Source organism: Chamaea fasciata, unplaced genomic scaffold, assembly GCF_029207755.1.
Source record: "Chamaea fasciata isolate MVZ Bird 193981 ecotype frontalis unplaced genomic scaffold, bChaFas1.0.hap1 SCAF_3, whole genome shotgun sequence".
Lineage (NCBI taxonomy): Eukaryota > Metazoa > Chordata > Aves > Passeriformes > Sylviidae > Chamaea > Chamaea fasciata.
The window spans coordinates 68008818-68297175 of record NW_027094088.1 but is presented as its reverse complement, the minus strand read 5'-3'; the positions used below and the strand labels follow the sequence as shown (position 1 = coordinate 68297175).

Genomic DNA, 288358 nt, shown 5'->3' with positions numbered 1-288358 from the left:
GAGTGATGCTCTAAGTAGTTGGCTTGGGTGAGAAGGATTTTGTGAGCAGTACTGCATAGTCAATGCATAGTACTGTAATCACTTTCAATGTAGATGAAATTTCCCCCCCAGCTGCCTGTCTCTCAAGATTAGGTGCATGTTCCTGGAGGGCTTCTTAGGTTTAAGATAAGGGAGATGTGGACAGTCTCTCTGTATATCTATGCTCAGAGCATACAGAGGGTGTGACACTTTTGTGCACCCCACAGATATTGCCTATGTAAACTTATCGAGTTGAGCCTAACCTCAGGCTGTGTAAATGGTTCAAGGTAACCTATCTTAAACAGCAACTTATAAATTAAGTTATATTTCTTATAGGAAGTAATTCACATGCAGCTGTCTGCAGAGAAATACACACGCTGCTGAGGGGTGCTTTAAAATGCTTGTGACTTTCGTGTGGTCTGTACTGTTCCTACCTCTTTTGGGATGCTTGAAAGCAGTGTTCCAGCTCTGCTGACACCGATGTTAGGCCAGCTTTCATGTGTCTTGACTGCATCTCCTCCGTGTAGGCAGTTTAGACACAGTTTTAGGCTGTCTGGATCATGTATTGGTAGGAATCTGCCTATTTAACTGTAGCCTGCTAATGAGGTAACTGATACCCATGTGGCTCTTAGAAACACTTAGTAGGTAACAGGTGAGGGGATAAAAGATTTTTCTGCAGTTGAATGCTTGACATTAGAACAAGGTCTTACATAGTCAAGAGTAAAAGGCTTATTATGTATGGTACTATAGAGTTATCAGCTGTTCTGTTCTAATTAAAAGCTATGCAAAGGTATCTATATGGCTTAAGCTGTCTTTAGGAGTTCCATATGATTTATTTCCTAAGGATTCCTGCCCTACTGCAGTACAGCTTTTCTTCCCTGTGCTGAGTGACTGCCCAAGCAAGGTCCTGTTACTGGTGTGGTGTGCTTGAGGAAGCTGTTGGTTGCTGATAGGAATGAGTTCTTGATGTAGTTCTTAATCTCTTCAAATTGCTGTTAGCACGTTCCCAGTTGGCCTGAAACAGCAGTATTGTGCCTGGTGTGCTTGACTCTTGTCAAAGAATGTGTTTTATCCTTTAAGGTGAAGGCTCAGAAGAGGCCAATAATTTGGTTCAAAAGCACGCGTTTATCTGTCAAGGAAGACTTCCTTCTGAAATATGATGCTTTGGAACTTGGTTGAGAGGAACTGTTGACTATTCATGAAGCATACTTCCTACAATTAAGCTACTTCTCAGTTATAATAGCTTTTCCCTACTGACATGCCTGGTTGGCAGTTTGAATGGAAATTATTTGTACTCTGGTAACAAGTGTTTTGATAAGGCACTAAACACTGCTACACAGGTATAGGAGTAGATTGTTAAACTTGATTTTTTTTCCTTTTGGGATGTTCTGCTAGTCAGGTGTAGAACAAATAGCTTTTTACCATTCAAGCAAGGACAGTTCTTCACACTTGAGCAGATAGATTCTGTTTTCATTTGATATTCTCTGAGAAGGTGCAGTCATTGAAGTGCATTGTGCTTGCCCGTTCAAGAAACTTATTTGACTCTGGATAAGTGGCAGTTACTTGGAAATTCAGAAAAGGGATCTTACAGCTTTGGAATGAAGTGGTCAATAAGCCCACATAAGTGAGGAGTCACTCTCAAGTTGGTGTCTGCAAGTCTGCTGCAGAACTTTCTTCCAGGGAGAGCTGTCAATGACTCTCATAGATCATATTCTACTATGTTTGAGTATAGGAGAGCAGTTTCCAAACTGGCATTGTCCTGATGTCTGGCTGTGGGACATAATTTAGGAAATAGTAATGCCTTGCACATTGGTCATTGTAGTGGGAATTTTGAAGAGCAGAAGTCCTCAATGGCACTTCATTGAGAATCAGTCTTACTTGGGTACCCTTTTTTAGTTGCAGGCTTTGCTTCGAAGTTAAAACTTAACTCAGTTATGAAACTAGTAGTATTCTCAGATACTCAAATTACTAACTTAGTGGATTTTTACCTCTTATCGAATAGCTGCAATACATGTAGTGCTAACCATTGAAATACTACTTTTAAGGTTGGTTTTGTTTCTTCATTCAAGTGTGGGTAGATATTGCTTGTCTCAACTAGTGACAATTATGTGGATCAAAAAAAAAGGGGGGGGGGGAAGAAATGCAAGAGTTAGACTTGTAGTGAACTTAATCTACTTGTTACAAAGTGGTCCCAGATGTTCTTCCTTAGCTGTGCTTTAAACAATAGAACATGCCAAATATGAAGGTCATCTTGTTTAGATAGATTATGTTGGATCACATCCAGCCTTTCTTTAGTTTTCTGTACTTAAAAATGCAGAGGGGTACAGGCTTGGATCCCTGCAGAACTTCTCCCTAATGTGGCCAAGTCTCATCCTGGGTGCTGCAACCCTTTGTTAGTCTGTGTATGCTTCTGGAGCAATCTGGCATCTTGTCTGATTCTAAAGTCATAGGGTTTTTCCTTAATGCTGCTCTAGACAGATCAAATTATGACCTTGCCCTTTATTTTTGTAAAGGCTGAACACAACATTTAGTGTATGCTTAGCTATGGTTTCTGTAGTATGATAGGGAGGACTTGAGCAAAGCTTATGATATGCAAAGGTCTCGTGCAACTGCAGATTTCAGCCATGGTACCTAAAACAAACTGTAGGACCAGCAAGCAAAATGGGACTTCCCTTGCCTGTGTTAAGGTCTTTGCACTTAACACATGATAGGGCATTGCTGGTGCTATACTGACCCCTCTCTGAGCCACCAAACTTGTTACATCTTTCTCTGTTAATATATGTCTGAAACATGGGCATGACATTTCCCTGAAATGCATGCACAGAACGGCACTACACTGTTACTTAAAGAAAGGTGTCACTTGCATGCATAAAGCTGAGGTTTTGACTGTCTGACCGGGTAAGAAGCTTGTGAAGGCTGAGACGTATGCTCTTGCAAAGCCTAAGATAGTTACATGCCCATTAATACTTGGACAAGTACAAAATCAGATTTGTAGTAATGTACAAATGGGGTTAGTACAGCTCAGCATCAGGGAACTCTTCCTCACCTTTCCCAAATGCAATGTCAGGCTCTGGGTATTTATTTAATGGCAGATAAAATGTCAGCAGGGATGCTGGAATGGTTTGAACAGTGTAATACATTACCTAGTTCAGTTTACACGCAGAGTGGCTGGCGAACTTATGCTGGTGTGCTGTAGCCAGAGAAAACTAAATCCTGTAGTACTCTTGCTAGCAAAATAGTGTGATTTTCTTGGACCATTTAGAAGATAGTTTATGTTATATCTATTTCACTCTTTGAATTTACCAGTCTTTTTAAGGTGAGCAGCCAGTTGCATTTTCATGTACACTTGAGTTTTAGGAACAGAGCTAAATCCAGTCAACGACATAAGCATAGAGCTGAGTAAATGTGTGGGACTTGAGCTGAGCACTCAAAATAACCTTTTTAATTTGACATGGAGATTTGAGTGTCTGTGCTGTCATGTCTGTGTCTGCGGAAAAGCATTTCATCAAGGGTCACTAACTGGGGTAATTCTCACTTTGATTTTAAGTATCCAGTTATAGCACTGAATTTCTAGGTTAATCAGATGTACACTTGATTATGAGGGTGTTTTAAATGGATAGAGATTTCTTAACATATGTTCTGGTTGAATCATATATATATGTAAGTATTACTATTCTCATGTAATACGTGCTTTAAATGCGAAAATCCTCGAGTATTAGTAAAGGTACAGAATTCAGTTTCAAAAGGCATTCTCCTGAAGGGATTACTTCATTGAGGGAGAAGTAAGGCATTTGTTTACTGACTGTTTAGAAAGGATAAAGATTATGTGGATGTTTTAGTTATACATACAACAGAATCTAAAACTTTAACTTCACAAACTGATCATTTTTCTAAGGGGAAAGACTGGTGGCTGCTGGAGAAAGTGTGTTGATGGAATTAACCGTGAGTCTCTGTCCTGGAGTGCAGCCATGAGGCTTTTGCAGTGTCAGTAAAGGGTGAGAGGTCTGCCTCCTGAAGAAGGATTAGTCTGACAGTTTTATAAAGGCAAGCTGAGCTTGCTTGGTGATGAAAAATTGGCAATTTTTTCGTGTTCCAAGCTCCTGCAGTTATTCCAGTTCTACTGATGGGCAGCTTAGTTTTATGCTGGGTTAGTAAATCTCTTGTTGGATCATGACATCTCTGAGGACAAGAGCCAGCACAAACCTGCAGGTGGAATATGCTGTGGGAAGGGAGAAGTAGGACAGCTGGCAGTCTTGTAATTTTGTGACGTCAGGAAGCTGTATCTGTTCCTGTCTTATTTATAGCAAAATTGACTATATTGAGTTCTACTAATCTGGTGTAGACATAAGACTGGAGTAACAACCAGAATAGTTTTTTTGCAAGTCCGTCATTTCTCTTTGAGTACTTGAAAGTCTTTTAGCATAGTTTGAGCCCTTGGTTTTTTTGTGTTGTTTGTTTTTTTGTTTGGATTTTTTTGTTTGTTTGTTTCAGACTCCTTGTAGAATGAGTAATATTAGTAGCGAATTGAAATATTAAACTTCTACCACCATGCTGGATTCTAGCACCATAGCTACAATTTGAACTGTATGAAGGAATTCTGTGATCCTGGTTGGTCAAAGAGGAATTCAGGCCATTGAAATCTATTAATTTTTAGCTTTTCAGTTAAATGATGAACTTGACTTGAAACTGGTCAATGAAAACATCTTAATGATAACTTACTGTGTTTTTGCTGTAGTAGTTGCCAATGGCTACTGAAGTGCATAGAGGTTCAGCCTAAAGCATACCTTATATTTCCAACATGCGGGATGCAGGATTTATGGTTATCCTGACTCACCTGGTGAGAAGACTGAGGTTGCTGTTTGGCAGTTGTCTGCATGCACCAAATCATAGTAACAGATTTTGAGGACTACTGAGCCATCAAGAGCAAAGAATGGAGTATTACTGTATTGTGAGAGACAATCCCTGTATGAAAACTTTCCACTTTGTGCGCTCGGATCAAGTAACTCAAAACTCTGGTCTTGTTTGGGCTTTTTACCCAGGGCTCCAGCAAGCTTTGGTTTGTTTAACCTGTTCTTTGTGCTCTTCTATAATTTCTTCACAGGATTGAGTGGGACAAACTTCTGGAGAATGTGCATTGTTTGATCATAAGTGTGACAAAAACTGACAAGCAGGAAGCTTATGTACTCAGGTAAGGCACTGGCTCATTCTTTTAGTCCCTAAGAGGGGAAGCAAGTGAAAGCTGTCATATGTGATTCACTTGGCTGAGAATCCAGTCTTGGGTTAATGGCAAGTTGGTGGCTACAACTTTCAGGGATCTCCTGCTCAGAGGTGCAAATCTCTTCATGGTTGTGTTTCTTTTTTCATTTAACCAAAAGGATGGTCAGAGCTGTGGTGGCTTTGCACCTCATCACTGAATTTTGTCCATGGGTAAATAAGTGTCCCCAGTACAGAATTTTGGCATTAATTACTTCATTGAAATAGGCTATAGGTGCACCTTATAGATCAGCAAAAAAAACTTTATTGGTAGATCAGCTTTAACTGCACATAAGACAGTCAAGTGGAACAACTCTTGCAGCTGGTATCTGTAGAAAGGTATCTGTAAAACTGTAGTTTTCCTGGAACCCTGGAATTTTTGTTGTGCTGCAGTTAGTTGTAAGGACGCTACTTTTGCCATGTGTTTTTCATCTTGCAGAATACTTTTTTTGCTTTTTGTACATGAACTTTACAGACACATTTGACATTCTCTGGTATACTTCAGATTACCAGTACTGAAGTTTTTGTACTCTTTAATGACTGCCTTGAGGGCAAGGTTGTGCTAAGAGCAAGCTAGCCAAAGAAACTCTGTTCAAGTCTTGTTTCTTCAAGCTTCATATATTTTAAACAAAATTCTGGAAAGAGTAACCCGTTGCACTGCATCGTGGATGAAATTTTAACCTTGATTTTGAATTTGTAAACAGCATTCCAAATTGAGTTATTTAAGCTAATTTTTACTCCCACTGTTCAATTATCTGATGAAAGGATACTTGTTAAGCATGTTTAAATGTTCTGGGTGTAGTATCAATGCCTAGCTCCAGCTGGGCTGTAGTTAAATATCTGACCTAGTTTATGTATAGTTAGTTTCTGTATCTTGTTTATAAGGCATGTTATACAGCTGTGCCTGTGTACCCACTTCACAGCATGTTTGTGTTTCTCAGATAGTTTGAGGGTGTGTAATGTGTGTGCCTTTTCCTGTAGTGTGACAGCTCTGTAATATCATGCTTGGAGCAGGTGTTTGTTTTGGGAAATTGTAACAGCTCTCGAATGTTAGCTGTATTCTATTGATTTGATCTATTTGCTAAGTATGTTTGTGCCGTATGCTGGGTGTTCACTTAAGAGTAATGCATTTGGTTAGGTTAAAGACCACGACCTAACAACTCCCTCCTGGATTGTTTTATGTAGAGCACTGAATATATTCTTAACACCTCTTTTACAGTGAGAGTAGCATGTTTGTCTCCAAGAGACGTTTCATTTTGAAGACGTGTGGTACCACCCTCTTACTGCAAGCACTGGTTCCCCTGTTGGAGCTTGCTAGGGAGTACAGTGGGTTTGACTCAATACAGGTAAGGTGTCAAAAATCTTCCTTTGAATGTACAAAAAGCTTTTTGCTACTATTTCAAATTCACTCTTATTAAATACCCTGAAGCGTGGACATTTATGTATGCTTCCCATAATGGTTAGACTGTAAGATTGCTCTGCTGTAGCAGTTGCCCTTTGATCTGTCTCTTAGTAGGCGCTAACTAACAAATGCTGTTGTGCTGAGTTACTTAAAGATAACTATGCCCATGCCACCTAGTGCAAAACAATTTTGTAAGTAAACTGTCTCTTGAAGCTTAGAAATTAAGATAGGAATAACCACGTGCCTGTGAAATGGGAATACAGGTAACAGTGTTTCAACAATGAAAGCAGGTCCTGTGAAAGTTCATGATATATGCTTGCATTTGTCTAAATTCTTAGATTCAAGATGGATGGATATACTCAATACCTAAGACGCGCCTTTCTTTTTTCAGAGCTTCTTTTATTCACGTAAGAATTTCATGAAGCCTTCCCACCAGGAGTACCCACATAGGAATTTCCAGGAAGAAGTAGAGTTTCTTAATGAAATTTTCCCAAGTAAGTTGATGAAACTTCAGCAAAGTTGGGTGAAGGATTGATGTTATGTGAGAAGTGATGAGCAGTACAGTAGGTACAGGCTGCCAGGCCAAGAATTCAGCAGTCCTTGCATAAAAGTCAAAAGCTATAAGTACTTGTTTTCTGAATTTCTGATACGAGCTTGCCAAGATCAAAATCTAAATTATACGAAGCTTGACATTTAGCACCTTGTCTTAACTGAGGTCATCTTCAGACTTCCAGTCACTCTACAGAATTCTGAAAGCCCTATTAAAAAGCTCGGATAGTAATTTAAATTAAATAATACACTGAAGAAAAATGTAGTCTTTTCTCAGAGAAGTTACTATGCTAAAAACTGAATTTAAACCTTTAATACAGTTTAAGACCCACAAGAAGAATCTTAAAATTTGAAGTGACAGGTTTTTGAAGGAACATGGAAGCTATGGTATTCATCTGAGTTACTTGAAAATAAATGATAATCATAAATGCGTTTAATAGAGGCTTTAAGAGTACCAGGTTGTTTCTGTCTGTGCATAGCTAAACCGTAATATCAATTTCCTGACACTCAGCTGGGGTGTCCAGACGCACTTCTTGCTTTTCTCAACTTTGCATTCCTGAAGTTTAATGCCTGGTTATTTGATAGAGCCACTGACTGCATCAGTCAACTTCGTGGAGTTCTGTGAAAGGCCCCTGTCTTTAAATAAGAAATGAATATAATATTTTACATAAATGTTCAGCTGTACATTAACTGGAGGCCTTTTGTCTTGTCTAGATGGAGCAGCTTATTGCATGGGGCGTATGAACTCTGATTGCTGGTATGTATGTGAAGAGTTTGAGGACTTTATGGTAGAACTTGGTGCTGTCAGTACATGATTACATACTTGATTTTTGCTTTGTGTAGGTACCTGTACACCCTGGATTTCCCAGAGAGTCGGATATCCAATCAGCCTGATCAGACACTGGAAATTCTGATGAGTGAGCTTGACCCAGTAGTTATGGACCAGTTCTACATGAAAGATGGTGTTACTGCAAATGATGTCACTCGTGTATGTTTGCTTGAAAACTGAGCATTTTGGGGAATGGTGGAAATTGGACAACAAAATGCTTCGTTCACTTACCTTTTAATACAAGGTTTATTTTGTGGTAGGAGAGATGTCGTAGAAAGCAGTAGGTTAATACTTTGGGAGGAAAATGGATTTAACTCAGGGATATTTTGGGGAATATAACTTCATGTTTTCAATGCCTTTCCTTTGGTGAAAGCAGCAATATGCAGTGCTTTGAGTGATTGGAAGCTTCTACTCAGAAGAATGTAGGAGTAGAAATAAAACCACAATTTGAGTAACTTTCAAGGATGTAGATTATGAGGAGTAAGGCTTAAACTGGGGATAGGAATGCAAAGGTTAAGTAGGTATCAAATCAGGGTTAAATTAGGGAGCCATTTGGAGGGGAGGGCAGATTTGGGGTCTAAGCATAACTTGATGGGTTTGCCTCCTTTTCCCAGATGGGAAAGTCATGTGACATGAACAAGTTTTCCTGACAAGTACACTGACTTCATCTTGTTTTCCGTCTTAGGCTTTGATTCTCATACTGTATTTGCTATTGAGATTTGGCTGTAGCTCAGGTACTGTGTGGTAAATCAAAACCCTTGGGATTGCATTTCTTCCTAGGGTATAAAGTAGTATATCCTTACTCTGGAGTAAATGTAAACAGCCTTCACTTTGTGGATAGTGGTTGAAGAGAAGCTCCGTTTTCCATTTCAGCGGTAAAAGCAAATATGTTTTGGAGCTCTAAGCTGTTTCCTTATTTTGAATGGATCAGCTGGGCTCTGTAAGAGGCAGTGTGATATCTTGCATGCAGCTTGTCACTGCCATTGATGTAGTGACAAGATGCAAGCCAAGGTCATCTACATTGGTACGTGCAATCAGACTGACTTGTTATTGGGAGAATTCTGGGTTTTTGCTATATAGACATTCATTCTGCCTTTGGGTTAAATCTAAACATGTGTAAGGATACATGATAAGCAGAATTGTTTAACTTTGTTTCAGATGAGTGGAATTCGTGACCTGATACCAGGTTCTGTTATTGATGCTACAATGTTCAATCCTTGTGGGTATTCAATGAATGGGATGAAATCGGATGTAAGTTTTACGCTCATTAATAATTAACCTTGGTAAATAAAAAGGAATAAACATTTGGTGGTAATTTTTTTTCTCCTTTTTTCAGGGAACTTACTGGACTATTCACATCACTCCAGAACCAGAGTTTTCTTATGTTAGTTTTGAAACAAACATAAGTCAGACCTCTTACGATGACCTGATTAGAAAAGTTGTAGAGGTTTTCAAGCCAGGAAAATTTGTGACAACTCTCTTTGTTAATCAGGTGAGTTTTCTTACATTAGCTTATCAGCTGATGAAATACATATACACACAAATGAAGCAAGGCTAGAGATTTTTGCTGGAGATTAACAGTTTCCAAGTTGCCTTTATATTTGAGTGGTAGTTTCTTTGGAAAGTAAAAATAACTCTTCAGTCTTGCTTTGGCATGTACTAAATCTGATCTTCAGAAAACTTCCGAATCAGTAAGATGTGGCATCCCAGTCCCAGAATTATAGTGACTTCCTGTATAGTTCTGTATAAGCATAATTCCTTGCTTTGGCATTTTTCTGGATTTGCCTGCAGCTTGCAGAACACTTGCTGTTACAGGACACTTGGTGTTAATGGTGTTGCTCTCAGCTAATCTAGCTCCAACCCCCTGCCATGAGCAGAGATACCTTTCACTAGACCAGGTAGCTCAAAGCCCCATCCAACCTGGCCTTGAACCCTGCCAGGGATGGGACATTCACAACTTCTCTGGGCAACCTGTGCCAGTGTCTCACCGCCCTCACAATGAAGATTTTTTTTTTTTTCCTAATATCTAATCTAAACCCACCTTCTTTCAGTTTAAATCTGTTACCACCTGTTCTACCACTACATGCTAAGTCCCTCTCCAGCTCTCTTGTAGCCCCCTTTAGGTACTGGAAGGTGCTTTAAGGTCTCCCCAGAGCCTTATCTTCTCCAGGCTGAACAACCCCAGTTCTCTCAGCCTGTGTACATAGGAGAGGTGCTCCACCCCCCATAATTGTTCACAGAACAGCAGTACCATATGTAGGGAGCAGAATCACTTCTTGGGAGTGGAGCTTTCTGCACCACTGTCAGGAAGAGTTTTAAAACACATTCGTAAGAACTGTATATGAAATGCAGTGTGCTAATCCACCTCTAAATGACAATGACAGTTTTAAGAGTAACTTTCCCTTTTTTTTTGTTTGTTTTCTAGAGCTCTAAATGTCGCACAGTGTTTTCCTCTGCCCAGAAGATTGAGGGGTTTAAACGTCTTGATCACCAGATTGCCCAATTCAGTGATTATAATTTTGTTTTTACCAGTTTTACAAAAAATCGCCAGCAACAGCACAGTTGATTAAGAATGAAGAAAAAGCGCAAAAAGAAATCCCATATAGAAGGTGGTGGTTGCTTTCTAGTTAATGATTCAGGGGGCCATGCTTTCCACTCCCACCACCTTGTAGTTGTGGAAAGCCCTAGGTGTAATCATAGTATAACCATTTTGAATTGTATGCATTATTATATCAAGGAGTTAGATATCTTGCATGAATGCTCTCTTCTGTGTTTAGGTACTCTATGCCACTCTTGCTGTGAAATTGAAGTGCATGTAGAAAAATCTTACTGTATGAAACTTTACAACACTTGTAAAAATGATTCAGGTAGAATTACACACAGTATAGTTTTTCTCCAAGTATCACCAAAAATTCCCCACAGACAAGGCTTTCGTCCTCATTAGACTTCAGCCTCAACCTACTCACTGGGGACAGTTCTCTGTTAAATTGTCACTCTTTTTTTTTTTTTTAAATCTATGTTGTGATTTCAGTCTAAACCAGTTTTTGATGAACTTCTATGATTTCTAATGAAACTGATTCCTAATAAACACTTTCATGTTTGGAGAAAGTTCTTAAAACAGTTACAAATTGTTTTGCTACTACAGGTGGTGGTTGATTTATTTTTAAATCAGACTGACTTTTCATACTCTAATAAAGCTTCTAGGAATTTGCTCAGCTCTCCTGTAGAACTGGGCTCGTGCATTGGTCTTTCACCTTTAGTAACTTGGTATCGGTACTAGTGCAGGCTAAATTTTGTCTCACCCTAATGGTCATTTGTCTGTCCACATCCCCGAGCTGTCACACCGCTACGCAACGGCAGAATTTGATGATGAAGGTCCAAGACTTGACAGGGGAAGAGCTGAGCCAGGCTTCGAGTGCTTTGGCGTAATTGTGTGACAGCTTTGCAAAGAAAGTGCAAGTTCATATTGGCATTTTCTGTCCTAATCACCTGTTATGTCAGAACAGGAAGCTGGTGCTCCTGAGCGCTGGCAGGTAGGGCCAGTGGAGGAATGAAATTTGCCAGTCTGGGTGTGTTGATTGGTTTGGATTATTCTCAGTAAAACCTGTGACCTGCCGCTTCGGACTGTAAAGAGTGCTTCTGAACTGGTCCAGTGTCACTTCATTTTGTTGTTCCAAGCAAAGCTAATGCCTCTGTCTTGTGACAGTCCTGTGACATTGTTGTGCATGTGACTTATGTTGTACTTGAGTGTTGTGACTTCATCTGTTTTTTCCTCCTAATTGCTAAGGTGGTTCCTCTTACTGTGACTTGAGGGCATTAAAGTGAAGGTGTAGAACAAGAACTGTCTGGGACACCTGGACAGAAGTGAAGTAGAATGCTATTTATGGAGCACGAATAAGTGTGTAATTCAAAGTCACTTTAATGAGTATTGACTAAAATGCAGGCTTTGAAAAGCTGGCACACTTTCAGCTATGTTTGTTTGCAAATAGTGGGGTTTTAACAGCTGTGAGACCAGCATGTTAACAGCAAAATTGAGATTATTTTTCCCCTCTTGTCCGTGCAATGTTTTACCTTTCTGGTTTGATGCAATGGTTCTTTTGTTCCTTCCGTATTTATAAATGAAGCACTTTTTCAGTGCTTCTAAACTAAAGTCTGCTTGGTTAGAAATCAAGTGGTTGGAACATTTTGATTTTTTTTTTAATTTTAAGCATATTATTGATGTTCTTTACCAATGTTATCAATTACATGCTGTAAATGGCACTAATGCTTTTTGGTGTTAATGTTGAGGACCAATATTTCAAGGGGTTTTTTTTTTTTTTTTTTTGTTCTTGCATTGTCTCAGTTGTTCTGACATTTTTTGGCTTGAGGTCCTTTAAGTAGATTGAAGATCCCTTTTGAAGTAATAATGAAAGAATGCATCTTACAAAAAGAAGCATAAGCCTCGTCTATGAAAATGAAAGCTGTTGAATGGGTTATTGAACTATCTGGGTGATCAGGATGGGGGGAGTATGGTGTTTATAATTTCTGTGGTGTTAGACTTTGATCATTTAAAAATATCTGTACCACAACTTAACGCTTCAATAAACGTTCGCTTAAATTGTTTGTAGTGATGATCCAGCAATTATATCCTTCATCTCTTCATGCTTTTTGGTACCAAATGGTATAATTCTGAAATTGATTTATGTCCTTACTGTCCTAATTTGCACTGCTCCCGTAGGGGATGCATCTCAACACGCTGGCAGCTTAAAATGAGGCAGCATGTGAAATAAAGCCAAGTGAAAATGTTACACTGTTCTTGAAGCTAAAACTGTTTCTCTAAATGAACACAAAAATTTATCTACATTTAACCTGTATCTTTTTCTTGAGCATTAAATATTCTAAATAGCCCTCTGAATTAAGACAACTGCTTCTAAGTAACAAACTACCATACATTTATGTGTTTAAGCTTAGACTGGCTTTGAGAGTTCAAGGTGAGATTTATCTCTTAAGATAAAGTAGGCAGGTACCTAATCTAGATAGTAACCTGGACCAGAAGCTAGTGGCTGGGAATGTCAGTGCTAAGCAGATGCAACCGGCTCAACTGAAAATTCCTTGAATTCATGTGGTAAGTCCTACAGGAAGAGCAGCTGCAGTTTATTCATACCAACAAAGCTCCAGCACTGCTGATACCCCCTAAAGTCACCTAAGTATTGTGTTGGTGTTGGAGGTCTAAAATCTTTAAATTGTTTAGTTCTAAATACAGGTTTCATTAGTCACCCAGAACCTTACCTGTGATGTTACATATCTCTAATGGTGTTCTGGATAGTAAACAGTAACTTGTAGTTATTCTAAGTACTTAAGACTTTTTAAAATGCCCAACAAACTGTGAAAATAAGAAATTCCAATTTGCAGCATCAAGAGAGATCCTGTTTTAACCATCTCAGTCATGACATATTAGCAGTAACCTACCTCTGAAGGGTACTGATGGACCTGGTGAAAGAGCTTGTCAAGCCACTTAATTACTTAACAGCTGTCTTGGTTAACTGGAAAGGTCCCACTTGGCTGGTGGGTAGTAAATGGGATGCCCACCTACAAAAAGGGCCACAAGGAGGATCTAGCAGCCTGACCTTGTTTCCAGGGAAAGTCATGGAGCACATGACACTGAGCACTGTCACACAGCACATACAGGACAATCAGGCCCAGCCAGCATGTGTTTGTGAAAGACCAACCTGATCTCCATCTATGGTAAGGTGACCCACTCTGTGAATGAGGGAAAGGTGGATGGTGTCCACCTGGACTTCAGTAAACTTAGATGCTGTGTCAAAACATGCTGGAGAAACTGGGTACCCTGTTGGCTGGGTAAAAAAACTGGCTGGGTCATCAGATCCGGAGAAGGGATGAGTGGTGCCACATCCAGCTGGTGGCTGGTCACCAGTGGTGTTCCCCAGGGCTCAGTGTTGTGGTTGCAAATCTGAGGGTGTTTCATTCAGTGGCAGGGAGATCTTTAAGGTTCCTTCCAATCCAAACCATTCTCTGATTCTACATTAGACTCTGGGGATGGAGGGGATGGGCAGACTGAAGGTAGCATGATTAGGGCAGGACAGAGGGTAAGGCAGATCTGTGCCCGAGCACTCTCGCATCCTTTCAACATGGGGCAGAAAGGGACATGCTGACACCAGTGCTGGTACCAAGCCACTTGAATAGGCATTAAAACGAGTGGTTTTCAATCCTAGACCTTTACTGTAGTACGTTGATGCCAAAGAGATGACACTACTCTGGTACTTATATCTGGGTGGGATGACTAGAAACAGATACTGGCTGTCAGTCTGGCTACTGCTTTGGTGGTGCAGGATAATGTGTTGGCAGAAATGTTGAAGCTTGCCAACTGGGGTAGTGTAAACTCAGATTTCCCTAGTGATAATCCCAAAAGTAATGCCACCAGTATCTAGATGCATAAGGCTTGGAAATAATGCTGAGGAAATGCTCCCAAGGTGTGGAGTTCTCCCCAAGCTTAGTATTCATTTCAACTTAGCTGTTCTATTGCTTGTTATACACTACTTATGATACTGGAGCTGCTGTTATATTTAAAAAATTTAAGCAGGCCCTAGAGAGTCTTGCTTCTGCAGCTGTCTGAAAGCCATATCTATATAAATTTTACATTCTCTATAACATGCTTAGTTCTGCCTTTGGCAACTGCTATTAATTTTAAATATATGTGTACAAGTGAAATATGTACAGTCACTTTTAGGAGCAAGACCAGACACATGAATACCATAAGCTCAGCATTTTTCATTCCTGGATTAGTCAGAATGTGAACACACATCTTTGTATAATGTAATTCTTAATGCAGGTGCTTTACCTAATCCCTAACTCTAAATTATGTCGTTTATAGCCTTCCTGTTATTTTCCCCACATCTTGTTCTAGATTATATTGATGCTCTCAGTCCATCACTCTAAATTTTTCTTAAATACTAAGATTTCAAATTAGCAGTAAAGCATCTGTCCATTTAAAGACATGGAATCACAGAATTGTTTGGGTTGTAAGGTACTTTAAAGATAAAGATATAAATCATCTGATTCCAAACCCCCTGCCATGGGCCAGACTGACTTCCACTCGACTGACTTGCTCAAGGCTCCTTCCAGCCCAGCCTTGAACACTTAAGGGATGGTTCATCCTCAGCTTCTCTGGGCAGCTTGTTCCAGTGTCTCACCACCCTCACAGTAAAGAATTTCTTCCAAATACCTAATCTACACCTTTGCTCATTCAGTTTAAAGCCATTCCCCCTTGTCCTGTCACTACATGCTCTTGTTAATAGTCTCTCCCCATTTTGCTGGCAGGCTCCCTTCAGGTACTGGAAGGCTGCAAATAGGTCACTGAAAGCCGCCTCTTCTCCAGGCAGAGAATCCAAATTTTCTCAGCCTTGCCTCATAGGAGAGGTGACACGTCACTAATCAACTTGGTGTCCCTCTTCCAGACTTGTTCCAACAGGTCCATGTCCTCCCTGTGCTGGGGCCCCAGAGCTGGATGAAGGGTTCCAGCTGGGGTCTCACCAGAACACAGCAGAGGGGCAGAATCCCCTCCCTGGCCCTGCTGTCCACCATGCTTTGGGGGCAGCCCAGGACATGTTTCGCTTCCTGGGCTGTGAGTGCCCATGGCTGGGTCATGTCCAGCCTCTCATCCACCAGCAGCCTCAAGTCCTTCTCCACAGGGCTGCTCTTGATCTGTTCATCCCCCAGCCGAGATTGATATGAGAGTTGCTTTGACACAGGAGTAGCACCTTGCACTTGTTAAACTTGCTAAGATTCCCACAGACCCATTTCTCAAGCTTGTCCAGCTTCACAGTCTAATTTTCATCTTCAATTTTATCGTCTTATTTTATAGGCAAAAGTAAGTAAGTGGTACTTGTTTTACACTATTAAAATTGCTGCACCGACAAAGCCATAGAGAGACAAGGAAAAAACAACATAGGATTGAACTGAGTTTTAAGTTGTAGGACTAAGTTTCAGCTTCCTCTCTGTGTGGACAGGAGTTACACAAATGTAACAGAACAAGACAAAATGTTCCAAATCCATTGTTCTTGCTCAGAAACTTGTAGCAATTTGATGCCTCTTCATCATCTGCTTCTTCCAGGAGAGGTGCTGGCCTCTGCCTGCCAGAGATTATTTATTGAAACACATCACATGACAGCTCCATCAACACACCAGCCACTGTAGCTTTACAGTCATCTCCAGTCCCTAAATTTGGACTTGTTTCTTTCAAAAAGGAATTTGCTAAATACCCGTCAGCTTCACCAGATCATCTTTAACAGCACTGACCTTAAAAGTTCGGAAATATTTAGCCAAATACAAGGTCAGATTTCAAATACAGAGTTAGTATCCAAGCTATAAAAAGGTAGATAAAACCAGACTCTACTTAACGAAAAGGTTATCTTTTAGCTGCTGTGATATTTTGTAGCCAGAACCCCTGACAGACTAGGCAGCAATAACACATGTATTCCATGCTATTTCAGGATGAAACTTAAAACTAACCAGAGGGCCTAAGCCCTTGAGGGCTGTTCTCTAATGGTAACCCTCTCCAAACTCTCTTCTTTTTGTTAAAGATGCTTCTCTCCTGTTTTTATTTCACGGTGCTGTTCTAAAGCTAAGATAGTGCTGTTGAATTATCTGAGAGGAGACGGAAGAATGTGTGTTTATTCAATTATTAAAGCACCCTCAATACTGTTACAGTATCCTGCAAGGCATGTATCATCAGGTCTACTCATTGTATGTTCACTTGATTAGGCTTGGAGACTTGGGCTCTTTCGAGGCTGCATTTTTCCTAAAGCCACATTATCAGCTACATTATAGGTAGGACACTCTATCCAAACCATCTCTCTCACAGTCTAGATTTACCAGTTTTAAGGGTTCTTACAGATGTGTATTTTTCAGGTAGTGCAGAAGTATTTTTTCATCTTATTTGATGATCTAATATTTAATTGTTTCTAAAATCTTATTTAGAGTGAAAATCTGATATAAAACCGAAAGTGTTGATGAAGTTGAAGTGATTTAAATAAGGACTCGATTTATTTATTCTCCAAAACTGTTGTGAAATATGGGAGGGGGCTTTGAGGAGGAGGACAGAAAAATAAGAAAATTTCTCATTCCCCTTACAGAAGGCGTATTTTCCCTAGTATGCTGTAGCAAAAGCTGGCATATATAACAGTAAGATAAAGCTGCAAAGGCTTCAGGGTGTAATTGCTGAGGCTACAGTACCTACAGCTGAAGGATACTGAGCACAAAGCTGATGGGGCTAGGAAAAGCAGTAAAGCAAACAAACAGCCAGTGTTGTAATTGTCTGTGCTCTTGATTAATATTGGTTTTAATGCTAGTATTTCATTAGTTCAGCTGTGCTGGCACTGGTTTTAGGCAGGAAATCAACTGTAAATTCATAGGGTTTAATATTCCAGTTTTAAGCATGATAAAAAGTTTAGTTGTAGTTGTACTCTGTTGTTAAGTGCCATGACATGAAAAAGCTGAACAGTTTATATTTGCGTCTTTCAGTACTTCCATTTAGTGTGCTGCTACATAGAAGAAAGATATATTTTGTGATTACCTGCTCTCTTAACATTGTAATCTCCTAAACACTTCATTCCTGAAACATTTAAACTATGCAGACCACCCAGAAGGGCTCGGCAGACAAGAAGTTTCAAACCAGTAAATTTCTCTTCAACTGCTCATGTTACTATGTCAAGCAGTTGATAGGAAATGAGCAAACTACTCGAAAAAGCTATCCGGTTTGATTTTTCACAAAGAGAATAGTCCAGAGACACACAGAAATCACATTTAAACCAGCTTTAATAAAACTGTCTTAACTCCTTTTTAAAGAACCGTAATCCTAGCTATTCTAACTGAATTTGGGTAACTGCCATCTCATTGAGCCACTGCTCAATTCCTTGTGGTAGTCAGGCCAAATAGACAAAAAATAGATGATTACAGAAACAGATGTTCAGTCCATACTGAAAATCTCAAAATATTCTGGTTTTTTCAGTTTATGTGATGGTGACTCAAGAAATTTTTACAGCCTCTGTATTCCATGTGTAATACACATTTTAGATACGAAGTAAATACACACAAAGTATATATTTTTATCTATAAATATGGAAAACTATAAATGACACCTAAAAAATAAGCAGTTCTAGACTACCATTTTTGTAGCAGTTCCTCAAGTTTTATTATTTTGGATTCCTTTATTTTCAACATGTTTAAGTCTTGTTTAAGACGCTGTAGGCACTTGGAATTATTTTGATCGCACTATCTGCAAATGTAACCAAATTGCACTCTAGCAGTGGAGCCTGAGCTCTGTGATGGGAAGTTTCTGTTGTTCTGGGAACCATACATGCCATACAACTTCTTAATGGACCTCTACCCATGCACAGAAAGATAGATTAAATGCATTCTGGGGTGAAATGGGAAGATTTTAAGTCAGGCCTTTGTGCAGATGCTGGATCATTCCTTCTACTGCCTCAGGGACCCTATTGGAATCAGAGGAATGGTTGCTTGTATGCTGAGAATAAAAATGTCATATGCGTCTGCCCCATTAAAAGGATGTTCTGTTGCCATACAAAAAAAAAAAAAAAAAAAAAAAAAAAAAAAAAAAAAAAAGCCATACACCATGCAGGATTTTACTGTACTCATAAGTAGCCTGGAACACACTTAAATCTGATGTAATCTGAAACCACACAGGAAGACAGACAACTGTCCCTATAAATGCTTTAAGGACCAAGTGGGAAGGAGACATGACCTTTAGGTCTTTATCTTGAGACTTGGGCTTTTAGTGAGTCATGAGGACTGCATGCTGGAATGGAAGTGCTTACTCTTTTCAAAATCCTGTAAACCAGTTATACACTGTGAAAATAATGGCATTTACTTCATTTCACAGAGGCCCCAGTGGCACCTAGAATGTTAGAAAAGGTGAGAAGAGGCTGAGTGCAATGATCCTTCATTGGTAGTTACCATAATATACCACAATATTATGAGGATTCTTTTGATGAGATAATCTTAAGGCTACATAAGAATAAATACATAGATATTCTAAATCAGGTCAAGAGATTTGAACTACTGACCCTGTTCTGAGTAACCAAAATGACACTGATTAAAGACACCAGTGTAAAGATTGAATAGTGTATAAGTCGAATATTTTTTGAAGTTTTTGCTGTCTCCAGCAGTGAAAATCCTCATCATAGTAGCTCTTGTTTCAATGCTGGATTAGAATTAGTTTTATAGTTCCTAAAAAAGGATGCAGTTTGGGAATTCCAAAGAAGCAGCAAAGCCAAGTAAATGAATCATTTACTGCTGGTCACTTTGTGTATCTGCTAATATGGGGGGAGAAACTGATTGGAATAGCATAGAAGAAGGAAAGAGAGAAAATTATTTGTCGCTTCTAGTCACAAATTCAGGGCTGTTGCCTGTTAATTCTGAGCTGATTAGAGAAGCTGAAGAAAAAGAGAGATGTTGGCAGTGACCACTGCTCCTGTCAGCAATGCCAGATCTGGCCATTCTGTAGCTCTTGCCAAGCACACAATCCCTTGCCCAGACTGGTCCAAAGCTGGTCTTTCCAGCAGTATCTTTCCATCTGGATTGCTCCCAAAATGAAGATGACAGAAGGGTATTTGTAATGCTTGTAATGCTTTGCCTTGCCTTTTCTGGTTTCCAGAGCAGTTCTGGCTGGATAAGCTTAAAGGAACTGAAATGGTGCCAGTTACACATCATTATGTGTTTTAACACTCTGAAAATAAGGGAGAGCGAGTCTAAGGTGTTATTTTGTAGCTTCTACAAGGGGAAAAACTCTCCTGCTTCCAAGGGACGGGGAACTCTCCTGCTTCCAAGGGCATGCTTTCCTGCACAGTGGAAGTGTACAATATTATATAACTATTACTTACATACAGAAAGTTTGGGGTTTTGCCATAATACCTTCTGAAAAATTATCATCTTCAAAAATAAAGTATTTTTGTATCTTAAAACTGGTAGCTGCTGTTTTTTTCATAAGAACATATGTATCTAAATGGCAACATAAATTTCTGTTTATCTTCTTTGCAGGGGGATTCTGAGCCCATGATAGAGATCAGTGATTGACCTTATGGCTAAGATGTTCAAGTCTGTCAATTTGATGTCATGTTCAATCCTTTAAGGAGGATAAAGCAAAAATATTGGATTAAAATACAGATATGACTGTATAAACTTATGGGCATCTTCTCTCATTTCCTATAATTTTGATGCTCAATTACAGTATGAGGACCCTGGCAGATTAAGCAGTACTTAATAGCAATCTCCTTTGAAAAAAACCTCATGTAGCACGTGTTCTGATGAATGTACTTTAGCATCAGTCACCATTCAATCAATAACATTTTATTCAGTATAAGCTACACAGAATGCAAGAACTGCAATAAAAAGTCATGAAACTAGTTACAAAAGAAGGTGTTAGAAGGTGATGCACTGGGGACCTACAAATACAACACATGCTTGTAAGAGCAGAAATAGGAACAGAAAGTTCTGAATTAATTATGTGTAGAGGGTATTTATGTGTTGCTACTGACTGTAAAAGATGATCCTTAGTGTAAACAGTGTGCCTTCAGAATCTCCAAGAAGCAAACAAAAGAGAGCAAAAAAAGTCAATGCCATCAGAATTCAATATTTTCCATTTTCATTATAGACTTATATAAACTGACTCAAGTCTATCCACCATTTGGAAATACATATGAGAAAGTATAAATTATTCTCCTTTAAGAGCAGACCTCTATGGAAAAAAAAAAAAATCACATTAGCAGTAAGTGCTGCTGAGGCATTTTCAGTCAGCTAGTAACTCCCTCCAGAGCTGCCTAGGTCCAATTTGGAATTTGAGCTGACAATTGTATCTCCCTCTCGATTGGTTGCTGGGAAAAAAACAGCTATGCTTCACTGCAAATGTAAATAATAAAGAATAGTGAGGTCTTCAAGCCTTAAAGGAAATAGATCTTTGATTTTTTAAAAAAATTGCTACCTGCTTTTCTAGGGAAAAAACAATACTACAAATTAATTTTTTTAAAGAATCTGTCCTGATAGAAGGTACTGAAAATATCACTAGCTTACTGCAAGCTAAATGAGACAACTGTATGCAGTGAGTTTTCTTACATAAAAGTGAAAATTTCATTCACAGTGGCTATAAAAGTATAGATAAACTCTTCCACACATATTTCTAACTAGCTCACAGAGACGGTCATTTCTTTGCTCTATTCATGCTTTGAGCCAGCTGGACATAAGACCAGCTTCTTTCCAGAAATCATGTGGCCACATTAGCACAGGTCTGAGCCCAAGCTAATGTATCCTGCTTCACAGCCAGCCTTAGTAACTCAGGTTCAGCAACACACAAATCATGGCTACAGCTGCTCTGCTGGCTGGCTCAGGGCACAGGCAGAGTGCCTGTCTGCACCCATCCATGTGGATGTACCCTCAGATGACCCTAGGCACTGTGTGCTGCAACAAAAGTTGGTTTTAGGAATTGGTTCTCCAATTAATTGCATTTTAATTGCATAATACAAGCTCTACTGGAAATGGAGTAATGAAATCTTACAGGAAATGGTAACGTGAGTTTTGGTCAACATCACCATGACAGTGTGGTGCCTAAGCTGGTCTATGAACTAACTTTAAAAAGCCAAACAAACAGATTCATACAAATATGAAACATTTTAAGAGATCCAGCTGTCAAGGGAAAGATTATCATGTTGCATTTCTGTCCTTGTTTTCCAAACACACTATCTATCAAACGAAAAGGTGAGTCAGGAAGGAAGGACTACTGAAAGAAGTGTCTTTCTACTGAAAGTGTCTCCCTTTCCACTTTTTCCTTGGTGTTTCTGAATGGTATTCCTTAGTCAGTGTAAAGGGTAGGTGTGCTTTGGTATAAATTCAGGTCTTTCTTCACCATTCATTACTCTTCCTTCCTCTTGAAAGTAGAGGCAAGAGATGCTGTCAGTGGGTTGGTGCACCAGCTTTGCACACAACTCCTCAAGGTTACTTTTGCAGTAGCTTAAAGTCTTAAAAGTTACTCACAATACTATTCACAGTCTTCCCACACAGAATTCCTAAAGAGCCCAGTAACAGTCTTTTCCAAGTACTGATCCCTTCACGAGTTAAAGCAGTAATTGTAGGCATACCAAATGTCATGATATGTTAAGTGACAATGGGAACTTGACAGGGATTTCCACCTCTTGGGTTTTTATCTGCTGTCATTTTTCTGCTGTAATATATTCCTGTGCTTCTCTGTACTAAACACAGTGGAGTTAAATATCTGGAATTAAAAATAAAGCTGCTAAACATGATTTATTGCTCATAAAAGGTTTCACCTTTTGGGTCTATCTCACTCACTACACTGTCTGCAGCAGTGGCCACCAAGTGAAGAACCATAACAACCAAGCTCAGTTATGTCCTTGGCCTTGGGTAGGATTTGCCCATGTTATCATTCCCAGTGGAACCCTCCTTCAAGTACTCGTCCAATCTCTCACTGAGTTTATATAAACTTTTGCCCTTACAAATTTTGGAAAGGAATGTAACAAGTTTGCCAGGTTTTGGTTTGTCATTCTGAACCAATTTTGAGAGCCTAGAACAGCCATACAGTGAGGCAGATCAATGACCGACCTAGTCAGTACCCTTGTCACCTAAATCAGCCCACGGTGAATACCTGGAAAAAGCAGCAGATCAGGCAGTACTACCATGCAAAGGTATTTCCTCATTCTTCAAGAGTTCCAGAGACAGCAGATGGTTGCAATTCACCTGCCCTTTTACTATCCTGTCATGTGTTTGCATCTCACAGTAGGCTTTCATTTTTAGACCCCCAAAAGTTTAGTACTATCATCTAACTTCCATGTCTCACTTTCCATCTTTGATTTCTAAGGGTTTTTTTTCAACAAATAATTCAGAAATGTGTCTCATACTTCAAATTTCCAGGAAAATACACTAATAATCACCTTTCATTTTGAAAACAGATAATTTTCTTCTAACCTGTATCAACAACTTACTCCTTGGCAGTTCAGTTTCTTGTAAGAGCCACAATCCACTGTAGTCTGTTATGCAAACAGATCTTTCTTTTGATGCAAGTGCATCAGCTGCTGGTACAACAAGATCACTATTTCAGAATGGCTCTTCCATAAAAACAGTTTGAAGCAGACCATGCATGATGGTGATCAAAAATCAAGTCCAGGCCAAGAAGCCTAAAATTTATGGCACCAAAGATTTTAGTCTCATGACCTCTGATCAATATGACATTTACCTACAACACTCAAGAGTACACAGACAATATTTTGTCTTTTGTTTTCTGTTTTCACAGTGTCTGATTTTCCTTATCAGGAAACGTTTGCAAACATCTTGATACTACAAGTCCTAACAAGATGTATTTGATATTTGGAATTCATTCTAACTCTGATTTGTCTCAACATCCTTCAGCAGTACAAAGGGCTCTCTTCATCTTCTCTCCACAGTTTATACCTGGTGTTTATTCTACTTCCCTCCAGTGTCTCATATGCACAGTATCACGCTATCCCAATTTAAACTAACTTTTCTTATTCTCCTATTCTGGGAGGTTTGGGTATTTATGAAGCAATAGATTGTTAGTAATTATAGAGATACACACACAGAGGTAACTGAATCAGTGCATCCTTCTGTTGGTTGTACAACTGGTCTTATTTATTGAGCTACCCCACTCTCTCCTGCCTCTCTTTGGGCACTTCTGTCCTTCTTCGGAGACACAGAATGCCTTTATGATTTTACCCACACAATAAGAACTAAACCAGCTCATTTTTTTTAACTGAAAAAGCAACATTCTTACACCTTGTAGTAATATCACAGTAAGCAAAAACAATATATATAGTATTGACCCTCAGGCTTCAGCAATATAATTCTTACTTTTTATACTGTTAGAAACATTTTCTGCAGGTCAGAGGGCATAATTACACAAGCACTAAACTATCAGGAATTCTAAATTGCTGCCAAGTTACACTTCAATAAAAGCCTACTGAATCAAGACACTGATGTTTCTGATGCAGATTGATTAATAACTAATTTTTATTTCCTGCACTGAAAACCACTCTGGCAATTCTTGGCGTGTGTAAAAATTGCTTTTAGCAGCACCTCACTAACAAACAAAAGATGTTCATGTAGATGGAAACCAAAACACAATTCAATAAAAAATATTTCACTTCAATAAAAAATAAGCCATGGGAACATTGATCAAAATCAGTGAATAAATATGAAAGAGAAACAACTTTCTGATTTTACATAATTGTATGCAAAAAAAAAAAAAAAAATCCAAGGGTCATTTATATCAGTTTGTTTAAAATACATTTCCTGTGAGGAAAAACTGAGAGATTTGAGGCTGTTCAGCCTGGAAAAGAGCGTTCCAGAGGTACCTTTGAGCAGCATTCCAGTACATAAAGGAGACTGCAAGAGAGCTGAAGAGGGACTTCTTACAAGAGTGTGAATGGGGGGAATGGCTTCAAACTGAAAGAGGGCAAGTTTAGATTAGATATTAGGAAGAAATTCTTTATTGTGAGGGTGGTTAGGCACTGGAGCAGGTTGTCCAGAGAAGTTATAGATGCACAATCCTTGGAGTGTTCAGGGCCAGGCTGGATGGAGCTCTGAGCAAGTCAGTTTAGTGCAAGGTGTCCCTGCCCATGGCAAGGGGGTTGGAACCAGGGAATCTTTAAGGTCCCTTCCAACCCAAGCCATTCTCTGATTCAGTGAAATACAGACAGGCCAGCTGGGATTATATAAGAGCTTGGCCCTGAATAATAATTATTCCTGGTGAATTTTGAAGTCAAGGGCTTTCAGCTGCTTTCAACTCAACAGGAGTAAGAATTTTCATCCTGGGTATCTCAAATAACTGATGCCAGATTATCTGAGGTCCTGTAAAAGATCCCAAACTTTGACATTTCATAAATTAGCAAGTCAGCTCTATAGATAGACAACCCCTTTCTGATCCAGCTGGATAACAAGTAATTTAATTTACTACCTGTTACCACCTGCTTCAGAAGATTGTCACCTGCCAAGTTTTACTGAGAGGGATTCCTGTTTTAGAACTCCATGAAGGACACTGCAGCAGTTGTCAGCTTTGCCACACCACTCTCCTCCTGATCTATCACTCACAGGCATGAAGATGCATCCCTTCCGCATGAGGATACAGCACCAAGTTTCTACAGGATGTTCCCAAGGAAGAAGCATTTTAAGCTCTGAGATGACTGCATGCAGGAGGCAGCATTCATTACTTTTAACAGCCAAGATCTTTTTCCCTAAGGAAGACCAGGCAAAGTGTATCTCTTGGAGAACTTTTGCAGGAGCCCCATAGAATAAGGCCCTGGAGGGAAGAGGGAACCCAGGAAACAAGTGTAGAAAGTCAGGAAAAAAATGGCAGGAGACCTCTGTGGGTGAACAAGGAGCACCTCCCAACTCAAACACAGAAAGGAAGCATAGAGAAGGTGGAATCAAGGACAGGTAACCTGTGAGGAATACAGAGACATTGTTCAGGTATGCAGGGATGAGCTTCCGGAAGTTAAAGCCCAGCTGGAACTGAAGCTGGTGATGTGTTGGGAAAGGTGATACAGGGAAAGCCTACAAATATGATTTCCTGACAAGAAATACTGAAAACATAAAACCTGTGAGTGAAATAGAAATGAAAGCTAGCTTTGAGATGTAGGCATGGCAGGCAGGAAGACAGCAATTCCTGCGATTGGTGATGGGTTGGGTGATAACAAACAAAGGGTCTCGAGGGAGTAGCCCCCCAAGGTATCAGGGAAAAGGTAGATAAGAAAAAGTAGTCTTTAGAGTTTAGAATACAGAATGATATGGTAATATAGCAGTTCTCATAGGCTGTATGCAAAGTCTGTAGGTTTTGTATCTCGCGCCGGTTGGTCACTGTAAAGTAGAATATTCAACACAAAAGGATATATACTGTATTGTAACGAGGTCCTTTCTCTCTTGCTCTTGCTTTTACCTCTTATCCTTCTCTCTTGCATACCCTACTCTTACCTTCCCCTCTTACCTCACCTCGCTCACCTCCCTTACCCCTGCCACCTCTCTTACCCTGCTCTCACCTCTTAGTTCTTACCTCTTGTCTCTCTCTCACTCTCCTTGGGACTTCCCTTCAGCCGAGGCTGGTGGCTGTAGGCAGGCCCTTTTACCCCCGACCCTTGCAATAAAACCACGTGTTTCTACAAGTGTCTCAGGTTTGCAGAGTTCCCTCTCCCTACTGTCCACGTCCACGGATGTTCCTGCAGTGACGGATGTCAAAAAAACCAAGAAGTGCTTCCTTAGGGGACAAACTAAAGACTGGGAAAAACGTGAGCCCACTGCCCCCCCTCCCCTTCCTACTACACAATCTCACTCCATTACTTTAGACTAGGCACAATGAACAGAACCAGCTCTGTATCCCTTACTGTACCTACCCCTCTTTGCTTTGTCTAATAGAATTCCTAGGATTTCCTTAAGGAGTTTAAGGAGTTCTGGAAAAGACAAAGGTACCTTTACAAAGGAAATAAGCAGGTGGGGGGTTTGTGGGGTTTTTTTTGGCTTGCAAATTCCTAACTGAAGAGGCTCAGCAATGTAGCTGCAGAGAAATGGAAATCATCTTCTGTAATATTATCAGCAAATTACCTTTGTCCTGGGGCTGTTTTACCTTTTGCAACCCCAGCTACAGCCAGAAACACACACTAGTCTCTTACAAGCTTTCTCCTGCATCTCTCTGCACCTTACAATGCTGTATTAAGGCATTTAGATGTTTCACATGGTAGCATTTTACTGAGAGTCTCTTCTGACATCCACAGGCAATCACCTTTTGTCACATCATTGCTTTTAGTTACATTTTCAACTGAAAACAAGAGTAGGAGGTACAATGCCCTTCTCCCAAGGCTGTCAATTCAGCAAATAGCACAGATACAAAGATTAAAATATAAGTCATGTGTGTATACTTGCACGAATATGATCTATTATAATTTTTTGAATGCTAAATCCTAAGGTTTTTTCACTACATAATACAAAAGGCTTTCAACCAGAGACACTCACAATCTAAACAGACAGAAAAAACCCACAAGAGTTTAAACTAAGGCTCTTATCTTACTCTGTGCTTATCCAAGCATTTAACCTTTTACTTAGATAGACTAGTCCCAGGGCCTCACAAAGAAAGTAATATGTTCAGCAAGGAATGGAGAAAGGGCACTTCCCTTCTGCAAAAGGATTGAGAAGGAATTTGAAACATGAAGATAAAAATCAAAATAAAATGGAAAAATGAGACAAAGCAGTAAGGCAGAATTTGTTCATTATGTGTTTCAGTGAACTTTCTCTGATTTCCTGTAACGTACCTTAGCTGCAACAATCTTTATTTGCTAAATAGATAGTCCAAGCCTCTAATCTATGAACTTCCACAGCTAAAATTTGCAAACTACATGGCCCAAAATAAAATATAAATTAACATGCTTAAATTGGAGGTGACCCCACGGAAACCAGTGCAACCATATTGTGTACATAGATCTCAAATACGAGCATTTATTTTAAATTGACCATTTAGTTCTCACTGACTCAGAATTACGTAAGTGCCACCAAGGAACTAGCCTCTGGCAGCACGCACACATAAATCTTTTCAAGCACTGACAGGACTGTTAGCTGAGGCCTCAGAAACCCAAAATCTTGAGTCCTCAAGATGTGTATTTCCATATTTATCTCATCAAGCAGTTCAATCTCGCTGCCAGACTCCGGGGACAGTCTCTTTTAAGAGATGAGTTGTCAAAAAACTCCTGCCGGGATAGGAAAGAGCAAGGTAAACCTCTAATGCCCATGGCAAATTTAGCCTGACAAGGCAGTAATCTCTGCTAAAATACCTTTGGCACTAATGCACCAAAAATTTCCCGTCGTCCAACTGCACGCCCTGAATCACGATAAACTGGGAGACTGAGATGACCCCGGATCCTACACAACACTTGGGCTGATTTAAAAGCAAATAAATGTACTCGCTCCTTCACAGCAGTTCATGCCAGTTCTGTGATTTACACAGGCTGATCTGGCACACATTTACATTCCTGTAAGGGCTTTCTGTAGTTCTAAACTGGATCACTTCACCTCCCCCCAGCTATAAAAAGAGAATGATGGTGTTCATGCAACATTACAGAGGCACTGTCAGTTATGACAATTAATTAAAAGAAAATAAATATTCGGAGTAGAGAGTTGATTCTGCTTTATTGAGGTAGAGTTGTTTTTTTTTTTTAAACAACAAAAAAATTATCTAAAGTGAGGAAGTCCTGGTGCAAAAACTAAAGCTAAATACAATGACACAAAATGTTATTTTAAAATATCTGATAATCAACACTTGTAGTATACAAAACATCTGTTCTACAGCTTTTATTCCCTGCAGTCAAAATTGAAGCCTTTGCAATTTGCCTGGTGAAAAGGTAACATGACCCAGCATCTTTTTCTATATTTAGAACAAATCCAGATTTATAGGCTGTTTTTGCCACAGCAGTATGCAATATTCCAAAACAAGCTCTAAGAAAAAGTAATTAAAAATGTGAAGCTTCACAGAAAATGAGATAAAGCCTAAAGCCAAAGAAAAACCCTGCTAAACTTATTGGATATTATTAAGATCCATAATTTTTCTAGGAAATTGAGAAATGCATTAGATCACACCTATCTGGACATAAACACTTGATATGGTACAATGCTGACATTTATGTCTACCTTATGAAGTTAAGAAGTTAAGAAAATTTCCAGCAATTTCTCTTGCAAACAGATTTTATTTAACATTTTTATAATGACTTCAACACAACGAGTAGGAAGACACCTTTGTTACAAAATAAGGAATACGGTATATGGGAAAAAACCTGGGAAAATTACAAAATCAGTGTAAGACTTAGAATTATGGAGTGCAATCTGGTAGCAAAATGTGGAACATGCAAAATTTTCACAAGAAAGGATGTTCTTTAATGTTTGATCTTTGTATACCTTCAACCTAATCAACAAGAAGGAAGATTTAGTCTGTGAAACAGAGAGCAGCCCACAAGCTCTAAGTGATGTCCAGGTGTGAGAAAGACAAATTACTGGTTGGTGGAATTGCCTTGTTAAGCTTTAGGGCCTGACAGGTTTCAGTGAGTCCACACCTAGAAGGAGGTTAACAAAGCTGGGGAGAAGGATTTACCACTGACAGCAGACACAAAGAATGAACAATTTATGGGACACAAGGACATTGGGCAGAACCCCCAAGATAAGGAAGGAACTTATAAACCTTACCCAACAACTGTGCTGAATCAGCTCTGCCTGGGTAAAAGGTAATTCTGCAGGGGGAGATCCCGACCACCAGCTCACGGATCATTGACCCAAAAACCCATCAGCCCAAAAGAAGAGAAACACCATGGCACTGATTAGCATGAGAAGTGAGAGAATCATTAACCACTAGAAGATAGAACACAATACGAGAACTATGAAACTTGTAGCCATTGAACACTAATTCGTGTTTGCTGAAATGTATAAATAGTAAAAAGTGTTGATAGCTGTTCAGCTCGATTCATGGAATTCCACTGGGCACCCAGGCTTGCAGAACTCTGAAATAAAATAGTCAATGTCTCTCTCACGTGTGTAATTATTGGCTTATGTTGTTATTATCGTTGCACACTGGGAAACAAATCCCATTTTTGTGGACAACAAGCTGCACTTATAAATTAAAACGTTCTCTCAGAAACCCCGGCCAGAAGGATGTATTTGATGGGGTGCCTTTGAACCTGTCAAGATAACTAGAAAGCACCATGCAAAGGACACGAGCGGTAGAAACTAACTGCATATTTTATTATCTAATAAAAGCCTTCTAAACTAATGGTCTGTACCAGAAGCAGGACATTATTTGTGTTAATAATAAGATATGTCTGGTAGCCCTTTATTTTTTTGGGGGGAAAAAAAAGAAAAGGAAAAAAAAAAGTGGGGGAAGGATGGTACTTTAGGGATTCCCATTTTCCAGCATCGCACGCGAGATGCACGAACACCTCACGGAGCGCTGGGGAGCGCCGGGCAGCGGCCCGTGTCCCCGTGTCCCCGTGTCCCCGTGTCTCGGCACCGAGCGGGGCCCGGCGCGGCCCTGAGGGAGCGGCGGGGCGGGGCCGCTCCGCTCTAAGATGGCGGCGCGGGCCCCACGTGGTGCGCGCCGAGGCGGGCGCGGGGCGGGCGCTGGCGACATGGCGGCGGCGGGCAGCGAGAGCGGGAGGAGCGACGGAGCGGAGGAGGACGAGGTGGAGGTTGGTGGACGCCGACACCGGGGCGCTCCCCAGCTCCGGGGGAAGGGTCCGGCCCCCGGCGGGGCGTGGCTCGGCCCCGCTCCGCCCGGCCGGCCGGCGGGGCAGGCAGGGAGAGGGGCCGGTCACGGAGCCACGCATTTCCCTGGGGCCGGCGGGTTTGTCCGTCCCCACAGCGGTCCCCACCCCGGAGCTGTGTGGTTCTGCCTGTTCTTTCTCGGGCTTTCTGGGAACCGGCGTGGTCGGAGAGCGGACTTCCAGTTTCTGTTGCTTCCTATCGCCATAAAATCGCAGAATCAGAGGAGGGTTTGGGTTGCAAAGGCCTTTAAAAATCATCTGATTCCAACCCTCTGTCATGGGCAGGGACACCTTCCACTGCACCAGATTGCTTAAAGCCTCATCCAGCCTGGTCTTAAACACTTCCAGGGATGGGACATCCACAGGTTCTCTGGGCAACCTGTTCCAGTGCCACACCCCCCCAGTAAAAAAAAAAAAAAAAAAAAAAAAAAAAAAAAAAAAAAAAAAAAAAAATTAATAAAAAAGTCAATATCTCATCTAAATCCACTCTCGTTTTTAATCTGCCACCTTTTGTCCTGTCGCTACAGGCCCTTGTAAAAAGTCCCTCTCCAGCTCTCTTGCAGACCCTCTTTAGCTACTGGAAGGTGCTGTAGGGTGTCCCCAGAGACATGTTGGTGCTCATTTTTCAAGGGTGAAAAAAGTGCTCCACCCTTGCTCGCTAGGAAGAAAAAGCTGAGAAATTTGGGTGTGAAACAGGGGTCTTAGGGAGTAATGGGTTGCTGCATTTCCCTGGGTACTACAAGAGTTCTGTCTCTTGACAAAATGCAGCATCAAGTCCAATTTGGGGTCCATTTATCCTAAAAGGTTGTTTCTTTGTATGCTGTTCTTATTGGTGTAGATTGCTTTCGGAGGGGTCTTCCCCCCCCCCCCCCCCCCCGAGTTCTGTTATATCTGTTATAGCTGTGCATTATCAACTTTTCTTGTAGGAGCAACTGGTCATGGTCGAGCTATCAGGAATTATTGATTCAGACTTCTTAGAAAAATGTGAAAACAAGTGCAAGATTTTGGTGAGTGATTACAGCACAATAGGAAAGGGGTAAGTTATTATGGATGTGAACAAGGGAGTGAGGCTGCTTCTAAATTTCTTGTCATTGATAACATTAGATCAAATCTTTGATAGAGAATTATGTGTGGTGTGCTTGGCTGCATGTTGTGGGCTCTCTTTCAGAAACAGTATAAAGTCTTTGAATATATTATTGTGTAAATATAAGGAAACTTTTTCAAAAGTTTATCTAAGCTTGGGCCAGTACCTGCCCTGATTTCAAGTTCTACATTTGTTTTTTTTTGTTGTTGTTGTTGGTTTTTGTTTGTTTTTTGCTTTTTGTTTTTGTGGGTTTTTTAAATTAGGTATTTCACACTTAAAAAAAATGTTAATCACACTTCTTCAAATAACTGGAATACAGCAGACAGGTAAAGCAAAGTATTTAAGATTTGCGCTGTATTTACAGTGGGGTTTTTCGCAGTTGTTTCCTGGCAAGTTCAAGTATTGTAAAAGATAACTGGTATTAAGCATTTGGTAAACAGTTTTTGATGTTTGCCTCACTGTAAGATTTTTGTAGGAATCTGGTTTCCCTGTCCTTCATTTTGATCACTTTGAATCACTTTATCTGTATAGGACAGATTTTATTTGCCCTTCAAAACCTATGTAGACTATGAGAACTCTATGGATACAAGTACTATTGATTTGCAAATACTTTCTGAAAACAGACCTTTATTATAGGCTGAAAAGATGCAAGAGAACATCTGAGTGTGCCACTGATCACAATGTATGTGAGTGGTAAAGTCAATTCTGAATGTCTCAGAAATAGAAATACAATCAAAATTCATAAAATATTCATCTTTGGATGGATGTGCTTTTATAAGCAGGTTTCTTTCCTTGATCTGACCTAATTATCTTGAAATTTGTTACATGTATCATTCATACTGATAGCTGAAGGGCTACAGATTACAGCTTCGGTACTGCTGGTGGGATTCTTTTAAATGTTGTGCTTTGAGATTCCCTTGTAATGTTACTAGTAAAAGGTTAAAGTATCCATACTGTGTCCTACTTGTATCCACGTCTACTTGCATTCACTTCATAGAGCAGGCATTCCTTGAGACTTTTCTCAAGGGACAAGTGATGTTAAAACCTTAATTAAAGAGTCTGCTCATTATTACTCTGTTTAGCAAGTTTTCTGTGATGCTGGTCACATAAGGGGAAGACAGTCTCCAAGTCTGCATAGTCCACAAAGGAATGCAAATCAGCCAAAGAAATAAAACTTTGAATGTAAAACCCCCATAATGCTATTGCTTAGTACTGATGTGTTCTTGTTTTTATTTATTTCTTGTAGAAGAAAAAAAAAACCCCACAAAAATATGTTCTATATTTAGAACATATACACATTTACACAGCTTAGTGTTATTGGTGTTCTTAATTTATGCAGGAAAAAAGAGAATCCCAGAGCTTAAATCTTGTTGATCTTGTAGTTTTGAAACACAGAAGTATCTAAGAGGAAAATTGCACAAATTCATATTAACCTGTGTGATAATCTGTATTTTATGCAATTTACCACATAATGCCTTATCTTCAAAACTTTTAGCATGTGCTTGTCTTCATGTCCTGAATAATTCTGATGTTCAGTATTCAAAGTCATTTTGTCTCAATTAGTGTGTTCTGTTCAGACACTGATTTTTATCAAAATGCAGTATATAGGTATATCTTATATAAGAAAAATGGGATGCTGGCTTGTGTATTTGGAAAACTTGTGCTCTAGAGGAAGGGAGTGAACTGATAGAAGTACTTCCTTACTCTTCCACTCCTTGTTTAAAAAAAAATAAAGTAGAAAGAATTTCCACTGCTTCACAATATAGACATACTAATCACAGAAGCTTCTGTGACCCTGCAGTGGCACTTCTGGTGTTGATGTAATGCCTTATGGTGGACTTCTTCACCCTGTGTGTTTTCCAATTTGAAAGCTATTCCACTTTCTAGAACTTGCGTTAATTGAAGCTTAGAAAAAAACATAATCTTCATGCAAACGCTTACATTTTTGTTAATTTGAAATGGAGCTTACATTAATTTCCTAGAGGATTTAACAGCACTTTAATTTATATAGACCATTGGCTGCAGTTTGATCTAAATTTATTGTAATATACTAGAGCATTTTCTATACATTTCTATACTAGGTTTTTTATGATTACTAAAAGAGTATTATCTGGTATTTTTTTGTATTTAGTATACTTAAAGGGACATGTGTGATGAGGAATTGATATAATCTGGATTCTGCTATGTCTGTCTTTGCTGGTCTTACAGTGAGAAATTCACCTGGGCTAATACAGACCTGACATTATGCAATTTTATCCTTCTTTACATAGGGAATAGAGACAGAGAAGCCCATTTTACAAGTGGACAGATATGTATTTGCAGGAGAATATGAAGGTAGGAAAACTTAGGTGAATACAATCTCTCCCTTTTCTCATGACCCAAAGACCTTTCTTAACATCAGGTGGTTTTATTGCAATTGGTCCTGTGAGACGCTGAAGTTGTGAGTGGTTGTATAACACCATGTAGAGCAGCGGCAGTCTTGAGTTCACTGCTAAATTAACCATGCATTTTTTCCAGGAATGTATGTCTGGAAGCTGACTCTGGGGTGCACCAGCTGGTATTACTGCAGACAAAAATGTGGGGTATAAAATACCTTAAAGTGCTGTTGTCTCCTGTGTAAGCAGGACTGACACGTTGCACAATCTGTAGTTGTCTCATTTGCTCTATGGTGACAAGATTGGTTTGGAAGAAAATGGTCTGGGATCCTCCCTTGTAGTGACTTCCAATGACCATGATACTCCTGCCTGTTCCATTATCTGCAGCTGATATAAATTAGTCTCTAAAACTTTCTCACTTTGTTTTTCATAGATACCTTGGGAACCTGTGTGGTTTTTGAAGAAAACACAGAGCAAGGTAATTGTTGTGATCTGATGTTCTTTTTGTTTCAGTAGCTGGGGAGGTTAAAAATACGTGTCTTGTTTCAATTGCTGGTGGAATTCACTGTAACAATTGGGGTTTGGGTATTGTTTTTTCTCTGCTATTCTTAGTAGATGCAGAAGGCAACCAAAAAGTTCAGCTGAAATACAAGTGCCACACAGTGAAGAAGTTGAACATGACACGGACCCTTCTGACAGAAAAGAAGGAAGGGGAAGAGAATGTTGGTGAGTGATTCTGCTTTTATGCATGTGAACATGAGTGGATTATGCTTGGGACCATCAGCCTTTATTAAGTTCAAGAGCATGAAGGAAGTTAAAGGAACTTTCTTCTTTAGGCGCCATATGTGTATATTTAAATTTAAAAAATTAAATACATTTGTGACTAGTGCTGCCTCCAAAATGGCTAGTAGGAGATTACTACAAGGAAGTGTAAGAGCAGGGCAAACATGCTAATGCTCCCTGGCATGTTCTTCTGTCATCTAGAAGTTTTAAAATCAGAGGTTCTGTTTGGTAGTTCTTTGTTGATTTTTTTTTCCTACTTCCATCATTTTTTCTAATGACTTTCTCAGTCTCTGTAATTGCTGAATTATAACTTACTGAATTTACTGAATTAACAGTTGAATAGAAATGAATTTAAATTACTTGCAAAGATGTAACTAGAAGACCATTTATATTGATTTTCATTCTGTAGGCAGAACTCGGGGTTCACATGTTTGCTTTATTTATTTTTTTTGTACAAAAGTCAGTACTTTAACATAGTCAAATGCTGAGTATTCTACTACATATAGCAGTATTCATTAGACCTGTCCTACTGCTTTTAGCTGCTTTTTTCACTCAAGTCAGTGTTACTGCTTCATATTTTAAGAATATATAGCCATTTTACCTTAAATATGAGCAGTCAGCTGGACACTGGCCATAGGAAATGAAATGTCATCTAGAATCTAACCAAACATCAGCATTCTTATCAACACCACATACCATTTCTCTCTATGGAATTATTTATGTAATATTGAACTGAAACTATTATTGTGATGGTATAGGTAATATTAAATTGAGACCAGAGAGTATTTTGCTTAATACACAGGCCTTTTTTTATTGTGGAGCAGCAATACTGGTAAGTACTGAAAACCACTTTGCTTCTGTATCATGACAGGAATTTAACTTGTGCATACAAAGTAACCACAACATCTTGTGAAGTGACAACAAGTAATGAGTAAAAATCAAAATGGGAGTCGAATCCCATCTCTGTTTGAGGTTGGTTTCAACCCGTTGTTCCAATTTGTTACACTTGAGTTAAAGAGAGTGCAAGAACTTGTGTCCTCTGTTGTGATTACCTGTTGCCAGAAGGTCTAATATTTAGGTGGACAAATATTCTATTCTCCTCATTGCATTTGTGAAATATTTTCTCTGCATTTTGATTTACGTTTAAGTTATTTTAAGAGCCTAAGGGTGGCATCAGACACCTAAATACAACAGGAACTGCCATACTGGATCAGAGGAAAGATCTTTTTAGTTCTGCATTGTATTTTCTGACTATGAAAAGTAGGAAATGGGTTTGTGAAAAGTATTAGGAGAGGGACATGGACATCTTATTCTAAGTGGTTCTTTTACTTAGATCTTGCTCAGGCTCAGCCTTAATAATAGTGAACTTTAAGAAAAAAACTGCTGTTAACTCCTTTTGTCACTAATAGAATTATCCTTCTTTACATCAGGTGGAGTAGAGTGGTTGCAGATCAAGGACAGAGACTTTTCCTACAGCAGGCCTAATATGATTTGCAGTTTTCTGCCTGAAAAGGATGATTCTGAGGAGTCAGCTCAGGCCCAAGATAAATTGACTGAAGAGTCAGAGGGAGAGGTGAGTGGTAAAGGAACTTCTAACATGAACTGTGACCTGGAAAAGCAGCACACATTGGAAATAGATGCCCCTATTCCTCTGCCTGGCAGCTCTGCTTCTGGGGCAGAGGAATCTCCTTCTGGAAATGCTGCCTTAGAGGATGTACCTCCATGATAGTAACTCTGATCTTTTCAGGATTTCTTCATGGAATTAATGGGCCAACTTTTATAGGCCATGACATGGTTTCCACCTTATCTGAAAATTGAATAGTAGGAAAACAGACATTATGTTCTTGTGCATTGCTTTTGTGTTTGAATTGTAGTGGGAAGGGCTTAAGTGTTTTTTAAAATTACTGACTGGAAATGTATGTATCCCTACCTCAAAACTGAACAAGTGGAAATGGTTACATAATTAAAAGAAAGTCCTACCTTAGAAAAATGTTGATGTATTGTAAAGTCTGAAACATTTTGTAAAAAGAAAGAAACAATGTTGTTTAAAATAAAGTCCTGAATTTTTCAACTACAGCTTCACCTTGTGTGTTGTATTCAGCTGCATACTCTCTTCTTGTACTGCAGTTATTGAAAGAAAGCAAACCAGATAAGTGTGGCTTTTACTGAGTGTTTGAGTACTCATCAAATTGCTTAGTTTAGATTCTCTCTAGTGTCCTTTGTCTCCTTGATGGAGTTTAGAAATCTTTCATGTGGGAAGGGACTTTAGGAGGTCTCTCATCTAGCTTCCTATGTAAAATACGGTCAACACTGAAATTCAGGGCAATTTGGTCAGGGCTTTGTCCACTCAAGTACTGAAAACCCCTGCAAACTTGTCAGCAAATGAAATCCAGGTCTTAAAGAAGCATCTGTCATGCTGCTCCCCCTATTTTCTGTGTAATATAATGTGTGTTATACGAAAGGAAGTGTGGTCACCCCATTTTTCTTCTTCCTCAGTCACTTCTTGGCTCTAATCTTCTCTGGCTTTTTTTCTGAAGGGTTTTATACTCAAATTCCTGTACCCATGTATCAGTGGTTCCCAGACTAGTCCATGTGACCATATTGTGGTGCCTAGCTAGTCTGTGAGCTGATACTGTGTTGGGGGTTGGGTTTGTTCTTTCTTTCTCTGGGGAATTTTTTCCCCACGGGTTGCCAAGGGGACCGGGTGTTGGATACTTGAGAGTGCTTGGCTGAAACAAAGAGATGGACAAAAGGTAGAAGGGGGAGATAACGCAGGTAAAAGACACAGCTTGAGGCAGCTGCGTGCTTTTCTGCTTCCGGCGTTCGGGAGACGCGTGTCGGCCGCTCCTCGAGGATCTCAGCCGCCGTTTTTTCTGCCTCGCCGTCGAGCTGCTTCGGCGCTGCTCCTCTTGCTGCAGCGTGACCCTGCACTCCCTGCGCTGCCGAGACATCCTGCCCCTGCCTGCCGGGACACCCTGCCATCCCAGCTACCAGCCCGGGACTTTTCCACTGTTCCAGCTTGGTGCTCTGAGGATCCTGCAAGGACACCGAAACCAAACTGCTCTGGGTTTTGTGAAACAAAGCCCTCAAGGTTCTTGATACTGTTGTCGTTTGTCATTAATGCTGTAGTTGTTTGGTGGGGGGGGAGTTTTTTTGTGTTTGTTTGCTTTGTATTACATACTAGTAAAAAACTGCTATTCCTATTTCCCAAATCTTTGCCAAAGAGCCTCTGATTGTAATTTTACCTAGCAGATACCTGTCTTCCTAAACCAAGACAGATTTTGGCGCCCAACGTGGGGCTTGAGGGCACTGAGAAAAGAAAAGAGAAGAGAAATAGCAGTTCTTAACTAACCTAGTACTTTCTTTTGTGTGCGTTGGATATAAAAACCTCATTAGGCTGCATCATGTGGTCTAACTTAGCCTGGTTTGGGTGGCATGTGGTTGTAGCTGTATTCCTTCCATTTGCAAGCCCTTATCTAAACATGGGCCCTATAACTAAGGCTACTGTGACTGTCATCCAGTTTATTTTATAGCTTAATAAGGTGAAGAACTCATAGATTTTTAATTTCCTCTGGAAGGCAGGCACATGGATTCAGGGCTATCGTACACTAACTGTGTGTTTTTGGAGTTACTTTAACAATGGTACCTACTGTGAGGAAATGACACCGGAGGAAGTTTCTTTTTCCCAACCCTTTACCCATCTCTTTGAGTCTGCCCCACCAGTTTTTGAAAGGTTTAAATCCTCTCTGAATGCTAATGATATCATACAATGACTAGTGCTGCTAATATGCGTATTCTGTTTAGCATTCAGAGATAAAGGAAGATTGACCTAGATAACCACCCTGATACCTAGCCCACAGAATAGGGATGATACCCCAGAGCCTGACTCTGCCCCACAGCCTGCCTCAGAAAAGACCCACCCGGATTGGGTTGAGGTTCTAGTAAAAGAGATAGGCCAAATGCTGAAAGAGTACATTTCCCCAGCTCATGAAAAACCCTCCCCCTGCCCCGAGAAGGCAGAGACTGATGGTGCAGCAGTGGAACCCACAGATGTTACAACTGTCCAGGTTCCAGCTGAACCACAAGGGCAGCCACAGCCAGCAGCAGTCGCCCCTGTAGAAACAAGGAAGTGTAAAGTGAAATCGTCAGATCCTGATATTAAGGGTAAGAAAGGAGGGTCCTCACAGTCCACAAAAGAGCCACAGGTTGAGATCATCACTGAGTCCCTGACATATGAAAGTCTACGTAATCTACAAAAAGATATTGCACAACGAGGACGTGAGGCTTATACAGCCTAGCTACTTCGAGTCTGAGACCTTATGAGTACAGGTGTGCAACTGGATAGTGCTGAAGCAAGGAATTTGGGACCCTTGACCCAGGACTCAAGTATAAATCAGGTATTTGTAAGAGAGCAAAGGCCCCTTCCCCTTTGGGAACAACTTCTAATGAGTGTGAGAGAGAGATTTGTCCACAGAGACAGAATGCAAGAGCACAACAATAGAATGCGATGGAAGACCCTTGAGGAAGGAATCCAACAGTTGAGAAAAGTGGCAGTATTGGAAGTACTTTTTAGGAAGACCGGACAGCATGATAATGACCCCGACAAGGTTAAATGCACAGAGCACATGTTGTGGAATCTGGCAACTCATGGACCATCCCAATACGCCACATTCATCGCAACAATTAATGCCGAAGATAACCGAAAGACAGTGGGTTCTGTTGCCAACAAGCTCAGAAATTATGAAAGTATGATCAGTGGCCCAATGCAAGCTCATGTCTCTGCGGTGGTGAAAGAACTCAAAGAGGAGATGAGGGAAATGAGAGAAGAGATAAAAAGGAACAGTTCCCATGTAGCACCGGTGCGAGTCACAAGCCCCAGAATCAGAGCCCAACATTCCCCAGCGAGAGAGAGAGGGTACACCCCTCGAGCTGACCTGTGGTTTTATCTGCAAGACCATGGGGAGGACATGGGAGCGTGGCATAGGAAACCTACTTCTGTCCTGGCAGCACGGGTACGTGAGCTCAAGAAGAAAAACGCTAACAGAAGGAGTTCCACTAGAATAAAAGTAGCCTCAGCCTCCCATGAGCAAGCTGCCAGGTATTACGGAAGTGGGAATGCTGTGTCAGATTCCCTCGAAAGAACCTCTACCATGTACGTCCAAGAAGAGAATAATAACCAGTGCTAGAGGGGCCCTGCCTCTAGCCAAGAAGAAGCACGAGAAAATCGAGTTTTTTAGACTGTGTAGATTCGATGGCCTAGCACATCAGAACCACAAAAATATGAAGCTTTAGTAAATACTGGGTCGCAGTGTACTCTAATGCCATCAGGACATGTGGGGGCAGAACCGATTTCCATTGCCGGAGTGACGGGGGGATCACAGGAACTGACTCTGGTTGAAGCCAAGGTGAGCCTGACCAAGAAAGAGTGGCAGAAACTTCCGATTGTGACCGGCCCAGAGGCTCCATGTATTCTGGGCATAGACTTCCTCAAGAATGGATATTATAAAGACCCCAAAGGACTCAGATGGGCTTTTGGAATAGCTACTGTGGAGACAGAGAACATTAAGCAGTTGAACACCTTGCCGGGACTATCAGAGAACCCATCTGCAGTGAGACTCCTAAAGGTAAAAGAACAACAAGTACCTGTTGCCACCTCGACAGTGCACCGTCGGCAGTATCAGACAAATCGGGACGCCGTGATCCCCATCCACAAGATGATCCGTGAGCTGGAGAGCCAACGGGTGGTCAGCAAAACCCACTCACCCTTCAACAGCCCCATCTAGCCTGTGCGCAAGTCTGATGGAGAATAGAGACTGACTGTAGACTATCGTGCATTGAATAAAGTGACTCCACCGCTGAGCGCTGCTGTGCCGGACATGCTGAAACTTCAGTACGAGCTAGAGTCCAAGGCAGCGAGGTGGTATGCCACTATTGACATTGCCAATGCATTTTTCTCCATTCCTCTGGCTGCAAAATGCAGGCCTCAGTTTGCTTTCACCTGAAGGGGCGTGCAGTACACCTGAAACCGGCTGCCCCAGGGGTGGAAACACAGCCCCACCATCTGCCATGGGCTGATCCAGGCTGCACTGGAGAAAGGTGAGACTCCAGAACATCTACAGTACATTGATAACATCATTGTGTGGAGAAAGACTGCAGCTGAAGTGTTCAAGAAAGGAGAGAGGATCATCCAGATTTTGCTAAAAGCCAGGTTTGCCATCAAGAAGAGCAAAGTCAAGAGACCTGCCAGAGAAATCCAGTTCCTGAGAGTAAAGTGGCAAGATAGACGGCGGCAGATCCCCACTGAAGTCATTGATAAGATCACAGCAATGTCTCCACCGACCAGCAAAAAAGAAACACAAGCTTTCCTAGAAGCCATAGGTTTTTAGAAGATGCACATTCCTAAATACAGTCAAATCGTGAGCCCTCTCTACCTGGTTACCCGCAAGAAAAACAATTTCCACTGGGGCCCTGAACAGCAACAAGCCTTTGCCCAGATCAAGCAGGAGATTGCTCATGCAGTAGCCCTTGGCCCAGTCAGGACGGGACCAGATGTGAAAAATGTGCTTTATTCTGCAGCCGAGAACAACGATTTGTCCTGGAGCCTTTGGCAGAAGGTGCCAGGGGAGACCCGAGGCCGACCACTAGGATTCTGGAGTCGAAGTTACAGAGGATCTGAAGCCAACTACACTCCCACAGAGAAGGAGATCTTGGCCGCCTATGAAAGAGTTCAAGCCGCCTCAGAAGTGATTGGCACAGAAGCACAACTCCTCTTGGCACCCCGACTACCAGTGCTAGGGTGGATGTTTAAAGAAAAGGCTCCCTCCACGCACCATGCCACCGATGCCACATGGAGCAAATAGACTGCCCTCATCACACAGCGTGCCCGTATTAAAAACCCAAATCGCCCTGGGATTTTGGAGATAATTACAAACTGGCCGGAAGGAGAAAACTTCGGTTTCACAGACGAAGAGAAGCAGGTACAAGTGACACGAGCTGAAGAAGCTCCTCCATACAACCAACTGCCAGCAGAAGAAACACACTACGCTCTCTTCACTGACGGTTCCTGTCGCATCGTGAGAATGAACCGTAAGTGGAAAGCAGCCGTATGGAGCCCCACACGACAAGTTGCAGAAGCCACTGAAAGAGAAGGGGGATCAAGTCAGCTTGCTGAACTCAAAGCTGTTCAATTAGCCCTTGACATTGCTGAAAGAGAGAAGTGGCCAAAGCTCTACCTCTACACTGATTCGTGGATAGTAGCCAATGCTCTGTGGGGCTGGCTGGAGAGGTAGAAAAAGGCCAACTGGCAGCGTAGAGGAAAACCAATCTGAGCTGCTGATGAATAGAAAGACGTAGCCACTCGTGTAGAGAAGCTGCCTGTGAAAGTCCGCCATGTAGATGCCCATGTTCCCAAAAGTCGGGCTAATGAAGAACACCAAAACAACAAGCAGGTAGATCAGGCTGCCAAGATAAAAGTGTCAAAGATAGATTTAGATTGGCAACACAAAAGAGAGTTATTCCTAGCCCGATGGGCCCATGATGCCTCGAGTCATCAGGGCAGAGATGCCACCTATAAGTGGGCCCGAGACCGAAGAGTAGATTTAACCATGGACAGTATTTCTCAAGTTATCCATGACTGTGAGACATGTGCTACAATCAAGCAAGCCAAGCGAGTGAAGCCCTTATGGTATAGTGGGCGGTAGTCCAAATATAAATATAGAGAAACCTAGCAGATTGACTACATCACCCTTCCCCAAACCCGCCAGGGCAAGCGTTATGTGCTAACCATAGTGGAAGCCACCACTAGATAGTTGAAGACCTACCCTGTGCCTCATGCTACTGCCCGGAACACCATCCTGGGCCTGGAAAAACAAGTCCTGTGGAGACATGGCACCCCTGAAAGAATCGAGTCGAACAATGAGACTCATTTCAAGAATAGTCTTATAAGCACCTGGGCTAGAGAACATGGCATTGAGTGAGTGTACCATATTCCTTATCATGCACCAGCGGCCGGGAAAGTTGAACAGTGCAATAGCCTGCTTAAAACTACCTTGAAAGCACTGGGTGGGGGAACCTTTAAGAATTAGGATACTAATTTAGCAAAGGCCACCTGGTTGGTGAACACTCGAAGTTCCACCAACCGAGCAAGTCCTGCCCAATCTGAGCCCTTGCAAAAGACAGACGGAGATAAAGTTCCAGTAGTACACATGAGAAGTATGCTGGGAAAAACTGTTTGGATTAATCCTGCCTCCAGCAAAGACAATCCCATCCGTGGGGTTGTCTTCGCTCAAGGACCAGGTTGCACCTGGTGAGTGATGCAAAAAGATGGAGAGACCCGATGCATACCTCAAGGGGACCTTGTTTTGGGATGAACTATCCATGACAATGTGGCTGCATCCATATTTGCATATATATATATGTATTTTTAATAGTTAAAACTCAATGTAATATGTTTGTATAGGAAAAAAATTCAGGGTGGATAATGTTGGGGGTTGGGTTTGTTCTTTCTTTCTCTGGGGAATTTTTTCCCCACGGGTTGCCAAGGGGACCAGGTATTGGATACTTGAGAGTGCTTGGCTGAAACAAAGAGATGGACAAAAGGTAGAAGGGGGAGATAACGCAGGTAAAAGACACAGCTTGAGGCAGCTGCGTGCTTTTCTGCTTCCGGCGTTCGGGAGACGCGTGTCGGCCGCTCCTCGAGGATCTCAGCCGCCGTTTTTTCTGCCTCGCCGTCGAGCTGCTTCGGCGCTGCTCCTCTTGCTGCAGCGTGACCCTGCACTCCCTGCGCTGCCGAGACATCCTGCCCCTGCCTGCCGGGACACCCTGCCATCCCAGCTACCAGCCCGGGACTTTTCCACTGTTCCAGCTTGGTGCTCTGAGGATCCTGCAAAGACACCGAAACCAAACTGCTCTGGGTTTTGTGAAACAAAGCCCTCAAAGTTCTTGATACTGTTGTCGTTTGTCATTAATGCTGTAGTTGTTTGGTGGGGGGGGAGTTTTTTTGTGTTTGTTTGCTTTGTATTACATACTAGTAAAAAACTGCTATTCCTATTTCCCAAATCTTTGCCAAAGAGCCTCTGATTGTAATTTTACCTAGCAGATACCTGTCTTCCTAAACCAAGACATACTGCTACGTTATTTATACTGCCGCACACCATTCTGTATCACAGTTGAGTGTGTGGTGCACTTGGGATAATGTTTTCAAAAGCACAACAATTTTAAAACACAAAACATTTTCTCCCTGACCCGTCTTCTTTCCTACCTTTCTCTGCCTCCCTCAAAAAAGTAACTGCAACAGTGCTGTGAGGATGGGAACAGCTAATTAATTCCAGCATAATTATGTAATACTTTAATTAGTAATGATCAGAGGAGAGACTCACCTACAGCGTTGTTCACAGCACAGCATCAGTGAAGAGAAGCCATTAAAATGGCAACAGTTTCAAGCCATCAATCCCATTATTCTCTCTCTCTCTTTTTTTTTTTTTTTTTTTTTTTTTTTTTTTTTTTTTTTTCTGTGTAGAAGCAACTTGAATCCTAGGGGGAAAGGGAGGCAGGGAGAGGAAGAGCAGGGAATACGTCCTGTGTGCCTCCAGCCAGGGTGTGGACGTTTCACATGGTAGTGCTGCATTTGAGGTTTCAGGGAGACCGCACAGCCATCCCTCTGGATTTAACTCCAACCATGGAAGTTTAAAAACATCATTATTCACACTTGATTTGTGAAGTGCTGATAGATAGAGGACAATTATAACTAGAATAACGATCCTGGGAATACGGAGGCTCAAGAGTGCCAGAGGGAGGGTTTGCAGTGCACTTGGTGGCAGCCGAGCCTCCTGCAGAGAGGGCTTTTGCTGTGGCTGTTTCGGACATTGAGAATAGAGAGGTGCTTCAAGAGTTTGTTCTCTGACAGAATGCAAACACAGCAACTCTCTCATGTTTTGTTAACTGGTTACTTCGCCTGGCACTATGTATGTGAGTTTTTTTCCCCGATGTACAAGGAGTATTCCAGCAGCATTGGTTTCTGGCCTTCTCAGCCTTTTCTTTCAGTGGTACATTGAAGCTGTTTCTTTGTTATAGTTCATCTGGTAATCAGTATTATTTGTTGAAAACATTTTCTGTGCATCGTACACGATGAGTACATTCATATTAATAGAGGAGTTTTTAAATATTTTAAATGTTATTTCTAATGGTCGAGCTTTTGTTTCTATTATTTTTAACCCTAACTTTTGCAACCATACAAGCTCTGGCTGAAGACCTATTCCTGATATCCAACCTAACCCTCCTCCCCTGACACAACTTCAGGCCATTCCCTCAGGTCCCGGCACTGGTCACCAAAGAGATCAGCGTCTGCTCCTCCTCTTCCTCTCATGAGGAAGTTGCAGACTGCAATGAGGTCCCCTCATTCTCCCCTGGTCCAGGAGCCCTCAGCCGCTCCCGGTGCGACCCCCTCCAGAGCCTTCCCCACGTGGGACGATCGAGCGGAGCCGGGGCAGCGCCCTGGCCCCGCGGCCGTGCCCCGCGCATGCGCCGCGCCCCGCCCGCTCTCCCGGCGGATGTGACGGGACCGGCGGCGCCCGCACATCCTCCCGCACGTGAGGGCAGCGATGGATGCGCTGGACCGCGTCGTGTGAGTGTGCCGGGGGGACCCCGCTCTGGGAAACGTGAGCGGGAGGCGGCCCGGGGCGAGTTGCTGTGGGGGAGCCAGCAGAGAGAAAAGCCTGATGGAAAACGTGCGGGAAAGAGGAAACGGAGCGCTGCCGTCTTTTTAGTGGTGGCCAAACAGCGCTTACTCAGTTGGTAGCTTAAAATAACCGCGATGAGCAGCTGGTGTTGAATTGGTGTGTTTCCGTCCACCTGAGAGAAATCTTTTCATTTCTGAAGTTGCAGTGGTGCCCAGCGACAGCATGGGGAGCAATTGCCATAAACTAAAACACAGCAAGTCCCACCTCAACATGAGCAGGGACTTCTTTACGTGAAGGGTGACAGGGCACTGGAACAGGCTGGCCAGGAGGATCCTGGAATGTCCCTCTCCGGAGACAGTCCAAACCCACCTGGACACATTCCTGTGTCACCTGCTCCAGGTGGCCCTGCCTTGGCAGGGGGGTTGGACTCCGTGATGTCCGTTTCACCCTTCACGATACCTCTGCGTATGTGTGTGGCGGGTATTGTTTGTTTTAAAGGAGAAAATAAAATTAGTGCTTTACTGAGAAGATAATCTAGTGGAGAACTGCAATTCTTAAGCCATGTAGCCACTGATGTGTATAAGGTATTTCATGGCTGGGGTATTTCACCTGGATAGTGCCCAGCGCTGCTCGCTGGTTCTTGACAACAGATGGATGTCCTCTACCTGTGCTGCTTTTTTGTTTTGTTTTGTTTTGTTTTGTTTTTTTTTGTGGGGGGGTGGGGAGGCTGTTGGTGGTCTTTGAGGAACTTTGTTTTCTTCTCATAAGCAAGTTTCTGGCTTGTTGAGGGAGCTTGGTGTGAGGAGAATCCTTCAGCCTGGCAGTAGGCTGGAATTCTAGTATAGCTTAATCTCTAAATTAGCAGAAACTGAGGAGCACAAGACTGTAAAATCACCTCTGCTAATTTGTGGGGGGACAGAGAGGAAGAGGAGTGGCAGTAAAAACACATTCACCTGAGACAGGGCTTTTGGCATTGATTGTAATTCTGAAGGTTGGGACTAGAGTCATTGAAACAAGTTACTTGAACACAGTTTGTTCCAATTCTTGTTTGGCTTCACCTTTTTCTTTAGTGTCAAGTCTTGTTACATATATTAAGCTTTTAACTTTTAATTTGTTTTTACAGAAAGCCTAAAACTAAGAGAGCAAAAAGATTTCTTGAGAAGAGAGAACCCAAGCTAAATGAAAATACAAAAAATGCTATGCTCATTAAAGGAGGAAATGCAAATTTAACAGTGACCGAAGTGCTTAAAGACATTGTAAGTTATTGGACATGGCATGCAACCTTCTTCTCTCTTTCTTACAATTTGTTGTCTGTGCTGCACTATCAGCATTTTCATGCCCTGTACCCCAAATCTCAGTGTGACCAGTACTCCAAAGGTGTCGTTACCTGCTTCTTAATGGAGATTGTTTCTTCCAGCTTCTTCTTTGCCAGAAGTTTTGAGCTTGTTCTCTTATTTTTTCACAATTGTCTAGTATATAAGATGAAGTGTTGCCAAGTTTGTTTGAAAACAAGAGGATTAAGAGGATTGGGTACAGAGCTGGGACTGTATCACACAGCTAAGTCATATCCCAGAATCCTGCAAGCTGACTGTGTGTATTGATAGGGAGCTTTCAGCCTCTCCTAAAACTAAGTTACCAATCTCTTCTCCTAACTCCGTGGCTCAAAATATTACAGCTGTTCCTACACTAGTTTTTCTCTTTGCTTTGTTGTTTTCCTATTCTTTTATGCTTCTTATAATTAAGTTGTTGTTCTCTCCCTGTTTTTCCTTATGCCCCTTAGAAACAGAGGGATTGTGACAGGATTGCATTACATGGCTTTGATTTCAGCTGTTTCTCAGTTAATTTTTTTATTTCTTAGTTTCTACAAATAATTTCTTGTGCAATTAATTTGGGAACAAGATTGTTACCAGCTCAAAGGGTATTACTGTGAGCAGACCTTTTGAGGTACCTTCTTCCAGCCTGCTCTGCATAGTTACTGTTTCACATGATCCTGTACACTATTGGGTTGTAAAAGCAACAGTGCTGTGCATGTTTTAGAGATGATGTGTTAAACTTTGTGTTTTGCAGTATGCTGTGAAGAAGCCTTTTGCTGTACTGTATAAAAGGTAAGTGATTTCACTTTGACACCTTTCAGTCTTCTGACAGCCAGACAGCTTTTGGTAGTTTCAGGGCATGAATAGAGATGCAGGCTAGCATGGGGGCTTGAACAATGACCAGGGTGCAGAAGATCATGATTTTCAATAGACTGGAAACAAGCTATGTGTGATCAGTGCTGGTGCTGAGCCCTGCTCTGTGGCAGGTGGTACAGAGCAGGGTTCAGCTCTAAGTCTTGTTTGAAATGGGAGCCCAGCGTCTGTATGCATGTAGTGCAGAAACAACTGTACTAGCTAAATTTAATGAATGAACAGGCAAGGGCAGTTATTCATAGTGTTACTGGTGGAAGTGTTCTGCAGGTTAGGCTTCAGGAGACAGGAAATGAGGAGAATGGTAATGATGGCACTAAGGCATTCCTGGCAGTAGTAATATAACTTGTGATTTGAACTCAAACTGAGCCTTTACTGCTTTACTTTCTGGTAGAATGTAAAACTTTTTATTATCAGGGAATTAATAAGAAGTGGTTATCTGGGCCTGTTCTATTTTTTTTTTCTTTTTATTTTTTTTTTTTTTCTTTTAACTTGTTTTTTTTCTCCTCCTCTCAGGAAAAATATTACCAGGCCTTTTGAGGACCAAACATCATTGGTAAGTATAAACAATGTTTTCTCTTACAGTTTTGAGCAGGCTATCCTTGTGTGCCAAAGGATGAACCATCAGGAAAGAATAGCCTGTCTGAATAGAGCTTTGGCTGGAACTAAGGGATAAAAAGAGAGAATATTGCTTTTGGAAGAGACAGGCCACTGAAGAGGACCACAAAGATGTTGTGAGGGTATGCAGGGAGAAAATTAAAAGGGCCCAAGCCAAACTAGAACTTAATTTGGTTACTGCCATAAAAGACAATAAAAAATGTTTGTGCAATTACATCACCAACAAAATGAGGGCTAAGGAGAATCTCCATCCTTTACTGGCTGCAGAGGGAAACACAGGGACAAAGGATGAGGTGCAGAGGTAACTTAATGCCTCTTTGCCCCAGTCTAAATTAGCAGCACCAGTTGTTCTCTGGGTACCCTGAGCTGGGAGACAGGGACAGGGAGCAGAGTGAAGCCCCCATAATCCTGGAAGAAATGGCTGGTGACCTGCTACACCACTTTGACAGACACATCTATGAGGCTCCATGGGATCCATTAAGGGTGCTTAGAGAGCTGGTGGAAGAGCTCACCAAGCCTCTTTCCATCATTTAGCAGCAGTCCTGGCTGACTGGCTAGAAGCCTTTTTTTTAAAGGGCAGTTTTGCAATGTAAGTGTTGTTGCAATATATGCAGGGCACATTTGAAGCATTTATTTGAGTTTTTACATCTTTTTAATAAAATATACAGCTATCAGAGAATATAGATATCAACACACAGTGATAGCTGTATGAGCATGTGATGTGAGCATATGACCAGGAGTCCCCTCTGGTCTGTTCTTGGCCTGTCTAGAGTCAGCATTTCTCAGGGATCTGGTGGCAAAACTCCATGCTGAGCTCTGTGATTTGTACATGCAATTAATCCAGCCTCTCCAATGTCTCTCTGACCTCCCAGAGGGGCAGAGCTGCAATGTCCTCTCTTAGCTGCTGCTGTTGCAGGTGGGAGATGAAGCGTCCTGTGCTTCACAGCTGCCAAGTGCAGGTATATGGTTGTGGGAAGCACTGGATAAGCTGTGTGTGTGTACATCATGGAGCCACTGTTGGTACACAAGATGAGGAGATGCCTTGGGAGGCAGAAGTGCATAAAAAGACTTTGGAGCTGGACATCTTTAGAAAGAACTGCTGTAATGTTGGCTCTGGACATTGTACCATAATAGGTTCTCTGATCTATTCCTCCTGCAGAAAATATCTCTGTGATTGTCACCACTGGCTTGGTTTTAGGTAGCATCTTAGTCTTAAATAATGAATTGACATGAAGTTACACAGTAGTAGGACTATTGTGGCAAGTGCAGATGTTGTTAGCCTTGCTGATGAGGGAATTAACTGGTTGTTCAGAAGCTGTCAGGCAAAGCCAATGTGCTGCACAAAGCTTAGCTGGGAACCTACGAGACACTACAACAGCAGCCAGCTTGCCAGTACTTACTCATCAGGCTAGGAGAAAGGAGGTTGAAAGCATCTTGTGTGAAACCAAATAATCAAGAATTACAAGAAAGGGTATGAAAGATAAAATGGCAAGAAAAAAATTGCCTGACTTGTACTTTAAGATGCGATGGTAAATAAAAAAAAAAAAGGAATTATTTGAATCTTGAATCCAGCTGTCAGTTTTAGCAGAAGTGCTGAAAACCACTCATGACATGCTCAAAACTCTTCTGGTAAGTGCAGTTGCTCTGCTCATTAAGCAGCTCCTAAACTCATGTGTTTGTGCCAAATGCCTTTGAAGAATATTTTAAACCCTGTGAACTGCAACTCAAAAGTTTGATTCTTCTCTTCAATTGCAGGAGTTTTTTTCCAAGAAATCAGATTGTTCTCTGTTTCTCTTTGGCTCTCATAACAAGAAGCGACCTAACAACCTGATAATAGGTAATAAGTCTCACTTGGGTTTTTATTGGGATAATAGATGTAGTTTTCAGTGAATATTTAATTAGCTGGATTTTCTTTTTTACTCCCACAGGTCGCATGTTTGACTACCACGTGCTAGACATGATTGAGCTGGGCGTTGAGAAGTTTGTATCCCTAAAAGATATCAAGGTAAGGAATTGCTAATTCAGTATTTCAGCGACACCTACTGGTGGACTTTTTTTTGTTGTTGCAATTTTTTCTGTCCCCTGAAATGAATTAAGTTATTTTAAAAAGTGTTTCCTGCAGTATATGAAGATTGGTAATTTGTGTACTCCAGAATGTTAATTTTATGCTCTTCTTTTTAATTTAATTTGGTTGGTCTATTCTGTTCCTACTGATCACAGGTCACAGCAGTTTTTCTTTCATTGTTGAATGCCTTGCCACCTATTAAATCAGCGATATGTTCCCTAACTGTCTGAATTTTTGTTGTTTTAAAATTCTTATTCCACAGAACAGTAAGTGTCCTGAAGGGACAAAACCTATGTTGATATTTGCTGGTGACATGTTTGATGTGAATGAAGAATACAAAAGACTCAAGAGCCTTCTTATTGGTCAGTATTTTGATTATTTGGGCAGTAGGATTGCATGGATCTGTAGTAATATGAACTGTTGGGAAAAGATAGTTTGTCAATAAATGCTTGCTTATGTTCAGCACAGAAGGAAAAGAAGAATGAGCACTTGTAGGTTTCATGTCACATAAAATTAAAGTTAACTAATTGTGATGACTTTTAAAGGGAGGATAAAAGAATGTCCTAAAAGATTCTGAAGATGAAACTTCGTGATCACCAGAGTTCCTTACTTTGACTGTGGGAAAATGTCATTTTCCAAAATGTCTTGGCCTTATAATTGTACTGGGTCATCACTTTTCTAACCAAATAATGTCTTGAAGTATCTAAATTGAAATCAGTGGATTAAGTTCAGGAAGTGGCATATTTTTGCTTACAGAAAAGTCAAATCAGTCTAAGCCAGCTTCTGCTTTTGTAATGAAAGCATTTTTGTTGGGAATTCCACCAATTCTAACAAGCATGCCATTGCTTAGGATACTTGGAGAGAACAGGTGCAGTAAAAATCAGCTGTAGATAAGTTGTGCCCTAACTTTAAGGCAGGTTTAGAGCTTAGGAAACAAACTGGCATGAAGTTTTTTACTGTCTTAAAGTTGGAGGCTCTGGAAGGTAAAGCACATTGTAGCTTTATAGAAGCTCTGTGTAGACATAGAAGTTATAGGATATTGTATCTCTTCACATCTTCACACTTCAAACATGCTTCTTGCTTGGCAAAACTCGATCTAGTAAGTAGGGTAGAGTGATTTTTCTTTTTAATAGCTTTCCTGAAAGTAGATTACTTTTTTTTTTTTTTTTTTTTTTTTTTTTTTTTTTTTTTTTAAAGTTCTGGTAAAATACTGAACCTGGCCCAATAAGAACAGTCTTGTTCTTTCAGTTCCATTCTTGGGTTTCTAGGCAAATGGGTAAATGATTGCTCTTTAGAAACAGACCCTAAAAATGAGAATTTAAAAATGAGAATTTTTTTCCTTAGTATTATTCCTTAAAGCAAAATGTTTCATCTGCAATGAGAATGAAAGGGAGCAGGAGAGGAGTAAATTTTTGTCCTCTCAGTACAACTGATTGGTTCTTGGGGATGGATGAATGGATGGTAACTGAGCTTATACTTCTCTGAAGACAATTGAATACAAAGCTGAGTTTTACTGCTGTCTGTGTCACTGTAAATGAGAATTTACACAGGAAGCAAGTGCATCTGAAGTGTATCTTGTTCAGGCATCTGCACAGTGATGGGCATCCAGATATGCTCAAGCACCCCATGATCAAACAGCTGAAATGGGAGACATGCATAGTAAGATAGTTGCCAAATAACTGAGTAGTCCTTCCTATTTCTCTTGATGTTTGTCTGTCCTTTCTCCTCTCCTATTTATTAGCCATTAATGACTTGGCAGTCAAATGTACTCCACACCCAATCTTTCTTCTTGAACATCTGCCAAGTACTCTAGGTCCTAATTGTTCTGCTGAGTTCTGTGAAATACTCAGATGCAAAACAACAGACAAAGTTTAGGGAGAGTAAAGGCTTGAAGGTATCACTAACAAATTAAAATTATTTGGGTATTAATCTGACCTGCATCAAAACTGCCCTTAACCAATAAGGAAGAAGTGATTTGTTCAATTTCTGCAAAAGAGGGTACCCTTAAGATGCTATTCTTGCTAAGAAAGATGGAAGAATGTCTTTATAACAACAGCCACAAATATTTTGTTGCTGTACCAGTGTTGTTGGGATCCCAGAGGGAATATCAGACAGCTGACAGCTTCTTGTTGCCAAAGCAGTGTGATGCTGAGGAACAACCAACAAGCCAACTGGCTTTTGTGATATCAGAGGCGCTTATGCATGTTTGGACAATCATCTTACAGCAGCTTCTTGGTAAATTTAAGGGCAAAGGTGAATTATTGTCTTCATGGTAACCAAATGCTACAGTTAAACTGTGAAGTGGAAGAAGCTGTTTAGGAGAAATAAAGGACAGATGTATTTTCTTGGAGACCTGGAAGACAAAGGCATCCCTCTTTTTCTCTTTTGGTTTTCATTGCTCTCCTTTGTGGTAGTGTAGTTTATTTAAATGATGTAAGTCTTGGAATGCATTTAATGAAGTACTAATAATTTTTATGCCTGTATCTGTAAGATGTTTCAGCTCTTACAGCATTGCCCGCTTGTTCTGTTATTGCACATCTATTTTATCCTAAAAATGGCCAGGCCACCATACGTCTTGCTTATAAACTTTCTAAAATGTTGGTCTGCAGATCTCTGCAATTTTGGATTGGCTGCCACCTTGGTCTTCAAACAGCCTATCCTCACACTGACTCTTTTTGAGTCTGAAAAGATTTGAGGTTTTTTTCTGGCCAGGAAAGGGATGGCTGGGAAATGTTTGAACTGCACTACTGCTAACCAAAGCTACATAGAATACAGTATTACCAGCTTTTGGATATGGATTAATACAGAAAGAGTTAAATTCCAAAATCAATTAGGAATTTAATCTGGAAATAGAAAGATCCCAAAAAGCTCTCTGTAGCAAAGAGTAAATTAGACTTCCTGGAAACATGTTTGAGGACAAGGGGGAGAGAGAACTAGGAATGGAAAGAAAGGAGAAAGCAAGTCTCTAGTCCAACCAAAGCAAGAGTTGTAAATTAAGAGTATGTTAAAAAAACTTCAACTCTCTGGGTGTAGTGAAGTGTAAGGTTTCTGCAGCTGTTCAGTGTTGCCAGGAAACAAATTCCTGACCACCTGCATTTATTGGAAGAGATCATCCTGTGGGTAAGAAGATGTATGATGCCACAGGAAAATATGAAAGGGAGGTGTTGCCAATCAAACCACTGTGAGTGTGAGCTTGTGTACCTGCAGAGAACTAATTGAAGGGGAAAAAAATATGCCACAGGCGAACTAAATGTTTTATTTGCAACTTTTCCTCTAACTACAAGTTAGACTCAAAATAAGGGAGTATTTAATGGACCAAGAAAGTTTCCTGGGCTGACTCCATCTGGTATTTGCCAGCCAAACTATGTTTTGGATGTTACTCCAGTGCTGATACTCTTGCAAAAAGGTAGTGAAAGAAAAGACAAGTAGCCAAGGGATCTGAAAACAGGACAGAGCAGAAAAGAGTGATGTGTTTTTGCATCTGTTAGCCGTTCTGTGTTTCAGCATTACCCTGTCATGTTTATTAGCACACCTTGTTCCCTTGGTCAAGGCCACATTCTTTCTCCACCCTCTGCGTATGTTGGACAGATTGCTGTGCTCATTGCAGGCTTTATGACTGCACAGTACATTTTCATAGCCTGATATAAAAACCTTACTAGAGGCAGCTCATTTTGGTTTTCAGTATTCTCTTTGCAAACTGGTAAGTATTTGAAGTGTCTTGTTTTCATAGATGTGTTGCTTATTAATAGAGAAAACATTAGACATAATGACAAATACTGCTTTACCTAGAGGACAGAAGTGCCTTGTTGTGAGGGAGATATGAAAGAAATTATAAATCTAAACTTTTTCCCAAAGTCAGAGAGAGAAAATGTAGGTAAGAGTAGAAAAGGTGCAGTTTTGATCTGCTGTGTACTGGCTTTGATCCCTCTTTCTAGTGTTCCAAATCTGGCTATGATTAATATTTAAGTATTAGATTTGAATGATGTCTTTAAACAGATACTTGAGGAAATGGCTTCTCTGTACTGATCTGTGGTTTTCTGAGCATTGACTGGCTTAAACACCAAATAAGATAATTTTCCCCCCAATTTTAGAGATGAATGTTTAAAAGAATAGACAATGCAATTACTTGCATTAGCTCAATAATGCTAAGTTACTGCTCTGAAAGTGTATTTGCTCTTTTCCATGCACTTACTTAGAGGAAGTGTATATGTATAGGTAGCATGTATATTGCTACCAAATTGTCTCTGGAAAGGCACTGTGTTCCTGTCAGGGTATCCACACACTAACACATGCAATGTTAAGTTTCTGTCCTGTGTATTGGCCAGGCTGCAGTTTTATGTAGTGGCTATTTTGTGAGATTCCTATTTCACAATGGGCCCACATCACAGCACCAATTTGTTACAGGCATCTGTTGGTTTTATTTTCAGCCAAGAAACCTGGCATTTATTCCTTTTAAATACTCTCTCAGATTTCTTCAGAGGTCCCACTGTGCCCAGCATTCGTCTGGCAGGTTTAGAGTACGTTCTGCATTTCACAGCTGTGGATGGGAAAATTTACATGAGAAGCTACAAGTGAGTATGTGTTTTATCTGTTTGTCTGGGGTTTGGTACACTTGTCAACTTTAATCTGCAGTTGTGAAATTGAACTGGCTTGAGCTGCATTTAGAACATGCAATGTATAGGGGTGCTCCAGTGTAATCTGTACAGCAGAAGGAAAGCACTTGAGCCCTAGGTCTGCTGCCTCCTTCCTTGTCAAGCTCCTCCTGGCTCAGAGGATTGCTCTTCCATATGGCTCAATTAGTAAGGTGGTGTGAATTAACTTAGTGAATTCTGGGTACTGTCTTAGACTTGATGGACTTAGTCTGTTCTCAGGCTGACTTCTGTGACTCTCCTCACTCCCTGTTTGCCAGGGAACAAGAGGGGATAAACTGCAGAGATGCACAAGGAAAACCAGGAAAAGGCAGGACAATGCAACTTTCTTGTTGCATTGGTGTTCACCCTCACAGTCACTCCCTGCCTTAGGCGGTTGTGAACATTCATAGCTTGTTCCATGTGATTTTGATTTCTCTTAATACAAAATCATTTCAGTCAGCCTCCCCCACCAAAACCCTTTCTCAGATACGTGCACAGGTTATTTTGCTGTAAATTATAGTGAATGTTTTTCATGTCTAATAATACCCAGGGTGCTGTTTTGAATTTGAAAAGTGATACAGCTTTCAGGGTACTGGGGCTGAGTTTTAAAAGTGATACTAATTATATTGGTCTCATGAAAAAATAAAATAATTTACATTAGCCAGGTCATATCTTGGATGTGTTAAGATGGTAACGGGACTGCTTTATTATAAATTGTTATTGATGGATGCCTCTCCCAATGATGGAGTTAGTGGTAGCTGTTGATTTAATAGTATTTCGAACTGCAGGATTGAACCTGTTGTTAAGAAAGATGGATAAATCTCTGGCACAGGGGACAATGTTGATTTTGGTTGTTTTTTTCCTCCTAGAGTGCTTCTGAAGAAATCAGGCTGTAAAATACCCAGAATTGAACTGGAAGAGATGGGACCTTCATTAGATCTGGTTATGAGGAGGACACATTTAGCCTCAGATGACCTTTTTAAGCTGTCTTTGAAACAGCCAAAAGGTCTGAAGGTACGTACCGTGGAAAGGGCATTGCTTTCAGATCTCTCCGTGAAGAAGAGCAAAGGCTGAAGTGTTACTTATTGTGTATTTGACCAGAGCTTACTTTCATCGAGGCCAACTGACATTTCTGGGGCCACAGCATTTCTGTGGTGCTCAGCTGGCATCCAGACTCTCCTCTGGAAGCACACAGAACACACAACACAGATCTTAGTCTCTAAACTCCAACCAATGTATGAGGCCTTGCTTTTGGGCACTTGATTCTCACCAGAACTCCTGGGACTGCACTCAGAAATATTAACATTGTTCTTCCCTTGCAGCCTAAGAAGAAAAAGAATATCTCCCATGATGCGTTGGGTACAACTTATGGTCAAATCCACATGCAGAAGCAAGATCTTAGTAAACTGCTGACACGGAAAATGAAAGGCTTAAGAAAGAGGCCAGCAGAGAAGTCAACTGAAGATGGTGGGGCTACTTCCAAAAAGTCAAAGTCAGCTGAAGATGGTGGGGCTACTCCCAAAAAGTCAAAGTCAGCTGAAGATGGTGGGGCCACTCCCAAAAAGTCAAAGTCAGCTTGACAGCCTGGGACAACTTTGAAAACCCTTTGTACTTTCAAATTTAGAATATATGTTGTAATATAAATTGTCAGACATAAAAGATTTAGCTGCTGTTAGCTTTAGTTTTGTAACAAAAAATCTTTTTAATAATTTGTCATTTTAAAGGGAACATTGGGGTATTAAATAAGCTTTAACATGGAGCTTATTTAAAATAAATAAATATATATATATATATAACTTTCTTAGTTGTCTGAAGCTGAGTGTTTGTTTCTTTGTATTAGCAATATATGGGAGTCAAACAGGCGACTCATTTCCTGGACAGTTTCACAGAGTGGATTGGAAGGGACTTTGAAGATCATCTGGTTCCAACCCCCTTGCCATGAGGAGGGACATCTTCTACTAGACCAGGCTGCTCAAGGCCCCATCCAACCTGGTTTTGAACACTTCCAGGGATAGGGCATCCCCAGCTTCTCTGGAAAACCTGTTCCAGTGCCTCACCACCCACACACACAAGATTTTCTTCCTAATATCCCCCATGCTTTGTGCTTTTAGCATAAAGGCATTTAATTTGTGTCTTCAATGAAGCAACTTGCTGGTGGGAGAGGCTTAAATTCCTCTGTGCTGCCCTTCAGGTGGTCTCCTATTGACCTGTAATCCCTCTCCAGGCTTTGGGCATCTCTTGCTGGCATCAAACTGGTCAGAGTGGGATGGATTGAGGTTCCCTTCCCCCAGAAACTTTAGTTGTATTGCTGTTCTGTTGGGAGTCCTTGATCAGTCAGTTCTTACGTATTCTGTGCAGGACCAGAGCAATGAATCTGCATAATATGCACAACTTCTCTGTTCATTTATTGTTTTGTATTTCAGATTTTACTCAACTGCAACACTCAATAAAGTTTTTAAACCATTTTCTAAAGTGTGAGCTCAATACATGCATGATGGCCAGGCTTTGCTTCTGACTATTGCACCAGGCCCTGCTTTGCACTGGCAGAAGTAGGAGTGCTTAAGGTGTTTTTATACTGTGTTCATCACCATGGTAGCAAAGTACCTGATATTTGCTTTAGGTATAAATGGAACCTTTACAGGTTGAATTTCAATCTTTGCTGTTTGATTTGTACCCAGAATGGAAGTATGTGAAGCAACCACTAAAGGTCCATTTTTTCAGATATTTTTTCTTCTTACCCTGCTTTCCTCCCAAGTTTGTGCTCATGAGTTAGTGCAGGCTCAGCTATAAGGGGGTGAGAGTTTAAGAGTTCAGTGAGACTTTGGTGTGGCGTTCTGTTTTGGAACACATTGACAAACCTAGGTTTTTTAATTTTGCTTGTCTCTTTGGAAGATGTTTCTCTGCCCTTGAAGCATAATTGTTATGGAAGTATACACGTTATCAACATAAAGGTCAAACACAGTAAGCTTGGTCGTCCTGCTTATGTTTTAAATACTTTTCTTGCTAGTTTTCTAATCAGCTGAAGTGTCACATCAGAAATAGGTGGTTTGTTATTTTCAATTGTCTTCTGCATCCTGGATGGAAGTAGTTGGGCAGTTTTGCTTTCCTTATGGGAGGGCTGAGCTGTAGCTGTGCAAATGCCACCCACAACATTCTCACAGTGCTCATTTGATAAAATTTGCAGTGTGAAAAAGGAAGCTCTTTAAAAGTTTGGATTCATTTTGGGGGCACAAGCATCATCTATGTATTTGCATGGCTCTCTCCAAACCCTTTTCTCTGATCTATAACCATGTGTTTGAGAAATTGATGATTCCATAAACTTCTTCAGATTTGCATTTCCCATTGTATCTTTCTGAAGTACAAATCACTAGGCTTTTGTCTGAAAGCTGCAGAAGAACCATACTAGCAGGTAATGCTCTCTTTTACAAGGTTTGAGTGGTAAAAGTAAGAGCAAAATACTATAAATTCATAAAAGCATGCCCATAGTTTAAAAGACTGTAATTTCCCAGATTTTCCTAAATTGGAAGTTAATTTTGATGCTCAATTTGGGTTTTAGAACTTGACTTCTTAGGAGTAATGTAGACCATCTAAAATCCTGTTGCCTCTTTATGTAAAAAGTGAAACATTTGTTCAGTAGGAGCCCTCAGAGAGAAGCTGTTGCATCCTGGTGTGGGGTTTTTCTAAAGCTGCTGCTGCTGGTTTGCTCCTTAAATGAAGGGGAGTTTTGGACAGGTTAGGGCTACTACACCTTCCAGCACCCAAGAGTGGTTACTTAAAGATTCAGGAGTTGAGACGTCCTTGAGCATGGGAAATCAGTCAGTAGAGAGAACGCAGGTGTATTTATTCACCCTTTGCAAGTGGATTTTGAAGTGCCTGATGTCCCTCACCTGTGGCTGTTTGTGTGAATACCCTGCTTGTGTGAATACCCTTTTTATATATAGCTTTTTGTACGGGCAAAATACAGCTATGTGGTGGACAAAATGCATTAGATATGTGAGGTAAGGAGAAATTCTTCTGGATATAGTGTAAGGATATTTAGGTTCTGCTTTTTCATGCTAATCCCTTTCAGGTTATGTTGTTAGCAAGGAATAAAACTTACTGTATTTCTGATAAATACTCTGTAGTACTCAAAGTAGTGCCATTTTGGTGTAAATTCTTGAGTGTGAAGTGGAAATGCTCTCTTCTTTTTCACAGCAAAAATGAACTGCTCTGATCTCTGTACGACAAGATAGGACGAAGCCAAGTTAACAAATGAGATCACCTTGTGCCCTTTGGAGAAGTTTCAGCCTTGCTGTGTAGCACTGATAAAGCCACAAGGCTGGTGTGATTCCAGGGGTACAGCAGGTACAACCACACACTGCTCTGTAGGCAATGGCTGCATTCCCAGTATCTGATTTAACTCAAGGTGAATGGTGATAGGAGGGCTAATGATAACCTTTCTAGTGGAATGCTCTTATTTCCCCGAGTCTCTCAAAGTGTAGGGAAATTTGTAGCTGTGTGCATGAGGAACAGAATGTGCAGTACTCAAAGGGCAGCTGATGAAAGGGGCTTGCTCTACCTCAATTGCTCCTTGCTTCTAGAGTTCACCAGGCTCTGAAAACACATAAACATGGCCTCAGGGGTTGCCTGGCATAGGCAAGGCATAACTGGCATGTTCATCCCTTTCCTCTGGCTTTCATCTTCCCACCTCCCAACACACACGAGTTAGCTTTATTTATGGGTTGAGCCTAGTAATTGCTTTGGCTTGAAAAAAATACTTGTGGGCAAAGCATAGCTCCTGAGGCTGTGCCTGTGTAGGAAAACAGAGAAGTTGCAAATAGGCAATCAAGCCCACACTCTCTTTAGTCTAGCTGGCAGGAGGGCAAGGGCAAGGAGGGTACAGTTTGTGCCTTCTGTGCCTTCTATGCTGATGTTGCCCAGCTGCGCTGCTGGTGGCTTTGCTCCTACTGTTGACCAGGCTCCTGTTACTATAGATAACTGATGATACACATAATACACACCTTACCTGCAGTTTAAGTCTTCGTGGCTCTTTTTAGACTTGGTGGAACTATAAAAAGTAGGAAGAGAGGTAGACACTGAGTGCTGAAACCTAGCTGAAACCACTTAAACCTTGGGATTCCCACATTTTTGGGTATCTGTCCTGGGTGCCCGTAATCACAGCCTTAGCTCTGTGCTAGTCTAATGTGACAGACTGAGCACTGAGAGCAATGAGTGGTGTGTGTTTGAAAAGAGCATATGAACTCTCTTCTCCTTCCTGGATTTGGTAGGTTTGAGTTTATCTTTACAGTTCCTTAGCAACCTTATTTGTTTTCAGTAAGTGCTTTCTGGGTTTGATTGTGAGGGTTTCCCTCCACCACTGGCTTGGTTGGAGCTGGGGAGGGTTAGAAAAGAGCATGAAAAGAAGACGTGGCAGACACAACAGGTATCACACTGACTGCTGCATCCTTCAGCCAGGGGAAAAAAGGCTTATTCAGATGCTGTCGAATATGAGGGAGCAGGGGAGCAAGGTAAGGAGACTAGAGCAGAACTCTGTTAGAAACCTTTTCATTATTAAAGAGAGGAAAGTGGAAAATGTTAGTTGTTCATAATATATATAACACAGCCATACATAATACATGTTAACATGTGTATTATACATGGTGCAGAGAGTTCTCCCCTGTCCCCCAGTGCAATTTATCTCCTCCCTTTGAACTTTGCTAAAGTGCCTCTAGCAGTACTGACACATCCCGGATGCAATCCAAAACCAGCTGAGAAATAGGTCAGTTGCATCAGAAGTCAGGTTTCCTACAAAGGCATAAGGAAAAGAGACATGAGGCTTCTGAATGTGAAGTCCCTGTAGGATTGCCTTTCTAAATGGATGAATGTTGCAAGTTAGCAATATGACTAGCACTATATAGGAAGAACAATGTTGCTGTCACACATTTATACAGAACATAGTGAAAAATTTGTAGGCAATCTGGGATTAAAATTTGTCCTAAATAATATGGGCATCATCTACTCAGAGCAATCAGTGAACACAGCAGATGCTCTCTGATCAAGAAATTTCTAAGGCATCTCTTCTTCATTTCTTGTTTTGTTTGACTTGTGGTGATATTCTGTATACTTCATACTTCCCCCCCCACCCCACCCCCGCCCTCCATCACCCTGCTTCTCTAAGATAAGCACAAAGTAATTCAGGGGAAGTAGACATGAAGTTTTTAGTAGAATTTAACAGGGAGTATGCATGGTTAATGACAAAATCTCATTTTCTTCCAACTTTCCCCATTGATAATCCCATAATTCTTTCTGTGATGCAACACAACACCTATGGAATCTGGATTTCTCACTTCATCCATGATCCTGAAGTATGCCCATATGGGTCCTCTCTTCTGTTTTGATTGCTGCCATTTGTTCCTCTTGACTCCTTTCACCCTCACAGCCTCCAAAACAAACATGACAGAGCTGCAGTGCCCTTATTCCACTGTTTGCCCAGACCATCTCTTTGTGCTGGCAAGAAGTTGAGTTTCTTGTCTTGTATTGTTTATGCACAATAAACTGTATTTTTCACATATACAATGCTGCAATGCAAAGTAAGGTGAACTTCAGAATCCAAGTTTCTCTGCCTGTTTCCCAACATTTAGATGTATTCCCTGGAAAAGGCAGTGCTCAGCAGGCATGCAGTGAAAGGCTGTCACTTAAGGCAGAGCTCTGTGATCAATTCTAAGGCTGCTTTAGGTACTGGTGTTATTTCTCCCCCTTTTTCAATCTGCAAAATTAAACCACTGATCTCTGCTGCTGGCCTTTAGGTGGGAGAATTACTGATGCTGCTGTATGCCCTGGAATTATTGCTGCAGCAACTGTGTTAGTTGTAGATAGGCACGCTGGGACCCAAGATCGTCTGTTGCCAAAAGATAGTTTAAAACCCTTTTCACTCTCCACTTGTTTTTCAGATGAAGGCATGTTCCTTGAACTAGGTCAGGCTGCCGGGTTTTCCTAATCCAAAGAAGTCCACGAGTAGTTGCATCTTTTCATCTTTGATCGCAATTTGTTAATGTTTCTCTCCAGTGGCAACTGAGCTCCTTGGTCTAGAAATTGCTCTCTCCTCTGGAGGAAGGTGAGGAGGGACTGCAGAAGTGAGGAGGAAAAAGATTCAGGCAAAATGTCTCCTCTCTCTCCTGGCGTGTCATGTTTGTGTGTGTGACAAAAACAATGCAACAAAGAAATGTGAGATACTGGGCAGTATAAATTCACCCCAAACATCTCTAAGCAAAGTTCTCATGAGCCTCTCACGTAGTTGCTGTGAGTCACTGCCAAAGATGGGCAGTCACAGCTGCTGTATCAGGGAGCCTGTCTTGGGACAGATTGCTGCAGAAAGTGTGATGTAGAACTTGTACTCAGTTCCCATTGCTGCCATTTAATTTTTTTTTTCAGTTGAAAATAGATTATTATGAAGAATTTATGAGGATCTCCAAAGGGCACATGCAACATGCCAATAAACAGTAATGAGCTTTTAATTCATAAGAGGCAATAGACTTCAGCTCCTGTTGGCTTATTTTGCACACAGGAATAAATCCTTGCTCAACAGGGTTATTTGAAAGAAATGTTTGTCAGGGTTTATATGATATGTTGTGAAAAGAAATTTGTAGATGCTTTACTTCTTTTTTTTTGTTTCTTTTTTTCCTTTCTTCTGTGAACACACTTGAAATACCTAAGGGCTTCTAGGATATTGGAGGGAAAATAGTGGTACAACTCAAAAGTGTTCTGTAGTTGATAAGTGAGGGGTTTCTCTTTGTGTTTCAGATGCTCACCTCTTGTGAGCTGTGCAGAAAGGCTCTCTTGATGAAAGATTCAGAGACCTGGTAACTGCTGGGCACTTCTCTCTTTCCTTCCAGAGACAGAGGATACCCACCCTTCCTGCCATTAGCCTTCTCCAGTTTCTCAGAGGCAGTAGGTCATACATAATAATATTTCTTTAAAAAACCAAACAAACCCACAAACCAAATACTTTATAGATAACACCATGTGGGGAGTGCAGCAGCATGCTGACATAAGGAGTTAGGAAAGGAAAGGTGCAGCTGTTTCTGGGACTGGCAATCAAGTCAGAGAATTGAATTCACTTGAAATGGCAGGCAGGGGAGAGGGAGGAGGCTGTGCTTTGCTTGGAAGCCTGGATCAGCTCCCTGATCTGGCTCACAACACAACTGGGTGTGCACTGCTGCACTGAGGAGGCAGCAAAAGGCTGGGAGTGGGATGGGAGATGTAAGGGAACTCCTGCCACTTGAGTTGCTGCTTACAGCAGTAAGACAGTGCCCAAGTTTGAGAATTACTACAGTTCTGAGTTTGCTGTCAAGGAAATGAATGGGTTTTGAGACATACATTTGCCAGTAAGCTTCATAACAGCTTTCCCCCTGACACTCTCTTTTAACACCATTTTGCAGATGTGGTAGCAAAGGTTAACCAAACAGATTTGCTTTGGGAGCAAAGATAAAACGTGGAAGTCGTGAATTCCTTGTTGGTGTGTTCTCTGTTGGTGGTTTCCATGTACCTTCCTGTGGCTGAAGCCTTTGCTGTCTGTGCTGTGGTGGAGCTGGCACAGCTGTCAGCGTCATTTGGTCAGGCAGAAGTTGACTTAGTGGAACCACTGATGATTTTTCATTTTCTTTGCAAAGGAAACCTCTCAGAAATGCTGATCTTTTTCAACCAACACCAGTTAATAAGAAAGATGCTAGATCATCTCTGTGCCATTTTCAGCAAAACATGAAGAAATCAGTCCAGATTGGTTTTAAGGTGGCCATCAAAATAATATTCAGGAAACTTCTCCTGCTGATCAGGAGTAACCTCCTGACAAAACTCCCTATGTGGCTTCTGGTTTAATTGGAAGGACTTTCTCCACTATGAAGATTCACATACATCTTTTTCCTCTGATGAGCCATGCCATGAACAAGACTTTTTAAGTTGCATTAAGTGATTTTGTTTATTGGACTTGAATAAAAGACTAAGTTGGGCTTGTTTTATCTGAGCCTGATTAGAAATACTTCATGTACATTTTGCTTGGAAAGCTAATGCTACATCTTAGCATGAGACTCAAATTTTTGAAGGCAGTTAGTTATTTTCTCTAACTATGAAAAATACTTTACATTTATTTTAGATTTAATTATATCTGTGTTACTGTTTTCAGGATGAAATATCTGTTTAGGTTCTTAGTTACTTTTCTTTCAATTCCTGGAAGGAAATCTATTCTGTGGCCTATGTGGTTAAGTGACTGAAAGGTTTAAGCGTGTGTAGACAAAGCTGTCCATGTTAAGGAAAAAGTATAGTTAAAGGAATATTATGGAAAAGTGAAAGGTGGAATTATTTTTCAGCATGTAAGCTGCATAGGACAAAATAAACCTACCCTACAGGTCATCTCATGCATGACATTCTGTCAAAGGCTATTCTTGTTCCTTTAGGGACTCATGCTTGTGGCAGATTTATACCACCTGACTGGTATGCCTGGAGAAAAAGATGTATTAAATGCTAGCAGAGAAGAAGGAAAAAGCTTGTCAAAACTTGTGGTTTATGGAAACGGTGCCAACATTTGGTCAGAGCCAGCTTTACTAGGGTTGTAATCAATTCTGAGAGCTGAGTTTACAGAGAAGTTTTGCTGCTCTATTAAAATGTAGAACAGGATGAACTTTTCAACCTTGTAGGTAAAGAGCTAGTTTCCATGGGCCCAACTCTGCCAGCAAAACAAACGAGCATTAAGAAAGAACAGCCAAATTATTAAGACGAGGCAATAGCAGAAGTGTTTTCTCACAATAAAAGCCAGATGACTGAAATAAAAAACTATCTGGTCTTCTGTGTACCTTCTAGGACACTGAACAAGACACTTGACTTGGAGACTTGCTCAGGGACTGAACATGGCTTTCCTGAATGATGGTAGCTTCTACTTATAAAACAAGCAAGCTTTAATGCCTTGTCCTTGAAGCTGTCCTGTTTACTTGCAACCATGCATTGCAGAAGAGTGTTGAACACAGTCTGTCCTGGAGAACTCTACTCCTTGTTTTCCCCACGTTGAGGGAAAGCCTTAATGAGAACAGGCATTCTTCTTTGGGAATGCTACTCCTCCTTTGTGTTTTGTACATGCCAAGAAGTACTGGTGTGATTAAGGTGGTTTATTGTTTTACATCGATAGTTTGGGTGTGGGATATATCCAGTTTCCATGGGCCAGAAAATCCCAGTGAGCTCACTGCTACTCTCACTTCCTGCTGAGGGAGAAATCTTAATGGGATCACTAAGGTTTAGCAGTTGTGTGAATAAAGATATCTCCAAGATGAATGTTGACAGGAACCTTCCTTTTCCAAACAAACACACTGGTGTTACAGAGTCAGTCTATGAGAAAAATAAGCTGTTAGAGAAATGGAATTTCTCAAAATCACAATATTTGCAAACTTTGTGTTGTTCCAAGTCAGAATAAAAAGTCCAAACTTCCCATTGTACAAAACTCTGGGGAAAGGAGAAAGTTGATTTGTCACCATTGAAACATTCATACTTTTATATTTGGCATAACATTGCCAATAATACAATAATAGCAGTCTTACTGCTTTGTAAGCTGAAGAAAAAGGAATTCAGTTTAGTAAAAGCACAATGCTTTACTTTGACATTATTGCTTCTACACATTTTGAATTTCCATACGTCACAAGACAAAAAAAACCCTACACTCAGGAGGACCGTACAACTGCACTCAAACTGCACTGTATCAAGAGTTCTTTTCATCTGAAGGGACATGATTTAGACACTTCCTTTCCCAAAGGTAAGACTTACCTCTTAGATGCTGGATGGGTTGTCCCTGTGATTTCCTCAAATATGAGAAAATTCACTGCAGTGTCTGTGGTAGTATGGAAATGCATTTGTGCTTCACCCTGGAAGTTTAAAATGAGCACTAAGTCTCCACTAAGTTCCTGGTACTTTGGGAAAGAGTATGAGAACAGGGAGAAACTCAATGGAGCCTTATTTCAATACTTCTGTTATTTCCTAGTATAGAGAAATCCACAGGTGGAAAAGTTCCTGAGCTGTAAGTAATCTTTTTATTGTGTTTTATTGTGGTTTTTTTTGTTTGTTTTTTTTTTTTGGGGGGGGGGGGTTTGGGGGGATTTTTTGGGGTTTTTTTGGTTGGGTTTTTTTTTTTTTTTTTGGTTACTGCATCTTTCTTTTACTACTCTTCTTACTATTTGGTTAAGTATGCAATTTTGGCATCGTAAATACTCTGTATTGGTTAGTTTAATAATTTAGTTTTGTTGAGTGGTAGAGGAATTACTAGGTTAAACCTGAGGTCTGATCATATTCTCAGATCTCCCTTAGGTCTTTTATTTGGGTGTTATCAGATAAACATTTCCCTTCACCTGTTTCATGCCTATCATGACTTTACAGGCCTCAGTTTCCTTACTGATTTCTTTCCCAAGCTGACTGTCTTGGTCATTTAAAATGTTTTTCACACAAACTGTAGAACAGGACAAATATTGCCTATTTGTCCTCTTTGTACTCTTCCTAGTTCTGTTATGTTCTTTCTGAGAAGAGAATTCTGTGTGATATCAAAGCTATTTTTAAATGACTAAATCTGGCTTGTGCAACACTTTCTTTTTTTATTTTCTCCTCTTTGGTTATTGTTCAGATGGAGGCTGAATATTTATGTGCAGTACTCTCTTGGCGATGCCAATGCCAGCAGATGAAAGAGCTACAGAAACAGGAAGACCCTTCCAAGAAAGCCTGAGCTGGGACATTTGCTCAGCTCCAGACTTGTAAATGCCTTTGCTCAGGGACATGACTTAGTGGTGCAGAGGACAGTAAAATTTTTACAGTTGCACTCAATGATCTCAAAGGTCTTTTCTAACCTCAGTAATCCTGTGATTCTGTGTGCCACTTAGACACGGTTTAGGGAGCTATTGCTAAGTTCTTTCAAAACCTGTAGTTTGATAACCTGTTACAATGAAGGGAGATTGATGTTGTAAAGATGACAGGCGCCTGCAAAGATATCCATAAGACTATTGGGAAGGTGCATTTTAATGCCACGCAAATTAAATACATTGTTGTTACATACAAATGATGAACAAAACCGACATCATTTAAAAAAAAAAAAAGGGAGTGAGACCTTGCAATTGTTGTAGAAAGGGAAAAAGTCATTCTGATACTCATAGTCAAAAAGGAAATCAGATGTTAAGAATTAGTATGGGGAAATAAGAATGAGTACAAGAAAGATGAATAGAGTATAAAAATTTGCTGCTGTGTAAATCCAAAGTGTGCCCATATTCTCTGCCTGCTGTGTGCAGTTCAGCTCTCCCTGTCCTCCACCATGAAAAGGGCTATAATAGAACTAGTTCAGAGAAAGCCAAAGCTGATCTTAAGATATGAAATGGCTTCTACCGGAAGAATAAAGACGTCTTCTGCTTAGAAAGGACATAACTGAAAATAAATATTGCAAAAATACAGGAGTTCATGGATCACATGGAGACCACAGAATCATTTAGGCTGGAAAACACCTCAAGGAGCATCGAGTCCAACCATTTATTAACCCAGCACTGCCACATCTAACATTAAACCATGTCCCAAGTGCCACATCCACTCATCTTTTAAATACCTCCAGGGATGGTGATTCAACCACTTCCCTGGGCAACCTGTTCCAATGCTGGACAACCCTTCTTGTGAAGAAATTCTTCATAATACCCCATCTGAACCTCCCCTGGCACAATTTGAGGCCATTTTTCTTGTCCCTGTTGTTATTTTATGGGAAAAGACAGTTTATTTGGGACTATGCAATGAAGAAAATAGGAGGCACGTAAAAGGATGCAATTTTTTAACACAGGCACTTAAGTTATGGAGCTCCTGCTAGAAGATATGAGTAATAGAAAGAACTCAATTTATCATAATTCCATTAAGGCTGGGGAATGCTAAGAGGAAGTTACTACTTTACTTCTTTACAAACCAGTTGTGCAGTGGAATGATCTGTGCTTTCATGAAGAGTTAGGGGAAAAGGAGGCGGACTTGGTAGAACAGAAAATTTAAGGAAGGATGGGAAAGAAGATGAAAAGTGTGAGGGATTCTGGATTCAAAAATGAGGAGAAATGTTTTGACTCTGAGAGCTGGGGAGGAGGTGGTTTGTGAGAGGAGTTTGGACATAAACTTGCAGGAGGGCTTGGGACATAAGAAGTCGCAGCTATGAAAAAGAAGATAAGAGAGTCAGGAGATGACTGTGTTGTGCTATACGAGATTTTGCTTGAGAATGGGCAGGGATTACTGTGTTGCCTCCCTGCTGCCTCTAAGCAGCTCTTATCTGGAAACACAAATTTGCAGAGACTTGGCCTTCGCCTCCCAGCAATGTCACCCCTACATTCTCTCTTTGTCACTCAAAAGTATAAAAATTAAAGTGTAAATTCCAGATGAAAACGAAACTATTTTACCATCTATTTTAAAATCAAGACTTCAGCATCATGGATCCCCCAAACTCATCTCTTCCTCTACAGTTTTTCCCCTCCTTTTCCAGTGTGGGCTGGAGAAATATGCACGTACTTCAGTCCCGCTGGCAGGCTCAGCCGACAGTGGCACCGTCTCCTTTGCACAAATCCATTTCCAAATTTAGTCAGGGAGACGTAGTAATAAATTGCGGACAAGCCCATTCCCGGCTTGGCCAGCAGATGGCAATTCCTGCTTTGTAAGATATCCTTAGGCGGCCTTTAAGGCGTACAGAAAGAGGAGTTTGCAGCAGCTGAGTCTCCGTAACAGTACATTGAGCATAAAAACACCTCTGGAAATTGTGTTCAGGTTTCCTGTCAGCTGCTACCAAATCAGATACCAGAGCTACTCAGTGTGTGAGATCAGTCTTGTCACACATTAAGGAGAAAAGAACTTAACACTGTTCTGTTCACTCAGCAGTTAACGCTATTTCGCTGTTCTAACAAGCAGCACTGGAAGTTTTGGTCCCGTTTTAATGCTATTGCAGAATCAACATTGCTTTGGGGATGTTTTCTGTCACATCAAATGTTCCTGGCATGCATTGACATGGAAAGTTGAAATTAAAGCTAATACAAGAGGGTGTTTCCTGCTGTTACAAATCTATGGGAAATGACCTGTTTCATTTTAGAAGGAAAATTTTAAAAAAGCAGAGCATGTAGGTGTAGATAATATATGTATTAAATGACAGACTTCTGGAGGAGGTTAGCAGAGAAGATTGCTGCAGACAAATCAATGTAAACTGGAGTAAAGTTCTTTGCTGTAAAAGGGAAAAGTTTCAGGAATGATGTAAAAAGGCAGCAAGACAGAACAATGATTAATGGACAAATACATTGATATTTTCCTTTTCCTTGCCTGAATTTCTGTGTAATTTTCATACTGAAATGACTCAGTAGGGCTAACTACAATTGTTATTTAGGGAATGTTGTAGTTTTATGCCTCAGGATTGGTAACTCCCAATGTAGGGAGGAGGAAGGGTTAAGAAGGGGGTCCAAGCTGACATTACAGAAATGACTGGGCCAGAAGGGGGTACAGAAGTTCTCAGTAAGTGTGGGGGGAAAAATTCCTTAAATAATTTCTGATGACCCTTTTGCCTGGAGAAGCACAAATAGGATATGAAGCAAGATTTATCTAGCTTTATGCGGCTCAAAGTTTAGTTGTCCTGATGTGAGACTGAGGGCTGAAGGGAGAAAAAAAGGAAAAATATTGAAAGGAGTACAAGGGGTCCTGCCAAGAAGCCAGGTTTACTTTTAAACCCTCAATATTTGAAACTGATTGAAATACTGTGTTTTACTTTCCAGTTGTACTGACACCATCAAAATATAATGAGTGAATTCATTCCTAGACTGAGAGTGTGAGTAACAGTTTTTAACTCAAGGTCCTCTCCCAAGCCACTGTACACAGACCAGAAGTGCGCAAAGTCTGCCCTTGTGTTTCTGTCATTAGCGGGCTGTGCTCTGTGACGCCCTGAGTCACAAGCCTTCTCATTGTCAGAAAAGAAAGCGCTTCCTTGAGTGAGGGAGAGTCTGGACCACCAGAAACCAGCCAGTTGAAGCAGAAGTCTGGAGGGGCTGTCTGGCCTCACTCTCCAAAGGAAGGCCAGGTTTGCTGCTGGTGAATAGTTGAGGCAGACCACAGGGGCTGTGTTCAAACATTTGTTTAAAAAAACAAACAAACCTGTAACTCTTACATGTTAACGGGTAAGAAATTCTTGCTCTAAGCCTGCGCTCATTGCTTTAACATGAAACTTGTTTCTGAAAACTGTTGTTAGGAAATCATGTTATTGGGAAAGAGCAGGAGGAATTCATCCAGGTAGTTAAGAGGGTTGGTTTTGGGGTAGGAGAGAGAAGAGGCTCACGGTGGTGAAAATGGAGTTAAACATGGGTCTGCACCTGGCAATTTGCTTGAGAAATCCAGAGTTAGGAACACTGTGTCTCTCCTCATCAGCAAAGCTTTGAAATGTGGGAGACTGAGTTTGGATACAACCAGGCTAAGCTGATGTCTATCTGGAGGACAGACATCAATCCTCCTGTGGCAACTAATGCTTCAAGTTAATATCTCCTCATATATTGCTCTCCAAAAGGAGAGTGACAGCTCATCTTTACAAGAAGCACACATCTTGACTAGAAAAAAGTCAGAAGTCTCTCACACTGATCTTGCACATCAGGAAAAGCAAGATGGGAAAAGTTCCATTCAAATCCCTTTGGGGGTTACCCTAGAGCATCAGTCCTACTGTGAAAGTTGAAGTCAAAGACAAGGTTGGGGTCTTTTGTAAGTGTCTGTAATTCCAGGCTGTGCTTGGATTCATTGCAGAACCAAAAACCTGCTTTTTCCAACTGATAGCCTTGCAAAATCATACTGAAATCAAAATATACTGTGTACTTTGGCAGAGGTATTACCAGCCATAAAGATCTGGCAGCTGCAACCTGTGTAACAATCTTGCTAATTGTATTTAAATTGGAGTGGATCAACCCTTCTACACTGAATAAAGAACTTTATTTTTCCCAAGAAGAAAAGCAGATAGGAGGCTGGATGTATACAGGTGAGCAGGGTTTTTACAAGGGTTTCTGCAATGAGATTTGACACCAGGTTAACTATTCTCATTTGCTATGTGGGTGCAAGTTATTAGATTGCATAAGTAAAAGATGGTCTAAGGTTAAAGCTCTGTAGTAACCCCATAATAATTCATGTGCAAACACAACTCAAAGGTCTGTTTTTACTCCATAATCATTCGTATGTAAAACTGTGAGAATAATTAATTTTCTTCTTGTTCAACTTTTTCCACGTCCTTGGAATATTAAGCTAATTCATAAAAAAAGGTCCTCTTGTATATGTGGATATATAATGGTATATATAAGAAAGGCTTGGTAGTACTTTAACTTCCTGCTTTTCTACTGACTGGTGGCAGCACATCAAATATCCTGCAGAAATACCATTAGAAAAATGCCTTAAGATCAAAGGAATTACAAAGTTACAATGTCTGGAAAAAAAAGTGGGTTGTTAAAGGTCAGCAAAGATTCTTTTTGTAATACTAAGGGTCCCAGGTTGTTTTGAAGATCATCTCCTTATGTCAGGGGTGCCTTTCTTAGTGGGAACATTAGGCATGTTTTGATAATACAGAAACCTGACATGACTTAATGATTAACAGTGTTATTCTCCGTAGCAAATTTACCTCAACTAGAATAATTATACATTATTTAGTACACAGTCTTCATGCCCAGTCAGTAGCATTATAGGTCTTAATAATTGTAAAAACCTGTTAGTACACAGCAGTATCCTTCAGTAAATTCCAGCAAAGTGAATTCTCGAACGACGATGGCACTGCCTGTGCATGGTTATAAATCAGATATCTAAGTGTCTGGGAATTATTCATATGGTTTAAGTGGCTTGGGTTTATATTGTCTTACTGCTTATTTGGCCCAATTTGAACACGCAAGCTTTCCCTCAAAGGGTGGTACTGTGTGTACTGCGTTATTCAAACAGTTGGCAATTTCTTAAAGGTTTAGATGTTACTTGAAGAGCTTACAGGAGTTGAAGGCTTTAAAACAATTAGGTGGAGTGTCATTTCATTTTAAATATTACTATCCCAGGGAGTTTAAATAAGATTACCTTGATTTCACCCAGATGAGAGAAGGAGGGAAGTGTTTTCTTTACAGTGTTTCTGACTAAAATATTTGACACAGACACCTAAATGGTTAGACCTATTACATACTGAATAATTCTGCCTGAAAGCAGATCTTGCTATGTCACAGTGCTGTGATCAAAAACTTCTGTAATGCAAAATCTTTACATAGTCTTTATTTAAAATAATTGGGAAGATCGTTATGATGATAAAGAAAATTGATTATTAATTTCATCTGTCTTACAGAGTGCATCTAGGATTCCTGGAATGGAATCTTAGCCTATGTGCACCTCTTGAGTTACGAAAAATGCTGTTTCAGAGGGAGAACAAAGAACACTTGGGAGCCACTGAAGCTGAAGGATTCACATCTGGCTTTCAAATAAATGCTGCCCTATGAACAACCAGTTATAAGGTAACCTCGCACTCCTCATGGCTGAGGCTGGCCAGGGGTAGCACATTGTCTTGCTCAGCCGAAGTAATAGGGAGGGCAGTTTAGGATTCCTTAATGAAACTGATTTGTGTGAATATATGCTATCCTACAAATCTTTCTGTACTATCTTATTTTTGTATGTAAAGTAATGGTTTTCCCATCAATCTGGTAGGGATGGATTTTATCAGAGTATAAATAGAAAGTGCAGGGCCTGTGAATGTGCTTACTTTTGAACAAGTATATTTTTACTTAGCCACAAAGTAAATATATATTTAGAGGAAGGCCACTGATACAGGATTTATTTAACTTTTAAGAAATCCCTATCAACAGAAGGATTAATTTAAGTCTGCTTTTGAAAGAGAGGAGATGGTGTTGACAAGAATTGTTATGTTTATTTCACAAAATATAGTCAAATTAATGTTGCATTTTCACACACCTTTGTTGAAATCTATTTTACCCATATTACCGTACATGGGATGAATTATATGTTAAATAACCTATCAGTTGGAGAAAAATGAACCAGAGACAGTATGCAAATTTTTTTTTTACTGGCCTGCAAAAGATTGGGTTTTTTCTTGTGGGATACCCAACTTCAAATTCAGTATTTCAGATGATAGTTAAAAAGTAGATGTAGACTGAGGACAATAATTTAGAATTTAAAAAAAAAAGAAAAAAAGAAAAAAATAAAATGTTTGTTAGTCTTTCACATATTAAAGAAACTCTTCTTGAGTAGAAAAACAGAATGGAGTTAAGTCCTTCTGTACCAGCTGCAAGGTAAATGCATGAAGTTATTTACCATATATTTAACATCCGATATAGTTCAAATACTTCCATGCAAATATGTACAGCCCAAAACTATCGTTTACTGTATTTAGTACCCCTATAACAGTCTTAAAATGCCAGATTTTTTAATGTTGTATTTCTCAACAGACATCTGCTCAATTTGCAAAGGCAAGTAGACATTCTACATGGAAGACTTTGTTAGCAGTTTTCATATGCCTTAATATTTGAATTGAGTTACTTAGATACACAGTTCTGCTTACCTAGTAAGTAAAATGCTGACAGTGTAGTAAATCATACCTTGAAATGGGGCCACAACCACCTGCCAGCCCTTGCTATAGCCTTTAATACAGAAACACTTTCAAAGGGACAAATGGACAACAGTGATCAACAAAGTTAATTTAACTTCCGTAGAAATCAGAATTCTTAAAAATCAAGTGAGAAAGATTAGTGTCACTTCTATTCTAATCTGGTGGTTTTTCACCCCAGGTAGTACTGTCAGAGGTAGTAGGTTTTTTATTTTTCAGCTTTCTGCAGCCTGAAAAGTTAACTGAGTGGCCTCTGAGCAACCAGCTAAAATCTGTTTCTAGACAACAACCTGATTTGGTTGGTTTGGTAAAACATTTGCTTCTCTGATGCTCCAAACTTTTGTTGAAAACAAAATTGAGTTCTTGAGATTGCAAAGGTGGTCTGGAAGATACTAAATCTATAAAAACAAAGGAAGGAACTCTGAGGTGCTTGGATCCTATGATAATGCATGCAATATGAAATACTTGACCTGCGTAGTGGTATCAAACCAAGCCTGGAGACAGCCTAGAACAATGGCTTGAAGCAGTTCCTGCTCATTTGAAAGAGATGTTAACTTTGAAGCTTAATAAGAATGTTGCCAGTGCTGTTAGTTATTTCACTGCCAAGAGAGAGGTGAATGATCATGCTAGGACAATGAATTCTTCGTGCTTCTTCATTTAGCAATAGGATCAAAATGATTCTGTGTTTGAGGTCAGAATAAAAATTATCTTAAGATGTTCTTCAACTTAATAGCCACGGGTGGGATTAATTTCACCAAATTTTAGGTGTCTAGAGTTCTCACTCACACATCTAAGCTAGTCTTCTGGGCTCTTTCAGTATCACTTATCTCATCATAAATGCTAACATTTAAAGTAATTTGTGCCCCTGTTCCCACCTACCAACACTACATAGATGACATCCTTGATCAGAGGTTTACAGTGGAGACAGTGACTAGGTAAGCTAGAGAAATCCTACACTAGAAGTCTGCCATCAAAAATTTAGCTTTGTGCAGCTGGGGATTGGCAGGGGCAGAGGGCTTTGATGGGTACTGACTGCCACTTTCTTTCACTTGCCCACCTTTAATTACAATGTGTCAGCCGTATTCCAGACAACAGCTGGTCCAGTTCCATCCACGCTTCACTGAATGATAAACTAAACCCGAGTTTAACTTGTAAAGGAGCCAGACCTTATTCACAAGGTGAATGTGAAAAAGGAAGATGTTAAGTCTGGAACTGGTGTTTTAAATAAATGCAGAAGTGGGAACTGGACATGTTGCCTTTCCTTAGCTTCACCAGTTAGACATTTAGTCTACTTTCTTTCCCTCTCTCATACTGGTTGGAATTAGGAGGGAACCTGTATCTTGACAACTAATAGCAGTCTAGAAAACTTCTACTGTAGGTAATACCGAGTTGGGATTAGACATTTTCAACACTCCCCCCACTTAACAAGTAAAATCTGTGGTTTTTACCTTTGAAGATGTGACTCATCTGCTCAGCAGTCAAATGCAGCCCTGGTAGTTTGTACGACTCAGCTGGAGCCAAGTCTGAAACATCAGTAGAACATCCTGTCTGGCTGAGAGGTGATAAACACTGCTTACTGAATAGGATTTAATCTAATGTTGATCTTCACGCAATTGGCGATACCATATGTTTTTGTGTTTTAATGGTTATCCTGTTTATCTCATCTTGCTGACCTAACTCCAAATCCTTCTGCTGAATAGGTGTCTTAGCTGAAAATTAAAGAACAGAAAGGTTTAGTCATTAATGTCATGCATTAGTCTAACTGGCCACAAGATTTTATATTAGCCTCATGTATTGTCTGTATAGTTCTTCTCTTTCTTGGATTTGGGTCTACTGTACGGTCGTTGAAAATTAGTGGTAAAATTAGGCATTTTACTGAAGACCTATTTTTTTCTGGATGATGTAGGTATACCCTTTTCATTGATTACAGTACAAATTCTAATCAGATCAACAGAAGAAGGAAGAATTAAACTCTCTAAACACATACTCTGCAGGCTTGGCGTTCTGTGCACTTTACATTTGTGGAATACTATGCGACTTTGAAAAGCTTTAGAAATAAAATGGTTTATTGGAAAAGCTGTCTTGGTGTGTCACTAACAGCATACTTCAACAATATAGGTAATTTTGTTTAATTCATAGGAAACTGAAATATTCTTTATGGTCAAAGAAAATGCTGCATGTGAGAGCTACTGAAGTCTTGGTCTATTTTCAATAGCTTGTGAGAAAGTGAGTCAAAGTTTAATGGGGAGCTGACTAGAATTTCAGATAGGGTTGCAGAAGATGCCATTTCCCAGGCCCTGGGGCTTTTGGAAGTCCACAAATGATAGGGCAAATTCCTCCTTTGGCATTGGCCTCTTATGTATTGATCCTAAAATAGGCACAGCCTAAGTACCACCATAGCAGATGTCTGTCGCAGAGTATTATGTCTTTTGCATGCACAATTGCTGTTTGTTATCAGCTGTAGGGTATTAATAAAACATGTAAAATAAGCACATTACCATAAACAGGAAGGAATCTTAGACAAACCCAAGGCTTTCCTCACATCACATTTCTCAGCTCATCCATACTCTCTTGTTTTTTCCACTTTTCTCACTGTTTTACTGTTGGTTTTATGATTTTTTCTTTTTGTTTATAACAATAATTTAGGTGAAACATATGCAGTTATCTATATACAGGGTATATCTTCTATATCTCTGTAATCTCTTTATTTTCACTGTTTTATGGTGATTATCTCATGTCCATCTTCCTTCTTTTTCCTTTTCAGCTGTTTTTCTTGTGACCATACAGGGCTCAAATAGCAGAGCCACAAAGGTGGCTTTCCTTTCGCATACTTTTCCAGAGTTGGTATTTTTTTTTCAAATAATACTTTTAAAATTCTTTGATAGCAATAATTCAAACACCAGTGCTTTTATTGTGGATCTTTGGGCTTACAAAAAAAACAGAAAACAAAAACTTCATAAATCAAACTGCAGTCAAACCTACCCATATTCTGTTTACAAAGTACGTTTTCTATGTAAACTATCTGACTATGAAGAGCGAGATTTTATTGTTCTTGTTCTTGGGAACTACTAGGGAAATAGCTGAGATCTCAAGAGACCTCTCTCAAAAGGGAAGAGGCTTAGCTCTTGAGAGGAGCAGAGTGTACCGAAGAGGTACAAAGTTTCTCTAGATACCTACTTAAGGCCTGTAAAGGAAGACCCATGAGCCTAAATTTTTTTGAAATATAAATACTACTTTTTTGTTGTTGTTGTTTAGCTAAATAGCAGTAGGACAAAAAAGATACAGAACATTGAAGAAATTCAGAATAGTTATAGACATCACATTTGTAAAAACTGTATGTACTAGAGAATCTGATTTTTTGACTGTGCATTCCCAAATGTGAGGAGAAAGGGAAAATAATTTGTCCATACCAATCAAAGTATAAGAAACACTTAATGACTGGAAAAGAGAATCTTTTTTTAAGAAATGCACAAAAGTGGAAGCTGCACACAGTGTGTTTGCAGTGGGTTTTCTTAAAGACATATTCTTTATCTTAAGAAGTGGGAGAGTCATGGTAGTGTTTATAGGAAACGGGCAAATGAAACTGCAGTACATAAATATTGTCTTGAAAAATATGCAGAGAGAGTCTTGAGCTTAACTGAACACTGTCCAGTGTTTCACCGCCACTGAAAAAATACATGGTGTTTCCCTCAAGCTGATTTGACTTTCCATCACACAGTTCACAGGCTTCCTTTCAGGCCTCCCATCTGAGGAGTCTCACTAGGAGTTAGAAACGTATCTAAGGGTTTGTGGAACCATGACCCCTTGCATCAGTCACATTAAGATCCAGTCTTGGATTTTGCCCTTGTTTATTTCCATGCAACTGAAAGTTTAATTAAGTTAATCGTTGCTGACAAATGTAGAGAAGATTGAATCTGAAAGCAAAAAACGTTGGTTTGCTCTGTCATAACTGCTCAAAAATATTATGTCGTGAAGGAAGCTTTAATTATGGTAAGAAAGCTCAATAGATTTAGAAAACAGCTTCTGGACAAAGACTTAGTGGTGAATGTGAACTGTTAACTTTTGCATGTTAAATTGCTTATGAAATATTTTGAGCACAGTTAAGCTTATCATAGGCTTGGGGTTTTAAAAAGCATCCAGACTTGTTCCTTGGGGGGAACAGATGTGTTTTTCAGTGGTCAGCCAAATATTCTCTCTTTGCTTTGATAATACTTATGCACTTCATAAAACTATATTGTGTTTCGTTGCTGGGCTTTTTTTATTATTTTTCCCCCTGAATTCTACTGTTGTATGTTTATGTGTAATGTTTTTATGTTTAACTTAGAAGGGCACGGGTAACAAGACAATGAGTGTGCAGCAAGATTAGTGCATCTATAAAATGCACTTCATTGTAATAATAAATGTATTTTTACATCGTTATATGTAAATAACAAAAGTAGCTATTGCTACTTTTCATGTGGAGAGCAATGTGTGCTGAACCAGAAGACATGTTCTTAAGAATCTGTGCTTTGTTTTGGACTAAACTTTGTTTTTCTCTGTGACCACTGGTAGGTAGGACGGAGAAGGTGATTCAGGGTCAAAAAAGGAGGAAGAGGTTTGGCAGGCAGGCTGGGGAGTTGGATGGCACAGCCGGCATAGCAGTAGCAGCCCAGGCTCTGGGGGAAGAGATTGGGATGGTGTATGAATGCAAGAGGATGCTTTGAGCCCTCTAGATTTCACAGGGAAGGACGAAACATCCAGATTTAATCCGCTGATTTTCTTTCAAGAAGCTCTTTTCCCCATCCAGCCCAAACTGCTAAAAACGCAAATAGCTGCCAAACAGTGGAACAGATGTGCGTCTGCAAGCTTGGAAGCAGGATCACGGATCAAAAACTTGTCATTTAACACTCCTGACCTGCGCTTTCCCTATCCTCTCACTTCCCTGGCTGTGGGGAAGAAAGGTCAAGAGTTGATGCCTCAGTGCAAATGGGAAACGTGTCAAGAGGTGTGCAAGAGAGAGTACTTTCTCTTCCTTTGTTAAAAAGCACGAAAGACAGCTGGGCAGAAGCGGCTCCCGCACGGTCTCCCCCGGCACAGGGTGTCCCAAGGAGAGGTGGACAGCTGTCCCGGAGGACAGCGGATGCCCCGAGGCCCCTGGAGCCGGGCGCCTCCGCGCCGGGGCTGACAGCCCTGCCCTCGGGGAGGAGGGTGGGCGCTGGAGCTCCGCAGAGGCCGGAGAGCGCCGGGCAGGGCCGAGAGCTGGTTATCACCGCGAGTGTGGCTGTGGGGGTGTGCGCGTGGCGGGAGGTGCGCGTTTTGGGGCGGCTTCTCTTTATTTCGTTGCTGTTTGCAAACGGCCGGGGCGGAAGTTTCAGAGTTTCCCCCCTGGCCCAGCTCGGGCGGGACACCACTGGGCGCAGCTGCCCTGCCTCGTGGGGAGCGGGCAGGGCCCGGGAGCGGGGCCAGGGGCTTGTTTACCGCTCTGCCCGCCGAGGGCAGTGCGCGGTACCTGCGTGCAGGCTCGGGGCGCTCTCCCGCCTCCCGCCCCTTCCCGGCGGCCGTTAGCCGCTGGCGGCCAGCCTGGCCCGCCGCTGCCCCGCTGCCCTCCCCGCGCAGCCCCGGCACGGTGCGCTTACCGCCGCCGACACGGCGCGGTCCCGCCCCGCTCCACCCCCTCCGCCGGAGAGCCAGAGGTGGAGGGGGCCTGGAGAGGAGCGTGGCTTCGCCTGCCTTTCCCCGGCCCCCCTCCCTCCTCCCCTCCCGCGGCCAATCGGCGCGGAGGGAAGCGCTCATGCCGCTGACGCCCCCGAGGGAGCCCCCCTTTTAAAATAAAGCGGCGGCGGCGCGGCGGGAAGAGGGGGGGTGTGCGCTGGCCTCGCTCGGTCCCGCACACTGGCGGACACACAGACAGGGCGCCGCAGGATGCCCGCAGCCAGGGGCTGAAGAGAGTGGGGGACGAGAGGTCGCGAGGAGAAGGAGAGGGAAGGCGGGAGCGGAGCGCCTAGAGGGTCTCACGCCCGCTACGAGGATGGCGCCGGTGAGCGAGCAGCTGGAGCCGCAGGGCGCGGGGGGAGACGACGCCGCCGCCGCCGCCGCCGCGACCCCCGTGCCCGGCCCACCAGCGATCGGGGAGCCGCGGCGGGAGAACGGCGGCGAGTGGTGCCCCGGGAGCGGCGAGAGCGGGGCCCAGCCCCGGAAGGCGGAGGAGGCCCCCGGGAGCCCGGGCTGCCCTGGGAGCTCCGAGGCGCCGGAGCCCCCCGAGGGCGGCTGGGGCTGGGTGGTGATGCTGGCCGCCATGTGGTGCAACGGCGCTGTCTTCGGCATTCAGAACTCATGTGGGGTCCTCTTCGTCTCCATGCTCCGGCTCTTCGGCAGCAGCGAGGACAAGCAGCTGGTCTTTAAAACAGGTGAGGGGCGGCGGCGGAAGGGGTCGGGATGGCTTCCAGCCCCCTCCGCCTCGGGCCTTCCCCGCCTGCAGCGCGCGCGCGGGAGGTGTCCCGGCCGGGGGCTCTCGCTGCCGGCGGCGCCGCTCCGGCCGTCAGTGTCCGAGCCCCGGGGGCCGCAGGAGCGAGACCCCTCTCGAGGGCCGGGCCGGGTCGGAGCCTGCTGGGGGCCTCGGGAATACCCCCCGAGGGGACCCTGCGGGCTCGCAGCCCTGCCCCCCGAGCAGCGACCTCCTGGGAGATCGGGGGAGAAGCTTCGGGAGAGGAGCAGGTGTGCTCTCGCTTCCTCCACAACTACATCTTCAGGCATCCGCTGTCGCGCATTATGGCTTACAGTGCACGCTTCTTCTCGCAAAAACCTTTATTCCCCTGCCCCCGTTAGCCTAAAGGTTAGTCTAAATGATTAATTAATAGTGGGGTATAGTGACACTTAAAATATGTCAAGAATGGGCTTGACAGTTGCCAAACCCAGCGTTTTGATGTGTAGATTTACTGCTGCAACCAGTGTCACAAAACTCACCAGTGAAGTTAATGATATTTACTAAACTTTAAAGACATTAACAGTGCTCTGACATGTTACTGATCTGAAGCACTTTAGACATAAGATTCAATTACTTAAAAGGTAAGCATACATTCTGTTTTATTTTATGTAAGTTTTCCTGTGGAAAGCGTCTTGAGCTCTGACTTTGTAAGTTGAGGAAATGCAGTTTTTGGTTCTTGGAATAACAACAATTGAAATTAAGGAACAGAATTAAAATTATATTGTAGTAAATAATAAAGTTGACTTACATAAAGGATAGCGTCGTGTTAAATTATTAAAATGAAATACTGAAAAATACACTGTCTTTTATGGTTTTGTTCCTTTCCTGAAAAAAAGTCTAGCCTTGCAGAGTTGTAAGCCTTCTAGAAAATTTTTCAGCACAGAGTGGGTGTTACAGACCTTTTGAAATTAATGTCTTCCTTAATACTTGCATAAGCGGGCCTAAAGTTGAGATCTTAAGACAAAGAAGTTAATTTTTCTCCTGCGGCTTATTAACTATTTTTGTCTGAAGTAGAAAACCAGGGCAGGTGCTTAGACTGATGCAGTTAACTTGAAAAGCTGCGGTGGAGCATTAAGTGGTGTTCCCTCCAGCATTTGGCCAATTTGCAGTGATAAACGAGGTGTATTCCCCAGTGCTCTTGAGCTAGGAAGATGGGAAGCTACGTCTGCACGTCAGGTTGAGCGGTGCCTGTTCCTCCGAAGGGAAATGCACATCCAGAAGTAGGTGCCCAGGCTTCTTAGCCCAAGCAGGAGAAGAATGAGATTCAGAGAATGTGCTGTGAACATTTGCATACTCACCTGGGAGCCCCTGGACAGTCAGAAATGCAGAAGCAAATGGGTTGCTGATACTCTGCCTGTTCGTTGTACGGAAGTGTAAAAATTGCTTTCTCTGAGTGTCTGGTTCGGTAGTAACAATCTTTTCAAAGTTGTTGTATTGTGCTTAAATAATAAAAAAGGTCTTTAAGTAGTAGTGCAGTAGTCAAAATAATCAATAAGAGAAAGACTGAAATTATCTCTTGGCTTCCAGAAGGGTAATTGCACCACTGGTGTCTAAGTGAGGCAAGATTGTGGGTGTGCTCCGCTCATGTTTTTGAAAACTTGCCCAATTGCAGAAAAGACTGGGGGGAAAGAATGGAACCTGGCTTTAGAGCCTAGTTGTTTTGCATCCTGCTTAGAAGAGCAGAAAGAGTACTGAGTCCCGGATGCAGCCAGCACCTCCTGTATTATCTAAGTGATTTGAGGAGGAAAAAAAAGACAGCTACGGCTGCACTTTGTTTTGCTTTATCAGATGTATTCTGGGTTGGGTAATGTGGAAGGCACTAATTTTGCCCTTTTTTTTTTATTAATCCAAATGGGTTCAAACTAAGGGATATAGCAAGATAGCTGCCTTGACTCGATAATTTGTGTACATGTGAAGGAGGACTGCAAATACAAGAAGCCTTCTGTAAACAAAACTACAGCAGATAAAAAAACTTTCCTTTGAATGCCTGAAAGTACCTTGATGAGTTGGCATACTGGAAGAGAAAAGTCACTATGTTTTTAGTGTTAGAGAAAAGTCTAGCCTGATCATTCCCATGGCATTGATTCAAATACTTAATCTGCTGAGTCTCTTGTGTTTTGACTGATTGCAACTCAAACCTGGCAGTAGTAACTGAGTTAGTCAAGTTTAAGGAATTGGAAAACTGGAATTTGTAATGAAAGTTTTCTTGCTGTGGGGCTTTGCTTTGGAAAGCCAAGTTTAATAGTCTAATCCTTTTGGGGAAAAAAAAAGGTTAATATCTGAAATGCTGATATTTTTGAGAGGCACAAGTACTCCAGGTAATTTCTTTAGGGACCCCAGGTGTCTGTGGAGTTTTGCAGTTGATCCACAATACCAAAGAATTCAGGTCTGTTTGTGGTTTGTTAGTGGTGTGTGTTTTTTGGTGTTTTTTTTTTTTTTTTTTCTTACTACAGGATTACTTAGCTGTTGCCAAGAGCGCATGTGTTGCCAGAAGTTTTTGTGTGCCTGCTCTTTTGAGACCAATCAGTAGTTGTCTTTTGCCTGGTGTTTTTCCTGAAAAGAGGAATTAAGTAGGTTACAACAAAAGCTGCTTTTGGTATCTCTTAATAATATCTTGTAATATCTTAAAAGCCCATGCAAGGCAAATGCTATTTTTGTTAGTGTTGGTAGTTGGGTGGGTGTTTATCAGTGTGAAAGGCAAAAAGGGAGGAGACAGAATGGAGGAAGATGTAGTCAAAAAGTGACTCTGCCTAGCAAATGAGGAGTGGAAGGAACCAAAATTATGGGCAAGGCAGCAAGGCTGTTTACAGCATGCAGCATCAGCATTGGATAAATAAGATGGAGAACTATAATTAACATTGTTGCTGGATTTAGGAGTACTAATGGAAATACTTGTGGGTCATAGAGGGTTCAAAAATTCCTTCAAGAGACACCTTTTTATGAAAAAAAATTGAATATGACTAGTACACAGTATTTTGGTATTTATATTAGCAAAAAACTCATTTCTTTGCTTATATGGTGCACTGTATAAGCAATTCCATTGTTTCCTTGAGTAGCCATTTTTTTTGTTCAAAAACTAATTGATTCACAACTCCAGAAGAGGAAAAGCCCCTAGTGTAAGTATAAAACTTCTAGAAAGGTGTGCCTGAAGCCTCAGGAAGCTACTCTCTTCATTGTTTGTGGTTCATTGTGTTTGAGGAACAAATTGGGTGGAAGAAAACAATGGCAATGGGATAGAGGAGGCGCATAGTCCTTGGAAATGGGGCAGACCTAGTTGACCTCTAGTGTTCAAATGCAATTGCAGTCTGATCACCCTTGAAGGAAAAGGATTTGGTCCAGACCAGTCTGGGGTCTGGCAGGAAGAGCACTTGGTTCCTTTCCCTATTGGAGTTGCTACATGGGGATGAGGAGTCCTGAGCCAATCCCGTTGTTATCTCCGAGATTTGTGAGCCCCATCTAGTCCCATGTTTTGCTTTCTTGGTAGGTGCCTCTGTTATATAGGTTTTTGCAAGTGTATGTACCCATACTTGTTTTCAAAAGGCATAATAAATACTACGATACTAGTGGCAACAGAGATAAAAATGGTAGGTTTAATTAAAAAAAAGTCAGATAAAATTACTAGTTCCACTACTTTAACTGCTCCTTGTTCTATGATTTGCAATCTAGAGTTGTAACTCTAGCTGGACTATTCTCTCGTGTACAAGTATTAAGTACACGTGTGTGTACAGGTGTCACCTGCACAGGGAGTATGTGCTGCTATTAGAATTCTGCATCCACGTGTTTGCTTTGTTAGCCAGTGTTCCTAGAAGACGCCACCTGACCTTGCCTGGAGTGGTTATCTGTGTGCTTGCATGCCTCTGGGTTTGGCTCTCTAAGGTGCAGCCTTTGGTGACATATCTGGATATCAGGATGATTGATTGGCTGACTCAACACTGTTGGCACCATCAGGACTCCTGGACCTGGATTGCTGAGAGTTGCATAGGGCAGGGAGGAGAGTTCTGATTTTACTTTCATGTTCAGGCTATGATTCAAATACTGAGAAGATAATGCTGAATGACTACAAAGATCTACAATGGATAATCTCACAGTTTGAAGTTCTCCTTTACTCTTTCCTTGAATCTTTTGATATCTTCCTGAATTTTCCTTCAGAGATAAAGACCACCAGCAATTTTGATATAATTCAAGTCATTGTTGTGTAACTGTCCTTCAGAACCACACTTATATTTCTAAATCTCTGGGCCTCTGTATTCAGTAATCTGGGAACCTTGGCAGGCTGGACGTGTGTCATGTGGCTTATGAGAGAGCAGCTGACTTTTCTTTTTAAGAAGTAGTAAGTCAAATTTGGAATGCAGAAGTTATCAGAGTACACAAGTGTAATTTGTGCACTACTGTATAACACCTTGGTCAATAAGGATTACATTGCAGTGGAGGATGTACTTCCACAAAAAGCTGGACTTCAATTTTGAACAAAAAAAATGAACGAGGAAACAATGGAATTGCTTATATAGTGCACGTGATTATCAGTGCTGCTGTAGTCTGCTTTCCTTCTCATGTTTGTGTGGCTATTGAAACCAGAGCGGGGAATTAACAGTGAGTTCTAACCTGAAAACTAACCTGATATATAAGTAGTGATTCTTTTTATTCAGCTGCAGTCATTTTTGTACTCCCTTGACCTGGCTTTGTGATTATAAATACCTATGTAAATGAAGATTCTGGAGTAGTTGATACGATGACTGAGTCAAACTGGAAAGTTGAAGGCAATTTCTGTAGCATGCTGTCTTTTTTTAGACCAAAATGATTAATACCACTACTGTTTATGCATACACACATGTGATGTCTTTATATCTCTGGAGCATTTCTCTTGTAGTCTTGTTAACTATTCTGTAGAGTGATTACTTGAGTTGTCCTTTTGTGGGTTTGTTTTTCATTTTTCTTATATTGGATTTCACATTGGTTAGGTTCTTCCTGTTCCAACTGCAGGTTGCTTGCAACAAACAGCTTCATGAGTGACAATAATCTTCCTAGTATGTCTGAAAGCTAGTTACCAGTTAATTTTTGTGGGTTTCTTTAGAGGCAGTACTCAAATTTCATAGTGATGAGACATCCCTATAGAATTCTCAAGACGATTGGTAACTGTCACCACTCTGCATTAAATCCACATGCCTCTCAAGTGCTCGCTGTGCTGCCTGTCAGACAAAACTATATCCTCTAAAATCTCCTTCATACAAAACCACTGAAAGACTAAGTTTCACTGTATTCTATTCGTGATAGTTTTGTTGCATGTGAAATACCTTTCATACTCCCAATGTTATTTCTTTGTCAATGTCTCTGTTGCTCTAACTCTCTGTAATGTAGCGAAGAAAGGTACTGTGTCATGTTACAAAATGAAGCTTTGCTGTTTTCTGGCATGTATGATGTGCTATGATGACATTGTGCTGTCTATTTTGCATTATTTACATAACGTAATGTTTTACTCACTGCTTATTATCAGTACTTGCAGTCAGTGAAGCTTAGTTGACTTTGAAGTTTTCCAGTGTGCGTTATTCCATGCTCTTCAACTTTGTTTTTTCAGTTGGTCCCTGTAAGTCTGTTCAATGCCATCTTACTCATCCATTTTTTGGCTACCATTCTTTGAGGTTTCTCAGCTCCCTTCCTCATTTTTGAGTTGCCTGAAATAACTGCTGGCTAAAGGGGAAGTTAGCAAAATGTGTGTGTTTATTAATAAACCTTTTTCTTAGACTTAGCAAGAGGTACCTGTGCTTAGTGTTTGCCTGTTCATAAACATGATTTCATCTTTCCACACAGTCTGCTTGCCTCTGGAAACTTCTAGTTTTCTGATAATGTTAAGTCTCTTTTGTCTCTTTTTGATTTCTTTTGCCTCCTAAAGGAGTGTTATTGAAAGCCATCTTGAAGTTTAAATGTTACTGATCTCTCTTTCTATTATTAAGTTACTAGTCTTGTATGAAGCAATGTAGTAGACTGTTCTTAAACTATGATAGCATAATATGCCTATATGTCCACTTACTCTTTTAGCCAGTTTGAGTTATTAAGAGATAATAACAAACTGTAGCCTCTACTTAGAGCAATGTCTACTAGAGCAGGCATCCAAGGACCTTGCCCTGTTGGGTTTTGGTCATCTGTAAGGATGGACACTCCACAGCCTCCAGAGTGCCAATGTTTGACTACTGTGAGCAAAGAAGATTTTTCTTACCTTTAAATGGAATTTTCTCTATTTCAATTTGTGTCCATTGCTTCTTGTCAGAATACCACTGGGAAGAGTTTTCTCAGTCTCTTCACATCCTCTCACGGGGTATTTGTGCATGCTAAGATTGCCCCCTGCAACCTTTCCTGCTTGAGCCTAACCAACACCACCTCTCTCAGCCTCTCATCATGTGCCAGATGCTCCAGTTCCCTCATCTTTGCAGCTGTTTGCTGGATTCACTGTGGGAGTCAGACTGCCTGCTCCACTTTTGGCATTGTTGGTGTTTCAGGCTTTTGACACTTGAAGGTCTCAGAGAAGGTAAAGTCAGTCCATTGTCACCTCCAGTGTCATGCATTTTTCTGACCCCCTCCCACACTTCCCTCACCTGGTAACATAAATACTGCACCAGCACACACCTCCTCAGGTGTCTGAGTGCCTGCTGCTTGCCATGCTCTTTTAATAGAACTCTGCACATCAAAGATCATGCTTTGAACTGAGAAAAATATTTTGAAAATTCTAACTTATATTTCTGTGTATTGCTAAGGAAAATAAGGATTTTCAATATACATCCATCTGTAATGCTCAGCAATTATCCAATTTGAAATTGCTTCTGCTCTGTAAACTCCAGGGAAGGAGATGCACTGATTATTTGCATCCAAGCTAATATAGCATTGGTAATATAGCTGCTTGGTTTCAAAATAGTCCTTGTGTGAAGGAATGATATAGGTTCTTTCATTTTGTGAGCAAACCATGCAGCCTTAGACCACTGCAGTTCAACCTTCAGCAAATATGTACAGAAAGGATAATTCTAATGAAACATTCCCTTGTGATCTTACGCTGTTTCTGTTTCAGAAATCTAATTTATTACAAAAACAGCAGCTCTGTTTTAGCTATTGCCTTTTAATTTTCGTGGGAACTGGATGGGAATGACTGGTTCTAATAGCTAAGTTATTAGCAGCCCTTTAGTAAGGATGGGACCAATTTAAAAATGATCAGTGCTAGTTTGTTCCCACACACAGGAAGGGATTACTGGGATGTTGAGCCCAGCCTCTTTGTTATCAGCAGCATGTCTATAATCCCATGGAACATGGTGTGACTTAGATTGTAGGGACTTGTACTTAGCAAAAAGGCAGCAACAAAATTGCTTTACAACTTCCAGTCTGAGAAAGCAGTAGTGCAATCTTTGGCTGTTTATCTTCTGCAGTGTGCTTTGTTCAGTAGAGCTGTACTGTATGTATATCTTCCAAGTGCCCAATAGTTTTTTTCTTCTTTTGCATTTTTAAGAACATAGATTGGAGGAATAACAAGTAATTCAAAGCATGTTAACTATTAACTTAATTCTCTTAGTCTCTAAGACTGCTGTTGTCCTCTTGGAAATGATTTGTAAAATGTGAAGTAAAGATCATCTTCTGGCTCCTAAACTGGATTTTAGCCATTTTTTCAAGATGTTTCAATTAAAATATTGTGAATAGAAAATGCATTGAGTAAATAAGTCTTCCTACTTCATTGTAAAGACGTATGTTGATATTTTTACCACATAATTTTGACTGTATTTTATCAGTGCTGTAAATGAGCAAGGTTAAAACACTATGATATAATATTCTAAATAAACTGTGATCTTTAAGCTTTTGCAGTCTAGAATGAATGAGCAGTCCTTTTTTTTGGACCAAAACATGGCTTTCTTAGTGGCAAGTTCATTGTATGAAATCGGGAACAGTGTTCTTGTGTACCAGGTAGGAAAGTTTGTTTTGAAGAAAGAAAAACCCCCAAATCCCCACTTTACTTAACTACAGCATCAAAAGAGATTGTTTTAATTAGAGGTGTCCTAGTTTTAGCACTTTCTATATTGCCTTGAAAGCTTAAGATTCAAAGAATTCAAGAGGAGAAGGTTAGTATTTGTTACCAAGTGATCCTGAGTGAGTGTTGAGATGGGCTCTATCTTTGGTGACTTTTGCCTGTGTTATCTCTCCTATCAGCACTCTAAACCTGTCTATTCTTGGACTGACTTCTGTGACTTTGCCTTGTTTGGTTTCTGTACCCAGGCGTGTACAAGCCATGTGTCTCCTAAGGAGCTGCTTAGTCTGCTCTAGATTAGAGACTGGATGGCAGCTAAGCCACCTGCAGAGTGAGCAGTCGAGCAACAAGGACATCTGTGTAAAACAAACGGATTTGGTTGGTCCAAGGAGGCCTTTAGCTCTTGTCCAAAGGGTTGGAAGCACTAAGTGTGCTTGGGGTATGTAGCCAGGGCTTTCTAGGACAGTAACTTGATCCTGTGTTATGGCTGAACATGCTGGGATTGGAAAATTTTCAGTGGGTACCACAGGTCAGACTGAGTCTGTTGTCGATGTGTTCCAGTGTGGTGCATACCGTAATAATTTTAAAGTGGTTGGAACTGGCTTGATGACATCTGCTTCTCTACACTGCAGCTTGTTTTTGTGCGAGAAAGGAAGGTGTGGTAGCAGTGCTTTACCTAAAGATGCTGTTAACCTCAGAGCATGTGAGATTGAAATTGAGAGCCTGAACTGTGGTGAGTATTTTGGACATGACAGTGGTATGTGTCATGTTTCAGAGTAACAGCCGCATCAGAAGGTCAATTGAGTATGGCTAGATAATATTTTTTTGAATCTTGAGTATAGTATTTATATGATAACTTTTAGATTCTCCTTCTATTTATCTGTGAAAATACTGCCTGTGGTCCCTTGAATTCATTGAATTAAGTTGTCATGTGTGTGACAAAACTGAAGGTATGTACTTTAAAGAAAGCCTTTATGATTTTGGCACACAAAAGGGAATTTGAAGTTGCCCTTTGTTCTTTTATAACTTCAAGTAATTTCTTACCTTTGAAATATTTATGTAGCTTAGGCTCTTCAAAACTCAGCTTTGCATTCCAGACTTGAAAGAAATTAGAACCCTCAATTTATAATTTCTGCCGCAGCTGGGTACTGGCAGTGATCTAGAAAATTAAATCAACACTAGGAAGTTTTCTGGAAGCTTAAATGTGCAAGCCTGGGATGTATTTTCTAATCCTATCAGAGTAACCCCATTCTTTACAAATTGAAGCATGAACCATTATCAGCTTTTTACACCTCTGTACATATCAAAGTATTTTGTTCTTAGTGCGGCAGTTTAATGAATATTTAGTTTCATGCAGGGAAGTCACTGACCCTTGAAGGTGTGGGGGAGGGGGGACTGGGACAGAATTGGGTAAAGTAGTGGGAAGGCTGGAGTAGAACTGCACAAAATTGGTATGGACAATGTTGGTCTTTGTATGCAGTCAGAGGTTTAGTCAGTGTGACCCAGCTCTAGTGTTCTGACATTCTTTTGCTTTTTCTGATATTAGGCAAAGAAAATAGTATGTTGCATGCAATTTATGCAACCTCATGCTGCAGTATTGATCTTTTGTATATGTGGTTTAAGGCATTTAACTTAATGTGTGTTATGTTCAGTTTCTGCACTGAGGTCTGTGCCAACAACTGTACACTGTATTAATAACTTTTTTATCTGAAAATGTCAATATTTCAGCAATTGGTCAAAATATTTTAAAAGAATTTGTAAATATTTTAGCAGTATATATTAGGGGTATTTGTACTGGGAAAATACAGGTCAAGAAAGACAGATATCCTACAAACTACTCCGCTGCTTGTTCTTTGGGATACTGTCTCAGAGCAAATGAGATTTCTTTTCTGTTTTATGTGGCATCCCACTTCCCAGTATTCCAGGTGCATATTTTCCTGATCAGAGTAGGTAAGAGAGGTGCTATAAACAGTAAACTTAAAACCCAGGTGAAAAAAATATGTCTTTAAAACTGCCTTCATTTGGATCTATGTGGTTGTTCTAGAGTTTCAAACAAAAAAGGATGTGGGTTCTTAATGGGACAACATTCCTCTAGGTTTCAAGTTAAGGATCAGAATGGAAAGGATAGAAACTTAAAACTTGTAGCAAAATTTCATACTGAGATTGTTGCCTTCTGTTAGTGATAAATCTTAGCATTTCTCACAGCTAGGTGTTTTAGGCAGTGTGAATTCCCTGGAAACTGAGTGCTAGTTCTTTGGGATAGGATCTCAGCCTGAGAGATTGCTGGTCAGTATATTGTGCAGAAGATGGGGACAGTATGAACAGCATTTTTAAAATAAAAATTCTTTCATTATTTTTATCAAGACATTGCTTTAACAAAAAAGGGTTAGGGCTCTGCTTTTTCTTGATCTTTTAGAGAGATCTATAGAGTGTTCCATGAACTGTTCTGGAATTCCCCTTCAACACACTTATTTGGTTTTTTGAAAGAGAATAATTTCTGTGACTAAGATACCACGACTTGGCTCCAATGGCTTAAAACCGATTTACTTTTTTTTTTTTTTTTTTTTTTTTGTGTGTGTGTGTGTGTGAGAAACTAAAATGTGAAGTAGGGAAGGCTCAGTGGACCCTAAAAGATAATTAGCAGTGGTCATACTAGAAATGGGTAACAGTAAGGTGGACAAGGTGACCCCAACAGTTGCCATGTGCCTGAGAGCATTGTCCAAATGCTTTTTGAGCTGTGTCAGGCTTGGTGCTGTGACCACTTCCCTGGGGAGCCTGTTCCAGTGCCTAACCACTCTCCGGGTGAAGAACCTTTTTTTATTACCCAACCTAACCCTTCCCTGACAGAACTTCAGACCATTCCCTCAGGTCCTGTCACTGGGCACCACAGAGAAGAGATCAGTGCCTGCCCTTCCTCTTCCCCTCTGGAGAAAGTTGTAGACTGCCATGAGGTCTCCTCTCAGTCTCCTCCAGGATGAACAGTGACCTCAGTCCCTTCTCATATGGGGTTTCCCCTCTGGACCATCTTTGTGGCACTCCTTTGGACGCTCTCTTAACACTTTATACCCTTCTTATAATGCTGCACTCGAAGCTGCCCCCAGCACTCAAGGTGAGGTTGCCCCAGTGCAGAGCAGAGTGGGACAGTCCCTTCTCTTGCCGAGCTGGTGATGCTGGGCCTGATGCACCCCAGGAAATGATTTGCCTTTCAGTTTATAAGCTCTGTTTTTTATGGACTTTAAATTTCATGACAGAAAAATCACAGGGGCCATGAACTAACTTTTTCTCTCAGGGTCTCCATGTCATTATTGCCAGAACTACCACCCGTCTTTTGCACAAAACTCATAGCTTTGGAGTGGTGAAATCATTTTAAGGTAACCTTGCCACCAAGTGTGAAATTATATAATGAACGAAGTCCTTTTTTCTTGAATAAGTGCCTGAAGTGGCCAACTTTTTAGCAAAGTGTTGAGTGTAGCTTTGTGTGAAACATATCAATTTAGTCATGGGATTAACAGTTTGGGGGAGTACTTGAGTGTTTAGTGGGAGACTAAGAGGTAGTGAAAGAGTAGCTTAGCAGTGTTTACACAAAGGTAGTTGAAATGAGTGGAGTTCAGGGCTAGAGGAAGGAAAAATGAGCCTCCACCTATTGGGCTGGTGAAGAGGCGATCAAAGGTATCTGCTTACATTAAAAGAGGGGCATCTTGTTAAGCCACCCTCCGTTGAGAACGCTGCATCCACACACATTTGTTTGTTCATATAAGTGCTTGTCTGCCAAACTGACTTGTACTGCTTCTGATTACAGCTATGCTTTGTTGGCATTGTTGTTTGCTTTGGCGGTTACTTTGTGTCTTTAGCTATGTCTCTATTCTTTATGAAGTAATTTCATAATTGTAAAGCATTTTCCTGTGTAAAGTTGGTTTAGCTTAGATGGGCATAGCGTCTGTGAAATTCTGTAAGTAATGAATTTCAGTTTAGTATAAGACAAGGGTATCACAAATATTTTGTGATAGAAGACAGTATCATAGGCTTTTAGAGCTGGTCTGTTCTTATGCTTATCTCTTATTTAAGGAGAGTTTCAAGTATTATAGTTACATTTTTGCCCTCAGTAGTTATATCTGGCATGTGTTAAAATAATAAGTGGGTAAACTATATATAGTTGTTCCCCTCCCTTACCTTTTTTCCTGTTTTTATCTGGGTCACTGTGGGAGTACTGAAGCAAATATGATGGTTGTAGGGTTTTTTTATGTTCTGAAAGGCTTGATATATACTGAGGTGAGACACAGTCTTCTAAATGGCACTGGTGCCAGTCATTCAGTGATGCTTGGCATCACACTGGACCAGTAATGTGCATTATGCTTTCATTGGTGTTTTTTTTTTTTTTTCTTTCTTTAGCTTTGCTCTGCTTGTTTATTTTGCTGCACTGGTACATTGGGTGGCATTTTCAGGCAGCGATGCAAAATACTCAAGAGTGGTGTTACACCTGGAGAAAACCAGCAAGGTGTGGAATTCAGCTGGCAGGTTGGAGTAGATGGAGGTGTGTTGAGTACATTTAGTGGTTTGTGGAGTGTTACTCAGCTGGACAAATGCCAGCTTTTAACATTAGGGTAGACTGAAATTCTGCTGTTAACCCAAGCTGTGCTGACTAGATCTCCACTGCCTCTAGTGGGAGCGTTGACTCCTAACCCACACAGGCATCCTTGCTGGGGTGCTTTCACATGGAAGTCAAATCCAACTCTGGGTGTCCTGCAGCACGCCAAAAAGTACTGTCACACCCTTACGAGTATGTGGTACATCTTTGTGGCCTTTGCTCTGACAGTGTCTGCAATGACATGCACACCAGTCCATGCTACTTAGAGGTCACATTTACAAACCAGGTCAGTTGGATATTTAGGTAGTTACTGCCAAAGTTATCTTTCTTTTGAAGGTTTATCAGAGCCTGATAGGATCGATAGAGAAAGCAATGCCCCGTGGAACTCTTTGATGCTCTGATCTTGTATGTAGTCAGTAATTTATTTGCTGAGGAGTTTTCCATGTGATGTTGTATGATCTTCAGCTTCTAATTGCTCTAGAATTTACTTCATGGCCTTTGGAAAAGTGGCTGATGCTGTCACATGCTGTTCGTGGCCAACACTTTTGAATGATTCTGGAAAGGTAAATTTATCTTGTATTTGGAATGCTTAAATTCATTTATATATTTCCCAACCGTTAGACTGTAATTACAGGTGCTGGATCAAATTCCAAATACTGAGGTATTCATAGGCAGCTCTTCCAGGTATGATTGAGGCCAGTGGTTTCTTGATGAGCAAAGTTAGGCTAAAAAGGAGAATAAAAAACCCAGTGTGAAAACATCCAGAGAGTTTAAGTAGTTTACCAACCACCACTGGTAGAATTGTAAAGCTTATTCTTGTAGGCTAGATAGAACTGCTTGGTGTGTCCTCCCCACCCCCACTGCCCTTTAATATTTTTGTTTCCAGTTCTGGTCTTGGCAGGGTTATAGAACTGCTGGCATACATAGATGCCAGCCAGCTATGTCCTGTCTCTGGGAGAGGGAATTCATGCTGAGTCTCACATTTGGTAGAAGTTGGAAACTGCAAATTGCTTCCTCTCAGAAGCAGTGCATTACTTCTCTGAAATTTGTCATGGCAGGACCTAATGCTTTGCCAAAGTATTTGAGAGATACCAGTTGGTACCTGCCATTCAAAAAAATTTTTTTAAGTGTTGGCTGGGCTAATAGGCTATTTGAGGCTTTTGTTCATGTGTTAACTGCATCTCAGGAGGATAACCAAATACTTGTGAATGAAATTTGGAGGTTTTTTAGGAGGAAGCTGTCTAATGGGTAAATCATCTAACTAGCATTTAGGTGGATATATCCAAATACAGTGGAATCACTCTGGTAATGTTTCTTCTTATTCTAAGGAAACCACTTACGACCTTGCAGCGGTTTTAGCTATAACAAAAAATTTGCAGTTACTTTTTAGTTTATGTTGGTATTAGAGATAAAATAAAGCTATATAATAATTGAATCTGAAAGTCTAGACATTTTTTGCTGTTCTCTTTATGTAAAAAACCTGATTATGATCCCACTGGTACTCACTTTTATATATGCTCAATACATTCTATATATGAAAATGGTTTTATTTTGTTTTTATAATTTATTTAACTTGAATGTTCTGGGGTTTTTTGTTGGGGGAACTGTGTGGGGGATTCTTTTGTTTGGTTGAAGTGGTTTTTTTTGTTTGGTTGCTTTTTTTTTTTTTTTTTTTTTGGTTGGCTTGTTTTGGGGTTTTTTTTGTCTGGTTTGTTTAAGTTTTGTTCTGTAATTCTTTTAATTTTTCTGGAAATAGACCAGTTGCTGTGAAAGTAGTTTGGAATATCATGCTGCCTGGTTTTGGCTTAAACAGGTGTAGGCAACCAGTGGCACTGCTGGGTATCTGCATGGAAATGAAGAGCCACTTCCTTCTTTTCCTAACAGTTACTCTCTGTATATGGGCAGTATCTGGAAAGGTCAGTGCTGCTCTGTTAGAAAATGGCTTGAAGAGTATTTTCTGTTTTTTCCTTTCTGAAATGGTTCCCTTTCCCCTTAAGAATGTTATCTAGACAATTAATCTCAAGATTTTGTCTGTGCTGTTGATCTTCAGCAGCAAATTGTCAGGTCTGAGTTCCTGTGGGTATCAGCTCTTGATACTGATGAGAATTGCCAAGATGAGGCACTGGTTTCTACAGTTTCTGTTTGCAGCTGTCTGCTTTTCTGAGCTCTCAAACCAGAGGTAATGCAGGAAAATGGAAATACTCTTCTGTTATTTTAATAATTTTACTACTCTTATTACATTTACTTATACATTCCTTACATTAAATGAGGCAAGATGTTCTCCACTTTCGACTGGAAAGACGGAAACGTAGAAGCAACACTTAATCCAATTAATGTATTTTCCTGCTCTGATTCATTGTGATGACTTTGAGCATCTGGTGGTAACTGAGCATGAGTTGCTTAAAGTCACAGAAATCCAATTCCTATTATTTCTGCTCATTGAAGAGAATAAATGAATTACCAGACACTAATCTTGGGATAATTGCTTGCTGAGCAGGAGATCTTAGCTCTTAAAGAAATTAGTTTTGTAAGTTTATGGAGCTGTCAGAACTAGTGAACTCTTTAAAAAAGGTTAACCACAAATGAACAGCGGCTGAGCTTTCAGTCTTTTATTCTTAACTATTGCAGTTGAATTTTGCAACATAGAAATATATGCAGTGGAGATAAATATTATTTCTTCCTCTTTGTTGTAGTTTAGTCCCAGCCAAAACTGGGACACCCTTAAGAGTTTTACTATAATTTATCCACGGAAGTTTAAGCTGGAGACTGAAGTTTGCCAGTGTTTCTGGCAGTACAGTGGTAAGAGGTGTGTGCAGTAAGATCCAGTATGTACTGCTGTTTTGAATGACTAAACCGTTTTGGGTTAAGTAACTTATTTTGGGTTGGTCCTCTGATTTGGACATAGAGGAAGGCATGTGCTTTTTAGCTCAAGACAGTGTACCCTGTGACATTACATCAGTTTTTCTTATTCTCCTTCCTTTGACATGACTTAGGCAGGTTAGTGTCCAAAATTCTTTCTGAGTTCTTCAGAACTGCGTGGCCTTGTGATTTATGCCTTAAGGGTATTGTATTTGAAAGTCATGTTGCTTTCACTGGTGGTCCTACTCCTTTGCCTTTGGAGAGCAGGGTGAAGGAAGTGTTAGGAGTCATCATTCATAGTTCCTGCCTGGTGGCATTGACCTCACTGGAGTCTTCTACTGGGTCTGGGAGCAGACTTCCTCCCCCACACATATATCTCGAAATATTCAGAGCCCAAAAATAGCCAGACAAGCAAGCAAGCCTCAAATACACGTAAAATTTTCCCCTGTAGAATAAAATGCCCATTAACTAATTTTCAGCACCTTTTTTTTGCAGGATAACTGAGGAGTACTTTAAGGGTTCCTGGATCTTTCTGTCCTGATTGGTATTTTCTATCTCTGTAGATTGTTGCCATGGGCAGTTAATGCATTTTTTTGAGGCTACAAAAATCTGTATTTCTCTGTCAAATTCCTGTTCTGTATCTGGTCCTTACAAATAACAGTATATAGTAATTCAGATTTTTTTAACACTGTTTATATAATGTTTAATACATTACATGCTTGATCAAAACTCCACAGGGATTCTGGCAAAGTGATAACAATATCCTGGGTTAATTCGGATTAAGTGCTCTGATTGGAAGTAATTGTTTCATGCAATATGTTTCTGCCTGTCAATGAGAACTGCACTTCTGTCCTGTAGACAGTCTCTTTATTGTGGAATCTCTGCTTGAAACTTCCTCAGCTTAAAAAAATAAGATTTATTTATTCTTTCCATTTATTTTAACTACTGTCAAAATATCAGGATACAGCAGGCTTGTCATATAGGGACGCTATTATTGGTATTCTTTAGGGACAAACTGTGAACCCTGTAAATTCTGTTTGACTTGTATTTAGAGTGGGCATGGAGGCTCCAGAGCCCTCCTCCAGTCAATATCCAGGTATCATCCACGGATTGGTAACAGTGGAAGTGTAAAAACTGTGTATTGTCACAGGCACTTGCTGCAAATACATGCTTTATTTTCAACACACAAATAGGAAACAGCATTTCCTTTTACACCCGAGGACTTCTGTTTCTGGATGCAGACACGCGCTTTTAGGAAAGTACAAAAGTAGAATCAAACCCAGCCTACTATTTGCAGATTTGTTTCTGCCACAGCACAGCCCCAGTGCTTTTTTAAAATTTTAATGAAAACTGCACACACTGGATATATGTCTATTATGGGAAAAAGTCAATGTTTTATGCATTTGTTGTTGCAGAATTGAATTTTGATAGTGAGAATATTAGAGTAATTAGAATTACATTTATCCAAAAAAAATCTTTGAATAGATTGGTACAAAATGCAGATGTATGTTATTTCAAACTTACGGGTCTTCACAAATGCAATTGTGCAAAGAAGAAAATGGTTTATTCTTGGTATTTTTTGGTGGTCAGGATATCACACTGTGCACAGCGTATCAAAAGCAGGATAAATTGAAAGGAATGTTACTTTTTTCCCCAGCTGTTGTCTTTGAGTTTCCTGGACTATTTCTTGGAGAGGCTACCTTGATTTGGTATTTCCCAATGCCTTCCCCCACCCCCTCCCCAATTTAGAGTTAATTAGAATTGCTTTATACATTTCTTGAGCACTTGAAAGTTGATTTTAAACCCAGATGGTTCAAATTCTGAATTTTATGAAGAAGTTAGCATATGCAAAAGAATTGGTATACACATTGTACAGGCATAGAACCATTAGGGTTGGAGTAGACCTCTAAGATTGAGCCCAATGATTAACTCAGCACTGTTAAGTTCATCATTAAGCTGTGTTCCCAAATGCCACATTGGCGTGGTTTTTGAACACTTACAGGGGTGGTGATTCCAGCGCTCTCCTGGGCAGCCTGTTCTCAATGCCTGACCACCTTTTCAGGGAAGAATCTTTTCCTAACATGCGATTTACAATATCCTTTCCTGGTACAACTTGAGTCCATTTCCTCTTGTCCTATGACTTCCCACCTGGGAGAAGGGACCAACCCCTGCCTCGATACAACTTCCAGTCCCTCATTTTAGAAGACAAGCCAAGAATATGGCCTAATAAAAGCAGTGGTGGCTTTTATTTTGCACCCAATTAATTGCATATGTCCCTGTCTGTATTTATCCTGTGATTTACTGCTTTTTCAAAATGTGATTTGTGTTGCTGTGACTAATGAGTGGTCACATTGTGTCAGTGTGCTCACTGGCATGACTGTGCTTGAGAAAAGAAACTCACTTGGTGCTAAACCTCATTATAAGGGTTTTTGAATAATTGAATTCAACTTTTTTCTTTTAAAGTAATGTCTTCAGTGGTATGAGAGCACTCCCAAGGAGAATCGGGAGCTGCTGACAGAAATATGTAATAGATTCTGTAATTTTCTGGCAGCAATTTCATTATTAAAATTGATATTTTATTTACTGTTATAAACTTGAGCTACTTGGGAACAAACCTCTAGGGTAAACTAAGAAATGTTTAATTTATTAAAAAGTGTGGTTACTTGTTATTTCTGTTGTCTCTTCTTCCTTGTGTTTGGTAGCTATGGAGAAAAGAAACTCATTGCATAAAAATATTCCAAGACCTCAATTTGTAATGCTGTGCTTTGCATGGATCCTCCCATTGATTTGCAAGGAAGATTTATGACCTTTCCTTTCAAGCACACTGGCAGTGGATTTTAGAGGAAATAGCCCTGCTTATGAAAACTCTCCTAGCTGTGTTGACTGTATTAATGACAGTCTGGGTAGGGTCTCTGGATCCCCTGTTCAGACCAAGTTCAGTCAGATCAGATTACTTGGGGCCTTTGTCTGGTTGAGTTTGGGTAGAGATGCCGTATTCCTTCTTCTGCCTCTTGTGTTATGGCTGTGCCCCTTTGAGCAGTGTAGATACATTTTCACTGCATTTAGGTGACTGTAGATGTCAGTAAGATCTGCAGTCCTTGTGCCTCACAAAATTTTTCATAAGGCTGAAAACTCCCAAATCTGCCAGTCTTCCCTCCAACATTAGGTGCTCCAGCCCTCAGTTACCTTGGTGGCCTTCTGCTCAGTCCAATAAATCAAAGTCTATTGCTCTGGGGTGCAGAAAACTCAGAGCGGCTCCAGATACAGCCTCATGAAAATGGAATGCCCATGTCCCTCAGCCTGCTGGTAATGCTCCTGCTAATGCAACTTGGAGTGCAGTCAGCTTTTATTGCTGAAGGGCACACTGCTGGCTCACATTCAGCTTGTGTCCGTGACATCTCACATGTCCCCTTCTGCAAATCTGCTGTCTTAAGGTGTTGACCTGCAGTCTGTACTGGCTTCTGTTCTTTCGTCCCAGGTGCAGGACTCTACATCTGCCTCTGAATTCCTTCTGTCTGCTGCTGTCCCTTTTCTCAGCACGTTTAGGTCCCTGCACACAGCAGCCCTGACCTTCAGCATATCAGTCACTCCTTCCAATGTGATACAAGTTGGCACATGTGAAGTGGTTTTTAATACGTGTTACCTCTAATAAAACCAGCTGTATGTTTTTAATGCTTAGTAAGAGATTTTCACACTGGAAATTGATCTAAGACAGTGTTCTGTATCCAGTAAATGATGTTTACAAATTACTAGTAATTGATGCTTACGAAGCTTAAAAAGTAATTTCTCCTGTTATAGACCTTCTTCCCTGTGGTCGGTCTTTGATTTTTGAACTTGGAGAGGCTGAACTTCAACTGACATCAGTTGCACTTAATACCTGTGGACTTCAGAATGCTCAGTTGTAGAGGATGCACAGTTAAAATGTATTTTCTTAATGTAATCCAGGCTTCTTTGTATTCTAAATGTGCTTTCTGATAATTTTGGGAGTCCCATCCCATTTTTGTTTGATGAGAAATTATAAAGTAAATTTCTCTATCAGATCATCCATATTAATTCTCTCTCTAAGCCCCCCTCCCCCCCCCAAAACACAATCAAGCCAACTAAACAAAAAGCCACCTTTCAGCTGCACTCACCTGTGTTGTGTTTTAAGATGTGGAATTTTGTCTCTTCAGCCCTTCTCTGTTGTCCAGGTTTTTAGTTAATATTGCCAAACAGCAAGGAACTCAAAATGGATTCCTTCTGGATGTTGCTGGTACCTGCACTCTGTATGCTAATTTGACCTCTGTTGTTTCTTTAACCTACTTTATTCATACCTCCGAGGGCTTTTCTCTATCAAATGGAAACTTTGTTTTTCTAAGAATCTTTTGTGATGGATGAGCCCTTTGTTGAAAGCTGCTAGAAGTTCCATCGTTAAACATACTTTGAATGGCATGTTACCTTAGCATATCCAGATAATTCTCGATAAGTGATTATATCTAAACACTGTTTTTCTTAAATCCTTTTATTCAAAAGAAGTTAAATCGCATGATTCATGATTGCCTGATGAATGTTAAGTATTTAAAGCTGCTTTTAGATGTGCAAAAGTTCATGCTATTCAGCTGCTTTGAAGAGGTCTTGTATCAGGGGTGGTGACCTCAGTGTGGTGAACAACTACTTCTGTGTTGTTTTAGTGCTTTCTAGAATAAAATTTAGACGAAGGAGAAGAGTACTCCTTTAGAAAGAAATAAATCTTGTAAAAGAATAAGGAAACTCTCACTTCTAAGTTTTATTCTAGTTTCTTAGCAAAATGCAGAAAACATACTTAAAATACAAATTTTAATTATGTACTGAAGAACATTTGTTCTTCTTGGGGGGTAGTTTTAAAAAAAATTCCTAGTTTTATCATTGCCATATGTAAATGCTGGGGTCTTTTCCACCTGAACAAGAAAAAAGAGGGTTTTTTAATCCTCATACTTTTAAAAAATAATACTTTTTTTATCTGGCTGTATTAAGACCATGAAAAAGGTAGTGGTCTTGAAGTTTCTAACTTCCAACTTGCACCTAGCAAATATTTAGTTCTGATTATCAGGAAACCTACTATTTATGTTCAGCAATACTACAGTGTGTGGCAACACCTGTTTGCCTTAGCAAGGTTATGTGAAGATACTTGCTGCCTAGGGGTGAGGGCCAAGGGAGAAAAATTGATACACGCTTTCATGCCTTGCTCCTCACAGGTTTTTGAAAAGCAGGAATGACCCAGTTTGACAGTAGCCGTCTTAAATATGAGTAGCTTGAGTGAATTTGTCCTCTGTCTTTTAAGGAGCTGTCCCTAGTTGCATTTACCAACAGAAGAGAAACATGTAAAAATAACATTGTTGCTTTGGGTCTTTTTATTTTCAAGTTTCTGTAATTTCTCATATGAAGTCTGTAATATTCTTACCAGTAGTAAACTGGTTGTAGAACTAGCAGAATCCTTTAGTAACTATGTAAAAAGGTTTTTGGTGTTGGTGTGTTTTTTCTTTTTTAATGGATTCACTTCAGAGCTCCTAAAAGTAAAAGCATTGCCTCAAGCTAAGCATGATGTTGGCAGGAGTTGTGCAAACTTCTTTATGTAGTTTTTGCCAAAGAACCTTGTTCTTGACCTGAAATATCCCTCCTGTTTCCAGCTGTGAGCTTCATGAATGAACAGTATGAATTTTGACAAGCTGATCATTATTCATGCAGAATAATTTATTAGATCAAATTTTTGTTCCTAATTAGTTTCCCTTTGTTTTTTAACAAGATTTACTTTGTTGTTTTCACTGCCTTCTTATCAGCTCCTACTTTTCGCTTGTGTCATTGGGTCGAGTAAATAATTCTAAGAAATGACTGAAGGATGCAAGTGTCATGTGAAGACGTTTCATTGTCTAGTTTAAATGTCAGATACCACATGGAACTTACTAAGACCGTATTAAAATGCAACCTAATTTTATTGGTACATGGAATTATCTGAATTGGTCTTTAAATTGTGATGTTCATAAACCAGGAATACCCAGGGAGAGAATTAATTAAATTGGAGCTTTAAAAAAAGATTGAATTTGGAGTGGTTTGGCATTTAAATTGCTGCATCAGGTTTTATTTCACAATAAGCTGGTGTTATACGCTATTTAGAAAATCAGGAATTTCTCCTGCAATGAAATCCAGTAAAATGAAATTTCTTCAGTCAAATAGTGGGAAATGTTGAGTCAGACATAAAATAGTCTGTACTAAAGCTAGTATGTGTGATTCCTTAATGCCTGAATGATATGGTGATGGAAGTTATGGACTGTTTCCCTTGTTAATAAAGTATACACTTTTTCCCACTCTTACCTGTCGTGTTCATTTCCATCCATTTGAACGACAAATAATGTTGAAGCAAAGTTCACTGTGAGCCCTTAGAAGAGGGGTAGGCAATTTTTTGAATTAAAACAAACTAACCCAAAAGCTCACACAAAACCTAGCCAACCTAACCAACCATCGCCCCTGTGCATGCACACAGTCCTACCCATGTACTCAGTACCTGCTGTTGGGCAACCAGACCACATAGATCAATGTGTCACAGTGGTATTGCTAGAAATTCTCCCAATGCAATGAGTGATGGGAGATTCTTGCTATCAAAATTCTCATGTCTGCTGGGTTTTCTTAGGTCAGTAGTTATGTGCGGAATCTGGACTTTTGTATGCCATAGGAGCTCATAGTGGAGAGGATCTCTTAATCCTGCTCCACCTCTGAGTCATTACGTAGATTAGAATTTGCTCAGTCTCTTGTCTCCAGTGTGGCTGCCTTGTATCTTCAATCCTGTTGTTCAAATTCCCACCATTATCCCTCAATGACCTAACCTACAGTTTGTCCCCTGCTGTAGTGTAAATGTAGTCCTTGTTTTACTGGCTTAGGTATTTTTAGGAGCAGATATGTAGATGTACCTCGATCTTTGATCTGCTTATCTAGGTGTGATCAATATGTGCTGTTGTTTTCTCCTGCTACTCCTCCTGATGTTTCCACACCCAGGCATTCCCATTCATTGTCCAGTCACATCAGTCTCAATGTTTCTGTCTCTGCATTTGTATTAAAAGGGAAAGAACACATTCCTCTGTTTCACAATAGCAGTTTCTCATCTGTTACTGCCCCTTAAACTATTAGAATATGCTTTTCAGACCTATTGCTTGAATTGTTATTAAAATTACTCCTTTTTGTTCGAGTAGCTACTTTACCTACACATTCTTGTATGGGGCTTCAGTTTGTTAAAATCTTTTTGTTGGTATCCTGCCATCCAAGAAATCTGCCTAGTTTTCCTTCTTCCCCTTTTCTTGCCTTTTCTACCTTGCTGGTGCCGAAGGAAACACAAGACTCCAGTGTCACACTAGCTTTAGTGTTGGAGTTGATCAGCTTAATGCTTTGCTTGGTTTTGGTATTGTAGCTCCTGTCTTGTTCATGCCTGCAGAGTTACCCATCCTCAGAGCCTACAAACCTGCTCAACACTTGGCAATTCCTCGGTTTCAGGCTCCAGATTCACTGCTTCTCGTGGGCTGAGTATGGATTCCCTGTACAGCACAGTTCTCTTGTTCTCCCTGAAGAAAGTCTCTGAAGAGCAGCCACCTTCTTCTGGAGATGAGTTCCTAGAGAACTGGTGGGGTGGTTGTTACCAGGTTTGAACTGCCAAGGGCTGCTCACATTACTGCTGATTTCATCCTTCTTTGGCACCCAGTGCTTTTTACTAAATAAAGCACAAGCCACGGGGCTTTCTGCACTCCAGTCTGCAGGCTGAATTGAAACCAATCAGGCCTTTTGATTCTTTGTTTTTTTTTGGGCTGACTGGGGGATACTTAGTGTCAGCAGCTTTTCTTTGAAACACTTTAGCCAAAGAAAGATGCTTGCTATAGTTTAATTATTTTAGATAATTAAAAAACAGGCACTGTTCTTTTGCTGTCTGCACTCCCAATAGTTAATTACTTGTGCAGTCTGTTGGATTGATACTTTTGTTTGCAGTCTTACTTGAAAATTCTCCAACATTACTCATGAGCAGGCGTGCTAATAATTCATGTTGTTTGATTACTTTTACCTAGTGCTAGTTTACATTATGTTATCCTATCAAGGTCAAGCTATGTGCAACAAATTTCTGTATTTCTGTTTAGGGGTCAGACATGGAAGTCTGAGGGTGGTGGGTTTGTGGGGGGGGGGGGTTTGGTTTTTTGTTTGTTTGGGATTTTTTTGGTCGTGCCCCCCCCCCCCCCCCCCCCCCCCCCCGACATTTGGACTTCCTGGAAATTTAAAACAGCTGCTGAGCTCCCTAACTTGTATTCCAGTTGCTGCAAGGAAAGTGTTTTGTCCTAGCAACTGTTGTGCTGTGCTAGTCTTTCGGAGGGAGTGCAGAGCTTCCCAGAGGTTTTCTTTATGAAGGAATAATGCTGCTTTTTATCAGTATAAAAGCTATGCGTGCATTTACCTTACAGGGACATCTCCAGGGGGATTTTAGTGCAACTGCAATGCCTTCTTAACCCTTGATACAATTTAGCACTCCTGATGCCATCTCAGTTAACTCTGTAGTAGCTGGGAGTAAATGCTACGGTAACTCTTCAGGAGGATGAACCTGTTGCCAAGTGGATACTGTACATGAAAACTCCTTTGCTAAAATGGTGGAATGAAAACTGGACTTTCAGAATTGGAAATGTCTCGTTTAGCCAGCTCTAACTGAGCTTTGCTATATCACTAGTTTTTCATTGACTGGTGTAAGAAAGAACAAATTGTTTTTGCGTGCAGCTTGCTGAAAATACAAGCTTGGGCCAGAAGGGGAGGACTAGTGTATTTTAAGCAGACCTATAAGGTTTTTTTTTTTTTTCTTTGATTCTAAGCGTTTGGGAAAATCTCAGGCAAGACCTGACATCCTGAGAGCAGTGGAGCTGCTGCAGCTTTGTATTCCTGGTCTAGCCAGTACTGAGGCTGAAAATATTTGCAGTAGGCACCTTCACACAGAGTGCATGTGCATACCACATGTACAGATGTGTGCACAGCTGGCCACACAAATTAACTGACAGGCATTTAAATAGCAACATTCTCATGAACACAGCACTGCTGGTGTCATCCTGCTCCCCTCTCTAGCTGAACAGAATGGAATTCTGATAGTTGATTGTGTGAGTGTGTATCTGTATTTATAATATATGTATACAGTGCAATGTATATGTTTGCAATGTGGATCCCTGCAGGTGCTGGTTTCAGACACTCAGATATCAACAGAGATGCCCTGACCAGGAGAAGTTTAAATGGGAATTTAGCAAGGAGACAGGACGGACTGTGCTGATCAGAGGCAGGGCATGGTGAGACAACCATATCAGCCAGCAAGCTGCTTACACGTGGGCAATGCTTTTGACCCTCTCATAATTCTTACTTTTCCACACTAGTTCTTCCCATAAATGTCTCCTAAGTTATTTGTGTGATCCTGAAATGCTTTTCCCTCAGTGTGTCCCATGACCCAGGTCAGTACTCTCTCTCAGTTCTGAAAGTGCCCCAGCAGAGGCTCATCCTGGTGGGTGTCACACCTGGACATGGGGGGCTCAGGCTCTCCTGGGACAGACCAGGGAGAACAGGCCAGGGTGTCCCTTCTTCTGTGCCTGTGGCTTGGGTTCCTGCCTGCCTTCACCCCAGTGCACCTTGGGTTACAGAGAGACAGGCTGGAGCTGTTGGGGATGAAGGCTGCTGGTGTGGGCCTGGGGGAAGCCAGGGCAGGATGTTCTTTGGGCTCCCTGTCCTGCCACTGCCTCTCTGTGCCCCTGTGTGTGCCAGCAGCCAATCTTATATTGTGTAACTCAGCACTGAGCAGCAGGAGCCCAGCAGAAGACACAACCTCCTAAGGTCACTTGTGGTGCTGGCAGCAGCCCTCGGCCAAGCTCAGTAGAGTTGTACTCCATGAGTAGCAGAAATCAAAAGCTTTGTTCAGGATCTTGCATGTAATACACTTAACAGCCCTTTTTCTTGTTCTGTTGCTTTTTCTGCCCTTTTCTTCTCTCACTAGTTGTAATTTAGTGGTTGGTGAAAGTAGCCCTATGTCTTGAGCTTTTTAGATCATTCTAAGACTGAGACTTTTATACTACTCTAGGGGACAAAAATCCCTGTATATGTAATATGAGTGTTTTGTATGAAATGTGGATGTATATAATGTATACATGTTATTAATGGAAATCTAACTGTTCACACATTACCTAGTGACAGTTACTGTAATAGCACTTTTGTTAGGCTTAATGTTACTTTTACTACTTCACTTCCCCTAAAATCAGAAATAGGGAATAATAGTTCACTTACTCATATGGAATTAAACTGCTTAGGTGGAAAATTGTTGATGTAATTCCTTAATTGATAGAGTTCTGGAAACAGCACTGAAGTAAATATGGTTGTAGAAATGGTGGTAGTAGCTGAGCCACTTAGTGTTTAGGTAGCAAGCTGATAAAATAGAACAAATGCAGAGATTCTAAGAAATCAGAGTGAAATGTTATTGGATGGAGATTGAGCCTTGAGCAGTATAATTGGGTGCTTGTCTTGTGTGATAACTGTTATACTATTCTGTAATGTACTAGTATGCATTATAACTGGGAAAAAAACCCAAAACCAAACCTGTACTGTTTATATACCAGTTCTTGCCTCTGACAGAACAAAAATGGCTTTGTCATTGCAAGAAAGTATTTTATATTTGCCCACTTTAAGCAAGACTACTAGTTTCTAGGAGGAGTGGTGTTTTCAGGCTTCTTTTCAACAAATAAAAAGTTTTTCTAGTGAACAGTTAAGGAGTAGGGCATTGAAACTTCCTAAGATCTTCCAACTCCCACCAGATATTTAAAGGAGACAACTGATTCCTTGACTGGATTTTATAGTTAATCTTAAAAAACACCCCAAACCAGCTTCCATTAAGGAAGTAATAAACGATGTTTTAATCCAGGACTTAAAAAAATAAAATATACTGGACACCGTGTGCCTGTTTGTTTGCTCATGGCAAGTACAAAGAGTCTTTTAAAAACCGGCATCCAGAAGCTTGAAGAGCTAAAGGCATTGGTGAAAAAAGGGGAGGAAAAGAAGCAGCAGTCTGATTGGCTCAATTTTGTGCTGTTTTACCTACCTATTTTATAAATAAGAGCTTTGGACTTCTGATATTTTTCCAGAATACAGCAAAATAGTCAGTAAAGACATTGGGTTTGTACTAAGATAGTGTGATCTCCATCAAGCAAAACTATTTTTTTTCTTTAAAACAATCTTCAGAGGGTTGTAACCTTAACCAAGATTTGATTAACTGGTGTGTGTTGCGGTGTCTTTGGGTTTTTTTAACCAGTTTTGGTAAAGAATTGCTAGTAGGTGAATGCACAGTGAAAGAACACGTAATGTAGTACCAATATTATTGGAATAGAAAGATGTGCTTCTTGACTAAAACAACAAATTTATTCCAGTTATGATTGTTTGTACATACTTTTTATTTTTTATATGGGATATATAGGCTTTATTACTCCCTTACCTTTGATGGGATTTTATCTATATAAAAACTTAAAGTATTTACTTTGTTAGGATACTCAGTATTTTGAGAGCTGATTTGATGTCTTAAATATAGCCATATAATTTTTGGAAAGTAATACTATACAATAAAGGAGAGAGCCTGTAATGCTAAAGAGGACTAACATCTGTGAAAAATGCTATAGAATAAAATTTGTGCCTTATCTCAAGGAGAGAGTTTTAGCTCAAAAGAAATACTGTCATTTAAAAATCTTAAGACAATGCTCAAGTAGCTCAATTACTTGCTCATTTTTATTTGTATTTTAACGTTAAATTGCTGTGTTTTCCTATGGAAGTACCTGGTGCTGTGTGTAGAATAAGGAAGTTGTGTGAAAATGGCTATGAAAAGCTGAGTTGAAATTGGTTTTTGGATAAACTCAGTGACACAGATAAACCTGTGTACCCCTGGAGAGAGGAAACCCATGTTGCAGCAGGTTTGCTGTGACCCAGTGGGGGACCCACAGTGCAGCAGCCTGTCCCTGTAGGTCTGCACCCCATGGAAGGGGTCTGCACAGAAATTCAGGAAGAACTGCTGCCTATGGAAGAACTTGTACTAGAGAAGTTAGGGGAGGACTGTCTCCTGTGGAAGGGACTCCATGCTGGAGCAGGGGAAGAGTGTGAGGAGGAAGGAGCAGCAGAGAGAACATGTGATGAACTCTATGCAACCCCTGTGCCACTGAAGGGAGGAGGTGGAGAATTTGGGAATGAAATTGAGCCCAGGTAGAAGGAGAATGTGTATTTTAGGATTAGGTTTTATTTCTCATTACTCTAATCTCATTTGATTGGCAACAAATTAAACTAGTTTCCCTAAGTTTAGCCTGTTTTGCCTATGACAGTAATTGGTGACTGATCTCCCTGTTTTTGATCTCAACCCGTGTGCCTTTAGTTATTTTCTCTCCCCTGTCCTGAGCTGAGGAGGGGAGTCATAGAGTGGCTTGGTAGGTACCTGGTGTCTAACCAAGATTAATCCACCACAAATTCAAATTCTCTGCTCTAGATTATTAACTTGAAATAAGCGTGGTGCTCCTTTAAAATAGTTTTTAGGAAGTGTTTGCTTTCGAGTTTCTCAGTAGTGTTTCCTAAGAAAAAAACCAAACCCCAAAACATTTTTATCACAGAACCATAGCATAGTTTGGGTTAGAAGGGAGCTTAAACATCATGTGGTTCCAATTCCCCTAATGCCATGGCTGGGTGCCCAGGGAACCCCATGACATTTTGGGGGGGGTCAGTTCTTTAAGCCAGAAATAATAATTTTGGATACCAGGAAAGCATTGCTAGCTCTGGGAGCGTGGGGTGCAACTACTGCTGCAGCTCCTCCTGCTGCCTCCTGGGAAGCAAGTTTGGGAACCACTGTTCTGAGAAACCATTTCTGGTTTGTGGCTTTTTTTTTTTAACTAGGGCAAAGTGGCATGTTTAGAAGAACAAATAACTTACAGCCCCGGGGTATGCTGGCATTGTAACAGTAAGTCCCTCTGTGGTAGGTTCTCAATCCATGCCATCTTTCTCAGCAGCAGGTATTCAAACTCCTTTCCTTTCTCCTCCACCTTCCTTGGAAGGAAAAACAAACATTAAAGATTCATAAAAAGTGACTTTCCCAAGTTCTTGCCCATTGGTTTGGCTTTAGAATCTTGCAGAAAATAGGGTTTGGACAGTATATTCTGTCTTGGGGGAGGGTGTCTTGATTCAACAGCTTATCAGGGAGCATTTTGTTTAAAAAATTTTTGTACTTTACTAACTGTAAATATCATCCAGATTACAACTGCAACCAGTGATATTTGCAGTGTTGAGACTCCACTCAAAATCCTTTGCTGTTCATAATAACTAAAAATATGCAGATGTGAACTCAAAATCTGCTGAGTACCTCAGCAAGCTCTGTATTGCACGTGTCCTGTATCAGTCAGGCTGACCTATGCAGCAAGTCACATCCAGCTGCTTAGCTAAGATAAAAATACTCACTGTGTGTGCAGTGTAGTAATTTGTTTAAGTTTTCTAGACAAATGGCAACCTGGCCATTTGGATTGCTGGAAGTCATATAGATAACTGCCTGGGTTGCTGGGCATTATGTTAATGAGAAATAGTTTATTGTCCCAGTGAGTCATATCGACAGACTTGAAAATTTTGTATGTGGATGAGAGAGGAGAGCAAGGTCAAGAGTTGCAGTGGCTGGTTCGCTTGGTTGCAAGGGTTAGAGTGCACATGAGTGTAACTGATACAAAGGGCACACACTGACACAGATTTATTCCATCACACATGCTGTCTGCTCTTATCAGGCTTTCCATGCAAATGATTTCCTCTCACTATTGATCCTCTGAAAGGGAGGATATTTTAATTCATTTGTTTGCTGTCCAAAAGCTTAAAATTCCCCTATTGTTTGACTTAAATTTTCTGTACTTGAAGGGAAGAGCAGAAAATATGGGTAAAAGAAAATTAAATTTTCTTTAACCTTTTCTTTTTAATTTAACACTAACTCTTAGTGTTGCTTTAAAAATAGTCCAGTTTTGGACTTCCATACCCACTTGGCACTGTATTTGTGGTAGGACTGATAAAATTATGAGAAAGAACAAGAAAACATTCTTTATAAAGGATACCTACTGAACTTGCAACCTCACTTTACCTGAAGGTTCCTTTCTTTAAAGTCGAATATAGCTTTCCACATAGCTATAGCAGAAAATAGTGTTACAATGCCAAAGACAGAAATTTGCTGTATAGTTCAATGTTTGTACTTGTATTGTTAAATGCAGGCACGTGGCTCTGAACATTTGTCTGGTTTTTGGTTTGTAAAGTGGTGTTGCAAAATAGGCACTGTTGTTTCTGTTGCAAATAGAGATTCCCCTCTGAAGCAGATGCAAGTTAAATAAGCAGATCTTACCTTGAAAACTACTTTTTGCAGCATCTAAATTATTTGGCCTAAAATCACTTGTTCTTCTGTTTCATTTGGCCTGCTTGATAGAGTTTGGTTAGGCTACCTTTTCCTCTATGGTAACTACTCTGTCCCTTGCTTAAAATGCCTATTGACTGATGACTGCTTTGGGGTGGAGAGTGGGAAAGGGTGGTTTTTAACATGGGAATATCTTTTAGATAAGTTTGAGCCTTGAGGATAGGGATTGAAAACCTAAAGTTTGATTATTTTGTAGATACTTACAGAACATAAGGGGAGTCCAAGTGTCGAGTCCTTCACTTTGGCCACAATAACCCCCTGCAGCGTTACAGGCTGGGGACAGGGTGGCTGGACAGTGCCCAGGAGGAAAGGGACCTGGGGGTTCTGGTCAGCAGCCGGCTGAACATGAGCCAACAGTGTGCCCAGGTGGCCAAGAGGGCCAATGGCATCCTGGCCTGTATCAGGAATGGTGTGGCCAGCAGGAGCAGAGAGGTCATTCTTCCCCTGTACTCGGCACTGGTGAGGCCACACCTTGAGTATTGTGTCCAGTTCTGGTCCCCTCAGTTTAGGAAGGACGTTGAGATGCTTGAACGTGTCCAGAGAAGGGCAACAAAGTTGGTGAAGGACTTGGAAAACAAGCCATATGAAGAACAACTGAGGGATCTGGGGTTGTTTAGCCTGGAGAAAAGGAGACTCAGAGGTGACCTTATCACTCTCTACAACTTCCTGAAGGGTAGTTGTAGACAGCTGGGGGTAGGTCTGTTTCTCCAGGCAGCATCTGACAGAATGAGAGGACACAGTCTTAAGCTGCGTCAAGGGAAATATAGGTTGGATATTAGGAAGAAGTTTTTCACAGAAAGAGGTATTAAATACTGGAATACTCTGCCCAGGGAGGTGGTGGAATCACCATCCCTGGATGTGTTAAAAAGGAAAATGGATGTGGCATTTGATACCATGACCTAGTTGAGGTGTTAGGGCTGGGTTGGACTCGATGATCTTGAAGGTCTCTTCCAACCTACACATTCTGTGATTCTGTGAATATGTTGATGTAATCAGGGAAGAAAAGCTGTTGGAATCTGTGGAACTGAAGTTACTGACATGTGATGGGGTCTTTTTAGCCAGCCCTGATAGGTTCAGAAGGATCTTTTGATGTGAAAAGTTAGGGTTAGTTTGTGAGTTGCTTGGTGGCAGTCTATGCTCCTGAACTTTAAATAGCGTACCAAAAGCACTTGTAAAGTAAGATTTCTTTATCGTGCTGCTTTTATCTTCATGATCTCACAAGGACTTCTGACACCGTAGAAGTGAAATGAATGCCTGTGTCAATTCAAAGGCAACCTTGATTTGCAAGTCTTGCCCCAGTGCAAATGAGGTGAGGGAAAGAAACAAGACTGATAGCTCCATTAAGAGTTTAGGAATTTAAATCTTGCCATCTAATCTATGCTATAGCTCTAAAACATGAGACCATTGTATAATGTTTGGTTGCAGATATGTTTGGAGTGTGTGCAGCTGTTGGTTGGGAGAGCAGTTAGGATTAAATCTTTCTGGAAAATCAGTGTGTCATCTTTGAAGTTAATAGCTAGTACTTCCTTATGCAGAAAATCACTGGTCCTAAATCAAAACAGAACATGATTCTTGGCCTTCAACTGTTTGGAATTAAGAAAAAAAATGAATAAACAAACCAGTGCTAATTTGAGGGGAGGAAAGGAAAGATAAAAACATGCCTGGAAATAAGTTCTGGAGCTCAATTTTTTAGGCTATTAGTTAAAAAAGTGATTACATTGTACTTTGAAAAGAGTTTCAGTCAGCAGAAAACATTCTTGTATGACTCCTAAACGGAAAAACAAGTGGTTACAGTCATTTCTTATCGATTTGTTCCTTGTTTATTCTTCCTACCAGAGCATTTCCAGACTTTTATTAAGTGTCAAAGGTCAAGCTCAGTTTGCTATGAAACCCAACTGCACGTGTTTTTCTGTTAATGATTTACTTCAGCCTTCCTTTAAATGTTCCTGAAGGCTTAACACTTAAAATCTCTAGCAGCAGTATTTTGTCTAACACTGCACTTTTGAGCTTTTGTTTTAGCTTCTACTAATTTAAGCCATTGTTTTTTTTCCTCTAGCTTTTTGAATATGTAGAAGAGTTGCAGTCTCTCTAATAGTAAGAGTTGTTGGCCTATAAGTGCATCTTTAACTGTTTGAGGTTTAAATTTTCTCCCATGTTGGAGAAAATCTTGTGATAGTTTCTCATGGTATTTGCTTTGTGTTCACCATTACTATCTGATTTGTTAAAGGGAAAAACCAAGAAGAAAAGAAAAGAAAAAAAAAGGGTGACAATGCTCTGCCTAAGCTTGTGTTAATACAGCAAGTGTTAATCAGATAGTAGTTACATAATTGGCTAGTTGCAGTGGTGTGGGATGTTTTGTCAGTATATGAATTTTTTTCCCACTGTTCTGCCTTCCTGCTGCTTATGCACACAAGCAGTTATCTCAGTAGAAATTTTGTTCTTGTGTTGTCATTACTTACGAAGGCAGAGAATGAAATTAGTCTGGTCCAATTCTGAGAAATGGCAAGCTTGGAGAGGCTCACTGTGCTAGGGATATATGTGCCTCTCTTCTGGCACTTGGTGTGGTATCTGTCACACATCATGTGAGAGAACATGGTGCAAAAAGCCTTGAAAGTAACAAGCCTATGTTTTGACTTGACAGAATGTTTTTGTTTTGTTTTTTACAGGTACAAGCTTGCTTTGCTTGTACAGCAATGTTACAACACACCCTCAAGTTTATGCTTCTTTCCTTGCATTACGTTCAATGTAGCATACATGAACCTGAAGTAGTGTTTTGGACAGTCAAGAGGCAATACACTGAAGAGATGCTGTACATAAGCACAGGAAAGCCTACAGCTATTGGCAAAATCTGGGAGTTCAGTCTTTCATTCAGAATAAACTAATTCAAACTGCCTGATGATGGCCTCAAATTTGCTGAAAGCAGAGATTGTGCTTTCATGCTCTGTAATATGGAAACAAGGTGTCTGTTCAAATGTCTCTTTACAGGGATTCAGTGCCTCATATTTAGTTACTGGATGTGGATGCATCATAACAAGCAGTATTTTTCAGTAATAAAATTGTTCAATGAGAGGTTTTTTTCCCCAGAGACAATAAAAGAGTGTTGGGGGAAATCCCCCAACACCTTGTATTCCTGTTGGATACTTCTGCTAGTTCCTGGTTCATAAATCTTCATGCATTGACCATGATCTCTGGGTGTGTTATGGAAATCTGATTAGATCCTCTACTGATAATTCTGATTTCCAAATCATGTTCAAGATAGCCTTGGTGTCCAAAAGAGATGGTACTTCCTTGCACTAAATTATCTTCGCCCAAAGTACTTCACAGTTTTCATTTAAATTAGAATTCAATTTTTTTAAATAGTATTGCTTTAAGGGAGAGCCTAGCTCAGACATCTGCAAACTAAACACAGGAAAGTAAGCAAACCAAAAACTGTAGTCATGTAACCTGAGTTCAGCGTATAGGATACTTCCTGTGGCAGCATTATGTCATAAATTTATTTTTAGCCCTTAAACACATACTTTCTCTAATGGGATCAGCAGTTCTCTTTCGGATAGAAGAAGCAGTGCACTTCTTTGACAGTAGGGATTCTAAGTGTGTCTCTACGAGCATTTTGACATCTGCTTTCCTTTTCCACTGATGTGCTCTTCTGTGGATTACTCAGTAATAGGAGCGGGACTGTGGAAAACCAGTTGCTCTCCCTTTTGCACCCATGACTAATGAAATTCCTCACAATTCATGAGAAGTTACTGAGCAGGTTCTGAAACAATTTTCCCAGGCAGATGTAAGCAAAGCATGTAGCACAAGGTATCTGATGTTGTCTTTGGGTAGTGATAGGTTAGATAAAAATGGGGTGGCAATTTCCAGGTGGCTGACCTACAGAGGCTCTCAGAGGACATGGGGGGGGGATATTGGAATATTTGTTGGGTCTAATGGTTGTGTTGATCTGTTAGGTAACTAACATCTGCTGAACAATTCCCTCTTTCAGAAATTGCTGGCTTTCCCTGGAGGAAAAAAAAAAATAGCTAATGGATAAAAGAGAATGTATCTGGTGTGCCTGAGGCGAAGGATAACCCAGTGATTCTGGGCACAGGGAACAAGAATAAACAAAACTGATGAGGAAATTGCATCAGTAGGAGGGAGATACAGTAGTTCTAAGCGATGAATTTCACATCTCTGATTTTAATAATAGGTCTCATATGATCTACTTGTTAGGATCTATTTGGTTAAGAATTCAAGGATACCCTCAGTTCCTTCCCATTCTTAGTGGGAAAAATGGTTTTAATCTCATGGCTCATTGTTGTTTGGGTTTTGTTTTGTTTTGTTTTGTTTTGTTTTCAATTTTTTTCTTTTTTTTTTTCTTTTTTTTTTTACCTGAAGGGAGTTTATATTCCCAACCAATTTTTTAAAATTTATTATTCTGAAGGACTGCTGATATTTAACATGATCGTCAGAATCCAGTTTTTCAAGCAGCAGGGGTTTAGAACAGTACTGTTCCATAAATTATATGGGAATAACTTGAGTTGGTGGAGGCTCTCTGGTTATCTGGTCTGACACCCTTCACTTATAGCCAGCCAAGTTAAAATACCTCTGAATTAGATCAGGTTGTTCAGTATTGTCCAGTTAAGTTTTAAATATACCCAAGGAAGGAATTTCCTCAACATTTTTGAGTCACACTTTCTGAAGTTTGACTACCTTTATGGTGAAAAATTTTCACGACAGATGATTGGAATATCCTTTGTTGCAATTTCAGTTGGCTTTTTGTCCCATTGCTGCGCACCACTGAAAAGGAGCTAGCTTTATATCTGTACTAATCACCTGTTAGATACCTAGAGGCACTGATTAGATTCATTTTGAGCTGCTTGTCTTTTCCATGCTGAACAAATTCAAACTCTGTAGTGTGTCCTCAGACAGGAGTGTGTTGGTGGCTGACCACTAGACTTGCTGTGTTCTTCTGTTGTTGCTGAGCGATTAATATGGCAGATTAAATTCAGTTTATGTACAAGTCTCATGAGGAGAAATGTAATCCAAATAAGTGGTAAAAAAAAAGGCGTCTACAACTTCAGACATCATTAGCATTTGTAGGAAAATAAGGTCACGGATAGTTTTCTAAATACATTTACTCTGAAGCAGCTGCAATACATAAAGAACAAAAAGAGGGGGGAAAAAGAGGAAGTAGAATTAGAACATAGAGACTGGGAAATAAATTGGTAGCACAGAAACTTATTTTTAAATGGTGCATTCAGTTCTGGCTACCTGGTCTCAGAAACAGTGGGATGTACTTAGACTCAATATAAAGGGGCAAAGTACATCTTCTGTACAAAGACAGACTGAATCAAAAAGTTGCTTCATTTTGGAGAAGAAATTAGTATGAACAGATCTGATTAAGGCATATAAAATCATGGGTTTCAAGAGGAACCACAGCAGGGATGATTAATTCATGTTTCTTATAGTGGAAGAATTAAATATGAGTAAGCCCAAAGCCAAGGGGAGTTATTTTTAATGTGTTGCTGGTGCCTGGGCATGTTCTGTAACTGATTACAACAAAAACAGAGAAACCAAAGTAATATTGATGGAACGAAATGTTCTTGTTGAATGGTTAGATGCAACATTCTGCTTAGGTGGTTTCTAAGCTGCTTAGAGCTGGATGTTGGGAGGATGTAGCCAGGGAAAAAGCAGGTTGCTTGCCCTTTTTCCAGAATACTTTGTCTAAGTACATTTTGGTGGTCAGAAACAGGCTATTGGACTAAATCGATCTTTGATCTACATGGCATTGCAATTATTTTGTTATTTTAAAAATTAAATGCTGTGTAAATGTGATTATACAGGCAAGGAATTATTAATACTAGCTGGAGACAAGCAAATTATTTCCAGAAATAACTTTCAACAACCACTTTTGTTTCCTCCAGAACAGGATCTCTCAAATTCCCAAACTAATCTCACAACCAATCTTTTTTGGAGGGCAATCTTCTGCTTTGCTGAAGAGAATATCCGTGTGTGTAACTGGCTGTAATAGAAGTATGGGTCCTTTACCCATTCCATAGTTAAATTTGGAGGTTTTTTGCTGTGAGAAATTGTGGATGCTGAAAATACACCAGTGTTCCAGGGAAGCTTGGCAGTTCATGGAAGAGAAATTGCCAGAATATTGAAAAATACAGTGGAAAAAGGAATAATGTCCAAATTTATGTATAAAGAAAAACAAATAATAATAGGCTTACACAGTCTCTCTGCTGTTAATGGTTTGAGGCTGGAGACTACATACAGGCTTCCTTTTTCTTGCATAAATTGTAACTAATAACTTAGTGAAAGCTAAATATTATTCAAGTTTATTGGGCTTTTAGAAGTTACTAAGTGCCTTTTTTTTTCCTTGCCTCATATTGCTTGTCTTCAAGACAGTAGCATTTTGTTCCCTTTCTCAACCAGAACAATCTCAAGGGAAAATATTTAAAAAAAAAAAATCTTGAAGCTTGTTAAAGAATGAAGGGTATTACTACTGTGTTGAGCCAACCTCATGAAAGACACTTGAGGATAAAACTGCTAAATTCCTTACTGTAATGCTTAGAAAAATTTGATTTTAAGGAAGAATGTTTTGGACGAGTAGCTTTTATTTAAATTTGTGCATGATAAAGCATTCCAATGATAATAATGTTTTCTTTTTTGTTGTGCTGTAAATCCTAGTGCTTGACTCTAAAAGATGAACTGAAATATTTAATAGCTTGGTATTATCTGCCAAAAACTTGGCAGATAAATATGTATTGTGTAATCTAACTGACAATGGGAATAATTCTGAGCGTGCTCAGATATTAGATACTATAGTTATAGTAAAGACAATATTTAAAATAATAATTGTTTTATTTTTAGAGTTGTGGTAGAAGAGCAGCATATTTTCAGAGTATGTACAGTTGCATTACTGTAGACTTTTGAGCAGAGGAAATAAGTAAAGAAATATCAGAATAATGTTCAGATTTTCGGTGAACTGATCAGGAAAAGACATGTAGCTGGGACTTTCATGTTTAAATAATTCTAGCTATAATAAAGTCTTGAGATTTGTAATCCATTATGTGTTTCAGTGTCACAGAACAAACAGACAGACTTTTCAGTACAGCTGCTCTCTGGTCTGATACTTTTATCTTAAGGATGACTAGTTTTCCATCTTCTAGGGAAGCCTGGGAATTGTTAAATCTACAAAAAAACTATATGTTTTGAGGAGCTAATTCTTACTTCCAGTACCTTAAGGAATGTTTAAGTCCTTAAAGTAGGAATAGGTTTTCTTCTGTAGCAATCAAAATGTTTTGTGTATGAATATGAATGCTGTTATATGTAGCAATTAGGTGCTGCATTATTAGTATCTGTATTAGCAGCTCTTGAATATGGCCAGCTTGTGCCAGGAAAGTAGCCTGGAGGTGAAATACTTTAATTAGTATGTAATAACTGCTTTAGAGAGCTCTCATTATTCTGGCAAGCTGCATTTGTAATTTTTCGTATTACTTAGGACAGTTGTAATATCTGTTTGAAAAAAATGTGGAAGACAATTCAATGTACATTTTTCATACTGAAAAATGAAAAAGTGTAAGGGTGTTTGAAAACTTACTTAAATGAAGAGAGATCAAAAATCCTTGGATCAATTGAATGTATTTTAAAGCTGCAAATTTCTTCGTAGAATGAAGATCACAGCCAGAATTATTTGCCTTAGGGCATTTGAAGATTTGCTCACATACTGTTCTCTTTACTTTTGGTGCTAGGTTTCTTCACAAAGGAAGAAGACTATACATTTTCTCCATCTATGCATGCATGTGAAGTATAACTTCAAGAATATTCTTTTCAATAAGAAATAAAGCTGTTCATATAAGACATGCAAACCATGTCTCTAAATTACATTTCTGTAGGCTAATGAGAACAACATACTAACCTGAAGCAGTAATTTAAAGGGCTCCAGTTTTCATTAGGTAGATAAGTGGTCAGCATGGGCTCCTTCTGCAGTGGGACTTTCTCCCACATGACCATTCCATTCTGAAATGCTTCAGATAAGGCATCATAATTTATCTTAACTGTCTGTTGTGTTGAAAACCAGTGGGAACCTGCTCTTTTAGGCTCTGCCCTGTTATTGTAATAAGAAGAGAGAATCAAGTGGTTAAAAAGGCATAGCTTTTTCATGAGTACCTGGAAGCACAAAGAGACAAAATCAACATGGTAGTTTAATTTGAGCTGAATGTGTTCACTTCAGCCTTTTATATTCCAATTATTTTATTCGCTCTATAGGCCATTATAGAACACTCTAAACCTTGGCTTCAGTAAGGAGAACGGTAATAAAAACACAGCCTGTAGCTCTGAAGTAATTTCATCTGTTACTTTATGCAAGCTTCTTAAGCCCAGTTTTAGATGCCCACTTTCTTTGCCTGTTTTGTCTTCATGAATAGGGTCCATATGAGATTGGACTCTCAAAACCAATGGTCTCTGGTGGGCTTGGTTTTGTCTGTTGCCTTTGTATCTTTTTGTGCCTGGGTGGGAAGGGTGACAGGAGTTTCAGCCATTCCTTGATACTTTCATACCACGTGAAACCTGTGATGGCTGCTTCTCCAAACTTAGCTGCCTCTTGGCCTTGCAGGAGGGGGACTGATTCTTAGTGCTGCCCCACAAATCACGCAGAAATGTTGAGGACTGTTCATGGTGGTGTAGCCACCATTTATTTGGGAGGGTGACAGGCCAAAATGGATATTCTGTCCCCTGGTGTTTGCAGTTTCCTTTGAACAGTAAAACTGCAGGCTCACTCTGGGAAAGATAAGTAAAAGGATGAGGAGTCTTGTAGAAGTTAGACTTCTTAGAAGCTTTATAACTGACTGGTCTCCAGGCTGTATGAGAGCATCTCCTCCCTCAGACTCCTGCTTACAAGCTGTTTATATATAGTCTTTATATACAGTTTACATAAAGTCTTGTCCCATCAGTAGCCATCTCGGCTGTAGTAGGGGACAGATCTCAGAGGAGTTGTGTCCTGCCACACCCAAGGTGCTCTTGAGCATTCCTCAACTGCAGAGGAAGACTAAACCTTTCACAAACTTAGTCTTTGATATTCAGGCACTGTCACAGGTTCTTTGTTCTTCCTGGTCTCTTGTGCTGTCCCTTCATACTCAGCTTGAGTTTTTGCTGCAGAAGTGCAAGACTGGCAGGACTGTCGTATATGGGATTGTTCTGCACAAGAAATGGCCATAAAAGTACCTCCCTCTTTAGATTGTGCCTTGAAACTCTCTTATTTTATCACATGATCAAAAAATCCCAGTAACAAACATCCCTCCCTCCCTTCCCCAAACAGTTAGGCCATGGTTCCTTGAGAGCATTGTTTACCCTAAAATAAAGGTTTTGTTTCTTGTACTCATTTTTGGTTTTCTCTAGCCATCTATTCTCTTGTCTTTCATTTACATTGTAAACTCTTGGAAGACACAAGTTTTTGCTTGTTGGTTTCTATTTCTGTCTTTAGTGCCTTGCACAAGGAGGTCATAGTCAATGTGTAGGGCTCATTGGCACTACAAGAACACATCTAAGCCTTGGTAGTGGTAGATCTACTTGCAAATATACTTCCTTTAGTCATGTGGTTATACACTTTTGCAGATAATTTTATTTGCCTTCATCACTGAATCACAATTGTTTATCTAACTATGTCTTTAGAAAAGGTGTTCTAAACAAAATTCCAGTTGCACAACTTTAAAGCTCTTTCAGGTTGAAAGAGTTGTCCTGTCTTCTGTACAATTTGAAATGAAGCTAAAATATTTTTTCCGATTCATTTTGAATTAGTAGGTTTTTCTACTTCCTGTTTAGACCATTTTCCCCCCATAAAGGCAGGGACATTTCCAATATATATGTTACTATGTATATCAAACATATTAGTTGTAACTATTAGCTGTGCTAAGAACACTGGCTTGTGGCTGAAACTATGGTGGACTCCCCTGAATCGAATCTTAATGATCTAATAAACCAAGTACAGTTTTCACAATGTCTGTAAAACTGGAGCAATATCAAAAGTAGTGAAATTTTCCCATTATAAATGGAAGTGGTTTTATGAACTCAGGTTTTTTTAGTATAAAGTAAAATCACATTCCTAATGTGTATCTTACAGTATAAACGCCTATTGTTGTTTACTCATTATTGATGTTCAGTATGATCTACATTTAGTAGTGAAATTAAAAAATTATTAATTTTTTTTCAGCAAATGTACCTGTTTAAAGTCATTAAGGTCTAGCATTAAGTCAAGTGAAATGAACTAACTGATGTCAGAATGGATATGGAGCCTCAAAGATATCTTTAATGACCTCAGCATCAGTTTGAATATTAGGTTAGTTACTAGAGAAATGTCTGCGTATTTGTTAAAAAAAAAAAAAAAGTAGAAGTAATAGCTACAAAAAAGTTAATTGCATTTTTTGAGCTGATAAATTCTAAATTAGTTGATTTTGCAAATTGTTAGGCTTTTTTTACCGTGTTCGGTAAATACATTTTAAGATGTAATTAAATGTTTTTAAAATAGTTACCCAATTGTTACCCAACTTTAGTGTAGCAGCATAAAATGCTAGGTGAAAACGAGTATTAACTGAAAGCTGAAATCACTTGGTCTTCTAAAACGTTGTCTTTTTTATGTTTGTGTTTTTTTTTTTTTCTATTTTGCAGCATGGGTGAGCTCTCTTTCTATGGGAATGGTCTTCTTCTGTTCCCCAATAGTCAGCATATTCACAGACCTGTTTGGCTGTCGAAAAGTAGCTGTTATTGGAGCTGCAGTAGGGCTTGTTGGACTCCTTTCGAGTTCTTTTGTAAGGTAAAAAACTTAAATTCATAACTTTCAAAGTATTTAATCAATTTTTTAGTGTTGTAATGATGATCTAAGTAACAGAAGGGATAAACAGTGCTACTTTATATTATCTCTAGAAGACTTGTTTTATTTGGGTTTTGTTTTGTCTTTCAAACTATGACTTTTATACTTTCAACTTAAAAAGTATTTTTCAAAATATAATGTTTATGAATAAAAACGAGTCCCTATTTAACAGGAACCACTATGTATAAATATATCAACAGCAAGAGTAGTGCTATAAGATGAACAGCATTGTCCAGGATAAACTTAATGTTTCTTTGATGTATATTGTGTTTTAACAAGTACATAAACATTGTTGTGGTCTTCCCTTCCTGCCCAGTCCCCTTAACTTTCTTTTGAAACAATTTTAGTGGTGATAAAAACACAGGAGGGCCTCCAGGAAGCTGTTAAAATTCTAGTGAAATTGGATGTTTTCTTCTGTTCTTACAGGTCCAGTTGCTGAGCATGGAGAGAGAGAAAGCCTTGGTATATTGACTATACTTAAGGCTTATTTGTTTTGGTTTTTTTCTTCTAGTTTACAATTAATTTGTATGTTTACTTTCATTTTTTCATTTGAATGTAACTTTTTCGGAGTAAATCTTAACAAATTCAAGAGTGACTGATTTGTTGGATGTACCCTGTAGAAGATGAGGAAACAGGAAATTTACTTAGTCACCGTCAGAAATTGGTTAGTGAAGGTAGGGTGTAAAAAAGTAGCAGGAAAAGAATCCAGTTACCTCCAGTTCTCAGACTGTTTTTTCCCCCCACACTTAGCAGAATAAGGATAGGAACAATCAAGCTACATTCTGAAGAGCTTTCCACTTGGGTGCAAATGTATTTATACAGGAAAAAAGTTGGTGAAAATGTCTTTTCTGTGCTTGTTCTCTGAACCAGATGGGTGTCAGCTGCTGTGGTTTGAATGGTTAATCCTGGTGCAAATACTTGGCTTAATTCATTTTATTAAACAAACTAAAAAAACCCCTACTTCTTGGTATGTTTTAAGAAGCTTCTTACTAAATGTGAGGTAAAAACTAAAAGATGTGTCTTGGAAAAGTCTTTCTTCCTCCTTTCTTCCTAGTAGTATGTTGAGTCATGAATCCTAAACCACTCTTGTCCTTAGATAAAGATCATTCTTGTGTTTGTCTGATACCCAGTGGAACAAGGGCACAGAAGAGACATGCCAAGAGCAAGTTGCTTTGTAAAGGCTTTAAAAATATTTCAGGTTAACTAAACTTTGAAGAGCACTTTGAGAGGTGAATTCTTGTAAGAGTACGTGCCAGGTTGATGTGCATACTCGCTGTTTCATTATGTTACTCACACTAAAATGATTTATGCTTGTGATGTTATCAGTTCATTAAAGGAGTATAGTTCAGATACAGAAGTCAGTGTTCTAGAAGTAAAATATTATAAAGCAGACAAATGTTAGTGTGATCGACTGCTTTTGCGTTGCACTAATTTCTTAATATACATAATATATATTTTATGTCGTGGGAAATTGAGATGTAAGTGTTTATAATGCAGGACAATATTTTAATATGCATATTGTGCTGCAGACTCTTTGAGTGAATTTACATATGGAAGCAAAAGTTCACGGTCTTTACTGTATTATATTGCTCCTCTCATTTTGTAACTTCTGGTTTTATTTTTCCTGGTTATTTTCTGTTAAAAAAGGTATTAAGTCTTTCTCCCTTATGTTGTTTCTGCTGGCTTATGTTGAGTATCATCAGTTAAATATTTTTCACTCTAATACACAAAACCAGAGTTCCTGGAGTCAGACCTTTGTTAGTCAAATACTATTTTCTAAGAAGTTCTTTAATTGTATAGCAAGCTTGTGGAATCTATTTTTGTACAGAGGGGTGCTGGTAGGTTGCATCCTGTGAAGAGAAGCACTACATAAAGTATTCATGCTCCTTAAAAAAAAGTTTAAAAGATTAACTGTTTTCCAGAAGTGCTTTAAAAGCAGGTGTTAACTGATAAAACAAGAGGTGAGAGTTGATTGTAAACATAGCATTACAAATAATACATATAAACTCTCCTGTGCCACCTCAGAAAACTCATATAAAAATTTCTTGCACCCTGCCTCCATCTAAATGTTAAAATATGTTTTCTTTCACTAAGTAATACTACAGCACTAATTTAATTAACTATACTGATGCTGTTACTTCATACTTTTAACATTTCTTGCACAAGTACTTTTTATTGATGTCACATGTTTGTGATCAATTACAATGGCTCTGCTTTATTTCAGTTGTAGAGTAAAAGGTACTAATGGTGAACTTTGATGAAGGTCCACCTTACTATGAGATGAGAGGTTCCACTCCTTATTTACAATTATTTTTAGTTCTTTTTTTTAGCATATTCAACATATGTATCAAAACACTGAATTTAAAATATTTATTCAAAAGGCGACTATTTGTCTAAAAAATTAATACCCAAAGAGTTTATAATTTATTAATATATTACATTACAAAATTTTGTCAGTATTTAAATATTTTATTTTTCAGTATTAATGATGTTTGCCACGATGATATTTGCCACGTTTGTTACTTTATTTTCACAACAAACTGTTTACTTGATTTTTCTGGGTTCATGAGGAGAGTTCAATATTACATTTGAACTGCTAGCACAGTGAAGAAATGTGTCAATCAAAACAGCACAGTTTTCTTCTGGAAAAAAAAATCCAAAAACCCAGCAATGACTGAACTTACATTTGGCTAATTTGCCCTGACAATGGTTTTTAAAACTTTTTTTAACCAGACTATCTGATGTAATTATAATTGGATGTAATTTTTCTTTTTTAACCTGTTCAGTGAATTCTATGAAATTTTTGAGTGGAAGGAGATAGATAGATAGAATAGTTGCTGAATTAAGCTGATACAGTGCCATTCAACTAAAAGTAGATACAAACTCTTACTTATTACAGCAGTAGTGAGTTGTATTGATTGACTGATTGATTGTGAAACTGTTTTGTTGTCAATTCCAGGTGAATGAGTATGGACTGCCTTACAAAACACTGACGATTTGTTCTTTTCTTTTGGTGCAGCACCATTGAACCTCTGTATTTCACCTATGGGATCCTGTTTGCCTGTGGCTGCTCCTTTGCCTACCAGCCGTCCCTGGTCATTCTCGGGCACTATTTCAAGAAGCGCCTTGGACTGGTGAATGGCATTGTCACCGCAGGCAGCAGCTTGTTCACAGTGTCACTGCCCTTCCTCCTGAGGGTCCTGATCGACTCTGTTGACCTGTATAACACCTTGAGGGTCCTCTGCATCCTTATGTTTGTTCTGTTCCTGGCTGGATTTACATACAAACCTCTTGTTCCCAATGCCAAAGACAAGGAGGGAGGAAAGAAGGGAAAATTCAAATTACCTCCTGCGAAAAAGATTTGTAATTTCTCAGTTTTCAAAGTTCTCAGCTACCGAATCTGGGCTTTTGGAATCCCAGCTGCACTTTTTGGATACTTTGTGCCTTACGTTCACCTGGTAAGTGCACATTTCTTCCTATGTGTGATGTGCTTGAAACTATACATACTTGCCTGCCTTTGTGTTACTGATTTAGGAAGCAATTGGTGTTAGGAAGCCAGATTTAAACTGCAAGTTGTGTTGAGGAGAAACACAAAATTAATTCGGATGTTGTCTTTTTAAAAGAGTGTTTTAATCAGAAGTATTAGTTAAGCCAGTTAAAATCTTTGTTCTCAATGCAAGGTTTGAAATACTTTAACCATGAAAAGAGAGATTTGAAAAATATTCTGTATTATTTCAGAGAATTCTTTATTTTGATACTCAGCTGCATATGTTGCCAATGACAAGTGTTTTAGAGGAAGTGTGAAAGGAGTAAATAACAGGAAACATGTTACAAGTGTAATTTTTGTTCCTTTGTATCGAGGTATGTCCAAGTGTCAATTTTTAGGATCTACTGTATTCACCATTTTTCAGGTTTATTAAAAGCAAAATACCTGGATTTTTCTGTCTCTCAAACTTCAGCCTTGTAGCTTACTAGTATGGCATTAGTGTAACTGGTCCTCTTACCCTGTCCCTCCCAGCTGCCAGGTGAGCTGTGTTTTACTGCTGTCTACAGCAGCTGGCAAAGCTTTGGCTTCTGGTGATGGGGGAAGATGTCAAGTAGCCATTTCCTCTACATGCACTAGAGTTGTTTACCTAGTAGGTTTTTTTTTTCTGCAGGAGACTCCTAAACTAAGAAATTTAGGTGCAACTGGGAGATGCATGCATTTGTGTCAGGCTGGCTGATGCACATTGCACTGCTTAAATGGTGAATTATTCTTGGACAGCTTGCTGGTGGTGCTCTTTAAACTGAAGTGGTGTAAACCAAAAGGCTTAAAAGGGAAAGGTGGGGAAAAAGCCCACAGTCTCCAATGAGGCACTGCTTTGAGATCATTGCATATCCTCATACTAAGAGTATTTGATAGACCGTGGGCTAGTAGAACTCAGTATGAAAACAGAAGGGTCATTTTAATATTCATTATTCACCAGTGATATCATTATTCAGTGAGATTAATGATGATATCTTTACTTCTGTCAAAAAATCTCCAATGCCTTAAAAGCCATTTTTTATGCAATATAACAAGTGGTTATCATTGCTTTCTGGTGACTGGCTAGATTACTGGCTTTGTATCAGAGATTTATTTTTAAAATTACCTCATGGTAGCGGCTAGTGTGTTTTTGAGCAGCTGTAAACTGACTTTTTTTAATGGCTAGTTCTTGTAACTTAGTTTTTAATCACGTAGATCTTATTGTATAACACTTCAAATTAGCCTGTTCAAAGGACTGTACAATCCAGATGACATCTTATGCTATATCCCTGTAGGTTTTGTAGAGATGCTTTAAAATAAAACTGACTTCAGAGGATTAAGAGTCAAATGTTCTAGAGTAAGCTATTGGATAGGTCGTAAATGGTTCTTGACCCTTGCAGAGAACTGAAGAATAAGGCTATACAAGCAGGAACAAAGAACTTGTCAAATATATTTATTGAACAAAAAGCTTGTGATTTTTTAAAAAGATGCTTGTATTACTGCTTCCTGTTTATAAATCAGACTAAAGCAGCTAGTTGGCTTGTAGAGAACAAAGCCCCTTATATTATACTACACTATACTATATAATATTATAATGATATAATTTTTCTTTTTATAGAGTGCTCTCACTCCTGATCAGCACAAATTCTGCCTATGTAATAGATCTCTAGTATAGAAAAACTATTTGATTGAGGCTGTTTCTAATTTAGTGTTTGATAACACTGTAAAACTTACTCCAGTGCACTGTTAGACTCTAATATTTTAAAGACTACCTCAAAATTATATGAAGGTACTCTTTTTGCCCAGAGTTTCAGAGAAACCATGATGCTTAAGTGTTTATAACATAAAATCTTCAATGGTAGACAGACACGTGCTTTGTATGCCCCCTGTGAGAGGGGAAGTTTCAGCTTTTGGTAAAACTTAGATTGAATAGTTCTCGTCAAAACGCTTCCCTGAAACCCACAAGTATTCATTTTAATTTACTTGTATCTAAATCAATTTTACTTAAAGTCCCTGTGTATCTGTATTTGAGAAACTGAGTAAATCAGTGTTTATGAAGGTACAGCATGGATTGTGTCCTTCAACACAGATACTTCAGCTCAAGTAGACAGCTCTGGATATTTTTCATCCTAGTTTTGTCTGCTTTTGATAAAAAAGCCATACTTTGTGTTCTTCCAGAAGTACATGGAAGTGTGTACAAATCAGTCAAAGGCTATAAGGATAAAAGGTACTGGTACATCTACCAAACCAGAGATTACTCTCCTCAGCCTTTGAAAATTAAAGTTACTATTGCTTCATTGCTTATTGTATTTTTAAAACTGTAGTAATACTGGAAAAGGGATATGATCCTTAGAAAAGTGATAGCTTTTATTCTGTTAAAATTCTTGGATTTTTCCCTGTGTTAGTGGTGGCTGACAGCAGCCAGACTGCTAGGCAGGGATGCTGGTTACAAGTGCCCTAAGAAAAAATACTTACATAGTGAATGTCATGCCCTCTGACCTGGTACCTGCCCTCACCAAGTCCCATTTTTCCCGCCTGGAAAGACAGCTTCTGCCAGAATGGCTGCTTTTGACCATGAGGTGAAGCACAGGTGGCACAGACACTGCGGGTTGGGGTCCTTGTGTGTCACTGCTCAGCCTGTGGTGGCTGGGGGCTGCAGGCTGCCTGTGCTGGAGTCACTGTCTGGAGTCACTGTCTGCCAGCCTGGCACTGCTCAGGAGCTCCTGAGTTCCCAGGCAGAGTCTCTGTGTCCTTCTGTGCCATCCCCAGTCTCTGTTCATGCCTCTTGCATTTTCTGAAGCCTGTTGGAAAGGGGAATACTTGCTGTTACCACTGTAGTAAAAGAGAAGTAAAATCTGTTTTGGGCTTTGAAATAGCAGAATGAGCCAAGTCTTTGCAATTTAACTCTCTGCACATTATTTGCTATGTGGAGTAAAAGGTGTTAAAACCAAAGAAACAACCTGCTCATTAAGCAGGCGCTAATTTAAATTAAATGCATTAACAAATTGATTACATGGCATGCTAGATAGAAACTGGTAACTCTTGCCAGCTCCTTAACATGGATCCTGAGTGGTAGGTATCAGGCATCAGATTCCTTTTGGCTCTTGCAGGGAAGAACCAAAAGGGAGAGCTTTTCTTATCCCCGTTTAATTGGTGTCAAATTCCATTAATAGGTGTTACATTACATGTAACTTGGGAATTGGGTTGAGATAAAAGACTATAAATAAATTTTGACTTAAATTTGTTATAGACTTTCAGTGTTAATTGAGAATAAAATGGTTGCTGTTCTGTTTTAAAACCAGTCCAAGCTAGTGACTGAGATTTTTTTTGTGTGTGTGTGTGTGTCTCTCTAAGATAGGCAGACAGACAAGTAAAATCCTACTTAGTCTGTTTTGGTTTAAATTGTGAATTCATAACAGCAATCTGTAGAATTAGTGGAAAATGCTCTTTCCAAGTGTTTTTAGTAAGGACTATCTCACAAGAAAATGAAGTATATTTGAAAGAAAACATACCTAGTCTCTGTGCCACTTATCCTGTGCTTGTTTTGACAATAAATAGAGAACTTCTGGCTTTCAGTCTGATATTAAGGGCTTAGTGTTTTTCTCTTACCCTGAAAAAAAAAATATTTACTCAGTCAGGATCATGCATCCTTAATTCTTAGGAGCTTGTTAGGTCATTTCTGTTAAAATTTGATACAAGGTTACATGCTCGGTAGTGTGGAAGATGTGGTTGTCTTTTGTGCTTTATTTAGCAGGGTGAAAAGAAATACTGCTTAAAATGGATGTTGTCACTGCCTGATCTTCTCTAAGCACTGACTAAAGTCGTTACCAGGTTTCATTTTTCATGAATTTAGGAGAATATTAATTGTGACACATTTACAGAAAGGGGCCCAGTATTGTGTTATTTTGATGTAGCAATACCCAGCCACTATGAGAAATACTGCTAGGACTGATAATATCATCTTAATACTTTCAGTGCAGTGTTTCAGTCCTGTAGTAATTTGTCGTGGGGTGTTTAGAAGTATGGTTTGATTTAGCAGTTACTTTTATTAAATGCTTCTTGCTATTGACAGGTCCTGCCTTATTTATAGTATTTGACACCTTGCAGGATGAAAAACTTGAATTTAACAACCAAGTAGTTGAAAAAAAAGTGCACATATTTATGGGTTCTACTTTTAAAAAAAGCAGCTGGGTGGTAGATAATGCAATCAAAATGTGTCTTGATAAAGTTTACATTTCTAAATTTAAATATTTGTTATGAAGAAAATACTCCAAAAGAATGACTAGATATATTTGAAAATTAGGCTTATTGTTTAAATATGGCTGCAGGCTTGTATACAAAGCTAGCCATTAATTAATATGCAGTGTGAAAGTTACCATGACACTGACTGTCTTCTTAAAACCGCAGAGTAGCTCAGGAAAAAGATTTCAGTGTTTCTCACCTTGCTTTGCAGCCTATTTCTTAATTTACTGTGTAAATCTGGCTTTTCCTTTTGATGCTTATCCATGCTCCTATTCCGCAATGGGTACATACTTGCATATGTAGAGGTTTTTGGGTGGCAGTAGCTATGTGGATTGGAGGTGTTCTCTGTCTATTTGCTTCATGTTTAAGAGATGAAAAAATGCTTTGTGTCTGATCACTTTTCATTCTGGAAGTTCTTAGGAGAATCTGTTTTGGTAGGCAAATAAGTACTGGATTTAATGTCCTCCATAGATAGATGCTGAAGATCCAGTGCCTCATTGCTTCTCTGAAATCTGCAGGTGACAGGAATAGGCTCATCTAGACCTCCAGAAAACAGGGAAATGAGATTGCAGACCTGATGCTTAGGGGGAAAAAACCCGTAGATGCTTCTGCTGAGAAAAAAAAGCATCACCTTGGACTCTGCTCTAAGATTCTTGGAAAAGAAAATGCATCTCAGAACGAAAAGTAGAGATGCTTCCAAGCAATTTTGTTCATCGGAGAGTCATGAAGCTGCTTAGGGTTGCTGTAGAGTACATGTTAGTCAAAAGAACTTTTTCATGCATATAAACAAACTCATTTTCTTGGCTGCATCACAAAACCAGGCAAGTTGGATAAATATTAGTCTGTCCTCTGGGTGGTTGTGTCTGTCTCCAAATCTTGTGTTTGTCACTTTGAAGTTGCTGAGTCTAGTGCTATGCCCACATAGTCTGTCCTTGGACAAAAAGATAGTGCTGTCTGCTGGTCTATACTTTCTATCTTTTACTGAGACATGCTTTTTGTTCCTGCTCTTTAGATAAGAAAAGAAGTCTTTTTCACTTTAGAAACATCATAATTAACAGGAGGACTTGCTGATACGGATTAGAGCTGATGCAGACTTTTTTGCCAGATTTGATTCCTCCCCCACACCTTCTGATCTGTAGTGTAAATTCTGTGTCTTTTGTGTAATTTAACTGTTCTACAGCTACTTTATCACCTTGGAATACCTTTTTAAATTGAGCCTTGAGATGATTTGGCCTTGAGCTCTGTTCTTTGGCTTGTCTCTGCCCATTTCTTACTCTCTATCACTGATGTGCCATTTTTTGTTAATAAGAGTTCAGATTCTGCTGCGCAAATTCAGTGTGTTTGAACCTTTGCTCCCTAAAATATGTGCCAATAAAAACTGTTGTCTTGTGCAATCAGCTTGGAGAAATGAAGAGCCAAGTTCTTGTGAGATCCTCTGTAGTTACGGCTTTTCATAGGAACTTGTCTGAAATCCTTGCTGTGTAATTTGAAAGCTGTATTTACTTTTGTATTCTCTGGAAGTTTCTGAAACTTATTCAGGACAAAGTATTCTATCTGTTCTGCCTATTAAGAAGAATTGACCTTTTCCACTTGTAAACTGTACCCTCCCCAGGCAAAAGCTTTGGGTCATTAGGAAGAATTACATTGGAAAAATATAAAGGGGGTATAGAAACCACTTAAGATTCTTCAGGCAGATCTGAGCTGCTGTACTGGGATAAGTGATATGATAGGATGAATCTCACTGCACTGTTTGATGTTCTGCCCAACAAGACCCTAATCATCATCCATGACATTTCTTACAAATAATTCCGTAACTCTTCAAGCCTCCCCTGAGGAGAGAACACACTGATGTTGTGTTCCTTAAATGATGTTAAATGTGACGTCTCTAAATTACATCTCCTCATTTGAGAAATGAGGATTTTAGCTTCTGCCCTTGTCCACAGACAGTGGCAGTGGCTCTGTGTTGTCTGCAGTGGGAGACTTGCCCAAGGAGCCTTAGCAGTAAGGATTTAACTTGCAATCTGTGAAGCTGTTCAGGTTTTGCTTTGTGTGTAAACTCCTAATCCTACAGCTCTCTCCTCCCTTTAATTTTTATGCCCCTGGATTCCACAGTGGAGACAAATGGAAGCACAGGGATAAATGTTTTCCTGTGTCTGAGGGCAGAACATGGTGCAGAGTCTGATGTATACTGTAAAGACTCTAGTAACCAAAAATCTCTAAACTTTAACATACAAAGTCTGCATATCCACAGTCAAGTGCATACACACAACACATCTTGTAAGGCAAAACCACATCAGTTCTTGTAAGGTAAGTAGTATCTGTTTTGTGAACCACTTGTGTTATGTCATAGATAATGTTGTGTAAAGCAATGCTGAATATCCAATGGGTGTGTCTGGATATTTTTTTTAATTCAAACTGGGAAAAAACTAGCCTCCGTCACTCCATTCCCTTGCTTTTATGAGCTGCTGTTCAAGAAACCTCTTCATTTCTTCAAATCTCCTACACCAGTCATTTGTCTGAAGTCTACCATGTCTTTTATTTCCCAGAATCTGCTGTTAGTCTTGTAATGGTAGGAAAGTATCTTTTAAATTATGTCTAGTACTTAGCTGTAACTGTGTGTCAAACAGATTTCTCTATACTGTAGGTATTCTAAAAAAGCTAAAACTAGGTATAGCTATTAGTTTTAGCACTATTACCTTTCTCATCCACTTAATCTATAGTATTTCTTTCTCCAATGGAAGACTAACAAGACACTGGTTTTGTAAAGGTCTGATGTAATTATTAAGCAGATATTGCTGAGACCCAGAATCTTCAGTAGCTCCCCATGCTTTACTTGCTTTTCTAATCTTTGCATTTATCTCCCTTCAGATCTCAACATCTGCTGCAGTTTGTCTGCCCAGGTTAGTGAACTTTTCCCGCTTTATCCCACTTCTATTTTCCCATTTCTCTCATTATCCCGTGCACCCATTTCTTTTCCAGTACTCCTTAATGTTGACCTGGAAGTATTTATTCTGGGTTAGATTGTCCACTTTGGACACTGGGGGTGGTGGTGGGAAAAGAAATAAATTATTTCCTACTTAATACTTGTAATTGCTATTGAAGCATATTTTAGATATGTTTTTCAAATAAATAATGAAGACAAATAAATAATACAGGTACAGAAAGAACAGAAACAAAGAATAAGACAATGGTTTTCTGTTGTGTTTTTTTTTTTTTTTTTTTAGAAGTAAAAGTAAATGAAAAAAAAAAAAGTAGCAGGTATGCTCAGGTACAAACTATGTGGTGACCCTGAAGGGTAAGAGCAGGTCTGTGCAGTACTGGCAGGTTGAGAGGTCTGAGTTTCACTGTGATTTTCTTTGTACCTGTCCCTAACAGAATACTACCTCATGTACTCCTGCATAGTACAAACTATTCTGATAGCAGATGGAGTGTATAGTTCAGACTCAGAGTAAATTGCAAATTGTGTTATCCTTTTTTATAGTTTTAATGCTATTATAATGGTAAACTCAAAATCCTGTCTTTGGATGCTTGAAACATCTTGACTTGAAGTGAACTCTTCAAACTCTTCATGTGCTCAGAAGCCTGAGATCACAGCTGGTTTTGCCCTGCTGTCCTCATACAAAGTAACAAACACGCACTGCCAAATTCCTTCACTCATATACAGACTTCCTTTTGTGTCCAGTTCCTGCTCCTGGAAGAGCTGTATGGAAAACCTCTTTGCTTTTTAAGTCCTGTTCAGTCTTGTGAATATCTCACCATGTGTTTTGAATCTTCTGTTGAGGAGATCTCAGAACCTAGTTCTATCTATTTGATTGTTGTAATTTTCAAGCTCTGTGCTATTTTTCAGGTTCTTTTCTGATGATTGAGTTAAATTTTTCATTACTACTGAGCAGAACATTTCCTGGAAAAGGGAGAAGTGGTTTTGGATTGCTCCAGGCAAGGGAAAAGAAAGAGAACATTAATGTATGTATCCTGAGTAGGGACTGTATCTCTGCATAAGGAGGAGAGACTATCATTGTCATCTTTTCCTCAGGATTTAAATGACAATTTGACTACTCAATTCAATTTCTCAAGGCCCTGATCCAGTAGATACTTGGCAGTGTATTTAGGACTGTCTTGAAGAACTGAGGCAATTGAGAGCTTTCTTTGGTTCCCAGTAGAATGAGTCAGGTGCTTCAGCCAGGTTTGTGAAAGTTGAGGTGATTATGACCATGTCCACAAGTAGATTCCTAATACTGGAATGCTATGGATGGCCTGGGAATTCTGTGGTGGTTGAACAGAGGTTTGAGAATCTGTTTAGATTTTCCTTGCCTAGGTCCTATGGTTTAAGGAGTCTAGTTTTGAGAGATGTGATATAAGTAGCACAGATGCTGTTGTTGAGCAAGGACGTCAGCTTCTCTTAGGACACGACAGTAGTATTGTACAGTATTTGTACAGGATGTCCTAACCCATTGCTTTGATATTCCATCATTTCTTAATCATAGCATATCATATAATGTGCTTGGTTTTAATTACAGAAGTTGTAAACTGATAACATTTTGTTACAATAGTAAATGCCACAGGATTTGAAAAGAATTACTTAAGTTTTTACAAGTGCAATGTAAGTGGTGATGTTAGAAAATTGCTTTCTTCAGTCATAGGTTTACTTTTAATCAAATGTGCAGCAGAGTTTGACCAAGCTAGACCTAAATTAAGAGTTTTTAACTTGTAATACTCAGTAAGAATGTATCTGTGACTATTCTAAGACATCCAACAAATCACTTTGGGAATCACAGAAATTAAGACTTGGAGGTATGCTGGTACTTTATCCAATTTACTTGGGTTTTTTTGACCACCAACTTTCTTTGGTGTAGGACCTTTTTAAATAATTCTTTTAAAAAGTCTTTATTAATAAGTCATGCTTATCAATTTGTTTGTTTTAAGGTCTTTCTTTTGAATTCTCTACACATGGTCCACGTAATAATGAGTAATGAACAAAACAGGACATTAAAAAATCAGCTGAGGCCTTACTGTTACTGAGCAGTGTGTAAAAGTCATGTCATGTCCTGAATTGATGTATTTAATTATTCTTTTACTAGATATTCATGCTAAACTGGCTCATAAGAATTATGTTTGAGAGAATTCCTAAGTGCTGGCCAAAGTCAAGATTTGATACATCCGCCCTTCCCTCTTTGGGCAAGGTTTGCTACCTACCATGTAATAGAGAGAAGTTAGAGAGATTAGGGTTGATTGTTTTCCTTTTCCCCCCCACAAATCTGTGTTGGTCCTTAGTTTGTGATATTATCTGTTAGATGTTTAAAAATAGTTCTGTTATTATTCTGGAAATTCAAATTAATGTGATTGACCTGTTACTCTCTAGGATGTCCTGACAGTAGCTGATTTTGGAAGTAGTTGAGATTTGAGAGTAAAACAGGCCCTGGAAACACAGCTTTAGGCCAAAAGAAACAGATAGAACTGAGACTGTAAAATACGGATTGTAGTCACAAATAGGAATAGCTTAAAAATGTTTTAAAAGGTTAAGTTTTATCACAGAATTTAACTCTCATCCCTTGTGTACATAACACTTCAGTTCTTGAGGATCCCTGACTTTATTCTGCATCCTTTTGCTCAGTCACTGTGAGCTTCGAAAGGTCTGTATGTGCCTTATCTGTCTTGCTGCTGCCGCCCAAGCCACACCAAGCCACTGGTTTCCTTCACATGCTCTTTAGGATAACACTAACAGCTCTGAGATTTTAAAAAGTTGTTGTTGTTATTATTAATATTATTACTATTATTATTACAAGCATATGGCTTCAGGACTAGCTATTTTTTGGAAAAAAAAGACCCTCAAGATTATTTTAACTGTGTAATTGTCAGCCTTGAGTATTTCTGAATGTTTAATGCTTAGGGTTTTTATGTTAAACAGGCTGAACAGTTAACCTGTTAACTGTTGTGTTCAGTTTTACTTAAGAAATTCAGATTATGTTGTTCTGAATCTTCATGATGTATGAATTATTCTGTTTAATTTGCTTTACTCACTGGAATAAGAGAAAAATTCCTCATTGGCATGTAAGGAATCACCTTTGTTGGATTATACCATTTCCTGACCCAGAGATGGGGCAACTGAGAGGCATTTTAAAAACTTTTATTTTATTTTCAGTCTCATGTGAAGGGTGGGACGATATAGATGTTACAATTCACACCATCATAATCAGAAGCATAATTACAATACATTATAAGTGTTTCTTGGCCTATCAGCTTTTGCTACACAATGCTGTTAATGCCTTAAAGCCAATCATCTAAAATCAGCCCTCGTGGGGTGGCATTTCTAAGTCAGTATTTCTTATTTCAAGGTTTGCATACAGATGCACATAATGTGAGCCTTCTGTCAGGCTTTGAGAATTCTCTACAAATCCATTTCCCACACACCTTATGTCCTGGGTTGAAGTATATTCTATCACCATCTTCAAGAACTGTTGAAACCAGGTGAGGCAGTGCTCCCTGCCTCCTCCACTCTGGCTTATCTTCTGTTAATGGGCCATCAGCACCTTTGCTACACAGCTCACAGATAACCCCCTCCTGGACTACCTCCTGTTAATGGGCCCATCAGGCCTTATCACATGACTCACCATCCCATTGTGAGATGCTCCACCCAGAGGGAGAAACCAAGCATTCCAGCCTGGATATAAGCTGAGACTCTGAACACCAGAGGGGCGCTTACCCACTGGATTCCCAGAGGACCCGAGCTACCAGACCTTTCTACAGGATCACTGCTTCGGGAAGACCACCTCATCTGGACTGCTTCCATCACTACGCTCAGGTTGTATTCTGACTCTGTCAGTGGTCTTTTGTATTATTGCATCTATTTGATTTTACTTTCTTTCCTTTTTTTTTCCTATTAAATTGTATCTCTGACTTGGAGCCTCTCATTTGTTTTGTCTTCAAACTACAACATTTTTGGCACCCAACGTGGGGCACAAGACACTGAGAAAAGTCAGAATTACAATTTTGTATTGAAGAAGACACCTGTTCGCTATGATGCTCAACATGCTTACATGTGTCTTATATCTATCTCTCTATATTTTTCCACAACTGGGGTACTATCTGCCAGTCTTAATGCTCCTGCGTAGACCAGGGTATGGTACTAAAATTGCTTTAGTGGTCTATTATGTCCATTGCTTGATAAACTCCGAGGCAATGAACATTATTCAGAATATACACCCACTTTTGTTTTCTTGTTCTGGTCTAGAATGCTACATCTGGGGCCTCAACAATCTCACCCAGCCCCTGTGGGGAGGGGTGAAGAATGATTTTTTCCAGCTTTTCAGGCATGACACAGCAGTTTTTAAAAATATGGAATACCCTCTGGATGCCAAGGACAGCATGATGTTGTTGTTAGTCCTGCTTTGTCTTCTCTGCACGGCCCGCACCTTGCTTAGAATCAAAACACTACATGGTGTGATACAGCGTGTTCTGAAGGAAGAGGAAGAGGGAAAAAGAAGCAGAGCAACAATATCAGTGTCTACACAGAGTGTCACAGAGGCAAAAGGAACCAAAGGCAAGGCAGCAGTGTCCTCATCTACACAGACCGTCACAGAGGAGAAAGAAGCCAAAAGTGAGGCAACAGTGTCCGCATCTACGCAGACTGTCACAGAGGAGAAAGGGACTAAGGGTGCCATCAGCATCTCCACACAAACCATCACCGAACCGGAACAGCCTAAACCAGTAGCAGTTGCCCCCGTTCAGAAGAAGAAATCAAGGACCAAATCAGTCCGCATAGTGACTGATGAGGGTGCAGCAGGACCTTCACAATCAGCAGAAGAGACAGAGCCAGAAATCATCACTCGCTCTCTATCTCTGGGTGAGCTGCGTGACCTGCGAAGGGAATTCACCCGCCAGACCAATGAGTCCATCCTGACCTGGCTGCTCCGCATCTAGGACGCTGCAGCCAATGACACCATTCTGGATGGAAGTGAGGCCAGGCAACTGGGATCGTTGTCCCGGGATGTGGTCATTGACCAGGGGATTGGGAAAAGCCAAGAACCTCTCAGCCTCTGGCAGCGACTGCTAACAAGTGTGAAGGATAGATACCTTTGTAAAGAAGACCTCCAAGTGCACCAAGGAAAATAGAACACAATAGAACAAAGTATCCGATGCCTGAGGGAATTGGCTGTGTTGGAAATCATTTTTTCAGAAGATGAGAGATTTCCTAAAAACCCAGATGGTGTCCAGTGCACATCACGGATGTGGTTGAGATTTGCACGGCTTGGACCCGAGATGTACTCACGTTACCTGGCAACACTGCAATGGAGGGAAGGTGAGGACAGGGTAGGTGTCTTGGCTAATAAACTAAGAATTTACGAGGACACTGTCACTGCTCCAGTTCGTACCCATGTCTCGTCTGTGAAAACAAGACTGGCTGAGCAAGTCCGGAACTTGATTGAAGAAGGCCATCAGAAACTGAAAAAAGAACTTAAAGAAGAAATTTACCATATCCAGCCAGAGCCAATGAGAGTCTCTGCCATTAGGAGCAGGCGCTCCCCAGCCAGGGAGAGAGGATACACTCCACGAGGTAACCTCTGGTCTTTTCTTCGGGAGCATGGAGAAGACATGAGGAAGTGGGATGGAAAACCCACCTCCTCCTTAGCAGCCCGGGTACATGAACTGAAAAGAGAAACACCTACCACAAAGAGCCCATCTAGAATCAATGTTGCTCCGGTCTCTCGTGCACAGAACTCCAGACGGTACAGGAATGACGATATGACTGATCCTCTTGAAGGAACCTCAGAAACATATTTACAAGAAGAGAGCAATGTATGCCATGACCAGGAATAGGGGGGCCCTGCCTCTAGCCAGGTAGAGGAAAGGGACAATCAGATCTACTGGACTGTGTGGATCCGATGGCCTGGAACATCTGACCCACAAAGATATACGGCTCTGGTTGATACCGGTGCTCAGTGTACTCTGATGCCATCAAGGTATGTGGGAGCAGAACCCATTTCCATTTCTGGGGTGACAGGAGAATCCCAGGAGCTGACTGTACTGGAAGCTGAAGTAAGTCTAACTGGGAAAGAATGGCAGAAACACCCCATTGTGACTGGTCCAGAGGCCCCATGCATTTTGGGCATAGACTATCTCAGAAATGGGTATTTCAAGGACCCAAGAGGATACCGCTGGGTTTTTGGCATAGCTGCTCTAGAGACAGAAGGCATCAGACAACTGAGTACCTTGCCTGGACTCTCAGACGACCCCTCTGCTGTCGGACTACTGAAAGTTGAAGAACAACAGGTGCCGATCGCCCGAGCAACAGTGCACCGTCGGCAATATCGCACCGACAGAGACTCTGTGGTCCCCATCCATAAGATGATTCGTGAGCTGGAGAGCCAAGGGGTGGTAAGCAAGGCTCGTTCACCCTTTAATAGCCCTATATGGCCCGTGCGTAAGTCCAGTGGAGAATGGAGACTGACAGTGGATTACCGTGGCCTGAATGAAGTCACACCACCACTGAGTGCTGCCGTACCAGACATGTTGGAGCTTCAGTATGAGCTGGAATCCAAGGCAGCAAAATGGTATGCGACCATTGATATTGCAAATGCCTTTTTCTCCATTCCTCTGGCAGCAGAATGCAGGCCTCAGTTTGCCTTCACCTGGAAGGGCGTGCAGTACACCTGGAACCGACTGCCCCAGGGGTGGAAGCACAGTCCCACCATTTGCCGTGGACTGATCCAGGCTGCACTGGAAAAGGGTGAGGCTCCAGAACACCTGCAATACATTGACGACGTTATCGTGTGAGGAAACACCGCAACAGAAGTCTTTGAGAAGGGAGAGAAGATCATTCAGATTCTCCTGAAGGCCGGCTTCGCCATCAAGAAGAGCAAAGTCAAAGGACCTGCTCGAGAGATCCAGTTCCTGGGAGTAAAGTGGCAAGATAGACGGCGTCAGATTCCCACTGAAGTCATCAATAAGATCACTGCAATGTCTCCACCGACCAACAAGAAGGAAACACAAGCTTTCCTAGGTGCCATAGGCTTCTAGAAGATGCACATTCCCGAGTATAGCCAAATCGTGAGCCCTCTCTACCTGGTCACCCGCAAGAAGAACGATTTCCACTGGGGCCCAGAACAGCAGCAAGCTTTCGCCCAGATCAAGCAGGAAATCGCTCATGCGGTAGCCCTTAGCCCAGTCAGGACGGGATCAGAGGTGAAGAATGTGCTTTACTCTGCAGCCGGGAGCCATGGTCTGTCATGGAGCCTTTGGCAGAAGGTGCCGGGTGAGACTCGGGGACGACCACTGGGATTCTGGAGCCGAAGCTACAAAAGATCCGAAGCCAACTACACTCCCACAAAGAAAGAAATCTTAGCCGCCTATGAAGGAGTCCAAGCTGCCTCAGTGGTGATTGGTACTGAAGTACAGCTGCTTCTGGCACCTCGACTACCGGTGCTGGGGTGGATGTTCAAGGGAAAGGTTCCTACCACACATCACGCCACCGACACCACGTGGAGCAAATGGATCGCCCTGATCACGCAGCGCGCCCGTATTGGAAACCTGAATCGCCCTGAGATTCTGGAAATTATAACAAACTGGCCTGAAGGTGAGACCTTTGGATTATCCTCTGAAGAAGAGGAAGAGCAAGTGACACGGGCTGAGGAAGCCCCACCATATAACGAACTACCAGAGAGTGAGAGACGATATGCCCTTTTCACCGACGGTTCCTGCCGAATTGTAGGTACTAACCGGAAGTGGAAAGCTGCTGTATGGAGCCCCACACGACGAGTTGCACAAGCTACCGAAGGAGAAGGTGGATCGAGTCAGGTCGCAGAGCTTAAAGCTGTCCCGCTGGCTTTGGATATTGCTGAACGAAAGAAGTGGCCAAGGCTCTATCTCTACACTGACTCATAGATGGTAGCTAATGCTCTGTAAAGATGGCTGGACCGCTGGAGAAAAGCCAACTGGCAGCGCAGAAGGAAACCCATCTGGGCTGCTGAGATTTGGCAGGACATCGCCACCCGAGTAGAAAAGCTGACCGTGAAGGTTCGACACGTGGATGCGCACGTACCCAAGAGTCAGGCTAATAAAGAACATCATAACAACGAGCAGGTGGATCGAGCTGCCAAGGTGAAAGTATCTCAGGTTGATCTAGACTGGCAGCACAAAAGAGAATTATTTCTAGCTCGTTGGGCTCATGATGCCTCTGGTCATCAAGGGAAAGATGCAACATATCGATGGGCTCGTGACCGAGGGGTGGACATTACTATGGACAGCATCTCCCAGGCTATCCATGACTGCGAGACCTGTGCTGCGATCAAACAGGCCAAGCGAGTGAAGCCTCTGTGGTATGGCGGATGATGGTCAAAGTATAGGTATGGGGAAGCCTGGCAAATTGACTACATCACCCTTCCCCAAACCCGCCAAGGCAAGCGCTACGTGCTCACCATGGTAGAAGCAACCACTAGATAGCTAGAGACCTACTCTGTGCCTCATGCTACTGCCCAGAACACCATCTTGGGCCTGAAAAAGCAGGTCCTGTGGAGACATGGCACCCCTGAGAGAATTGAGTCAGACAACGGAACTCATTTCAAGAATGGCCTCATAAGCACTTGGGCCAGAGAACACGGAATCAAATGGATATACCATATCCCATACCATGCACCAGCTGCCGGGAAGGTAGAACGCTGCAATGAACTGCTTAAAACTACCCTTAAGGCACTTGGTGGAGGGACCTTCAAAAATTGGGAACAGAACTTAGCGAAGGCCACCTGGATGGTCAATACCCGAGGGTCCATCAATCGAGCTGGTCCTGCCCAGTCTGAATCCTTGCATACAGTGGATGGAGATAGGGTCCCTGTGGTACACATGAGAGGTATGTTAGGAAAGACTGTTTGGATTAATCCCACCTCGGGCAAGAGCAAACCCATCCGTGGGGTTGTCTTTGCACAAGGACCTGGTTACACTTGGTGAGTGATGCAAAAGGATGGGGACACCCACTGTGTACCACAAGGAGACCTTATTTTAAGTGAGAACAGTGTGTAGAATTTCATTATATATATATATGTGTGTGTGTGTGTAGTTTAAGGAAGGTATTGATTTGGGATGATGTAGATGGTAATAGAATAAGGGGTGGATAATGTCCTGAGTTGAAGTATATTCTATCACCATCTTCATGAACTGTTGAAACCAGGTGAGGCAGGGATCCCTGCCTCCTCCACTCTGGCTTATCTTCTGTTAATGGGCCATCAGCACCTTTGCTACACAGCTCACAGATAACCCCCTCCTGGACTACCTCCTGTTAATGGGCCCATCAGGCCTTATCACATGACTCACCATCCCATTGTGAGATGCTCCGCCCAGAGGGAGGAGCCAAGCATTCCAGCCTGGATATAAGCTGAGACTCTGAACACCAGAGGGGCGCTTACCCACTGGATTCCCAGAGGACCCGAGCTACCAGACCTTTCTACAGGATCACTGCTTCAGGAAGACCACCTCATCTGGACTGCTTCCATCACTACGCTCAGGTTGTATTCTGACTCTGTCAGTGGTCTTTTGTATTATTGCATCTATTTTATTTTACTTTCTTTCCTTTTTTTTTCCTATTAAATTGTATCTCTGACTTGGAGCCTCTCATTTGTTTTGTCTTCAAACTACTACACCTTATTTAATTTTTTCTTTGTTCTTTACAGAGTTTAAATTGACAAAAGATAAAAAGAGGGATTACCAGTGTTGGGGCAAGTGTGTAAGCAGGAATTATTTGAAGATGTGTATATGCATATTTGTCATGCAAAGACACTTTGCTATAGTAATATTTCCTAGAAATTATCTCAGGATATTGTCACTCCCTTAACAATTGATCCAGCTTAGGTATTAGTAATGCAATTTCTGTCTCTTAACATGAAGATCATATTTTCTGTAGAAGTGCAGGAGTTGCTGGCTCATTTTGCTGGGTTTTTTGCTCACCAGTAAAAATTTCTTTGGTGGAGTCTGGACTAGAAATGTATTTGCCTTAAATTATCTTCCTGGTGCCCAGTATTATAAAGTTTGCTGGCAACCAAGTTTCTTTTCCTGTTTCTCACCCTCCTTACCCCCCATTTCTGTAGTGAGTCCAAATGTTGGAGAATAAACAGTGACTTATCCAGAGTTTTTGCTCTGCTTTTTCGTACTTTCTGAAACTTCTAATCATCCAGGACAGTTCACTGCAAAGAAAGAGATCACCAGTGTTGATCCAGCTGATGGGATGGCCAGGGTGCCACCTGGACTTGGTGGGGCTTCTTCTCTGGCCTGGAGATAAATTGCATAGAAAGTGAGAAAGTTATGCACAGTCTGTTCTTGTAGCCCTTCCTGGAAATGGGCTGTGGGTGTTTCAGGGCTCTTTGGTCCACCCTACAATCCATACTGGCTTCTCAAACTCATTCCTGTGCTTGCACCATTCTGTTACGCTTATCTTCAGGAGTCAGAACAAGGACATTTGTCCTGGAAACGTGCTGCCCTACCTTTGTATGGCCCTCTTCTCCAGCCACACACACTGTTCTTTTTCACAGTATGTTATTGCCAACAATCCTTGCTTGGCTCCGCAGCTCTCTGGCTATCAGTGTTTGAGACATGCACATGAGCTCCCTTGTCTTCTAGGCTTCAACATCCCCTCAGCTCTTTCAGAAAACTTAATTTGGAGCAGTTAATAATGTTTCTAGCATACAAATGGTACCAGCAGTCTCTCTAAACATTGCCTTTTATCCTTGTGCTTGTTTTCAGTGAAAGTGTCAGACAGCAGGTCTTGCATCAGTAATTGAAGGAAATGGTGGTTTTAATGTGCTCAGAGTTCCCTAGGTTATATGTCGCCATTGGCCATCACTTTTGGTCAGTCAGACTATTGCATTTAGCCTACTAAAGCTTTGCTTGGTTGGGAATCCCCAAAATGGATTATACCTGGGAAGGAAGTGGTTGACAGAATTACTTCTTACTAATTCTTAACCACTTCTTTCAGATTCAGGTTCTTTGTGTTTGGAAAAAAAAAGGAGCTATGGCTTTGCTCAGATTGATGTCTTTGATTCACTGTGTGAATGTAGCTGAAATACGTGTGCAGTGAAGGGAAGGTCTTAGCAAAACCTGGGTCTTGGCTGGTTGGAGAGAGGTCAACCAAAACTGTGTATCAGAAAGCATTCCAGCCACTACCAAGTGGCTGTTATTTCTTTAAGTCTCATTCTAACAGAAATGAGAATTTGGACAACAAGATCTGTGTGTGTCACCCTGATAGTAGAGAGCACTGGTACAAAGGAGAATGCTGATGCCAGGGATGCATTCAGGTCTGGTCTCCGCTGTCCATATATCTTTATTTGGAAAACTGGATTTTACAGGGATAAATTATATTTTTAAATAATGAAGAAGCTGTGCTACCCTGGACTGTAATTTTGCCTGAGCTAACCAGGTCTTTTCTACATTTGGAAAAATCAGACCAGCAATTCAGCATGCACACAGCCCTGAGTGAAGAAGTAGCGACATTACTGAGAACAGGCACAACACACATTGAAATGTTTTGCCCTTCTTGTGGCTGGGTCCCCATTTGGCTGCTGTAGACAATGCCTGAAGCGTTGTATAATTCTGTACAGTTCTGCAGTGAGCAGAGTGATAATGCCTGAGAATGTTCACAAGTAATTGCTCATTGTAGGATTTTTGAGTAGCTCTAACAGCTGAAAAGCTGTGGAAATCTGAATCTTTCTTTATCTACTTCATGAATATTATTTAACCTGCTACACTTACAGTACTGAATTGGACCTGAATCACTGTATGTTCAGACACTGTATTTTCAGACAGTTAATGCAGGTTACAGCTGCTGCTTACAGCTTACTTTAGTGACTGTGCCACTGAAGATTGAATATACTGTTCAGGATCTGAGCATCAGCTCGGAGAGATCAGGCAGATTGATCAGGGCTTTGTGAACTTGGTCCTGAAAAACCTCCAAGGAAGGAGACTGAACAAGCTCTCTGGACACCCTATGCCGCTGCCTTCCTGAGGAAAAAAATTCTCCCAATATCTAGTTGAAAGCTCTCTTTAAAGGTTATGGTGTGCCTAAGAGTAGAGGAAGCAAAAACAAAAAACAAAACAAAACAAAAAAAAGGAACAAAAAACAAAACAAAACAAACAAAAACCCACAAAACCCAAAACCAAACAAAAACCCCAAACACACAAAACAAAAAAGAAACAAACAAAAAACACACCCCACCAAAAAAAACCCCCAAACAAAAAAAACCCCCACCCAAAACATACCAACAACTAATTTAGATACTTTAAATTTGGGATGAGTAGTGGTTGTTTTCTTGCTTAAGGAGTTAATTGAATCAATATTTTCCCTCAGAGTGGCAGCATTTCACCCCCTGTGCTGCTTTGAGAAATCCGGTTACTCAGTTGCAGGTGCAGGGTTAATAGTTATCTAGATACTGAGCTTTATCTTGCCTCTTGAAAAGCCTCCAGGGAGGGGATGGATCAGGCCTGCTGATTAAACAATCTAGAGGCTGCAGAAACCTGGAAGTGGAACAGGTGACAAAAATTGCAAAAAACACCTTGCTTTCTCTCACCAGCTGGGCCAGCAGGTGTTGACAGGCACATAAAGGTAGGGGTGGGAAAACTGTCAGCTTTTCCTTTTCTTACTTTTGGCAGAAAGGGAATAAGTGGAACAGCTTATCTTTTATGTTTAAATGTCATTTCAGATGAAAAATTACATCAGATTCTGTTCCCAGATGTGTCTTGCAAAGCAAAGGAGAAAACAGAGCAAACACCTGTCTTCAATTGAAGTTAGAGGTTTTTCTTTAAAACAAGAATAAACCTCCTTGGGTTTTTTTTTTCTTTCTTACAAAATCAGTTATATTGGACAAATTAATATTAAATTTAATAGGCTTTCTGTGACATGTAAAAAAACCCCAACAGATTTTATACTTAAGAAAATGGCTCTTACTCAGCGGGTCCTATTTTCCTGTTGGAAGAGAGGACTCTGCTTGTATAGTAACATTCTGGCCAGGAAAAAATTAAGACTATTTTGCTCTAAAGTATTTACTAAAATGGAACTTTTTCATTTAATAGCTAAGAAATTAAGTGTTCTCTGGTTTGAAGTGATATCAGCCTGTGGTTACCTTGTCCCTCAAATGTTCTTAGTACATCTTTACTTAAAATTGCTTACTTTCTTCTGTTTGCTCTTTCACATATCTGAACTTTTACTTGTTTTCGCTTGTTTTACTTTTCTTGTTCAGAACTACTTATGAACACGGAGATTGCAGGACTGTGCAAATGTTTTCTACATCTTCTAGTGCCGGCTTGGGCATATTTGGTATTGCCAAGCACGTTCCAAAAAGCAATAGTGCAAAAAAATCTCTTGTGTGTTATTTTCTGGTCTTTGGGGATGATTTAAAAAAGACAAACCAAAAACCACAAACAAAAAACACTGTGGAAGTAGAGAGAATATTAAGAAATCCAAATCCATCAAGTCAGTCTGGTGAGATATATATATAGATAGAGATATAGATATAGATAGATATATATAGACATATATAGATTTTTTTATTTTTATTTTTATTTTTTTACACCATGACTTGAAAAGTTGGAATTACTGGCACTGGTAGTTCATCCTGTTGTGGTCAATGGTCTGCTGTCAGGACCATCCATCAATTGCTTTAGTTCTTCAGGCTGAAGTGGCTGATAAATCATTCTTCCAGTTTGCCCTGTTCATTGCTGCAGTAGCTGCACCCTCTCGTGGGAGTGCCTGCTGTTGTGTTTGGCACTGCAGCTGGCTTCTGCCCCTCGTCCTCCTTGGCCCTGGACATCATGGATGCTGGGATGAGACGTTCTGGAGGGCCTGTTCTACTTGCACTGTCTGGTCTCCAGCTCTTGGCTTTTTCTTCCTGCCCTGGGCTATGTTGCAAGCTTGGTAGCCCTTGTGGCTTCTGTGTTACTTAGAAGTGTTCTCTCCAACCACTCTTAATTTACTAGTGATAGACTCAGAGTTATCTTTTTTTTTAAATCTTTTTTTAATTATTAGGCAGAGTTTTCTTGTTTTCCTGAATTAAGTTCATTAATTGTGGATGTAACAACAACATGTTTCAGATTGTTTTTATTGTGTCACACTAGATACTGCATTTTAAAAATCTGTAAAAGCAGAGTAAGTCAGATGACCATTTGTAGCTGAGTTTTTAAGTCTGAGATTGACAGATGACTTCTATTTGACTCAAGTTTTCCAAGGTCTATCTTTTTAATTCTAAAGCAAATTTGTTTTCTCTTTTTAAACAGATGAATCATGTAAAAGACAGATTTGGTGACAGCGTGCCAGAAGAAGTGCTTCTGCTCTGTCTGGGCATTACTTCAGGAGTTGGCAGATTGATCTTTGGCAGAGTTGCAGATTATATTCCTGGTGCAAAAAAAATTTATTTACAGGTATGTCTTTATTGTTTCTATATTCCTTCTGAACTGTGGATGCCGAAGGATTTGGTTTCAGGTACTATTAATAAGCAAGCAAAATTAACTGATTGGAGATTGAAATTTGAGAAGTTTCAAAATTCTAGGAAACTCAGTGTTATGGGTTTTGACACTAGGAGTCTTTGGTGCAAAGCTTATGAATCTCTGATTTTTGTTTTTAGTGCTAATAAAATGTCTATTTCTTGCTGGCTGTTTTCAGCTGGAAATGAAAGAAATTACTGTTCATTAGCATGTGAGAGAGAGCCTTTGGGGATTCTCTAGATTCTGCTTTCTCTGTTTTATCCCAGGTTAGGATTTTGTAACAGTTTTCCCCAGATAGGGGAAAAAATTAAGCCGTGTTTCTCTGTCAAGGATTTTGGATCTCTTGATCTCTGACAAGCACCAATTTGATGTCAAATATGTTCTGTGCATAGTACACAGGGATATGGCCATGGTTAAATGAGATGTCATTAGATGAGGACATTTTTCAGAAAGAGTCCCAGCTTCTAGAAATGCTGAAGCTTGGACATGAAGGAGGATATACGCTTCTTTCCCTCCATGCTTATAAGCGATTTTTTTTTTTCCGAGAAACTAGCAGTGTTGGTGTGGGATTTTGGAAAACTTTAGTTCACCTTCATATTGGCAACCACGAGGTATTCTCTATTTGGTCTCTTAAAATGAATAGCAAGGGAGGCATCTAGTGGGGATTGTCTGCACTGCATTGTGGGAATCAAAAATCCTTAGGAAGGAATGACCGCTCTGCTGGAGTATTTGTTGTCATGGATAAATTTAGATCCCTTGGTGTTTTATTGCAGCTGGGTGGAGCATTGGTTTCCAGTGCTCACATATGGATGGTGCACAGGCAAAACTCTCACTGCTTTTATTTTCTTTTTAATTCTGCTTCACTTTGCTGAAAGACATTTTTATTCCTTTAATCTAAAACAAATAAATAATCTAAGGTTATATTGGAAAATCTTTTTAAGCATGTATGACTAGAGCAGTACATCAGGACACTTTTTTAAATGGGAAAATGTAATGTTTTCACTTCCGCTGAATATAAGCACCCTGAAACAACCACTCATAATACTGATATTTTTACTTACAACAGTGAGGAGTCTAATTACAGTATTTCAGATATCTTAAACTTTTAATCTTTCTGTGACTTATTTCTCAAAAAATATTTGTGCATAAGAAATGACTTTACACAGTCACTGTAGGATAGTGGAATACAATTGCATTTTCAAAGTTTGAGAAATGGGCAGAGGAATTTCTTTGCCTGTCATGAGATATATGTTTGTTTTATCTTAGTATGTAACTTCTGACAGCAGTAATCCATGGAGACTGATTATTTTTAGAGTAAATACAGACAGGCAATCTAATCCACTTCAAATGCAAGGAGGTTCATCTGATCCCTTATGATTTACAAATTTGATGTAATGCATTTTTATATTTTTTTCCTTGTTCATATTTAGGTGGCCTCGTTCTTTTTTATCGGGCTGATGTCTATGATGATTCCACTGTGCAATGTCTTTGGAGCTCTCGTTGCTGTCTGTCTCTTCATGGGCCTGTTTGATGGGTGCTTCATCTGCATTATGGCTCCTATTGCCTTCGAGCTCGTTGGGGCTCAGGATGCCTCCCAGGCCATCGGATTTCTGCTTGGACTCATGTCGGTGCCTATGACAGTTGGTCCACCCATTGCAGGTAAGTGCAGGCAGGGTTTGTAGCTGCAAATGTGTTTTTATGTTTGCATGACTTTTTGGCCGTGTTTCCCATTGCTTCATCATGTGCAGAGCTTGGACATAGGAGATTTTCTCTGTGTGTGCTTGAGAAGATACAGGAAATTTACCTGGTGCTCATGAGTTATTAATTTATTACCCTCTTCAAAGTTTGCTCAGTCTTTTTCATTGTTATGCAGGTGTAAAATGTTCCTCAGAAGAAAGATAGGTTTCAGTTGGATTTAGGACCTGACGCTTTTCTTTTTGTACAAGTGACAGCCTGTTGGTTGCTTGTGTTACAGAGGACCTCCAAATTAAAATCTGAAAACTAACTGGATTCCAAAATTTGCTCATGTTAAGGCCATTGTGAGGATAAAGGCTCCAGTCACTTTAATTGCTCCTCATAAGTAGGAATGCTGGCTTTATTCATCCTTTGGTGGGAGACTGACAAAGTACAGGTTTTCAAGATGAAAACTTGGAAGTTCTTGGGAGGTAGAAATAGCTAAAGCTTTATTCCTCACCACTGATGATTTTCAGCGGTAATTTACCCTGAGGTCTGGTGAGTGCTACTGAAAGGTACTTCATAAGATGTAATTGAACTATGCAGCATTATAAAGGACAAAATTTTAGTGCTAGAACAGCACAGACTTGGTACTTCCTGATCTGCTTCCTACTGTCACAACTATTAAGACTTAAATAGAATTAAACTAATGGGAGGAATTTGGAAAGAGCAATTAGAGTGAATTACTGGAAAACACGCTTTTTAATAAGGGGCCACGAGGAATGCAATATATGGAGTATATCTAGAATTAGAAGAGTGGGCATATTGATCAAAGGCAACTGTTACCAAAAGGTGGGAGAATTTCTCTAAGTCATGGCAAGATACAGGTGCTGGAGAAGTTCAAATGAGCAACTTTCAAATAGGAAAGATGGTGCATGTTTTAAGTGGATGGTAATTAAGCAATTTTTAATTGCTCAAGGGGTGACTTACTGAGCTCTTCATTACTGCTCCAAGTCAGCTCTGGAATACCTCTCTACCTGCATGTTCACCTCTGTTTGGTCAGGTCCTAGTGGTTATAATCTGTGCCAACTGTTGAATCTGAAGCCACGACCTGGTTTTTGTAGATTCTTGAGGCCCCTTTATTAATGAGTGGTAACTTTCTGCCTTTCCAGGTTTGCTGCGGGATAAGCTTGGCACCTACGATGTGACATTTTACCTGGCTGGAGTCCCTCCCCTCATTGGAGGAGCTATTTTGTGTTTCATCCCCTGGGTCCACGAACGGCAGAAGTTGAAAGAGAGAGCAAAACCTGTTGATGGAGAAACTACTGAGAAAATGCTGGAAAATGAAAGCACTTTGGTGTCAGACACAACAGAAAAGCCAGTCAAAGAACTGGATTCTGGCTTTTGATGCCTTTTTCTTTTCTCTACACCATCCTGACCTCCTCCTACTGAAGCTAGATTTCTACTTTTTGGCTGAAGATATTAAGACGATACTGAAGTCTTGAACTATTGCTCAGATCGCAAAACTGCTACAAGAATCTTTTATACCATTGAACGTTTTTGACAAGTCTTTGAATTTGATTTCAAGCTACATTTTCAAAGTATTTGAAGTTTTGTAGCTTTAGTGTGTATGTGCGTAGTGATTCCGTGTGTGAAGAGAATATTTTTCTAATCCATCAGAACTGATTTCTGGAAATGTGAAAGCTGTTTTTCCTTCGCTGACCTTGGATTCTTCAGTGATGTCTATGATCCATCATCTGCAGGCACACCCCTGGGTGTTTATACTGGATAATGTAGTAGCTCTTACGACTGATCTGTTTTTTTGAAGTTTATCATGCTGTTTACAGTCTTTTATAATTCTCTATCATGAACACAAATATGCATCTCTTTGCTGAAATGATTGTTTCATTAGAAAGCTAAATTATTATACAACTGTTGAAACACTCACTTGTGTTTGCATCCTCCTTTCACAGTAGCCCAAAGAACATTAAGGATGGCATTTTTGATGGGCTCAGGTTTTGAATATGTGCAAACCAAGCTCCAAGTGCAAACACTTTCACAAGTTAAGCTGCTGAATAATAGACTTTTATTATTATTATTATTATTATTTGGTGAAGGCAATACCCTTAAGATGTATGTGTATAAATCTCTTTTCAGCCAAACCTCAGAGTAGTGGATAATTTTGAAACTGTACTGACTAATTATTTGGAGCAGTATTGTGAATTAGATGAAATTTCAAATTATTCTGTTGTACTTGTTAGAATTTTTAGGTTGTTGGGTTTGTTTTTTTTTTTTTTTTTTTTTTTTTTTTGTCTTTGTAAAACCAAAACAGCTTTAAAGGATACATTCTAAGTGCAATACCAAGTTGTTTTTAATGTGGAAATATACACAAGCTATTAAAACAACATTCAGCAATTGAAGATTTTTGCACTAAGTGAACAAGTGAACATGCAGGTTTCTTACAGGTCTTTATAGCTGTGTTCAATTTCCTGTAGATTATAGCAGGTATTGCGATATTTTATTCAAATATAAAGAAATGTCTTTGCATGTCCTATTTCCTGATTAACATCCTAAACAAATGGCCTCACTGCTTATGTATTATTAGGTATTATGCACTGTTTGTCAAGCAAGTAACCTTTTTCTGAAAAATGTTTAAGAGCATAATACTTGGAGATGAAAACACTGCTTTTCAGTTTATCACAAAACACTTCTAAGCATATTGCTTATCTGTGGACATGGTTCAGCAATCACTGGAATACTTAATCATTCTTTATTTCAGCTCCATTTAATACCAATAATTTTTGTTGCCTCATTTAAAACTATCATAGCAAAGAGTTAAACTAAATGTGGTCTGGACAAAATGCATATGTAAGTGTTTTTTCTTAATTAATAACTGTTCTTTACATAAACCATGGAGGCATACTGTTTGGGGGTTTTTTTTGTTTTGTTTTTGTTTTTTTTTTTTTTTTTTTAATGATAGCCTTTATTATATTTTCTATTTTCGTTCTTCTTCCAGTGTTCTAGTAAATTGTTCAGAAAACCCATATAAAACAGCAATACTATCACATTTAATGTTTACATCTAGCAACTGACAGAAGTTCTTTAAATATAATCATGCAAAGAATTCTAATTATTGTAGACCAAAGCTCAGGCTTTTTTTTTTTTAATTAAATATTGCAGAATTTCAATCCCTACTTTGCATGAGTGAGGTCTAAAAGAATTGAATATTAAAATTTAGAGACACAAATGTGGGCGGGACTTGGAGGTGGGGGGAAAAAAGCCAATCTGGAAAACTGAGGTCCCTTCAGGTTCACTGGGACTTGTTCTGTGGCACGTTGTAAGTACTTCTAAAAAAGTCCTTAAAATATGCATTGGAGTGTTAATTAAAGTTACTGCCTTCATTACAAAAGTGATGCTAACAGCCAGTGTTGCTCTTGTCTGGAGTGTTGCTATAGAATGTGATATTCAGTATTATTTTCCATTTGGGCAATGCAGGTGTTGTTGGCTAAGTGTGGTAAAAGAATCTTGTTTCCTGTTGTTCTGTTATGAAAAATTAGTGTTCATCATAGATCTTACATTTCATGTGTTTTCAGCCCTGAGTTTTATACCAAAAATGAAGCTGCTGCTTTTTTTACCACTGGTGCAATTTGAAGTGATTTTGACTACGTATCTTGGTTGTAATTATGGTATCGTTCCAACTTGCTGCTCTGCATCTCTAAATTATCTGGGGAGTATATACAATAACTATTGTAAAGATTTATTAATGACATGGAAATGGTATATCATTAGTATAGATTAATTATTGCCATGCCGTTTTAAAAAAAATAAAAATCCAAACTTTCACATTTGCATAAAATTTATAAAAATCTCCAAACCATAAATCTGCAAAACCCATGACCTCCGTGAGGAAGGTACAATGACTAATTGTTTAGGGGTGATTTCTATGGTAAAACCAGCTAGGGAGTGGGATGTTGGATGAGAGGGAAGCAGAGTTTAGGGGGAAGGAAGCTGTGCTGGTGTGATGGTGCTGGAATAACAAACCCATTTCTGATGCAGTGCTTGTTTTGCAACAATGCTAAAATTGGAAAGGCTTTTCAGAGAAGATAAAGTAAATTACTGTTTAAGAACTCTATTAGCATCTGTTCTGTTAGCTTGTGTCTGTCGGGTAAATGCCCAGTAGCAAATGCTCTTTTCTGGACAAAAGCATGAGGTGTTTGTGTCTAAAGCTAGGTAAGATGAAAAACAAGCTCAAATTGTGCTGAGGCTGACCAACCACTGAGAAACTTATTGAGAGAGATACTAGATTCTGTATGCCCTGAGGTTTTAAAAATGAGGTTAGATGACTCTATTAAAAAAAAAAAATCCTCAAACTAAAACATGAAAAACTCTACACAAATAGCAACTATTTAGTAAATTTATTTTAAAAAATATTTAATATTGTAGCAGTGGAGCAAAGGACTGAATATTCAATTTTATTTTAACTGAATGAATGCAAATAAGATTTTGTAAGAATTTATTTTTAGGTATGAAAACCTGTTCATGGGAAACCTGCTGAAATCCTGTTTTGATGACCCAAATCATGCCAGCCTTAATCTTGTTGAGGGTAGATTCTAAAATTAAAATAGTAACTTAATTCAAGAAGACCCTTAAATCACTCTGATATATCCCTCTCTTGAGAACAGTTCATAGAGTACTCTCCATAGACATTCTGTTATTAAGTTACAAGAACAGTAATCATCTTTTCATTGAATGTTCTCAGGGTAAATCTTCAGAAGAAAATGAGTAGAAAGAGGTTCACTTAAAATGGCAGTGTGAAATTTCCAGTCCCACGTGGTGCTGTCATTTAATACACCAGATCTTGACTGCTATGAAGAATGTGTGTGGATCTATAAATACAAAGTATTTTGACCAGGGCATGCGCAAACATTCTGCATCTCACTAGAGGAGGAGTAGTTCTGAAATGTGAGAGATGGCTGAGGAAAAAGTGATCCCTTTCTCTGTGTGCCTCCCTGTTGACAAGCACAGCACCAGTAGAATTCCAGCCAGCGAGTTTCCAGCCATGTAAACTTTGGCATATGTGCAGTGTGCCTTCTAGTCTATATATATATATATATATCTTGTGTCAACAACTGTAACGCTTTGGAAGTGCATATGGTAAGGTTAGAGTGATTTTATACTAAAATGTTTGCTAATATTGACAACACTGACATGTTTAGGTATCTTTATAGACATCATATTTTGTATGTTGTTTTTGATATTAAAGGGTATATGTTTTGCTAGCCTTAACTCCGGTCTTTCAAGTTCTGCTTTGTTAGAAGGTTAAGAAATGAATGTTTAATGTTCTTCGTGGTGCTAAAGTAATTGTGATCAGTCTCAAATTATTCAGAATAAAGATGGTAGTTCCTAAGTGCCCCATTTGTTACTGCATGCATCATTTTGAAATGTAATTTTGTTGTATTCTGATAATTATTGAATTTAGTGTGCCAAGTTTTATACAAAATCTTTACAGCTTTTACTGCCACTGTGGTCTGACTGAAATGTCCTCATTACATTTGCTCCTGCATTTATATATGGTGCAACCCATTGCACTCTGATTGCACTGACAACCTATTTTAAGACTAATGATTTAAAAACCTAAGCTACTGAGGTGCTTGTTTCTGAAAAATTTATCTTGTCAATTTTCCATTCTGGGGCTTAATATCAAACTTGCAGAAGCAGTTGCATTCACAAAGGGCAAAAGGAAGATTGAGGGAGGGGAACTGGTAAAATAAGCTTGAGTGGTGTTTTGAAAGAATTCTGATTTTCCTTCATGAACTGCCAGTGTAATTCAGTGGGACCTTTAATCATTTACTGGCCTGCTACCAGCTTCCCTTTGACTTACCTTGGTGGTATAAAGCATGAAGTGTTTCCTCATTGACAGCTTCAGTAAGCCCCAGGAATTAATTCACCTTTCCTTTGTAGTAGGGCCAAATATTTATTTTCTTTAATAGATGTGTCTGATGATATGAGTGAAACATTCCCTTTTCACCTGGGGTTATTCTGTAAGCTGCTTGTAGTTATGCCCAAAACCTTTATAAAGTGCCTGGTTGCTGTTGCCGTTTGCATGCACTCAATGTACAAAGCTTCTTTGTAAGTGTGTAAAATAACAGCGATGAGAAGCCTGGAGAAGGCCTTTCAAATACTAATGTACCTCTTTCAACTTGCTTTTATAACAAGGCAAAATACTGACCTCTAGAAATGTGGTGTGACTTGCGTGTGGCTACTATTATTTTATAGTTGAAATTATTTTGTCTGGAATTGTCTCTACTGCTGGCCGTACGAACAGAAGCTCGGCAGTGTTCTGCAGATACCTCACGGTTCAAACTCTGCACTCTTGGAAAGGTAGGAACGTGGGATCGATCAGGTTTAAATATTATCTGGCAGTGTTACTTGCAGCAAGCAGGTACATTTTTTTTTTTTTTAAATGCCTCAGTGAGCACAGGCTATCCTGAACAGGAAGGTACTTGCAACATGCTTGCCAGTGCCAGGAGAAAGGGGAATGGGTTGCTCACTGTCCATGCTCACTGTTATATCCCAGTGTCCACTTGTTAGGAACAACTCCTAAAACAAAGCAAAGCAGTTTGGAATTACCTTTTGCGTTGTTTGTTACGCTTAAACTTACCAAGTACGGTGAAACTCAGAGCCCTTCTTACAGGGAGCAGCACCTCAGTGCAGGACAGGGAGCATGCACTGAGACCTGTTGCACACTCTGTGAGCTGCTCCACGTGCGTGGTAGGAATTTATGTAGTTTTAATACTTAAAACTTTTAAAACCAGGCGTGGTTTAATACCTGTCCTTAGCAGACCCAGCAGTTCTGCCTCTCTTGAGCAGCTTTATCAGCGTGACATTACACAGTCGCTGTGGAAGACAAAGACCTTTTATGATCGGTTGTTTGAAAGGTCGAATGCAGTTTGAGTGATAATACAGATTAAAAAGAAATAAACTAATAAATGGAGGTTTATAAGGGCACTTCCTCGGGCACTGTGTGTGGAGTGCCAGCTGCCCCGAGAATGTCGCTCCCCAGCGCCGAGCCCTGTTCCCAGGAGGAGCCCCCGGCGGCGGAGGATGCGGCGGAGTCGCCCCCCGGGCCCGGGCCCGATCCCGCCGCTGCTCCCGCTCCTCCTCCCGCTCCTCCCGGCGCCGTGCGCGGGGCGGGGCCGGCGGGGCCGCGCTCCCCGGGCCCGGAGCGGCCCTCGGAGCCGGCGGCGGGAGCCATGCCCGAGGCCGACCGGGAGCTCCGCGTCCGCTTCATCGAGCCGGACGATGCCGAGACGGAGACGGGGGGGGGCGGCGGTCGATGGCGCTGCGGACGATGCGAGGACGGGGCCGTGCTGCGCTGGTGCATCTCCGGGGCGCTCTGCGCCTCCTTCCTGGGGCTGGTGAGTGAAAGAGCGAGCGAGGGCGACCCCGGCGCTGCGGGGAGCAGTGCAGACCCCTCCCCGGGACGGGCGAGGTGACCCGGCGCTTTGCCCTGCAGGGGATGAGCATCGCGGTGCTGGGTCCCACCTTCCCCAACCTGGCCGCCAATGTCGGCAAGAACGTCAGCGACATGTACTACATCTTCGTGGGCCGCTCCCTGGGCTTTCTGGGCGGGTCGGTGGTCGGCGGGGTGCTCTTCGACTGCATGAACGCCACTCTGCTGCTCGGTGAGTGCTGCCCCGCCGGACACTGTCCGGGACGACTTCTGCTTCTCCGCAGCGAGCGCAGCCCCAGAGGGAGATGTGTCGCCTTTACGGGCCGGTGCCGAGCCCCGGGAACGGGAGGGGTCCGTGGGATGTGGTGCTGTTCCCCCCAGATCCCCGCGGCTGTGCTGCTGCTCGCCGTCGCCGTGCTCCGCCCTGCCCGATTGCTGACCCCGCGTGTGCCGGGCATCGCTGCTCTCGCTGCCAAGAGCCTGGGCCCGCCGGGCACATCCGCCCCGGGAACTGGGATTGAACTGACAAAATCTGCATGATCGACCAAATGCTGCCTTTGGTGTGCGTTGAAGAGTACAACTGGGCTTTTTTTAGTTTCCATCAAGGAACGTGCACAGTGTCGGTGCTCTGGGAACCTAACAGGCTTCTGTAGTGACACTACAACGCGTGGAACAGGAAGCTGTGTTTTGGCTGCCGTGTGTGCAGCAGAAACCTCCTGCAGTCACGCTGAGGCGCATTTCTATGGGGGAGCTTCCCTTTCCCTTGCTTAACCCTCATCAGTCACGATCATCTTCGTGTACTGTGGACGAAAGTCTGTGGCTTTTGACTGGAGGGCAGTAGCCAAATTTTAGCTTATTTGAAGTGGGAAACATTAATTACTGTCTGTAATGGTGGAAACATTTAAATGGTGGGAACCACAGTTGATTTTAACTGGTCTGGACTTGTGGAAACTTGCTCCTGTAGGACCACAGGACTGGCTTTGTCCAGACAGAGCGAGGCTGCTCAGCCATCTGGTGCCAGGAACCCACACTCAACATCCAGAAAGGAGTGGCTCCTTTTCGGGTTGTGTGAGTGCCTCATTCCCACAGAGATTCTCAGAACACACCTGAAATAGTGGAAGCCCTGTCTCTTTTACTTTCAAGTGCCTTTGTGCTCTTAAGTTAGGGATTAAAATGTATACCAGCTCTTGCTCTTGTTCTTCTCCTTAGTTCAGGGACCTGTGCCGCCCTTAAGGACCATGCTATAATCATATGGTCAGTTCAGATAAAATCCTTTTTTCCGTTGCTAGTGATTGCAGTTGTGGAGTGGGTTTCCTTTAACCTCCTCCTTGTGCACCTGATAAAGTCAGACTTTGCCTTCTGTAATGGCATCAGTGCACACACCTGTAGAAACGCATGTTAACTTGAAATAGTTTAGTATTTCCCTCTTTTCCTGAGGGTAGCTGTCCGTCAACAATGCTCAGGAAAAGATGGATCTCCTTATCCTTTCTGGTTTGGTAGTGCTTATGGCAAGACCACAATTTGAAACTAGTTCTCATTTTTATCGTCTGAGGACCGCCTGTAAAAGATTTTGGCTCGTGTAGTTTTACCTTCCATCTTTCAACTGCTGGAACTCTATAGAGAAAAACTCTATACAGAGGAAAAATTGGAAGCATCATCTGTGTTTGTCAAGGAAATTTTTAAGTGCTAATCATCAGGCATGGAGCTGAAGTGGACAAATGAGCCCTTGCTGAGAAGTTACTTTTCAGGTCTGAGCACCTGAGGAGCTGTACTTAATATTCCCCATCTCTAGTGTTTTCTTCATGCAGCTCAGCATGCACACCTTCAAAAATGTTTTGAAGCATGTATTCTAAATATCTTGCTAGGACTCTACGGCTCTGGACATAGTTGCTGGTTTGTTTTTTGGAATCAACCTAAATTCTTAATTACATCAGCCCCCATCAATGTTTTAAGCATCTGCTGCATCTATGATCATGTATTGATTTGAAAAATTATAATAGAGACAGCTGGACTGGTACAAGCTTTCTAAGAACCTAATACTGTCTGTTCAAGATATTAATTGCAGGTGGTTTTATTATGGAGGCAATTAGAAGCATAGAACTGAACTGCTGAACTTCCTCCCAAATGGCAACAAAAGCAATTTCTATCTGCTAAAAATATTTTTTGAAATGGCATGTTGTAAGTGTAGCCAATAATGGGAAAACAAATACAGTTAATGAATTGCTGCTAAATTTATTTATGAGAAATTTTGTAGTTCTGTCTAAAGCTCCAGAAATCCCTTGGAATACATCCCTCATGTGGGAACAGAATATAAATAAAATTCAGCATCTTTATATGGAGATCACTTGGTGGACCAGGTACAATTACTTTATAGGATTTTAAAGAGCTTAGTTATTTGGGTTCTTTTAAAAATGGAGCAAATTAAATGTTGTGCAGTTCTCAGAGGACAGGCTCTACACTGTTCAAACCCATGTTTTACTGGTTTCACCATGAAGTCACATTTCTAAATCAGAAGGCTTCTTAGTGTCCTAGCAGGAGCTGCTGCTCTCTTTGCTTTAGCCAAAGAAGTTTGTCATGCAGGGTTTATATCTTGATGAAATTCCTTTTTTTTCCAACTCAAAAATGATCTGTTGAACTTTCTGGCTGCTACTGCTAACCACGGATTGAGGTATTTACATTGCATCACTCATAAGGATTATCTGTAACCTTAATAATCATGGATTTATTTGTATTTCTTGGTCAACTGTGTTATTTAAATGGAAACCGTAGTATGTGAGTTTCTTGTTTTGTTTTTTAACCTTTCCAGCCTTATCCATGCTTGGAACAACGGCTGGTCTTTATGTGATACCCTGGTGTAAGGAATCCCTGCTGTTAACAGTCTTGATGTCAGTTATTGGAGGTTCCATGGGAGTTCTGGACACAGGTAAGGGACCCTGTGGTCTCACAGTTCTTTCACCAAAATAATTGGAAACTTCAAGCATACCAAAACAGTTGCTGGTTTTTCTTGTGATACATCTTTAATTAAAAGAGGGGAGCTGTTTTACCTGGCTGTGATTCTTGGATTAATTTGGTCCTGAGGCTTCCTCTGTGTGTGTGTGTGTGTGTGACAGGCCTTCCTCTAGGGGTTGTGGAATGGAGTATCTCTTGCTTCCTGGAGAAGATCTATTTTCATTTCAATGGGCCATTACAGGTATAAAGGAAATTCCTTGTTCTCTTTAAGCAATGATTTCTTTAAACTACTCCTTTACTGGATGCTGGTCAGGATATGGTTCTTTAGCATGAGCTGGGCCTAAGCTAGTCCTGAGCAAAGCCTTGGTGTTTGTGATTCTTACAGCTGCTGTTGGCAGAGTTGCCCACCTACAGCTGGCTCAGCAGCAGCTGGGTGTTCACAGCACCACAGTGCCCCTCTCCCTGAATTGAGAGATATTTTCCACCTTTGGCCACCCACACTTAGGTGGCTGGGAATACAAATTTGTTCTGTCCCCCAGATTCTAAGTCTGTGGCATGTGCATACTGCAAATGGCCTGGGCAAAAAACCCCCAAACCCAGCACTTTTTCTGGAAAACTGTTCAAACCCAGCTTCTCAGCAGAGGCTTATTATTGGAGGAAGATGATCTCAGGGATCTTTTCCAACAAAATGATTCTACGATCCTGAGATGTTTTGGTGAAGTTGCAGAGCAAGTATAGGTGTGGTCAGAAAGGTCAGTTATACTGGAGGTATGAAAAATGAACTCCCACAGAAGTGAGTCCCCAGGGCACAGCTTAGACAGGGTGGGTCAGGGAGGGCTGGCTTTAGCAGGCAGTTTGCATCAGGAGGCAAGGCCACGGCAAAGGGTTTGGGCACGCTTAGAGATGCCTGGGAAACGCTGGCATACTTCCATGTGGAGATAAGGAAATGCCCACAAGGACACCAGTTGGCAGAGTGTTCTGGCACTGCTGTAGCACGTGGTGGTGAAGTGATACCAGGCAGTCACTCCTGGCACCTCTCCAGCAATGTCCCAGCAGCTCGTGCTGACTCTGCTGCCCCACTGCAGGAGGCTGGGGATGCTTACAAACCAGCAAGGTATTGCTGGAGCTGGTTGATCACCTTCAGGACAGGGTTATATCTGACAAAGAGCTGACTCGTGTGTTAGCTTAGCCATCCAAACAGCTCTGGAAGCATCCCAGCCAGGGCCTGGCTGTGGTGGCTTGACTGGTCGGCAACACAGACGAATGATGGCTGCACATGTGAACTCCCGGCCTTAATTCTGTGGGGCTTGAGGGAGCTCTGCTAAGATGTAAAAAGAGCACGGCACAAGATCCAGTAGTGAAGAGATGGTTTTGCATGGCACAGGTCGTGTTAAATAAACCAAGTGCAGAGCTGTATTTGCTGCCTCTGGTAAGATTGTTATACATGGCAATTGGTTTAAAAGTTCTTTGTATGGGAAAATCTTGTCAGCCAATGGTAAAAATACTTTCAGTGGGTGTACTGCTTGGATCAGACCTCAGAGCCAGGAAGACTTCCCATGCTGAGCAGGAGCAGCAGAAGAAACTCACAGCAAGGCAGTAAAGCAAAGCTGAATTGATTTGGTAGAATGCTGAGCAACAAGGGCTGCTGTACTGCAGCACAGGAATTTGATTACTGTTTTGTTTTCCTGCATTCTTCTGAGGGACTACTTCAAAACACCTCTCTAAGTTCTCATTTCCTACCATTATTGTTGATCTAACGGTGTTGTAGTTGAGTGTTTGCCGTGATGGAATCTGACAGAAACTTCTTTTTCTGGAAAGTCGTTTGAACACAGTGGGATGGGCCCAGCCCATCAGAAGCAAGTGAATTGTTATTTTTCCTGGGGTGTTGTTTAATGAGGCCTCTGATTCTTAGCATTAGGCATTGTTGCTTTTGGTACTTAAAGAAATGAGAATCAGTTAAATTTCCTTTTTCAAAAGGGCTGAAAATGCTGCGAATTGCCAAGTAGGGTAATTAGAACCATAGAATCACAGGGTCCCTAGGTTGGAAAACGCCCTTAAGGTCATCGGGTCCAACCCTTAACCCAGCACTGCTGAGTCCAGCCTTAAACCATGTCCCTAATGCCACATCCACACGTCTTTTAAATACCTCCAGGGATGGTGACTTAACCACTTCCTTGGGTAGTCTCTTCTAATGCTTGACAACCCATTTCCACGAAAAAAATTTTCCTAACACCCCATCTAAACTTCCCCTGGAACAGTTATGTCTGTCCGTTTCTGCTGGATTAAGCCGCTGTGTGACTCCTGGTTTTGCCTGCTGTGAATATCCTCCTAAAGCTCAAGTAATCACATGGATTTAAGGCAGAATTTCAGTTAACTGCTGTTTTGCACATTGTATTTGCTAAACCTGGCATTATTGTACATTGAATTAGTAACACAGGTTATGGTTGTTTGGCTTTGTTGTTCTTTTCTTTTAAAGAATATCGTGGTCTCGGACTAAAATGAATCTTTCTCTCTCTGATCTGCAGGTGCCAATGTACTGATACTGAATACCTGGGGATCAGAGTCTGGGCCACACTTGCAGGCTTTGCACTTCAGTTTTGCTGCTGGTGCATTTCTGGCTCCGATCCTGGCTAAAATGGCCTTGGGGGGTTCTGAATCTGAAGAACTTGCAGGGGCTGAAAAGACAAACCAGTCTATCCTGAAGTCTGTGCCAACAGCATCAGCTGCATCAACTACACCAGCACCGAAAGACCATCACGATGGAGATTTTCTGTGGTCCTATATTATCATAGGGACCTATATTCTCTTAGTTTCCATCTTCCTTTTTGCTTTGTATTCAAAGAGGAGCTCAGCTAGAGACAAAGCAAAGGGTTCTGCGCAGAAGGGCAGGCTTGCTAAATACCACTGGCCTCTAGTTGGTCTCCTGTTCGTGTTCTTCTTGTTCTACGTGGGAGCAGAGGTCACTTATGGCTCTTATGTATTTACTTATGCAATGGTCTTTGCTGAGATGACGGAAAGTGAAGCAGCTGCTTTGAATTCTGTCTTCTGGGGCGCGTTTGCCATGTGCAGAGGAGCGGCAATCTTCGGCGCTGCTTTCCTGTCCCCTGCCACCATGATCGTGATAAGTCTCGCGTGCTCTGCTGCCTCCTCGTCAGCCCTGGCCTTCTTTGCACATTACCGAGCCTTGCTGTGGGCGGGAACCGCCGTGTACGGAGCGTCCATGGCCACGGTCTTCCCCAGCGGCATTTCCTGGATAGAGCAGTACACAGTTATTGAAGGAAAAGCGGCTTCTCTGTTCGTGGTGGGCGGGGCACTGGGAGAGATGTGCATTCCTGCTGTGGTGGGCTACCTCCAGGGCAGGTTCCACCACATCCCTGTCCTTACCTACGCTGCCCTTGTCACTTCCATAATGACAGTCCTGCTGTTCCCCATGATGTACAAAATGGCCAACGTTCCCCAGGAGAATGACGTGAAAGAAGTAAGCGACAGCGAGACCCGGAAAGCTTTGTTGACAAACTCGAGGCTCACTGAGGACGAGGAGGAGGAGGAGGATGCGAGAGAGTGGAACGATGCAGACTTTGAGGTTATAGAAATGAATGACAAGCTGAAAAACTCTGTGATGGACACCTCCCCTAGGATACCAGGGGACTCTCCAGCTGAAGTCTCTCTCCAGACCCATCTGGACGATGTATTGGGTGATCCTCCAGTGGTTGCTGGTGGCTCCCCTGGGAGATAAAATGGGAATGTTGACTGGGAGAAGAGTGAATAGAGTCAAAGTTAACTTTTTTTTTTAAATGGAAATGCAATTGAATTGTCGCTGTTGTCAGGTGGTTCGGGAATACTTTCATAGTGGTGCAGAGCTCAGTGTGTTCATTTGCCCAGCCCTTTCTCCTCTTTCATTTTCAGCCTGTAGGAATTTGCCTTGGAATGAGAAGGTTCTCAGTGATGTGAATGGGGCAGCATGATAAGTGTTTGGCGATGCCAAAACTGTTAAAACGTAAGAGATATTTTCTAAATGTGAGACATGCATCAAAGGAGGAGATGCTGTAACAACAGGGAAAGAAGGGGACTGCTCAGACTACTCAGTTTTTTGAGGCGGGTGAAAGGTGCAGGTCTGAGATGCTTTCTCCAAAATGGTTTCATGAGAGAGGTCTGTTATTGTTAATGCTGAACTTTCTTACCTGGTGAAGGAGGAATATTTTTACTGCGTTTGAAAGTTGTGTGGGATCAGGTAAGATTTCTGGTGATGCCCAGCAGCTGTAAATTGAATAACCTTTTGGCAAACTATAAGAAATTTCAGTTCTAAGGCAAAGACAAGAAAAACCTGGAAGTTTATTTCTTGGGAGTGAAACTATGTCTTTGGGTCATTTAAAAGCAGTTTATGAGAAAGGGCACAAAATAGGTCATTGTTTTTCTGCTCAAATGCATAACTCCAACCTACTGAACAGTGGCAACAAATCTAAATAATCTAAAGTATTTGTGATTTTAATTATGGCACTAACACTGAAATCAACAAACGTATGCAGAAGATGATAAAATTGTATTCTTTGAATGGTTTGAGTTGGCCGGGACCGTTAAAGATCATCCAGCTCCAACCTGCTGCCATGACTTTAACAGGGTAGTGTGTTACAATGAAGATTTGAGAAGGAGAGGGAATTATCAATGAGACAACCCTTTCCATTATGACTACTTGGTGAGATTTGGGTTTTATTTCTTTGGGGGATGACATGGAGATGGACTCCCCTAGCGGAGAAGCTGTGGTTTGTATGTGTAGGATCATTGCTGCTAAGCAAGAAGCCCTGGGCAGGTGCAGCCATGCCAGGGAGCATTCCCAGTAAGAGAAAATTAAAAAAAAAAAAAAAGTAGCAGCAAATGGCACAATCTGTCTCTGAACAGTAATCTTAGCATTTGTCAGCTTGGAACTCCAAATCAGTTAAGTGCTTTTTTAAGTCTGTGTGATCAGAATGTACTCTGGTTTAGGGTTTTTAGCTTTGCACTTGTTAGTATTTTTCTTGCTGCAAGGTTTCATTTAGTAACAAAAGGGCTCTAGGTGTAACAGCACAGAATCTTAGATGTTCCCTGGATTTCCAAGTCTGCTTTTGTTCCCTCTCTTGTCCTCCACGTGTGCAACTTAGGCTTGCATGGCTTTTTCCTTTCTCCTGAGAAGTTAGTAAGAAGCTGGAAACAACTTGAAGTTTTTTTGTTAAATCTTGTCATGTTGCAGGGCCTCCCTCTCCCTCTGCTGCTGGCACTTAAATGCTACTCTGTTTTTGATGGATTCCTTCTGGGGCATCTTTTCCCAGTGCAATGCATCAACCTGCATTTTAAAATGAAGCCTTGTTTCACTTGTGGCACAAGGGTTCTGTTTGGTTACAGGAATGGTAAAGGCTGGTAAATGCCAGGCACAGTCCTGGCCTAGGCACAGGTGACAGGAGTGAGTCCGTGTGGCCCTGTGTGCTTAGCAAACAGTGTGGTAGGTGCAGAGAGTGGATGGAATGAGGGCAGCTGGAGCCTGCATTTCACCATTTTTTCCTCTTCCCATCTCTCCTCCTGCATTTTCCACACACTTCCTGTGTGTGGCAAGTAGGGGGTGTCAGCTGATGGTGAGGACAAATCCCATGGGTGGAGGGGGAGGGAGAAGGTGCAGGACACACAAAGAAAGATATGGAAACTGTTCTATGGCAGCTCCCCGCTGGAGCTGTGATCCTCCAGCTTCACCTGCGTTGATGTCACTCTAAAAAAGTGTCCCCATATCCGAGATCATGTTGCCAGAAGGAAAGTATTTAAAGAAAGATACTGGGCAACCAGGAAGATTCTAAACTCCCCCAATTCATATGCTGATTTTTGATGTAATTCCAGATCGGAATGTCCTACACATAAGACTGTTCTCAGGGATAGTTTACATGGATAGTTTACTTTATATCGTTTGCATAATCAAGTACTAAAAAACCCCAGAAAATTAAATCAAAGCTGCATTGGGAAATATGCTGTAATCTCTTAGAAGCTTACCTACTGCATACACACACACACACACTTATTTGTGTTTCTGATCAATGTTGTCACAGCAAACCTAAAAATATTGCACAAAACAAAGTTGTTTTTATTTTACTGCCTGTATTAACTCCTGTGTGAGTGACTTCAATTCATCCCCATTTCCTCCTTAAAAAGCAGGAGGCCTGTGTAGTAGAAATGGAGCAACAGGCTGGAATGCCAAAGTAAGAGCAGCCTTTTCCCACAAATAAAGGATCCAAAAAGGAGTGGCTGTAAGACAGTGGAAGCTGAAGAATTATCTATGTAGAATCACTTTCCAGTGATGTGTGGAGACGTGCCTGAATTAAAATCATCTTAGTGAGGATTCGGAGCCTTCAGTGTCTTAGTTCTTCTCTTAAACTTGAACAGGGAGGACAGAAAGTGTTCTCCTTATCCCCCGACCAGCCTGCTTGGCTGAAAATGAAATGCTTGAAGCAATTTAAGTTTACAGCAAGATCTAGGACATTTCCAAGGATGAAGCTCACAGCAATTCTAGGCACCCTCGATGGTCAAGGTTTAGCTCCCTGCTCTTGGATTTTGGTGTTCCTCAAGGCTTGTTTTCAGACAATGAATGTTTGTTTTCACATATTTAAATTTCCTTTCAAAGCAAATTGCTTCCTGGCATATACAGCTGAAGTGAGGATCTACTTACAGTGCAGATCTATTTTAAGTTACAGGTCCTCCAGAAAGCTCAAGTACTTACATGTTAGGGGTTGAAATTACTTCAAGTAAATGTATTACATTACTGTTGCCCTGCTTATGCTAGAAAAGCCATCCCTCTGTTGAGGACAAGAACTTTAATCCATGTTACCTGAATTTGATAAGAATCCTATTTTTGTCCACAAACCCAGGAGCAGTTTGAGGATGCTCCAGTGTGAAAGGAAACCTCTTGCAGCTAAGTGTCATTTCATACTTTATCCCGAGGCACTGCCAAGTGCTGGACTGTACTGCAAACACTCACTCCTGGCATTTGCACTTTTATTCTGTACATGACCAATGCTTGAATGCAAGACCAGGCAAAGTTTTCTACTTTGATGTTTTGTTATTTTACAGTTATTTTGCCTACAAGTGCATTGCAATCTGTGGATGTTCTATTATATATGTAATAGTTTCTATTCTGCTTGATGTGGGTTTTACATTGTACTGTGTAATGTGACATTTAATAGACTGACTTGTGTCTTGACTGTAATGAATTCTTTTCTGTAGGAGGCACTCAGGTTCCTTGATCTAAATAAAGTTCTGTTCTATTTTTCAAACCTCCTCTGGACTTTTAAATTTAAAACTCTATCCTTTTTTGACTAACGAAAAACCGGAAATGTTTCTCTTCTGGTTTGGAGAAGGCCTCCAAGAACTGCTACTGATGTTTTAGATCCCAAAGTTTAAGCTGGATTCTTAACTTTGATTTTTGCACTCTTGTTTTTACATTATTGTATGTACCAGAGAAGGGAAACAAATTGAGGGTAAATATTAAAAAATCTCCATATATTTTTTTACCATATCATTTTATTCAACTTTAATATGGTTTCCATTATTAACTTCTAAAACAAAATGATTTCCAGTTTAGAAAACAATGCACTGACCACATAATTCCTTTTCCATTTTATACAGTTATACAAATATTCTAAATACACATTTTGTCAAGATGGTGGCAAATAAGATTTAACTGTACAGTACGTAAGGAAAGAAAATATTTTAAGCATATTTAGAAGCAATAGAAATGTCTATACAAAACAAGCAAAAATGGAATAAAATTTTATATTTAAAGTATTGCAACAGTCCCACAGGTTTGTAACAAAAATGTCTTTGCACAGTTCCTCACAATGCCCCATTAATAGCTAAAGCAAGACAGCAATTTTTAGAAAATAATGTTTCAAAATGCTACACATGGTACTACTGCTTGCACAGTCTGATCAAAATAACAATCTACTTGGAATCAAGCAAAACTTAGGAGGAGATATACCAACCAACTTTAAAATTATCTGTATAAAAGTCATTGCACATTATTTTACTCAGTTGTTTGAAAAGTAAAAAAGTGTATTTACAAAATATTTCGCAGACAAAATTATAAAGTGAATGGATAATATATAAGTAACACGTCTTGATACTGACAGTTCAAGAACACACACGAATGGTTTTATCGTTTCAAGAGGTTTTCAGTGCTCCTTCCTCCAGGAAGTAAACTTGACTTCTATTTTGAAATGGATTTACAAGATGTTACACAGAACTATTTCAACATCAGCATTATAAAACAGTATGTTAGAAACATGAAAGGAAGAAGAAATTTTTACATCTTAAAAAGTGAGCTATTCATAGTTCAACAAATGGGTTGGGTTGTTGGGTTTTTTTTTAATTTAGTTATGGTAAGTGTTCATTATTCTTCAGATAATAAACCCAACAGTTAAAATGGAAATCCTGGACTAGGTGAGAATTGAAAAAGCACCATGCACAATAGTCTTAGTGTGGTAAACACTGAAGAAAAAAAAATAGCACCTGGAATCCTGTAACACAGATCATTTAAAACTGGTCAAGCAGCTGGCGGAGATAGGGTGCCTTTGACAGTTCTCTGCTCACTCTGGAGAGCTTGAAAAGTACTGGGCAGTTGAGGGAGACACACTGGACCTGCCGATCGAAGCAGCCTGTGCAGTTCTTGCATATCTGGATTACATGAGAAAAAGCAAAGCAATTATTTTAAATGACACAAGCGAGGCATAAACCACCAGGGACTACTCAATCCTCCAGCCTGTGTCAGCAGAGCAGGCACAGCCCTTCTGCACAGAGCTTCTCCCCTACATGGACCCACAGCAGCTCTTCTCTACTTCAGCCTCTTGGGCTGCTGCCAGACAGCTCATTTGACCACTGGTGGGTGGCTGGCAGCATCACCCACTGCACTGGCCAGAGAGCAACAGCAGGACTCCACAGCTTGGCTTTCAATCCTGCTAATTAAGTTCTACTTGTAGAGGTTTGACCCACACTTCTGAGGGCCAGCATGGCAGAAAAGTGGCTATAATTAATTTGAGCGAGACTGCTCCTCAAAGGTGTTTTGTAAATCAAACGGTTTAATAAGTAAAAATAACAAATGTTACAGAAAACAAATAATAAAGCTGCACAGGTGCCTGAGAAATCTCTTGAACCTTGCTAAGACACCTCCAAAAACCCTCTACTTCCTTTTGTGCTCTTTCTTAAATACTGAATGTTTCAGGAGAGATGATCTGGCTTGCAGCCAGTAAGATCACCAAGGTGTTTTGAGTTACACTCTCAGAACCCAATCTATGCCCCTGTGCTGGCACTGAGCCAATCTTTGTCAGCAATGTATGGAAGTTTCTAGGTAAACTTCCTAATATGTCTAAAGGTAAACCGAACCTCTTTCCCTATTTGGAAGCACCTGCTGGGGGTGTGGGGTGCATCACTACATACTTGCATGTGGTGGCAGTTGAAAAAGAAAGGTAAATAAGTTGACAGGGTTTAAGCAGGGCAGTGTGTTTTATTTGTGATAAACTTACTCCCTGCAAAAGTCTCCTAATGAAAGAAGACAGAACTCATCCTGCAGTAACTCGCTGCAGAGAAAAGAGCCTAATGAGCTTTAATTAGAGTCTTACCTAGTCAGTCACTCAATCCCAACACAGAAATACACAGGCCACAGAAGTTGCACTGCTCTCCTTGTTCAAAGAACTACTTGTTAATGCTGCTTGAAAGTACTTTTAATGTGAGACCTGATGGAATGAAATAGCAGCAGGCACAGTTTTTCCAAAGGTAGATACATTTGGGTAACTAAAGGCCCCTGCTTAGCCTTTTTAACTTTGGCAGCATTTACCACCCCCAACAGTTTTCCAAAACCTTAGAAGTTTACTTCCAACCACACCTGTGTTTTGTAATGTTAAAATGTTACACAGTTTATTCTATAATTTGCATAGCCTAATCAACAATCCCAAATAATATTCCTTTGCTTTTAAAACCACTTTTCCTTCTTTCCATGTTCCATGCTGATGCCAGGCCTGCATGAGCACCAAATCCCTGCAGACTGACAACAGCTGGAAAGGGGCAGCCCCACCAGGCCAAGTCCCACAGGTGGCATCTCAGAGGATACCAATCCTCTGGCCTGCAACTGTGACCAGAAGGAACAGGATTTAAACAGCTGGAGCCAGGTTTGCAACTTCAGAACTATATCTATTCTAGTTCTTCTGAAAGAGGCTGTGGCTGGTTTAAATGCAAGAGACCAAACTGCATGGTACTTGAGACATGTCCTAAGTTTAGTTTGTGTTGAGGGCAGAAGTCTATGGTTTTAACCAAGAGCACATAATTTTTGAGTTCAGTTTCAAATAGTGTATAGCTCAGTGTTACATCAGTTTCTGCTGGTTCCAGCATGTTTATAATCTCAAAGGGCTAAAAATTTAAGCTGCGAAAGATATATATGCCTTAATATTAAAATCAGACAGATGCTCTTACAGAGACATCGAACACTGACTAGGACAGGATCCCAGGCCTTGCTGAGCTGTTGGGTGCTGCAGAGACGAGAGAATGTTCTAATCAAACTCACTGATCCTTCTGTGGGCCTGGACAAGTCTTCCAAGTTCTGCTTTATTCCAGAACAAGAGCAATGTAAAGGGTTCAAAGTACCACAGGAAAACTACACAACATGCATTTCCTCATTTCTGCCATTCACAATGCAGATAAGGACAAATATTACAAAATACAGCAAGAAGTCCACACCTTAGTAATGGAATATTTATGAAGTGATTTACAGTGCATTTTTTTAGCAATCCCATGAGAACCTATCAAATTAATACTTAGATATAGGACATTTTTATCCCTGACATTCAGACAAGTCTTTAAAATGGTTCATGTGCTATTGCTAAAAATAAGTTTTAACTAAAATATTTATTAATTATAAAGTATGACAGCATGAAAATTAGGTGAGGGTATGCATATGTTTCCACAAGGGGAGGCATTGTGCTTTGCTGTAATATATTCATGAGCACAGTCAGCTACTCTCGTAATGGACTTCTAGCTCAAGGGGAAAAAGCAGCTTGGAAAATTCCTATCAAGAGGAAAGGTAACAATAAAATCCCCAAGCTAAACCATCCATGTTATACATATAAATAAATAAATTTTCTGGCCCAAACATTTTTGTTTCTAGAACATCATCTGTTATTTTAATGCAAAAAAGAGTGAATCTTTTACACTCTCACAGCTCTCCGTCATTACAAAATGGGACCTAAAACCATATAAGGTACTCTTTAAAAATCAGAAGAAAATGAGAAAAGCATCCTCTCTTCTGATCCCCTCCTTTGCCTTAGCTTTCCACAAAACCCAGGGGAGTAACAGCTGCTGTGCTGCCTTCGACAGCAATGGGAAAGGCAAACAAGCTGCAGCACATTTAACACCCGGACCATACTTCCCATTTCTGTTGGGAGTATTCAGTAACACACTGCTTTGAAATTTCAGCCCGTCTTTTGCTGACAGACATCTGACAATGCTTTAATCGTACCTGGACCAGCTGTTCTTGTTTACGCTCCAACTCTCGGATTTCTTGGTTGAGAATCACTGCCACATGCTGTGGCTGGCTTCTGCATTTATTACAGATCCCATACTGGGTCAGTTCATCACACACAGGACAGTGTAAGGTCGTAAAGTACTGGGAGATGGTGCCTTTGCGTCCTTCTAGCTCAGTGTGGGCAGCTGAGGCAGCCTTCTGAATCTGTTAAGAAAAATAATTAAGAGGTAATGAACTTCCTAGATTACATACTTTTTTTTTCCAAAGGAGTAAGAAAGTGCAACATGGCCTGCAGGGTGAGGTCTCAAACACAAATTATGGACACGGATCACGGCACTCCAAAGAGCACAGCACTGGCCCTGAAGTGATACACTGAACAGAGCCCTTCCCCACACTCATTTCACAGGGAATCTGTAACTAAAAAAAAATCCTTGGTCACATGCTTACTCCTGATCTCACCTCAAACTCTGCCTCCTGCAGCTGTTCCTTTTGTAGGTGCTGATCTGATTCTCATCTACACGTGCCCTGGCTGCAGCCCCAGTGGCTGCCTCCTGGATGCTGCTTGCCCACGAGTGTCTGTGCTGGGCAGTCCTGGGCACAGCTCTGCTGTGGGGCTTTGGTTCATGGCACTAGCTCATGCCCTGATTTCCTCGGACAAGGCTCCACCACTGGCTCATCACCCTGGCAAGTTTGTTCTCTGCATTTACTCCTGCTGCTGCACGGCTTTTGCTTTGTGCTATCCTTCACTCTCCTGCTGTGACTTCCTTGCTGCTCCTTGGCCTTGCAGAAAGCCAGGACTCTTTTCACCTTTTTAGAACAGCTTGTTGGAGATACTTAAGGTGACTGCCACGGTGCCATTGGAAAGGTGAAGAAAAGAAGAAGAAATCAATCAAGGCTGTATTGGGAAATACAGCAATACTGCAACATTGCAGTGGGAACATGATGTGTTACTATGCTGCTGAAGTCTGTTCTGAGCAGAGTAACCAAACTCCACAGATACACTGTCTTTCACCATCCCTTTTTGTAAGGGGAATCACAAACTAAAATCCAGCTATCTAATGCTTCTTTTCCTGCATCTCGATGATTTCTTTAATTTTTGGGGAAGTCATGTTTGGATATTATTGGTTTTAAATCTCTGGTGATAAAAATTTTTCGAGTGTTCCTGTTGTGGGGCATGCCCCCTTTTTTATACAGAGGAAAGATCTTCAGAACATTTCGGAAAAACAGGAGTTCCAACAATTAATATAGAGAGATTTAAAAGGTGGTATGGCCAAACAGATGCACATACACATACTGTTAAAAATACAGAGTTATGGCAAAACATTCTCTTAAATTATAGAAAGGATCAGGAAACAGAAGATGACTGTGATCAACCCTGCACAGAAGGGCTGGCTGAAAAAACTGATTTAATAGGTGAAAAAAAACCCCACACAGAAAATCTAAGACTCAGGACTGCATATTTGAGCACCAAACACTGCTTTACAAAGTAACCTTTGCTGTTGCTTCCTATCAAGCTCATTCCACTAGAAGTAACAAGGCCAAAGAGCACACAGAGGCACTGCATTTGGTATCTCTTGTTTGAAAACACTTACCCGGGGCAGCTCATGGTACCAGCTGAAGACATCTATGCCAATGAGGGAGAACACCCTGGCCAGGGGAGGCAGGATCTGCTTGGTGATGTAGTAGGTGGCGTTGAGCCTCAGGCTGGGGTCCTGCAGCACTTCCAGGGGCCGCCGGACGAGCTGGATCAGGGGCAGGCCGGGCATGCCGTACACAATGACGTAGGGCACGCGCTCCCCGACGCGCGGCTCGGAGCGACGGTCATAGGCCAGCATTCTCCTGTCAAAACACAGCCTTGAGAATGCATCCAGAGGTAAATTCACAGTTACTTCATTTGCCTGTAAGCTTCCCCACCTGATTAGATTACTTGCTCTCCAGATGACTGGAGTTAGTGCCTATTATGAAGCACAGGAACAAAATGTTTCATTTTTAATTTGTCTCATGATCGGATCTACATTTTAGAACTTGGGACACAAGCCCTAAAGCATGGTCTGTTTCAGGTCGCTTGGATTTGCATGCAGACTGTTTTCTAGCTACCACTTCCTTAAAGAAATATTTTAATAAGGAACAGCCAGGGTACTAAAAAGAGCTCAAGTACAATTTGCTTTCTGGTCAAATTCTGGTCCTTTGCTGAGACTGCTTGCTCAGTAGAATGATACCCACTTCAAACTGAATTATCCTTTACTCAGAAAGCAAAGGACAATTCAATTTGAAGTAGGTATCAGTTCTGGACTTGGATGTTATTTTATTTAAAAAGTATAGCTTAATTGGAAGAGCTTTAATATTAAGCAAGGTGACAAAATGTTCCAGTTTACATTATCTTTTTTTCTAGTACTGATCAAGGATATCAACAGGATGAAATATTAACTTTAAGTGGGGTACTTTTTTAAAAATAAAGAACTATGCCTGGTAATGTATTTCACAGCACTAAGAGATAGCACTGTCACAATGTCTAACAGATCTAATAACCATGAGTGATGAGTAACCATGCAGAGTCCAGCACTTGCACAAAACCCAAGCTGTAAGTAACAGAAGTGAACAACACACTGTTGGAGTGTCCCGACAAGACTTTCCTCTTGAACATGTGGCTCTTTTCCAGGACTACAAAATGGCTTTCTAGGACCATCTCTTTTCACACACAGAAGAAAGTCAGGGACAACTGCTTCAACAGTATTTGAAGAAGACATCTGACTGCTACCTGTAACTTGACAGTACAAAGGTCAAGAGAAAAAGTATCCACAATCTGCTATCCATAACGTGTCAGTACAAAGATGAAGAAAAAAAAAACCTATGAGCTCCTACCCATAACCTGTAAGCACAAAGGCCAAGATAAGAATTATCTATGATTAGCACTTGATCTCATTACCTGGTGATTTCCAGAGCAGGTACACAGGCTCCAGGTTTGTATGCTGAGCTCCCTCTGTACTCTTTTGCAAAGATGAAGTCCTGCATGCTGGCTTTTCCTTCCAGTAACTTCATGCATTGATTCTGAACATACTGCTTGATCTGACTTATGTCCCGTGTTTCAAATAGCAGCTTGATAGAACACTCAAGTATCTTTACAACAAAAGGAGAAAGGTGAGAAAAACATATATGTTTAAAAAAAGAGAACTAATTTCAATTAATTCAGTAAATTACATGGAAATACAATTATACTGCTTAGAAAAAGTACCAGCGATAAACTAGGATAGTGATAGGACAACAGGTTGCAGTCTCTTCCACTACAAGACATTCCTAAGCACATTACTGGACAACTTTTTCCTCAGTTTGCCACATCTTTCATGACATCATCCATGCTCCAGCACAAAGATTTTTTTCAACAATTAGAGAAGCTTCCAAAGTATGAGAGAAGAAGTTTTTCTGTGCCACGTAAAATATTTTGCCATGACTTTAGTAAACCCCTCTGTGTGGTTACCTTTTTTACTGGCACAAATTTCTTTTAATTTGGCTAAGAATAGGATTTCCTAATTTCTTTTTAACCTCTCAATATACAGCTTAAAATAAACAGTCAAGAAAGCATATTTTAAAGGAATTCTTAGCTGAACTAAGTTTATGTAAGTGAGCTATTTGGAAGACAGACCAGTGTGTATCACTCATTTGGCAGTAATATTCCCAGTTAAAGTGAACTGGATCGAGAATGGTCACTCTAGGACAAATAGTCTTTGAGAGGGCTTACATGGGCCAAGGGCTTTTATGGGGTTTCTAGGGGATGAAGTAGAAGCTGTAAAATACAAGTCCTTCTAATGCTGTAAAAGATCTTCAATTTATCTTTCAAATGGCTCACACAAGAAAAACAGATGAAGATTAAGAAAACTCAAAGGACTAGAAACTCCAAGAAAGGACAAATATGAAAAACCAGAAGATTGTAATTTCATTCAGGAAGAAATCTATGGATACTTTACCTTGGAAACAGCAGGACAGGAGTCCCTTCGGACTGTTTCTATGCCTTTTGCATCAAATACTGGGTCCTTCTGGTCCAGTGTTTCATACATGTAACCCACGTATCTCTTTTTAGTTTGCAGGACACATGGCAAGTAGACCTGAAATGTTTGGAAAGAAGACAGCTCAGTCTGGAATGTGTTGGGAATATAAGGTGACTTTGAACATAGGAGGTTTCCTAAGGAATACTGTGCTTTGTTGGTTTGTTTGTTGGGGTTTGTTTTTTTTTCTTTTTTGTTTGTTTGCTTTTTTTGTTAAATCATTACAACTGATAAAATAGATCAAAGGACTCTTAAGATGGCTGAGGAAGTTGGGCTTCTGTGGTGTTCCATTCCTGAATCACTTTATATTTCATGTAGCTGAAGCTCAGATGGAAAGTAACACACAGTATAAATGGGTGCAAGTATCTTTACTTTCCTGGATTGCACCTGTCACCATATCTAATGTAGCTATTATCTTTCTTTCTTATAAAGACAACTTCATTTTAAACATCAGAGAAGAAAATGTTCCCAACAAAAGTAGAGGCTTAGAAGTTCCTGTTTTCAAGCTTTATCTAATAAGGATAATGTCAAAAATCTGCTAGTATTTCCATTTGGAGATTATTTCCATTATGGCTTTTAAATGCCTGTGCTTGGAGAATGGTTTTCTCAGGAATGGATTTTAAGGGTAATGGTCTCTTCTGCTTGTTTTCTCCAACCTCTTATTTCATTCCGGATTGTGTAAGTATTCCTTGACTACTTACAAATGAAAGAATGGAGAACAATTCTTTCTTTGTAGTGTTTCCAGGATAATACCACATCTTCCTGACTCTCATGGAAGAGGGAGCAGTGAGTTCAGGTTGCCTCAGAATTACAAATTTTGATTGACCTTGCTGAGTCAGGTATGTACTTTGAAAATAGCCACAGCACCTGAACTAATGCTAACTGACCTGAATACCTTGTTAATGACTTTACAGTGACAAACTTCCAGCAAAATCAGTAACATACTGCCTTACTCTTCTATAGATTTGTTGTGGTTAGTATTTCTTCCAGAAGCCTATTGAATGAATTTTTATGATTTTTCATTTTACAGGTATATGTATCACATGGACATAGGCTGAAGTGTGCCAAGGCTGGCTGAAAAATAAATATCAGTTTTGTAATTAATGCACTGGAATTGGGGATGGTGACCACTTCCTCTGCTAAGTTGCACACATTGATTCAACTGTAGGTATACAATATCAAACTGAGGGAGATATTTCCAAACTGATGAATGAGACAGGAATTCAAACTGCCTGATGCTGCCAGCACAACAAGCCACTGATGTGAAATCAGGAATATTTCTTTTTATTGTTCACACTGTAGTGCTCCTCTGAAAAGGTCCCTGAGGCATTAAGGAGCTTGCAATGTACCCACAGAAGCAGCACAGCACATGACTTGTTTATCCTTATGTACATTAGGGTTCAGAAAAAGCTTTTATCTTCCACTTTTTTGCGAGGGGGGGATTTATTTTGTTTCGTTTCTGTTTTGTTGTTTCGCTAACATCTGACACATTTTAAGCAAAATATTTTCCTTTTACCTTTTCAAACTTCAGTTTAACAGGCTTGGGATTTGTTGCTGTTACAGCTTCAGCAATTTCTTGACCAATCTTAAAAGACTGCTCCTTTGTGGCTCCTTTCAAGAGTACAAACATGCTACAAGAAATCAGACACCGGAAGTGAGTGCAAATCTATTCAACATGGTTCCTGAAAATTATAAGCTACAGTTTCCTGGTAGCAAGGCAGGGATGTTATTATGAGTTGTACTCCCTTTCTTCAGCTAGAAAACCCAAAACTCTGAGAAACTTCAGTGTTCAGCATGAGATGAGGAGTGCCACAGGACTGATGAATGCTGTGACTCTCTGATGAGGCAGGGAATGGACTGCTCCCTGGCACTGTAAAACTGGAGTTCCCGGGAAAAAATTGTAAAGAGTTCTGGTATGCCATTTTTTCCTCACTAAGGGCAGCAGCAGGATTTTACTTCCTTTCTCCAACTGTTTTTTTTTTTTTTTTTATGAAACCACTATGAATTCAGCATCTTTGAAATGTCAAGTCTTTTATCAGATCTAGCTGAAATCAGTCACTGGATTCATAAGTTATTAAGAAAGGACAGCCAGACAAGCTTTGTTTCCCAATGGCTGAAAAATTATCCAAGTGTGGAAGAGAGATGGATATGCCTAGAGCATGGCTACTATTTAGATGAAAGACTGACTGAGAAAATGTATGTCAGGCAGCCTAATAATATCTTTGTATGCTCTGGTGGCTGCTTTTGAATTGTATCCACTTCTGAAGCTTAAAACAGTGCCTTCCTCAAAGTGCAATGCCTACTGTGTTATATATACTCTATTTTCCAAAATAAAAATGGCATCAGAAACAGGGACAAAAATAATAATTTGTTAAATTAGATTTATATTAATTCACAACTGAAAAAATACTGCCCTGCTCTTTCTGTTCCACATAATTTTCAAAAGAAAGGAAACCTTTCAAGTGCTTAAAGAAACCTGAGCAAACTCGGTATTATTCACTTTGCGTATTCTGCAAGGCAGTAAAGCAACATCCAAAGCAGATCCACATACCCTTTTCAGCATCATAAATTTGCCTTGTTGAGACAAAGGCAAAAATCTATCTATGAAGAACTATTTTGATTTTAAAACATTTTAAAAAGCAGACCATGAATTACCTGTCTGTATCACCATATACAACGTGAGCACCCCATTTTTTTGTATCATTCACCAGTTTAATGGCACGCTCCAATGTTTCTCTGGCTTTGTGGACAATGCTGTCTCCAATCTGCAAAGTTAGATTGAAAATCTTTATTCTACTGCTAAACCAAATACTAGCTCTTGGTAAACAGATCTTGCTTGATCTTGTTATGAAAATCACTGTGTTGAGTTGATATATTTTATTTCATGGTTTAAATGCATATAATCAATAAAAAGGTTGCTTAACTTAGGAAAATGATAAAAAATTATTAAGTATGAAAATAAAGAAAAACTTGTTTTAAACTTCTTTAGAAATATTAAAATCTATGGAACAAGATAAGACTGCTCAGGATTGTCTTTGGATTCTGCTGATTCCTATGAAAACTAAGAAAAAGCTACAATGGTTTTATTCTATTTCCACTATTAGAACTGTAATCCAATCCACCTTTGGAAACAGCTCTACAGAAATGGCAACTCCAAATGCTCCTTTATGGAAAGAAAAAGAAGACAACGACCTTTATATTTTTCTACAATATCAGAAATAAATCCTGAGTTGCTGATTTTCAGTACTACAAATAAAAACAGCTTTTCTGAAGGTATTTAGTTAGTTTCAAATAATAATATGTTATCTGACTAGTGTCTTTCCAACATTTTTATACATTTTTACCTGCAACCCTTACCTCAGTGCATGGCATTCTTCCAGAAAAATTAGCAGCAGTATAGCCGAAAGTAAAATTAGCGATATATTTAAGACCCAACTGACGAGCTTCAAGCATTCGAGTCACAGCCTTGTCATGTTTATAAGCCTTCATTGACTGTTTCACCATTATCCTGGTCTTCAAGATTTCTTCTAGCATCCTTGGCAGCACACCCTTTCTTACTGAAGGCTGCCATGAAGGGAACACAGAAAAACATGGTGTTAGAAAGCGCAACATAAACAATTAAGAGTAAAATCAAACCCCAGAACTCATAGTTAACCACTGATAGGAAGACAAATTAACTAGCAAGATGCCCTAGCCACCAACAGTTTGGCTTTTCCCACAAGTATTACAAGGAGCCTAGAATACAGGCAAAGCTCTTAAGAACAGAACAAATAGCTTTTTGTTCTTTGTATTCATCAGCCCTGCTGATGCAATGTTTAGATAACCTTATTAACTAAAACGGGACTTCAATATCTAGCTGTTAGTTCTCAAAGTATTAAATGCTGAAGGAAATCCAAAATTTAAGGAAAGGAAGTTTTTAAAATTTAAAAATTCTGCAACTATTCTTTACTTAAAGATTTGTTTCACATTAAATACAGGTATGCTGGTGATTGCCTAACTATTTTTAACAGCTCCAGGCCATATACATTACACATCAGCCAGTAGGACACGTTACAAAATGAGAACAATAGAAAGCAAGTCAGGGAGTTTCATTTCCCAAATCATTACCCTTTTTCTAAGAAAGCATTCTGCTACACAGGCAGGAGAAAAATGAATTGTTACACACAGATAATTACTGTTTGATCCCCAAACTGCACAAGTAAAATACAGTTTAATTATAGATGAAATAAGCCTTCAGTATAAAGGAAAGCATAAAGACATTTTACTTCCTGAAATGCCAGAAGTTCAGCACTTTGACAAATATCAAAAACACTGTGAAATGAGAGAATGAACCTCCCCTTTCTGTCTGCTCTTAATGCAGCAAAATAGAAGCTACAATACCAATTTGATCTTAAGTCAGCCAACAGACAGTGAAAATGCTGTCACAGAGCGCTAATATCATTACCTTGACAAAAGCTACTCCACTGGGTGACACTGTGATATCGTGTCTAATCTGGTAGAGTAAATCAGGAGGTACTCTCAGAGATGTACAGCCAAATTTGAATGCATCATACCTAATAAAGAGAAAATTTAAATTTGAAGACAATTCATTTACAGACTAATCAAGCAAAAACATCACTCACATTAAGATGCTAATAATGCCAGCAAGGACAGAATAATCTCAAGTATAAACAAACACAACACAATTTCAAATTTCTTAGCCACATACAGAAGGTTCTAGGAACGAAGTAGTAATAAATAGCTAAATTCCAATGCATACATAATTTATCAATTCTGCTCTGTGTTATGAATTATTACCAAATACTGAGTTAGTGGAGGCATATGCTCAATACTGTAATCCCCTATGGAAACCATGCATGTTTACCAAGTACCACACTGCACTTACTTTCCTCCTACAAATTCAGAATTTCAAATCAGAAACGTGAAAACCTGATGGTGACACCTAGCAATTATTGCAGGCATCTTTCCATTCTTCAAAATACTGTTTTATAGAAGTAATTATAATGAGCAGTGAGATCTTTTTCCAATTAACAGAATAACTCTTAAGCTCAATAAAAGATGCTACAAAGAATAACTCAATTGTACCATTTAATTTTTAGTAATTAGAACCTAAGTGAACTACATGTGATACAGGAACAATCATAACTCATTAAGGAATAACCCCAGTCTAGTTTTGAAGACAGATGGTGGATTTATAATAATTTTAACTTATTCTGAAGCAGTATTAAAAACCAGCATCACCACAAGGATCAAAGAGGTGTACATACACAGATGCACAGAGTTGTTTCCATGGGTTTTTAAGAGAAGAGAGTCTAATTCTTTATTTAATTAAAAATACATATTGATGTGTATATGTATGTGTATACACACATGCACACACCCACATGGGAGATTTTTATCATCTGTATTGTGTAACAGAAAATGGTGCTATTCATACATGCCCATAGTTTCCAATGGCAACCAGGGGTTCTCGGTACCTTAGAAAAGACACTCAGGTATCTACGGAAACAAAGATTCCGAGAAAAGAGCAACAACTTACTTTCCTAAGTTTTCAACATGTCCCAGGCAGGTAGAATAACAGTAGTTGTATGCAATGACAATGGAAGGATATAGGGACTGGAAATCCAAGACAAGAACAGCGTTGCTGTAGAAGCGGGATTCTGGCTCCATGATCAAGGGAACACATTGTGGGGCTTTCATTTGAGCTCGCTGCTGGACACTGGGAGTCACAGCAATGTAGTTCATTGGCTTTGCAATGCGCAGCATCACTGACTCCACACGGTACTGCAAAACAGTTTGGATATAACCATTATCATTTCTGAAGTGCAGAACAAAGGTGTGTTAACTACGGCAAGCACACACTTATATTTCCTGAATTTAAAGTACAGGTAACTACTTCTCCAAAATAAATAGCCATGCTCTTAACATATATTTTAGTTGTATTCTAAATCACTAGATCATCTTCTGGTCCCTCCCAACCCTAACCGTTCGATGAGTCTGTACTTTGTATTACATACAGTGGAGCTTTTCCATGTGTTTCCTCTTTGTTTAGCCCTAATCATTGAAAATCGAGTATTTTTAATATATGGAAAAAATAAACATCCAACAGGCTTCAACAATACATGTGGATGACTATGCTACTGTCAGTGAATGAGCATTTGCTAAACTGTAGTACTGTAACACTTGCAGATCACCAAAGAAAACAAAGTATAATATGCAGTAAATGTACTCCGCATCATGCTGTTCTCTCTGATACCACAAGTAGAACAGGAAGCACAGAACAACAAATACCCTGTTCAAGACACCACAAAATGTCATATGTGTAACTGGCAAGAAGAGGAAAAAAACCCAGCCTTATTTATTTGTGTATTACTCAATGCTTTAGTAAAGGCTTTACAAGCACAAATGGGTAGGTATGCAGTGTGTACATTCACAAGAAAAACCAAAATAGCTGAAAACTACATACATGAGTGGAAAGGGACTGAAAATCCAGAAATATCAAAGAACAATCCCATATAGTCGTAAAATCCTGTGCTTTGTAAGCAACTAAATCACTGTTAAAGACCATCTGCCTGACACACTATGTATTCAATCATTGTACTGAATGGGTTAAATATAATTTCTTTAACCTTGAAGTTATAAGTGAACTTACAGAACCAACAGCTTTAACAAGACCCTGCACCTTAAAAAGAGGTTGGGGGTTGATGTGTAGTTAGGGAGCAACATAAACTGCCACTGCTGCCTTGCATTAATTGCACACTAATTTGTGTCCAGTGATGAACTTGGATGTGTGACAAGGTGGTCAGGGACTGGTTCTGGCAAGATGTAGATTTTGGGTTTTTTTTCCCTAGTTTTCATAGCATCATAGAACTGAGGTTGGAAAAGACCTCTAAGATGACCAAATCCAAATGTTAACCCAGCGCTGCCAAGCACCACATCTACACATCTCTTAACTCCACGGATGGTGACCCTAGACAGCCTGTTCCAATGCCTGACCATCCTCTTGGAGAAGAATTTTTTTTAATATCCAATCTAAACCAGCCATGGAACAAATGGAGGCCATTTCTTCTTGTTCTATTGCTTTTTACTTGGGAGACTGACCCCCACCTCACTACAGCCTCCTTTCAGGGTGTTACAGAGAGCCATAAGGTCACCCCTGAGCATCCTTTTCTCCAGGCTAAACACCCCCAGATCCCTCAGCTGCTGCTCACAGGACTTGTGCTCCAGACCCTTCACCAGCTCCACTGCCCTTCTCTGGTCTCGCTCCAGCACCTCAGTGTCCTTCTTGTACTAAAGGGGGCCAGAACTGAACACAGGATTTGAGGTGTGGCCTCACCAGTGCTAAGTAAAGACAGACAACCTGGTGCTTCTGGCCACATAAGTTCTGACAAAGGCCAGGATGCTATTGGCCTTCTTGGCCACGTGAGCACGCACTGGCTCATGTTCAGCTGCTTGGTGACCAGCACTCTCAGGTCCTTTTTCCCTGCGCAGTTTTCCAGCCATTCTTGCTGTAGCTTGTAGCCCTGCATGGGGTTGTTGGGTGCCAAGGGCAGAACCCTTACACAGTTGGCCTCAGCCCATCAATCCAGCCTGTCCAGATCCCTCTCTAGAGCCTTATTACCCTCCAGCAGATCAACACTCCTTCCCAACTTGGAGCTGTCTGCAAACTGACTAAGGGAGCACTTGGTCCCATTGCCCAGATCATCAATAAAGATACAAAACAAGACAGGCCTCCTGTTTGTTACTCACACTGAGTGCAGATGCACCTCAGTTGGGCTATCGATCCTACCACCTTTTTATAGGCAGGAGGAGAAGCCCTAATCCCTATGTTTCCATTCTCAGGTGCATTTGTGGTTCCTAACACATGAATAATCCTTTTGTCTTTGCTCCCATGTGGATCTCCAGCCCCTACCACCACTGAGACGGCAGACCAAAGGACTTTGCTAGGACGCTGTTTCTCAAACACTGGTGTGATGCTCCCAGGTCTATCTCTAGTGAGCCTGGTCTTATTCCTTTCCCCCTTCAAATCAAGTTTAAAGCTCTCTCCATGAGCCCTGCTGATTCCCATGCAAAACCCAGCAAGTTCTTCTAACATCTGACTTATTACCTGTATGCTTATGACCATCTCTTGTTAGATTTTTAGCCTACTAAGAAATGTTCAAGATGGCTTAATACAATAAAACAAAATAATTCTTAAAAGTTATTGTAAAACTCAATGAGAGATACAAACATGGAAAAATAAAATATATGAAATCTGTTCTTATTACTATTCCATTTTAACATGTTTTTTAACTAAGGAGGAGTATTTTCAGAAAGGGTAGTGATTCTTCTGTGTAAAAAAAAAATGAGGTGACTGGGAATTGTTGTAAGTGCCATTTTTGTGATCTTGAAAGTTTCAATGGAAACAGAACATAAGTGCACAGAAGGGAAGAGAAAAGAACAGTCAGGATAGAAAATGCAGCATGCTTCTGTTGCTCACTCCCACTCACAGACATCTGAGAAAAAGACAGGCAGAACAGTCTTTGTGGGCTGCAATCATGACAGTTTAAGCACATCTCTGTTGGCAGTATGCCGGTCCCACACTCCCTGTCCCTAACTGTGCATTTCTCTTCCCTTGCTCCAACAGTGGTATTTTCTGGTAATATGGTAAACCAGACTGGGGAGTTAAACCGGCAAATACCTACTGAACACTGCCATGGTTCTGCTGCTGGTGTCTGTCTGCCTGCTCCCCTTTTTACCCCAAATATAGGGTCATTTCCAGAAAGATCAACAAGAACCTGCTCTGGGTCAAGAGGTGACAAAGGCAACTGCAGTCCAAGAAAAAAAGGTGGCAAAAGTTTTTTAACTGGATTGAAATGTTAAGGAAACTGCAGCTTCAGACACTCCCATATCTGGCTGGCTTATGATAACACAAAAGCTGTAACACAGGACAGAGTAGCCAACTCTCATTTCAGGTGCTGTTCAGGTCTCACATGTAGCCATGAAAGCAGTTCGTTTAGCCTAGTCACCCACAATCTGGTCAAGGACAGCTTTTGGTATTACTGGAGACTGCTGGGCTCTCTAACAAAGTGCACATCTTGCTCTGTTCTCCCTTTTCCCTCTGATGCTGGTATCAAAATAAGAGAACCACAAACATCTCGCATGACACGTATTAAATAAAGCCAGAGCCCCTCTTGTCTTCTTGTAAAATCTCACCCAGAGGTCTGCTGCATCAGAAATGTCACTTGGAACATATTCAATGCTGCTTTGTCTGCCCTGAAAGAAACCAAGCTCATCTTTCTAAAACATGATTAATTATATTTCTTAATGTTTCAGAAAGCACTCATTTTCAGTCTCATCTAAGTGTGAATAATACCAACTCAAAGGGAAAGCTTAGTGTTCCTGAAGGCAGTAGAAGAGATTCACTGGTGTGATTATTTTTGGGGAACTCTAGCAGCTATTTTTAAACTCTGAGACTAGGCACTTCAAAAGCAGCAATAATAGATTGAACACTACCCTTTATGTTTCAATTTCATGTTAATTCATGTTGAAAGCCTTCTGTGACCCTATGAAAATACACATATGGACTGAGAAAATACCGAAGAACTAGAGTATTTCGTAAAACTATTTTAGTTTTGTGAAGTATAAAGAGAATGAAGTCTTACCTGGGAGCCTCTTGTTAATACATGTAAGAACTGAATGCCAAACACTCTTGCCATTTCACTTGTTCTGTCAATTAAATCCAGTTTGTCTAACAACAGGAGATTCCCACGAACCCGGCTAACATAATGATCAACCATTTTCCATCTGTGAGAGAGAACACCTTGTTATAAACTATCAGAAGAGTGCTGTTCTTTCTACTAAGACAAATGTATTTTTATAACTTGCAACAAACCAGCAAATAAAATTTTCCTCTAGAACATTTTCATACAACTCTTTCAAAAGGGTGGCATATATGAATATACACTTACGTTTTCTAAAGATATACACAGAATGTGTTACAGCATGCTGTGTTAAGGCATCTAGCAATGATACACTGTATCCTGTTCTCACTGACCCAAAAGATTACTAAAACAGACATACTACCTCCTCATCTCTTTACATTTTTTGGAAAACATTTTTGAGGAAACATTTTTCTGTATTAAGAATGCCTATCACAGCTGAAAATAAATTCATAATTTCAGTATAAACCACGTTTCCACTTAGTTATAATATTCAACTTTTACAGAAATTTTATGTGTCATGAACAATGTGCAGATCAGAACACAGTTCCATAAATAGTTCATATTACACAATACCAAATTGCTTTGAGAAGAGTGAAGCTGAATGTGATACATGTCATATGAAGATACTTGTAAGCAGAGATAGTTACTGTCTTAACATCTTGTGTGCTGTTTCGCAATACTCTCAAGCCTAACTTGCTTGACATGCACTTGAAGTGAAACAGAAGCCTGGCAGTTCATTAAAAGCCCTTCTGATGAATACTATACACAAAACAAAACAAACACATTACAGAACTTCAAAACATTACATCTATCCAGGTATATTGAAAACGTAACTGAAAATATTTTGTTGTAATATTACGGGTATAACTATACAAAACATCCAAGTAAATAAGCTCATGTTGCTGCATATACACTGCCCTAGTGCCTGAGTCAAATTGATTATTTCTTCCTATGTTGACTTTACTTTACACCTATCCAATGTTAAGAATCTGGCCTTAAAAGCAGCAAACAAAAGGCACACACAAAAATGGATTAATAGATCATTACCTGTAGACATCTGCTTTATTGTCAAACCAATCAGACAGAACTCGGAACGTGAATAAAGGAAAACGATGATGAAGAACATGAAAACCCACATTTTCAAAAGTGTAATTTGTTAGATTCACCTAGAAAAACACAGTGGACATGACAAGATGCATGATGGCTTTCATAATGGAAAAGTCTCTACTTCTCAAAATCTGCAAGAACTAAATTGAATAACTTCTTATTAGCATTTTGTTTAAATAGTTAGTATTTATTCTTAGAACTCCCCATTTACAAGTCACAAAAAAGCATCCAGTATCAGTTGAAAAGAATATGCAGAGTTAAGCAGTTCATAAAGATCAGGTCTGAACTTGGTCAGAACAAATTTATAAAGACTGGGCGATTTGAGTATTAAATGTAAAGTTATAAACGGGGGGGGGGGGGGGGGGGGGGGGGAAGTAAATCTGACAGCTTAAAATATGTTCAAATACTTAATGCAGTAAAAGCACCATACTAGACAAATTCCTAAAAAAAGTAAGCTGCTCTCAAAACCCAGAAATCAGTGAGGTGGAATATCATTAAGAAACATAGAAAAATAAGGGCTTCATTACTTTACAGTTTAGAGATATGCAAAACCCATTCTCACAAACTGGCAAACTACTCTATTTGAAAAGGTGTATAAAGAAAAAGAGATCTAGAAGTTACATGAAACTTTCAACAGAGTTTGCAATAATTAGAAAACCTAGTAAGTCAAAACATTAACCTTTTAAAAAATTTACCTCATGTCTCATCATCCTCCAAATATTCAAGACAATTCGCCCAACAATATGTATTTCACTCATTGTATCCGCTCCATATTCATCCAGCTCAGTGGCAAATCTGTTCTCTTTATTTTCATCTACAGACATTAAAGGAGACTATATTTAGACAAGTTATAAGAGTCAAAACCAGATCAAGACATCCCTCTTCCAATGTGTGCTCTCTAGAAAAATAAGAATTCATAAAGATTACTGCTGATTCCACAAAATTATTTATTTACCAGTCATCCACACACAATCTTTAAATAAAACTTCCCCCAGGTTCTTCTGCTCTTGCCCTTTGTGAGAGAACTCTTACTTCGGTTTCACTGAAATAGTGTCCAAAGCAATATATTCTCCATAGTGAATATATTGGTTATGCAATGCTGAATGTTACTTGAGAGTCAGCTGCACATGCAGTAGTGCATAATATAAAATAAGAAAAAAAAAAAAAAAGAAAAAAAAAAGAAAAAAAAAAAGAAAAAAAAAAGAAAAAAAAGATTTTTGCCCTAAGGAGTTTATAATTCAAGGCTTTACTTGCAATGGCCTTACACAGTCTGAACCAGATCATGGGAGAGAAAATTCAGTCTCTTTCATACAGTAAAAGCAAGCCCACTGCAGTGCGAGTAGGTAGACATGTGTTCTGGATAGCACAGGGAGACGGAAACAGGAAGGAACCACTGCAGATGCAGACGCAGCACTCTGAATCTTTCTGTGAGACAGCAGTGACTAAAGTAGAGAAATATATCCTTTTTTGCCATCCTTGATTTTTTCATGCTTTGGAATATTACAGCACAAGAGAAGACAGTCTTTTTGGTATGCATTCCTTTATCTTTTTTTCAGTCATTTTAAGTCTACTGTTTTGGTATTCTTTCCAGAGTTTACACAGATGTTTTTTAAAATGTACCATACAGACTGAAATACACTACGAAAAAGCACTGATCCTCAGTCTTATTTATTATTACTTTAATGGGAGAGAAATCACTTCAAGGCAATTTCCCCAGAATTCTAAATCCATACCCATTTTTAAACTGTCGGTTGCTTTGTGTTCTGCCACCACTCATTTATCAAGTACAGCAATAGCCTGTACAGTACCCTGCTAATAAAAAGCAGAACATTTTAGACAGAGAGTGTAGAAGTGTGGATACACACTGCTTTGCAATAATGATCAGATCCTCAGACAGTTGTGAAGAACATTTACCATTGATAACAGAAGTAAAAATTGCTGGAAATGCTGCAGAACTGCTAAGAAACAACATAATACAGACTAATTTTGTATGTTGATCTTCAAATGTGTGCAATATTAATTAAAATATGGCTAAGTAAACCTATTTGTCATTTACTGACCTTATCAGTGAATCACAGATCCTCCACAAAATTTAGCAGACCTTTTGTACACTTCACCAAAATGCATACTATTTTTTAACCTCCTTATTGTTTCAGATTTTTAAGGAGGAAAACCAGCAATTTCTCTTTCCATGTTTGGATGGAAAAAATGTGCCACCAAGTAGCAACAATTTTTCTCCTGCTTTTCTTCATTTCCACATGCTGGATCTCCTGTGAAAGTGAGGAACTTGTATTTCTCCCCCCTTAATTTTTTTTTTTTTTTTTCAGTTGGAAGCAGAAACTATCAGTTAGTTCTACTTTCCGCAGTGTCATCTCAGTTCTCTTTTGACTTCTTTAGGAGATTCCCTATATTAAGTTTGCTTCATGTCTTGCTGTTAAAAAAACAGGAAGCAAAGTATACTGTGATCACAAGAGAGACCCACTGCCTGATGAACTCTGCCTGTGATGAGCACCACTATATTACAAAAACCTGCACTACTTCACAACTGGTGTGGGAAATGTATCACCAGAACCATGTATGCCTCTATGGGAACTATGCTGGTTAAGAAGCAGAACAGGACATTCCTCCTATCTTCCAAGTGCCTCTCTTACCCACTCCCTAACTTTGAGCTGTAATGCAAAGGAGGAAACAGGAGGCTACAGTGCACACACAGAAAATGCCACCATCCACAGGCACAGCATGCACTTCTCCTGTGATGTGTCCTATGGCTTATGAATAGTTCACTAGCTCCCTTTACTCAAATAAAGCAACACCAGACCTTTCTTTTTGATAAGAGGGAAGGGAAAAGGGAAAAGGAAAAATTCCTTCCATCTTTATTTCAAAAGGAGGAAAGAGAGGCATACTTCTTGAAGGAGCACTTCCTGTTATGAAAATATAGCATGTGAAGAAGGGAGGAAAATACAAAGCATAGGGATTGAAAAACCAAGAGGAAGACAGATGGACAAGGAGGCCACAAAGCAAAAGAGAACACAACAACTTGCACGTATATGGTCATGCATGTAAGTCCACATTTATGGCATGATATTTTTTGGGAAGAGCTCATGATTTTCTCACCTTTCTGCTGCAATTCTGTCATAAAAACCCCTACTCACTTTAAAATAACACCATTTCTTACGAACACTTAAGTGTTATGTATTCCACTTCTGAGTGTGCATCTACCAGCTGGCACAGGAACATCCGCACTATAAACACCAGTGCTGTGCAGATTGTGCCTATGCTCTGCAAGCCCACTTGAACTTCATGTACAAAAATGTTAAGGGCTACAATCCTCATTTCCTTCACTAGAACTGAACCCATGTTGTGTGGGACTTCATAGCTGTAGGGAAGGAAACCTGACTGTGAAGTACATGGGAACATTACCATTAGGAACCATATAGTTCCCTTTCTTCTTTGAGGACCCATTCATGTGTATCCCAAAATCAGTAACTTGAGGGAGAGTTTATGTCAGGAAGATTGGTACTTATAACAGTTTTGCTGACTGAATTGTTTGGTTCTACATCAACTACAGTGTAGAGAGAGCTGTCCTGCAAGACAAGAACTGTGACTCATCCTCTGAGAACAACAGCAGAGGCACACATCCCAAACTGAGGACATTGTTCAGCCATATTTCTAGAGCAGTAAATCTTTGTAATCTTTGGAGGTTTTAAGAAATTTTTGACTGCAACACTTACTATTCCTCTTACCATAGACATTGCAAATCTTCAGATGCCAAAGATTTTTCTGAACATCCATCAGTACCTCTGAAGACTGTACCCAGAGGCATTATTTTGCAACTAGTGTATCATCTCAATTTGAGCCATCAGGGAAACTGAATGTCAAGTTTAATGCAATCCATTATTATTCCTGAAGAACAAATTGGAGAGCTTTGTGCTGAAGAAAGAAACTTATGAGCATTGATGGCCTATTCATATTTAAACTATCATGTGATCTTGTTTTCACATATAAAGTATTTAAAAATTCACCAAAGTTCAATTGCCAACAACTTTCAGCTGAAGATACAGATTTTTTTCTTGTGTTTTCTTGTCTCTGTCCCTACAGCTCTTCCAGCTTCTAACCATCTGCAGTTTCCTGGGCCAGACATTATTTTCACATGTATCACACATCTCAATAGATTTTTCTTGCAAGAATTTATCTCCTTCTAAAGCAATGTACACTTTAAGCATTTGTACTACCTTGTGACAAGGGACTCAAGAGTTCAGCAATGATGAGATTAAAAATCAACTTCTATTCTACAGCTGCCACTTGGTAGCTTCACTTGATTTCTGTTGCTTGCATTGGAAAAGACCATGAAAATCCAATCTCTATTTCCCTTTACATCCCTCAATATTTCACAGGCTTTTACCTTTCCTAGACCATTTCGTCTCTTCTGGAATCTCAAATTACTAAATTACTAGACACATTTGGATTACCCTTCTCATCTTAACCAGTTCCCCTATATCCACTTTGATAGGGGGGAAGGTTATGAGGAGGCTACAACCTCAGTATCTGAGGTACAAGCACACTACAGATTTTTACATTAACATTCATTGCTTTTTATTTTCCTTGCTCTATTCCTAACATTTGCTTTTGCAACCATTACAAAGCAACAGGTCCAAGTTTATAATAGAACAATCACAGTAATGGACTTCTTATTTTATAGCAATTTAATTTATGTACAGATCTTTGGCAAGAGTCCTGGCAAAACCAGCATTTCAACTGTTTTGATTTTTAAAATCTCCCTCATCCACATCACCTTGATGACTGCAAAGAGCTACAACAAATTTTTGAGAGTTTTTCATTTTACAAAGTCATCCTGACACTTCTCAGGTGCAACAGCACATTTATTTAACTGTTCCCTAACTCCATTATTTAGCATGATGGCTTCTATTGATTGGCTAAGTATAGACACTAGGCTAACCATCCTCATCCAGGTTTTCTTGCCAGACTAAACAGACTTTTTTCCAAATGCTGAGGAAAGCATCAGCACTTGGGCCAAATAAAATTTGCCTGAAGTACAAGAATGATCATTGAAAGTGAGGATTTTATTACAGAGTTGCTGTCCAGGACAATTGCTGCTCAGGACCAATTTAATGTTCTTGTATTCCAGCCAGAGAAATCACAAATGATGAATATGGCAGGTACTCTGAATGACTGGAACCAAGGAAAGCAAAAGAAGATTTGGTAGCAGAAGCACCTCCAATAACTGAAAACTTAAAACACAACTACAGAATGTAAGTCCAGGTTCATGAATACAGGACACACACAGAAGTGGAATATGCCAGGAATTTGAAAATTCAGAAAACACCAGAACCTCATTGGTATTTCTGATTTTTTGGGGGGCTGTGTGTGTGATTATACTATTAACAACACAGGAGCAAGAACAAAAAAAAAAGGTCTATCTGAAGAAATACTCTGCATTTGTTTTTAAAATTTGTTCATAGATTTCAACTTGCTTCTACTGGAACAGAACTAAACAAATAACTTACCTGGCACACGAGAAATCATCTGGCATAAATCAACATTCAGTGCTGCAGCCCTCTGTAAGAGATAACCCCAGGAATGCATCTGGACTTCATAGCCTAGCAAAATGTCTGGGTCATATCTAGAGAGGCAGGGGGACAAGAAAAAATGAGCTTCATATAATTTACAATAATATTTTCCATGAACAAAATATAAACAGGATTGCATTCAAATTATGTTGAGTTTAAAAAAGATGCAGTCACAATTGGTTTCTATGAAAGCAGCATCTGGACTAGGAGACAATATTTAAAACAGGCAATCTCTTAGGATTTTTAATAACATTCAACAGCAAAAATACTTAGAAAGCATATTTTCATTGGATTTTTTTTACATAGTTCTATTATTTGGGTCTTTACAAATAACAAAACTGAGGTCTCATCAGGCTTTATTGATGGCATCAGGATGTATCAAGCATAAAATGAACTCAGCTACTGGCAAGAGACAGATGTGCAGTGAAAAACAGCCATTCCTATGGAACAGAATTTGCCAGTAGGTTAACTGGAATGTTTACAGGTAATATTGTGTCACACATACTGCAGTGTAACTTTAACTAATCAGAAGGAACTCTGGGTTCTAAATGATGACTCTTTATTGGGAGTTACAATTTGTAGTTGAGTGAGTGCTGTCTAAACTGAAACATGGAGAAAAGCAACCACATCTACCAGTTCTCCTTAAATACCTCTTTAGTAAGACAGCCTTCTTTCTAGAAGACACACAAGGAAAACTCATTTTATGCTGTATCTCTTTCCAGCTGGAAAATCTGACTTAAGTATGACAAAAAGTCAGAATTGACTTCTGACACAATCACGTACAACCAGGCTCAGAGTAGAGTTCGCTAAACAGAAGGACAAACAATGCGGCTTTAAAGACAAAGCACAGGTAGGAGTTAGCTCAGAGGAGCCAGTATAACCCAACTTTTGAGACACTGTTAAAACCAGAAGTCATGATCTGGTGACTTGCTCAATAGCCAAGAATGATTTTGTTGGGCTGGGCAGAAAGAGACTGGACAAATTAGCATGAGATATCTGTTATTTTTATAGCAAAAAAAGAAAGGTTCAGTGGGATGAATAGCTGCTTCTTGGTTAGACTAAAAGATCTTCAGTGTATTTTCCAACCAGAATGATTCTGTGATTCTTTCAATGCAGCTAAAGGGTTTTGAGTTCCAGCAGGCAGCATTCAATACAATTGAATCACATTAGGGCAGCTGTCAGAAGGCAGAGGACGGGTGATAAGCTGAGTATTCTGTACCATAGTCTATGCCCAACCCTACAACAGGATGTAGGGCTTGTAGACCTTAGTTTATGGAAGGAGTAGGCAGGGGCCTTGGATTATGAACAGGAACTCTGTACTCCTTGCATCCATAAACACATAAAAAAAATTCAAACATTTCCTGACTGTTGAATACAGAACACCTTTTCCCTGAATACTGAGTTAGTTGTCTCACAGACATTACAAATGAAGCTTCAGATTTTATCAGGAAAGTGTCCTCCTTGCTTACATGTCCTAGCCAAAAGGCAATGACAACTCACTTTGAAGATACTAATTATTCTAAGAATAGCTCCAAAAAGAGTTTCTCCACACTTCTGCCATGGACACTAACCTTCTGTGAAAAATAGGTGAATGTTGTTACTCAGGATGTTACTCGGCATACTCTTCATTACAATTTGGGCTTTTGCACCTGCCAGAAGTTGCAAAAATCCCCTTTATTACCTACTTCTACTTGTGAGGGAATGGTTTTAACACGATTTTTGCCTAAAGCAGGGGTTCTAAAGTAAGTTTTTGAATTCTAGCATTCTACAGAAAGTAAAAGAACTAGCACTTTGAATTTGGGGGATATTTTGCTATCTGCTGTTCCTGTCAAAAGAATGAATATTTAGTTTTGGAGGCGGAAATGATCATCAGGAGTGGAAGCAGTAAATTTACTCAATATGGAAACCTAGTCTACCAATGGTACAACCCCAAAGCAACTTGGAACAATTTATGGACAAATGACTCAAGCTATCCTGCAGTTCATTCCAGCAGTGGAATCAGTGTCAAGAAGAGTTATGACTGCTTGCTGCCCTGTACAACATACAATGACTGTAAAATGATGCTCCAAAATTATTACTATCTTCATTTCAGCTTTGAAATCGAAATAAAAATTAACATATTTTCAAATTGATTCTTGTAACTAAACTATCCTGGTCCAAGCATATTGCAAACCGGTACTGATTAATAAAAATGAGGGAAGTAGTCACTCATTATCATATTTGAAAACTGGCGTCACATAATTCAAAATGAAAAATATTTGTAGATTTTACACAGGACAAGGCATTATGCAGATGAGCATTATGCATCTATCCATGATAGAAGCAAATGTGAATCAGAAACTAAATCGTGAAGAACTGCTTAAGTGGCATATAAAACAATATTTATTATGCCAGAAATTTGCTTTTTCTTATAAGCCTGTTCTGAACAGAAACAAGAACTGTTTGGAAGCAGTAAGTTGATGAAATTTTTCCTTCACCAACTGATGAAGTATAGTTGTTTTGGGTTTTAACTTGCCCAAGCAGGGCAATACCTTTCTCACTACCTACTTAAAAAAAAAATTAGTGGGTTATTATATTACTACTGCAACTGAATATATTTCATCAGTTCTGGAGGTAATCTTCCCATTACCTTTTAACCTAATGAACAAAATATATCCATCTGAATATAATCTCAAGAACTGTTTCTCTAGTATGCTTCAGATGGGAGGGTGTTTTTATAGGACAAGACATAAAAGCCCTTTAAGCTTATGGTGTTTTCGGATACATGCTTTTTTATATAAATAAATTGTACCTAACTTAAGTATCCCATATTTTAACATAATTTTATGTAAATCCACATGTAGATTGGAAAGTTTATTATTGAAAAGATTTTTTTTAAAAGCAGTGTGCTAGTTTTTAACTCAGCCTTGCCATTAGGGATTGCCTGTAATTGCACATTACCGAGTTACAGGCTATCACTTTACAGCACATTACTTTGCTTTTCCATCCCAACTAGACACCACCCCTGTATTAAGGAGAGTGTCTAATTTCAGCTAATTTTGGCATATCAAGTTTTCTAAACTGGTGTCTATGAGCATTGAACAAAAAGCCCGCTTTGAGTGAACCATTTTTTGTATTGTAGCCACCTCTTGCAGACCAACATCCTGTTCCTGTTTAACTTTTCTGGTGATGAGGATAGCTAATTAGATACTGACAGTGAAGTACAAATGTTGAAGTCAGACGACTTAGACAATGCTATCTAAATGGAAGATCAAGGTAGAGTAGCTAGTAAAGGAGAGATCAAATCTTACTGTAAATTCCCTGTAATCAGAGACCTTTAACGTCAGTTGGTCGATATTTAAAACTTGGATCCAAGTGGCATCCTTCTAAAAGCATGAAAACTAATAAACCTACTACTGGCAACTGAGTAGTTGAGATACTGCAGTAAGTTACACATTAATGTATTCTGTATATATCTGTATGCGTTCACAAGCATATCTCAGAATTATCTCTGAAAGAAAAAAGAAAGTAACATTAAACTGAAGAACTCCTTTCTAAGTAACACTTAGAACCCTGAAGTCCTGCACTACATAAGATCTACCTTATTCAACAGGTTTAAAGAGACTTATCAAATTTCCTGCACCTACTAAGAGACACTGTTCTTGCTTCTATACTGCTTGCTGATGAACTACATCCCAATTTATGCAGCAGAAATATCCTCTCCTGGCCCAATCTCATGTACCAGCAGTACCAATGAACCAGTGTGACACTTGCCGAGATCTCCTGTGGTATTCTATTTGCTATTAGAGAAGAAGAGATGTCTGGAGCTAAAAGAGTAGATTATTCCACACAGGAAAACAAACAGGCAAACCTGAAGTTTAGTTGATGTGAGCTTAGCTGAAGTGTGACTCTCTCACTTTCTCCTTTTCATGCAGTGCCACAAAGACAACAGGCTGTGAGCTAAGAGGACAAGTTTTATATGTTTCATCCTCCCATCTCACAGTTTTTACAGTATACTATGAAACTGGACTTCATCATCAGTTCAAGCTATTTCATTAGAAAAAATTAAAATGAGACCAGCTGTTACACCTGCAAGAAACTAGTAAATTGTAATACTGACATTTGAAAGCTGCTGGCTAGGAGTAAGACGACAGCAATAAGAGGTGTGCTTGCCAACATATGCTCTTTTGTTAAAAGGATGGGCCCTGATACTGCTTTGCATGCTGTTGCCAGACTTTCTGCAAAGATGAAAAGCAGCATTTATGCTGGCAGGATTTAAACACAACAGCATTAACATTCAACTCATACAGGCTGCAGAGAGAAGAAATGTGATTATTTTCCTTTCCAGCTAAGTTAAATATGCTGCTATGACATCTCTTCCTCTTTCTCATTTGACAATTTCGTGAATGAACACTAAAGCTCCCAGTTATACTTTCCCTTCTATTATGTGTCTGCTTTTCCTGACTGCTATTTTTCTTCCAGCTATGATTAAGAGAAAGAGAGGGGGTGGGGAGGGAGAAATTATGCCAGACCTATGATACAGACACAAAAGCAGTAACTGTACATAGCAACAGAATGCTTGGTGACTCAAACACAACTGAAATCTCTGAAAACACGTTTCCAGTTTGCTTTAGACAATAAAAATCCATAAAGTTGATACAGGATATTAAATACAGATTTCTACAGGAAAATGTCACTGATGAAGATGATGCTGGCCTGGAAAAAGAAGGTTAGATTAGCACATCTCTATTTTAAGAAGAAAACGTTGCTAGAGCATTTACAGAAGAAGAAATATAATGCACTGTATCCAAACAAAAAAAATTCATTAGCATTATACCTTACAAGAAAAACATTATAAAAAAAATTTAAGCATTAAGCGGTAACAGTTAATTAATACACAAATATTATCCCCAAAATGTTTATGTAAAATCTTCCATTACACTCTGTTCATGTAATTTTATCAAAAACTACTTCAATGGAGACAAGGAGCTGTGGGCGTCTGGTAAGTCTCAAGTAGCAATGAATCTACTACTCTTTTTTTCAAGCCCACCCTGTTTTCACATCCTCTGTGTGTCAGAGAGATGGGGACTTTGCATTCCCATATGAATTCCCCAGATTTTGCTCCTCTCACACCTGCAGGAACAGTCCTTTTTTGCTATCTGGTAGCATCTGCACTTAATGAGAAATGGAACAATTTGCCTTAAAAGTGAAGGAGAGGCCCAGACATTTAATTTCTCTTTCATGGGAATCCACTGCTCCATCAGGCTTGCACATCTCTAGTTCTTCTATGTTTTAAATCCTCATGGAAACATTCTTGTAGCATTCCCTCCCACCTATTCCTCCCTTCTCCTCCTCAATCAGATTTGTGTTTGCTCTTTTCCCTGCCTTTAGGTTCAGAGAGATGGCTCTCCTACTTTCTCGAGCAGAAAGGTTCTTCCATTTTTTTTCTCCCATCTCAGTGCAGCTGACACCTTATGGTCAGCAGAAGATTTATTCAAGAAAGCACTTTAGGCAGTACAACAGAATGCTTTAGGACAGCAATACATGTCCGGGCTCCATTTCAAGGAAAAAAAAAATCCCCTCCGACAGAGTTCTCAGTTCCAGAGAGCCTAAAACTTGGATCTCTCTGCTTCCAGGACATCCACAGTGGCTGCACAGGATTAGAAGGATGTCGTCTCTCAGCTGCTTTATGCCAGTTTTGAGCTGAAGCCCTTTTTTTTTTCGGTTTACAGCCAGAGGGCAGCTTACCAAAGACAGGAATTTTGGACCTATGCAGGTGCAGCTCCCTCTCAAAGCCTAAGACAGTTGTCAGGGCACCAAAACCCAATCTAATTATGATTTTCTTCTTCACAAATCTGTGCTGTTTGTTCTTCCTTCCCTCCGCCAAACTCATATTTGTGGCTCTTCCGTTGTGTCTATTTCCTGACTCTCAATCCTCAACCTCAGTATTCCAATACCTTTTAAAATTAAAGTTGTCTCTGCATAGACTTTGGTACTCACACTTGTAAGTACTTCCACTTCACAGGTTAGTCACTCTCAGTAATAGTCTCCTAGAAACAGAGGTGCTTATTCTCCTCAATATTTGGAGAAATCCGTGAATTTTCAGTATAGATGAAATCACAGATCATATTTCCAGAGAAACAACCAGGTCTTCTTCTGGTCTACTAGAACACAAGATGACTTATTTCTGTTTGCCAAGGGCTCTGAGTTAATCAGAGACAACATCTATTAATCCATAGAACATTTAACCTGGTATTTATTTCACAGGTGCCAAGGTATTAAGCGTACTGTGGTCATTCAGATCTAGCACAGCCTAAACAACCTCACAGTCATTAACTGAAGGCATTAACTGAATCCAACTTCAGCTCATCAATTCCAGAGAACTTTCTGGAGCAATACTCATCTTCAGTGAACACAGAATAACTTTAGCTCTAGTACAAAAAGTTTGGGAAACACTCTCCAGGGACAAAAAAACCTAATCAAAGACAATGATGAGCTATGAGTATTGCAGGAGTTACAAAATTTCCAGGAATAACCTTTCCTTCATCTGTATGCTGGAAACAGTGACCAAGAATTCTTTACTGGGCTTTTCCAGAGTTTACATGTATTGAGAAGAAGTTATAGAATCAACCACTATTTTCAATAGCCAGGATGGAAAGAAAACAAAAGGCCTAAACAAAGAAGTAGAAGGCTGAAATTTGAAACAAGTAAGTATGTTCCACAATTTCACATATATGGAATAAGAGGAAGAATTAGGCCAACTACTAAGAGAATGACTAGAAATAAGAACAAGAATTCTTAAACTGGATTGCATAAGACAATTCCTCCTGCAGCTGAGATCCTCTCTGTTTAGTGCTGCAACAAGTTGATAAAGTCTTTTCCTGATACTGACAATCAAGAGTGAATAGACAGTTTGTCATTCATTATGCCAGGAATCTGGAATTTCAGTCTTCCACTCTTCCCTCCAACAGGAAGGCCATGAACATGAACCAAAAGCAGGCTGCAGTCATTCTGGGCGTGCTGGTCAGTCACAAGAGCCTATTGTTGTCCAGCCTAAAGCATGTATCAGAATATAAGATACTGATACATTTCTCAGCTTGGAAATTAGGGTGATTTTGAGTGTTGCTCCATGAAATCCAAGCAGTAATGTTTCTTGAATATGGCCTGATAGTTTTCTTTCTCTAATCTATCAGACCTGCTATTAAGCGCATCTACCAGAACAGCCAAAGTACCTAGCTTGTGCTGGAACAAAAGAACACTAAAAAGATAAATACAAGATTGTTTAAAAAATAATTACTAATTTTTATTAAAGCTGCTTGCTTGTTCATTTTTCATTGAGGAAGTTTTTGCAGTCCGCTACTTCTTAATTACATAGTTTTATTACACTTCCTCCTTCAGTTAAAGCTGCTCTGGGCCTAGACATTTGTTTTGTGCTTAAGAAATACAAAACATTTACTTCAACAAAATTTCCCTCTCTCTTTTTTTTTCTTCCCAGGCTACAGAAAATAAAGGAGGAAAAAGAGCAGTAAACTGTAGATGTGGTCCAAATTTCAAAACCCATATTTTTTGAGTCCATCAGAAGTCTGAGAGCTGAGGTGCTTGGGAAGGAAGTAGACTAAGATGATGACAGTAGTCTGCCTCTCCATTAATAGATCAAACCTTTTATCTTCCAGGAATACAAGTCAACTAACTCAATCTTTGTGGATGAAATTGCTGCATCAAAAAGATATGCTAGCACATGCTAGAGAAGATCTCATAAGCAGAGATTTCTCAGTCAGCAACCTGGTACATTCCATCTTGAAGTACGCCAAAATTGCATTATTTTTTTCGCTCTGTAAAGCCTTCAGTATGTACAGATATAGAAGACTTCTGTTCTCCAGTGATAAACATTTATTTTAACTGCTGAGTTCTCTCTACTGTATTCTTTCTGTCCTGTCACTTTTTAAACCTCCACACAACTGGTGAAGAATTCTTCATTTATTGGCAGTTTCTCATTCTGAGTAATTTTTCTAAGTTTGATGGAGCACTAGATTTCCAAGAAAGAGAAAAATAGTATTATATTCCTTACCTGAATTTTGTCTTCTCTGAACAGGGATCTGCTGCTCTGTCAGGACCCACCCTGTGCTGGTTGCATTCAGCAACTCTTTTAGTATTCTGGCTTCAGGGGTTGGTGAAAGTCTTTCTCATCAGAGGTTTTCTGGTTGGAGAGAGAAAGAATTGCACATGTACTCTGCCTAGGTTTTGTTTTTTTTTTTTTTTTTTCCTGTGCCTCTATTCCAGCAGGGTGACTCAGACTTTAAATCTGTTTATTTTCCTTGAAATTTCACAGCTTTGCACCTCTCAGTAGGGTCTGGAGAGACGTCTGTGGTTCCACCTACGCACCAGGCGAGAGGGCTCCCTAACAGGCTTCTCAGCCTTGGTGGAGATGGGGAAAACCAGCAGTTTTTCAAGTTTGATGGAGCAGGGGATTTCCATTCAGAGAAGACAAAAATAATGAAGGAAACTGATTTTTCAACAAACCCATATTTTAAACTGCAGCCATTTCAGTACCGTGAAGGTTTTTTTCTGTCTTGCCTCTGAGTTCCTAGAAAACTCTTCCTGTCTGAGGGATCGTCTGTAGCTCTCAGCACTCTTAATATCTATTATTCTGAGAGTTTCAGAGAGAGATGTGTAATGAACTCTAGGGTCAACAAGGAAGTTGGATGTTAAAAATGATTACTTATATGGCTGGTAAATTTCAAGACTGTAACTCAGCTGCTTAAGAGGATCTGAATGTTCTTGCTGTCAGAGAAAAGGAAAAGCAAAAAGTATTTTTATTTGAAAGACCACCATGCTTGTCCACTCTAGAAATAAGCCTTTGAGGGAAACAATAACAAAAAAAATCAGCATTTGAAAGACTGGCAAGGGTTGAAGGAACTAAATCTGCTGTTCCAAGCCTGAAAAATAAAAGCAGAACGTACAGATATGCTACCTTTTTACAATATTCACTACTTCCTGGAAAAGAGTTCTTTCATCAGTAGCGTAACTGACTTCTAGTCCTGTAACTCCAGATCTTGTAAGCAAGGGGGCTTGGTCTCTGCTCCCTAGAAAATAGAAGTAAAAAAACCTGTTACAATTTAGAAGGAATTTCATTACTTCAGGCAACAATACTGCTTTAGAATAAAACATACAACTGAAAAAAGTATGGAACACAACTTATTTTTATCTTTAATAATTATCACAATTATTTCCATGGACTTATTTTGTTCCTCTTGGGTGGAGAATTTTTGTAAAATTCTGCTATAGTGGTAATCTTGCACAGATTCACCGATACAAACAAACTTAATTCAAGAGAAATTTCATTATTTTACATGCACAAGAGTCCAGCTACTAGAAAATTACTTTTAATAAGAATATTAAATGACTATATGACAGCTCACACACTGTTTTTATGCAAAATATAATTTTAATTGGTATCTTAGAGTAGTGCTTTGCAAAATGCCTTACAGAACGAAAATGCTATGTAACAGTATAGATCTTTTTTTCAGCACACTCCTAAGTTACTGACAGAAATGGAAAAACATGAACAACTGCTCACTTGATGAACATTAACAGTGTCTGCATTGATAATGTCTGACTAATATTTAAATTTGTATGCATTCAGGCACTCAGCATTTGCCTTCCATATTAAAAAAAAATCCTCTTTAAATGAATAATGCACAGCACATACTCTGTTTTCTCTATACAACAGATAGTATGATCTCTGTTACAATGATGTTGTAGATTTTAGGAACTGGAGTTCTTAAAGGCCATTCTACTTTGACACATTCTTAAGATCTTAAGAATTAAGAAAAGAGTGCTTTCAGAAATAAATGTTGAAATGAGTACTGTGACTTACAAAGCAGTAATAACACAAAAGGGGAAAAAAAATTTATCTCAATGTCAAGTCACTCCACAGGGAACTCAGAAAGTTCTAACCAAGAAAGTATTGACAGCACACATCAATTAAAGCAACAAATGTCACAATAACATTTAAACACATCATTTTATTTCACTAACAAAACCAGATCAGAACCTTTGTTTTGTTCTAAGTATCACTGGACCTTTTACAGAAAGCTTTTTCTTGATAAATTATCAGTGGCACACACCTAGGGAGCCATAGTGGCTATACTGTAGAAAAATCTCACTTAGTAAGGTAACGGAAATAAATTTTTTAGAGATAGTAACAAGCATATAATACCAGAATAAAATTCACTAAGAATAATAAGAACTAAGCTTAACATGATATAATATCTACAATACTTTGAAAAATAAACTGGTAAAAGAAGAAGCTGTTGCCTTATTGCTAAATTTATTTTTGGTAGGTTTTTGTCCACACATAAAATTTTAGACAGTATTTTGTGGTTTGATACATATTCACAATGCCAAAGAAACCCTGAAAGAAAGAGGACTACTTTGGGGATGTTTTTTGGTTTGAGGGGTTTTTTTTTGTTGGGTTTGTTGTTTTTTTTTTACTAGCCTAAACCAGTGGTACTCAACCTTTAACAGCTGGAGAGCCACTTCTTAATAAAATGGAGTTGTAGAGCACCATGAAATCAAGTATCAACAGTGTGATTTTGTTTTTTCCATCATGACACTTCAATGTGTGATGATGCTGCCTTAATGCCACCACACATTGATACATCACGACATGACACATCAGCATCCTCTCTCCCAGCAGCATTCTGTCTTCAATCCCTTTGGCTGCTAGGAAGGAGTGGGGTGGAGGGGTGCAAGGGGCAAAAGGGCAAGTTTTTCCCCATTCTGCCCCACAGCTGCTGGGTGGGAGGTGATCTCTACTCTTACCTGTGGGGGGATCCCAGCAGCTCCTTTTCTTTCCCCCTATGGGAGGGGGAACTTCAGCGACTCCCACACTGCTGGTCCATTTGCTCAGTGCTCCCCGCGCTGCCTGATAGAGTGGAGCGCCGATCAGATGCCTACATTGCGAGAGCCGCCTGTAGGGCCATGAAGAGCCACATCCGGCTCTAGAGCCACAGGTTGAGTATCACTGGTCTAAACAAAGCCAAAAAGGTACAATAGAATAAGGGCCCCTGTTTAGATCCTAAAAGGATCAGATAAAACCACAAAAATAACCCTTAAGTAAAATATAAAACATACTGTCTTGCTTTTAACATTTTCTACTTGCAGCTATCCAGCAACTTGAGTAGGAAACTAAAGGCAGGTTTTCCTCTTTACACTTTTAGAACACTGCAGGAGCTTGTCCACAAGGATGCAAATGAGGATATTTTGCACACGCAAATGTTATTTGTGGTTTACAGCCCATGCAATAGTTCTTTGGAAGATATAAGCAGGAAAACTCCATCTTTAATATGGCCATTCAACAAAGACAAAATTAAATGAGATACATAGTAAGACAGATACTCTATTACATTTTGCTTGCTACTGTTTGTTACTATGAAATAGCATTTTTGTAAAATATATTAAGAAAAAAAGAAATAGGAACCTTGGCTCGAGAGTGTTCTGCCTCTATCAATCACTATAGCACCAGTGATTTCTTTTTTATCAGTATTTGGCAGGGCTGAGTCTGATGAGATGCAATAGAATAAAGCACAGATCGGATCAAACTCTGGGTCTGGTTCCAAATCTCGTCTTGTTCGAGCATGTAACTCCATACTGATAAGGGTAAGGTGTTGGACCTAGCAACAAATAAAGACATATGTTAGTTTGTTCTGCAGGTTTCTTAAAAAAGATTAATAGAAGACTATCAGTGCAAATGAGGACAGTGCAGACATTTATATAGTGGTATTACATTGCAACTACAAGGTTCCATCTGAAAATTAACAGCAGTGGTTAAACATGCATCTTTGAATCTCACTTTTTTGCAAATAGCACCATCTTAGGAAAAGCTAAGATTAATCATTAAACACTTTTATACTCAGTTATGGAAATTCAGTGTACGTTTCTGAGTACTGTATTCTTCTGCAAAAAGCAGAAAATAAGACAAAAAACCAGATAATGTTCAACTTCAACAACTGTAAAATCCTGTAGTGTTTTCAAACAGTTTCGTATATTGAGCTGAATCTCATTTCTGAACTGATCAAGAACAAAGAATCACTCTTGGTCCTTCTTCTCCCTTCCCTCCCTCACCCAAGACAAGCATAAAGACTAAAGTCTTACAGGAAGTTAGGGAGAATACCTAACTTTGCCTTCAGTTGCATTAATGAACTTCCACATCATACTGCCAGAACTTTTTGCAGAATGGTTTACATTAAGAAAATCCTAATCCCTATATACTGTCAAGTTTTGACTCTGCAGTAAAGACAGTATTATTTAATACTGTTTCAACACTATGTTGCTGCTCTGTTGTCTTGCACAATATTGCTCATATTGTGGATTAATGTGGACAGATTATGAGGGAAAAATTAGAAGTATTTCTGTGTACGTTGGATGCCCTAGTGACAGCCTGATTTCCTCTAGATTTGTGTGCTAAATCACTACAAACATCACTGAGTGAAATTTTACTATCAAAGCTCCATCTCCATTTCCCCCCAAGATCACTGGTTTCTTGTGGCTTCTCCTATGTCCTTTACTCAGTGCTATCTCCCCATCTTCTCTATAAACTGGCCAACAGCTAATTCCAGGTGTGGAGATGTCTAGAATCACATATACACAGACTGCTTGCCCTGTCAGCAGCCAAGCACAGCAGTACTGTATTTACATTCCTTCCCTTTCTCCAGCACTTCGATTCCTCTCCCCACACCAACCACTCACCTACATTAAATATATAGAGACCTTTGAGATAGGCACCCTTTTGTTAAATGTGGCAGAAACTGCCCAACAGGTTCAGAAGGTAACAAATAGAAATACCAGGAGGGCCTTACTGATTGCTGCCAGATGCTTTATTTCTTAGGGAAACTCCATGAAAATTATGGTCAACTAGTTTTTCAAGTAATGTTTTTATACAAAACTTACTATTTCTTCCATCTGATTTTCCCCTTATTCTTATTTTTAAAGACAGGTCTACCATCTTCCCAACCAAAATACTGCAAAGTATATTTTCATACTGTTAGAGGAATTGGACATCAAGCTGAAACTGGGAGACCAACTATAAGCTGCAGACATCACACACTGATTAATTTTTAAGTCATGCAGGGAACCAGGAGAAAAAGATTTTTTATTTCTGCCAGTATAAAGCTGGCCCGATAAATTATAATTTTATAAACTGACATGTAACAGTTAAGTTACCTCATGTAAAGATTTTGCTTCCTGCAGGTTTTCCACACTGACTTTAAAACCGTAAGTATTATTTAAAGATGGTCCTTCAATCTGGGAAGTCTCTTTCTTTGGAGCACCGAGGGCAGCAAATTGATTCTAATGAGGCAGGGGGCAAGAAAAAAGCACAGGATAGTGAGAAAACACAGGTTGCTAAATTCATATGTAATACTAAACAATATGCAATATTAAATACAAATTTATCAATGAAAATTCAAATGCTACACTGCAAATTACTAAAAAGATCCCAGCCTTTTATTTCCTCATCTCATTTTTCAACAAGCAAACAATAGTTGTATCTTTCTGCCTTTTAGGAATAATTTTAAATCATAGCAAAGCACGAGGCAGTTTGAAATATTTTAAAAAACCTCCCAAACAACTAAAAAACCCCCAAAAAACAAACCCAGTCTCACGTATACTGGCTTCCTTGGAAGTCTGAGGATATGGAAACCAGCAATTCTCTGGTCTCTCTTGAGCAACAAATTGTCCAAAACCTGTTTCAGTCATCACTTTTAAAGGCACTGAATTAAAGGTACATTAAGTACCTCCTTGAAACGGGTGAATACCAGTGTACTGAGAAGAAAAAACTACTGGGTCACTCCAGTAATAAACCCAGCCCGTCATTCTATTCCAACATGGAGAGCAGAAACACTCTTATTTAAGTAAAACAAGTCCAACCTCTTCCTCCTCTGTTGGCACACCACAAACTGCCTTCCTTGTTTACAGAAAATGCTTAGAACATTGTCTGAAAACTAATGCACATAGAGACACATAAATATACACAGGTCTGGGTATACATATATGAAAAAGGGAAATCACACTAGAACTTAAAAAGGGTGTTGTAATGCAAAGAGCAAAACATCTTCACCTGGTATCTCTTTAGTGTTTCCTTAGTTTTTCACTACCCTAGAGCTGCACCCTCAATCTCCAACTTACACCCGCTTCCCTCAAATTAAACTTATAAATTTCTTCCTAACTTTGAGTGTGCTCTGATTCTACAATTGTAGCCTACCATTTTAAATATATTTTCAAGACCTTACCAGCAAAAGATAAAAACAACAAAGAATAAAGAATGGAAATGAGTATATGCTGCATTAAAAAATACATCTGTACAGAAAATAACAATTTACCTTCATTTGTGTGGTTAGAAGTACTCTTCGAAGACCATCAGTATTACTTCCCCTCTTGTGGCTCAGTTTCTGAGCTTTTGGTTCTGTAAACAGATCAGTGAAAGACTACTTAGCCACAATAGTATTGTCAAGGCATTAAACAACATGCAAGAAATAACAGAGGCATTTCATTAACGTTACAAACAAATATTACACATATAAGCAAAACCCAGCTTTATCCTTTGTCAAATCCAAAGCACAACTACTAATTTGGTATTTATGGACATTTAGGAACATAAATAAGTTACAAAGCCTCACATCATTATCATCTTGAACACTGCAATATTATTCACACTCTACACTGAGATTATTTTTGGAAAAACACAAGCAATATAGTCAGTAAGATTAAAAAATCCCCCAAATAAGCAATTTAAATTAAGCTTTTAACCAGCGCTTCAGAGTTCAGATACTGGAGACTATTAGGAAGCAAATGGATGTTCTGCTTCTGGACGTTTTCAGTAATTCAATAGTTACTTTGATAATAATCCACAGAACTTTTCCTTTCAAAAACTAGTTTTAAATATATTTTTATATAAATTTTATATAATATTTTTCGTATTATGTCAAAAGAAATATATTCAGATTTGTGTGCGTTATTATTAGAATCACTTAATGGATTTACCTGCAGATAAAGGAGTAAAACCAAGAACTTCAGGTATTCCATCTTGGCTTTTTCTGTGCACAATGGGTGTACTATGTAGACAAATGGATTCAGAATTTCCAGGATCTTCATTAACTGAAAATGGGGATGTGTCAACTGATATCCTAATGTCCTCTTGGCTGCATGGAGAATTTTGTGCACTTCCAACATAATTTCCTTCCACAGAAGACAAAACAATATCCTGATTTTTCCACTCTGTGTCTTCAAAACTGGACTGTTTAGGATCTGGAGATGCCACCTGCTGCCAAGGAGGAAGCACTGGAGAATCTGGTGAACTGTAACTGACATAATAATCTTCCTCTTCTTCCTCCTTATCATGTTCTACAGCTGAAGGAGTGTGTGCCTTGCTTTCACATGAAGTTTTATTAGAGTTTATATCATTTTTAGTATTTACAGAAGTTCCTATAGTGCTTATAGACTTATCACAGGTTTCCTTGGTTTGTGGTTTTGTATTTTCTGCCACAAAGGCAGGAGAATTCTTTGTAGGCACAATAGGTCTTTCGTCTTCCAGGCTAGACAAATTCAAATCTTTAGCTACTTTTATTACTTCTATAGATTTCCCTTCAGACAATACTGCAGAGCTGAAATTCTCATCTGCCTTTGCCAGCTCAGCAGAATGATTCTTAGGCAATTTCTTGAAATGTTCATATTCTTCTTTGGCATGAAGCCATATCTGAACTTGCTGTTGGCTTGGAGCACACTTGCATGGCATTATGACTATTTTTTTGTCTTCACTAGTTTTATGGCTATTACTTTCTCCTTTATTAACAGTAGAGTGACCATAATGAGGAGGAGATCCTGGTCTAGGACTTTCTGTCATTGCTGAAAATGCAGTCTTCCAGAGTCGCAGACCTTCTAAAGAGAAGTCCCCCTCAAACTCGAGAAGGTCATTCGGAAGTCTGGTTTCCACTGTGAGAAGCCGTCCTCCAATCTCTCTGTTAAGAAAAGTAGTTTGAATTACTATTTTACTCTACACCACACTGCAGACAGTCCTCCACATGACAGAAAAGCAGAGTACTACTAATTAGTATCTCACTATGCAATTCTCATGGGCAGAATTTTTATTTTACTAACCATGAAGGCACATTCCCACTTACTGCAACAATACGCAATAAAAAACCCTGAAGTACCACAAAAGAAAATGGGTATTTGGACTGGAAGCAGAGTAATTTTCAACTTCAAATGGACGTATATCAGATGGGATCTTTCATGTATCTGTGCCACATAACAGCATAAAATTGTTTACAGGAATAAATTAAATACAATCACAATCACATGTAGACTGAAATGCATTTAACACAGTACCTTGGCTTTTCTGGAGCATCTGAAGGATTGCTGCAAAATGGCTCCTGATAAACTGTTTCTGCGAGATCATGATCAAGCAAGGTTGCCATGATTTCTTCACGACTGGGTGGGGACATGAGAGGCTTAAGAATGTGAGCAGTACGAGGTGTAAAGCTTCCATTCTTTGATTGTGAGGGAGAACTGGTTGATCTTGGTGAACTATCTGGAGTTGGAGTTAATGCTTCATTGTTTCTTGAAACGTGTAATTCTAAATCCTCAGAAGCTGCATCTATAAGTTCACCATCAGGTGATGACAATAAGGATGTAAAAGAGGTATTAACTGAATCAAGTGGTTGACAGGGTTCAAAAGTGGTTTCTTTTCTAATGTGGCTTTGAATCCAGTCTGAGCAGGTTGGCTGAGAAAGATTAAGAAATCTCTCTTTATTAAGTGTATTTCTATTCAATTTGAATTTTTCATTTAAACAGACTTCAGTCTCTTGTGTACAAGAGGTATCAATAAAACTAGATCTAGACGTTGAAGAATGAATGGTTTTCCTCCATTGACTATGGCAGTGGTTCTCACTATTATCTAGTGAGGTCTTCTCAAAAAGTTCAGGGCTCAGGGAACCAGACCGTATCCATTTATTTGTGCTTGAAGAATGCTGCTTTTCTTCTTCAGGTTTTTGGTCATTATGACATAGAAAGTCACTTTCTGTTGTTTGTCCAGAACCAAGATCCTGAACTGCATCACTCAAGAATTTCTGGGGCAAATTCTGATCTGCTGGGACAAACTGGCTTGCAGAATAAAAACTGCAAAATCCACTTTGCCCTATAGTATTAATATCAAAGTTGTAATTGTGGTCTGGAGATAAGCTGTCTTCAAGTGAGTAACAGCTTTCAAAACCAGGGTCTGAAAAAAAAATGGGGCTGTCATCAGACACAGAATGATCAATGCGGCTAGTAATTGGCTGGCTAGAAGACTCCATTTTTGGAAGTTTTGCTGTTTTTTCTCTAGGTTTTGTGCTCCTCGGAGCACGAGATTTTCTTGATGATGTGACTGACCGTGACCTTTTGATGGCTTTATTCTGCTCAAGAGGGCATGGTGTGCCCTTGCTCAGCTGTGCTTTGTCTGGCAGTGGCTCCTGTGCAATACTGGCATTCTGAGCTTTCTGCTGCCTCTTCTGGAGCAACTCTTTCAAAACAGCCAGACCAGACTGTCCTTCACCAAATGCTGATGGAGCCACTATATTCCTGTTTTTATACTGGGAGAAGGGCTTTGGTTGCACGGTTGTTTCTGACAGAGGCCTTTGTTTTGTGGTTTCTGGTTTAAAATGTGACATATCCAAAATAAATCCTCTCTGTTTTTGATCACAATTTAACTGTTTGACTGGACTCTTCAAAGATGTTACAAAACAGTTTTTAGGCAATTGAAGTGCCCCAGGATTTTCCTCAGATGGCTTAAGAATAGAAGAACAAGGATCAGAATGCTTGGATGCCTCTGGTAAACAAAAAATCTGCTGTTGATTATTGTCTTTACAATGCAAATAGTTAGTGGTATGTAATTGATCCATCTTTGCTGTGTCCAGAGAGTCACGAGTTTCATTTAATTTCCCAGCTGGTGGCAAATATCTGATTTGCAAATTTTTTATCTCTTCTGCTTTTGGAGAAGTCTTATCTTTGAAGACATGCGCATTATGTGTTATGTGAGTTGAGTGATTAGATGGATCAAATATGTTTTGAACGAGAGCAGAATCCTTCATTCTAAATATAGCACTCTGAGTCCTGGACCTTTGAGAGCTCATTTTTGGTACTTCCCTTCCAGAGGCCACGGGAGTAGATGTGAAAGATGAATGGTCTTCCCGCGGAGCAGGCAAACACTGTGCATCTACAGGCTTATCAATTTCCATCACTGAGTGAAAACAGCCCGATGAATTACCTTGTGCATCAGCTGAATGGAGCTGTGCTGACAGCAGATATCCAGCTGAATACCCAGGAAGAGGACTGTCTTTGAGGTTGTGAAGTGGCTGAGAGCAAACAGAGTTGTAAGAAATCTCACGAGGATCTTGATGTTTCAGCACAAACTTGACTTCTGAAGTAGAGTGACCATTTCCTTTCTCATCTTTAAACACAACGCATTTTCTTGAGGATGGTTTTTCAGCCATTTTTTGTTTTGTTCTAGGTTTCTTCTTTCCATCATCTGGTGTTTTATCGGCCTGATTAATCTTTTTCTTTTTCTTGGTAGACACAGTGGGGCTAGCAAATTTCTTTTTACATTTCTTAACCTGAGTTTTTGCTCGACTTGTTTTTCCTACACTACTATTAACAGTCTTGCTGTTGTAGATATTGGGCCCCCTACTAAATAAAGCTTCTCTGTCTAGGTTGGCCAAAATTTCTTCCGCTTTTGGATCAGTGGGAGACCAGCAGCGAGGTGGAGATGTGTTTACTGGGCTTGTGCTTCTCTCAGAAAGAAAACCTAACTTAGACATAACATCACTATAGTTATAGTCACAGTCTTCAGCTTCAGCACTGTAGGAGGGCGAAGGAGGAGAAAGAATTGTATGAGTCCTTTTTCTGAAAGATAAAGTTCTTTTAATATTTGTACTACCTGTTTTTTGTGGTTTTCCAGCTTTCTTCTTGGTTGACTTATGTTTTGTTTTCCTTTTGTGACTTTTCTTTGGTGTCAGTGGATAAATAGGATATTTGGTTGCAGGAGAGTCAGGAACTTTTGGCCAAAAGTCCTTTAAAGGTGCAAGCTTTTTATATAAATTCATCTTTTCCTCTGTGAGTACTACTCTTTCCTCACTAGAATCTACTTTCCCCAATTTAACAAGCATATTTTTTCTCCCTCTAAATCTATTGATGATAATATATTTAATAATAACAGGTGGCAATTTTTTAGAAAGTTTTCTACGCTTTCGAGACTTCTGAGACCCATCCAAACTTTCAACACTTTCTATCGGTTGAGGTAGATTAATTTTTGAGTTGTGTGCGACAAAGCTCGATTCACTGTCTTCAGTCTCATAATTTACCTTCCGTTTCGTTCGGAGAGTGTATTTATTCCCACACAGTCCAAATGACTGCTCAGTTTCAAGAGATCCATCTGCAAACTGGCAGTCAGTGTAATGAGCAGTACTTGTAGGCATTTTGTTTTCAAAAGCCTCAAGAGGAACTTGAACTAAGTCACTAGGTAAAGCACTGTCCTTATCAGGAATGTGACTACAAGCATTACCTTGTGTATAGCAGCCTTCCTTCACTGATGCAACATCATTTACATTGGCAGGCTCCTGACGATTGATAAAACTATGCTTCTTTTTATTCAGTTTCAATCTGGACTGTTTATTGCCCTGCTGTAACTTATATGTCACGGGAGCTAACTTCTGTGGTCGACTGAGACAATTAGAAAGAACAACACTAGGAAAGAACATATAATGTGCTGCTTGTTGACTGAGGCTTGGCTTTTCTGCCTTGTGCTCCTGAAATTCTTCATACCTAATTTTAAGCTTATTAAGGCCACCTTCATCAGTGTTATTTTCAAGTGAATGTACCACAGTTCGACTGCCTCCTGAACAAGATACCAATTCACAATTTTCTGTAGCTGTTGCTGGAAAAAAACTATTTATACTTGCACTGCTGGATTTTTCATTTACTTCAGAGGACATTTTACCTTTGGAGTGGCTCATATCAGAAAAGTTATACAAGTTTTTATTCAACATGTTGTCACCAATATGGCGGCCCACTTGCATAAAAGAGACATCCTTTTCAGCCTTTCTAATGCTAATGTACTTCCTGCTAGGTATTGGTCTGTTCACTGATGAAATATCATCTTCATAGTCAAAAAAATTATTTCCACATGAAGGAACTGGGAGAGTATCTTTCTTGTTACTTTCTTTGTGAGAGTTTTCTGCATGGGTACTATTGCTGAATGGAGTTGGGTACTTTGCTGAGTAAGTGCTTTCTTTCGTAAGAGAATGGACTGAAAGTTCAGGTCTTGTTTCTGTGTTTGGTTGTGAGAGGTCTTCTACAAAATCTTCATTATTCAAAACATGGTTAGAAAGGGCACTTGTGTGTTTACACTGAAAAGTAATTTTAGCAGAAGATGGGGGTTCTAGTGTAGCAGCATCTTTGTGAAAGATTGAGGTCTTTACAGACATTTTGCTTGTTGCAATGACGGAGGAGTGAGTTCGAGAACTTTCATTATTCAAAGGATTGTCTGAAATAGAAGAAAAGCAATTTTATTCCAGTTTTCCTGTAAAAAAATAACCTAAGGCATTAAAAATTTTAATAGTACTTTCCTGAAAGCCTTCCCATCCAAGTAAGAAACCAAACTCTTGTGAATCACATTACATTTATAATCATGACAACTAGAGACCCTGACTATATGAGTTGCTTTATCAAAATCACATTGTCAGTACATCTCTCTCAGGCATTTTGTCCGTTACTCCTCAATGGCAGACTTGCATACAATTACGCTGACTTTCTGAAAGAAGGCTTCACAATCACTTTCAGATGACTATATAAAAACAGACTGATTTCTAGAAAAGATTGTACCCTGCTTTGTCTCTGAGAAGTATGGATACTCATTGGCTCTGAAAAACAAAAAAAACCCTATTTAGATGGCCTTCCCTGTGCAGAAAAGTGATTCCACAGAAAGCTAAGTAGTAGATCTCACAACATGGCAAGGGCTTTGTATGAACTGTGCTACGTGCTAAACATAGGAAATTTCCTGCACCTCTATAAAGCAGAGCAATACAGCACGCATTCAGGTGTTCATGCAAGAGGCCTGCACCAGTTAGTTAGATCCTGGATTCATATCCATGTATCAATGTTCCCACACAATCTAAGACCAGCAGGTGCTGTGGTAACTTGTCCTATGCAGACTCATCACATGGTATATATGATGATTTTCATCTCTTTCAGTGAAAATTTCACCACATTTATTGTGGGATAAGTATGGACAGGGACGTGGTAACAAATTAACAAGTGTGTGCTTGCTCACAATTTTGCTGAACAAGTAGTTTGACAGAGGTTGTGCCACTGCAAAGGCAGCTACCACAGAGCACCTGGCACACAGGAATTTGTTCATGTGTCCAGCTCTTTAGCTGAAATGTTGAAGGAGGATAGGAGTTAAGAAACATGCTATATGACCTGGAAGCATGTGCTGCACACTGATGTACTAGACTGGGGATCTAGCCTTTACCGTAAGCCTCAACGAGTTTGGGGATTACCTTAGATTCATGCTGCCTTCATCTTAGCAATTTATTTGCTGCTGGCTGAGAAAAATAAAAGGAAGTCCCAATCTGTTTCTAATAACATTTTCTAATGCATACACAGAGTCCCTGAGCTGTGAAACACAGCTTGGGAGATGCTGCCTATTAGTGTTTGAGGGTTAGGAATCCACAGAACAAATGAGGATGATTAATTGAAAATTCAGAAAATGGGAGTTTGGTGGTGTCAACGAACGCCTGGAAAATACTGGGCTCTTCAGATATAAAAACTGCAAAAATGCTTGTCAGTCAGTCAGATCATATGGACACAGATTCATGTGTGGATAGGCATTTTCTAATTTAGACAACCTGGACTGAGATCTCTTTTGAATTTACTGTATCTCCTATTATAAGAAATCAATGTAAAAGTTCACAGTAATAAACTTTCTAAACTGACATTCCCCATGTGATATTTCACATACTTAAAATATGCTTAAATTTAAACAATTACTGAAGAAACAGTCTCATTAGCCCGCAGCATCTCTTATTACAACCAAAGTATGGCAAATAAGGAAATTACAACTGTGTATCTGACAAATGCAAATCATATTAGCAGTACATCAAATCATGTGTTAATCCTACCATAATACCTACAAAAGCAAAGGAAAAAGCTAACTATGTTTTAAACGCTGAACACAAAAGAATAGCTGTGGTTATCTAAAATCCATAATCTCATAAGATCATATAGTTCACTTTTTCAACTGAACATTATTAATGAAACAAGTAATATTATTTATATATCTACCTAACCTCAAAGTGTGCATTCTGTTGACTAATGTTATTTGATCAAAGACAGCATGTTATAAAGATGGCAAAAGATCTCTACAGATTTTTTTTTACAGATTTTGAAAGGCAGTTCCTTCTGCAGCAGCTTTGCTGCTGCATAGTTTTAACTCACGCAATCCCTAACGTGAACATGCAATCTGTGGAATGAAGCACAGGCCCAAACAAAGGCTTGCTATATTTTAGCATGAGTGGCAAATACTTGCAAAGAACCATCTAAATCTACACAGTAATGCATTTATTATTTACAATAATCCCAGGAGGATAAATGATCCTACAGAATCATTACTTTTAAAATGGTATTTGTTTTTTTCCATAAAACTAATTAAACTATGTCCTTTTTTGAAACATTGATAAAATAAAAAATACAGATTCTGGTAATTCATAGAGGGCATTGAGATAAAAATACAGTTGTTTTTTTCAGGAAGATGTTAAGGGCCTGCTTCTGCAATCTGTTGAGAACTTTTCCTTCCAACTGAAACAAGGACTGAAAATGGTCAGCACTTTTGGGAACTAGCAATTTGATGTGAAAATTAACTATGACTCAACTTCCAAAGCTGATTTGCTATATACTTACCACCATTTTCATCTGCAGTTCCATCTAACTGAGGTATTGAGAGATTAGTTAGGAGCATATTGTTACTGCTCCAGTCCATTTCTTCCTCTGAAGATGAATCTTCTTCTGTTGAACTTCGATGCGTATTTTTGCCAGCTGACCTGGAGGAAAGTGAAGGAACTAACTGATGCATAATACTTCTACTAGAAAACACCATGAGCCACAGAGAACATGAAACTCAATGGAGTGTGTTGCTATGTGGCTGTGTAATTTGGGGGAGCAAAAGGAAACAAAAAAAATTTGTCACCTTCCTCACTGAGAAAGTCTAAATATTATTCAGTGTTACTATTTGAAGAGGCAACAGTGGTAGCCAACCATTTAAAACAGCAGGATTCACTGACTTAAGATACAGAGAAGGCATTTAGATGGTTAATTTTAGTTTAATCTGACTGAGATTTAATTTCATTGCTTCAAAGTGCTTGAAAATTGAAGACTAAACCAACTACGCAAAATTACTTCAGTTTAGCTGTTAGCAATCAGATGTTTACTTTTCTTTTTTGGTTAAGAAATCTTTACTGTATTATAACAATTATCTCTCTTGGCAGGCTTAAATAAATCACAACCAAAACTTATGTTTCATTCCACCTCTCACTGAATATTCTGAAGCAGCTGTTGTTAATACTTAAGCTGCTTTTACTAAATTAACTATCCTACACTGCATGTTTACAGACATAAATTCACTGGGAAAAAAAAAAAAAAAGAAGCAAATCTACAAAGAAAAGCTGTTATGAATTTTTTGTGTTTTTAAGGTGGCATGCTTTATATGGGCATGGGGGAAGGAATAATATCACAGAAAACCACAGAAAACAAATCCTCCAGTATAACTCTACAACCACTTAGGAATTTGATTTATTCTTCAAAATAAAGTGTGAGATGAACAAAATTCTTAACAGAAATAAGATATTCTGCAACTACACAAAAAAAAATCCAGATACATACTAAGGAACTGAAGTTTGGGGTTTTTAATTTGTTCGTTATTTAAGTTTGTGTAATACCTTAAAAGATATAAATATAAATGTTCTGAAGTTACAGGAAGAAAATCCACAATAATCTAAATACAGCTAACTTTTGCAGAACTCTAGAACTCTTTTATGACTGGAGTTAGACCAGTGAGAATTATACGTATGGTACCACTCCAGACATCTGAATGTCAGCACAGAGCTAATTTAGATCAGGACAGATTCGTTAGTTCAGAAACAAAAGGCTCAAATGTGACCACATAATTTCCACTCAGGTCTGGAAACATGATTTGAAGAATCAAGTAACAAGCACAGCTAGGTACAGCCTCCATGATCTAAGTAAGCTTAGTTGTCCCTCTTCTATGTTCCCAAAATATGGAAAAGCACAGCACAAAGCCATCAGCTTGATATGCAAATTAATATCAAACTAGGGATGTTTCTTCCAACCTGAATTATGCTGTAATCCTCGGTAAATATTTGTCAATTTTAGTAAACCAAATCAGACTGGAGATGACTTCTGCAGGTAACTTGGATTTCTCCTCCTTCAAGCCCATCAGTTTGGATTCCAGGAAAATTTATGTAACACACGTGATACCACCATACATGAACCAGTCCAGGTCTTGGTGGGTTTTTTTCTCCAGTTCAGCACAAATCAAACCCAAGCCATTTAATTCACTCAACAGGGTGTGGTTGGTTACTCCTCATTAGTTCAATAGATTTTTTGAGATAATGTAAGACTGGTAAAACATTCCGTAACAGAAAAGCCATAATATGGATATGCAAGGATGCATTAGGAAGTCACAAACATGGAATGAACCTGAACAGAGTAAAGTCAGATCTATCATGAGACTCAAACTGGTTTTCATGCATGAGCAGAATAATGCAGGGGGCAAGGACACCCATGGCTTGTGTCTGAAATCAGTCCAAATTCTGTAGAGATCTCAGTGAAACAGAATTTGTAATTCCCTCTGAACACAAATTCACTCCCTGTGGAAGCACATGGTACGTACATTTTCCCTAGCGTTTTCTGTCTGGGATTACGGTGTAGGCATATATGAGCCTACAGAAGATATATTATTCCTATAAAAGATATTTGTGAGAGAGCTCATCATGTCTCTTGAGTTTTTAATAAGATTCTTTACAGCACAAAAGCAGTTAATTGCTTCATGATTCTACCTGACTGCTGAAGTTGTATAGTCAAGCCCATACAGAGCTGTGCCTGAGCTAATGAATTCTGCAAGATACAGGTTTTCACAGTAACTACCACTAAACTGAAGTTTAATGTGAAATGTTTTGGATGAAAATTTCAACTTTTCAGACTACTGCGAGGAAAATCAAAGGTCAGATAGGAAAATCAGCTTTAGAAAATTATCTCTAGAACTAGGAGCCTAGTGAACTAACTTCTGGTTCTGTTACAACTTTAATGTGCCTTTGGGAAATAGAAGCATTTTTACACCTCTCTGGTTCTCTGAAACATAGTATGATTACAATTTCTGATGTAGGAAAAAAACCCAAATATAAAAATGTTATGTCTGTGAAGTTCCTCATACTTGAAACAGAATTATAAGTATCAAAAGGTGTGCCAAAAGCAGGGGTCAAGAGAAACTGGATATAGCTGCTTTCAATGCCTGTCAATGCAGACTGTACAAAAGGTCATTACAACCTGAAAAGGTGTTCCAAGAATCTTGGCCTTAAATATATTGAAGTTGCTGACCTTTAGCAGTCAAGCAGAGTGAGCAACATTCATGTTTTGATTTAAGCTTTGAACATGGAAACAAACAGATTTTTTTCCTCAGGTCACTTGGTTAGTCTTCATATGAATACTTCCTGAGTATTTATTTTAGTAAAAGCTGAACAAGACACACCTTAACATTTGTAACATATGCAAGGCGTGACCTTACAAGCAAGTTACCACTAAAGGTCTTCCTGAATTTGGACTTGTAGAACAAAAAGTCTACTTAATTTTTCCTCAAAGAGCAAACTAGAAGCTTACATTTGGCCAAACCTAAACACTTAATCTTTATTTCCAGGTAACACTGATGATTCATATCATGATCTAAACAACTTGCATTCCATCCCAAGATCCGCACAGATTTTTCCATGCTGTCAACAGAGACCTCTTTACATCTCATTGGGCTCCTAGCATACTTGATAACAAGGTGGGAGGAAAGAAAGATCTGCCAGAAAAAGAACATATTAAGAAAAGAAAATATATACCTCCTTTTTTGACCAGGCTCTTCCATGCTACTGTCCCATCTCTGGGACATTAGCAAGCTAAGTTCCATTTCTTCTTTCTCACACTGTGGCTCATTTTCTTCATCATCACTGTTCTGAGAATTTCGCCAGCTTCCAAGAGAACGATGGTGAGAGAGTGTTTTTTGATGTCCCATCTGATATCCATCATTCTCCAATCCAGCCAACAGATCAATCATGGCCTCATCAGCACTACTGCCCACTGCAGAAAAAGCCCATACAAGTAGAATCTATATTTTGTTCTACTTGTAAATGACTAGTTACAGTCTACCAGTAAAAAACAAAACCAACCAAACTAAACCAAAAAAGCCCCTCACCATTTTAAAATCTACTAGTTTGTTACTGTCTAAGGGAAGGCATGCTACAGAAACAAAGCTCCTTTTGTATCTTATTTTTTCAAATTTTATGGTTTATCTTTCTTAGTTCTGTATCTAAAACTTCGACAACTTTCTTTATTTCTGCCTTACTCTTCTGATTATACTAGATTTAGTGGAGGCATTTCTCTCTTTCCACTCTCCTATTACCTCCTCACATTCAGTAAAGCTTCACTCTCCCGTTTAATTTCAGCTTGAGTGCCAGCTTCTGAAGCTTCTGAAGTCACTGCCTTCTCTGGCTCAGCAGCTGCATTAGCTCTGTTAGACACTTCTCTCTGTATCACTTGAGGACTTTCAATCACTGCATCTTGTGAAAAGGGATGCTGATTTTGACCAACTATTGCTCCTTCTCAACTTTAGCTCCCTTTTCATGTCACTGTAATCTGTTCTATTCCAAGGTTTCTCTAAACACTGAAAGTTTACCTGATTTCACTCCTCTCTTAAATTTTATATTTTATTTGACCCAAGCTTACTGTAATTTATGCACTTCCCTTCTCTTTTTTTTTTTTCCTAAAAATCCTTCCAAGTCACAATTTTTTCTCACTCACTTCCTACTTACCTATCATCAGACCTAACAACCAATTTATGACCTCCAGTCTACCAGGTGTCTTTGCTACTTCTCTCTCCTTCTCTGGCTGAAGAACTACAATCTCTATTTTCTTTCCTTGGGAAGCATCATATGACTTACAACAATCTTGAGAATTATATAAAATAGATCTCAACATTGGTGAGAAAGGCATCTTTCATATTTTGCAAAGGCTTCACAAGATACCATGCAAGCCTTTACAATAGAAACCATGCCCTTTTCCAGAGTTTTTGAATTAACCTACTTTCAACTATACTTTCTGTTCTTGGCTCCTTTGCCCTTTTGTGAGGCTCATCATTAAACTCCAACCTCTACTTCATGTTAATATGAACCTTGGGGTGTAAATTCACAGTGAACAGTAGAAGTCATGTGGTTCACAGTCCCTCTGGCACTACAACTCTAGTAGTGGAATCATGAACACTGGTGCAGGCTATGAGGGAGCGTAAGAGACCCAAATATGCAGCATGTTACTCATAGAAACACAAGACACCAGGAATCAGCATGACAAGAAAGGAAAAGAGAAGAAAAGACAAGAAGAAGTCATATAATCTCAATTTGATTACTTTGTCAATGGAAAAAAACGAGACCATTTCAACACTTCAATTTGGTTGAGCAATTCAAATATGCCCTAAGGCACACCCTACATATTATTTTAGTCACTTCTGCTCATGTTTACCAGCTCCCACAGAATTTCTTATAGTTCTTGCAATAAATCCAAATCCTTGCCTATAAAATTTCCATAATCAAAATCTTGCCTACTCTCTGCAAAATAAAACAGCACTACACTCTTAATCTAACTTCATCTACTCATCTACTCCTCCTTTCTTAGCAAGGAAAAGATTTCAAGGTTGTATATTGTATTACTCACGGACATATAATGATGACCAGGCACATACTCATACCCTACAGGTATAAAAAGAAATGGAGGCTACTACAGGTTTTAAATACTCCTCCCTGTCCCACACTACGTGGTTCATATTAACATTATACATGGTGTTTACCAAAGAACATGCATAGAGATATATCATGAACTATGTGCTTTTCATCTATAAAAAAGGGTATTTGAACTATTTCTACCTCACACAGTTTTTCCTACAAGTTTCCTTTACTGGTTATTGTCATGGGTTTTGTAAAGAGCATATTATTCTATTCCATCTGGGTGGAGCAGAATTGCTTATCTTTGCCCAGATGGGTCAGTGTCACTTATCAGATGGTGGAGTGCTACTTATCTCTCTTCATTGTTTCACTACTTCCATGGGAATGTCTTCTGCTAATGGACCATTAAGAGCTCATCAATGACATTACACATTACACTGCACTATTGTAAGCTGCTCCACACAGGGAGGAGGAGCCAAACCATCTTAACCTAGATAAAAAGGAGACACAGTCCCACTAGGTATCCAGTTTTTCCACCGGATCCCTGGAGGAAGACCGGACCCATCTCACCATTACTGGACCCTTTTTCTTCAACGGGACCATCTCTACTCCAACAGAACCACATCTGCCACTCCAGGAGGGCTTACTTTGGACTGCTTCCAACACCCTGACCAACAGGGTGTCAGGTTGTATTTCTGACTCTGTCAGGGTTTTCTAGGATTTCTCGTTTGTTTATTTGTTTGCTTATTCTTCTCTACTACAACATCTGTATTTTTATATCCCTAGTAAAGAACTGCTATACCTATTCCCAAAATCTTTGCCTGACAGCCTTTTAATTGCAAATTTATGATAATTTGGAAAAGGGGGGGAGGGGCTTACATTTTAAGGGAGACTCCAACCCTCCCTGGCAGATACTTGTCTATCTAAACCAAGTGTTGGGGGTTAGGCACCAAGACAGTTATTTTATGGTTGTTTCCCCCTTGTGCCACTCATAATTTTACTGTCGTGGTTTTTCTCCTCCCCTTAAACATTTTGCTTCTCGTTTCTTTGCCTTCAACCATTCTATGTATCTAAAAGTTCTGGGAAATGCTCTGCTGCAACTTGCCTCTCATTATCAACCTAATACTGCCCAGTATCTCCAAACAGCTTCTGAAGACAGATCATATGCATGTTTTATACCTTAACTGTATGAAAGATGCAGTCAGTAACTGCAAGAGTATCATGGACAGAGAGTCAAAATCATCTTCATTCTGATAGTTTTAGCCTGATAGCCCTAGGAGGATAAGAAAGAGCAATACCCACAAAAGACTGCATTGAGCTGACCTGGCAAGAGGACAGGGCTTACTGAACCAGTCAAACACAGCAGCCTCTACGAATACAGTCCTAGTGACATTTCTTAGAAAACATAGGGTGTGTTTTGGTGGTGGTAGGGTATGGGTGTGTGAAGTCTCAACCTGTTTGAAAAATTCCTTGAGATAAACTACTTACTTTCTTCCATGATGGGTAGCCTAAGGGCACACAAAGACTGTGGAACAGTAAAATTGCCTAGAAGAAAAGATTTTCCAGTCATACTCACTAAAAACTGTAGTCTGATTCAGTCTTTGTGACAAAGCCTGAAAGTTCTGACTATTCTCCACAATGTTTAAAATTGCTTCTTCATTAATAAGTGCTTCCTCTTCTTTATCAGTAGGCATCCTATGGGAGCCTTTAAAAGAAAAAAAAATAAAAAAAGAGAAAGCATAAAACTTCAGTCAGAGACACCAATACATTATGAAAACAAGCCACTTCAGAATTGATTTTACTAACTAAGTATATTTCCATTATTTGCTGCAGCAATTTTAGAAAGGCTTACTCTAACAATAATAAAAAATAAAACCAAAACTACTCTTTGTTTTTTCATAACTAAAACACAACTTGACCAGCTTACTTCTGTTAAGAGTATAAACAGCCAAACCATGACAGATTTATGCCTAAACAATTAGGATATTAAAAAAACTCACCTTTGCTTATCTGTTTATCATCATGCACTTCTACTGTATTAGCTGGTGTACACGGAAAGGCTTCAGGAGAAAGTACCTCAGAATGTAGTGTTAGCTCAGCAGAGAACTCCTCTGATCCATTACTGTAGTCCAATGATCCTGACAACGTTCTAGTTAATTGAAAAGCAAGTTTTAAATGCATATTTAAGGTTTGCATAGAATACTATATTTTATGACAAATGGCTAAACACTTACACAGAGAAGTCATTTTGCTTGAGAATTTCTTTAAGTCTCTTCTGAAAAAATTTTTCACTCTCTGTTGCTGGCACAAATCCACGGTCTTTAAAATTTGAAAAATATTTGTTATTCAGTTTTACTTTGACCTCTCAACACAGAGAGCAGCTAAAGTTACTGATTTTATTAGGAAAAGGCTCAAAGTTAAAGTGCCTGCTAATTTTCAGTGCCAAATCTGAGGGCTGACTTTTCAAGTGTATTAAAAAGACTTCAAAATACTTCACATACTCCCACTGATCTCATTTGTAACTGTGAGTACCAACAGCATTTACAAACCACGATGCAATTACACCAAGGTGAGCATCCAAGAAAAATCAGAGAACAGGCTTATGCAGCCTGAATAACATTACGTAGAAACACAGAAAAAAAAAGTCAATTAGAAATGAGCCTGCCTTAGTCAGGAACCAGCCTCTTTCCTCCTTGCAATCCTCTGTCTTACTTGCCAAATATCATTCATATTTCAAAAGAAATATGGTCTAGGTTCTAGAGCGAATAGCCTGTTCACTATGCAATTACATTGCAGAGCACAGTCTTCCCTCTGTAATGAATTTTACATAAAAATACAAGGATTTGTCTATCTTATTAGAATTTTAATCTAATATCACTTTAGCTATAATTCCGCAGAAATTAAATGGGAATTATGCCCTTGTGCATAAACTACACTGGAAAGCTTCAAGATTAAGAGATTTAGTTTTGGTGGTATTTAAATATTTTCCATCACAAAGCATACAATCTTAACTGCCATTATCATTCATTCTGCCTAGAATGTTTTGGATTACATCATCCTGCTTTCAAAATTGGAAAACATACCCTGGACCAACAGTAAGCCTGGAAGTGAAAAAAAACCAGTACATTTAAAAATCCCTCAAATTTGATACACCAATTTAATTCTGTGCTCTTGCTTGCTTCTCATTCAAAGTTTTGGATTAACAGCTGCACAATTTTTTTTTTTTTTTTACCTTGTGACTCAGGTGGCTTAATCTGAGAAGATTCACATTTCTGTCTCCGTCGCTGCTTTTCATCCTCCCATATCGCTTGCAAACCAGGGTTCCTGCCAATCTGGGCTGAAATATGCAATTATACATGAAGGGAAATCTGCCAAAATGACAAAGCATTCTTTCTTTCCCCAAACTGGATTCTGACAATCTTCTTCATCTCTTTGTCATTCTAGCCTGTTATTTTTTAATTGTTATTCCTGCCTTACTCTAGGATTTGGTATTATGTAAAAGTTAAAGCATAACTTCATTTTTTTTTCTAGATCTCCTATTTGTAATCTAGATCTTTGGCTTTTTCTTGCCTTCCCACCAAGTAAAGTATATATGTCTATGCAGGTGTACGTACATACATATGCATACATGTACACATATGATTTTGTATTTCCCATAGGTCTGAAACCTTCTGTTATGCATTAACAAAAATCTCCATATTGCTCTGATAAGACACTCTTTTAATAACCTCTTTTCTTTCAGAGTTAATTTTTTTTTTTAATTTATAAATTTGGAGACCAACAATTCACTAACACTGAAATATGGATTGTGATTTAACTAAGATGAGCTTTAAAAGAAGAGTGAACCATGACAACATGGTTTCTGTTCTAAAACTATTTTACATGGAAAGTTATTAACACTTCACCTTCAATATCCAGCTGATTCAGAATATCAGCAGCCACTGCATCCACCTCCAATTCACAGGTACTTTGTGGCTCAACACCTTTCAACATTAAAGAGCTGTGACAACATAAATACCACAGGTTAATTTTATCAATACACTGAGTTTGAAACATGCATCATCATTGTTTTTTAACTGGACTAGTATCTAAAATTATTCAGAGGCAGCAGGAATGACTAACTGAATGAAGAATTATCAGTTCCCATCCTCACCTGCAAGTCCTTAAACTAATGATCAAATTCATATTTAATTAGATAAGAAATCTGTACCTTCAACTTAAAGGATTTAGCTTTTTGTTTTGTGAGGAGAAGAGAAAGAGCTGGCAGACAACTCCAAGTACTAAAGCAATTACAATAATGTTCTCCTCCTCAAATACAAGATGAAATGTTCTATAGAACTCAGCCAATAGGACCAGGTGTGTAGGCGGAATCATGCACCCAGAAAACACAGTGGCAAGAATTTTTCTCTCTCATTCACGGTTCAGAACAACACAGAGCACTTTAACATTTACAACTAGTTTTTCTGGAGTTTTTTCTTGATTTAGCGTGGTGAATAAGAAAGAGCATTAACAACCCAAACACAAGCTGAACTAAGGATAACTGGCTTGATGAAGACTAAAAATACCAGAAACAGATTCAAGATTGCTGTACAATTATCTGATCACCTTCCTGCTGTGCCTTTTCAGATCTGCAAATGTCAGTGACCTTTCACCTGTTGCTGTCTGTGAAATTTTAAGGAGTCCATGAAGGGAATTAACAAACAGAAACCATCTCCCAGGTTTACTTTAAAAGTCTGTTTACTCTTTGAAATCTTTTAGGGCCAACACTGAAAATCCACTCCAAGCTCTTCAATTTTCTAGTAGGGCCTGTAACAATAGGACATGAGGTAATGGTTTTAAATGGAAAGAGGGTAAATTTAGACCACACGAAAGGAAGATTTTTTTTATGATGAGGGTGATGAAACACTGGAACAGGCTGTCAAAAGAGGTGGGAGAAGTCCCATTTCTGGGAAATATTCAATACCAGGTTACAGGGCTCTAAGAAACCTAATCTAGTTGAAGGTGTTCCTGTCCATTGCAGGAGGCCTGGACTAGATGACATGGAAAGGTCCCTTTGAACCCAAACTATTTTATGATTCTATGCACACTTTTAAAGACAATCCATTGCCATCACGTCCCTCCGTTCTCAGTCATGCCATCAGCTGAGAAACAAGCCCACAATATGCTCAAAATGCGTACTTTTCATGTCACACACTTTGGGTGTTCCTTCATCAAAGGATTCAAACAGAGCTTTGCCTGCACAGTGAGCAAGAGGAACTGCAGGCAAGTTGAAACTTGCATTTTGGTCCCACAGTAAGAAACAACTGCAAGATCACTGGGAAACAAGACTGAGGGAAGAGGCTGCAAGAATTGTTAGCTCCCTTTGCAAAATCAAAACACTTCTGGGAACAAGTAAAAAGGGACTATGATACAGAATTGTCAGTGATATAAGAAATGTGGTGAAGACTTGCCTTGACTTGTCTTGAGGATACAAAATCAAAGTTCTGAGCTTCCCACTTTCACTAATTTCCTCTTTTAAAATACAATAAAAACCCAAAACCTAATGGGGTTTGGGGAGAAAAAGAAGGAAAGTTTTTGAAAAGTTTAAGAAAAAATGTGTTTTAGTGATCTGTTTCTGAAGAGTGTGTTTGATGACTAAAACCATTAACTGAAGCATTTGCTTCTCCTCCGACAAAGACAGCTTTCTATTGTTTTCCCTTCATTAGCTGGGATGTTTTGTCAAAAAACACCAACGCCATGTCTTGGTTTTCCACATCCCCATCAAGAGTATGGCCAATGATTTGAGATCTGATCAAGACCAGAGACAAAATTTCCCAAGAGCTTCCCAAGTAATTAGCTTCCTTGCTTACAAGAGACTCTAATACCGATTTTTCCTATAAAAATAACACTAAATTCAACTTTGCTGAATTTAGAACAAACTGGTAAATGTTAATGTACTTAAGTATTTTTTCCACAGTAATATTAATTTGAAGCATGTTCATTGTCTGCAACTCATTCAAACAATTTGAGCAACCTGAAGGAAAATAGCTAGCTCATTTTGCCCAGGCTCTAAACCAAACAGATAAGAGGAGCCTTTCTATCAAAAACTACACTATTTCAATTTACATCACATCTTAGAAAAATTAAAACCACTCAGCTAATAACAGACCTTTTCTGAAACAAATCTAGGATTTATCATTATAGTTGCCCTTAACACTTTCAGGATGAAGGCAGGGCTGGCAGTCAAAACTGCACATGCTAAAGACTTACGTGGAAGCCAATAAAGACACCTGACACACAGAGAAAATTCTTTGCTAGACTTGAAAAAATGTCTTCCCAATACAACTAGTTCATTAGCTTGGCATTTAACATCCTTGTCAAGGTGAGCTGCTAGACACTTGCACTAGTTGAAGTCATGGCAGCAGCACTACAAGCTTCTGCAACATTCAGGTAAACCACAAAGGCCAAGAAGTCATTTGTTCCCACTTCAGGAAAACCCTTGAAGGGCATATGAAAGCAGAGCAGCTTTAACTGGCCATTCAAACATTCCAATTTATGTTGGTGGCGAGGGGGGAGTACAAACTGTCCTGAAGTACAGTTATTTAACACGGTTACATGCTGCTTTGGGAACCATTTCATCTGAGTATTGGCAATAACTTCATCAGCTGTTCAGTTTGGTGCTTTTGCTCACCTAAAACAAATGCGTGCAACATATCAGGAAAATAAACAAAGTAACCATATTTCCCATTCTTCCTGATCGACACATTTCTTCAGCAGCTACAGTGCTGTTTCTAGCAGGTGAGAAGACAGCATGAAGAAGTCAGAACACCTGACTAGTGTCCCAGCTGTAGTTAATTGAAAACACAAACTATTTCAGGTCATTAGAAGTTGTAATGCCTTGGAAGATATCCAGAAGTGACCTGTTTGATAAGACTGCTTTATACAACAGACTAATCACCTGCCTCACATCACATGCATCAGTTTTGCAAAGAAAAGCAGTGGTTTAGGTAATGCCAAAACCATGATTTGAGAATAACTATATTAGAACAAGGTTAGAAAAGACAAATTAGCAAGTCCCAGGCAAAGTTTTTCACCACATCTATGTTTCGTTTTGTAAGAAGGAATGTAGAGATAATTGCTCACAAGATGAAACTTGTAATGCAGATATATGAAAGACAGGGTTAAGTGATGTAGTGTAGAACCAACCCAGCTGCAGGAGAACAGAAATTTATTCTCCAAAGAAACAAGATAAATCAGGGTTGCACAACACTGAGATGCTATGGCTAGGCTACTTGGGATACTCATACCAGTTCATTTTAAATTGCCTTTTATACTTACACACAAGGTGGAAAACTGCAATACAAATCCATTCTACTTTTGTATAAAAAGCTCCAAATACATTGTTTTGAGAACAGAGAAAATGGTCCTTATTTTTGAAGAAAGTAATAGTTTGTTCACACTAGCCACTGAGATAAAAACTATCATTTGGGATGAAACTTGTGCTCAAAGAAACTACCAGCACTTGGTTTCTCAGATGCTGAGGCAATGAATTAAGGCTACTTTTAAAAAGCGTTCACTACCAACAGCTAGGTAGATCAAAGCCCTTAAAAACCTTGAAGAATAATCAACAAGCTCAGTATCTTAATTCACCAATATTAATGACAGTCTAAGGAAGCAAGTTCTGTAATGACCACATCTGAGGTATTTGTAATGTTAAACTGAGCACAAGAGACAAAAACCAGCTCCATGGAGAATCTGAAAGGTGTTACTCAACTTCAACTGTGCTGATAAGGACTGTAAAATTTGACATAATAATTTTCCACACTCTGTTCATGGCAGGAAACATGTCCTTGTTTTCAGGATGTTCAAGTGACTTAAATAATATGCACATTATATTAAAGAATCAAATAGCTAAATAAAAACATGTACAGGCTGACAAGCGAGAAAAGCAATTATGACAGTCACAAACCTAGCAAAAATCTGCAATATTACATATCTGCTAGACTGTGCAGAAGTGTTGTCAGATCTCTCCACTTTCATATGAACTAGTGTCTAATAGCAAATCTAGGATTTAAAAAAAGTGGTTCTCAAAAGCACTCTACCAGTCATTCTGCTTTTAACACATCATGTCCAAGTGGCAGACTTGACTGGCAGATACTCTTAAGTCTGATGTTTACCAGAAAGTTTTCGCAATGGAACTCAGAGAAGTGTTTCATCAATTATTATCAACTGCCTGAGTGGGATAACAAAATCTGTCACATGTCTAGAACTCCTGATGTCAAAAACTGTTTTGGATAGCACTACCAGGTTTAGGTGACAGCTGCCCATTTTAGGGTTGGCTTTGTAGGTTTCAGTGCAGTAACACTGGCAAGTATTATAACTAGAAGCCTTACAACATCAGGGATTCCTGGGCACTAGAGATTTTGGACATTTATCTACTTGAGAAAAGCATCATTCTAGAATTACATGAAAAAAAGCGTCTCTGGTTTAACACAGTGCACTTATCATAGCAGTGAGTCAATAATTTGGAGATTTGCCAGGAGCAAGACAGGACATGGCTGGGTTGAATGCTGTTCTTGGTAGGTGGCTGAGTAACAAGGTGCTCTCTAGCATGAAAGAGGGAGTTCAGTCACCAAGAAACTTTGAAATAGTTCTCAAACGTTTTTTGAAATAAGGAGCCATCACTAGCATTTATTCATGCAAAACGCTGCTCATGTTACACACGACTTTTAAATTTTGCATATTTCCTTCCAGATATCCAGAACTGTATTTCAGCCAAGTGATATACTATGTTCCAAAGTCAAGAAATGCCCAGTCACTGGCACTGCTTGGTTAAACAAGAGAACTTGTTAACTGCCACTTACAGCAAGGACTTGGCAGATACATGTTGGACTATCTCTAAAACGTATTCTTAATGTACACAAAGGATAATGAGTCCAAATAGGCATCCCAGAGTACTAAGAATACAAGACAGGCCTAGAAATGTTGTGGTCTCAAACGACATTTGACTGTCTTTTCCCTTCTTGCTTTTTCTTGACAGACCAAGTAATAACTTAAGCATACAGCTGAAAGGTAAGGAAATATTTATGCAATCTTCATATCTGATATAAAGGAAAAGCAAAGAAATTAAGAACTTCAGTGACATTCAGAAGAAGCTCCAAATGCTACTGAAAATAGCAGTTCAAGTGGTAAAATTACAGTAAGTAAAAAAAAAATTTACTAAAATTTTACTAAACAATTCACAAAACAGTTAAAATTCCCAACTTGAACTGGACAGAACTTGAGGAGGACTGGACAATCAAGTGAGGGGACTGTGCAGGTATTACACATGAAACTAGAAATGAATACAGCTGTTGATATGCAAGTAAGTACGTTGGGACTACAGAACATACTTTGTTAAGAAAAGAGAAACAAAGGAAGAAAGGCAGCTTTATATCTACTGAGTAATGCTGTAGACTGTAAAAACAGAAACACAATCATTTCAGGAAACTAAAATGTTTCCTTGGATAGGTATCTCATACTATCTGGGTCAGATTTACCCTCAGTAAGGTTGATCATGACAATTACAGATCCATTAAGCCAACCTAGAAGCAAATTTTCAGAATTTGAAAGGAAATGAAGTAGGAAGGCAATATGAAAGTGGCACTGCAGTATGGGTTTGATTACAAGAACACTGTTTTAAGTTGATAACTCCCATAAATAATCCAGGAAAAATTTTAACAGGCAAATAATTTTGTGTAGATACAGAACAGACTAAAAACAGGACCAGAAAAGTTTAGGTTTGTTGCTTTGCTATGGCATGTACGTCCTACAGCACAGGGAAGACAGTTATGCTAAAACACCCTTAATAAAAAATATAATTTTCTAGACAAAAGAACATTTAACACAGTATCAGTTGTAAACATTTTCAGTTGCAGGAATCATAAATGAGTTCCTAATCTATCACAGTATTTTAAGAGCTAACTAAATGTGAAATTCCTCTTGGTTATGTAAAAAGGACAGAGCATCGATACAAAACATGTAGAACTGAACACAGACCAGTTTCTGTCTGAACTTACTTCACATCTCATTAATACAGCAGTGTAGTAATCAAATACGCTGATAAGGCAAGCCAGTGGACATGCTGGATACATAACCAGATCATAGTATCAGAAAACAAAAGCAGGATAACTCTGAAGCGGAATAATAAAAACAGGATGACATTTAAAAATGGGATGAAAGATCCTATAGGAAATTATGCATGCAAACAGAAGATTCTCAATTTGAAAAAAAGAAAGAAGAGAAACTGATAAATCCTAAAATGCTCACAAGCCAAATTGGCATGATAAATGAAACTGTAAAGTGTATCAGGAGCTACCATTATCATTGCATATGGTCTACAGAGAATTTGTGTGGTATATTATATATTATGTAATATTCAGGCTTTACGTTCAAGAAATAAATCCCTGCTGGCAGAAGTACAGCAAATGAATACCAGGGAAATGGACAGTCTTGGTATTTTCTGCATTATTATTAATGTCCCACTTCTGGAACATATGTGAGTGCTGGAGAAGTACTGGCACGAGTGAGATGCTGCACCCCTGGCTGTATATATGGAAGCGTGGAAGGAGGAAGAAAGAAGATCTGTGGTTACAGCCATGAGGACACATCCTTGGCTCCTGCTCTGCTGAGCTCAACCCCCTCTGGTTCTGACAGCCAGGAAGTACTACTTTGCTTTCTTTTTATCTGCCTTCCCCAGATCCATGTAAAGTAACATCAGATAACCCTGGTCTAACTTACAATCCAACCTTTAATGTTTAAGTAAGCTGGCTTGCAGAACCAAGCCAACTAAAAGTTGAAATGGACTGTGAATGAAATATGCAGCCAAAAAGAAGAAACAGCCCAAGAATAACTGCACATAAAGTGACCAAAAGTAAAACTGCAATGCAATCATCATATGAATGTTGTTGCAAAATCCCCTTAACGTAGTAAGAGAATCAGAAAACCAGACGGAATCAACACAAGCTTATGTTTTTGCACGCTAGAAAAATCTGAAGTATGGTTTAATGCACACACTTTCAACCACGGAAGCAAATTCTGCACTAGCAGGAAGTGTGGAATATTGAGCCAAATAAGCTCTTCAGAAGAATGACAGGATCCCCCCAAAGACTGAGAAGATTACTAGATGACAGAAAGACCTACCAAGCATTAGCAAACAGCTTAAAAGAATGAACTTGCTGGAGATAAACTATACAAATCAAAGCAGCTTCAGATACTGTTACTCTCCTTCCCCAACTCTGCCCACAAAACCCCCAAAATTCCAGAAATATTCCATTTTCTTTGTCCTAGGGTGACTTTATGATGCTTGTATCCCCAGTTGTCTGTTCTGTTTATGCTGGATATTAAGTTCTGCACCTCCGAGAGCACAGGGGGAAGAGAAGAAGCGCGCAGCTTGTTTTCAGAAACTGCTCTCACTCCTCCACATTCTGCCCCTGGACTGTGTTTGCAGCAGGGACAGCAGGAGAGAGCTCTCCTGTGCTTTCAGTTAGACTTTTTTTTTTTAAGCTGAGGCAGAGGACTTCCCCAGACTGTGGCTTTTCTTTTTCTTGGAACTGATCAGCCCGCTCTGGACTGAAAACCCAGAAAAACACCAGGAGCTCACATCTGCGGCCCACTGGGGCCCAGGACGTAGCATTTCCCAGCACTGGAGGGACTGATAAAGGGCTGAGTGAGCCAAGCTACACCCCACAGCAAGGACTTTCTGAACTTGCCATCGCTTCAGAACAGCAAGAGGTTTTATTGTTTAATATTATTATTTTTTATTTATTTTTAATAATTATGAATACTTTGCCAGTTGAATTAACAGTTTTTTCCATTTTTCTGCAAGGAAATCTTTTCCCAAACCAGGTGGGGGAGGGGCCACTTGAATTTCTAGAGGGACTCCGTTCAGAGGTTTCCTCCCAAATTTGCCCTAAACCAGGACACTACAGAAGTAAAATGATTACAAATTACACACTGTACAGTAGGAACTGCAAAGGAAAAAGGAAAAGCATGGGAGACAGAGATGAAAATTCCACGCTTTCTTGTGTAGCTACTATTTGAAACGGACAAACTGAAATTCTCTAATAACACACTGTTCATAGAATCAGAGTCATTTAAGGTTGGAGACGTCCTCAAAGACCATCAAGTCCAACTATTTATCTAGCAGTGCTAAACCATGTCCCCCAAGCACAACACCCACATATTTTTTGAACACTTCCAGGAGATTCTATCACTTCCTGGGCAGTGTATTCAAATACTTGACCACCCCTTCAGTGAAGAAACTAATATTCAGTCTAAACCTCCCCCGACACCTTTATTGTTTATTGTTTTAATTATTGTAAATTAATGTAAATTTTTTATTGCTTATTATGTTTATTATTATTATTTATTACTCTCCCTTTATCAGGTCATTTTATTTTGCCCTCCCACTTGTTACCTAGGATAAAAGACTGATCTTCACTTGGCTAAAAACCTCCTTTCAGGGAGTTGTAGAGAGCAATAAGGTCACCCCTGAGACTCCTTTTCTCCAGGCTAAACAACCCCAGCTCCCTCAGCTGCTCCTCACAGGACTTGTGCTCCAGGACCTTCACCAGCTCCATTGCCCTTCTCTGGCAACTCAATGTCCTTCTTGTAGTGAGGGGCCCAGAACCAAAGAGAGGTTCGAGATGCGGCCTCACCAGTGAGGTCACAGTAGTTAAGGATGACTATAAAAACACAATCTATGAACTTATGTGTAAATATTCTCTATAACTATTAAGCCTGCTTAATTCTTCATCAGAGTCATCGTTCCAAAACCCAGAAAGCTGAATTTTGCCCATTATTTCACAGCCAGATTTTTATAACCATAAACCACAAAGCATCAGGTGACCAACACTATATAGACAAACTAAATAATGATAATTTGTGTCACATGATCACTTTTTTTTTTTAAACATATAAAACATTTAAGGGTCCTTTACATGAGAGACTGGAACTCTGTATTACATGCAGGTTGATGTATATAGGAACATATAGCATACAACAGAAAAACCTGGGACACTGACCTTGGTATTTCATCTTCTTCCCATTCAGTGAAAGATACGTTGTTTGAATTTTCTGGCAAATGAGTTCTATGATGTTTACTTACACCTGATGTATCACCTAGGGAAAATGTAGAAAGAGAAATTAATTAATTAAATTAATTAACTAAATTAGACACTTTAGAAAGACAGTCTTGTGCTTATATTTTTTACAAATATCATTATATAACTGCATTTATTATTTAATATTACCAGTCCACCTGCCGCTAAAGAAAAAATAGCACTGCATGATATCACCTTCACCCATTAACTATGTTATCATATAAATGATCAAATTTTCTTTCTAACACACAGAAAAATATACTTCCAATACACTGACATTATTCCAACTACATTTGTTGCATTCTAGTCATATCTCAGCCTAAATTCAATCTTCTCCTATTTGTGAAAATTTCAAAATAAATCATAAAGTCTGACGTAAACTTCAGAATTTCCTGGGTCCACAGTTCAAATCCCAATGGAAATTAGAAGCCAAAGAAAACACTAAATTCTACTTCACACTTTTTCTTATTTGTGAGCTGGAAGGGAATATACAATACATTCCAGATACAATGGTAGTAGCAGTAAGTGGAAACCTGCAATGAAGGCAGACATTGTCTGACCTACAAATAAAGAAAACACTCTTAAGTTTGCTCAAAGGTCTCTGTGTAAGGATGTGTGCTCCAAAGTCATGGTGGTGAAGTTGTCTCTGAAGAATTCCTACCTCCCTTGAGGTCTTCACCTTCACCCTCAGTCTTCAGAGAAAGGAAAGACAATATACACAGGATATGGCACAAGAAAGAAAAAGGCCCAGGAATGGAGTTGGAAGGAGGTAGAACGGGAGAAGAATTTGAAAATCACTCAGTCTCCCACTTCTACCTGAAAGACCAGCTTGAACCTTGAATTTTCTCAGCTACGCTGGTGTCACGCAATAGCAGTTTTCTGGTATTAAATTTATTATCTTTCAGCAATAGCAAACACTTCTGCATTAGCTCAATTGTCAGAGGTCTTCAGTAATTAAATACTTAATAGAACATTTTATTTTTGTTCTATAAACTTCATAATAGTCTTGCCAATGTGAATTCCACTACTTGGAATATTAGGTTCAGGGATACCTCATGTAGGAAAAAGCCCCAAGTTACTACAGAAGCAACTGGCAGGCACCATGCCAAAAGAACCTTAGAAGCTACAAAGAGAAGCAGGCAGGCTTAATTTCCTATGTTCCAGACCAAGCTTACTGCATCTAGACTAGGCTCCTGCAAACCCTGCCCCTACATCAGACTCTTGAGTGTACTGACATGGCACAAAGACGTGGCATTCAAGTGGGGTGAAAAGACACTCTTGTGCTTATGCAGAGCCAGCTCATGTTTCAGTCACACCTGTGCTGTTACGGTCCATGCACTTCAATGCCTAAGCAGGTGATTTGGGAAAGACAACACAAAATATCTGATCCCATTTGCACAGATCCAGCTCAAACCTACCACACCTTACTGTCTGTGCTTTCAAAAGTGATGACTTGTCCTGGGCAGCTAGTCCAAGAAGAAACACAGCCATGTTTTTACTGTGTGGCACATCACCTTATTCTCCATTTTAAAATGTAAGCTGACTATGCACGGAAACATCTCGTTGTTTATCATCTGCAACTTGATTATTTTAAGCTGATGAAATGGGACTGAATAGTTGTATATTTTAAAGGAAAATACATCTCACAGCAGCTATGCAAGATCACAGACCAACTGGTAAAATATATACTATTATTTTTTAAAATTATATGCATTTCAAATACCACACCACAGCAGTTTCAGTGCATTATTCCCTTTCTTATTCCTTATCATTGCTGTTTTCATATACTTCTAAAAATCAAGGCTCAAATTCCTGTATCAGTTTATTTCTGCAGTAAAGTTAATCATAAGGATAGGAATTTAAGGACACTTGATATTCCCCTTCTCTTGATATAAAGATCTTTAAAGACAGTAGCAATGACACATCAAGGTCTTTCAAGAGTCATATTACAGAAGCAGATTCAGCTACTGAAAATAAAAGTTTTGCAATGCTTACAGTGGTATGTCGTGCATGAATGAATAGGCAGCCTTCTTCACAGCCCATAAAGCAAGGACTTGAGAAAATGAACTGCTGCACCCTCTGGATACAAGCTGATGAAAGCAGAATATTCCTGCTACTAGAAATCTGCATGCTGACCTCCCTCAGCCTTCAAAAAGACCAGCTTAGGGAGAAAAACACCACTATGAACAGGCTCCTGAGGCTGCTTGCTTTTACTGACAAACAAACATATTAATTGCCAGACTCATTTTTATATCATCATCTGGAAGGGAAGTAAGGTAAGTAAGTGCTGCACATCTTTTGGCAAAGGCTTCTGCTGCTGTCTAAGAAACAATGTTTGGCCTGGCCTGTGTGACACAGCTGTACCTGACTGAAAGGAACGCACACTCCCACAGCACAGAGGCTGAGGAATAGGCAGGTAAAGTGTGTCAGGTGTAAGCAGAGACTGTGTCTTCTACACCACTCCTACAGCCTGAGCTCAGAGAAGGTTGCTGTACAAGGACAGGCTCTTGACAGCAGTGCCTCTGTAAGGCTGCACCAGGGACAAACCATTTGTCGCCTGGCTGCTGTGCCAGGAGCAATAGACAGTAATCCTATGCCTGGGGACTCCAACAGACTGAGGCAGGCTACTGATGCATGTGGGATGTGGAGGCATGCAAAGCAGAATGAATCTTCCTAGGAGCACTGCAGCCAGTATCTGATCGAGCCAGACAAGGTAGTGTAATTTTTTTCCTTTTATTTTATCGGCTTCTTCCCTATAAGAATAGTTAAAAGTCCACTGGTCTCAGCCCATGTCCTCTTTCACCCCCTTGTTCACATTCAAGACTTAGGTCTCATCCTTAAATAAACTGATGAAGGATAATACAAACAGCTTATATTTTTCATCTATCATCTGAAAGAGAGGAAAAAAATAGCTGTGGAAAAAGAATGGAAGTAACTATTTGATCCAATCACATTGCATGTTTTCAGAAGGCTGATTTGAATATTTGGAAGACTAAAGGTACCTGACTATACTTCCTCAGGACTGAAAATCCTGAAGATGTTCTGTCCATGGCAGGGTTTTTGCCTTCCTACAGTTCTGACACCAGGAAGAAGTGCGGCATATAGTTGGGTATGAAAAGAGTATTTTCCTTTAAACAAGAATTAGTTATACAACTCCATGGGCTAATCTACTGCCATCTGAATATACATGCATAAAAATAAGGAGGAAATTCAGCATGATTATTGCTCTTCTGTGCTTTTACAGAAAGATATTTCACCATTCCTTTCAACTTTTGGTTTAGCTGTGGGAACAATTATGATTTAAGCAAACAGTACTTATTTTATGAAATGTTATGTACCAAAGGCTGCTTTTCTACTGTTACATCTCCTTTATAATGAAGAATTTAGAAGAATTGGGGATGCTCTCACCAAACTTAATTTTTATGTCAGTGTGTACGTCCTAAATGCCAAATTTATTTTTTAAAATGCCTCCTTTGCTCACAAACTGATAATTCAAATTTTACCTTAGAGCAAATGACTTTAGCACAAACACAAGTATTGTAATTAAGAACATTGACTGTCATCAGAGAAAAATCATTAGTCATAATATTGTAAAGACACAACTGCAACAACAAAAAAAAGAATTTGAATTGACGTAAGAATCAAAACCATAAAAAAATAAAGCAACAGTATTATTATGCTATCTTTTATGTCAATTCTTTAACTAAATATCAACAATTTTTTCATCTTCTACAAAAGAGGAGTGGTCATCCTGTGAAATAGTCACAGCTGCACTGCTGACAGAACACATGTTTCTTGATATACGGCATCTAATTTCAGGAAGCAGGCTTTTCCTCAATCCCCACACAGAGGCATAAAAAGGAAAAAAAGCTACATATGGACTTTGTTTTGACACAGAAAGCAAACTTCAGGGAAACAACACCAAACTCATTCAGCCAAAATAATGCAAAAGCTTGACAGGTAGTGACATCTTGTTCAAAATGGTAGTTTTTAGCCTTCAAAACAATTATTTGGTCTTAAGAAATAAACACCTTACTTTTTCTCCTTGCCTTTCTGAATTTGACAGCAGCCAGGTTTATTAAATTCATTCCATATAAATTGTAGTCTATAAAGAGTTGGAGGAGGTAGGGAATATGGGCTTCATGAGGCTGGAAAGATTTGTTCATTATGGCTCCACCTTGCAGAAGCTCACAAACTCTAAAAGACAAATAAAGACATAAATAAAAATTTGTTTCAGTACAAAAATATTGATATTTGACTTTATCAAAATACAGAATACTTTTGACATATTAAATTTTGCCTTAGTTGTATTTTTAACTTAAGAACTGTGCTTTCACAATAACAGACGAACAAAAAGGATCTCTGCTAATAATGATACAATATTTGGGTGTTAGTTGCAAAGGACACTTGAATTCTTCAGCTCAAAAAACATGGAACTCTAGAAAAAAAAAAAAAATTCTACAATATTCTATACCTGAAAGTGATCCAAAAGCGACTATAGGCCATGGAAATCTTACAACAGAACAGCTGTGGCAGCTGTATGCCTACACACCAGTAAGAAGTTTGAAAGCTTCCCTGGTTCTCCTTGACATATATATGCAATACATATAATGTCCTTCATGGTTTTCAAACTACATACTGTATACTCAGAAGCAGTATTTTAAAACTCTGCAGAAGGACAAACCCTCTCTTTTAAACAGCCACACATTAAAAAATAACTGCAAGTATTTGGATAACTATAAACCGGTACAGAAAGTTTATCTCAAATTAATAGTATACAACTACACAACAAAGAAAAGCACTAAGCACTTCTAAATGCAACAAACTGGGATTAAAAATAGAATTTTATATGGAAAAAAAGAATAATTTAAGTGAAGTGTCAGTCCTTATTTGGATAGGAGCAATTCAAATGTGAGAAGCTCCAAATTTTGAAGCAACTGTCCTGTCATACCTTAATACAGAAATTGTAAATCATACAAAATTTCACTTGCCTAGAAGAAATATCAGACAATCCTGTCTTATGATCATGTATTGGGCCTTTTAAAAAAACGTTACAGTATGTAATAGTACACATTCAAACGATTCCAGTTTATGCTTGGGAAATAATTCCTCCTTATTTATTCCTGAATTTACTGCAGCTACTTTGACAGCAAGACTGAAATCAACAGCCCTTTCATACAATAGAATGTTACTCTATTGAGAAATAGAGAACCTGTCTAATAACAAAACTATCCAGTTTTCCAAGTAAATATCAAATTTAGTAATTTTTACTGGAATTAAAACCTACCAAAATTTACTTCATAATAGATGAAATGAAGCCATATGAAAGAAAGCTACATTGTTTTCCTTAAGAATTACAGGAAAAGTAAGCTGATGCAAATTTGTTTAACTGTTCACAAATTACAGTAAACACAGAACAACTAAAGGCAAGTATGTGTTGGTATTGCTTTCCTAACATTCTACTGCTTTAAAAGATTATTGGCAAATTTTAAAGTGTTTTGAAAACCATGAGACAATAATTTTGCAGCTATTATTTTGTTAAGTTACTGGTGAATCTTGTTTCAAACCTGATTTTTTAATTCAAGGTATAAGGAAATCAGACAGAACTTTGTACTTCTACATCCTTACCTTTTTACCATTGCAGGATTGTAAAGATAAATCTTCATAAACTGTCTCTCCTTTTCATGGTAACCATAAAAAGGCCTGGAGAGAAAGAAATAAAAGCAAGAAGCTAGCCAGTTATGCTGCGGCATTTATTCAATGACATTTTAATATAATATTTAAATAAGCTTGTCTATCTACCCAGGTAAAGACGACGATGTGTTTCACTTAGGTCTTCCCCACTAACCTCTTATGCAAACAAACAAAATACCTGAAACACTCTTATGCTGCTGTAAGGCAATGAGCAGCTGACTTTGAGTAATGACTGTTCTGAAATTCCAAGGCAAGAGAGGTGAAAAAGAGGCAGGTTCTCCTAATTTCTACCTGTTCTTTTCTCACTTGCTCAACTAAAGATTGTCATCAACAGTTTACTCTGCCCAGCTTTCACTATTGAGATGAACAGCTATACTACAATGTACATTGCTCTCACAAGAAAGAACAACATAAAGAAATTTGGTAGGTGATTTTTTGTTACTGTAAAAACATCAGAAAATTTTGACTGAAAAAAACCCAAGTTATTGCAGCCACTTTACTCACAATATCTAGAAGCCACCAAAACCTGGCTGGCAACAGAAATACTATCTTCCTGCAGTTAACAATTTGAAAGAATGTATTTCAGAAATTCATGAAAAAAGCAAATAAAACATAGTGTTGCACAACACTGAAAATCAGCATTTGCATTGTTTTGAAGATGAAAAATCGAATGCATGTACCTTGATTACCTGTGCTCTTCCAGGATATTTTCCTATTATTCCCTATGATTTGACTTATTTTTTAGCCCTTGGTTATGCAAGTTAAATAAAAATTAACTAACAGAATCCTTAAAATGCTAACATTGATTACGGAAAGCTACACCAAATAAAACACAATGGTCATCTTGACAGATTAATAAATGTATGTTTAAGAGCCTCCACTTCCTGGCCTGCGCTGCTGTAAGAATCAGACAGATAAACATAACTTGAGAGTCTCTGTGGGGGCCAGTTAACATGAACCAAAAAAAAACCCCAAAAAACCAAAAAAACCACCACCCCCAAAAAAAACCCACCAAGAATCATGCTCCTGCAAGACATACTTGGTCTCAGGGAACCTAGAATAATCCAGAGAGGTAGAAAGTGCTGCATGGAAAGTACTGCTCTAACAACAGAGACAGAAAAAGCTAAGAATAACAGATTTTGCAAAATTACAGATATTAGGATAAATTTTAGAAAAAATGGTTGTGTCAAGGTGGCTTTTTGGGAAAACATGTTAACGATGTCGAAGTCAAAGCAAGTGAGAAGAGTTATTTGGAAGTTGTACAGCCCTGTATGAAGACATACACAGGTGGGGAATGAAAAAGGATCAGCAGTGCAATCACCCAAATCCAAAGTGCTTCTATGTAGTACAACTGCAAAAAAACTATTCAAAACAAAAACCAAAACTCCTGACAGGTCATACTTACATTCCAGACACTAATGATACTTTGAAAACATGTTGAACAGTAGAAGATGGATTGCCTAAAGCCACATTGAGTGCCCTGTCAATGCTGAACGCCACTTGACGAAGGTAGCATTCTGGATGCTGTCCAAAACCATCGTATGGTACATAGAGGTAAGGAAAGATACCATGTAAGTGGAGACAAGTCTTCTGACCTAAAAATAAAAGGTAAACATTTATTTTCTAATGACTACTTTTTCTTCTTCTAAGCAGTTGTTACACCTGAATTTTTTCATATTACTTTCAAGTTCTGCAGACAAGATAAATTTATGACGCAAGTGCAGGTGTGTTTCAAACAAAAGGTACTAATGTAGAGCAGTTCTCACACTTGATTTGTTGACAAATACAGAACAGATGTGATTACGTGACATACACACGATTACACCCGTGTAACAAGAGAATTCACTACTAATTATTTTCTTTCTAGTAATAACACAACATCTCTCTAAGAATAACTGCATACTGAGTAAGTGTTGGATGTTTAACAGTTTCTCAGCCTTTGTGAAAATTTTTCAGCATCAATCACAACTCCTCAGAAATTAAAAAGAATATGCAGAGCACCTATGAGGCCATTCAGTATTCTAGTTATTAAGGTGTAAGTTGGGATGTGGAAAAAAACCCAGGCGATTTTCAACTTTTAAAATCTGTGGATCCCTTAGAAATTTCTATTGTATATGCAAATCTCTAGGCTTCTAACAACACACTTCTCAGCATTAACTGCCATGAGTCTGCAGTAAGAGTAGAGTGAAAGGACACACCATGAAAACCTTTGTGCTAGACCACAGTCTGAGCTTCTCATTCACACAAGGCAGTACAGTAATACAGACTGGGACCCCCTAAACCCACCACATTTTTGGGAGGGACTAGTCTCAACTACAATGCACATTATCTGTTCTTTTCTCACCACAATGCAACAAAGCATGCATTTGCTAGCATCCATTTGCCACCTTTTCAGCCCCCAAAATCATTCATGACTTCTCACTGGCCAAAGAAAAACTTTCACAGAAAAATACAGTAAGCATGTGTTGCTGATTAACAACCACTACCGCAATGACAGGCAGCACATATCCCTTTGCATTTTGTTTGGATGAACTCCCTGCATGAGGACAGCAAAACTGGCTGGGCTTTCATCACCCAGGAGATGAATGTTACAAAAAGAAAGCACAACTTCACTGCTCCACAAGACCAATTAAAAGACTTCCAAAAGCCCACTCTTAAAAACTGAGGTTATTTCTCAGCTGGTGGAGCTTGCGTGAAGTATTTACACACAATCATATCCCAGTGGCCACCCAGTGAAGATAGCTTAAGTTCATTAAAATGCTGCAATAACAAGACCTTCAGGCTGAGGACTGCCTGCAAATCTTTTACACCTGTGAAAAGCATGCCCAAAAATCCCACTATCAGCATAGCTTTTCTTTTGCCTCTTTTTAAAAACTGAGGTCGGATGTATTGTTATTCAAATTTTGTTTAGAAGTAAAGTAATTGCTCAAAAAAAATGGTACAAGTCCATTTTCCAAGGTGAATTTTATTCTTCTTGCAAGACAACTCCATCAAGTCTCCTCATCAACACTGAAATACGAACTATATGTGCATTCATAATGTTGAAGTCATCATCTATGAATTCTGCCCATGTCTTTAAAATTGTTCAGGAGAATAAAATTCTTATTTATGTACCATGTTTTTCAAACAACAATTAATACATTAAGAGAAAGGGGAAACTGAAGAAACTAAGAACTACAGGTTTGGAGTTTTTTTCAAAGGACAGTAACAGCTTTATATAGCAGGAAACTTCTTCGCCCCCAAAGTGGAAAAAGTCATATATTAGTAGCATGAGAACTGAGAGGACTGATTTGTGCAGTGGTAGAAAACCATTTATTTTCTATACCTAGTCACCAACAAATCTGATTGTATACTGATGGCTATACTTAGGATTAATTTTGAAATAAGGAAGTCCCCATCTAAATACATTTAGCAGAAAATTAATAGTTGTTTAAAGTTCTACAGTTTCTCTATTCAAGTTTGGTTGGTTGGTTTTGGGAAGGATTTGAGTTTGGGGTTTTTTAGTTATTTTTGTTGTTATGTTGGAAAGAGTGGGTTGTTGCTGTTGCTTTTTTGTAAAGGTATCCCAGGATCATGTTCAGGGCAAAATTCAAACTAGTACAAGAAGTAATTTGTCTGAATGCTCACTGCAGCTTAAAAAAACCAAGAGAACAAACCAACTCACCCCAACCTAAATTTGATACTGGAATACAGACTGAATTTCTGTATATACAAATATACATGCCTATCTCCCCATGAATTTTATAAATTCCGGTGTTTGCTTCCTAGAGTTTGTCAGCTAGAATCAGTTCTGCACTTATACTTTTTATTTGCACTACTAGTTATGGACTCCTTTCAAAAGCATGAATTTTTTCATATTTTAAAAAATACCTTACTTTAATGGTTGTCCAAGTATTTTGAGTTATAGCTAATTTATGACCCCTTAGAACACAAAATTGCAAAGCACCAGAATAAACAGAACAGTGACAAAGTCTGAACTTACTGTACTTAAATTCAGGCTCCTTTCAAGTTAAGCAGCTATTAAACAGTTATTGCTGAACTGAATATGCAATTTTATTATTGAATAAAAAAGAGGACACATACAAAGAAAGTTTCCTTCTATTTCCTTCTGTTCCCTTCCCCTGTACTCCCCTTTATGTGCAAAAAACCCCATGGTTTTCGATTGAGCAGAGTCAAATTACCACTTAACTCCAGGGAAATCTTATAGAACACACACCCTGAGCTGCTTTTCATTTCTGATTCTGCCAAGAAAGCAAACAAGTTACTGCTGAGCTAAGACTCCTACTAGGCTAACAGCTGTCAAGTTACATGGGTTTACACAGCTTCTTACTTTGATCCTTGATAGTATTGATTTATCGTGATATTTAGGCTATTTTTACCTAAAATCGACATTATTACAAGTCTCTCCTTGCTAACTGTTAGAACAGTCATGTATTTCCATCATTTAGGCAAACTCATCAAAATGCAGCAAATATCATGGGTTTGAGTTTGAAGCCCACGACTCCAGTAATAGCAACCATGGTTTGCACTAACCCATTAAAAATTCTAGTGGTTTCTTTTCAATAGAGCCACAAGGAGAAAAAATATCTACCCACTGAAAATTTCAGGCTACACAGACCTGACAATTTACATGAATTAAAACCTTGGCTTAGGAAAAGGTTAATGAGTTCTATGGTTTATTTATGTTGATCTTACGCTCGTGTTTCTTTTTGGAGACAGAGAGAAAGGAATTCCTATCACTAGAACAGCTCTGACTGCTACAGCACCCACTTACAGTGACCAGATGATGTTATTTTATATCTGTTCATCAGTTTCTTCACATCTGTAGAATCAGTGGAAGTGATAGATTCAATGACTGAGAACACGTTCTACAGTTGTGATACAGTTCAAATAACTTTTCATAAATGATACTCAAAGCCGTGTAGCTCCCATCCAGTAATTCTTCACTTAGGAACAGACTACAGAACCCTCACAAATAGAACTCAATGTTAGAAACATTTTGAATGTTTCTTTAGTATTCTATTATTTTACTAATTATACTAATTTCCTTTAGTATTTAGGAAACAAAAATTAGATCTAGATAAATATGACTTCAGAGAACAGTTCAATGCTGGCCTACATGCAGACATATTTTGCTGTGATATTTCTGCTACAGAACAAGCTGATCCCATTGTAAGAAGCTAAGCAAAGCCATGGGGAACAATGGTGTGGGAGTAAAACAGAGACTACAGCAGCACTTAGAAGCATGGCAAAACCCTGAGATTTTAGGAAATTTGGGCTGGGAATTAATAAAGATATGCAGAAGACAGAAGACAAATGGCTTTTCATATACTGACAATCTATTAGAAGTACTTTAAGTACAGTTTTGTAAAGGGGAAGGACTAACTAAGCATGGATAAGAGTTAGAAGAAGGATGCACACAAACTCGTTAAGTGTCACTACAGGATGCAGAAAAAAATCAGACAGTCAGAAGGAATTTCTTTCCTTTAACAGCAACAGTAAAGCAAAATAATTAGAAATCAAAAGACATGACAGTACCATCTTAAAAAGAAAATTGGTATTTTCAACTAACTGCTGCATTCAAACCACTTGAAAAATGAATTGTGAATAGTGACGCCTACAGAAATTAGAAAACTAACAATTCTGTGGTAAAAACAATTCTAAAACTGAAAATTTGTGGAATAATATTAGAATTCAATTTCAAAGTAATTCCTTCATGCAATAAAAGCTCCTGTGTCTTAGGCAATCTCACCCTTTCTGCAGAAAGAGGCTTCAGAGAGCACCTTGAGAGAGCAACATCAAGTTGTAGCAGGAGTACTTCATTTACCCTGCCTGGTAGGTGCAACATGGGCATCTTGTGCACAGCTTAGATGGAGCTTTCAGTCTAAGCTATGCTGCTCACTGGGGTGGGCTTCTCAAGCCTGTATCACTGCATACTGCCACAACTGAGCCACTGAGAAGGGACAGGTCTCAATTACTCTCTAGTGCTAACACAGCCTGTAAAACTATAGCCACCATTCCTTCTTTCTGACACAAAGCAAATGAGTAACATACGTGGATTGGTAAGTAAGGTAATGTTTTGTTGAAGACAAATCTCTTTCCTAATAAAACCTGGGAAGATCTTCCCCCCTTAAGACTCTTGCTAAGTCATTCAGAAATGTACGAGTTCATGCTTTTAATCTCAAAGAGTTCTTCAGCAGAGAACAAAGTTCTTTCATTACAATAATGTAACTTCTTCAATGATTAAATGAAACTGTCAATCTTCTCCCAGAGTCATGAAACAAGTCAGCTTTTTCACAAGGACTGAGAAGAAAGGGAGAACTACACCGCAGTTCTAGATACTAGAGAATACTGGATGCCAGAGGAACAAGAATAATGAAATCAGGCCTCACAGCAGCAAGGTATCCTCAAATCCTAATCAAGAACAAAGTGCAAAAACCTTATTTCACATATAATATTAGATATTTGTGCCAACATTTTTGGTTCTTCCCTAGGGTGTACGAAAACACTTATTTCAGTAGCACCTGTAAATGGGACCAAAAAACCCTTTTTCTTACATTTGCTGGAATCCAAATTGAGTGTTTGGTTACTTATAATTATTTAGCCAGTAACTGTTCCTTGCACAATGTAATACCTCTAACTCTTATGAAGACCAAAAAAACCAAAGCCAAGCAACCAAAAAAAAAAACCCCGAAAAAAACAAAACCCAAAAAAACACCACTAGGAAAATGAGGCCTTTGACTCACTGCAATTAGATTGTTCCTCAGTCTTCATGCAAGGATCTTTACTGAAGGAGAAGAGCTGAGTTTTCTGTCTGTAATTTAAAATAAAAACCTCTGTACACCTAGTTGCACATTGGTGTGATACCCTGAGCTACGGTGGGAAACAAAGATCAAAGAAAAGCAGATCTCTGGGCAGTATGGAGATCTGACCAAGAAGTCCACAACTTCCTTGAATTTGGTATCTTCCAAAGGACAAATTCCTCTCAGGTAAAGGTAACATCAAATAAAATTACATTTGAAACACTGATTTTTACTGACATCTCCAACTGATATCCATGCAAATAATTTACTCACTGACCGCTTTTACACCAAGCTTAAGTTGTCTCAATCATTTGAAATATTAGGTCTAATGGATCGTGTAGTTCAATAAGTCTTGTCTTCTCCAGTCTAGCAAGCAATGCAATAGTCACACAAAACTGAAGATCATTAGATACTTTGAACCATGAAATATCCAAAGAAGAAATAACCTTTGAGACTTCTCAGGCTAGAATTTACACTGGGAATTAGTGCTGATAGAAGCATCAATTCTAAGTTCCAAAAGCAAGGCTACTATATTTGTCTTACTGAGAATTTTTAACATGTATTTTTTAGTCTAGTATGCAAGAGAGGCACTTTTTTTTTTACACATAAACAGTGAGCAAACCCCAAGAAAAAGCATAAAAGTTGGAACAGTTATTTAATACATCAACTCAACGAAAATATTCTGATTATCTCCGTAAAACTACCTCCTCCTGACTGGAATTGATTAGGATGGATCTTTTCCGAAATCCTGCTGAGACATTAGAAAACAATCTCAGAAGTACTACTGATAAGCCTAGTCATTTATAGGATGCAAAGGTACCTCATCAGAAAAGAACATCTATTCCCTACTGTTATCAGCAAGTACAAATAACTGAAATATAACTCAAAAAATTTATTGTTATGCAATCCAACTAAAACCAGGAAGCCCAGAGATGCAGAAGATAATTTAAAAGTATCTCCAGAAATAATAGAGACCAAAGAAGGTAAGCATCTCAAAAAGCAAAGACAAGCCATGTACAAACCATTCTTCGAGCTAGTGACTGTGAGTTACGAAAACAGCCATAGTTATTTTCCTTCTTAGGACACACAAGGTGAAGTCTAGTACTTGCTTATTAAGGACCCACCTATAAAATGAACCCCATACAAAGTATTATCCGTGCTTCCTCTATTGACAGATTATTCATGTAGGCAGCTGGACAATATCAGTAACTATTTCTAGAATGAGTGTTAAAAATCACTATGAAGCCAGCTAAAATGAGCTAAACCATACAAAGGAGGCAAATGCACCTGAGCCCAGATACAGATTCTAGCTGTCATATCGGACTCTTGGCACTCATGGGCTGGCAGCACAGTCCAAACTGCTATTCCAGTACAAAACACAACCACATGAAAGCAACACAGGCAGACTATGTTAGACCACACCGATCAAAGCATAGCTGAACAGAAATGAGTGTATTTACTAGTCCCAGGTAAACTGATGAGGTGTACTTCACCACATCCTGTAAAAGATGAAAGAACAAGTCAGTAGTAAAAAGGGGGAGCAGAGCAGTCACACAGCTTTTGGTTTCCGCTTCCCTCCACAATCATTTATTAAAGACTGACACTGTGAGACAAGTTCTATCTTACTCGTCTTTCTTAGTGCAAGTAACACAAGTCACACGTAAATGGAGAATGGTGCACAGATAGATATTCAAAGAAAAAGGTTTTGTGGTAACTGAACTTTAAGTTCCACTTCTACAGGAGGCTCATCTGCCTATTTAAATACTGTGATGCATGTGCATTACTCTAGCCACAACCCATATCTTTGTCCTGTGTCAGACAAAACCAACAGAAACATTCTTGTTCAACAGGTATTTTCCTGTAAGCTACAGAGCTAGTTAGAGAAAAAACCACCGTAAATCATTGCCAAAAATTATTTGTTACTCTAAACTGCAGGCAAAAAAACCCCCTGGCCTTGTGGTAAGGTTAACAGTGTTTTCATCAGTAAAATCTTTCACAGACACTCTTCAGAAACGTTGACTGCAAATTCGTGTACAACACCAAGCTTGTGTAGTCTCCCCAAAATTACACACTATAGAGTATACACACTCTCATGAGTCACGTTTATGTGAAGAACTAAATGACATCACATTTTGTTTTCTTTTTCTGTATTCTTCAAACAGCACTAAATAATTCTATAAATATTTCCTGAAATTTTTGGTTTTGTATTTGCATCGAGATCTCTCGCAGGCAACTGTCATTTCAGCCCACTCCTCAAGGTGATGAAAGCTAGAGGATGTGCTCCACAAATACAAGCACTGCTCTTAGGCTACCCATAAGCAAATTTGCAATACTTAGTAGTCCTTATCACAAATACCCTTTTATTTCATTAAAGGAACTCTTAACATCTTTTGTTAGGTTTTAGGCTTATAATTTTTGGACAAGCAGCAACTTACTAGGAAGTACTTCCTTACTACAGACATCTTCCAAATTTCTGTGTAAGCTTTTGAAATGACTATATGGTGCGTGACAGTAATAGCAGGGGACAGAATCTCATGACCCAAGAAATAAACTGTGTTCTTAATATCTTACTAACTCTGTGTTCCAGGTTTATGTGGCAAGTGGTTGGCAGAGGAGAGGTTACTGTGGGAAGAGGCCAGAGGCTGCCCTGTGCAGGACACAGCCAGACCCAACACACACTGCAGAGGAGAGCTGAGTCCCTCAGCCAAGCTGGGGACACTTTTGGGAGAACATGTTTAAGAAAGAGAACACCAGAGTGAGACGAATGTGGAGGAGGAACATCTCCATGGAACAGCAGATATCCCCTAGAGCCCATGGAGGATGCCATAGTGGAGCACAAGGATATTCCTGAAGGAACTGAAGCCCATGGAGAACCCACATCAGAGCAGAGGAAAGACATGATGAGGAAGAAGGCAGAGACACCATTATGTCCTGTCTACAATCCCCCTGACATTCTTCATGTGAGCTTGCATGGCAGGGGTAGGGCATGCGAGAAACAGAGCTGAGCCTGGGGGAAGGGGGAGGAAAGGTATGCTGTTTTGAGTTTGTTTCTCACAACCTGAATCGATTTTAGTTGGCAATAAATCAGGTATTTTTCCCCAAACAGAATTTGTTTTGTCTGCAGTGGTAATTAATAAGCAATTTCCCTATTGTTACCTCAACCTATTGTTTTACTGTTTCTGTTTTTCCTATTTTACCCCACTGCATTACCAGACTGGGGGTGGTGAGCTGCACAAGCAAGCAGCTGGATGGGAATTTTGCTGTTGGCCAAGTCTGGCTCAGCACACACCACTTAACAGAAATGATCCTATGGATATCAACCTCTAAAACACACTATGTCAGACAGTAAAGGTAACAAGGAAAGCAAGTCTTAGTGCTAGTAGACTCCTACCTGCTACCTTGTGATCTCTAACTGCATCAGAAAACTTCAGAGGGAGCAAAAACAGCTGCAAATCTCTGCTTTAAGCCTTTGCTCAGAATAGAAGTTTCAGTCTATCTGATTTAACTTAATAAAAACGATATACAGCCTCAATCACCAAAGTACAAAACCTTCCAATGCAACATTAATATATTTAACCACAAGCTTAACTAAAATGAAGTAGCCCTATTACCATAGCTTACATTAAACGATGTAATGGTATAAATATTGTCCATTTGTTGTGTTAATACATAATTAAACAATGTGGGAGACAGTACTATCCTTTACAACAAACCTATTTTCACTATCATATTAGTGAATGATATGCCCGTTCCTGAGTCTTACAAAAAAAAATTGTGCATGAAGGTGCAGATCATTCCCCCCCATTTCCATGTGGGGGAGAAACCACAGCAAGCATACAGCAAGCATAAAATGCTCTAATCCTCAAAGCTTTTCAATTTGAGATTGCACATACCTCAAATCCTTATTCATAGTTTTTCTAAAGATTCTCATGACAGAATCTCTTAAGGAGCTACACAAGGGAAACAATTTTCATCTGGCAGCAGCAGCTGGTGTGCCATGAACCCATCCTCAGCCAAACTCAAATCTGTAATGCAGTTAAGAGAGGGAGCAGCTCCATACATGACTTAGGGAAACCATGTTCTTGAAAACTGGTGGTCTGAATCCTGATTTATCTAATAGAATTGTAAATCCTGAGCAATTCTAAAGTTTTTATCACACACAGACAAAAAATGTTACCCCCCCCCCCCTTTCCTTCATCCAGTTTTTAACCTTCAATTTAGCAGTTGTTCAATAATTATACTTACCATCAGCAAATACTCAGGATTAACTTGAGAGGTACTGTGCAAGTGCAAATACAACAGTTTTAAACAGTGGAAACAACAGCAGCATTTGAAAAAATTCAGATTACAGCAATTTTCAGGATTTTTAAAAATTGTTTTTCTTCACACTAAAGAGCACCAGTATAGAGAGATCACACTACAGTAATGTTTTGTTCTATTTTGCCTGTCAATACATTAGATAGTCTCCTTGCTTTACAAAAGACATGGCAGGGTAAGAGTCGTATAGAAGAAAAAAGTTCTCGAAACCAAAAGTAAATGAAAGTAGCTCTTTCTAGACTTTTTCCATGGTATTTTAAAAGAGTCCATATTTTAGCTTTTTGCCATCTCTTGCAAATATAGACCTCAGGTGTCTGCCACACACTCACCTGTGGGTTCTAACAAGCAGGGTCTCTACTGACTTGTTTCCAGGTTAACGAAGACCTTAACGTCCACTAAAGCGTGACAGAAGTCAGTAGATGCTAAATGCAGGCACAGCGTTTGTCATACTTTATACGTGATCTTTTTATGCTGTCTTCTTTTATATTTTACAAAATGTGTAAATGAATACTCTTTCAGTAATGCAGCCAACGCTACTACGTTTTTCTACACATTTTGCAATACTATTAAGTTTCTTACTTCCTATTTTAGGGTTTCTTTTGACATGCTACTTTCCTTCCTCACCCTGAATTAGGCATCCATCCCCCTCTTTTCATCTCCTGTAAAGTCTAGCGTCTTTTGACAGCACTTGAAGGGTTTCATGGCTACTTGCCTGCTCTAGGCTTTTGTTTCTGCAAAGAATCCCCAGACTTTGTAGCATCCTTATCTTAGGCTTGTTACCGTCATTAATTGGGAACACACACACACACTGTTCTACTTCTTCACATCATCAGAACTACAAAATCTTTTTCTGTTTCAGTGCTACAGCAAAAAAATTTATACATCTGAGCACTTTACAGAAAGTATGTATCCAAAGACTGCTTGCCTTGTCCAGATCATTTCATGTGGTTAGCTTGTGTATAACTCAACAACCTTCAGTGGCTGTAAAGACTTATACTGGATGCCTCACTTGCCAAGGCAAGGTACTTACAGCAATATCTGCATTCTTGAAGAAACGTTCTGAAGTGTTACTCAGAAGTATCTGTCACAGACGTGATGTCACCCAGTCCAAATATTCACGTTTTACAAGGTCATCTCACTGGCTATTATATTTTAAATTGCTGAAACTCTGTGCACAGCACAACTAACTAACGACTACCTTTTGGCACTGAAAACAAAGGGTCTCCCTCAAAAAATTAGCCAGCAATCTAGTTTCACACTTTAAGCAAATGTCACAAATGCGCTGAATGATTACTTAATCTCTCCACTCCTCTGTTCAGATCGGAATTCTCTTTTATCACCATTTCTCCCTTTCCCCAAATCTGCGATAGCAGTGATACACAGGCAGTGTCACAGAATCACAGAATTAGGTTGGAATTAGACCTAGACCAAGTCCAACCTATGACCAAACACCACCATGTCAACTAAAGCACGGCACTGAGTGCCGCATCCAATCTTTCCTTAAACACCTCCAGGGACAGTGACTCCTCCACCGCCCTAGGCAGCCCATTTCAATGGCCAACCATTCCCCTTCCGTGAAGAAATCTCCTCCTAATGTCCAACCTGAACATCCCGTGGTGCAGCTTAAGACTACATCCTTTGTGACGGAGATACCTCAAAAGTTTTTCAGTTAAAATAAAAGTAATACTTGAGCAATAATGGGACTTTTTCCTAAGGTTTTGTTTAACAGCATTAATAAAGTTTGCATCAATAGCAAAACAACTGCATTAAAATACAAGGATTCCCCCTCCCCAGGTTCTCAGTAACCCTGCTGCTGGTATCCAGTGAGCACAGAAAACAACAAAAAACCAAATAAACCCCCCTAAAAACCACTATCACAACCTAACCCAACCAAAAAAACCACACTCTGCATGAAGAGGTGGTGTAAAAAGATAAACAGAGATTTAAAAAAAACCACAGAGTGGGAGGTGTTGGGTGTTGGGGGAGAACAGGGCCAATCAACTGACAGAAATCTTAGTAAGTGCCAGAACAGAGTGCTACTAGTTAAGCCCTTGACTCCTCACATTTATTATTGAAGTGTATTTGCACAGCTGATAGTGACTCTCTCACAAAACCTTAGCTACACATGATACAGAGTAAAGACCTAGAATCTGCAAGTCAGAACAACATGCTGAATGATTTACTTGCATAATGCATATCTCATTTGTCACAGCAGTTAGAAATTTATGCCGATGAAGCAGACACCAACGCATACAGAAAGGTTCATCATCGAGGCAGATGAATATCACTGTAGTAAACAAATAGCATTCCCACCCCTGGAATTTTTATTGTGATGCTGAGTAGGTCATATGTTAAAAAGGCAGAGGGAGCCTTTATTACATTGAGAGAGTTAAAATGGTTTAGAAAACGGCAAAGTAGTTCTATGCTTAATTAAGTTATTAATTTAGCACTGTAATGTTACAGAAAGTTAAACTATAATACTTTCTCTTGAAACTCCACAAAAGCTTAAAAAAATTAAATTCTAGTATTTTCATTGTGTTTTTCATATACAAGTTAGTTTCATTACCACAGCTCAAACCTGGAGATAACTTCAAAAAAATTATAAATACATCAGTACTACAAGGAAAAAAGCCCTCTCAGTGTGAATGCATAATTTGTATTGAATTTTTGACTGAGGATGATAAAAAAGATTATGCCTACTTACTGAATAACTGGTTGAAGTCACTAAGCATCTTGTGCTAATTGCTAGGGAAAATGAGAAAATATAGTATTTTATCACATAATTGAAAATCATCCTAATGTTTCACACAAAGAAAAATACTTCTGGCATATTTTCACTCTTCTTAGTGACTGCAACCCTGGTGTTTTTTAAACAAAGAATTTATATGCAACACTGATGAACAGGGATTCCAGAACTCCCACAACAGATGAGGAAAAGTTGAGAGGGGAACTAGTTGAAATTTGGCAACTCTGAAGATTGAAGATGTTTTTGTTCATTGCAAGAGGGTTAGACTAAATTACCTTTACACGTCCCTTCCAAACCAAACCATTCTACGGCTCTCTGAAGGTGAAAAACCAATTTGAATTGACCAGTAGATGCCACTTGACAGACTTCGCTGATCTAGATCAAGATCTAAGGTCATTTGTTCCTCGTCTCAGGTCACAGAAGGACCAAAAGTCTGTATCAAAATTTAGGTTAGTATTTCCAAGGCGCTACAAGGCCGTATTTCTCTCTTGTTGCTTAGGTGTAGCTCATATTTCAGGTTAAAATTCCAATGATTTACTAAAATTTGATAAACAATACAAAGAAGGAAGCCAATTAACAGTAAGATACTGAATAATGAAAAAGTGTCATTTCATACATGAAAGGCAAACGTGTTGAAGATGAAAGCATCAGTTTAATGAAGTTCAAGGTTGTTGCTAAGTCACAAAATTCCTATAGAAAACTGCAATATATTACCAGAACATACAGAACTAAAAAAACCATTAATGCTACCATGACATATAGTGTTTGCTGTTATAAAAATGACATCAGCTCTTACATATCAGTTCTGAGAACAACTATGTACCAAACACAAACTGACCAACATTTGGCCCCAGCACAAGGGACATCTATCACACTATTTAACATTCTCAATCAAGATCAGCCCAGGTCAAAAAGAGCAAACCTGGCAAACAAACCAACTTTGATTCAGCTACTGCTGTATGCTGTCCCTTGTGGTGAATATACACTTTCTCATTTAATTCCAGCTCTATAGGAGCAACAGCTGCACGAGTCACCTTGTGGCTGGAATGAATAATGTACTAGATTCCTTATGAACTTTAATCTAAAACCAGTTTTATGACAGTGCTGCATGTTCAGCAACTGCACACATCAACTTCAGCAAGCATACCAAAAGGTGAAATTATGAGTGAAGTTTGGTTGCAAATAGTACAGCTGAAGTACTAAACACTTCTCATACCAGCACATGAGCAACGACATTATAAAGGTGCACAGATTCATTTGAGCTAAAGGTAAAGTACTTGCTTACTGGTCTGTCTTTTTTTCTCCCCTAAATTTAAATGTCAAATTTATTTAAATATTACCTATGAATTACTGTTGAAATATAAACATGTTTTAAGTTACTACATTTTAAAGTAAATATATATATATAAAGCATATTTGAACCTAGCATACATAATGGTCCATTTAGATCTTTGAGGTTTCAGATTATAGTGAACTGAATGGAAAACATTTCAATGTTTAGATACTACCTTCTTTCTCCCATCCATTTTAAACCTTAGCAACACTTAAGAAGACGTGAACTAACACACAGTTTTAAAAACCTGGAAACTCGTTATACATGTTCCTCAGTTTTTAAATATTGTCCTTTTATTTCTCTAAGAAAGGTGAGGGGAAAAAACCCACCAAAATACAGCATAAGGAAACACACAAACAAAAATCTCCAAATCTTCCTTGTATTCCATGCATTTCAATACAAAAACATCTTCTAGGTGTTTATACAGAGAGAAGTAATATTGAGAGGTCATTCTCCAAAAAAAAAGCAATTTGGCTATACAGTAGAGACAAAATCAGATGAAATCTAAGCTGTCCAGGTCATCTGGTCTTGGTCCTGTTCTCCATTTCTCTTTTGAGACTGAACAAGACTGTGGAAATTTGCACTAGGAGCTGAGGTGGAACACTGAGCTGGCTAAAAACTTGCCCTGCAAAACAATTACCCTTTCAACACATATGAGTTGCCCAGGTTCACCATAACTGCACAACTTACTGTGCCAGTACACACAAAGACACAAAACCACACAGGGCAGCTGTGCACACTTCTTGCTTCACACAGTATCAATGTCAGCTAATAGATAGCATATGCAGCATTCTAAACTATAACCTAAATTGTCAGCTACTTTAAAAGCAAAGGGAAAAAATATCCTGTACTGCCACATTTTTGCAAGAGGGAAAGAATGGTTGGCACACCCATACAGCTTTTATGTTGTGCCCCTTCCACTGAGAGAGAAAACCCAATTATTTTCTGCAAATACAAGAAAACACCAGTTAACTAACTGTTCTAATGTATCTAAGCAAACAACATCTCTAAATGTTTCTCACTTCTAAAGCAAGCTGGACAGACAGTATTTTACAATATTTTTAGCAAACCAGACCGAGAAGGCAAGTAACTTCCAAACACTAATAAAACAGAAAAGGATTTGTTGTACATTTTCAAGACAAATTCTATTCTTCTCATCACTTGTAAACCACATCACGACTTGAGAAAAAGAACTAATTAATCCAGAGTGTTAAACAAATTAAGTAATTCTAAAACTAGAGCAATTTTATTAATTAGGTGAAGTAGAGTTAGGTGAAAGTCACATTTCTGCCCTTTCGCACATTAAAAAAAAAAAAAGAAGAAGAAGAAGAAGAAGGTTGTGTTGTTCACAATCAAGAAATGTACAAGTAAAGTTTTATATACTTTGCAGTTATTTGCTGGACAACATAAATGGGCAGAATGTGAATTTCACCAATGTGAAATCATGTGCTCACACTGTAAGGCTATGGAACCACAATATATCAGAAATTAATAAAAGTCAGTACGGTTTGAAGTGTGCCATTTAAAGACAGATTTACTGAATAGCTACTAGTCAGAATACAGCTGTGATTTCCAAGCTGATTAGAACAATGAAAGAGAATGAAAACGTGACAGCGTCATACACCAATAAATTGTCTTTCCATCATAAACGAAATAATGCCAGTTTTGGTAGTTATACTTCTAACTAAAGATGTATGTAAGGACAACAAATACGCATGACAGTTCCAAAAGAAATTATAGCAGAAGGAATTGGCTCAGCATTGGAGATTCAGACAAATCTGCATGAAGTTACTGTGTCAGAATTATGATTTATCAAATCACATTTAAAAAATGGAACAAAAGGGATCTAACTGGAATACACCCAATACAGGATTCAAGACACACCCACCACAATCTGTAGTTAGGCATGCAAAAGAATGCAAATTAACTTAAAACATTCACAAAAAGTTAGACTATTGTCAAGAAAACTTTTAAGTACTGATGATAGAAATCAACACTGTGGCTTGCCATGTGACCAGGTTTACATTTTTGCTCCAGCAAAGTTTGAGGTTAACCAACTAATAATTAACATCTGCACTCAAGTGAAGATATATAGCTCTAGGGATGTGTATTACAAAACAGGCTCTTTTCTAAAGTACCTTTATTCTAGTTTTAAAAAGTGCTTAAAAGTCCAATTTGTAACTCATTGCCTATAAAAAATTGTGTAGACAAGCCCCCTGTGTACACTATAAATATGCCTAAAGTAACTTTTTCTAATGGAACCACATATAATAAGGGACTGTCTAACTTCAAATGGAGCTAATAGAGTCAAAATGATTTTTAAAACATTTCTAGCCCCAATAAATTATTTTAGCAGAAGAAAAATCACTGCAAAAATAAACAGACTCAAGATAGTACATGGGCAAAATTACTGCTCTTCATGTAGTTATCACACCATGTTTAAACAACATGAGCTGTCTTGTTACCTGCCTGCATTTTAGAGGCCATGAATCCTATTTCTAAGTGCGAGGCTCTTTATTTGCAGTTCCCTGTCTTGACTCATTTCACTACGTGTACTTCAATCCAAAACTTGTATCACACACTTTGTGGTAACACAGACTATATAAAGACGCTTCCCTACTGCTGTTCCCTGAAAAGAGGGAGGGGAAAAATAAAGTATTTTATTTCCATGTGTCTAATTGTCAGAAGAACAGACCTACTATGAATCAGATGGATTTTTTTTCTTGGTCCAGAGACCTACCTTTTTTTTTAAAGCATGAGATTCATGCAGTCTAATGAGTTCGGCATCGTACTGATTCAAAAGGGACTAGCAGTAGATTGGATCCCTTCAACAGGTAATTCATCCTACACTAAAACAGTAGTTTTATACACAACACCTCTCCAGTGTTTCAGGGGCACAAACAGCTACTTTCAGAAACAGCAAGAAAGCAAAAAAGCTATTCCCTGCCATGTAAATTTAGAAATACATTTCACAGGGGCATGTTATATGCACTTAAATTTGAATAAGTTGGAGGAAATTTCAAGCTGTTACCACAGGATGCATTTTCTAAAAAACTTCCAATATTTTTTATCATGTTCCAAAAGTTCCCTTACTTTTTATCTATTATAGTCACCAGATAAATTAGGTTTCCTCCTATTACCATCCAAGATGAAACTTTACAGCAATATATAACACAAAGCAAAAAAGCAGAAAAACCCCATAAATGCACACAGAGAAACGTATCTTTGTGAAATTTGTAAAATTTTAAATTAAATTATACATTTCACTGCCTTTCTTAAACAGAGGAATAATGGTCAATGGACATCACCTCCCTAAAGTCTTGTTAGGAGAGTGTTCAGGGTTAAATAATCAAAGCTTGTGATGTTAAATCAGAAACATCAAATGCAACTTATACTGCCAAGCAAATAATACTGATTCTATGCTATTAAGCTTTATGAGAAATACAATGCAGAGTGCTTGACAGTTTGCCACTAAAGAGTATAAAGTCCTCTCAACTAAGCCCATAGCTGATTTCACCAGAAAGCAGTGATCTTCTGGAAAATGCTTTCTTGCTTTCTTAGCTCTCCTTTTAAAAACTGGGTTTCAACCAGGACAATATTCACTCAAGCTGGAGTGGTTACTCTGTGATGGACATAAATGAATAATACTGAATTCAGTGAATATTCAGTGATGGACACCTACTTTCAAGAAACGAAGCCCACTGTCTACAAGAGACCCAATCCTTCTGTGACTGGTGAGGATCCTGCACTAAATGTGATGATGTCAGCTGCTTCTTCTACAACAACAATTATCTCTCCATTCCACTTGAAAATTCTCCAGTGATTCATCCTGACTCGTATTTCATCAACATGGGTTGTGCAAAGTACGACTGAGTAAGAAATCTCCAAAGGCATGGAAGCTTCTTTCAGTGGATGGGTCTGACTATTTGGAAACATTTGCTTCCAAAACAATACTGAGCCATATTTTGCAATGAGCACTCAATGCTCTCAAAAAGAGACAAGGGCAATGACAATGTCTCCCAATGCCATAAATCAAATCAATACCAGTGAAATACTTGTACTGCCATGAATAAATCAATCTGTCTAGAAATAAAGATAACTGTTTCAAAGAATATTGTGATGATCAGAACACTTGATGTTGAAGTGCTTAACACTAACAGGAACAAAAATACAGTTGCTTTAGAAAACAGCAGAGGCTTTCTCTTTCTATTTCACACAGTACAGAAGGAAACCACATCTGGCCTGATGCTGTGCTCTCCTGAAGCTGCTTTGTACAGTGTTACTTTTTATATGTTAGAAAGAGGTTTGAATAAAAACAGAATGAGCTTGCCAAACTACACTTGTATTTACTGAAACAGTGGCTTAATTATGCTGATGCACTTGCCCGATCTTTCAGTAGATCTAACCACATCCATCACTACCTGAAAAGGTGTCTCACATGTCATTTACATCCTTCTGGAGAAGGGTTTCCTCACACAAAGGAAACATGAAAATAGCATCTGCCAAAATACAATAAGCATCACAAATGTTTAGCAATAATGGATAAAGAGTAAAGACCAACGATCCTATGAACCCAAAAACTCTGCTTTTGCAACTGGCCAAAATACTACCACACAGTTTATCTTGTTTGAAAGGGAGAAAGAATCAAGTAGCAAATAAATTCTAGAGACATCACACTTATTTTATAAGGTATGCATTCACTACAGGATTCTCCCTTAGAACCAGAAAGAGCAGACAGGAGGTAGAAGCCACTTGCCCTTTATGCCCTGAGCTATGTGTGAGAGCACCCAGTATTGGCACCCTCTCTTAGGTCACGAGCAGTCAGAAGAATCCAATCCTGCACGTGCTGAATTATTAATCAGGTACATTTCTGAGGACAAGCACATCTCAAAAACTGGTTTATCAAGCTAAAATTTACTCAAATTATGCATCTAACAGCTGCTTTTGGAAGACAAAAACGCCTTTGCTTTATGAAACTAATCTCCCTCTCCCATAGTAAGAAAATGGCAGAGAGAGACCCTGATTATCCGCAGACACATTTCATGGAAAAGTTATTTAGTTTCAAATTTTGATTCCATTGTGGCAGTGACATCAGCTGAAAACACTCTAACAGATTGCCCAAATGCTTTGAAAGCACAGGCAAGATGTTTTGCCTGTCATCCCTGGAAGTATGAGCACATGCACAAGTTACAGCAGGTTGAACCAGAACATAAATTTACAGTGTATCAGCTGCTCCTGCTATGACAGTTTGCATAGCTGTTACTACAGGGTAACATCATTAAAATGGTGCTGCAAAGCTAGTGAGCTCTCTCATGAGCTCCAAGATAGAGAAAGCACAATCCTACCCACAGATTTCATCTAAACTCCCAGTATTTGGGGTCAGCTGTTTACATACAGCTCAGATCTGCACAGGCCAGTGAACTCTGAAGTAACACAAGGAGCACAATGGGGAGCTGGAACCCAAATTTTTCTACTTCACACACCTGTAGTTAGTACTCCACATTGCTGAGACTGACCTACTACAAGCAGTATTTCCCAACCAGAAGCAACCCTGCCCTGATACAGCACTGAATCATATTGATGCAGTGGACTGATATTTAATGTTCTTTTAAGTTATGGGGGAAGACTTCTTCAATTTGTCTGCATTCCAGGACATTACAGACCCCGTGGTCCAGTGGCTTACATGACAAAAGCAGCCATTCTAGAAAGATTTATTTGTGGCTTTCACTTTCTTCTAACAGGCAGCTCAGAAGTCTTTAAATTCCTCTCTCTAGAATTCTTCACTGCTTATGGTTTGTTCGAATTTGACTAGCCTGAATTTCAGGTATTTTTTTCCTGTGGTTTTCTTGCTAAACTAGAACTTCTCATCACTTCTTCACAAGCTCCTGATACCATCTAATAAAAGTTTATCATAACATCCTCTAGAGGGGGGAAAAAACGTTTTAAGCATTCTTCTAAGCTTCCTACATTTTTCCTATGTAATTTAAAATGCATTGGCACAGAGTCACACTGTTTAGCACATCTGTTTCACAAATGCCACCTTCAACCTCTGGCATACTGTTGTAACCAAAAAATGACATTAGCCCAGCCACTTGTCTGCAATGACCTGAAATTCTTTTCACATACCATGGACTTTTTTTACATTCTTTGTTCTTACATACAACACCTCAAACTCTACCAAGTGATTGACATAACTATGCATGACTGCTACTATTCTCTCTCTGTCCTGAATCCTGTAAACATCATGTGTCACTTATACAAACTAATTCCATGGTCAACTTGCATTAAAATAGTTTATTATAAGTAAGTATTATAATCAGTAGCTTCTCCTGGGAGATATTTATGCTCCCTAAAGGGATGAAACCTCCAAAGTTATTGAACTTTTCTAAAGATCAAGCTCCAGCTCTTACGCTTCAACCACATACAATTCAAAACAAATGAAAGCATACTGTATCAGGTGATAGAGTTATCAGAAAACTTTTACCTTGAATTCTACATTGCAGTGAGAATTAAAATAAATTCTTAAGCAGCTCTCCTGTGTCATCTACTCTCAATAAATTACTTTAATAAGTTTTACCACAGTTAGAAGGGATATTGTTTAACAGGCCAGAAAGAGTCAGTATGCTTGCACTTCATGGCATACAGCTAAGGAACAACAGATAAGACAAGCAGTACAAGAATAAAAACGTAAAAAATGTATCAATAAGAATATAAAAAAAAGTGCAAACATATGCAAGAGTGTGTTTACCATGGAGCTCAAAAACAGTCCAACTGAAAACAAGACACATTTTATATTAAAAGCATAGGAACATTTCTAACTACATATATATTGCCTATATATATAGTAGTTAGAGCACGTGGGTGTGTTCATTCAAATAAGGAGCATTCTGGTTGAAATGCCTGCATTCTATAATTTTCCTTGTGGGACTAAAAAAAACTCTATCAAAGTCAGATTTATTTACTAACTTTTTTTTTCTCCTTTTCACTTGTGTTGCAGTATTCCTAGTTTAATTTTACTAATTTTGACCACCAAGGCTGGCAATTTAAATCTTCTGAAGGGATATTCTGCATGCTAAGTGAGCTGTTAAAAGCCAAGAATCAAACACAACTTAATCTGAACACTACAAATTTTACTAAGTGTTAGCTGTTTGCCTTTGTTCCATGACTGAAGATTTAATCACTTACTCATGTAATATCATGTCTCTTCTGAAACTCAGTTCTCAGAAGTCTGTAACACTTCATCATGAGCACCTAGAGTACATCTCTGTTAGCTGTACTGAGCTTCTCCCTTATATTACCTTCGTGAAATCATGCTCTGTTATCCAAACAGGATAACTATTACACTTCCATTTTTAGGGAATCACAAATTATATCTCAGTGTGTGGTGGGGTGATTTGATGAAGACATTAGAAGAAAGCCAAACCACAGAAATGGCAAAGTAAGTGACCTATAATTACAAAGTTTTTCTAAATACATCTTGTGACAGAGACCATCTCTCAAGTAGGTGCAGAACAAGTATCTTAAGTTTGGTGAAATTGATACATATAGATGATATTCCTTCAGAACTGAGAAAGAGCTCCATTAATACAGATTACATAGAAATTAGGTGATTATTCTTTCTTTTAATTGAAGAGAATAAAATGAAATAAAATATTTCAACAAAACAAAGAAGAAAAACTGAAATACAAACTAGTTGCATAAACCCATTTTTAAAGGAAGTATATCAAATGCAATTGTCTGTCATGTACCAGACTGGCAACCAGAACAGTTGAGATTGGAAGGCACCCTGGAGATCATCCAGTTCAACCTCTCTGCTCAAACCAGAGTCATCTAAAGCAGGTGGTCTATGGCAGTGTCTGGTATTTTAGTCAAGAGGGTTTTTTCCTCCATTTGACTCCAATTTCTACACAAATGAATTTTAACAAATGTTTAAGCAATCCATCCACAGTTAGCCTTAAGCCCAACCAAAATGGAAACAAAAGAAAAAGGTGTGGGGTAGTTTTTTCTTCAAGAAAATAAATATAATTATCATGTGTATGAAGCACACTGATTTATATTGACATGTCTGAAGTTTTAGAAAACTTGTTTCAGAAAAGAGATTCTAAATCTGAAAATTTGCTGCTTTTCATTTTAATATCCACATATTCATGCTCTTTTACTCATTTTATTGACTATCAGCTTGTCTGGACTCTGCATTTTTCAGAATGCAAGTAACACACACGTAAATATGGTATTACTTTCTACAGCTCAATGAACAATCAAACAGTAAAGCACTCTGACATTCTGGACCACCACTATTGGCGCTCAGATTGGCATAGTTTTAAGAGCTATTGTTTCAGGCTCTTTGACAGCTCAAGCACACATTAGATTGACTTAGTTTTGGTGTTGAATGTTTCCTTGCAACTACAACTACAAAACTGGTTCTCACCGGAAAACAAAGTTAAAATGACAAATCACAAAACAAAGGTTCCCAAGAGGCTTTCTATTATATCCCCTGGAATTGCTGCAATTATTCTTAGAAGTCTGACTTCGCAAAAAAATTCTGCTTTAATTGAAGATGGCAAGGAACAGTATGTATTATACAAAACTGTATACAAAGTTGTACTAAGAGAACTTCATTGATTCTGGTTTTGAAAATTTATGTCTAGTAACTACCATGTTCAGAAAAAGGTATCAAATACCTATATGTAAAAATTACCCTCTGCCCACCTCCGGGGGCTTGAGCTAACTCAGTTATTAGGAGGTTTTGGAGGGAATTTTACCAAGGACGAGATAAAGATATCAGAAGAGGCCCTTTCCCCAGGAGCTTTGTCCCAGGAGTTTATTCTTCGAAATTCCAGGAGGGAAAGAGCGAACAAGGAAGGGCAAGGCATTATATAGCCCCCTGCTCAGGGAAAAGATAGTTGGACCATAGCCAATGGGGTCAGAGAAGGAAGGGTCATTCTATGTGGTAAGGAAACTCCAGGGGGTCAGAAGGGAGAAACCATGCCCCTAAAGAATTACAACACCTATACAACTTTAACATAAAAATTTCACATCTTACTATATTAAGCCTTTGAGTTAAATGGATCATCGAAACCAACAGGAATGCTTAAAGATCACAAAGAACTTGCTTTTCTAATGCACTGAGAGAATTATCATCACTATCCAGTTGCATCACAGTAAATCCTCAGTTCTGACCTGTAATCAGTTTAAAAGCTGCATATTTTAGTAATAGGATGGAGGCCATCTACATTTAAGACACACAGAGGATTTAATTAAGCTCCTCAGTAGAACTTGGTAACTGGAATAGCAACATCCAAACCAAATTCATCTCACTCCATTAATGAAACGTCCATGTACGTAGACTAAGGGTTTTCATACAAAAGCAGGGCTAGTATGAAAACACATGAAAAAAACCAAAATAACAAAAAGCATGCTGGAGAGTTTAAGATCAAATATTAGCAAAAAGAGGGAGCAATGTGGACAGGACAGAACTCTTAGGAGACTGTACACTTAGTAAGTGAACAGGATAAAGTCTCCTGACCACACTAAAGGGCAAAACTTGCAAATAACAATACAGACTAACTATGAATGGTAATTTAATGTGTTTTTAATATATTTTTAAATGAAACTATTAAACCCTTGATGCCAGTTTATTCCATACTACTTGATTTTATGTACTGGACTCATTGCTTTTTACCCAAGAGCTTACAGTAAAACAAGCATTTATTATTAGTTCTTTGTTTCAGCTGGTGGCAGAAATACACATATGGTAACCTTCTTGAACCACTGTTTCCCCATGCTACAACTACTGGAATTGTAGAAGCTAGCCATAAAAGAAAACAAAGAGAACTAGAAGCTACTGAACACATTTTTCTTTTTATTGTCAGAGAACCAATAGTCTTCATCTCTTCAAAAATAGCTTTTACTTTATTCACATGTGTTTAGATGCACCTAGGAGGTGTTTGTAATACACCAGTCAGTGAATCTGCATCTTCACAACTCCTTGTTCATCCATGTACCTCTAGTGGTATGTTCTACTTTTCATGCTGAGATCCTCTAAGAGAGTTTACCAGCACATACTGTCAGCTTACATGCCCCTTGAGAACAACTGCAGGCAGATGACTGAAGGACTACAAGCCCCAAAAATAATTTGAGCTGCATAGTCACAACAAGCCTGAGTAAGAAATGTGCTTGAATTCCAATCTGTGATTTTTCCCAAAACCAGTAATCTTGACAAAATCTGAAAATACAGGTAGGTTGTTAATGTAAATTATATGAAAACTTTTGGAGAAGAACCATAGAAGCATTACTGCTAACTGCTTAGTGAAGACATACCTTAAATGAGCATTTAAGAGTCCTCCTCAGAAGTAATAATTTACATTTCCAAGATTTGAAAAGAAAGACCATGTTGCTGAAGCCACGCAACAACTTCGCACTAATGATCTTGTATCAGGAGACAGATGAGGAAGTTTATACAAGTTCAAAAGTACACTGAGGAATCACAGCTCCAGGTATTTTTAGTCCCTGAGGTCTGCTGGACAGTTATTGGTGCAGTTAACTCACAGTCCATAAAGATTACTGATTAGTAAATGGTTTTAGGCTGTTTTAGTATAAAGTTGCCATCATCTCCTGTTCCTTTAAAAAAGAAGTAAAACATTTCTCAAAGTAAAATATTTCTCAGGATGTACAGTTTTGTAAAGCAACGAGTACTACTTAACTAGAGGCCCCAGACCCAAGTTCAGAAAAATCTCTTGAGAACACCAGTACCATGGAAAAGAAATTTTCCCATTCTCATGTTTCAGATTTGAAATTATGTGCATTTTATTTCCAGTACTAATGGGTTCACTTCTATTCTGGACAATGATACTTATTTTACTGTCCCAGCTCCTGGTGCTTTTGAGAGAAAGGTTTAACTCAATCCTTTGAACAGCAATGATGAAATTATTAATAATGAGTTTAAGAAACAACTGACACACTTGAACTCGCTCAGGCATGCAAAACAGAAGAACCTGGAAGCACTAATAGCAAAGTTCAGGACAATGCAGAAAAGAACACATTTTCTTATTTGCATTTAGACCAAAAGGTGGAAACAAGACAATGCAGATTCAAATTATTCAGGTTAGATTACTAGCGCAGCACTGCACCTGTTTATAAATTAGAACTTTACTTCTACTTATATTTTTATAGATATTAGAAGCATTTTCCAAAGCCTCACAGGAAACTGAGAGAAAAAACCAAAATCTGAACTCTAGCACCCTAGCCATGAGATTGCTCTTACCTTTCCAGTGAACATTCAAACAATCGGACAACTGGAGGAAACGGACCATAATCAGAATGAAAAATCTGTGCTTAAAAGTAGTTTATATAGTTGCGACCAACACTTGCTGATTATTTGGAATCCAAGTCAATTAACTTGAATGTACTTATTTTACTTTTGATATTAAGTGAATCAACAGCAAAGCACAGACCCAGCAGAACTTCTCACACAGGTGACTGCTACATCACAGTATTACAAGTTATGGCTGTGGACTGGGGAAACAACCTGAAACCCTTCTGTTGAGAGAAAATAATAATAACTCTTGTGCAAGCTCAAAGAGAAGCTGACTATTAAAACTTCCAGGGCTCTAACCTTTTCAGAGCTAAAAAAATTCCCCTTGAAAAAGCATAAAAGAATTGCTATTCAAACCACCAGAAGACTTTGAAATACAAAACACAGGTAAAGCTATTTACTTGCTCTCTTAGCCTTGGCCAGAACAATAATTCACTGCTGTCACTGGGGTGTTTTTGCACTGTCCTGTTCTAAAATCAATGTTCAAAACATGCTTTAATTATATGTAGTATAAACAGATTTTAAATTCTTCAGGAAAAAAGCTTTAAGAGAAAAAACCCCCTATGTTCCCAACTCTTTGATGACAAAGGCAGTCTTCCAAATAAGCATCATTTAAACCCTATGCCTGTAGAAAAATTGTTCCTCTGCCTTTACTGTTGCCATTCATAGTTCTCCAAGCAGCTACTAGTCCTGACCAGATGACTGTAACAAATTCAAACACTTCTGGCAGAGGCATGTTTATTATTTTCCAATATGACTGCCTGCCAAGTTTCCCTGTCCAGGATTTTTTTTTTTTTTTAATAAAGGAACTATGTGAGCCAAAATATGTCAGGGACTATTCTTCAAGCAGTTCTTTCAGGAAGTGGAAGTGCACTATCATATACGCAGATTTGCACTTAAACATGTTTCGAAAACTTTAGAAGACACAGCACAGTCAAAACTTCAATTTTTAGAGCATAAAACACAATGCTGTGAGTCTTGAAAATCATTTATCAATACAAAATACTCAAAGTCTTTCTTAGCACATGATAAAAAAAGCATAAACTTTAATGAAATGGGCCTTCTTTAATTCCCCTCAAAATGTAATCTTTTAATAAAACCTTCTGTCTAGTGACTTTCCAATATATATATTCTACAATGTCTTGTGCCCAGTTTAGTATTGCTCATTAGGTTGCTGTACAAATCTGAGCACAATACTATGGCATAAAGGCACATTTCCTATGAGGAATTCTTAGAAGCATTAGTGCATATCATCATGTTAAATGACGGTCTTGTGATTAAAATACCTAGTGGCATGAAAAGGAGGATGAATCCCACTTCGAATCTACCATGACCTTGTACTTGGTCTTGATTCCACATCTGTAATAACCAAATTAATAACTGATTAAATATTTTAAAGCACAAAGTCGTTCACTAACCACATACATGGCATTCAGAGAAAAAAGCAGTCACACAATTTATATATGTGATAAAACTCAAAACCCACTCTTTGCAGCAGTCAAATTAAAAGAAAGAAATTTCACATGACTTTGTAAAGATTCTGTACATTACTCTCAGCTTTCAATCTGAGCATAATCCTGCAAGGCCAACCTGAAGGAAATTTTACCTTGCAAGAGTATAATCCAATTGAAAATAATATTTAAATGTACAAAGAAATGACCAAATAACAGTGATACTGTTTAAATGCTCAGTGGTTTGATATGGGAAGTATTTTGATTTATCTTGCTATTATCAGGTTTTCAAGTCTTGAAGTATAAAATTCTGTTTAGGATGTGAACCAGGGAGACAAAACTCTCAAGTTATGACTGCATGAAAAATGGCAATCACTTCAAAATTATTGCCAAAAACATTTGAAAACTTAACCTCCTACACGAATCACAAATGAGACTGTGGGCTCTCCTTATTTTCTCCTACAAATAAGTAACTACCTTTGACTATTATGCATTAAAAATCCTCACAAGACTCCAATTACTGTTCTAAATAAAAGCATCTGCAGCACACTTTTATTAAAAACAAACAAACAAAAAACTGTAATAATGGAATTCCTAGAGATAGCCAAAAATATATTAGTTTTATAGGAACTGCGATTCTTACACACTACTGAAAAATCAAATCTTGATGTTATATAACCGAATCAACCAGATCATGTACTACCAAACTTCCTTGCACCCAAATGATGAATTGTCCGTTGAAATTTTGATGTCTCATGTACTAAGAAACTGTCTTAAAACAAAGAAAGATCTAACACATGGTTTCTTACAACAATGGTGTGTTAGCAATAAAAGTCTGCAAATGTGACATTTTGGACACATTGATTCTGTTACTGTGGCTGCTGCCGTTCAATAGCTGGGGATCAAGAACTCCATTAACAAACAATTACAGAACATAAATATTTGTCTCCCCATTCGAAAAGGTGCAAGCCATTTCTAAATAAATATTAATTATTATAATCAGAAACTACTGCATTTCTTCTTTTTTTTTTCTCCTTTCACTTAATGGAAATTATGAGTCTTAATTTAAGCCAAAATTTCTTTTGTTTCACTTTATTTCTTTGGAAAAGATCACTCCATTTTCATCACATTCTTTACTAACAGCAGAAAACATCTGGTTACTTTTTTTTTTTTTAAACACGTTTTTTAATTGCTTGAGCAAATTCTAATACAGAACTACAACAATTCCAACCATCACTATCCTTCTTTGGAGTAAAGCCTTTTGTCTATGAATGGGCCTATGCAGAAATACCACTAAACCTCCTGAGAGGTGATCTTCAGAAGCCTTTTTAAGACTGAATACTTCAACATACAGTAATATGTTCTGTTTCTCTCTTAGCAATGAGAGAAAATGATGATCGGTTGCAACTGAGCTTATTTTAAAATGTGACTGAAATTCCTGAATAGCAAAAGAGCTTTTGACCCCACTGTGCAACTACAAAAATGGTCAAAGAGCAACAATTTTCACTACAGATGTGACTAGTGCTTCATGACTTCAGAACCAAACTTGAACTAACTCATAAAAGCAGGAATTACCTCAGGCCAGATTTACTTCTGAGTTAGGGATGAGTGTATACAGAAGCTATTTGCCAGAAAACCAAATAATCCATGCAGTTGGCACCTTGTCCTTTCACATGGCTAGCCTCCAGTGTCAGCTTGGAGACTTCTTTATTCTAAATGCTAGCAGCTACTAGAACATAGGTTGATTTTTAAAAAATCCACTTTACTCCTTGGTACTTTAACACATTACACAGAATTGAAAGGATACAAGAGCTACAAGGAAAAAAGAAATATTTTACTTTTAAAAGTAGCTGATTAGTACTCAAATAGTAATAACAACAAGGACTTGATTGCTTATTCCTTGGCTGGAACACTGGAAGGAATTTCTGGAACTGCAATTAAGGTTCAATTCACTACCAACTATGAAAAGCACAACATGCCTTCTCTTTCACCACTACTCTAGGTTTCACAGAAAGAAGCAACAAAGTGAGAGATTCTGGGGGGCACCAGTATCAATAACATTTACGAGTATTTAGAAAACCAACACATGAAAAAAGGAACTGCCCTCACCTCCACAGAAGTTTACCAGAAGTAATTTCTTTTGCATCGATGACACTATCATCCTTAACTACAAATTTTATCCTTGAACTGATTTTTAAACAATGTTTTCCCAAACATTTGAATTTTCCCTAAAAATCCCCTTATTGATAAATTAAATACACACTTCGAAGTATAATGACATGGGACTGCTATCATATCAAATCACGCTGGTATTGACACAAAGATTTAGTGGACAGATTTCCCTATCACATATTCCTTCTCTACTCTTCTGAAAACTCTAAGAAAATGAAGGACATCAATACTACAGCTGGAGAATTTTCCAAATATCACTTAATTTAAAAAAAAAAGGTGAAAATTTAAATATCTAATTTAAATGTATAAAATTTTGTTCAAAACTGTATCATAACATATATAACTGCTATATCAGGTTCTACTCAGGCAAAAAAACCTATGGTTCTGAGTATGCACTTAAAGAGAATTTAGAGATATTGAAGGAACTAGGATTATATTCGGAGTAGCAGAATATATCTAATTCCATTGCATTTAGTTACATTAAGTAATGGCCGATATCTGTAACAGATCATTCCACATTTGAAGAAATAAAGCAACCATTTAGTATGTTTAGATGGAAAAAAAAAATTGAGAATCCTTCATGAATGCAGATGGAATGGACTTCTAATTCCCCAAGATCCATTTTTTCCTCTTTTTTATTCATCTGTCTCTCCTCCTGTAATTCTCACAGGAATATGCCACCTCTAGTACTAGAAGTATCCTGTTTTACTGTTCTGATGAACCAAAAGAGCACACTTCTGCAAAGCTGCAGTGTGTGCAGTAATTCAGAACACAGCCAGTAGAAAATTATCTGCCTTTCTCAGTTACTCATTGCAGCATCAATATGCAGTTCACAAAACAGTCTGAAGCTGTAAGTTATTTTCAGCACTAGAACAGTTGAAACCTCAATTATGCTGTGCTAACAATGAACCCAATTACTTGAGGACAACAGATTGAGTCTACCTCCATTAAAAAAAAAAAAAACAACCAAAACCCAAAAAGCCAGACTACCAAAAACATGTCCCTTAGCAAACATATTGAATTAGTCCTTTCCCCTCTCTTGCCTCTTCCCTGCAATTCTAAGTGATCTCCTAGCGTAAAGGCATAAACAAATAACCACACCTGACCATTTACTTGTCACAACACCAGCCAAATAAAATCTGAAAGCTTCAAAAAGCAGCATTTATGCAATGTGATGGTTACTGAATCAAATTCTTGGACCAAGAAACTCCTGTTCAATACTGCACACCAGAAAACATTTTAAATCACTAACTAAATATAGAAGAAAGAAAATGCAAACCACTGGATTGGCAACTCATCAAGTTATCTGATGTAGAGATTCAACAGTATGAACAAGTTTTAAGTTTCAACTGATGGCTTCTGCAAAGCAGCTGTAACAACAGACAAGTTCTGTACTATTCATATGCTTCTCCTGACTCTTGTGGACCAAATTATGTATCTTCAGACAATAAAAGCACTACTGCGCAATCTTAAGTCACCAGGTTTTCTCCTGTATCAGTTTCTTACTCAAGTTTCACTGGCCAACTTCAGCCTGATCTACGGTTATTTTTCCACCACCATTTTACCTCCACAACTTTACTGCAAAATGCATAAGCTTCAGCCTCTCACCACTACATGTTCTGCTGTCAAAATACCAAATCCCTAGTCACTGGGGTACTATAAGTAAAAAATGCAGTCATTCATCCTTTAAAAAGTCAAACTAAAACATTCACTGTAATTAAATGGCTTACTGTGAGTCAGATGGCTACAGAAGCCAAATTACTAATAAACACAAAACACTGCATTGCTAGTGGTTTCCATGAGAGAACAACATTCTGAAAAAGCCAAAGACTAACCTGGAAAGAACAAGATACTGTTATGATGTTCTTACAACAAATCAAGCTTACACAAAAAAAGTAAGATTTTATGAAAGTAACTGAGTAACATAACAAACAGGCTACAAGAAGCCCATTGGCACTAAAGAGATGATCAGGTTGAAGAAACGTTTTTCACAGCATTTGTGTTTTGCTCTGTTTTTGAAACCTGCCACATACGCACCTAACACTATGCAGCCCCACCTGTCTTTCTCAGCCAGCAAGAGATGCATTTTGTTTTGTACCCGTCACTGCAGAACCTGGCTTGAAGTCTGGCTGTTTTTAGTTTATTTATATTGATACACTGGGAAGATGAACACCAGATATTTGTTTTATTTACATTTTCACATCCCTTAACCTAAAAATAATACAAATTGTCACGAAAAGAAGGCAATATAAAAGGTATTTACAACCTGCATAGTGCTGATGAGAATACTGCAGTTCTTCACTATGTTCTACACCTCTTGGACAGTCACAGGGACTTTGCTTTTCTCTCTTCTCCTACTGCACAGAGCAATAAACCTCATGCAACATCTCATGTACCTCCAGCCACAAGACCAGAGATAGATTTCAGATTTCAGGGGACAAGTCAGTCCCATAAGACCAAGCAAGCAAATCCAAAAGGGAGCAGCCTTAGATAACTGGTCCCTGTTACTGCAACTCCAATATCAATATTTTCCACAGTCCTGGCTCTCAGCGCTCTCTTTCCTCCAAACGCCCCCACCCCTCAGCTCACCTCACATGCTCTACATATTCCTTTCTGATCCCAATCTTCCGTTCAACACATCCTGCCCTGCCCCTGCTTTTCCATTCAGGAAATCCCTCCTACAAAATTCCACTTCAAAATAATGAATAACAATATTGCCATGCCATCTGTTTTTGTAACATATCACTCTTTCTACACCTTTTAACACTCCACTTATATAGAACATAACATTTTCGGAGTGAGGACCATCCCACTATTCTCTGCACACTGCCTAAAACAACTGGTTTTGATTCTTAAATCTTTTATCTTTAATATAGCAGTGGTTAAAAATTACTATTTATTTCCTTGATTTGATTTCCAACTGCTGGCATAAAACCACGAGTTCACCAAAACCTGATATGCTGGTACAATCTGAAAATGCTTAGCAGTATTTTATTCTGTTCTTCCACCTATCTGAAAGTGTGTTGATGGGGTTTTTCGGGGTTATTTTTGACTTTTCTTGATGTGGGTTTTTTGGGTTTTTTTTAAATGCATCAGACTGAAACCAGGAATCTGTACTGTAAAGATATTAAATTAGTCTCTGCATGAGAATTGCAGGTTTACAAATGCCCATGTCAATGCACAATTCCTCAAAAACGGTACATCAAAAAAACCACCACCAACAAAAAAAACACAACCCAAAAAACCAGAACAAAGAATGACCTGAATTACCATGGCATAAATGTACAACATATGTCACTCCTCTGAAGTAAGAAAAACATGGGACAATTTAAAACTGTGTTTCCAATACAGAATACCTTTTTAGTCACATGATGACTCATATTCAGTTATTTTACAAAATTCTCATGTTTTCCATCAGGTAAAACATACCATCAAAACCCAGAAAATCCAGATCCAGGATTTATTACTTTTACAAAGTCATAACATACCCAAGATATCTATACAGAAGTTTTATAAATGTTACAAAACAAACCTTGCTGCAATCAGAATTGAGATGCAGTGCTTATACTTTAACCTCAGAGGATGGCGTGTTAAAAAAAGGAAGGGGTAAGAAGACACATACTGGAGATCTCTAAAACAGATTTGACTGTTATACAGCAAGGAGAGGAATGAAACTTGTGTGGAGAAGCAGCCTTGCAATAATGGATCACAGAGGCCAGACATTTGTGGTGTACTTTAATGGTCAAAACTCAGGCCAATGTTGTTTAACATCTGCATTAAGGACCTAGACATTGAACAGGTGCACCTCCCAAGTTTGCAGATGATAAAATCTGCAGGAGTGCCTTATACACCAAAGGGTGATGCTGACATTCATAACAGGCTGAAGAAATAGGTAGAAGAATTTCATGGAGCCCCACAAGGAGGAATGATGTCTTAACCTGGGCAGGAGTAACTCCATACATCACTAGGGGCTGGAGGCACTCTCTGGAAAGCACCTCTGACAGAAAAAGGACCCACGGGTCCTGAACAAAAATGAATAGCCACAAAGAAGGCCAAGAGTGCCCTGAGTACCTTTAAGAAGAATAACACCAGCAGGTCGAGGGGCATGATGCTCCTCCTCTACTCTTCTCACTGGTGAGATGCATCCTGGAGTGCGAGCTTCAGGTCTGGGTTTTCCAGCACCAGACACGGACGTACTAGAGTCAGGCCATAAAGAGATAATTAAGGGCCAGGAACACCGGACATACAAGGGAAGGCTGACTAAGCCAGGATTTTGTAGCCTCAGGAAGAGAAGGTGGGATGGATCCTATTGATGTGTATAAATACTGGAGAGGAAGCACTAAAGAAGAGTGAGTCTGACTCCTCAGTGGCACCCAATGAAGGGACAAGAGGCAATGAGCACAAACTGAAACACCAGAAACTTACAAAGAAGTCTGGTGGCCTTCTTTCTTTGGTGTGTTGTGTGGTCAAACAGTAGAAGTCACTTAGACAGACAGTGGCATTTTCATCCTTGGAGCTGGTCTAGATAGTCCTGCTTTGGACAAGGTGCTTGGACTAACTAGACAATCTCTAGAGATGTCCCTTCCAACGTTAATATTAATCTGAGGGTGAAAACACACTTCTACTGTAAGAAACAGATAAACAGATAACCCATGGCAGAACTATGTTGCTTTTATTGCTACTAGTTTGGTCTAACAGTAAAGATGGCTGTGTCAGTTTCACAAAGCTAATTCAAACAGCTCAAACATTAAAATATTTGATGCCATAGATTTATTTTACCTCAGCATAAGAATCTGCCTGTAATCTCTTCTGACTTTCTACAGACAGCAAAATAGGTTTCACTGCTTCCAAATGTGAGTGCCACAAATTCATTTGCTTAATGGTCAATGGAAAATGACATAAAAACATGAAGAATAATTCATCAAGTATTTTGTAACATTTTAGCTAGCTTAAATATGTAACTTTTCAAAAGAAAATACAGAAGTTTCTATATCAAGAACTCCAGAAAACTGCCTCTTCATCTGGTTAATAAGCATAATAGGGGTGGCAGAAATAAAAATTTCTTCATTACTGATCTGAAGGCAGCACCTGCCAACATGAGGGCTGAATCAGTTTCAATGCCCACAGCTTAATAAGATCTATGCTATGCAGAAACCCACCTAGGTAGTTTCAAACACAAAATGAAAGACTCATTATACATCTCATTATACAAAACTCGGAAAACTTCTATTGTAAACCTCCCCTGAGGTGTAATGTCAGGTATTATGGATTAGGTGCAACATTCCACAGTCCTTTCAATATTCATACTGAGTATCGCATGTTGATATTGCACCTAAAATAGGACACACAGCTTTGCTGTAGTAAACACTGGTTTAGTCAGCAAACAGCACAGAGGCACAACCTGAATGTAAATAAGCAGGGCTGCTCCTACTTTTTCTCCAATTTTTACAAAAAGAACGTATCACTAAGGGACCAACACATCTTAGCAATGGTCTCTGTACTGAATATTCTCTCTTCTTCTTTCCCAATCTTAATCAGTTTTCACCAACAACACCAAAACCTTTCACAGCTGTAGGACAATCAGCTTAAAGACAGCTAGCTACCTGGTAGCCTTTCCACACCATTTGAATGCAACCATGCTTACCTGGACACAAAGGTTGTACAGAGCACCTGAATACTCACTGCTGACAAGAGTAATCTCCGTAATCACAGAAGGGCTGAGGTTAGAAGGGACCTCTGGAGGTCACCTGGACCAAATTCCCTGCCCAAGCATGGCCACCTAGAGCTGGCTGCCCAGGACCACATCCCTAGATCTTTTAAGTGCCTCCAAGGATGATGACTCCCCAACCTGAAACCAGAGAAGGCATGCACATATACACCAAAGTAACATAACACGAACTCATAAACATGCAGTCAACATGACAGACTGCAAATATATGAGTCGTGGAAGAAGTTATCCGAAATGGCTGTCTGCATACTGATCACAGGAAGGCTGAAATATACAGACATCAAATGGTTCCCTAATAAGCCATATGGCTCAGCCCAGCCAGCAAGTGTGAAGTTTTATTTAAATGCCCTGCCAAAAAAACCACAAACTTCTGTACACCTTATAACTCCTCTGTAATAAAAAGCAGCTCTTGAAAGAAAAGAGCGGTAACAAACACGCATGAATGCAGCCTATGCAAGAAGTGACATTTCAGACAGACCCTATATATGGTACAAACTTTTCTGGTATTTGTGTAGATTCTTGTATATTTTGGGCTCTATTCTCAGTCTTAACTGTATCGCTGGCAGAAAAATACTTCCTGTTTGCAAGCTTGCACACTTGATTATTCCACTGTTTTCTTCAGAATTATTAGCTTCATCAGAATACATATAGGTATTGTGAATAACAGTGCAATTACGTGTAACGATACAGATTTCACACCAGATCTTTGCAATCAATCCCTGGACCTTGTTAACCAAGCCTATGTCTTCTTATAATTGTTACCACAACTGTAAATTTGGTCAACATATAAAAGAACATTACTGTTCACATTATTTTCTTACTGGGCAATGTAGTAGCACAGAAATAACAGTGGTCATAGACGGCAGCTTCTTCACTGTACTATCAGTTCTGCTATTTATTTGATGTGGGGCCCTAAGTAAATTCATCCTTTTCTTTACACAGGTAAACTTTGCTGTCTGTCAAGAACACGTTCCCGAAATGTGAGATAATTCAATACAGTGAAACAATTTTCCCCATAGAATAAGTATGATACAGAGAAGACATATACAGGAACTTAAAAAATGCAAACAATTGTAACATATAGGGGCAGAACATACGACATGGCAGACAGTGAGGAAAAGGCAAAGAAGCAAGTCCATCAGTTGTCACCTCAACATCCACCGATCAAGGGGCTTTGCAATACTGGCTTTGCAGTAGCTGGACATAATGGAGTCTCTTTAGGTGTACTTAAAAAAGAAAAAAACTTTCAAGTGCCAATTGTCCTGAGATTTTGATGAACAGGTCTCCTGTGACATGAGACTGAATCTTCAGTGACTCTGTCTAATCATTATCAAAAATTTCAGCTGCTTCATTTGTGAGACAGAAAATCAACTATAAATCTTTTAGTAGGAGCGTTCATACTGCCTCCTTCCAAACGGTTTTATGTTCACCATCATGCTTCTCAGAGGTCCACTGCACACAGTGGTCAATCAAGTCAACCAAGGGTAAAGGACAACACCAAGGTAATGACAACAGTTAGCAGAAGAGGGTATTATTAAATGATCAATACTGGAACTTTGAATATGAGAGACTGAGAAGAAATTGATAGCATGGTATTATCACACCTGCTTCCTTCTTTCAGAGATCTGTCTTGCCTACTCAGACTGCAAAAATTACTAAGCAGGAGCTGTTTCTCACTGAGTGTTTACACATCATCTCATCCTGCCAACCTCAGTTGTGATATGCATGTGCTTCTCTGGTAAAAATAAGAGAGACAACTATTTTCAGACCAGTGTGCTATTTTGAGGTGGTTCATTTTACACACTGAAAAAGAATATATTTCAACACACAGCTGAAAAGCACCCTTAAGAAGTATGTAACAGAACTGAAAATTAAAGCTAAGACAGATAAGTTCCTGGTCTACTTCCAGGGACACTAATCATAAAAACCAATCCCAGATTCAGTACAGATGCAGCTACTTTGTGGGACACTTTGAAGTCTGCAGCTGATTGAGTTTTAGGCGTGTAGGGTCAGTTATGCACGTATTTTTTCCACTGAATTACAACAGCACAAAAATATTCAGTGACTTGACCAGGAGGTACTCTACAATAGGAAGCACAATATTGGTTATGAACCCAGTATCTAGATTCTATTTAGAACATCAATTTTGTCCCTGTATTTTAAAGTTTATTTAAGAAACAGAATTTTAGCAAGTTGTATATATACAAGTATGAAATTGGCTACTTAAATTTCATGCTAGTGAAGCACAATCTCAGCTTATTCAGGCAGCCGCTCATTGCTCAAAGAACTGAGCAGGCAATCTATAGAAAGTATGTAAAAAATGCCTCTCTAAAAAAAATCCCGAAAAACCAACAAGGAAAAATTCCAGAAGGTTCTTAAAACCCAACCAAACACAAGAACCCCACCAAACCACCAAAACTCTTAGAAATTTAGACAATTTAGAAAACATATCCTTTAAATACATAAGACAATTTTTCAAACAGTTCTTCAGAAGCATGAAAAGCCTGCCAGTGCAAGATGCAGAAATGTTATGTTGGAAGTGAAGCTGCACTGTACAACACAAAAATCTTTTAGGCCATTCTGCAGACCCACAGAATAACCCTTTATCAAGAGCTGTATGCTGCTATGTCTTGGGAAAGGGCACAAAAAGGTAAAGCAAAGGCACAAGCCTCACCAGAATGGCTATATCCTCTTTCGCATCTTCTCACCATGAAGTCGCAGAAGAAAGTGGAAGGGTGTTAGCAAGAAGTAGTACCCCCTTCTGGGAAATGGAATATGGGAAGCAGCAGCAACTGGAACGAAGCACAGCTGTGAACAAGGAACTAAGGAAGCGACACGGAATGCCCACTGTGAGGGACAGTGTCTGAAATGGCAGTGAAAATGGGGAGAGGAAAAGTTCATCATGAGCAGAGCATAGAAAGCAGCAAAATTCAGCAGTGAGTTCAGTCCTTCTCAAATGAGCAATAACAGAGGACAGAAAGACAAACACTGGATGGGATCAGACATAGAGCCTAGCCAGGTCAGTGAAGGGGGAAAGGGGAGGGGGAAGAACAGAAAAAAGAAGATAAGCAGGCCCCTTCACTCACTGAGTCATACCAGAGCTACTGCTGCTGGAAGGGAGCCAGATTTTAGCTGGAGCTTTTGCCTCTGCTTTTCTTCTCCCCCTCTCAGAAAACCCAAGAAGTGAAAGCACCAAACTTAGATGTCTACCTGATATACATTCAGATTCTGCTGACTGTAAGTCCCTACTCTGAATTACATTTAGCCTCAGAAAAACTTGTAATCAAAAGCACACAAGAGTAACTTAAAAACATCCCTTTTTTGGCTGGGTTTCTGTGCTGCCCTGAGTAAGATTCTTTCTTGGATCAGTGATTTCATAATGTAAAATATAAAACCCCTCCAAACAAGACAAACACATAAAGTGGCAGTTGAGGACAGCAGTTATATTACTCCTCAAATTACAAACTGCTTTTTCCTACGTAAATTCCTAATCTGCCTTCTCAAAAGGCCCTCCTGTCAACTGAACACACATTTTTCAGCCTAACACCCTTCAAAAGCAATTTAAAAATGTGCACCCATTTTTGTAAGACTTATCACATATCAGCCTTAAATCACATCCACATCAAAATGACTTTTTTTGCTAATATTTCAACTATCTGTTTGACAATACTCATTATCACACATCAACAGGTATCTCCTATGTGGTGTATGAGTAGTATCCTCAGTTACTTGTGCTCATCTTGTTTAGCGAAGTGATAATTTAGCAACCTCAGCTTGCTTATTACAGTCTCTCCTAAAATGACACCCAGTTCATCTAGTGTCACTGATTTTTTATAAATGGATTTACAGCTTGGTTCTTTCTGCAACCGAATAAGCACCTGACAGGAACACTCAACTGAGCATTCACATACATGCTCTGAAGTGGTCAGTGAAATCTTGAGGACAGACTCCAAAAGCTTGAAATGACTAAGAGCTAGTAGGAAACAAATCAAAGCTTTAATACCCCCATACACCACAACAGATCTCATAGTAAACAAATCTTCACAGTACCAGCTAAATGGAAGCAACATGGGATAGCAACCTTCTTCTGAGATCACCCAAATGAGTTTGGAATGAGGCTTAGGGCAACTTGCAGTGCTTGATTTGCAAACAGGAACTAAATTCCACACACTTTTTCAGAGGAATAAAAATAATGCACACATGGCATCCACTCACTAGTGGGGTTCCATAGGGCTCCATCCTTGGCGAAGTTCTCTTCAACATCTCCATTAACTACTAGGACATAGGATTTGAAGGAATACTAGGTAAGATTGTGGCAACACTAAATTGGGAGGAGCTGCTGACTCCCTCAAGGTCAGCCAGGCCCCACAGAGCAACTTTAATAATCAGCGAAATGGGCAACCATCAACCATGTGAGGTTTAACAAGGTCAAATGCCAGATTCTGCACCAGGGATGGAGTAACCCTGGTTTTGTGTATAGATCAGGGAACAAGACGCTGGAGAGCAGCGCTGCAGAAAAGGGACCTGGGGGTTCTGGTCAACAGCAACCTGAACATGACTCATTGAGCAATTAGAGACCATCCAAAGGAGGGCCACAAGGATGCTGAAGGGCCCTGAGAGGAAGCCTCAGGTCTGCCTGGTTTGTTCAGCCTGGAGGAGACTAAGGAGAGACCTCATTGCAGTCTTACAGCTTCCACATGAAGGAGGTGCAGGTACAGATCTCTTCACTCTCCTGACCAGCAACAGGACTTGAGGAAACGGCATGAAGCTGCATAGGGGAAGGTTTGATATCGGGAAAAAGGTTTGCCTGGCATTGAAACAGGCTCCCCAGGGAAGTGGTCACAGCACCAAGCTTGACAGCTCAAGAACTTGGACAACACTCTCTGGCGCATGGTGTGACTCTTGGCATGTCCTGCGCAGGGCCAGGAGTTGGACTCTATGATCCTGATGGGTCCCGTCTAACTCAGCATATTCCATGATTCAATGACTAAAATCTATGAAATAACCTCCTCCCAAACAAAACAATAAACATACATGACTTTAATGATTACAGATATGCCTTACCTTAAATACATGTGTTTTGAAGCTATAAATTCAGGTACTTATGTGGTTGCAAAAATCTCAACAAGATTCAGATTAGCAACAGGAATGACAATTCAAGAATTGGCAATCCAACTAACAACAATACACTAACAGAAAATACATTTTCATTATGATTTCGCTCTAAACAACAGGCCTTGCAATTTTTCAAAGCTTTTTTCTATTTTTACAAAAAGCATTTACAAAATTACTAGTTAGCAGACCATACTACCTGAAAATAGAATGTGATTTTGTTCTGTTCTTGAGCATTTCCTAGTGAATTAAAACCTATTGTTTTTATGTATAAGCAGCAATACTATGAAACTCCCTTAGAGATACAAATACTGGTGTATCAGATAATATCTATGCTCTTATACAATAAAGCATGAATTCATCACTGTTTTCATTGTATTACCACCATGGCAGTGTTGCAGCATTTCTGAAATTATACTTTTGTCCACGTCACTATGTCAACAGACATGCCAGTCTGCTTAAAGCACCAAACAGCTAAAATTGAATGAAACGGCTCAACCAGATCACTTCACCTCTTGCTATAGTAATCAGAATTTTACTCTTTATTTCACAAAATAACAGAATATAGTAGGCAGATCTTTGGGCTTAAACAAAATTTTGATGCGTCGTCTTTCAAGATCTTAGATGTGGGACATCAAGACAGAATTTGCATAGCCCTGCCAAATACAACAAGATTTCTTCCTCAAAAGACAAAGAAGTTGTCAAATGTTATTGCCAACACAGTCCATTCTAGGAGCTGATCCTTCAGTTACTTTTAATTAGAAGTCTGTTTTTTTCCTTCGCCAACCACAAGCCGCTTTCATTTGACAATTGTACCAGTAAACCTTTACGAATTAATTGCTACTGGGTTACATAAAGCCTTCAAAGGTAACACTGGCAATCCCTTCATTCACACACCTCATTGACTGCAGTACCTCCACAAGATGGGGCAGAAAGCACAGGTGGGTGCCTTCAGGACCACTATCCATAGCTGCTGGTGGACACAAGGATACAGGAGTGCCAGACGACTGATTTTCTGAACAACTGCATAAGCCACTGCCATATACCAATCATATACCCCTTCACTCAGCAGGTGAAATTTGGAGTCTGTTCTGAACCTGACTCTCAATTAGCTGCACAGCTTGGGCACACAGCTATAAACGCACTAAGAGCCGTGCAAAGTTAATCACGCTGGAGGTGAAGCAGCCGATACAGCCATAATGGGTTGCTTCCATGGAGCCAACAAGGCAACTGAGCACCTCTCCTGGAGGCAAGGCACACACATTAAACCCGGTGAGAAAGGGTTATTCCCACCCAGACCAACTCAAGTGAAGACAAGTATCACACTACCTGTAAGCCAAACAATAGGGACATCCCATTATCCTAGACAGTATGCTAGAAGTTGTTTTCACTATTCGTTTTCCCTCAAAGAAAATGTCAGTGTAGATATAAGTGATTACACTTCGTTTTAAATTTCAGCTCTCAAGAAATAACCTGGGAATCACTATCAGAGTACTTCTGACAACGAGTGCTTAGGTACAACACCTCTGAAGAAAGAGAATTACATTTGTCTGCTTTTCTAAAAAGAAAAAAAAACCAACAACGCAGAGATGCAATAAGAAGCTAATGAAGCTTTACAGCAAACATTACTAAAGGTACAGAACGTTAAAAAATTAAAAGTTCGAAAAGAAAATAAATAGGATAGACAAGTAACACTGCTTTTGCAGACTCAAGCGAATTGTCTTCTCTAACGAAGACAAATTGGAAACACTTTTATTATGCAAACCGACATTAAAGTTTATGGTTGGGGAAGCCAGGGATTTCCTACTGTATTCCTAATAGCTGGACAACTAAACTACTTCACTGTTTACTTTATGATGCCACATTCATGATATGGCATAGCCTAAATACTTTCTTAAAAGAAAATAAGCCTTAATGAGTTAACCACACGCATGCACAAAAATCCTGCTACCTGCCAACAACCTCAGGCTCTACATTTTTTAATCATGAAATAGTTACTCCTGCCATTACATAAATATTATTATATAATATCTCCTTTGTATGCAGAATTAGAGCTACAATAAAATAGATCCCACTATTTCAATATTGTATCTATTAATCCCACTCATTCACTTAATAATTTGGAGCTGCAGTAGCATCAGAACACAACAGCTTGAATATGTCACGTTTCTCTGTGCTTAAACAGAGAAGACAGTTAATTCTGGATTAAAAAAAAAAAAAAAAAAAAACAAGCCAACCAAAAATACAACAAAAATATCTGCTCTACTATAACTGCGTGAAGGGAACGAAACCTCTGCTGTGCTCTTTCATTACACATTTTTTGTCTTGCCAAAGATTTAATGTATGTGTATCAATAGATAATTTTCAACATGCCAGTCAATAAAATATGCAGAAATACCTTAATTCCCAAGGTCAGCATTACACAGCATAAGTGTAAAGAGATCACAAGCAATGATGCTTAGTATGTCTAATATCTCAAAAACCAGGGGTTTTTTCCAATTTAATATTTAACATATGGGCAAACTACAATACATATTAAATTAATTTTCCTAAGTATTTAATTTGTTCTCAGAACGTATTAGTTTGTGCTCGTCAGAAACACATGCGAGACGTGGGACGGCGGTAAGCACAAGGCCACAGGGCGAAGAGGCAGTGAAGAAGTGGCATGTGACATTCGGGAGTCTCGGGGGGCAACATGTGGCCGGCGCTCAGGACGCTCCTCTCTGCAGTGCAGCACCGGTGCCTCCGGCCGTGCGCGATCCCTGCCGCCACACGAGCCCCCACTTCCCAAGTGCCGCGCAAGTCCCACTTGTGCCCGCGCTCAGCGGCTTCCCCTTATCGGCTCGCCCTCCCGCAGCAACAGCTCCCGGGAAGGGCAGGAGAGCGGCGGCGGGCACCGGGAGCGAGGGCGGCACGGGCCGGTGTGTGCACAGCTGCGCCGCTCTCCCGGGGCAGCCCCGCACAAAGCCCCGGCGGCCGCGCAGCCCCCGGGCGGGCGCGGCGCGACACGCCGGGCAGGTCCCCGCGCCTCGCCGCTGCCCTGCCGTCCCCGCGGCCGCCGCTGGCAGGTGAGACGCGCCGCAGCGGCGGCGCCGGGCGCGGAGGGGGGGGCGCGACCCAGCCACAAAGACCGGGAGCGGGGTGGGCGGCGGCGGGGCCGGCGCCGGCACGACCCGCGGCGCCGCAGCGGGGGGACGACTCCGCCCGCCCGTCGGTGGAGGGGGTCATCCCTTACCTGCAGGGGTGGCGCCGAAGACTCTCACGACGGGCACCCGTTTGGCCGGGGCCTCTCGGAAGCGGGACTGGCAGGGGTCCAGGCCGGGCAGCGGGCTGCCCATGTAGTAGTCGGCAGTCACGATCCGCACTGAGAACATGTTTGTTCGCCGCCGCCGCCGCCGAGGCACCAGCACAGCACCGAGCGAGCAGCGAGCGCGGAGCCCGCACGGCTCCCCCCGCCCGCCGCCGCCGCCGCCGCAGCGAGCGCGCGCGCGAGCGCAACACTCCCCGCGCCTGCCGCTCCTCGCCCGCCCGCGGGAGCGCGCCCAGCCCCGCACGCGCCTTGGCTGTGTCTCTGCTCCCCCCACCCCCCCCCCCCCGCCGCCTGATGCCGCCGCTCTGCGCGCGTGCGCGGCGGCGCGCCCCCCGCGCGCTCCTATAGCCCGTGCGGCCGCGCGCCCCTCAGGGACAGCGCAGGCTCGTGCCCCGCGGACGCCCCGGCGGCGACGGCGGCGCCCCGGCCTCGGGCTGCGGCTGCTGTTGCCATGATGATGTCGTCACGGATGCAACCACTGGGGGAGCGGAGGGGGTGGATGGGCGATGTGTTTGGGGGGAAAAGGGCTCAGCGAGCGGAGGAGGTGTCCCTCACTGCCCGACACACACAGGCGCTGCCCCCCCATCTTTCAGTTGGGCTCGGCAGGCTGGGCTAGAGCGCGCGTAGGAGCGGGGGGAAAATCTTTCTGTCGTTTCCCCTGGTGGCGAGGGAGGCGGCAGGGAGGGAGAGAGGGACGGCCTCGGTGATTCGGCGATCGGCCGCGCGGGCTGGGTGTGAGGCTGCGGAATCCCGAGCCGCGGATGGGGCGGGAGAGAGCGCTGCCGGGACACGACGGGGTTAAGTTTGGTCGACCGCCATTTTGAACGGCGGGGAGGTGAGTCTCCGTACGCCGCACGGGCCAGCCAAAAAAAAACCCAAAACCGTAAGGAGATGGGGGCGAGCAGGGAGACGGGACCGGGAGGAGGGGGTGGAGCGGCCGCGCTCCCGCCGGCGCCCGCGCGTCCTTGGGCTGTGACGGCGAGCGCGCGCGGCGCGGAGGGGGCGGGGCCGGGGCTGCGGAAGGACGGCGGCGATTGGCGGCGGGGCCGAGCGCGCGGAGGGGGCGGGGCGGGGTGGGGCCGGGCCGGGCCGGGCGCGCTGCGGCGGAGCGGCGGGGGCGGGGTCGCGTCCCCGAGTCCCTGCGGGCGGCTCGGCCCCGCTGCCGCCGCGTCCCCCCCGCTCTTGCCGCCCGTGCTCCTGTGCCTCCTCCTCCTCCTCCCTTTAGGAGAGGTTATTTTGCGACTAACAGCGCTCTCGTGCAGGCTTTTATTGAAAACCGTGAACCAGGCTTGACTTTAGGTTGAGGCACTGAAAAAACCTTGAGTTTAGGTTTAATCTTCCTGTTGCAATCTCATTGTCCGAGAGCTGTGGATCCGGGGGTAAAATCCCTCAAACATGGCAGATATCCAGAGAGTTGGCGGTGTGGGAGATGAGCCGGTTAAAAGGCCAAATCCTCTCACACGCACTCAAGAGCGATGCTGATACATATGTGCGTGCAGGACTGGATGATAAGAGACAAATGTACCAATGTATAAAACCTGACAAACGTCCAATATGTAGAACACATGTTTCGCATTTTGGTTACATGTGTTTTGGGTTTAGATTTGAACAAAAGACAGGTCAGGCAGTTGCTACCCTTCATTTTTTCATTGTAATGAACAGGAAGCTTGCCTGTCTACTCAAGGGTAACTGGTTTCCTACTCTTTCTTTGTAAGCTGTTTATTTTCTCTAGTTCACATCTGTTTTCCTCCTTACACTTATTTTTATGTGAATAGAAAAAAAAAAATCCAACTACCTAGTCATCAAGAAATCTCGTGTCACAGAAGTGGTTGAAATCGGGTTCAAATCTAAACTCTTTTCATTGTATCTAAAGAATAACTGAGCTACAACTTTAATTTTTGACAATTGTTTACATTTGCAAAGCTAATATTTGGAAAACCTTTGGAACTGCAAAAATACTCTTACGAATACATAGATTTCACAAAGGCTAATAAATCACTAGGAGCTTACTGGTGGGGCCTGTTAACAAACAGCATCTCTAACTATTGTTATTTGAATACATTTTGTACTGCTCCTTCACTGATCCATTTCCTTAATTTTCCATAGAACTTTGGTAGGGACAATAGCAGTTCTTGTGTTACTCCTTCCGTGCTCTGTTTTCTTTCTGTTCACATGCTCTTCTTAACTTGCTGAGCATTGTGTCTTCCCACCACTGTGTGTTTCACTGACAGTTTAATGTCTTTAAACACTGGCAGATGTGGTCTGGTGCCTGCATGAGCTGAAGGTACGTCAGCAGTCCTCTTCTGTGCTGGGGGGTAGCAGTCCATTGCTGCATTCTGTTGTCAGCTGCACAAGCAGGAGAATGTGATGTTGTATCTGCCCCTCAGCTGGGTTTGTGAATAAACCGAGACATTTGAGCCACTGGTGGATTCTGGTTTCTCCTAAATGAATGTGGTGTGTGAGACGTAGCACAAGTTCATACCTGGGAACCCTGCTGAAGAGAAACCAGTTGCCCGGAGGAGAAGAGTGTAGAAAACTGAAATAACTAACTTCTTAGAAGCATAAAGCAGGATTTGCTAAAGCATGTCATGTAGAGTCTTCTGTGTAAAATGACAAAATTTTGTGTTGTTTAGTAAATCAGGGAGAACCATGCTTTGAAATCAGAAAGAACAAGAACAGTTGATACCTAACCTAGAGCCAGTTCCTTGTTCATATGAGGTATTAGTTTGATTTCTGAAAGTGTTACTCTCTGGGGAAAAAAAAAAAAAAAAAGACTTTCCTCTTTGATATAAATAGCTTAATCTGAGTGGCAGTTTTAAAGCCATGCAGACACTTTTGTGGAACTTGCATGCTTTCTGAGTGGTGCCTTTTCAGTTTCCCTCAGTCTCCTGTAGCTCACTTCTGCTTTCAGTTTTGTCTTGCAGTCAGGTCAGTAGGTTCGTCTGCAGGGTTGCACCAAGCTAAGACTGTATTTTCAGTAAAGGTTTGAGTCAGCACTGTCACAGGAGGTCCCCTGCCCTCCCCCTCATGTCAGTGCAAGCATTTGAATAGCTGCACAAGAAACTTGACTCGGAAACTGAGCCAGGTAAAAGCGATGCCACTAAGAAATATGGGTTAGTTTTAACCTCGATCCGGTCCTTGATCTGCCTTATTATGTAGGGGTGTGAAAGCCTGTGCTTGCACAGAGGAGGAGGCAGTGCAGGGACTGAGATTGAGCAGCAGGAAGAAAGAGAGCACTTCTTCCAGAAAGCTTCGCTTGTGGTAGTTTAAGTTGCTGAAGTCTGAAAATCGGTTTAACCCTTTCAATAGATGACAGACACAAAGCCTGTTTCTGGATTTCCTACATTTCAATCTGTCTGTCAGGGTTTGTTTTTAGGAGTTGTTTTATGTGTTGTTCACTCACATGTGTGTATGCATGTATGATACATAATTTTTCTTTAGTTTACACTTCATTACCTGAAAATGCTGCTGTCCTAGGGTGTCAATAATTGTAAAGGGAAACATCCTGATTAGAGAGCACTACCACTCATTTTCTCTGGTACCTCCAAATACTATGTGTTCTCTCTCTAAGGTTTCATTCTGTTATAAAGCAAGTCACCCCCTTTCTCTGTTCCTCCAGTTGCTAAGCAGCAGCTGTTCTCCCCATTAGCCAGCCAACTATTTGCATGAAAATAATCACTCTTGAATATATAACTGGTCCTAATCATGCACGGCTAAACAGCTGTACAATCAAAATTTGAGTATTAATAGTATTACTTATCAGCATAACTGATGACTGTCTTTTAAGTCAGAATTTCTGCACAGAATAACATCAGTAAAGGTTTGTCCTGTTTTTTAAAACAAAAGGCATGCCAATTTTTATTTTTGTTTAATGCTTACTGTGTAGCTACTTAAAAAAATGGGTCACAAAATGATATCTGCAGTTCACAAAAAAATTATAAATGCTAATATAAGCAGACGCAGAATCATTTAGTGACTAGACATGATGGAGGCCAAGGGAAAAGCCATGTTTTTCAAATATCCATTTATAGTAGCAGAGTGCAACAAAATTTGATGAGTTTAGACTATGACACAAAGGTAGAATTTCCAGCAGTACATCTTACCTTCAAAACCCACATAGTCATCCATGTTTGAGTTTGTATTGATTTCAAGCAAGTTCAGAGTTTCTGAAGTCTGTGATCTAGAAATCTTGGAGTGTTTTCTCAGTCAGTGGATTTATCCAAACTGTTCTTTCAGAATGAGAGCTGAGTGTGGCGCACGTATTCTTGAGTGCTGTTTTTTTCAGGTGACAGAAACATAGTTTCTGCAGGGAGAAAACCTGGACACATGGACAAAGAGTGATATGTGGTCTATCCAGTTGGTATCTCAACCTAGACAGTCAGACCGTCTGTATTACACAGGAAGGTTATTTCCCATTGTGGCCCCACTGACTAAGTGAACGAAGAAGGTCTAAATCTTCACACTGAACTATGTGGTACTTCACTGTATAGTTGTGACCTGCCAAATGTGCACTTGCTTTGTCATGTGTGACAATCCGTAGTCTTGAGTTAGATGCTAAGGCTCCATACACACCCAGTGCAAAGGGTCCTCACATGAGGGTTCTGACAAGCCTTGCTTATACTTTAAGTAGTTAAGCCCACTAAAGCCAGAATGTGAAGCAATACCATGCATTTGCATCAGACCAGATGAAAGTCAATTACTCTCTGGATGTTATCAGATAAAATCTAAAGACGGCATGTGATGAACAGCAAGGAATTGAGCAACCTGTGGATATCAAACTGCCTCAAAGTAGCTCTTAGGCTGCTGAAATAATTTGTAGGGGTAACAGTGTTTTGGAAATAATGCTTAAGATCCTAGTTAATGGGATGTATTTATTTGTTTGCTTGTTTGTTTTAATTCTCAGTTACTAGCTACAGGCCAGGCAGTAGACTCTGAAGGTATAGTCAATGGCAATACACCATCGTGTCTTGTCACTAGAGACATGATGGGAAAACAAAACTAGGTCTCAATTATGAAAATATTAGAAGTATCAAAAAAGTCTTTTAGCAAAGACTCTTAATAAACCTGTCAGGGCAAGAACAGTGCCCTGTGATTGGAAAGTCACAAATGTGCTAGAAGGAGAGCCCATGGGCACTGTATGGGACGTAGGAAACAAATGATAATATAGTGTATGCAAAGGCATAGAAGTAAAAAAAAAAAAAAATATATATATATATATATATATATATATTTGCTGTAGTAACATTAGATTCTGTTGTGGTAACTGTGTATTTTTTAAAATAAAATAATTATTTGACAAAATTAAGTCAATTTCACAAAATCATCAAGGCTGGAAGAGACCTTCAAGATCAGCTAGTCCAACTGTTATCCAAGAACCACCATAATGAGATTTAATCTGTGCTTCATATAAAGATTCAGTATAGTGTCATATGAGAAAAAAAGGAGGATGCATGACATAAAGCATTGCTGATGGGAAGTTCTGATGGATTGTTTTGAGAGAAGGACTATAAAACTGGAAGTTGGCTCCGGGTAGAGTCTGCCTATTTAATGTCTTTAGTCCTAGTTAGCATATAAATAAAAGTTGCTAATAACCTTAAATTTGAAGGAGAGTGGCATATCAAATAAGATCCATAACTTTGGAGTTAAGAAAGAAGAAAAAAATATTTAAGCCAAAGAACACTCTCAATGTAGAATGATTAGACATAAACTGGAAGTGAACTTTCCATGAAAGAAGGTTTCTATCCAACGGACAAATGGATTTCTTCTCTCAGTGAAAACAGCAGGGCAGAGCATTTTAGTAAATTTTAATATAGAGATTGGTAAGATTATGGGAAAGGTTATATGATGTTTTCTGGTTATTGCACATGACTGCACCTGATTATCAGAATTCTAGGAGGACTGCATGTAGATCCCTGAACATTTCAATAATGGGTTCCTCTAACTAATGCAGACAATTTAGCCATTAGGATAAATGAGTTTTCTTCCTCATTGTACAAAACACATTGTATACCAAGAAGATGGTACAGCTTTCTGTTTCAGAAAATCTGGACAATAATGTAAAAGGCAACCCTTCTACAACACGCATTGTGGCCTTACGTAGATGTTCCTATCTGTAAATGAGTTGTGTGTACAAACTCACATACATAATCTTCATATGAAAATGCAAACTACCTTTGACCATTTTTATTTCCTGGATTGTATTTGCATTTAGCAACATGTTTGAAACAGTTTTAATTGAAAGTTATCCTTTTCTTTGTTGGTATTTTTTTTTAAATAATGATTTTTTTCTGACATTTTCAGGTCTTGCTGTTGCCCTGTATCAGAAAAGCCTGCCACTGAATGTGCCTACAGGAAAATGCATAAGTATTCAAGAAAGTTATATAAATTGAAATGTAAAAATTAATAAAGAATTACATGTGTAACAATATAGAACTATGCTACTTCTTAAAAAAATTGAGAAAGTGTATTTAATTGAGAAGCACCACATGCATCATGTAAGAAAAGGGCCAGTAAACACTTAATTGTAAATATGAGATTCCTGATCTGCTCTTTGCTGACAGAATTCTTCATGTCAAGAAGTGATTGAAGTTCCCTTCCATTTTTTGAAAATGACCTATTGTCAAGAGTAAAATAATTATATGATGACATAAGGAATTCAGTTTAGTATAACAAGAACTCATATTGTTGGGAAGCAGTTAACAGTGTAACAGTGACATTCAGGGATTGCATATATGACAGTGAGAATTTCATAGATGAAATGTGATTAAGATGAACTGATTAAGTCTTAGATAACCGAGGAATAGTGCTAGAGTTGTTGGCATTGCTGAACCAGTGTAATTTAAAAACCTGTCTATTGCTTTGTACTAATGACTGTAAAAGTTAAGAATGGACTCAAAAGAGAAAACAGCGTGTAATGACATATAACATTTGAGCATTAATACTATTTTGGGAAATGGTATGTTCAACAGAGTTACTGGCATGTAGTGGAGTATACAAAGAAAAGTGGTTGAGCATTTGAAGAGCTTTAAAAAAAAAATCAAAGCAATAGGTTTATTTTTACAGGAGAGGTGCCAATTCCTCCATACTCTGCAATTTCTACTCCACTCAATGCAGCTCAGGTAGATGATTGTAAGAATTGCGTTTAAGCAGGCAAGTAAAACATAATTTTTCATATTCTACTTCTGATGAATAGCTGAAGCATTTAGCTTCAATAGTTGAAAGTCTCCATTGAGAAATATATCTGGTGTGAAGACAGTTAGCCCAAATGGTTCAAATAATAAGTAATTAGAAGGATGTCATAATGGAAAATTTTCAAGTACTGTAACTGCCAAAAGCTCTATCATTCTTCTATAACTTGTGAAGC

The 288358-nt window shown here is 39.6% G+C and overlaps 6 protein-coding genes across 9 annotated transcripts in view; 5 read left to right on the top strand and 1 right to left on the bottom strand.

Annotated features, from left to right (window-relative positions):
* AMD1 (adenosylmethionine decarboxylase 1) overlaps window positions 1-12657 on the top strand; it is a 17953-nt gene extending 5296 nt beyond the window's left edge. Inside the window, exons 2-9 of the mRNA XM_066179414.1 lie at window positions 5120-5206; window positions 6491-6617; window positions 7065-7167; window positions 7937-7979; window positions 8066-8210; window positions 9210-9302; window positions 9388-9543; window positions 10477-12657. Coding sequence (XP_066035511.1) covers window positions 5120-5206; window positions 6491-6617; window positions 7065-7167; window positions 7937-7979; window positions 8066-8210; window positions 9210-9302; window positions 9388-9543; window positions 10477-10617 — 895 coding nt within the window. The 3' untranslated portion in view covers window positions 10618-12657. The remainder of the gene's footprint in view (window positions 1-5119; window positions 5207-6490; window positions 6618-7064; window positions 7168-7936; window positions 7980-8065; window positions 8211-9209; window positions 9303-9387; window positions 9544-10476) is intronic.
* Window positions 12658-30217: 17560 nt separating this feature from the next.
* GTF3C6 (general transcription factor IIIC subunit 6) lies at window positions 30218-36689 on the top strand. 3 transcript variants are annotated; one of them, XM_066179412.1, is made up of 6 exons: window positions 30218-30298; window positions 31300-31380; window positions 33728-33791; window positions 34266-34310; window positions 34448-34558; window positions 36046-36689. In XM_066179412.1, exons 1-6 carry the CDS (start codon window positions 30239-30241, stop codon window positions 36339-36341), a joined length of 657 nt encoding a protein of 218 aa, XP_066035509.1. In that variant the 5' UTR covers window positions 30218-30238; the 3' UTR covers window positions 36342-36689. The 3 variants fall into 3 exon arrangements, with proteins under 3 accessions (XP_066035509.1, XP_066035508.1, XP_066035510.1); XM_066179411.1 differs by having other exon boundaries at window positions 34445-34558; XM_066179413.1 differs by lacking the exon at window positions 30218-30298 and adding an exon at window positions 30335-31177 and having other exon boundaries at window positions 34445-34558.
* Window positions 36690-45149: 8460 nt separating this feature from the next.
* Window positions 45150-57253, top strand: RPF2 (ribosome production factor 2 homolog). 2 transcript variants are annotated; one of them, XM_066179409.1, is made up of 10 exons: window positions 45150-45236; window positions 46415-46547; window positions 47359-47396; window positions 47991-48030; window positions 49848-49929; window positions 50021-50097; window positions 50420-50519; window positions 54626-54728; window positions 55658-55802; window positions 56111-57253. In XM_066179409.1, exons 1-10 carry the CDS (start codon window positions 45214-45216, stop codon window positions 56366-56368), a joined length of 999 nt encoding a protein of 332 aa, XP_066035506.1. In that variant the 5' UTR covers window positions 45150-45213; the 3' UTR covers window positions 56369-57253. The 2 variants fall into 2 exon arrangements, with proteins under 2 accessions (XP_066035506.1, XP_066035507.1); XM_066179410.1 differs by lacking the exon at window positions 45150-45236 and adding an exon at window positions 45246-45447.
* A 21975-nt stretch (window positions 57254-79228) lies between these two features.
* Window positions 79229-149782, top strand: SLC16A10 (solute carrier family 16 member 10). Its single transcript, XM_066179408.1, has 6 exons — window positions 79229-79775; window positions 120404-120548; window positions 123625-124063; window positions 145597-145740; window positions 147234-147462; window positions 148650-149782. The coding sequence occupies exons 1-6, from the start codon at window positions 79397-79399 to the stop codon at window positions 148883-148885; spliced, it is 1572 nt and encodes a 523-aa protein (XP_066035505.1). The 5' UTR covers window positions 79229-79396; the 3' UTR covers window positions 148886-149782.
* Window positions 149783-154526: 4744 nt separating this feature from the next.
* MFSD4B (major facilitator superfamily domain containing 4B) lies at window positions 154527-165165 on the top strand. The gene is made up of 4 exons (XM_066179407.1): window positions 154527-154895; window positions 154994-155162; window positions 157737-157853; window positions 160405-165165. Exons 1-4 carry the CDS (start codon window positions 154527-154529, stop codon window positions 161613-161615), a joined length of 1866 nt encoding a protein of 621 aa, XP_066035504.1. The 3' UTR covers window positions 161616-165165.
* A 242-nt stretch (window positions 165166-165407) lies between these two features.
* REV3L (REV3 like, DNA directed polymerase zeta catalytic subunit) lies at window positions 165408-281059 on the bottom strand. Its single transcript, XM_066179405.1, has 32 exons — window positions 280921-281059; window positions 238115-238304; window positions 236644-236718; window positions 235052-235212; window positions 230938-231034; window positions 221800-221894; window positions 221127-221231; window positions 220129-220213; window positions 219895-220043; window positions 219471-219599; window positions 216023-216260; window positions 212808-212947; window positions 206205-210393; window positions 204861-205834; window positions 204200-204282; window positions 203043-203168; window positions 201301-201493; window positions 198790-198901; window positions 189777-189892; window positions 184947-185065; window positions 184192-184310; window positions 183085-183226; window positions 178980-179224; window positions 177885-177993; window positions 176798-177004; window positions 176096-176205; window positions 174957-175071; window positions 173363-173500; window positions 172327-172517; window positions 170993-171239; window positions 169395-169604; window positions 165408-166564 (listed from the first exon to the last, which is right to left on the bottom strand). The coding sequence occupies exons 1-32, from the start codon at window positions 281057-281059 to the stop codon at window positions 166424-166426; spliced, it is 9489 nt and encodes a 3162-aa protein (XP_066035502.1). The 3' UTR covers window positions 165408-166423.
* Window positions 281060-288358: the final 7299 nt, after the last annotated feature.

Coding starts and splice junctions, on each gene's coding strand:
- GTF3C6 (XM_066179411.1), top strand. CDS start 30,239: ATGGCGGCGGCGGGCAGCGAGAGCGGGAGGAGCGACGGAGCGGAGGAG. Junction 34,311..34,444: donor TGAAGAAAACACAGAGCAAG/GTAATTGTTGTG, acceptor TGCTATTCTTAG/TAGATGCAGAAGGCAACCAA. Junction 34,559..36,045: donor GGAAGGGGAAGAGAATGTTG/GTGAGTGATTCT, acceptor TCTTTACATCAG/GTGGAGTAGAGTGGTTGCAG.
- RPF2 (XM_066179409.1), top strand. CDS start 45,214: ATGGATGCGCTGGACCGCGTCGT. Junction 45,237..46,414: donor GATGCGCTGGACCGCGTCGT/GTGAGTGTGCCG, acceptor TTGTTTTTACAG/AAAGCCTAAAACTAAGAGAG. Junction 50,520..54,625: donor ACTCAAGAGCCTTCTTATTG/GTCAGTATTTTG, acceptor ATACTCTCTCAG/ATTTCTTCAGAGGTCCCACT.
- SLC16A10 (XM_066179408.1), top strand. CDS start 79,397: ATGGCGCCGGTGAGCGAGCAGCTGGAGCCGCAGGGCGCGGGGGGAGAC. Junction 145,741..147,233: donor CAAAAAAAATTTATTTACAG/GTATGTCTTTAT, acceptor GTTCATATTTAG/GTGGCCTCGTTCTTTTTTAT. Junction 147,463..148,649: donor AGTTGGTCCACCCATTGCAG/GTAAGTGCAGGC, acceptor CTGCCTTTCCAG/GTTTGCTGCGGGATAAGCTT.
- MFSD4B (XM_066179407.1), top strand. CDS start 154,527: ATGTCGCTCCCCAGCGCCGAGCCCTGTTCCCAGGAGGAGCCCCCGGCG. Junction 154,896..154,993: donor GCGCCTCCTTCCTGGGGCTG/GTGAGTGAAAGA, acceptor TTTGCCCTGCAG/GGGATGAGCATCGCGGTGCT. Junction 155,163..157,736: donor GAACGCCACTCTGCTGCTCG/GTGAGTGCTGCC, acceptor TAACCTTTCCAG/CCTTATCCATGCTTGGAACA.
- REV3L (XM_066179405.1), bottom strand. CDS start 281,059: ATGTTCTCAGTGCGGATCGTGACTGCCGACTACTACATGGGCAGCCCG. Junction 235,213..236,643: donor AATCCTGCAATGGTAAAAAG/GTAAGGATGTAG, acceptor TTTGTCTTTTAG/AGTTTGTGAGCTTCTGCAAG. Junction 221,232..221,799: donor GAATCAGCTGGATATTGAAG/GTGAAGTGTTAA, acceptor TGCATATTTCAG/CCCAGATTGGCAGGAACCCT.